Here is a 288,358-nt window from a genome sequence, read left to right as displayed (position 1 = left end):
TAGAGGGCTGCAAAAGGCAGCAACATGTAGGTAAATCCCCTGCAAACAAATGTGGATAGGGAAATGAATTAAAATAAAAATAAAAAAAATAAAAATGAACCAATATCAATTGGACAGAGGTCCCATAGCAGAGAATCTGGCTTCACGTCAGCAGAGAATCAGTCTCTTCATGCCATAGCAAAGAATCTGGCTTCATGTCAGCAGAGAATCAGTCTCTTCATGCCATAGCAGAGAATCTGGCTTCATGTCAGCGCAGAATCAGTCTGCATGTCATAGCAGAGAATCAGGCTTCACGTCACCCACCACTGGAACAGGCCACTGTCACACATTTAGGCCCAGGCACCCAGGTAGAGGAGAGAGGTCCCGTAACAGAGAATCTGGCCTTATGTCAGCGCAGAATCTGTATTCATGTCATAGCAGAGAATCAGGCTTCACGTCACCCACCACTGGAACAGGCCACTGTCACACATTTAGGCCCAGGTACCCAGGCAGAGGAGAGAGGTCCCGTAACAGAGAATCTGGCCTTATGTCAGCGCAGAATCTGTCTTCATGTCATAGCAGAGAAGCAGGCTTTACGTCACCCACCACTGGAACAGGCCACTGTCACACATTTAGGCCCAGGCACCCAGGCAGAGGAGAGAGGTCCCGTAACAGAGAATCTGGCCTGATGTCAGCACAGAATCTGTCTTCATGTCATAGCAGAGAATCAGGCTTCACGTCACCCACCACTGGAACAGGCCACTGTCACACATTTAGGCCCAGGCACCCAGGCAGAGGAGAGAGGTCCCGTAACAGAGAATCTGGCGTGATGTCAGCACAGAATCTGTCTTCATGTCATAGCAGAGAATCAGGCTTCACGTCACCCACCACTGGAACAGGCCACTGTCGCACATTTAGGCCCAGGCACCCAGGCAGAGGTCCCGTAACAGAGAATCTGGCCTTATGTCAGCGCAGAATCTGTCTTCATGTCATAGCAGAGAATCAGGCTTCACGTCACCCACCACTGGAACAGGCCACTGTCACACATTTAGGCCCAGGCACCCAGGCAGAGGAGAGAGGTCCCGTAACAGAGAATCTGGCCTGATGTCAGCACAGAATCTGTCTTCATGTCATAGCAGAGAATCAGGCTTCACGTCACCCACCACTGGAACGGGCCACTGTCACACATTTAGGCCCAGGCACCCAGGCAGAGGAGAGAGGTCCCGTAACAGAGAATCTGGCCTGATGTCAGCACAGAATCTGTCTTCATGTCATAGCAGAGAATCAGGCTTCACGTCACCCACCACTGGAACAGGCCACTGTCACACATTTAGGCCTAGGAACCCAGGCAGAGGAGAGAGGTCCCGTAACAGAGAATCTGGCCTGATGTCAGCACAGAATCTGTCTTCATGTCATAGCAGAGAATCAGGCTTCACGTCACCCACCACTGGAACAGGCCACTGTCACACATTTAGGCCCAGGCACCCAGGCAGAGGAGAGAGGTCCCGTAACAGAGAATCTGGCCTGATGTCAGCGCAGAATCTGTCTTCATGTCATAGCAGAGAATCAGGCTTCACGTCACCCACCACTGGAACAGGCCACTGTCACACATTTAGGCCCAGGCACCCAGGCAGAGGAGAGAGGTCCCGTAACAGAGAATCTGGCCTTATGTGAGCGCAGAATCTGTCTTCATGTCATAGCAGAGAATCAGGCTTCACGTCACCCACCACTGGAACAGGCCACTGTCACACATTTAGGCCCAGGCACCCAGGCAGAGGAGAGAGGTCCCGTAACAGAGAATCTGGCCTGATGTCAGCGCAGAATCAGTCTTCATGTCATAGCAGAGAATCAGGCTTCACGTCACCCACCACTGGAACAGGCCACTGTCACACATTTAGGCCCCGGCACCCAGACAGAGGAGAGAGGTCCTGTAACAGAGAATCTGGCCTTATGTCAGCACAGAATCTGTCTTCATGTCATAGCAGAGAATCAGGCTTCACGTCACCCACCACTGGAACAGGCCACTGTCACATATTTAGGCCCAGGCAGAGGAGAGAGGTCGCGTAACAGAGAATCTGGCTTCATGTCAGCACAGAATAAGTCTTCATGTCATAGCAGAGAATCAGGCTTCACGTCACCCACCACTGGAACAGGCCACTGTCACACATTTAGGCCCCGGCACCCAGACAGAGGAGAGGTTCATTCAACTTTGGGTTGCCCTGCAATATAATGGTAACATGAAATTAAAAATAGTATTGAATGAGGAAGTGCCCTGGAGTAGAATAATATATTGTTAAGGGGAGGTAGTTAATATCTAATCTGCACAAGGGATGGACAGGTCCTGTGGGATCCATGCCTGGTTCATTTTTATGAACGTCAGCTTGTCCACATTGGCTGTAGACAGGCGGCTGCGTTTGTCTGTAATGACGCCCCCTGCCGTGCTGAATACACGTTCAGACAAAACGCTGGCCGCCGGGCAGGCCAGCACCTCCAAGGCATAAAAGGCTAGCTCTGGCCACGTGGACAATTTGGAGACCCAGAAGTTGAATGGGGCCGAACCATCAGTCAGTACGTGGAGGGGTGTGCACAGGTACTGTTCCACCATGTTAGTGAAATGTTGCCTCCTGCTAACACGTTCCGTATCAGGTGGTGGTGCAGTTAGCTGTGGCGTGTTGACAAAACTTTTCCACATCTCTGCCATGCTAACCCTGCCCTCAGAGGAGCTGAGCGTGACACAGCTGCGTTGGCGACCTCTTGCTCCTCCTCTGCCTTCGCCTTGGGCTTCCACTGGTTCCCCTGTGACATTTGGGAATGCTCTCAGTAGCGCGTCTACCAACGTGCGCTTGTACTCGCGCATCTTCCTATCACGCTCCAGTGTAGGAAGTAAGGTGGGCACATTGTCTTTGTACCGGGGATCCAGCAGGGTGGCAACCCAGTAGTCCGCACACGTTAAAATGTGGGCAACTCTGCTGTCGTTGCGCAGGCACTGCAGCATGTAGTCGCTCATGTGTGCCAGGCTGCCCAGAGGTAAGGACAAGCTGTCCTCTGTGGGAGGCGTATCGTCATCGTCCTGTGTTTCCCCCCAGCCACGCACCAGTGATGGGCCCGAGCTGCTTTGGGTGCCACCCCGCTGTGAACATGCTTCATCCTCATCCTCCTCCATCTCCTCCTCATCCTCGTCCTCCTCGTCCTCCAGTAGTGGGCCCTGTCTGGCCACATTTGTACCTGGCCTCTGGTGTTGCAAAAAACCTCCCTCTGAGTCACTTCGAAGAGACTGGCCTGAAAGTGCTAAAAATGACCCCTCTTCCTCCTCTTCCTCCATGGCCACCTCCTCTTCCATCATCGCCCTAAGTGTTTTCTCACGGAGACATAGAAGTGGTATTGTAACGCTGATAACGGCGTCATCGCCACTGGCCATGTTGGTGGAGTACTCGAAACAGCGCAACAGGGCGCACACAGGTCTCGCATGGAGGCCCAGTCATTGGTGGTGAAGTGGGTCTGATCCACAGTGCGATTGACCCGTGCGTGCTGCAGCTGAAACTCCACTATGGCCTGCTGCTGCTCGCACAGTCTGTCCAGCATATGCAAGGTGGAGTTCCACCTGGTGGGCACGTCGCATATGAGGCGGTGAGCGGGAAGGCCGAAGTTACGCTGTAGCGCAGACAGGCGAGCAGCGGCAGGGTGTGAACGCCGGAAGCGCGAACAGACGGCCCGCACTTTATGCAGCAGCTCTGACATGTCGGGGTAGTTGCGAATGAACTTCTGCACCACCAAATTCAGCACATGCGCCAGGCAAGGGATGTGCGTCAAACCGGCTAGTCCCAGAGCTGCAACGAGATTTCGCCCATTATCGCACACCACCAGGCCGGGCTTGAAGCTCACCGGCAGCAACCACTCGTCGGTCTGTTGTTCTATACCCCGCCACAACTCCTGTGCAAACATATGAGTTTCAGAATGGCCTGCTGACGTTTACCGCGTGCTGTGCTGAAGTTGGTGGTGAAGGTGTGTGGCTGACTGGATGAGCAGGTGGAAGAAGAGGAGGAGGAAGCTGAGTAGGAGGAGGAGGAGACAGGAGGCAAAGAATGTTGCCCTGCGATCCTTGGCGGCGGAAGGACGTGCGCCAAACAGCTCTCCGCCTGGGGCCCAGCCGCCACTACATTTACCCAGTGTGCAGTTAGGGAGATATAGCGTCACTGGCCGTGCTTACTGGTCCACGTATCTGTGGTTAGGTGGACCTTGCCACAGATGGCGTTGCGCAGTGCACACTTGATTTTATCGGACACTTGTTTGTGCAGGGAAGGCACGGCTCTCTTGGAGAAGTAGTGGCGGCTGGGAACAACATACTGTGGGACAGCAAGTGACATGAGCTGTTTGAAGCTGTGTGTGTCCACCAGCCTAAATGACAGCATTTCATAGGCCAGTAGTTTAGAAATGCTGGCATTCAGGGCCAGGGATCGAGGGACGGCTAGGTGGGAATTTACTCTTTCTCTCAAATGTTTGTGAGATGGAGAGCAGAACGCTGCCGTGTGACATGGTTGAGATGCTTGGTGACGCAGGTGGTGGTGTTGGTGGTACATCCCATGTTTGCTGGGCGGCAGGTGCCAACGTTCCTCCATTGGCGGAGGAAGAGGCCGAGGCGGCGGCAGCAGCAGCAGAAGGGGCCGAGGAGGCGGCAGCAGCAGAAGAGGCCGAGGCGGCAGCAGCAGAAGAGGTAGCAGGGGGAGCCTGAGTGACTTCCTTGTTTTTAAGGTGTTTACTCCACTGCAGTTCATGCTTTGCATGCAGGTGCCTGGTCATGCAGGTTGTGCTAAGGTTCAGAACGTTAATGCCTCGCTTCAGGCTCTGATGGCACAGCGTGCAAACCACTCGGGTCTTGTCGTCAGCACATTGTTTGAAGAAATGCCATGCCAGGGAACTCCTTGAAGCTGCCTTTGGGGTGCTCGGTCCCAGATGGCGGCGGTCAGTAGCAGGCGGAGTCTCTTGGCGGCGGGTGTTCTGATTTTGCCCACTGCTCCCTCTTTTGCTACGCTGTTGGCTCGGTCTCACCACTGCCTCTTCCTCCGAACTGTGAAAGTCAGTGGCACGACCTTCATTCCATGTGGGGTCTAGGACCTCATCGTCCCCTGCATCGTCTTCCACCCAGTTTTGATCCCTGACCTCCTGTTCAGTCTGCACACTGCAGAAAGACGCAGCAGTTGGCACCTGTGTTTCGTCATCATCAGAGACGTGCTGAGGTGGTATTCCCATGTCCTCATCATCAGGAAAAATAAGTGGTTGTGCGTTAGTGCATTCTATCTCTTCCACCCCTGGGGAAGGGCTAGGTGGATGCCCTTGTGAAACCCTGGCAGCAGAGTCTTCAAACAGCATAAGAGACTGCTGCATAACTTGAGGCTCAGACAGTTTCCCTGATATGCATGGGGGTGATGTGACAGACCGATGGGCTTGGTTTTCATGCGCCATCTGTGCGCTTTCTGCAGAAGACTGGGTGGGAGATAATGTGAACGTGCTGGATCCACTGTCGGCCACCCAATTGACTAATGCCTGTACCTGCTCAGGCCTTACCATCCTTAGAACGGCATTGGGCCCCACCAAATATCGCTGTAAATTCTGCTGGCTACTGGGACCTGAGGTAGTTGGTTCACTAGGACGTGTGGCTGTGGCAGAACGGCCACGTCCTCTCCCAGCACCAGAGGGTCCACTAACACCACCACGACCATGTCCACGTCCGCGTCCGCGTCCCTTATTAGATGTTTTCCTCATTGTTCCCGTTCACCACAATTTTGAGAATGGCAAATTTGGGAATGCTTTTTCAACCCAGAACAAAAAGTCTGCTTTTACGGTCACTACAAATAACTTGACCAGCTAAAACACTGCAGATTTGGTTGAATAGAGATGTGAGACCTGTTTTTTTTTGCACTGTGTGACAGGTATAGGTTTAATCACAGAATCACACTTCTATCAGCACGCTAGCGTGTGTCTTAGGTTTTTCTGAATGACACTATCAATACCTTCAATGTAAGATTTTCTTTTTGGGATAGATTTCAAGTAGGCCTCAAATACCAGAAACTAGTTATTTTGAGAATGGCAAATTTGGGAATGCTTTTTCAACCCAGAACAAAAAGTCTGCTTTTACGGTCACTACAAATAACTTGACCAGATAAAACACTGCAGATTTGGTTGAATAGAGATGTGAGACCTGTTTTTTTTTGCGCTGTGTGACAGGTATAGGTTTAATCACAGAATCACACTTCTATCAGCACGCTAGCGTGTGTCTTAGGTTTTTCTGAATGACACTATCAATACCTTCAATGTAAGATTTTCTTTTTGGGATAGATTTCAAGTAGGCCTCAAATACCAGAAACTAGTTATTTTGAGAATGGCAAATTTGGGAATGCTTTTTCAACCCAGAACAAAAAGTCTGCTTTTACGGTCACTACAAATAACTTGACCAGATAAAACACTGCAGATTTGGTTGAATAGAGATGTGAGACCTGTTTTTTTTTTGCGCTGTGTGACAGGTATAGGTTTAATCACAGAATCCCACTTCTATCAGCATGCTAGCGTGTGTCTTAGGTTTTTCTGAATGACACTATCAATACCTTCAATGTAAGATTTTCTTTTTGGGATAGATTTCAAGTAGGCCTCAAATACCAGAAACTAGTTATTTTGAGAATGGCAAATTTGGGAATGCTTTTTAAACCCAGAACAAAAAGTCTGCTTTTACGGTCACTACAAATAACTTGACCAGCTAAAACAGTGCAGATTTGGTTGAATAGAGATGTGAGACCTGTTTTTTTTTTGCGCTGTGTGACAGGTATAGGTTTAATCACAGAATCACACTTCTATCAGCACGCTAGCGTGTGTCTTAGGTTTTTCTGAATGACACTATCAATACCTTCAATGTAAGATTTTCTTTTTGGGATAGATTTCAAGTAGGCCTCAAATACCAGAAACTAGTTATTTTGAGAATAGCAAATTTGGGAATGTTTTTTCAACCCAGAAAAAAAAGTGTGCTTTTACGGTCAATACAAATAACTTGACCAGCTAAAACAGTACAGATTTGGGTGAATAGAAATGTCAGGTCTATTTTTTAGGCGCTGGGTGACAGGCTCAACTTGCCCCTGATGTAATATATGGCCAAAAAATAACCACACTGATGATGGTTAAATGCACTTGGGTGACACAGGCTCAGCCTGCACCAGATGTAGTATATGGCCAAAAAATAATCAGACTGTTGATGGTTAAATGCACTTGGGTGACACAGGCTCAGCCTGCACCAGATGTAGTATATGGCCAAAAAATAATCGGACTGTTGATGGTTAAATGCACTTGGGTGACACAGGCTCAGCCTGCAGCTGATGTAGGATATAGCACAAAATAACCACACTATCGATGGTTAAATACACTTGGTGATAGCTCGTGCTGGCGCACCACAAGTCACAAAATGGCCGCCGATCACCCCAGAAAAAAAGTGATCTAAAAACGCTCTGGGCAGCCTCAAAAAAGTGAGCAAGTCAATAATCGCACTTCAATGATCCACAGCTGCAGATCGATCACAGAATAAAGTCTTTTGGAGGAGTTAATCTGCCTAATCTCGCCCTAACGTCGCAGCTGCAACCTCTCCCTATACTGATCATAGCAGAGTGACGTGCAGCGCTACGTGACTCCAGCTTAAATAGAGGCTGGGTCACATGGTGCACTGGCCAATCACAGCCATGCCAATAGTAGGCATGGCTGTGATGGCCTCTTGGGCCAAGTAGTATGACGCTTGTTGATTGGCTGCTTTGCAGCCTTTCAAAAAGCGCCAAGAAAGCGCCGAACACCGAACCCGAACCCGGACTTTTACGAAAATGTTCGGGTTCGGGTCCGTGTCACGGACACCCCAAAATTCGGTACGAACCCGAACTATACAGTTCGGGTTTGCTCATCCCTACCTTCTGGTAGTTCTAGTGTTAATGCATAACAATATCACTGGTAGACTTAGAAGCAGCTTATTGACATTGTATGCTGTTATTTAATCTATGATATATTGATACACCCAAATCCTTCTCTACAAGTGACTCTCCCAGTGTTATATGCCCTAGGACATATGATGCACAGAGATTATTACTACCGAGATGCATAATAGCTTTGAGCGAGCATGCTCAGCCGAATACCAGTTCGGCTCGAGCATCACTATGCTCGGCACATGGCGGTACTCGGCCGAGTACCTCATGTGCTAGAGATCAATGCTCGAGTCTCCTACCCGCACATTTTGCGGCTGCTAAGCAGCCAATAAATGTGCAGGTAAGTGCTGCCCTCACTGTAATGCCAGTAGCCATGTTGGCTACTGGCATTACAGTGATTGGCTGGCCGGAACGCGTCATCGAATGCTATATAGCACCTGATGACGCGTGTTCGGCTCATTCTAAGTCAGGGAGAGCTGAGGATAGGAAGGGCCAGAGAGTGTCGGGAGTGTAATAGAATATTATAAGTGTAGAAAAAAGTTTCAGAGACCCAAAAGTCCTTGTAAGGACTATTGTGTGTGACAGCAGCAATATATTTTTGTAGCGCAACTTGCGCTAAATTGCTCAGTGTTAGGGAGAGCTGTGCATAGAAAGGGACAGACATTGTAGCGAGTGTAATAGGAAGATTTTTTGTGTGGGACAGCAGCAATATATATTTTTAGCACATCCTGCGCTAAATACAGTGTAATAGGCTGCTGCAGACAGTTAAATTATCCGTGCCACATATCCTGTTTAAAGTGTGTGCATCCCTAAAATATCAGTGACATCCAGTTCAGTTTTTCCGTAGACTGTGTCCTCTGCGGACTGTTAAATTATCTGTGCCACATATCCTGTTTAAAGTGTGTGCATCCCTAAAATATCAGTGACATCCAGTGCAGTTTTTCTGTAGACACTGCGAACTATGACATTACCTGTGGTACCTGTCCTGTATAACGTTTCCTCATCACAAATACTGTTGTAAACTTTTTTGCACACACACTTCCAAATCCTACTCTACTGTACGTATGACATACTTTCAAGAATATATCACATTAAAAATGAAGAAGGCGAGCAGTAGGGGACGGGGAAGTGACCATGATGCTGATGGTGCATGCAGAGGCCTTGGCCCTGGGTGCAGAGAAACTGTGCCATTTACAGTGTGGCCAAAAAAGTGATCCCACATTCGGATATTCTGAGGAGCTCTTTTCAGTGCCATTACTTGATTTGGCCCTCTCTGCAAGCACGCTTGAAGAGGGACATGAGATCTTGTGCCCTGATTCCCAACCTCTTGAGCACCTACAGTCACAACAACATGACGGTGGTGAAGGGTAATTAGAGTTTAATGAGGTGGATGATGATGAGACACAGTTGCCAACAAGTCAACCACAATTACTGTCTCAAGAGGTTGATGAAGAGGATGAGACACAGTTGTGATTAGGTCAACAAATCAGGAGGATGATCAGAGTGAGGAAGTGGAAGAGGAGGTGGTGGGCAATGAGGTCACTGACCCAACCTGGGAAGGTGGCAAGCCAGACGAGGAGAGCAGTACAGAGGGGGAGGGATCTGCATTACCGCAACAGGCTGGAAGAGGCAGTGGGGTGGCAAAAGAGAGAAGGCAGGCCACACCAAACAGGTCCGCATCTGTTCCACGGAGCACCCCCTTGTGTAAATCTCCCTTGTCAAAGGGTAGATGTTCCTCAGTCTTGCACTTTTTTTGCGGACGACAAAAGAATAGTAGTTTTCAACCTGTGCCATACAAAAATGAGCCGGGGCGTGAAGAATAGCAACCTCACCACCACCAGCATGATCTGCCACATGGCATCCAAGCACCATAAAAAGTGGGACGAACGCCTGAGTCCACAATCTGTGTCTGTCGGTCACCCCACTGCCTTCTCTTCCCCTATGTTACGTGCTGGCCAATCCCCTGTCGAAGGCACAGGCCCGGATGCCTTCTGCACTGCACCTGGACCTTCACAAGCACCATCAATAGCGACCACATCCACTTCCTTGTCCCAGCGCAGCGTCCAAATGTCCTTACCCCAGGCCTTTGAACTCAAGCAAAAATACCCAACCACAGGACATAGCACTAAATGTGCAGCTTTCCAAATTACTGGCCCTGGAAATGTTGCCATTTAGGCTAGTGGACACTGAGGCCTTCCTCAGCCTGATGTCGGCGGCCGTCCCGCGTTACCCAGTCCCCAACCGCCACTATTTTTCAAGGTGTGCCGTGCCCGCCTTACACCAACATGTATCCTGTAACATCACACGTGCCCTGACCAACGCAGTTAATGGGAAGTTCCACTTAACCACGGACATATGGACAAGTGCATTTGGCCAGGGATGCTACATTTCTATAATGGCACACTGGGTGAATGTTGTGGAGGCTGGGAGCGAGTCGTACCCTGGGATGGCACAGGTGCTACCGATGCCAAGGATTGCGGGCCCTACTTCGATCAGGGTTTCCACCAGCACCTACGTTAGTGGCTCAAACCCCCACTTCTCCTCCTCCGCCTCCTCTTCCACTTCCACCTCCGAATTATCTACGTGCAGCATCAGTCAGTCATTAGTCGGTAGCTGGAAGAAGTGTAGCACTGCAGTGCGGAAAAGGCAGCAGGCCGTGCTTAAGCTGATATGCTTATGGGACAAACAGCACACCGCCACAGAGCTGTGGCAGGTTATAAGAGACCAGACTAACCTGTGGCTCTCGCCACTCAACCTAGAACCAGGCATGGTTGTGTCTGATAATGGCCGTAACTTGGTGGCGGCTTTGGAGCTTGGCAAGCTAAGACACATCCCATGCCTTTCCCATGTCTTCAACCTTGTGGTTCAGCGGTTTTTCAAAACCTTCCCCAATTTGCCTGAGCTACTGGTGAAGGTGCGCCGCGTGTGTGCACATTTATGCAAGTCACCAACAGCTTGAGCCGGTCCGTCAATGCTGCAGCAGCACTTTAAATTGCCAGCTCACCGGCTGTTGTGCAACGTGAGCACGCGCTGGAACTCCACGTGTTGGCCAGGCTTTGTGAGAAGCAGAGGGCAGTAGTGGAATACCAGCTGCAACATGGTCTTCGCCTTTCCAGTCATCTTCTGTTATTCACAAGCGAGGAGTGGGCATGGATGTTTGACCTCTGTGAGGTTTTTAGAAACCTTGAGGAATCAACACAGATGGTGAGTGGGGTTGACACGCCGCACACGGTAGTACAGCAAATTTTCTGGTACTTGTGCTTGGTCTTTCTAGTGCCTACATTCAAGTTTTTTTTTACCTGAAAATACTTCAATGTGCTGGTGACAGTTTATGCATACTATATTACAGTACCTTTGCTGCTACTGGTGTGGCTCGCTGACTCTGTGGTCCCCCTTTTGTTTGTTCTCTCTTTGAAGGGTTTCCATTTGCTGCTAATTCTCACTGTTTGTTTTATGTGTTTTTGTCATATTTAATAAAGACATTTTACTATTTTCAATATGGAGGTTGTGTTTACTTGATATTGGTTATGGTGATTTAGCATTTAAAATGCCTCTGTTCATCAGATATTAGTATCCTAATTTTGTTATTTGGTGCTTTACCAGAAGATCCCTATTAAAAAATTGCTCCAAAAATTTCCATCTGACAAAGCTGGTGGCAGAGTCCGTAGTTCCTTGGCCAACCGAGCAGGGCAGACAAGGGCAACACACAGCAGTTCCAACAGAGGCAGGGCAACACTCTTCAAAGCCTGGGGCATTTTCATGACACCCCGCCAGCACCCTTATCCTTATGCGCGGCCTACTGTCACAAGGAGAGAAACATTTTGGAATATGGTGAAGGAGTACATAGCAGACCGTGTCAGCGTCCTCAATGATCCCTCGTGCCTTACAAATACTGGGTGTCCAAGCTGTAAACGTGGCATCAACTAGTGCTCTATGATTTGGAGATGCTGGCCTTCCCTAGTGTTGCTGGTGGCATTACAACAGATAAGCGTATGCGCCTGTCAACTGAAAATGCTGACAGGTTGACTGTTATAAAAATGAAAAAGCCTGGATTGACCATGACTTCTCGACTCCACCAGAGGAAAGCGGCTGAACATAAAGGCACTTTAAATGCATTTTTTATAATGTGCTGAATACACTGTATTCCCATGCACCCCTTCCACCTCAAACAAGAGTATATAGTTGAATCTTCCTTTTCTCATCCTTCTCTTCCATCATATCAACATGCTTATTCGTCACATATAATACCCTGGCATATATTCCGTTCAAATATAATGTTTTAGAGGGTCAGGTCACCTGCAGGCCCTCGCATATAATTTTTTTTAAGAGTCAGCTCAGCTGCAAGCCCTTTCATATAATTTTTTAGAAGGTCAGCTCAGCTGCAGGACCTCACATATAATTTTTTAGAGGGTCAGCTCAGCTGCAGGCCCTTGTATATATTTTTTTAGTGGGTCAGCTCAGCTGCAGGCCCTTGTATATCGTTTTTTTAGAGGGTCAGCTCAGCTGCAGGCCCTCACATATAACTTTTTAGAGGGTCAGCTCAGCTGCAGGCCTTCGCATATAATTTTTTAGAGGGTCAGCTCACCAACAGGCCTTCACCTACAATCTTTTACTGGGTTAGCTCACCAGCAAGCCCACACCTCAAATCTTTTACAGGGTCAGCTCTCCTGAAGGCCCTCGCATTTAATTTTTAGAGGGTCACCTCACCTGTAGGCCTTCACCAACAAAATTTTACTGGGTCAGCTCACCAGCAGGCCCACACCTCAAATCTTTTACAGGGTCAGCTCATCTGTAGGCCCTCGCATGTAATTTTTTAGAGGTCAGCTCACCTGCAGACCTGCACCTCAAATCTTTTACAGGGTCATCTCACCTGAAGGCCCTCGCATATAATTTACTAGAGGGTCAGCTCACCTGAAGGCCCTTGCATTTAATTTTTAGAGGGTCATCTCACCTGCAGGCCTTCACCAACAATCTTTTACAGGGTCAGCTCACCAGCAGGCCCACACCTTAAATATTTTACAGGGTCAGCTCACCAGCAGGCCCACAACTGAAATCTTTTACAGGGTCAGCTCATCTGAAGGCCCTCGCATGTAATCTTTTAGAGGTCAGCTCACCTGCAGGCCCGCACCTCAAATCTTTTACAGGGTCATCTCACCTGAAGGCCCTCGCATATAATTTATTAGAGGGTCAGCTCACCAACAGGCCTTCATCTACAATCTTTTACAGGGTCAGCTCACCAGCAGGCCCACACCTCAAATCTTTTACAGGGTCAGCTCTCCTGAAGGCCCTCGCATTTAATTTTTAGAGGGTCACCTCACCTGTAGGCCTTCACCTACAATCTTTTACTGGGTCAGCTCACCAGCAGGCCCACACCTCAAATCTTTTACAGGGTCAGCTCACTAGCAGGCCCGCAACTCAAATATTTTACAGGGTCAGCTCATCTGTAGGTCCTCGCATGTAATTTTTTAGAGGTCAGCTCACCTGCAGACCTGCACCTCAAATCTTTTACAGGGTCATCTCACCTGAAGGCCCTCCCATATAATTTACTAGAGGGTCAGCTCACCTGAAGGCCCTCGTATTTAATTTTTAGAGGGTCATCTCACCTGCAGGCCTTCACCAACAATCTTTTACAGGGTCAGCTTACTAGCAGGCCTGCACCTCAAATCTTTTACAGAGTCAGCTCTCCTGAAGGCCCTCACATTTAATTTTTAGAGGGTCACATCACCAACAGGCCTTCACCTACAATATTTTACTGGGTCAGCTCACCAGCAGGCCCACACCTCAAATCTTTTACAGGGTCAGCTCACCAGCAGGCCCACAACTGAAATCTTTTACAGGGTCAGCTCATCTGACGGCCCTTGCATATAATTTATTAGAGGTCAGCTAACCTGCAGGCCCTTGCATATAATGTTTTACAGGGTCAGCTCACCAGCAGGCAGTCACATATAATTTTTTACAGGGTCAGCTCACCAGCAGGCCCACACCTAAAATCTTTTACAGGGTCATCTCACCTGCAGGCCCGCACCTAAAATCTTTTACTGGATCAGCTCACCTGAAGGCCCTCACCTAATTATACCTAATGGGTAATTTGCACACATGCTGCCTTGCTTGGATGTGGTAGCCGTAGCCGTTTCTCAGGCTCCCTCTCCTGAATCAAACACTGATTCTCCGTTACCTGTAGTTACAATGGTTTGCACTGACAATAACATCAAAAGTTGATAGGCCAGACATCCGAATGGATAGTCGCCATCACGGGGACGTGTGATCGGCCCCAGGTTAACTATAGTCACCAAAGCGGCAGCAGGCCCTCACTCATAATGTTTTAGATGGTCAGATCAGCAGGCCCTTGATCCAAATGTTTTTGAGGGTCACCAGCAGACCATCAATCATAATTTTTCAAGGGTGTGTGTGATGCCCTCCTTTATGTGTAATAAAGGGTGTATTGGAGTGCCAGGTTCCTTGTAATTTTTGGCAGCCCTTTCACTGCCAATTGTACCACAATGTGAATGAGGACCTCCTTTATGTGATATACAGGTTGTATCGGAGTGCCTCTTCCTTGTAATTTTTGACAGCATTTGCACTTTATATACAAGTAAATATACAGGAAAGAATGTTTCCTATAAATTTTTCGGTTTTGTGCTTATTATTGTCAGTCTGTAAAAGTGGTGTACTATTCGGATAACATTGTTGTCAGCAGCGACCTGCAAGTCCAAGATGCATCCAGACATCCTCCGCATGCTGTTACAGAACCATTTTGGTGGTGTTTCCATAAATTTCTGACATTTTCCTAAGAACCATGCACCCTCCCCTCTTTAGAGCAGGGGGTACCTGGTTTAATGCTCGGGTTCTCCCATTGACTACGGTGCGCGATCAACACTAATGCATAACTTTACATTTATCCACATTGAACATCATTTGCCAAGTTGATGCCCAATCACTCAGAGTGTTCAAGTCCATGGTCTTCCATAGACTGTACAGTACTACATAGCTTGCTGTCATCTACAAAAATAGAAACTGTGCTATTAATCCCATCCTCAATATCATTAATCAGAATAGGAATCACTGACCACAACTCTCTGGACACGATCCTTCAGCCTGTTTTCAATCCAGTTACAAACTATACTTTGCAAGCCTATAGACCTTATTTTACCTATTAACCCTCTTCCTGACATATGACGTAATAGTACATCATGACGGCAAGTGACTTGCCGCATTTAGACGTACTGTTACGTCATTATGATCGGGCACCGGAGCGGTGCGCGCCTGATCACTGCAGGGCCTGGCATTCTCTGATAGCCAGGCACCTGCTGTATCTGCCGGCATTGCTGTAAAAGCTGATGCCAGCAGATTAACCCCTTCTATGCCGCGCCCCTTCTGCTATATCTCTATATATGACAGCTGCCCCACCAAACCCAGCTCTGCTACATCTATACACATGACAGCTGCCCCAACACACCCAGCTCTGCTACATCTATACACATGACAGCTGCCCTAACACACTCAGCTCTGCTATATCTCTATATATGACAGCTGCCATAGCAAACCCAGCTCTGCTACATCTATACACATGACAGCTCCCCAAACACACCCAGCTCTGCTACATCTATACACATAACAGCTTCCCTAACACACTCAGCCTGCTATATCTCTATATATGACAGCTGCCCCAGCAAACCCAGCTCTGCTACATCTATACACATGACAGCTGCCCAAACACACCCAGCTCTGCTACATCTATACACATGACAGCTGCCCCAGCACACTCAGCTCTGCTATATCTATATATATATATCTACTGTATAGCAATACTTAGAGATATATAGATGTAGCAGAGCTGGGTGTGCTGGGGCAGCTGTCATATATAGAGATATAGTAGAGCTGAGTGTGCTGGTGCAGCTGTCATGTGTATTAGATGTAGCATAGCTGGGTGTGTTTGGGCAGCTGTCATGTGTATAGATGTAGCAGAGCTGGGTGTGTTAGGGCAGCTGTCATGTGTATAGCTGAACACTTAGCCAGCTATAACAGTAGAAGTCTCAGATTTTTTCATTCAGTGGCAAGTTATTTCTTATGGCTGTGTGGTTAGGTGCTTTGCCTCTGATACAGAAGAAACTTTTCTGAAATACAGGCTAAATTAGAATACACAAGCACTGATTCCATATATGGACATACAGGGCGGGACACAGGAAGAGGCTACATCGCATCGCTGACATGGATGTTTTTTTTTTTATTAATACCTGCCATGGGGGGAGCGGGAGGCACTTGATACTGGCACATGGGGGGAGGGGGGTTGGCACTATGATACACATGGCACTGGCACATGGGAAGGCACATGGGGAGGCACCTGATACTGTCACATGTGGGGGGGAGGGGGGTTGGCACCTGATACTGGCACATGGGGGGTGGGGGGGTTGGCACTATGATACTGGCACTTGGGGGAAGGAGAGAGGCACTTGATACTGGCACATGGGGGGGAGGAGAGAGGCACTTGATAGTGGCACTTTTGGGGGGGGGGAGATGGCACTATGATACTGGGACATGGCGGGGGAGAGGCACTTGATACTGGCACTTTTGGGGGGTGAGATGGCACTATGATACTGGGACTGCCATACATACAGTACAGACCAAAAGTTTGGACACACCTTCTCATTCAAAGAGTTTTCTTTATTTTCATGACTATAAAAATTGTAGATTCATGTGGAATTATATACATAATAAACAAGTGTGAAACAACTGAAAATATGTCATATTCTAGGTTCTTCAAAGTAGCCACCTTTTGCTTTGATTACTGCTTTGCACACTCTTGGCATTCTCTTGATGAGCTTCAAGAGGTAGTCCCCTGAAATGGTTTTCACTTCACAGGTGTGCCTGTCAGGTTTAATAAGTGGGATTTCTTGCCTTATAAATGGGGTTGGGACCATCAGTGGCATTGAGGAGAAGTCAGGTGGATACACAGCTGATAGTCCTACTGTTAGGCCTCTTTCACACAACCGTTTTTTTTTCAGTTTTGCGGGCCGTTTTTTGCGTTCCGTATACGGTCCGTATACGGAACCATTCATTTCAATGGTTCCGCAAAAAAAAAAATGAATGTACTCCGTATGCATTCCGTTTCCGTATTTCCGTTTTTCCATTCCGTTGAAAGATAGAACATGTCCTATATTTGGCCGCAAATCACGTTCCGTGGCTCCATTAAAGTCTATGGGTCCGCAAGAAAAACGGAATGCATACGGAAATGAATCCGTATGTCTTCCGTATCCGTTCCGTTTTTTGCGGAACCATCTATTGAAAATGTTATGCCCAGCCCAATTTTTTATATGAAATTACTGTATACTGTATATGCCATACGGAAAAACGGAACGGAAAAACGGAAAGGAAATGGAAACACAATGGAAACAAAAAACGGAACAACGGATCAGTTTAAAACGGACCACAAAACACTGAAAAAGCCATACGGTCGTGTGAAAGAGGCCTAAGGCTACATTCACACGTCAGTATTTTTCTATAATCCGATTTTCGGTCCGTTTTTTGCAGATCCGTTGTTCCTGAAAATGTTTCCGTATGTCATCCGTATGTCATCCGTTTTTTGCGGATCCGCAAAAAACGGAAACATGTATAAATTTCAATAAGCAAATAAAGTTGTTTGGATTTCTTTAAAAAAAAAAAATAAAATTTAAATGTCATTTCCAGGAACGGATTCCGTATAAAACGGATGACATACGGAATGACATCCGTATGACATCCGTATGTCATCCGTTTTTTGCGGATCCATTGACTTTGTATTGTACCAGGATCCGATTTTTCAGGAAAAGAATAGGACATGTTTTATATTTAAACGGACATGCGGAACGGAACAACGGAAACGGACAGCACACATTGTGCTGTCCGTTTTTTTCCAGGACCCATTGAAAATGAATGGGTCCAGATCTGGTCCTGATCTGTTCCGCAAAAAACGGAACAGATCAGGAAAGAAAAAACGGACGTGTGAATGGTCCCTTAGGGTGCATTCACACGTCAGTATTTTTACCTTTCCAGATAAACGTTCCTGTTTTTTGCGGATCTGAAAATCTGGATGACAAGAGGATGCTTTTAGCATGTCATCCGCATTTTTGACGGATCCATTGACTAGAATGGGATGACGGAACGCAAAATCGGACAAATAGTAGGGCAGGGTATATTTTTTTTCCAGGATCCGAATAACGGAACCCACGGAACGGAACGGCATCACGGAATCGGAGAGCACCATAAGTGCTGTCCGATTATTTGCGGATTCCATTGAAAATGAATGGATCCGCATAACGTTCCGTTTTTAATCGGAACGGATGCGGAACACCAAAACGGACGTGTGAATGGACCCTTAGACAGAATTTGTATTATGGCAAGAAAAAAGCAGCTAAGTAAAGAAAAACGAGTGGCCATCATTACTTTAAGGGTACTTTCACACTTGCGGCAGGACGGATCCGACATGCTGTTCACCATGTCGGATCCGTCCTGCGGCTATTTTGCCGTGCCGCCCGACCGCCGCTCCGTCCCCATTGACTATAATTACTGCATGTCAGGTTTTTTAGTCCGGCGGCTTATAGTCAATGGGGACGGAGCGGCGGTCGGGCGGCACGGCGAAATAGCCGCAGGACGGATCTGACATGGTGAACAGCATGTCGGATCCGTCCTGCCGCAAGTGTGAAACTAGCCTAAGAAATGAAGGTCAGTCAGTCAGCCGAAGAATTGGGAAAACTTTGAAAGTAAGGGCTATTTGACCATGAAGGAGAGTGATGGGGTGCTGCGCCAGATGACCTGGCCTCCACAGTCACCGGACCTGAACCCAATCGAGATGGTTTGGGGTGAGCTGGAGCGCAGAGTGAAGGCAAAAGGGCCAACAAGTGCTAAGCATCTCTGGGAACTCCTTCATGACTGTTGGAAGACCATTTCAGGGGACTACCTCTTGAAGCTCATCAAGAGAATGCCAAGAGTGTGCAAAGCAGTAATCAAAGCAAAAGGTGGCTACTTTGAAGAACCTAGAATATGACATATTTTCAGTTGTTTCACACTTGTTTGTTATGTATATAATTCCACATGTGTTAATTCATAGTTTTGATGCCTTCATAGTCATGAAAATAAAGAAAACTCTTTGAATGAGAAGGTGTGTCCAAACTTTTGGTCTGTACTGTACGTGTAATTTTAGTAGAAAACTGTGGCTGAAATGGCCCTTAGCAGCGCTCTCTGAAATGAGCGTTGCTAAGGGCCACCCGTCTTCTATTTGAAAAGGGGAGACGGGCTGTGCGGAAGCTGTGCTTCTGCCTCCTGTGCCCCCGCGGTGGCCACAGGCATCTTAAAATCTAATGCTCGGGTACACTAACTAACCTGCCTTCCCTGCGATAATCACTCATGAAGACAGATGGACCTTAGCATTTCAGGGGGCCCAAGGAAATTCTTGCCCAGGGTCCAATCAATATTAAAGACGGCCCTGTGTTTCTGTAATGTAGTATATCACGCTTTTCCTGCAAAAAACAAACAAACCTTACATTATAGTTATTGTTGAGTGAAATGAAGTATCCGAAGTGGACTTTAATCTGAAAAATTTGATTTGTCACGAAACTGAATTTTCTTATTCGTAATGAATCAATTTTTCCTAAAATGGTTTCAGCAAAACCAGATGTGAACAGCTCCTTAGATGTACATGGATATTGCTACAAACACATACATATCACAAAATACCTACTGTAATAGTTGCTCAGATGTTTTCCATTAATCAGACAAAGGAGCATGGGGAACCTTATACTATTGTGTTGAAATAAGAGTAAACCATGTTTACAGTATAATTATATCTAATTACAACCTGTTCAATTATTACACATGATTAATTAAAACGCAACTTCTTTCCTTCAGATCGCAGCACACTTCCCAGATGTCCCTCTCTTGTGTTTCACTCATACAACAATGTTAGCCTTCTTTCCTATATAAGACTGAAATAGAAGCACCAGCATTTAAACAGAAGTTTTGTATGTGACTGCTTTGTATTTTTCACTCTGCTTCCTCCTTTTGCAGCTGTTGGTGAGGATTACACTATGATCAAATTTCAGGAATTTAAAGTAACATTTTAAGAGTATTGTTTCTTCATCACTGCAGGGTGAGTAAATCCATGTACTGTAGCAATGCAGTAAAACTCTAATTAATACATACCTATATTCTTGGGGCTGTAAAATAAAATTAAAAAGGATACAAATTTGACTTACCTATGAGAAATTTGAGAATCTTTAGATAAACGTTGTAGAATTTAGAGACCACTTAGTGAAGAAATGTAGAAATACCTTATGGAACTGTTGGAAACAGGATATTTATGGAGGTAGGGTTTATTCAACGAAATGATTTCTTGATGTTAGAGAAAAATTGCAGAGCTGTCATAGTCCACTAACACTAACTTCTATTTGGGATAAAGCATTTTTACAGGAAAGTTACAAAATTAAAGCTTGAGGGAGGAATTTAAAGAGGTTGTTCAGCCTAGGAGCCCATGGTGCTGTCCTATTCCCTTGAATGATATGTCACTGCACGAGCAGTCATGGGACCAACCAGAAGCAGGTGGGAACGAGGCAGTGATGGGGGCACAGTAGAACCATGGACACGTTTTGTTTGTTTTTGCTTTTTTTAAATGGTGCTCACATCAGAAGTATGTACTCTCATTATCATATGGGGCCTATACTATCAGAATATTCGTAATAAATGTATTCAATTCAAAGATGGTGAATAATTTAGATTTACTTGATAAGATCAATTTCTTACTTTTATACGTTATAAGGTGTTGATTAGGAATTTAGGGGATAGAATAGGCAGTCATGGCAAGGTTAAATGGTATCAGGTTTTGGATCTCACATGAACAATGGAGCTCAGTTACCAAATCCATGAATTGTTTCTTTTCCAAAAGCTCACCTAGAGTGACAAAAAATTTTATTAATATTTTGCATTTTACACCACAGAGGCCTGCGCCTTTATAAGAAATGTATTTTTTTTTATACATACCGCTTTTTTCGCTCTATAAGACGCAATGGCCCTTAAGACGTAGCTAAGTTTTAGAGGAGGACAATAAGAAAACAATAGTTTTCATTAGACCTCAAGTCAAACCAGCAATCAGACCCCCAATGTTAATCAGACCTCAGTTGAAAGCCCCAATCAGACCCTCAATGTTAATAAGACCCCAATAAGACCTCCGCTCAGACCCCCAATCAGACCTCACCTCAGACCCCAATGTGAATGACCCCAAATCAGACCTTAGATACGATCCTCATGCCTCTAATCAGCCCCATTGCCTCTCATCAGTCCCCACTGCCTCATTACAGCCTCCATTGCCTATCAGCCCCCATATGCCTCTCAACAGTCCCCATTGTCTCATATCCACCCGATTGCCTCTCATCTGCCCCCATTGCCTCTCATCAGCTCCCAAATGTCTATCATAAGCCCCCATTGCTTTTCATCTGCCCACATTGCCTCTCATTATCCCCAACAGCCTTTCATCAGCCTTTCATCAGCCCCCATTGCCTCATATCAGCCCCCAGCAGCCTTTCATCAGACCCCAGTAGCCTCAGATCAGCCCTCATGCTTGGTAAAATAAAATACTTTCCTCACCTGTTCTGGATGCCATAGCTACTCACTGCCAGAGTGATCTTCTTTCTCCTGCTGTCAGCTGTACTGTGAACCGACACACACAGCATGAGGTCACAGACCGCCAGCACGCTGTGCGCAGCCACAGTACAGCCGACAGCTGATAACCAGTAAGTGGTGAGTACAGAGCCTTCACCGCTTCCCAGTCCTCTGGTAATAATGAGTGCTTCCATAATGGGGGGGGGGTGCGTCTTATGGGGCGAAAAATATGGTGTGTGTGTATATATATAACAAAGAATACAGAACAGAACTGGCAGATGATAATGTAAAATATAAAGTAAAACAATTAAAATAGGGTGTTTAGAGATCTTTTCAGTCCACAGAGATAGGGGAACAATGGGGCAGATGGGGGAAGGTGGAGGAAGGGTTAGATAAATAATTGGGAGGAGACAAATGAACATCCATAGTACATCAAGTAATAAGAGAGTGTTTGTGCCAGAACTTGCTTACCTCACCTCAAAGATTCAGTATCAAAAGCAGTTATCATTTGGATAAATCTCCAGGGTAACCACAATTTAAGGAAGTAAGGGTGTTTTCTATTTATCTAGCTAGAGAGTACTTCAAGGCGGTTTAGATAATTTACTTTGTCTATGGATTCAGGAAAAGATGGGGTTTGTTTGTTTGTACGAACAGTAAAGGTGAATCAACATTTTGGCAGCAGCAATAAGACAGGTAACTAAATTAAGATTGGACAGGCAATAAGATTTGGAGGGTTTAGCCAATAATTTGAAATGAGGTGAGCAAAACTTTTTTATCATTGATTACATTTTGTTCCAGAAGTGCCTAATCAACGGGCACGGCTGCCATCTCCCACTTGTGTTTGTGAAAGAAATGTTTTGGGGACGTAAAGCAGTACAGGGATTTAATACCACCTGGAAAGGTCGAGAAACTATGTGAATTAGATAAGTTCTGCTCTACCAAGTAGTGAGATGCCCAACTCTCACAGATATATAGACAGATATATAGGTTTGAAAATAGAAGGGTTGAGAAAGTTATTATTATATAGTAGAAGATAATCCGATTATTTAAAGTAGTGAGTATCTTCTCAAAGCCCGTCAAGCTTTTCCGAACCTCATGATGAGCAAGGAATGTGTTGCTGATGATTTTGAAGGTCTGGTAGTGTATCAATGAAAGCTTGGAATATTGAAGAAAAGAATGGAAAGTTGATAGTTGGTAGACCTGCTGTTTGTGGCTTTTTATTTTATGGGGCTGTAGGGGGGACCCGATGGCATGGAAGGCAGCGCGATGCCTTCCTGAGGCATCTGCGCTGCCTTCCGGTGAAGAGCCTGTGAGATCCAGCCCCCTGGATCTCACAGGCCCCGGAAGCTGTATGAGTAATACACACAGTATTAGGCTACATTCACACGTCCGTGGTGTGTTGCGGACCCGCTAATTGTGGGTCTGCAACACACCAGCCCGTCACCCCCATAGAAATGCCTATTCTTGTACGCAAGCTGCGGACAAGAATAGGACATGCTCTATCTTTTTGCGGAGCCAAAATCGGGGCCGCGCTCCGCAATTGCGGCTGCAGACAGCACACTGTGTGCTGTCCGCATCCATTCCGTCCCCATAGAGAATGAATGGGTCCGCACCCATTCCGCAAAATTGCGGAAAGGATGCGGACCCATTTTGCGGACGTGTGAATGGAGCCTTACTCATACAGCAAATGCATTCCAATACAGTATTAGGAATGCATTGTAAAGGATTAGACCTACAAAAGTTCAAGTCCCAAAGTGGGACAAAAAACAAAGTGAAAAAAAAGTTGAAAAAATAAAGTTTTCCCCCCAAAAAATTAAAAGTTTCAAGTAAAAATAAACAAAAACGTCATTTTCCCCAAATAAAGTTAAAAAAAATGGTAAACAATAGGGGGGGGGGGTATACATATTAGGTATCGCCACGTCCGTATCGACCAGCTCTATAAACATATCACTTGACCTAACCCCTCAGATGAACACCGTAAAATTTTGTGTCAGGAACCCGTCTAACTAGAGATCGCCTTGACGTGCGGCAGACGGGCTCAAATCATTTTGTACAAAACGATTTGCCAAGAATCTCTAACTTATTAGTATAGCATTTGCAATTATGATGCAATTTTGTACTCTATTTTCTTTGCAGTGAGCTGTTGCATTGCATGTTTTGTTTAACAGTCTTGTTCTCAGCCATAGCAACGTGCCCCTGTGCTTTGGGATGTGCTGACTGACCCCCTTTTTATTTACTCTAGGGGTGCGTCAGGGGGGCTTCAAATGGGACATGGTGTCAAAAAAACCAGTCCAGCAAAATCTGTCTTCCAAAAAACGTATTGCATTCCTTTCCTTCTGCGCCCTGCCGTGTGCCCGTACAGCTGTTTACGACCACATATGGGGTGTTTCTGTAAACTACAGAATCAGGGCCATAAATATTGAGTTTTGTTTGGCTGTTAATCCTTGCTTTGTTACTGGGAAAAATTGATTAAAATGGAAAATTTGCCAAAAAATTGAAATTCTGAAATTTCATCTCCATTTGCCAATAACTCTTGTGGAACACCTAAAGGGTTAACAACGTTTGTAAAATCTGTTTTGAATAACTTGAGGGGTGTAGTTTCTTAGATGGGGTCACTTTTATGGAGTTTCTACTCTAGGGGTGCATCAGGGGGGCTTCAAATGGGACATGGTGTCAAAAAAAACAGTCCAGCAAAACCTGCCTTCCAAAAACTGTATGGCATTCCTTTCCTTCTGCACCCTGCCGTGTGCCCGTACAGCGGTTTACGACCATATATGGGGTGTTTCTGTAAACTACAGAATCAGGTCCATAAATATTGAGTTTGGTTTGGATGTTAACCCTTGCTTTGTGACTGGAAAAAAATTATTAAAATGGAAAATCTGCCAAAAAAGTGAAATTTTGAAATTGTATCTCTATTTTCCATTAATTCTTGTGGAACACCTAAAGGGTTAACAAAGTTTGTAAAATCAGTTTTGAATACCTTGAGGGGTGTAGTTTCTAGGATGGGGTCATTTTTGGGGTGGTTTCTATTATGTAAGCCTCGCAAAGTGACTTCAGACCTGAACTGGTCCCTAAAAATTGGGTTTTTGAAAATTTCTGAAAAATTTCAAGATTTGCTTCTAAACTTCTAAGCCTTGTAACATCCCCAAAAAATAAAATATCATTCCCAAAATGATCCAAACATGAAGTAGATATATGGGGAATGTAAAGTAATAACTATTTTTGCAGGTATTACTATGTATTATAGAAGTAGAGAAATTGAAACTTGGAAATTTGCCATTTTTAAAACAATTTGGGTAAATTTGGTATTTTTGTATAAATAAAAATGATTTTTTTTTACTTTATTTTACCAGTGTCATGAAGTACAATTTGTGACGAAAAAACTATCTCAGAATGGCCTGGATAAGTCAAAGCGTTTTAAAGTTATCAGCACTTAAAGTGACACTGGTCAGATTTGCAAAAAATGGCCTGGTCCTTAGACCCCTTTCACACGAGTATTCCGCGCGGATGCAATGGGGGAGGTGAACGCATTGCACCCGCGCTGAATACTGACCCATTCATTTCTATGGGGCTGTTCACATGAGCGGTTATTTTCGCGCATCACTTGTGCGTTGCGTGAAAATCACAGCATGCTCCTCTTTGTGCGTTTTTCACGTAACGCAGGCCCCATAGAAATGAATGGGGTTGCGTGAAAATTGCAAGCATCCGCAAACAAGTGCGGATGCGTTGCGATTTTCACGCACGGTTGCTAGGAGATGATCGGGATGGAGACCCGATCATTATTATTTTCCCTTATAACATGGTTATAAGGGAAAATAATAGCATTCTGAATACAGTAAAACAGCGCTGGAGGGGTTAAAAAAAATAATAATTAATTTAACTCACCTTAGTCCACTTGATCGCGTAGCCCGGCATCTGCTTCTGTCTCCTTTGTTGAATAGGACCTGTGGTGAGCATTAAATACAGGAACAGGACCTTTGATGATGTCACTCCGGTCATCACATGATCCATCACATGATCTTTTACCATGGTGATGGATCATGTGATGATCGGAGTGACGTCATCAAAGTTCCTTGACCTGTAATTGACGCTCACCACAGGTCCTGTTCAGCAAAGGAGACAGAAAGAGATGCCGGCATCGCGATCAAGTGGACTAAGGTGAGTTAAATTTTTTTATTTATTTTTTTAACCCCTCCAGCGCTGTTTTACTAAGCATTCTGTATTCAGAATGCTATTATTTTCCTTATTATGTTATAAGGGAAAATAATACAATCTACAGAACACCGATCCCAAGCCTGTGAAGAAGTTCGGGTTTGGGTACCAAACATGCGCGATTTTTCTCACGCGAGTGCAAAACGCATTACAATGTTTTGCACTCGCGCGGAAAAATCGCGGGTGTTCCCGTAACGCACCCACACATTTTTCCGCAACGCCCGTGTGAAAGAGGCCTTAAGGTGAAATAGGGCTGAGTCCTTTAGGCCTCATGCACACGACCGTTGTTGTGCTCCGTGTCCGTTGCGCCGTTTCTCGTGATTTTCTGCGGACCCATGGATTTTCAAAGGGTCCGTGGAAAACTCGGCTAATGCACCGCTTGCCATCCGCGTACGTGATCCGTGAATCCAGTCCATCAAAAAAATATAACATGTCCTATTTTTTTTGCGGAAAACGGTTTGCTGCCCCATTCAAGTCAATGGGTCCGCAAAAAATGCGGATGCACATCCGTTTATCATTCGTGGCCACATTTTTTGCGGAACCCTTGGCTTGCAGTTGGCAACTTGTCAGCCTGTCTTTTGGCAATATGTAAAAAAAAAAATCAGGAAGTGGAGAGCCACCAGGCTTTGCAAATAGATTGCAGATCCCTCTCCACCGTGTGGCAAGTTGTCTGTCTGTGTGTAGATACAAAAATTTTGTCAGGATGCCAAGGTGGAATGTTGATAATTTAATAACCTTGGTCCAGGAGCACCCAGAACTTTGGGACAGCAGGAGTAGTGGCTACCAGGACCGTGTACGCAAGGAGGTATCCTGGGAGCAGGTGGCACGTCGCATGCGGCGTGGCAAATGGGAGAAAGGCGACAGCCGATCTCGTGCAGAATTAGGTAAGTGCCAGCTATGTATTTTTTCAGTCCTGCCCTTGAGTTGTCACTTTTCTTTATCTCCAACTTCAAGTAGGCCATGCTACTGTCTCATTGGTTGTTTGCCTTGTAGCTTTCTTCAGGCCATTATTTTTTAAGTTTTTTTTTGTCAAAAGTTAAAACATTCACTCTCATTTACATTGAAATATGGATGTTCAAGCCTTTTTAGTATATAGCATATATGATATATGTCTCCCCTAGCATTTTGCCTGTTTGATTATGTGACATCTGTGCGCCTGTAATAATAGTGCATGCAATAGTTGTCCCCATCCTATGGTGAAAAGTGTGTGTTTTGAAAACAGGCCTCCGCAAATATTCACCTTCTTTCTGCCATGCTTGTACATTCCTCTCGCCACTCTGTATCCTACTGTACCATGCAAAATGCATTGGTTTGTATGTATGTTTTATGTATTTTTTTCATTGTGGATAGTTGGTTTGGCTGTAAGATTAGGTTTTTATGGTTATTCCTTATCTTTTTTTTATTTTTTGGTGTATTTTCTGGTGTGTTTTTTCAAATATTTTTTTTTTAATTTCCACAGTCAAACAAACAAAAACCAGATGGAATAGCTGCCGAGATCAGTTTAGTCGAGAGCTCAACGAGCGGGGGCAAAGTGGGCAAGGCGGCTCCAAGAAGAGGCCCTATCCATATACTGCGCAACTTCAATTTCTTAGGCCTGTCATGGATCTGAGGCCGTAAGTACTCTTTCCACCCCACCCTTTGTTGACGTACACATTTTACGTTATATGTAATGTAGTCCATTACCGGCTCTAAACTTTCGCTTTTTGGCTGTTTGGCCCTGCTATATGACTAGTTGTCTGATGCGCTGGGGCGTGCTTTGCCGGCGTGCATATGCCGGCTACATTCTCTCTTCATGTGGGGCCCTCCCTTCTATGCCACAGACCTGTGCTATCTACAAGCAGAGCCAGAAGAGAGCGGGTGGCTGACACGTGTGACCTGCATGTCTCATCTCTTCATACAGTTGTTGTTCTGGGGTGCACGGTGTTGTTCCCATTACAATCCCATCTTGGTCACCTATCCCGTTAATAGGTGATCAATCTTCTAAAGGGGTCTCCTTTTGCTGTTGGTGTGCACCAGGCTTTTATTATTTTGGCACTAGTGTCAAGTTTTCTCCAATGCTTTGTTCTTTTATTTGTACCGGTAAGATTTTTCTATAAGCAATACTGTACATGTTAATAATTTTAATGTTGTGGTCCAATCTAATTCTTCTCCTTGTCTTAATGTCAAATTGCCTGCCTCCACCCCGTCCCTGTATAATAACTACTTCTCCTGGCATGTGCATGTGATGGCTCCTACCTGGTTTTGTTGTGTGACCCAAAATTACACTGTTCTTGTTCTCAATGAATTTGAGGAGTGTGATGTTTGGTTGGTTGTGAAACTGCCCTTTGAAAAGACGGATCTAAGATCAGCATTTGGTTAGCTCCTTGTATTTGTCTAGATACTTTTGTGCTGGACAGCTCTAAACACTAAGTAATGTTCCTATAAATAGAGTTGAGCGAACACCTGGATGTTCGGGTTCGACGAGTTCGGCCGAACTTTCGAAAAATGTTCGGGTTCGGGATCCGAACTCGACCCGAACTTCATCCCGAACCCGAACCCCATAGAAGTCAATGGGGACCCGAACTTTTGGGCACTAAAAAGGCTGTAAAACACACCCGGAAAGGGCTAGAGGGCTGCAAAAGGCAGCAAAATGTAGTTAAATCCCCTGCAAACAAATGTAGATAGGGAAATGATGAGTTAACATAAAATAAATAAAAATTAAACAATATTAATTGGAGTGAGGTCCCATAGCACAGAATCAGGCTTCAAGTCACCCACCAATGGAGAAGGTCACTTACTATTATTTTGACCACAGCACCCAGACAAAGGAGAGACTTCCCACAGCAGAGAACCAGGCATCATATCACCCACCACAGGAGTAGGCCACCATTTAGTTACTTTGACCCCTACACCCAGACGGAGGAGAGAGGTTACACAGCAGAGAATCAGGCATTTAGATCACCCACCACAGGAGTAGGCCACCATTGAATCAGACCCCGGCAACCATGTCAGATGGCACAAGCATAAGCTTTATATCAATCAGCACAGGAGAAGGCGACTTTGACAGACTTTGACCCCTACACCCGGACGGAGGATAGAGGTTTCAAAGCAGAGAATCAGGCATTTAGATCACCCACCACAGGAGTAGGCCCCAATTTAATGGGACCCCGGCAACCATGTCAGATGGCACAACCATCAGCTTCATATCAATCAGCACAGGAGAAGGCGACTTTGAAAGACTTTGACCCCTACACCCAGACGGAGGAGAGAGGTTTCACAGCAGAGAATCAGGCATTTAGATCACCCACCACAGGAGTAGGCCCCCATTGAATCAGACCCTGGCAACCATGTCAGATGGCACAACCATCAGCTTTATATCAATCAGCACAGGAGAAGGCGACTTTGAAAGACTTTGACCCCTACACCCAGATGGAGGAGAGAGGTTTCACAGCAGAGAATCAGGCATCATATCAACCACCACAGGAGAAGCCACCATTTAGTTACTTTGACCCCTGCACCCAGGAAGAGGAGAGAGGCACCACAGCACATATTCTGGCATCATATCAGCCACCACAGGAGAAGCCACCATTGAGTTACTTTGACCCCCGCACCCAGGAAGAGGAGAGAGGCACCACAGCACATATTCTGGCATCATATCAGCCACCACAGGAGAAGCCACCATTGAGTTACTTTGACCCCCGCACCCAGGAAGAGGAGAGAGGCACCACAGCACATATTCTGGCATCATATCAGCCACCACAGGAGAAGCCACCATTGAGTTACTTTGACCCCTGCACCCAGGAAGAGGAGAGAGGCCCCACAGCACATATTCTGGCATCATATCAGCCACCACAGGAGAAGGCCTCTTTCAGTGATTTAGGCCTTTGGACCCAGACAGAGGAGAGAGGTCAGAGATTAGCTTCATATCCCCCAGCACAGCAGAAGACCGCTTTATTTGACTTAGGCCTCAGCACCCAGACAGAAGACAGAGGTAGCATGGCAGAGGTTATGGCTTCATGTCACCCGTTAGTTTAACCGGCCACTTTCATCTGGTTAGGCCCCGGCGCCCAGACAGAGAAGAGTTTCATTCAACTGTGGGTTTCATAAAATTTGTATCAAATAAAGAAGTGGCCCGTAGCACAACAAGACATGTTTTAGGCAGTTAATAAGGACTACTCTGCACAAGGGAGGGACAGGTCCTGTGGGATCCATGCCTGGTTCATCTTTATGAAGGTCAGCTTGTCCACGTTGGCTGTGGACAGGCGGCTGCGCTTGTCAGTAATGACGCCCCCTGCCGTGCTGAATACGCGTTCAGATAAAACGCTGGCCGCCGGGCAGGAAAGCACCTCCAAGGCATAACATGCTAACTCTGGCCACGTGGACAATTTCGAAACCCAGTAGTTGAATGGGGCCGAACCATCCGTCAGGATGTGGAGGGGTGTGCAGACATACTGTTCAACCATGTTAGTGAAATGCTGCCTCCTGCTAACACGTTCCGTATCAGGTGTCGGTGCAGATAGCTGTGGCGTGGAGACAAAACTTTTCCACATTTCTGCCATGCTAACCCTGCCCTCAGATGAGCTGGCCGTGACACAGCTGCGTTGGCGACCTCTTGCCACTCCTCTGCCTTCACCTTCCACCTGTTCCCCTGTGACATGTGGGAATGCTCTCAAGAGCGCCTCTATCAGCGTGCGCTTGTACTCGCGCATCTTACGGTCGCGCTCCAGTTCAGGAATTAAAGTGGGCACATTGTCTTTATACCGGGGATCCAGCAGGGTGGCCACCCAGTAGTCTGCACACGTTAAAACGTGGGCAACTCTGCTGTCGTTGCGCAGGCATTGGAGCATATATTCGCTCATGTGGGCCAGGCTACCCATGGGTAAGGACAAGCTGTCCTCTGTGGGAGGCGTATCGTCATCGTCCACCGTATCCCCCCAGCCACGCACCAGTGATGGGCCTGGGCTGCCACCCCGCTGTGAACTTGCGTCATCCTCGTCCCCCTCCACCTCCTCCTCCTCATCCTCCTCGTCCTCCAGTACAGTGCCTTGGCTGGCGACTTGTGAACCTGTCCTCTGCTGCTTAAACAAACCTCCCTCTGAGCCACTTCGAACAGACTGGCCCGAAAGTGTTAGAAACGAGCCCTCATCCTCCTCCTCCTCCTCCACCTGGGCCACCTCCTCTAACATCATTGCCCTAAGTGTTTTCTCAAGGAGACATAGAAGTGGTATTGTAACGCTGATAACAGTGTCATCGCCACTGGCCATGTTGGTGGAGTACTCGAAAAAGCGCAGCAGGGCACACAGGTCTCGCATGGAGGCCCAATCATTGGTGGTGAAGTGGTGCTGTTCGGCAGTACGACTGACGCGAGCGTGCTGCAGCTGAAACTCCACTATGGCCTGCTGCTGCTCGCACAGTCTCTCCAGCATGTGCAAGGTGGAGTTCCACCGGGTGGGCACGTCGCATATGAGGCGGTGAGCGGGAAGGCCGAAGTTCCGCTGTAGCGCAGACAGGCGAGCAGCGGCAGGATGTGAACGGCGGAAGCGCGCACAGACGGCCCGCACTTTATGCAGCAGCTCTGACATGTTGGGGTAGTGGTGAATGAACCTCTGCACCACCAAGTTCAGCAAATGCGCCAGGCAAGGGATGTGCGTCAAACCGGCTAGTCCCAGAGCTGCCACGAGATTTCGCCCATTATCGCATACCACCAGGCCTGGCTTGAGGCCCACCGGCAGAAACCACTCGTCGGTCTGTTGTTCAATACCCCGCCACAACTCCTTTGCGCTGTGGGGCCTGTCCCCCAAACATATGAGTTTCAGAATGGCCTGCTGACGTTTACCCCGGGCTGTGCTGAAGTTGGTGGTGAAGGTGTGTGGCTGACCGGATGAGCTGGTGGAAGCAGTGGAGGAGGAAGCCGAGTAGGAGGAAGAGGCTACAGGAGGCAGAGAATGATGCCCTGCGATCCTAGGGGGCGGAAGGACGTGCGCCAAGGAACTGTCCGCCGGGGGCCCAGCCGCCACTACATTCATCCAGTGTGCAGTTAGTGAGATATAGCGTCCCTGGCCGTGCTTACTGGTCCACGTATCTGTGGTTAGGTGGACCTTGCCACAAATGGCGTTGCGCAGTGCACACTTGATTTTATCGGACACTTGCATGTGCAGGGAAGGCACGGCTGTCTTGGAGAAGTAGTGGCGGCTGGGAACCACATACTGCGGGACAGCCATGGCCATCAGCTGTTTGAAGCTGTCTGTGTCCACCAGCCGGAATGACAGCATTTCAAAGGCCAGCAGTTTAGAAATGCTGGCGTTCAGGCCAAGGGCTCGAGGGTGACTCGGGGGGAATTTGCGCTTCCTCTCTAAGGTTTGAGATATTGAGAGCTGAACGCTGCTGTGTGATATAGTGGAGACGCTAGTTGACGGTGGCGGTGGTGGTGGTGTCGGTGGCACATCCTCTGTTTGCTGCTCGGCAGGTGGCAACATTCCTCTCGAGGCGGAAGCCGAGGCAGCAGCGGTAGAGGGAGCAGGGGGAGCCTCAGCGAGTGCCTGGTTTTTAAGGTGTGTACCCCACTGCAGTTCATGCTTTGCATGTAGATGCCTGGTCATGCAGGTTGTGCTGAGGTTCAGAACGTTAATGCCTCGCCTCAGGCTCTGATGGCAGAGCGTGCAAGTCACTCGGGTCTTGTCGGTAGGACATTGTTTAAAGAAGTGCCATGCTAGGGAACTCTTTGAAGCTGCCTTTGTGGGGCTGGGTCCCTGTTGGCGATGTCCAGTAGCAGGCGAACTCTGGGGGCGGCGGCTCGTCTGCTTTGGCCCCCTGCTCCCTCTTTGGCTTCGCTGTTGTCTCGGTCTCACCACTACCTCTTCCTCTGAACTGTGAAAGTCATCGCCACGACCTTCAGTCCATGTGGGGTCTAAGACCTCATCGTCCTCTGCATCGTCTTCCACCCAGTCTCCCTCCCTGACCTCCTCCTGTTCAGTCTGCACACTGCAAAAAGACGCGGCAGTGGGCACCTGTGTTTCGTCATCATCAGAGAGTCGGTGACTCTGCTGTGGTGGTATTCCCATGTCCTCTTCATCTGGAGACATAAGTGGTTGTGCGTCAGTGCATGGTATGTCTTCCTCCACTGGGGAAGGGCTAGGTGGACGCCCCTGGGAAACCCTGGAAGCAGAGTCTTCAAACAGAAGAAGAGACTGCTGCATAACTTGTGGCTCAGACCGTTTCCCTGATATGCTTGGGGGTGATGTGACAGACTGATGGGCTTGGTTTTCAGGTGCCACCTGTGCGCTTTCCGCAGAAGACTGGGTGGAAGACCATGTGGTGAACGTGCTGGAAGCACTGTCGGCCACCCAATCGATTAATGCCTGTACCTGCTCAGGCCTTACCATCCTAAGAGCGGCATTGGGCCCCACGAGATATTGCGGTACATTCTGCCGGCTAGTTGAGGGAGTTCGTTCCCTACTGTGTGCGCCTGGGGCCGAACGGCCACGTCCTCTACCAGCAACAGAGGCTCCACGGACACCACCACGACCGCGTCCTCGTCCCTTAATAGTATTTTTCTTCATTGTTGCGATTCAACTCGCACCACAATGAAATATATTATTTTTTATAAGCAAAATCCCCTCACTGGAATACTTTCAGTCTTTTGACTGTATGGATTACAGATGGAATGACTGTTATATGTGAGTACCGCTTTCTTTGACAGATTCTAGTATGGGTACATATATGTTTTCCCAACCCCAGCACATTAGTTTGCTAATTCCAGATGTATGAAACGCAGGCCTAACTGTATCTAGTATATTGAACGCCAGATAAACTAACTTGGCCTTTTTTAAATAAAAAAAAAATTCCCTCACTGGAATACTTTCAGTCTTTTGACTGTATGGATTACAGATGGAATGACTGTTATATGTGAGTACCGCTTTCTTTGACAGATTCTAGTATGGGTACATATATGTTTTCCCAACCCCAGCACATTAGTTTGCTAATTCCAGATGTATGAAACGCAGGCCTAACTGTATCTAGTATATTGAACGCCAGATAAACTAACTTGGCCTTTTTTAAATAAAAAAAAAATTCCCTCACTGGAATACTTTCAGTCTTTTGACTGTATGGATTACAGATGGAATGACTGTTATATGTGAGTACCGCTTTCTTTGACAGATTCTAGTATGGGTACATATATGTTTTCCCAACCCCAGCAAATTAGTTTGCTAATTCCAGATGTATGAAACGCAGGCCTAACTGTATCTAGTATATTGAACGCCAGATAAACTAACTTGGCCTTTTTTAAATAAAAAAAATTCCCTCACTGGAATACTTTCAGTCTTTTGACTGTATGGATTACAGATGGAATGACTGTTATATGTGAGTACCGCTTTCTTTGACAGATTCTAGTATGGGTACATATATGTTTTCCCAACCCCAGCACATTAGTTTGCTAATTCCAGATGTATGAAACGCAGGCCTAACTGTATCTAGTATATTGAACGCCAGATAAACTAACTTGGCCTTTTTTAAATAAAAAAAAAATTCCCTCACTGGAATACTTTCAGTCTTTTGACTGTATGGATTACAGATGGAATGACTGTTATATGTGAGTACCGCTTTCTTTGACAGATTCTAGTATGGGTACATATATGTTTTCCCAACCCCAGCACATTAGTTTGCTAATTCCAGATGTATGAAACGCAGGCCTAACTGTATCTAGTATATTGAACGCCAGATAAACTAACTTGGCCTTTTTTAAATAAAAAAAATTCCCTCACTGGAATACTTTCAGTCTTTTGACTGTATGGATTACAGATGGAATGACTGTTATATGTGAGTACCGCTTTCTTTGACAGATTCTAGTATGGGTACATATATGTTTTCCCAACCCCAGCACATTAGTTTGCTAATTCCAGATGTATGAAACGCAGGCCTAACTGTATCTAGTATATTGAACGCCAGATAAACTAACTTGGCCTTTTTTAAATAAAAAAAAAATTCCCTCACTGGAATACTTTATGGCTTTTTACTGTATGGATTACAGGTGGACTGGTATTAGTAGGGGTGACACAAGCACACCCAAGTCCCTGATGTAGGATTTCTATGGCACAGACCACTATTACAAGTGATTAATGGACGTTGGGAGAGATTGTGCTGCAGCACTAGTCCCAAGATGGCCGCCGCCTATCAGCCCAGTAACATGTGCCACAAAATGGTCTGCACAACCTTTAAAAAAAATAGCCTTGGACTGTGCTGCTAAATCGCTATTGGTCTGAATCCCAGGTGTAGATGTCTGACTTGTTTGGAGCTTTGGAATGCACACTGTGGCAGCTTCTGCTGCAGCACTACAAGTCGCAAAATGGCGGCCGGCGGTCAGCCCAGGTACATGTGGATGGAAAAATCACTCTGGCCACTCTAAAAATAGCCAATCCCTATCAAAAAAGCAGCTCAGCTGCAGTTGTTCAGATGAATCACAGGTGGAGGAGAGAAATTTGCTTCCAGTTATTCAATTATCCCTGCCTATTCTCGCCCTAGCATCAGCTGCGTCTATCCCTGTTCTATTCACATCGGGAGTGAGCACGTCCCGACGTGCGCACAAGCTTATAGAGAGGCTGAGTCACATGCTGCACTTGGCCAATCACAGCCTTGCCAATAGTAGGCATGGCTGCGATGGCATCTTAGGGCAAGTAGTATGATGCATGTTGATTGGCTGCTTTGCAGCCTTTCAAAATGCGCCAAAATACATGCCGAACGACGAACCCGAACCCGAACTTTTACGAAAAAGTTCGGGTTCGGGTCCGTGTCACGAACACCCCAAAATTCGGTACGGACCCGAACTATGCTCGAACTGTTCGCTCAACACTACCTATAAAGTGTTTTGCCATTTGGCTATAATTGCGAATGTTTTTTCCTGGCATTTTTGAGGCCTTAATTCAGGCAAAACTTTACATTCATTCGAAGCAGATATTTCATTATGTGGGGCCTGTCGCTTATGTAATAGACATACCGCTGTATTCCATGTTTATTATAAAAGTACTACAAGCTGGAGAATAGTCCCAGAAAGTAAATATTTCGTTTTTTTCTCTTTTCCATACAGTACCGTGGATAGTTTGGATGATCCGGACGACTCTGATGTCGGGGGCAGCGAGACACCGGCTGTCTTTTCCCCAGCCACCAGCCCAGCTACAACACCTGCAGAGGATTCTCAACCAGCTCCACCCCAGGCAGACATAACATCCCAGCACAGGCCAGAACAGGGAACACAAGCACAACCCAGGCGGAGGCGTCAGGCCCAACCCTCTTCCTCTGGGCAACAAAGTCGGGAAATGATTGATTCCCGAGTTATTGAGTTTCTTTCCCAGAGGAGGAGTGAAGGGCAAGAAGAAGCCATGCTGAGGGGTTTTGCACTTCTATTAAGGCGGGTTACCCTGGAGAAATACAACGACTGTATGGCCACTATCTCAATGCTTTTAGATATGTTTGCCTCTTCCTATCAGGGAGACCTATTGTCAGAAATAAATGACATGCGCAGGCGGGTTATGAGGCCACCACCGGCAACACATGCTCAACTCTGCCAGCCAGCTCCTCAACCCACTCATGGCCCCTCTTTCCACCAACCACCACCGTATCAGGGGTCCCATCTTCAAAACTCCCCCCCCCCCTGGCCAGCAAAGTTATGGGCCCACTTTTGCAAGCGGGGCACGTGATTCAGGCCATGTGGCACCTTCTAGTTCATATGGCCCTGGCTCTTTTACACGTGATCTTTTTGACCTATAAATTTGGTTTTTGTATATCCTCTTTATTTCTAAAGTTATTTATACATATTTGTGTTTAACCACTTAAGGACCACAGGTTTATACCCCCCTAGTGACCAGGCCCTTTTTTACAAATCGGCACTTCACAACTTTAACGGTTTATTGCTCGGTCATGCAACTTGGCACCCAAATGAATTTTACCTCCTTTTCTTCTCACAAATACAGCTTTCTTTTGGTGGTATTTGATTGCTGCTGACATTTTTCGTTTTTCTGATATTAATCAAAATAGACCGCAATTTTCTCTAAAAAAGTGTATTTTTAACATTTTCTGGTAAAATTGTTCAACTATAATTAAATTTATATACAAGTTTGTGTCAGAATTTATTGTGCTACATGTGTTTGATAAAAAAAAATCCAATAAATGTATATTTATTGGTTTGCGCAAAAGTTATAGCGTTTACAAACTATGGTACAAAAATGTGAATTTCCGCATTTTGAAGCAGCTCTGACTTTCTGAGCACCTGTCATGTTTCTTGAGGTGCTAGAATGCCAGGATAGTATAAATACCCCCCAAATGACCCCATTTTAGAAAGAAGACACCCCAAAGGATTCGCGGAGGGGCATGGTGAGTTCATGTATGATTAAAAAATTATTTTTAAAGTTAGCGGAAAATGACAGTTTCTGAGAAAAAAATAAAATAATAAAGTTTCCATTTCTGCTAACTTCTGGCAAAAAAAATAAAAATCTCCCACGGACTCACTATGCCCCTCAGTGAATACCTTGGGGTGTCTACTTTCCGAAATGGGGTCATTTGTGGGGTGTGTTTACTGTTCTGGCATTTTGGGCGGGGCTAAATTGTGAGCAACCCTGTAAAGCCTAAAGGTACTTGTTGGACTTTCGTCCCCTTTACGCAAAAAAGTGTCACACATGTGGTATCGCCGTAGGGCAATGTGTTTTGGGGTGTATTTTTACATATACCCATGCTGGGTGAGAGAAATATCTCTGTAAATTGACAACTTTGTATAAAAAAAATTAAAAAGTTGTCATTTACAGAGATATTTCTCACACACAGTATGGATATATGTAAAAATACACCCCAAACACTGTGACACAAATTCCAATGAGTACCTTTAGGATTTCACAGGGCATTTTTACGCATTTGGATTCCAAACTACTTCTCACGCTTTAGGGCCCCTAAAATGCCAGGGCAGTATAAATACCCTACAAGTGACCAGCGGAAATTGATTTTTATTTTTTTTCTCACAAAGTCTCCCTTTCCGCTAACTTGTGACAAAAAGTTCAATCTTTCATGGACTCAATATGCCCCTCAGCGAATACCTTGGGGTGTCTTCTTTCCAAAATGGGGTCATTTGTGGGATGTTTGTACTGCCCTGGCATTTAAGGGTCTCCGCAATCATTACATGTATGGCCAGCATTAGGAGTTTCTGCTATTCTCCTTAGGCCTCATGCACACGACCGTTGTCTGGGTCCGCATCCGAGCCGCCATTTTGGCGGCTCGGATGCGGACCCATTCATTTCAATGGGGCCGCAAAAGATGCAGACAGAACTCCGTGTGCTGTCCTCATCCGTGGCTCCGTTCCGCGGCCCCGCTAAAAAAAAATAACATGTCCTATTCTTGTCCGCGCTTTGCGGACAAGAATAGGCATTTATATTGCCGACACCCGTTCCGTTCCGCAAATTGCGGAAGTCAACACGCGTGCCTTCCGTTTTTTGCAGATCCGCGGTTTGCGGACAGCAAAAAACGGCACGGTCGTGTGCATGAGGCCTTATATTGAGCATACGGGTAATGAGATTTTTTTTTTTCGTTCAGCCTCTGGGCTGAAAGAAAAAATGAACGGCACAGATTTCTTCATTCGCATCGATTAATGTGGATGAAAAAATCTCTGCCAAAAAATGTGCAAAAAAAAAAGCTGCGATCGCTAATAAAGATCCAAAAAGCTCAAAAGTGATCTTTATAGCGCCGCAGCGATTTTACGGTGTTTTTGCAGTGATCAGAAAAAAAACAAGTGTGCGCACAAGATCAGGCCTGATCGGGCGAACACTGCGTTTTTTGTAGAGCCTAAGGTGACCCTAATGTACTGATATAGATCTGATTGCGATCAGTCTTGATCACTTACAGATACTATATAGTACTAGTGCTGATTAGCGACAGCGATGACGCTAATCAGCGACCTAATGAGTGACTGCGGTGCGGTGGGCTGGGCGCTAGCTACCTAACAAGTAGCTAAATAACTGGCGGTGATAAGGGACCCTTAGGCCCCATTCACACGTCCGCAATTCTGTTCCGCATTTCTATGGGGACAGACTTTGTCCCGCTCGGATCCGGAATTGCAGATCTGCACTTCCGGGTCTGCACTTCCGTTCCGCAAAAATATAGAACATGTCCTATTCTTGTCCGCAATTGTGGACAAGAAAAGGCATTTTCTATATAGTTCTGGCAATGTGCGGATCTGCAAAATGCGGAAAGCACATTGCCGGTGTCCGTGTTTTGCGGATCCGCGGATCCGTGGATCCGCAAAACACTTACGGACGTCTGAATGGAGCCTTACAGGTGGGTGATCAATGACAGGGGGGTGATCAGGGAGTCTATATGGGGTAATCAGGGGTTAATAAGGGGTTAATAAGTGACAGGGGAAGGGTGTAGTGTAGTGTGGTGCTTGGTGTTACATACAGAGCTGCCTGTGTCCTCTAGTGGTCGATCCAAGCAAAAGGGACCACCAGAGGACCAGGTAGCAGGTATATCAGACGCTGTTAACAAAACAGCGTCTAATATACCTTTCTGGGGTTAAAAAAATCGCATCTACAGCCTGCCAGCGAATGATCGCTGCTGGCAGGCTGTAGATCAACTCGTTTACCTCGCGATCCTGTGAACGCGCGCTCCTGTGAGCGTGCGTTCACAGGAAATCTCGGGTCTCATGAGATGACGCCTATTGGCGTAATCGAGACCTGAGAGAGCCGCCACACTCACGCCTTTCGGCGTTAGTGTGACGGCAAGCGGTTAAACTCAGTGGAGTTGTTCATGTTATTTTTGATTTTGTTGACTAAAATTTAGTCTTAGGCTAAGTTCACACGAACGTGTGTGATCTGTGGCCGTATTGCGTGTGAATTCCGCATCACGGATGCGGACCCATTCACTTCAATGGGTCCGCAAATCCGGAATCGCGGAACGGCCGCACGGGACGGGACCCCTCAGAAGCACTACGGAGTGCCTCCGTGGGGTTACGTCCCGTACTTCCGTTCCGCTAAAAGATAGAACAAGTCCTATCTTTTAGCGGAACGGCCGGATCGCGGACCCATTAAAGTGAATGGGTCCGCGATCTGATGCGGCTGACCTACGGCCGGCGATCGTGCATTGCGGCACGCTATTTGCAGGCCGCAGCACAGGCACGGGTCACACACGTTTGTGTGAACTCGGCCTTAAAGTGTCCATAGACTGCTATTCTTGTTCTTTTCATATTTCACACACATTTACATATAAAACACATTCACCATATAGAAACAGAGACACACACATGATTTACATGTCAATAATTTATTTAGAAAATTATTCTGATTTTAGAGTCCGGTGAACATGAGGTATTATTAGATTTGGGGGACCATATCCTTCACAAAAAAAGACATTGTATTCAGCACACAATGTTGGTGAATCAATGTTTATGCTCTTTTGATTTAGTTAGAAAGATATTCTGCCCTAAAATCTCAGCCCGCAAGCCCACGTCAAGGGTCCTCATTCTCTTGCGAGTCCCTACACTCAAATAAAATCAATAAACTTAGCTAATCTACCTCAAAATAAAAACAAACTAACGAGAACAGAAGATATCAAACACTGCCACGAATAGCGTCCCTCTGCCATGGCAAGGTGCTCAAAAAGTAGTCTGCAAAGTGTTCTCGAACTGCAATACCTGCAGTACCAGGTCGTCTATGCAGGGTCCGATCCAAGCCTAAAACTGTTGACGTAGGAAATTCGTCCATGTCAACAGAAGAAGAGGAGGAAGCCTCGTGAATCCGGGTGAAGTTGTGTAGAACTACACAAGCTTGAACCACCAGGGTAGCATTCTCCGGATCCATTTGTATGGTTGTCAAAAACACCCTCCACTTGCTAGAGAGTATTCCAAAAGCGCACTCCACATACCGACGGGCACGAGTCAATCGGTAGTTGAAAATACGCCTCCTGACATCCAAACCACGCTTTGGGAAGGGCCGCATAACATGGTGAGTCAATGCAAACCCTTCATCCGCCACGAAGACAAATGGAGCCGGCGGACCTGCATATCCGGGCAGTCTTCTGGACTCGGGAAGGGCAAGCTGGGTGGCACGAAGCCGCTCACCCATTCTAGAAGCACTAAAGATGTGAGCATCCGCTGTGCTTCCATAGGCCCCGATATCAACCATTATAAACTTATAGTTACTGTCAGCAACAGCCATCAGCACTATAGAAAAATAATGCTTATAATTGAAGAAACGGGACCCAGAGTGAGGAGGCTTCTTCACACGAATGTGCTTGCCATCCATTGCCCCCAGGCAGTTGGGAAACTGCGCAGAATCATTGAAGCCCTCAGCGATCCAAAACCAATCGTCCACCTTGGGCTGTGGCATCACCGTCTCTCGGAGTTGTTACCAGATGACCTGGCAAGTGTGACGCACAATCCGAGAAATCGTCGAGGTTCCCAAAAGAAACTCAAAATGTAGTGATGCAAACGAGTTCCCAGTAGCAAGGAATTTGTGAGGAAATTAATAAAAAAAAAAAACCATTAAAGTAACCCAAGAAAGGGAACAGCATAAACATAGTTGCTATAATGCAGGTGTAGGGAACCTCAGGCTCTCAAGCTGCTGTGAAAGTACAACTGTCAACATTATTATTTTTTAGGGGTAACTGCATCATAAAGTATCCATGCTGGGAGTTTCAGTGTAAAACCAGCCAGAGAGCTAGAGGTTCCCTAACAATCCTCTAATGCTTGATATGCCATGTGTTCAAACTGTCTATGGCTATATTGTGAACGAATATCCGCACAAAAATTTGATTAGCATGGATACTATAAACACTGCCACCAATGGCGGTGTAGCCACGACTATAATAAGAAATGATACACCTCCTGTGTGGACAACATTTACATGCACTATGAATATTAAAGGGAGGCTGACGGGGGACACTCAGCATGATGCTGACATTAGGGCAAATGTGCTATGAAAGCGGATTAGTAGACACAAAAAAAGCTAAAAAATTCACATGTTATATGCCCTGGATACCAAATAAAAAACTGAATTTAGAATGGTACTAACATATTAAACTCAAAAAAAGGTATCTTCCAATAACACAGCCACATATCTTACTACATACATTTAGGTTCTTAATTCACTGAGCACAAAAGTCCTGCACATTAAAAAAGAGCACAACATTAATAAAATCTTGATTACCTCAACGTGACGATGAGCCTTTCCTCTGGAGTAATGCTGCGCCTCATATTGGTGTCCATGAAGGTAAGGACAATACGTAGAGACGACAGCAAACTATCAAAGGTACCCACTGACATCCGACAGAACGCAAAGAACTTCTCAGGATGCAGATGAAGATCTTTGTAAAGGCTATGGAAGTGTCCTTTCCGGTAGCGTTGAGACACAATGGGATGGAACCAAAAACGCCTTCTAGTCGGTTCCTCATCCAAAAGGGAACGCTGGCCCCAGCGACGAGAAACAAGCCAGTGCAGTACAACTTCTTTCTCTGAATCATCCGCCATGGTGAGGCCCAAGACGAAAAAAAGGGAGAATACAACGACAGCAAAGCCAAGCAACCAACAGAAACTCTGTACCCTGTGGAGAGTAAAGAAAATGGCCACCACAAAAAAAATCAGGTGCCCAGCATCTATACCTACAGTATATTGCTGGGTGTGGATATTCAAATGACATAGATTATTTATTTATGTTTTTGGTTGGGTCATGTCCGCCAAAAAAACGGAAGACACACGGAAACACAAAGGAAACAAAAACGGAAACGGATCATGGAACAACGGTACCCCGTTTTGCGGAATGCTAAAAAATACTGTTGTGTGCATGAGGCCTAAGGGGTTAATGGCAGGCAAACCTGAAAAACCTTCAGCTCATATTTGCAGCCACCAAATTTTTTGTAGAAGTGTACAAATAGTCCTACAACATGGACAGTGACATACTAGAGGGGGATCAATGACAAAAATTCCAACAAAAATATGTATTTTAATCAGGGGACATTTTTATTCGTCTTAAAGGGAAATTCTCTGAAATGTACCCTACTGAAGCCTAGAAATTTTTTGCCACATGAGTACCGGCCTTAAAAATTAGGCATTCACCTGACATAAAAGAAATTTTGGGGGGCAACTGGTATATCACACCAGTAGAAATTATTTGTTCCAATGTCGTTTGTCACTATCTGTAGCTGAGGTAACGCAGCAAAACCACTAACCAATGCTGCACTACCCAAATGCACTATATACTGTAGAAAGTATATTATTGGTATATAACACCCCTGCTTCAATCAGTTTTTTTAGGGGGCAACTGGTATTTCACACCAGTAGAAATTATTTGTTCCAAATTCGTTTGTCACTATCTGTAGCCGAGGTAACGCAGCAAACCCGCAAACAAATGCTGCACTACCTAAATGCACTATATAGAAAGTATATTATTTGTGTATAACATCCCTGCTTCAATCAGTTTTTTGGGGGGACAACTGGTATATCACACCAGTAGAAATTATTTGTTCTAATAGATTTGGCACTCTGTAGCTGCAGTATTGCAGCAGAACCGCTCACCACTGCTGCACAATACAAATGCACTATAATATACACTGCTCAAAAAAATAAAGGGAACATAAAAATAACACATCCTAGATCTGAGTTAATTAAATATTCTTCTGAAATACTTTGTTCTTTACATAGTTGAATGTGCTGACAACAAAATCACACAAAAATAAAAAAATGGAAATCAAATTTTTCAACCCATGGAGGTCTGGATTTGGAGTCACACTCAAAATTAAAGTGGAAAAACACACTACAGGCTGATCCAACTTTGATGTAATGTCCTTAAAACAAGTCAAAATGAGGCTCAGTAGTGTGTATGACCTCCCTACAACGCCTGTGCATGCTCTTGATGAGGTGGCGACGGTCTCCTGAGGGATCTCCTCCCAGACCTGGACTAAAGCATCTGCCAACTCCTGGACAGTCTGTGGTGCAATGTGACGTTGGTGGATAGAGCGAGACATGATGTCCCAGATGTGCTCAATTGGATTCAGGTCTGGGGAACAGGCGGGCCAGTCCATAGCATCAATGCCTTCGTCCTGCAGGAACTGCTGACACACTCCAGCCACATGAGGTCTTGTCTTGCATTAGGAGGAACCCAGGGCCAACCACACCAGCATATAGTCTCACAAGGGGTCTGAGGATCTTATCTCAGTACCTAATGGCAGTCAGGCTACCTCTGGCGAGCACATGGAGGGCTATGCAGCCCTCCAAAGAAATGCCACCCCACACCATTACTGACCCAATGCCAAACCAGTCATGCTGGAGGATGTTGCAGGCAGCAGAATGTTCTCCACGGCGTCTCCAGACTCTGTCACGTCTGTCACATGTGCTCAGTGTGAACCTGCTTTCATCTGTGAAGAGCACAGGGCGCCAGTGGCGAATTTGCCAATCTTGGTGTTCTCTGGCAAATACCAAACGTCCTGCACGGTGTTGGGCTGTAAGCACAACCCCCACCTGTGGACGTCGGGCCCTCATATCACCCTCATGGAGTCTGTTTCTGACCGTTTGAGCAGACACATGTACATTTGTGGCCTGCTGGAGGTCATTTTGCAGGGCTCTGGCAGTGCTCCTCCTGTTCCTGCTTGCACAAAGGCGGAGGTAGCGGTCCTGCTGCTGGGTTGTTGCCCTCCTACGGCCTCCTCCACGTCTCCTGATGTACTGGCCTGTCTCCTGGTAGCGCCTCCATGCTCTGGACACTACGCTGACAGACACAGCAAACCTTCTTGCCACAGCTCGCATTGATGTGCCATCCTGGATAAGCTGCACTACCTGAGCCACTTGTGTGGGTTGTAGACTCCGTCTCATGCTACCACTAGAGTGAAAGCACCGCCAGCATTCAAAAGTGACCAAAACATCAGGAACTGAGAAGTGGTCTGTGATCACCACCTGCAGAAACACTCCTTTATTGGGGGTGTCTTGCTAATTGCCTATAATTTCCACCTGTTGTCTATCCCATTTGCACAACAGCATGTGAAATTGATTGTCACTCAGTGTTGCTTCCTAAGTGGACAATTTGATTTTACAGAAGTGTGATTGACTTGGCGTCACATTGTGTTGTTTAAGTGTTCCATTTATTTTTTTGAGCAGTGTACTTTCTATTTTAGAAAGTTTAAGTGTATTACACCCCTTAGTAAGTCACACCTATCGATAGGACACCTATACCACTGCTTTTGTGGCCCTATTATCTAGCGTTTGGTGTCCCTAACAGTCTATTCATGCTCCACACAGCAATCTCTCCCTACACTGGTAAAAGACTGAATGTAAAATGGAGGCCAGATCAGGTTTATTTATAAGGTAGGGAGTATGTCCATGTGCTGAAACATCTCAATTGGCTTTCCTGTACCACCTGATCGATGTGTCATGGGTCAAGGTTTTTCACAATGTAAAAGAATATGGTGCCCGCGGTCATCCCCATATGTTCACCTGTTCCGTGAACCGTGAACGAGCTAAGTTCACCGTGAGACTACCGCCGGGTGAACCGCAAGGCCATCTCTAGTGGAGATTGGTCTGGAGCCAAAGAATGCCATAAAAAATTTAAAAGAAATGAGGATTTTGAGTAAAATACAATTAACATGTTGTTGCTCTGTCCCTCACTAGTGGACTACTGAAAATGATTGGATAGTTGCCTGGCTAACGGTACTTTCACACTTGCAGCAGAGAGATCCGGCAAGCAATTCCGTCGCCAGAACTGCCTGCCGGATCAGGCAAAACGTATGGCAACTGAGGGCATTAGTAAGACTGATCAGGATCCTTATCAGTCTTAAAAATGCCTGATCAGTCGAAAAAATGCATTGAAATGCCGGATCCGTCTTTCCGGTGTCATCCGGCAAAACGGATCTGGCATTTTTTTTTTTCACCTTTTTTTCAGTCTGCGCATGCGCAGACCGGAAGGACGGATCCGGCATTCCGGTATTCTGAATGCCGGATCCGGCACTAATACATTCCTATGGGAAAAATGCCGGATCCGGCATTCAGGCAAGTCTTCTGTTTTTTTTCGCCGGAGTTAAAACCGTAGCATGCTACGGTTTTCTCTTTTGCCTGATCAGTCAAAATGACTGAACTGAAGATATCCTGATGCATCCTGAACAGATTACTCTCCATTCAGAATGCATGGGGATATGCCTGATCAGTTCTTTTCTGGTATAGAGCCCCTGTGACGGAACTCTATGCCGGAAAAGAAAAACGCTAGTGTGAAAGTACCCTAAGGTATACAAAATTAATATTCCAAATAGAGATGAGCAAATTTCTTGAAATGTCTGATTAGTCTTTTTTTTTACAAAATTCAATTAGTCCCGATATGTTTCTACATAAGTCAAAGTTGCTCACATTTCTTTTTACAAATTTTTGCTCTTTGTTTCCTCCCTCCATCTCCCTAAGCTCTTGAACGCAATGACAGCAATAGCAAAAAATGTCAGAGTGACACTGACATATTTAGCTGTGGATAAATGCATGTTTGACGATCTTAACAAACAGCACATTTAAAAACACACTGTTTGGACTGCCAGGTGACTTGTTTTTGAGTTCTGTGGACTTTTGCTCTGTTAATTAACACGAGGATTCCTGCGGTGTGAATTAACACCAGGGCCCTGCCAAGTATTGTGCTTCTTTTCTGCCTTTTTGTGTGATTAAACACTGACTTTTTCTTTTCAACCGTGGTTTTGCCTCTGTATTGCATCCGCTTACCCTGCCTACCAGAGCAAATCCCTACAATCGGTGGCTTGGAGCGGGCAAGCGCAGTGAGGCTGGCGTGAACGCCGAAATATTTTTGGTTTGCACACGGTTGTATGTCATTTAATAAACTTGCTAGAATCAAACCGGTGTCACGTGAAAAAATGGAGGCTGTTATGAAGGCCCTCGTGGAGGCTAACCTGCAGCAACGCGAAGCTAATAAGCAGCAGCAGGAGACCAACCAGCTGCTGCTACAACACGTAATGGCTTTGCAGACAGCAGGAGCAACCCTAAGTGTACACGATGCCCGGAAAGCAGTCCATTCAGCGATCCCTAAAATGACCTCCACAGACGATGTCGAGACCTACCTGGCGATGTATGAGAAAGTGGCCACCAGGGAAAGGCTGCTCCAAGACCAGTGGGCTGAGGTCGTCGCGCCTTTTCTGGCATCAGAGTCCCAGTGGGCATTTTTCGATTTGCTGGACGATCAAGCGGCCGACTACCCAAAGGTAAAGGGGGAGATTTTGGCAAGACTGGGGGTGAATGTGCTGGTCCGGGCCCAGCGGGTGCATCAGTTGGGGTTCAACCCGGCGGAGACTGTGAGACCCCAGTATTATACCCTGCTCAACCTGTTGCAAAAGTGGCTACAACCTGACGTGCTGAGCCCCACTGCTATGTTGGACCGGTTGTTAGCAGACAGGTTCTGGAGGGTTCTGCCACCCCCTCTCCAGCAATGGATTGGCCAGGTCTCTCCAGGTAATGCGCTGGAGATCGTCGACCTGGTGGAGCACTATGAGGCTACCCGGAACTTACAGGGGGGTTCTGTTGGGAGGGGGGCAGTCAAATCCTGTAACTCTCCACCCCGAACCCAGTAACCGGTGCCCACCAAACCAACCCGGGATGTAACCCCTGTGGACCCCGCTCCAATAGCCTGGCCATGTTCGAGCGGACTGTCCACGTCAGGGGGAACCCATCGACACGAACTATGGCTTCCGTCAATCATTATATGCCAGGAAACTGTGTGCAGTGGGTGCTCCGGAGTCTCTGAACCACCTGTGCCAGGTTGAGGTGGGAGACACTCCAGTGGAGGCTCTGTTGGATTCAGGAAGTCTGGTGACCCTGGTAAGGGCTTCCCTGGTATGCTCCGCTGAGTACACCGGCCAAAATGTCAGAGTCATGTGTATACATGGGGACTTAAAAGACTATCCTACTGCTATGGTGTCTCTGGTGGATTCACGAGGTGGCTGTCGCAACCAACCTACATTATAAACTTATAGTAGGGAGAGACTTCCCGGGTTTAACGGCACTGTGGCCTGTTCCGAGAGTGACTGATATGCATGAGACAGATGTAACCCTAGCAGAAGAGTGGCCCGGCTCAGGGGGGAGACCAGAACCCTGGTAATCTGAGTCCAAAGGGGGCCATCGGTAGGGTTGACCACCACTTCGGTGGAAGAGGAGGAGAAACCCCCCCCCCCGAGTGTAATGGTGGGAGAAATGGGGGACTTTCCGCCGGGGCCTGAACTGGCAGGCCTCAATGTCTCCGGGGATAAATTTTGTACCGCGCAACACCGGGATCCAACCTTATCCTGAGCCTGGGAAAATGTACTAATAATAGATGGTGAACCAAAACAACCAGGGGCAGAGTCGGTGTTCCCCCATTTTGTGGTTCATCAGGATATGTTGTATCGGGTAAATCAGCTGCGAGGTGAATCCATTGAACAGTTGGTGGTGCCCCAGGCTTATCGCAAACTCGTGTTAGAGTTAGCCCACCAGCATGTTCTCAGGGGTCATCTGGGAATGCAGAAAACACAGGACCGGAAACTACAACGGTTTTACTGGCCCAGTGTGTTTAAAGAGGTAGACGAGTTCTCTAAGTCTTGCCCGACCTGCCAGGCAACTAGCCCCCAGCACCTTTTTCGCAGTCCCTTGGTACCCCTCCCGATCATTGAGAAACCGTTTGAGCGAATCGCTATGGACCTGGTAGGTCCTGTAGCAAAGTCCGCTAGGGGACAACAACACATTTTGGTTGTCCTTGATTACGCTACTCGGTACCCGGAGGCAGTGCTACTGCGACATACATTGGCGAAACTTATAGCTAAAGAGCTAATGGAGATGTTTTCCTGAGTATGGCTACCTATAGAGGTTCTCACTGACCAGGCGACTCCTTTTATGTCCAAGGTCATGAGGGAACTCTACAAGTTGCTGCATATTAAACAGTTACGGACGTCCGTGTAACATCCACAAACGGACGGACTGGTTGAAAGGTTTAACAAAACTCTAAAAACGATGTTAAAAAGGGTGGTGACCAAAGATGGAAAGGATTGGGACCTTCTTCTGCAGTGTGAGAGGTGCCCCAGGCCTCTACTGGGTTTTCACCCTTCGAATTGCTATATGGCAGACATCCTCAGGGCTTGTTGGACGTAGCCAAAGAGGCGTGGGAACAACAACCCACTCCACATAAAAGCGTCTTTGAATATGTTACCAAGATGCAACAGCGGATAGAGACCGTTTTGCCTCTTGTCAGGGAACATATGGAGGCCGCTTAGCGAGCCCAGAGTCGGATCTGTAATCAGCAGGCTCGGGTCCGGAACTTTAACCCGAGTTATCGGGTTTTGGTTCTGGTGCCGACCGTGGACAGTAAGTTCCTAGCAAGGTGTCAGGGGCCCTACGAGGTACTTGAAAAAATTGGAGGGGTAAATTACAAGGTACACCAGCCGGGGAGGCGAAAGCCGGAGCAGGTTTACCATGTTAATTTACTAAAACCTTGGAAGGATAGGCAAACTTGTACGGAAGACAGCCCACGGCCGGGCTTTCTAGGGCAAGAGATTCCAGCTCCTATGTCTGATGCAAGGGAGCGGTTGCCACAATAAAATTTGCTGACAGCCGCTCCTCTTAACAGGCTCAGGAAACCAGGGAGTTCGTTAGTTGGAACACGGATGTGTTCTCAGACCTCCCTGGATGCACTTCCGTAATCCAACATAGCCATACCAAGTACCTGAGGCTCGGTGAAAAGCCATCTTGGAGGAAGTGCAGCTCATGTTGCAGCTGGACGTCATTGAGGAGTCTAAAAGTGAGTGGGCCAGTCCTATAGTTTTAATTCCCAAGCCAGACGGGACTTTATATATACAGGCAAAAGATTAGAGCCACATGTAAGGTATTTATGAAACTAGGAACCACGGCATAATAATAAGAGGTCCTGAGGAGCCAGTGCAGAAGATGGGAGTGATAGTGGCCCTGATGAGCTGTTTTGCCACAGCGTACTCCCTCAGGACTTTGCTCCTTCGGGTTCAGTGCAGTGAAAAGATGGTGTGAAAGGATCAGGCAGACATAGAAGAAAAACAAACGTTTTTTTACATTCTTTACTAGATGCAAGAGATGAGTTATGCTTGGTTCATACGGCTGATTTTCGGGCAGAATATCGAGACGAACGTTATAGGTGCAGATGATCAATGAAACTGACGTTCGTGCTGGCAAGTAAATTATGCCCAGGATGAGAATTATTATTTGCATTATTATCTGTATTGTTTGTTCATTTGCTGGGGGGCGTGTTTTGTGACATTACCATCATGCGATGCCCACACCTTGTTGAGGCGTTTGGCTATTTAAGGGTTGTCTGTAATGTGCTTGTTACTGTTTGACAAAGCCACCTGTGAGTCTCGAAACGCGTCACAGGGATGTGTGACAATAAACAGAATTATTGAATATAGCTGGAAGTGAGTGCCGGCCTTTTACTGCTGTTACTTTATAGGATGCCAATCCTAGGATGCAAGCACCGCAAAACTTACCTGCAGTGCCGACCTACTGGACATAACATTTTGTCCTGAAATTTAGTGATGTATGTCTTAACTTGTTACCCCCTCATTTGCAGAGGAGCCTGTATTGCATGTACTGTATGTAGTGCTAATCACTCTGCCAACTTTATATTCTGTAGCTTGCAGATCTTCTGGTTGCCTGGGATCCTGCAGTCTACCTGGAGTAGTGATCCTCACAGACAAGCTGATTCTTAGTCCCAAAGGCCCTTGGAGAGAGTGCAGGCAGACATGCTCCCATACTCCAGGCTTGCTAAGCTAACTCTCCCTAGAACTCCCCCTCCTGGCTGAAAACAGGACAAGACCACACCCACCAAAAGGGGAGAATGGAATAGCATGTTCCATTCCTAATGCCAACCACACCTCATCATTTTGATGTATATGGCAGATACAATAAATATAATATGACTTTTCTATATATAATAAACAATTGCAGATACCTTATCTGGGGTATTGCATTTGTACAGAACATATTGTATGTTTTAACACGGAGGAGGACAGTATACAGCTACAGATGGATCTGGATAGATTGAAAGCTTGGGCAGAGAAGTGGCAGATGAGGTTTAACACTGACAAATGTAAGGTTATGCACCTGTGTGTGTGTGTGTGTGTGTCTGTTCCTTTGTGTGTGTGTGTGTGTGTGTGTCTGTCCCTGTGTGTGTGTGTCTGTCCCTTTGTGTGTGTGTGTGTGTGTCTATCCCTTTGTGTGTGTGTGTGTGTCTGTCCCTTTGTGTGTGTGTCTGTCCCTTTGTGTGTGTGTGTGTCTGTCCCTTTGTGTGTGTGTGTGTCTGTCCCTTTGTGTGTGTGTGTCTATCCCTTTGTGTGTGTGTGTGTGTGTCTGTCCCTTTGTGTGTGTGTCTGTCCCTTTGTGTGTGTGTCTGTCCCTTTGTGTGTGTGTGTGTCTGTCCCTTTGTGTGTGTGTGTCTGTCCCTTTGTGTGTGTGTGTGTCTGTCCCTTTGTGTGTGTGTGTGTGTCTGTCCCTTTGTGTGTGTGTGTGTGTATGTGTGTGTGTGTGTCTGTCCCTTTGTGTGTGTGTGTGTCTGTCCCTGTGTGTGTGTGTCTGTCCCTTTGTGTGTGTGTGTGTCTGTCCCTTTGTGTGTGTGTGTGTGTCTGTCCCTTTGTGTGTGTGTGTGTGTCTGTCCCTTTGTGTGTGTGTGTGTGTGTCTGTCCCTTTGTGTGTGTGTGTGTGTGTCTGTCCCTTTGTGTGTGTGTGTGTGTGTGTGTGTCTGTCCCTTTGTGTGTGTGTGTGTCTGTCCCTTTGTGTGTGTGTGTCTGTCCCTTTGTGTGTGTGTGTGTCTGTCCCTTTGTGTGTGTGTGTGTCTGTCCCTTTGTGTGTGTGTGTGTGTGTCTGTCCCTTTGTGTGTGTGTGTGTGTGTCTGTCCCTTTTGTGTGTGTGTGTGTCTGTCCCTTTGTGTGTGTGTGTGTGTCTGTCCCTTTGTGTGTGTGTGTGTCTGTCCCTTTGTGTGTGTGTGTGTGTGTCTGTCCCTTTGTGTGTGTGTGTGTGTGTCTGTCCCTTTGTGTGTGTGTGTGTGTGTGTGTCTGTCCCTTTGTGTGTGTGTGTGTCTGTCCCTTTGTGTGTGTGTGTGTCTGTCCCTTTGTGTGTGTGTGTCTGTCCCTTTGTGTGTGTGTGTGTGTCTGTCCCTTTGCGTGTGTGTGTGTGTGTCTGTCCCTTTGTGTGTGTGTGTGTCTGTCCCTTTGTGTGTGTGTGTGTCTGTCCCTTTGTGTGTGTGTGTGTCTGTCCCTGTGTGTGTGTGTGTGTGTGTCTGTCCCTTTGTGTGTGTGTGTGTCTGTCCCTTTGTGTGTGTGTGTGTGTGTGTGTGTGTGTGTCTGTCCCTTTGTGTGTGTGTGTGTCTGTCCCTTTGTGTGTGTGTGTGTGTGTCTGTCCCTTTGTGTGTGTGTGTGTGTGTCTGTCCCTTTGTGTGTGTGTGTGTGTGTCTGTCCCTTTGTGTGTGTGTGTGTCTGTCCCTTTGTGTGTGTGTGTGTGTGTGTGTCTGTTCCTTTGTGTGTGTGTGTGTGTGTGTCTGTCCCTGTGTGTGTGTGTGTGTGTCTGTCCCTTTGTGTGTGTGTGTGTCTGTCCCTTTGTGTGTGTGTGTGTGTCCCTTTGTGTGTGTGTGTGTGTGTGTCTGTCCCTTTGTGTGTGTGTGTGTGTCTGTCCCTTTGTGTGTGTGTGTGTGTCTGTCCCTTTGTGTGTGTGTGTGTGTGTGTGTGTCTGTCCCTTTGTGTGTGTGTGTGTGTCTGTCCCTTTGTGTGTGTGTGTGTGTCTGTCCCTTTGTGTGTGTGTCTGTGCCTTTGTGTGTGTGTCTGTCCGTCCCTGTGTGTGTCCCTGTCCCTTTGTGTGTGTCTCTCCCTGTGTGTATCACCATGCCCACAGTGTTCCTATGTCTTGACGCAGCTGCTTCAGAACGTTCTGTGCGGGGCAAGAGGAAGAAGATGGAAGAGGAGGCAGCGCCAGCATGGAGTCCGTGCGATAGACACAGGGAGGCACACTAAGGACGAAGGTAACACTTCCACATGATCTACACTAGTGTTATCTGTGGTTTTACATAGGACTGCAGGTAACACTACTACATTATTTAGCACTAGTGTTATCTGTGGTTTTACATAGGACTGCAGGTAACACTACCACAAGGTTAGCTCACACAGGGCGCCTGAACACCTAAGGCCGGCCCTGGCCGCGCACCCCAGCGCCAAGGGATGACGTCACTGATGTAATATGCCTCTTATATGTAGAGAGCGGTGATGTCACTGATGTAATATATTACTTATAAGTGATCTATTACATCAGTGACATCACCACTCTCCACACATAAGTAATATATTACATCAGTGACATCACTGCTGTCCACATATACCGGTAAGTAATATATTACATCAGTGACATCACCGCCCATCACATATATGTGGACATCGGTGATGTCACTGATGTAATATATCGCCTATATGTGGACAGCGGTAATGTCACTGATGTAATATATCACTTATATGTGGACAGCGGTGATGTCACTGATGTAATATAACATTATATGTGGAGAGTGTTCATGTCACTGATGCAATACAGCGCTCCAGATGGCGACCAAAATGGTCGCCAATGCGCCTTAAAATTTGCAGATGGCGACAAGACTTGTCATAGGCTACAGGCCTGAGGTCTATTTGGTAGTGAAATCCCAGCGCAGGCAGGCGTGATGATGTCATCACGCCCGCCTGTGCCAGGACGCGGTAAGGTGTGCGCGTCTGCGTTGCACCATCCCTCGCCGTACCAGCAGCTAGTGAGCGCCAGTAAAAGGACACAGGTGAGTATAAGATTTTCGCTTTTTTTTAAGGTGTGGGAAGGCGAGATCCAGGGGGCCCAAGTAAATTCTTGCCCAGGGTCCAATCAATATTAAAGACGGCCCTGAGGGTAAGTATAGAGATTCAATGGGTATTCGCCAGCCCCTCCCAGTAATCTTTCAACCCGATCTGCCATAAAGTGAATTCAAGCGCCAGGATGACAACAGACTATTCGATGATCCTGGTCATTGAGACAGATCACCATATCTGTACCTACCCATAATAATTGAGTCTCCCACTACCAGCACCTGTATGGCCTGCCCTGCTATCCTTATCCCCTGCTTACTGGAGCTGACATTCCCTTCACTGGCAAAGTAAGTGTCTTGATGCAGCAGTGCTATCCCTGAGCTGACATCACCCTCATCTGCCAGCTTTGCAAACTTGTTGGGCTATGTCAGAAAGATTATCAAAATTAGGGTTAGTCATCTTTTTTCTAAATTGAATAAGGGGAGATCCAATAACCATGTATAAATATATCATTACAGAGATCTCTTCCATCTATTTAGCCCCAGGACTGTGACTGTGAAGAGGGGACATCCTCTGCGTCTGGAGGAAAGAAGGTTTGTACACAAACATAGAAGAGGGCTATTTACGGTAAGAGCAGTGAGACTATGGAACTCTCTGAGGAGGTGGTGATGGTGAGTTCACTAAAAGAGTTCAAGAGGGGCCTGGATGTATTTCTGGAGTGTAATAATATTACAGGTTATAGTTACTGGAGATGGGTAATTGATCCAGGGAGTAATTCTAATTGCCTGATTGGAGTCGGGAAATAATTTTTCCCCCTAAAATGAGGAACATTGGCTACCACCTCAAAAGTTATATATTTTTTTTGCCTTCCATTGGATCGACTTGCAGGATAACAGGCTGAGCTAGATGGACAGATGTCTTTTCTCAGCCTTACAAACTATGTTACTGTGTTACCATCCTACAATGATCTTTTTGCCTACTGGCAGGGGCGTACATAGAAATCACTGGGCCCCATAGCAAGAATCTAAATTGGGCCCCCATTCCCCTTTTATAGCCCCTCCCACTACCAATTCCAGGCCTCTCTCTTTGTTCCATGAACTATGTTTGCTGCTGCGTTTTATAATTTATGCATCAGGGCCGGATTGGGATTACAAAACAGCCCTGGCAGACAAAAGAGGTATAATAGATGCAGTGTGTACAGATGTATAGTGTATACAGCAGTGTACTGATATGTGAGGTACGAGGTATAATAGATGCAGTGTATACAGCAGTGTACTGATATGTGAGGAACATAGTATAATGTATGCAGTGTGTACAGGTATATAGTATATACAGCAGTGTATTGATATGTGCAGTACAGGGTATATTATATGCAGTCTGTACAGATATATAGTATATACAGTAGTGTAATGTGAGGTACGAGGTATAATAGATGCAGTGTGTACAGATATATTGTATATATTGCAGTGTACTGATATGTGAGGTACTAGGTATAATAGATGCAGTGTGTACAGATATATAGTAAATATAGCAGTGTACTGATATGTGAGGTATAAATTACAGCTCGTACCTCACATATCAATCCAATACTGTATATACAATATACCTGTACACACTTCATCTATTATACCTCGTACCTAACATATCAGTACACTGCAGTATATATAATATATCTATACACACTGCATATATTATACCTCGTACCTCACATATCAGTACACTGCAATATATTATATATCTTTATATATTGCATCTATACTACTGTTTAATATATGCAGTGTGTGTGTGTGTGTGTATATATATATATATATATATATATATATATGGATGTGAGGCATACAAGGTATAATACTGTAGATGCATTGTTTATAGAAATATGTGGTCAGTTATGCATTATGGTCACGGTGTGTGAGGTACATGAGGTAGTGGTCACTGTAACTGTCTGAAGTATTATACATGAGTGTGCAATCAGTAAAAACAGGGCATGGGGGGGGGGGGGGGAAATGACAAGAAGTGGATGACCTCCTCTTACCACTCCATTCCAGTCTGTATGGATCAATGCAGAGCTGATTGTGAAATTCTAATACTTACTGTTAGGGGTTGAAGGACCTGTGATGATGTCATCACAGGTCCTTGTAGATGTACCTTTCAAACCTAGGAACTACACCATTTTTGGTGCAGTTCCTTTGCTAGATCCTGCAGGACCTGTGATGCTGAAGATGATGTCATCACAGGTCCTGGCAGATGTACTGTTCTAACCTGGGAACTACACTTTACACTGTGCAGTTCCCTTACAGGACCTGTGATGACATCTTCAAAGGTCCTTTAGCTTTAGAAAGATAGACCAGAGCAATTAGGGGGCGGGGCCTCTCCTCCACTGCGGCCCCTCTTCCCCACGGGCCCCATAGCAGCTGCGTTGTCTGCCTATATGGTAGGTACGCCACTGGCTACTGGCACGCCATACACAGGATCACAGAGTTAAAACAAATACATTTATTTGCCCAAGTATGGTACATGCAGTTTATGACCACACATTACAATTGTATATAAAAGCACAAGGATAGCAGGGAGCAATAGATTGTATTCCTCTGTATTTCCCTGTCCAACAGTTATCCTCACCCTGGCCTCAAATAGCTTATAACAGGCAGCAATAGATTGTATTCCACTTTCAGGCGCAGATTGCAGTGCAATGATTAGTTGCACTGCAATCTGCGACTTCTCCCCGCTCACGCCAGGTCTAAAAAAGTGGGCGTGGCCTGGGTGGGGAAGGGTACAGTATGCGTTGGGCAGTAGCAGGTGTACTGGCTGGGGGCCGGCCGCTCTGCTTTTGCACTCTGCTCACCTCATCCTCCAAAGTGCACACATCACTCGCATGACCTGAATGCCATGTGAGGTCTAGGAACTCGTCATCCTACACTTCATCTTCCACCCACTTCTCACCCCTGGCCTCGTCATCCTCATCAGAGACGCACTGCGGCGATCCTCCCACATCCTCATTCCCAAACATAAGTGGTTGGGCATCAGTGCACTCAATCTCTTCCACTTGTGGGGCAGGGGTAGGTGGATGGCCCATGGAAACACTGCCAGCAGAGTCATCAAAAAGCCTACTTGATTGCTGCATGACTTGGGGCTGAGACTGCTTGGCTGATGTGCAAGGGGTTGAGGTGAAAGACGGATGCCCATGGGTCGCCGGTACCAACTCTACACTTTCAGCAGGGGATCGGGTGGGAGATAATGTGTAGAAACTGGAGGCACTATCAGCTATCTATTTTACTACTGCCTTTACTTGTTCTGGCCTCACCATTCGTGGAGCTGTATATGGGCCTACAAAATGAGGCAGAACCTTCAGTCGTCTGCATGCACCAGAGGAAGGTATTTCATTTGGGCACATAGCTGGCACAGATCAACAACATCCTCTCCCTACAGCAGGAGCTCCACCACCATCAACACCAGCAGCACCATGGTCACATCCCCTATTTGATGCTCTCCTCATTTTTTTTTGAAGGTCACCCACCGGATTGGCTGACAAACAATTCTTTGTCATGGGTGCAAATGAAGTCTCTTGTTGTAATGGAGTTTCTTGTTGTGCTGGGCAGTGAGCGTGGAGCCACTGTGCCAATGAACCAATTTGGCTTTTGGCTAAACCTAAGCACGTTGTCCTGGTGGTTCCCTGTTATTCACCCTTTACCCTTGTACATTGATCTGAACCTTACTACAGAAAACTAACCACGCTGCCACCTCCTTGAGTAGTCCTGATGTAGTTGACAGCTCACCCATGGAGGTCAGAGACACCAGCGAGAAGCATCAGAGACACAGGCAAAAGGCATAGTCTGAACACAGTCCAAGGGCAGGCCAGGCTGTGCATATTCCAGATAGCAGTTATAAGGTCGAGGTAGGCAGCAAGAACCAGAATCAGTAGAGAGGCAGAGTATTGTGTACGGGTAGTCAGACAAGATATCACGCCTTCACTGGTTATTGGAAACAAGTAAAAATCAAACCTCAGACAAGGAGGTGGATCCATATCCCAGATAAATAGGTAGGCTCATCAGCACCTTAATCAGCAGCTGGACAGAGAGCAAGAGGAAAGGAATAACTCCTGCAGTAATGAAAGCAAGTTCACTGAGCATTGGTCCCAATATACACAAGGAGAGAAGAGCGATGCCCATGCCTGTTTGGGACAGCAGGAAAGCAGCAGGCATGGAGCATCAGCATGACAGCTCTTCTTAGAGCTGGATTGTGCCAGGAATTTTTTCAGGGTGACTGAAGCATTAATGTTCTCTGCAGACTCTCAAAACCTTTCCTCAGGACCAAAACCCTTCCTATCCACAAGATAAAAGATCTTGCCCTGACCTTCTTCATATCCAATATAATGCTGATCTCAAATTCATCTTCACAGGAACAGGAACAGCAATGGAAGACTTGGAATAACATGAAAAGAATAGGGAATGCCAATAGATTGTAGCAGAAGGAGCTTGTAAAAGGCGGAATTAACTTGAAAAATAATTTAGAAGGGTCCTAAAAACCAAGGAGCGAATTTGAAAGATGGCGACCTTAGACAAATGTTTTTGAAGGCAACCATACCCTGTCACCTGGTGAAAACGCTCCGGCATGACTTTATTGGATAACCAACAGTCAGCAGCATATATAGTAGTACAAACCAGCAAGGACAAAGGATGGTGCATGTGATAGCGATTCACCCTTCTGCTGACTCGCCAGGGATTAAACCTCTGTGACTTTGGGGGAACCCAGGACCAACTACTCTAGCCTGTAGCACCCCAATTTGGGCTGGCCGTGCACAGTGAGGTATATAGCCAGCAGAAAAAATCGTCCCAACCTGGACTCTCCAACCAAACCCGTAGGCTCGAGGTTGGGCAGAAGGGCAGTTCTGAAGTTTACTAGCTGGAACCTTAGTACCTAGGCTGACATCCTGTAGAATAGCTGCTAATGACAGGGGAGTCCTCTGTTTTATTTCCCTCAGTTGCCATTTCAGTGCATTGGCCCCCATAGGATTGGTGGGAGATAATTGTGGATTTTCCATCATTGGTTGTCAGTTCAATCCGACTGCATAATGTTATTCTGATGACACAGCTTTTCCACTTCACCTAGAAAGACTGAACGGCTACTAATACACAGCAGAGCAGCTAATGCAATCCACAGGTGATATAATTAGCAGGTCCTTTCCTGTACGTCTGCTGGCTTGTTAGTCAGACCAAAAGGGACTGCATAGTTGATTCAAGTTGCTGTGGAAGTCTGACAGCTACAAGAAAGACACAATAAATAATAGCTCATGTTCCTGGCTGCCCAAAATGATGGACAAAGAAACTATATATCTGGTGCAAATTAAGAACAATCCACCCCACAAGTGGTCAGGTGTTATCATCAGTGCACATGATGTCGTTCGTCACAGATATCAAGGCCCAAGAAATAGAAGCTTTGGTCTTTTGCCAAATCTGAAGAAAATTCCTGGCTGTAGAGTCCAGAGCTGGCATTTCAGTTGTCAATTCATAATGTACAGGAACCCGAGGATGTTGACCATAAACTATAAAGAAAGGAGACTTTTAAGTAGAATTGCTGGACTGATTATTGTGGCAGAATTCAGCCCAGCCAAAGTTATGCACCTCTTCATAACTTCGGATCCAACGCCAGCTGCAACCCATGCAGACTTTATGGAATAGTAGTGACTGGACTGGAAGCACTTTAGATAGACATCAGGTGTGCCAAACTTCTCACAAGCTCAACACCTGTCAAGAGTTCCAGTCCTTCACAGGACAGTGTCGATGGAGGGAAGGCCCAGAAGCACAGAAGCATTGGACTGATGGAGACAGGCAGGACATAAAAGATCAATTTCTCTGTATGGAGTATACTTATACAAAGCTCCAGAGGTCCTGTGTATTTCAGTATCATCTTAGTAAGAGACCTCAAATCTACAGAAGTTACAATCAAAGGCTTTTTTAGCTGCTGTACAAGAATGTGGTATTGATTTTCCAAGGCCTGATGCAGGAAACTACATGTCGATTTAGAGTCTAAGAGGGCCTGTATAGTGCACCAAATACCTTCAGGAGACAAATCCATAGGAATAGTCAGTTTTGCAGAATTTGAGTGTTCACCTAGGGCTATCTGTCCTACAGACCCTAAGTTCTGGAGTTTTCCCGTTTTTTTTAGGACAAGCATCAAGATAGTGTCCCTTTTCTCCACAGTAGTGGCAAAGACCATTAGTACTTCTGTGCTGCCATTCCTCTGCAGACAACTTATGAATCCATGCAGGTGGATCATCTTAGATCCACCTGCATGGATTCATAAGTTGTAGTTGTGAGGGTGGAAGGTAGAGGTGACAAAGGTCTCTAGAAGGTAGGTACTAAGTGAGACATGCTCCTCTCCCATGCCACCTCCTTAGCACGCTCCTGTAACTGCAAATATATTTGAGTGGCAGGGGATACCAGGGCATCCAATGAGGTAGGAACATCATGGCCAGCAAATTCATCCTTAATCCGGCCAATCAATCCCTCCCAGAAGGCAGCAACCAGAGCTTCATTAATCCAGCCCAGTTGAGAACCCAGGGTAAGGAACTGGATGGTGTATTGACCCAAAGAAAGACTGTCTTTCTTGATTATTTCTTGTAGGGTGCAAAGAGGATGCACCTGAAACACATCAGATAGATAAACACTGTCGATATCCATCTATATGTGGCTGATTTTAAAGACGACAAATGTAAATATTGGATGTTTTTTTACCTTTACCGGAGGCTGAACCTTTTCACTTATCTGCAGCAATAGTGCAGTTCTGCATGCTCTGTGCCCCGGGGTCCAAGTGTGAAGCTGGCTACTGGAACTGTTGTTAACATCACAAGACCTCCACATTTATAAAGAACTTTCTGTGGGAGTCAAAACTTGTTTTTTTGTTTTTCTCTGAAATAAACTAGATAAGTGCATATTATCCAGACTACACCCCTTTTGGCCACATATAACAAGTATATGAGCCAAATCAAAGATACTTTAAAATTTGTAGAAGAAATGTATGTTTTATAATATAACAATTTTGAATATTTCCCAAGAAATATAATTAAGTTTGTGGACTTTAAAAAAAGGATGTGTAAAAAGCTACACATTCTTAATAACATAAAATATGCATGTATACCCATACAAACATATGACAATTCTAAGGTGTTGCTTGATAATTATATTTCAGTAATGTGATCTGTAAATGAGTTTGTACTTCCCATATCAAATGCCTGCATTCATAATTTATTACAACATGGTTTATTGATGCTCATTACAAACTGTTAATGAGGTATCATCTTCTCATACAATAATGGCATTACATGTAAGCCTCTAGCTTTCCTACCATGAGAATTTGGTTTCCAGCTGGGATACCTTGTTTCAAGAGCACTACTGTTGGAAATGACAAACTTCATTTTTGTCAACTTTTTCTTAAAGAAATAATTTAAAAAAGAACATGCAAAAGCATGTTTACAGGGTATTTAGATTATTTTACAGTATTTATAGACCATTAAAGGGGTTATCCTATGAAAATGTCAATGGGGAGAGAGATAAAGACATTGACAGGCTCCCCTCAACATCATCTGTCAGGTGAGAGTCAGGAGCAGACTATCATGCGCACGGCTGGATAGCTGACAAAAATTGTTGTGTATTAACCCTTTTAAACCTGACTTCCGCTATTGAAATATAATTTTAATTTTTATTAATGAGTCTGTAGATAATGTAGAGGTTGGCTTGCTGAGATTTGTCATGTTTCTTTCAGTGAATAATTGTATTCAACTTAAAATTACAATTCTGGAGCATTTATTCTTATGACACTGTTGTGCCATTCTTTTGTTATACCTACTAGAAGTTTATGAATAGTGTTGGGCGCGAATATTCGAATTGTGAATTTTAATTGTGAATGTCGCCACTTCACGAATTTGAGAATATTTCGAATATAGTGCTATATATTCTAGTTTTTTTTTTTATTATCTGAACCCATGATCCCTCCCTGCTTCTTGCTTGTGGGCCAATGAGAAGGCTGAAATGTCTATGTCTGAGCTTAGCAACATCCCTAGCAACCAATAGGAAAGTTGCCTACCCCTTTACTATATAAGAACCTCCCTAGCAGCCATTTTCTGCATTTTTTTGCAGTTCTGATAGAGACATTGATGTGCTCTGTGCTTTGCTGTGTCATTACATTAGATAGTTGACTTATATATATATAATACAGATAGTTAGTGGCAGATAGTCAGTGTAGGTTAGATAGGTTCCAGTGCAGTGTGTTAGGTAGTGTGATAGGTTCTGCTGTCCATACATACATGCTACAGACATAGTGCTGTGATGTCACAACAATACTTAGTGCACCAATCAGTATTTTGTAGTCAGACCTGCTAAAATGTGAAGTTGCACGTATTGCACCAAAATATGCGCATCATTAATTGCCGATTAGCGCAATCGCAAATATATTGGAGCACTCTGTCTGCATATAAAGCTATTGTAATGTTCTGCCGTGCCAACCATTTTCTACAGTCTCAGGAAAATTCTAGCAGCTTGAAAAATGTAGTAACAGTGACCCACGCCTGTATTTCGTGCGCAATACACGCATATTACATTGCCGATTTTCGCAATCAAGAAAATAATGGCGAATTCGCGAATTTTTTGACGAATATTCGCTAAATATTGCAAATTCGATTATTGCCCCTGACGCTCATCACTATTTATGAATACATCTACAGTTGGCTGTTTACTATTTTGGGACCACAGCATCTGAGAGCTAAAAACCTGGAAGTTCTGCGCTTCCAGGCCTGGAATGCTTCTCCCATGAGCTGATCAAGGAAGCTGTTTGTGTGTTGTGAAAGGCCTGAGTCTGCTGAAGAATACTAGGCTTTTAACAGTTCTATTCCAATGTAGGCCTGCAGATGGCAGCACTATATTAATATATACAGAATTTTCTATTTATGTCTTAAATCCCATTGCTAAAAAATGGCAATGTGATGATTGCAAAGTTAAAAAAAAAAAGTTTTTAAAAGCTGTTGCTTGTTGGGGGTCAGAGTGTGGTTTAACTTAAGAAGAAAAGAGTCACTTGACCTAACAAGAAAGACTTGTCCACTTTGGCCACTGTGGCGTGGCATGTAAGGTGCTTCCGAAAGAATGGAAGACCGTGTACAAATTTGCAATATTACGAACAAGGTTCTTGATAGGTAAAATAAAGCCATTGCCTCTACTTTACCCAAAATTATTGTGTGTTTTGTTATAGTTTGGGTCATGAGGTCCCAGCAGTCCAGATCTGCAGTGATCTCCATTGACAGATTGACATAGAAAAATCTTTTTTTGTGACATATTTAATATTTGAGATGAGTGAATTTTCTGAAATTTGTTTTGATTCGGATTCAATTGATTCAGCTGTCAGATTTGATTAGGTCAGAATAAACTTGAACAAATTAAAAGTGCCCCAACTGCCCAGAAAAGGCATGTATGATACTTTGGTATCTACTATGATTCTATCAACCCCATTCAACCTTGTTAGTACCAGGACAGCATAAGTACTGTTAAAGTGACAGACACTGCACTACTATTGCCTCCTTTGCTGGCTTGATTCCAGTGCATTATATACTGCTTGTGGCTGTGCTTACACAGTATAGGAAGAATTGCTGGCCTATGCGCACCCCTTCGGTCCTAGCCACCAGAGAAGCCTGTGCCTTTTCCTATAGTGTACAGGCATAACCCCTGCAAACCCCTGGAATGAAGCAGTGTATAATGTGATGCAAAAATGAATCACATTATTACATGATAAATGCCATTTGCTGAAGCGAGACAACCCCTTTAACATGACTGTACCTCCTTCACATTACAAAAGTGAAACAACAGTTACACTTTAAAATATTTTTTACTATATTTTCATAGAAAATGTCCATCCTGTTTTTTCTCTTAACCAGCTCAGATAAAGTAGCTGTCGACACTTTTACTGACAATTTTTGCAAAATACTTCTGTCTAAATGAGCAGGTCAGCTTATATTGCGTATTAACAGATAAGGCTTTTCACATACTGCACAAGTGCACATTTGTGTAAGATGATCACAGATGGTGTTGATTTCTTTACAGCTTAATTTGATCCATAGGGCATTTTGAGCCTAGACCACACATAGCATGCTCGCATACTTAGCACAGGGCACAAGGAAAGGTCATGATTAGGGATGAGTGGACCCGTTGATGTTCAGGTTTGCCGGGTTTGGCTGAACTCGAAGCCGAACCCCATTGAAGTCAATGGGGGACCCGACCTTTGGTGCACTAAAATGACTGTAAAATAGTCATAATAAGGGCTAGAGGGCTGCAAAAGTAAGCAAAATAATGAGGGTTAGAGCAGGACAATTGCCCTGCAAACAAATGTGGATAGGGAAATGACTTAAAATAACATGGAATAGAAAAAATAAATAAAAAATCTTAAACTTGGAGGCGGAGATCAAACTGGAGTAGGAGGTTGAGGAGGCGGTGGATGTGGCAGTGTAGGTGGAAGCGGCGGTGGAGGAGGAGGCGGTAGCCTACACTGCTTTTGTTGTTTTTTTTTTAAAAATGTCCTTTATTTATTTTTATCAATTTGAGAAGGCCCCAAAACATTGGGAAATAAAAAGAGAATGCAAAGAGAAAGTGTGCTGGAGTATAATAATAGCTGGGTGCGGCCGGTATACTTGTCTACTCAGGACAAGGTGCAGACAAGTCCTGTGGGATCCATGCCTGGTTCATTATAATGATCGTGAGCTTGTCCACATTGGCTGTGGACAGGCAACTGCGCTGGTCTGTTACCCCCACCCACTGATCTAACAGACAGATTAACTAACTATATTAAATTTCCCTGTCACGGATGCAGTGCAGGTGTACCTCACACTAAAAATGTGGATATGTCAACCATCGAACTAACAGACAGATTAACTATATTAATTTTCCTGTCATGTATGCAGTGCAGGTGTACCTCACACCAAAAATGGATATATGTCACCCACTGAACTAACAGACAGATTAACTATTATATTTTTGTTTCAATGCTACAAAGATGGTGCATTGCACCCACAAAAGATCGCTGTAGGTCACCCACAGAATTAACAGCCAGATTAATTATTATATTTCTGTGTCAGGGGTGCAAAAAAATAGAATAATTCCTAACACTCTCCCTCGCTTTAGCTGCCTGCTTCCTGTCCCTGCGCTACTCAGAGCTGATGGGCGGTGCTACACGTGATCCAGCTTGTATAGAGGCTGGGTCACATGATGTATCGGCCAATCACAGCCATGTCGTTACTAGGCATGGCTGTGATGGCTTCTAAGTGCCCACAGCTTAAAATCCCTGCAGCCTTTTAACAAGCTTTATTAAATGCCAAAACACCGAACTCGAACCCGAACTTTTGTGGCAGATCTTTGTTCATTACTTAAATTATCAAATCCTTAAGTAAGGAACAAAGATCTGCGTAGAGACAATTGAGAGAAATAAAGGGTGTGGTCCTCAAGCCGGCTGATAAGGGTGGCGATGTGGTTGTGTGGCCAACTGACATGTATGAGACTAAGGCTTTTCGTCAACTTCGAGATGCCAATTGCTATTAACGACTGCCATGTAACCCTACTGTGAGCTTTAAAGCTCAATTGGATTCTATTCTCATGGAAGCAGTCGCGTCTGGAGTCATCACTAAAACTGTATTTGATGGTCTTACAGTGAAATATCCACTAACACCTACACTGTATATGCTACCAAAGATACATAAGTCATTACAAAAACAACCTGGCAGACCGATTGTATCCGGATGCGGTGGGCTGTGCAAACCAGTATGTCGGTTTTTGGATTATTATTTAAAACCGTGTGTAGAGTGTTTACCATCTTATGTACGAGGCTCTACAGATGTCCTTAAGCGACTATAGGATATAAACATGGAGAATGATATGATTTTGGTATCTTGTGATGCTGAATCCTTATATACTTGTATTCGACACGATCAAGGTCTCAGCCTCTCGGTTTTTCTTACAGATGAGGAATTCACCATATGAACTGGTTGATTTATTGATGGAGTTGTTGAACTTTGTTCTCACTCATAATTATTTTTTGTTCAAGATCAGTTATTTGCAGTTGAGAGGGGTGGCAATGGGTGCAACATGTCATCCTATGCTAACCTTTTTCTGGGACACTGGGAACGTGAACTTGTCCAGGTTTCTATGGATGAGACAAATGGACATGTGATATCGTGGATGCGATATATTGATGATATTCTGTTTGTTTGGCAAAGATCCCGATTCGCACTTGATTTATTTTTGGAACAACTTAATACTTATGTGCGTATCATAAGGAAACTGCAGTAAATACCCTAGTTCATGCATCTTCCTTTTATCCTAGGCATCAAAAGAAGTCGCTACCTATTGGTAAATTTTTATGTGCCAAACGCATATGTACCTCTACAACTGATTTTGAAAATGAATCTGATACCCTAAGAAGAAGTTTGGAGCAAAGGGGATATTACCAACAAGATATACAACGAGGATATCTGCGTGCAAGAAATACACAACGTGAGACATTACTCACTCCTAGACTCAACAATACCCCCTCATTGCCACCAGTGATTCGTATGATCACCATGCACCATACAACATGCAATGGCGTAATATGAGAAACATTTTCTCCAAGTTTTGGCCTATTTTAATGTCCTATCCTGATTAAAAACAAGTCTTGACACCTGTTCCGGCATTTGTTGCCAAGCGCAGTAAAAATTTAAATGATATTCTTGTGCGGAGCCATTATGTTTCACCGAAGTGACGTTTTTTGTTTAATTTAAAAGGTCACAAATGGGGCTCTGTCCCGTGTGGGCATTGTACCACGTGTAAAGTCATCCCAAGAGCAGATACATTTAGTGATTCTTCGGGTCAACAATGCTATAACATTGTGCATTTCATTAATTGTAGTACCTTGGGGGTTATCTATTACGCAACTTGTCCTTGTGGACTCATATATATTGGTATGACCACACGAGTGTTGCGTGTCCGCATCCACGAACATCAAAAAGACATACGAGCATCATCTAGGATTGATAACTCTGACAAGGATAAAATTGCAAAACTCAAACCAATAGCGAAGCACTTTCGTTATAAGCATGATAATCGATGGCAAGATCTCAAATTTTGTGGAATTGACAAAGTATCCTTGGGCTCGAGAGGGGGGGGGGGGTCTTTTTCAACTTTGGAACAAGTGGATAGTAGAATTACAAACGCAAACACCACATGGTCTCAATGATAAAATTACGTTTGCGTCATTTTTAAATTAATATATCTTTGTTTCTTAACAACCTTTTTTATTTCATTAGATTTTATGTGTTATACTATAGTATGGTTGATGGCAGGGGCGGACATACCGCATGTGCAGCCGGTTTGGTTGCACAGGGGCCCAGAGCAGGAGGGGGCCCCTTCTTACCGGCTGCAGGGGGAGATAAGCTACTCCCAGGGCCGTCTTTAAAGCGGGGAAAAGGCAGCTGCCCCGAGCCCAGTTGCTCCTGGGGGGCCCAAGCAGGGGCGTATGGGCCTGGCAGGGGAGGGGGCCCGCTACACTCCCATGTAATGGGAGCGCTCTGACCGGGCCCAGCATGAAGTACAGTGAGAATGCCGGGCCCAGTCAGAGCGCTCTTCAAACAGGTGACGCAGAGACAAGGAAGAGGAGGGGAGGGGCGCACTCGCCCGGCCCGGCAGTTCTCATCACTGCCGGGCTGTTCATTTCTATAGTGAAGCAGGGAGACCTCTCTGCTCCCTGCTTCACTGATATTCATAGCTCAGGCGCTCCCCCTGCTGGCCGCACATTGCGCGGCTGGCTGTGGAAGGAGCGCTGAATGCCCGGGAATCTGCCTTCAGCACAGTCAGCAGCGTGATGTGAGTGTGGGAGCCTGTCATCAGGGAAGAAGGTAAGTATTAAGTTACCCCCCACCCCCCATAAAGCTGCAAAAAGGGGGCAACCACTAAAGTGAGGGGGCACAAAAGAGCATAACCACTGTGACGGGCACATATCTGGGTATAACAACTACTGTGAGGGGGCACAGATATATAGGCATAACTACTGTGAGGGGCACCTATCTGGCATAACTGTTGTAAGGAAGCTCATATCTGGCATAACTATGGGCACATATCTGGCATAACCACTGTGAGGGGCACATATTTGGCATAACCACTGTGAGGGGCACATATGGCATAACTGCTGTGAGGGAGGCACATATCTGGCCATAACTACTGTGAGGGAGCACATATCTGGGCATAACGACTGAGGAGGCACATATCTGGTTATAACCACTGTGAGGGGGCACATATCTGGCCATAACTACTGTGAGGGGCACATGTCTGGCATAATGACTGTGAGGGGGCACATATCTGGGCATAACTACTGTGAGGGAGGTACATATCTGGGCATAAGTACTGTGAGGGGCACATATCTGGCATAATGACTGTGAGGGGGCACATATCTGGGCATAACGACTGTGAGGAGGCACATATCTGGGTATAACTGCTGTGAGGGGCCACAAGGAGGACATAACTATTTTGACTGCTTAATTACTGTGAGGGGCCACAATGTGGCCATTAGTACTGTATGGTAGCACTAGATTACCCTGCTATACATTGGTATGACTCAGTCTTACAGGCCAGCACAGCGCCCCATGCTGTCAATTTCACAGGGGCAATCACCATCCCTTCCTTATGTGATTATTCTTTTTCTCTATCACCACAGCGACCTTGTTCTGGATCCAGTGGACCATCACGCCGACGCCAGTGACACCCTGGATGAGGTAGGACCCGATTTTATTAGGACTGGGTGAGTGTAGCCATGCATTGGGCTTAGGGCTCTTTCACACGAGCGGATCCTGTGCGGGTAATCTGCTGCGTGGTAGAGAGCCAAACCCCGCTCCGGACAGCAGACACACGGAGCATTAACATGACTGATAATGCTCCGTGCCTCTCTGTGATCTTTTTACTTCAAAATCACAGTGACACTGTATGTTTTGTATTGCTATAAGTAATGTTAGGACAGAATTGGTTATGTTGAGAACTTGGCTTGGAGGGGAGGGGGCGCAGGCACATTCTTTGCACAGGGGCCCTCTGCTGTTTGTGTCCGCCCCTGGTTGATGGATTTGGTTATTGAGTAGGATGCATACAAATTAGTGTTGAGCAATCATGCTTGGCCGAATACCTGTTCAGCTCGAGCATCACTATGCTCGGCACATGGCGGTACTCGGCCGAGTACCGCGTGTGCTCGAGCGCCATGCGCTCGAGTCTCCTCCATGCATGTTTTGTGGCTGCTAAGCAGCCAATAAATGTGCGGGTAAGTACTGCCATCACTGTAATGCCAGTAGCCATGTTGGCTACTGGCATTAAAGTGATTAGCTAACCGGAATGCGTAATTGGCTGTTATATAGCACCCGATGACGCGGGTTCGGCTCATTGTGAGTCAGGGAGAGCTGCGCTTAGGAAGGACAGATAGTGTAGGGAGTGTGATCGCAATATATTCAACAGAAAAAAGTTTCAAAGACCCAAAAGTCCTTTTAAGGACTATTGTGTGCGGTGGCAGGCTGGCAGCAATATAATTTAGCCAGCAATTTATTTTTTCCATACTTTCAATACTTTTTCGATAGAGGGTGTCTGCAGTGACTTGTGACATCTGTGCTGCAATACCTTCTGTGTGTCAGGGCCAAATATTGGGAAATATATTACTGACAACAAATATATGTATATTTTCCATAATTTATCCACACTTTGCAGTGAATTGTAACATCTGCGCTGAAATAGTGTGTGTCTGGGCCAGATATTGGGAAAAATATTAGCAAAAACAATTATTTTTTCCATAATTTATCCACACTTACCTATAAACGGTGTCTGCAGTGAATTGTCACATCTGCGTCTGCATTTTTCCTATAAACGGTCCCTTATAACATATAACATTTAATATGAAGAAGGCGAGCATTAAGGGATGGGGAAGTGGCCGTGATGCTGATGGTTCATGCAGAGGCCATGGCCGTGGGTACGGTGAAACTGTCTGCTGCCAGAGCACAAGAAAAACAATCATCCAAGATACCTAGCTTCATGTCCCAGTTTGCAGGGCGTCGCAGGACACCACTCTTGAAGTAAGCCCAGTGCGAGCAGGTGGTCGGTTAGATTGCAGTAGCCATGAGTCTGGTCCACACAATCCTCACCCGGATCCTCCTTCCTCCCACCATTTACAGTCTGGCCAAACAAGTGATCCCACACTCGGATATTCCGAGGACCTCTTTGCATCGCTATTAATTGATTTGGCCCTCTCACCAAGCACGCTTGAAGATGAACCTGAGATCTTGTGCCCCGATTCCCAACCTCTTCAGCATCCAGAGTCACAAGAACATGACGCTGGGGAACGGCAATTAGTGTTTAATGAGGTGGATGATGATGAGACACAGTTGCCAATGATTCGACCGCAATTACTGTCTCAAGAGGTTAAGGAAGAGGATGACATACAGTTGTCAATCACGGAGGTTGTGGTTAGATTAACAAATCAGGAGGATGATCAGAGTGACGAAGTGGAAGAGGAGGTGCTGGACGACGAGGTCACTAACCCAACCTGGGAAAGTCGCAACAAGCCGAGCAAGGAGAGCAGTACAGAGGGGGAGGGATCTGCAGCACTGCAACAGGCTGGAAGAGGCAGTGGGGTGGCAAAAGGTAGAAGGCGGGCACCACTGAACAGGCCAGTAACTGTTCCACGTAACACCCCCCTGCTTAAATCTCCCTAGGTGTTCGGCCGTATGGCGCTTTTTTTAGGAAAGTGCGGACAACAAAAGAACAGTAGTTTGCAACCTGTGCCACACCAAAATGAGCCGGGACATGAACACTAGCAACCTCACCACCACCACCAGCATGATCCGCCACATGGCATCATATCACCCTAATAGATGGGCCGAACGCCTGGGTCCACAATCTGTGTCTGCGGGTCACACCACTGCCTCCTCTTCCCCTGTATTACGTGCTGGCCAATCCCCTGTCCAAGACGCAGGCCCTGGTGCCTCCTGCCATGCACCTGGACTTTTGCAAGCACGGTTAGCGACCACATCCACTTCCCTGTCCCAGTGCAGCTTTCAAATGTCCTTACCCCAGACATTTGAACGCAAGCGCAAATACCCAGCCACCCACCCACAGGCCATAGCACTAAATGCGCAGCTTTCTAAATTACTGGTCCTGGAAATGTTGCCATTTAGGCTTTTGGACACTGAGGCCTTCCGCAGCCTGATGTCGGTGGCCGTCCCTCGTTACGCAGTCCCCAGCCTCCACTATTTTTCAAGATGTGCCATGCCAGCCTTACACCAACATGTGTCCCTTAACATCACACGTGCTCTGACAAACGCAGTTACTGGGAAGGTCCACTTAACCACGGACACATGGACAAGTGTTTTCGGCCAGGGACGCTACATTTCCCTGATGGCACACTGGGTAAATGTTGTGTAGGCCGGGAGAGACTCGTACCCTGGGATGGCACAGGTGCTACTGACGCCAAGGATTGCGGGCCCCAATTCTATCAGGGTTTCCGCCTCCACCTACGTTAGTGGCTCCAACCCCCACTTCTCCTCCTCCGCCTCCTCCTCCACTTCCACCTCCGAAGTATCCGCGTGCAGCACCAGTCAGTCATCAGTCGGTAGCTGGAAGCAGTGTAGCATTGCAGTGGGGAAGTGGCAACAGGCCGTGCTAAAGCTGATCTGCCATTGTGACAAACAGCACACCGCTGCAGAACTGTGGCAGTGGATAAGAGACCAGACTGAGCTGTGGCTATCGCCACTCAACCTAGAACCAGGCATGGTTGTGTCTGATAATGGCTGCAACTTGGTGGCGGCTTTGGAGTTGGGCAACCTTAGACACATCCCATGCCTTGCACACGTATTCAACCTCGTGGTTCAGCGGTTTATAAAAACATACCCCAATTTTCCTTAGCTACTGGTGAAGGTGCACCGCGTGTGTGAACATTTCCACAAGTCACAGACAGCTTCAGCTGGTCTGTCAACGTTGCAGCAGCGCTTGAAATTGCCAGCTCACCGGCTGTTGTGCGACGTGAGCACGCGCTGGAACTCCACGTTCCACATGTTGGCCAGGATTTGTAAGCAGCATAGCGAAGTTGTGGAATACCAGCATGCAACATGGTCATCGCCTTTCCAGTCAGCTTCCGCTATTCACAAGCGAGGAGTGGGCATGGATGTCTGACCTCTGAGGTTTTACGTAACTTTGAGGAATCAACACAGATAGTGAGCGGCGATAACACTATTATCAGCGTCACCATCCCACTTCTGTGTCTTCTCAAACGCTCGCTGTTCACAATTAAGGACGATGCTGTGCATGGGGAAGAGGTGGAAATGGGGGAAAACATTACACAGGTTGATGATAGCCAGACCACCCTCAGTTTGCCTTCTCAGTGCGAATTGGAGGCTGAAGAGGAGGAGGAGCAGGAGACGGTTGCCTCAGCTACAGAGGGTAGTACCCATGGAAGTTTAATTCCATCTGTTCTGCGTGGGTGGGCAGAAGAGGAGGAAGAGGATGAGGAGATTAGGAGTGATCCTCCTGATGACGACAGCGAAGTCTCGCCTGTTGGTACTCTGGCACACATGGCTGACTTCATGTTAGGCTGCCTTTCCCGCGACCCGCGTGTTATACACATTTTAAACAACACGGATTACTGGTTGTTCACCCTTCTCGACCCCCGTGAGAACTTCTCATCTCTCATTCCTCTGGTGGGGAGGACGAGCAAAATGGTGCAATACCAGAAGATCCTACGCTGGCGGCAGAGTCTTTACTTCCTTGGGCAACCGAGGAGGGGAGACAAGGGGAACACACAGCAGTTCCAACAGAGGAAGGGCAACACTCTCCAAAGCCTGGGACAGTTTCATGACACCCCGCCAGCACCCTCACCCTGATGTGCAGCCTACTGCCACAAGGAGAGAGAAATTTTGGAAGATGGTGAAGGAGTACATAGCAGACCGTGTCAGCGTCCTCATTGATCCCTCAGTGCCTTACAACTACTCGGTGTCCAAGCTGGACACGTGGCACAAACTTGCGCTCTACGTTTTGGAGGTGCTGGCCTGCCCTGCCCTGCCACAAACGTTTTGTCTGAGCGTGTATTTAGCGCTGCTGGTGGCATTATAACAGGTAAGCGTATCCGCCTGTTAACTGAAAATGCTGACAGGTTGACTCATATAAAAATGAACAAGGCCTGGCTTGACCATGACTTCTCGACTCCACCAGAGGAATGCTGATGAACATAAAGGCACTTTACATGTGTTGTTTGTAATGTACTTAATAGACTGTATTCCCATGCACCCCTTTCACCACAAACAAGGGTATATGGTTGAATCTTCCTTTTCTCATCCTCCTCCTCCTCTTCCATAATATCAACATGCATTGCTTATTCGTCACATATAATGCCCTCACATATATGGCCTTCGAATATAATTTTTTACAGGGTCCTCTCACCAGCAGGCCCTCACATATAATTATTTTCAGGGTCCGCTCACCAGCAGGTCCTCACATATAATATTTTGTACAGGGTCCGCTCACCAGCAGGCCCTCACATAAAAATTTTTACAGGGTCCACTCACCAGCAGGCCCTCACATATAATTTTTTACAGGGTCCGCTCACCAGCAGGCACTCATATATAATTTTTTAGAGTGTCTGCTCACCTGCAGGCCCTCACATCTAATTTTTTACAGGGTCCGCTCACCAGCAGGCTCTCACATATAATATTTTGTACAGGGTCCGCTCACCAGCAGGCCCTCACATATAATTTTTTACAGGGTCCACTCACCAGCAGGCCCTCACATATAATTTTTTACAGGGTCCACTCACCAGCAGGCCCTCACATATAATGTTTTAGAGTGTCTGCTCACCTGCAGGCCCTCACATCTAATTTTTTACAGGGTCCGCTCACCAGCAGGCCCTCACATATAATATTTTGTACAGGGTCCGCTCACCAGCAGGCCCTCACATCTAATTTTTTACAGGGTCCGCTCACCAGCAGGCCCTCACATATAATATTTTGCACAGGGTCCGCTCACCAGCAGGCCCTCACATATAATATTTTGTACAGAGTCCGCTCACCAGCAGGCCCTCACATCAAATTTTCTACAGTGTTCGCTCACCGGCAGGTCCTCACATATAATTTTTTAGAGGGTCCACTCACTAGCAAGCCCTCACATAAAATTTTTTATATGGTCCGCTCACCAGCAGGCCCTCACATATAATTTTTTAGAGGGTCCGCTCACCAGCAAGCCCTCACATCTATTCTTTTACAGGGTCAGCTCACCTGCAGGCCCGCAACTCAATGTGGATGAGGCCCTCCTTTATGTGAGATACAGGTTGTATCGGAGTGCCTCTTTCTTGTAATTTTTGGCAGCACTTGCACCTAATATACAAGTAAATATACAGGAAAGAATGTTTTCAATAAATTTTTCCTATAAAATCCATTTTTTTACTTTGGTTTTGTGCGTAAAACCTTAATTAGATTGTGGGCATGGTGATCAGTTTAAGGCTTTTTAAGCAGCAGCAGCAATATGGTGATAAAAATTAGTGGCAAGGTGACATACTGTGCAGATGGCAGCATGAGAAGGCCACATAGTGGCACAATGACTGAGTCTGGATAAAAGACTAAGGCCACAGATTGTTTAGAAAGATGCAGATGGAAAGAAATCTGTGGAGCTGTAACACGGTCACCTGCAGATTAATGCAGACCAGGGGCGTAGCTATAGGGGAAGCAGGGGAAGCTGCATCTTTGGGGCCCTGACCCAGAAAGGGCCCATCCAGGAGGAGTAGGACTAAAGGATTTGGTCAGGGCCCCCTCAACAGTATCACACAATGAAATTAGATACAGTGACAGTATAGACAGTGTATAAAATGGATGGAACAGCTGCCGGCCCTGGTCTGAGAGAGCGATCTTTACTAGCCACAGGAATGGGGGCGGCATGAAAGGAAGAGGTCGCTAAAAAATGACTGTGGGATGGAGCCCCATTAAAAAATTTGCAGTGGGGCCCAGTAATTTCTAGCTACGCCACTGATGCAGCCCACAAAAGCAAGTTGGGTTTATCGATTCCAAAACCTTACTCAAATTGTGGGCCTGGTGATCAGTTTAACCGCCTCCGGACCGCCTAACGCAGGATCGCGTTCCGGAGGCGGCAGCCCTGCGCAGAGTCACGCATATACGCGTCATCTCGCGAGACGCGAGATTTAGCTCAAAGCCGGCCCGCGCATGCGTATCGCGGGCCGGCAAAAGTTAGAGGGGGGTCGGGTTATCAGCTTGCCAGCCAATGATCGTCGCTGGCAAGCTGATGATTTTTAAAAAATCGAATGAAAAGCCAGATAACACATCATATTTGTAAATATGATGTGTTAAATGCCTTGTCTGCTCCTCTGCTGGTCTTTTTCGTCGGTTGGTTCCAGCAGAGGAGCAGACATCACAGTGAGTAGCACCAAACACTACACCTTAGCCCCAGATCACCCCCATCACACGAATTAACCCCTTGATCACCCCTTGATCGCCCCTGTCAATCACCTAGTGAAAGGAAAAAAGTGATCAGTGTAAACTGTCACTTTTTTTTCCCACTGGTATTGACTGATAGGTTTTAGGATAGTTTAGGCCCCTTGGTTAGGTAGTTTAGCGTCAGTTAGCGTCCAGCCCACCGCACCACAGTCACTGATTCGCTGATTAGTGTATCGCTAATCAGCATTTGTACTTTTATAGTATCTGTAAGTGATCAAAACTGATCACAGTCAGATCTATAATTGTATTAGTGTCACCTTAGCTCGCCCTCCACCCAAAACGCAGTGTTTGCCCGATCAGGCCTGATCGGTCGACCACACGTGCGTTCACCCACGCCCGCCCCGCCGCAGTGACAAAAAATATTATATTTTTTGATCACTGCACAATCACTTTCCAAGCGCTGCGGCGATAAAAAAAATCAGTTTTGATATTTTTTATCAATCGCAGCGGCCTCCGGTACTTCGCTAGCCTCCCCTTTGTAAGACAGGCTTGCTTTTTTTCTTGGGTAGTCTCAGGGAATACCCCTAAATTTACTAGTCCAAATGTCAAACAGGGGGTATTCTTCTGAAGAGGCCTACAGGCTTCTGACCCAGTCGGATGAGGAATGGGTCAATCTAGCGGGTCAGAATATGAACCTGTAGAGAGCAGTGGCAGTCTGACCCAAAGTTCGGATGAGGAGGTTGAGGTCCCTGATAGCACCAGGCGTACCCGGCCCCGTGTCGCTAGACCACAGGTTGTGCAGGATCCGTTTCAAGGGCAGCAGAGTGGGGCTGGCGCTGTCGGATCACGTGGTGAGGCATACACCAGCAGCGCAGCCCTCCCTGGACCTAGTACCAGCACTGCCATACAACATGGTGAAGTGGCGAGCACCAGAAGGGCAGTTGAAGCTGGTACGGTGGCATGTGCAATAGTTACCCCGTCGCAGCCACCGCAAAGACAGGCCCGTAGAGCCCCTAGAGTCCCTGAGGTGCTGGCAAACCCTGATTGGCAGTCACCAACTTCAGCCGCACCTGTAGTTCCCCCTTTGACCGCCCAGTCTGGAGTTCGGGTTCAGACAGCTCAGATCGGTTCGGCCCTGGGATTTTTTGAGCTGTTCTTGACTGCGGAGCTCTTGGACTTAGTCGTGGCAGAGACAAACCGGTATGCCACACAATTTATATCCGCCAACCCGGGAAGCTATTATGCCCAGCCTTTCCGGTGGAAACCAGTCCAAGTTTCCGAAATAAAAAAATTTCTGGGCCTTCTCCTGAACATGGGTCTAACCAAAGAGCATGAATTGCGGTCATATTGGTCCACGAACCCGATTCATCACATGCCCATGTTCTCTGCTGCTATGTCCAGGGCACGTTTTGAGACCATCCTGCGTTTCCTGCACTTTAGCGACAACAGCACCTCTCGTCCCAGGTGCCACCCAGCTTTTGACCAGCTCCACAAAATTCAGCCCCTCATAGACCACTTCAACCAGAAATTTGCAGATTTGTATACCCCCGAGCAAAACATCTGCGTAGACGAGTCCCTAATACATTTTACCGGGCGCCTTGGCTTCAAACAATACATCCCAAGCAAGCGTGCCCGGTATGGGGTCAAATTGTATAAGCTCTGTGAAAGGGCCACAGGCTATACCCACAAATTTCGGATCTATGAGGGAAAAGATCAGACCCTGGAGCCGGTCGGTTGCCCTGACTACCTGGGGAGCAGTGGGAAGACAGTCTGGGACTTGGTGTCACCCTTATTTGGCAAGGGGGACCATCTTTATGTGGACAATTTTTACAAAAGTGTGCCCCTCTTCAGGCATTTGTTCCTAGAACAGATTGGCTGCTGTGGCACCGTGGGCTTCCCCCAACGGCTCGTTACCACCTGTCTTGCAAGGGGGGAGAGGTCTGCCTTGTGTAACGAAGAACTGCTCGCGGTGAAATGGAGAGACAAGCGTGACGTTTACATGCTCTCCTCCATTCACGCAGACACGACAATACAAATTGAAAGGGCAACCCGTGTCATTGAAAAGCCCCTCTCAGTCCACGACTATAATGCGCTCATGGGAGGGGTGGAATACAATGACCAGATGTTGGCTCCCTATTTAGTTTCCCGACGCACCAGACGCTGGTATAAGAAGGTGTCTGTATATTTGATTCAATTGGCGATGTACAATAGTTTTGTTCTCTACAGTAAGGCTGGGAGAACGGGATCCTTCCTCAAATTTCAGGAAAAGATCATCGCGAACCTCCTGTATCCAGGAGGTTCCATGGCCCCATCCACCAGTGTAGTTAGCCGTCTACACGAGCGACATTTCCCCAGTGTCGTTCCTGGTACCTCAACCCAACCGTCACCCCGAAAAAGATGTCGTGTCTGTAGCAGGAGTGGAATAAGGCGTGACACCCGCTATTTCTGTCCTGACTGTCCTGACCACCCTGCCCTATGCTTCGGAGAGTGTTTCCGGAAGTACCACACACAGGTACACTTAGCATAGGGATTGCATCACACAGGACAGGCACACAGGGCTATTAGGGCCCTTACACTCACAGCTACTGCAAACCTCTCCTTTCACCTGGGATAAAGTGCATAATGTACTTCGCCACATCTTTGGGCGATTTGCGCTTTGTACATTGTCCCATGGGGAAGGAGAGGTTTGTCCTATAAAGGTAAAAAAAAAAAAACACCAGTAAGCAAAAAAGTTAACTTTCAGTTCAAAAAGTTAAGAAAAAGTTTATATGTTCTGTTCAAAAGTTATTGTAAAGTTAATAAAATTTATTTTGTTTTGTTTTTTTTACCTTCCAGGTGGACCAACCAATCGACTAGCTGCAGCACTGATGTGCATTCTGACAGAAGCATTGCGCTGCTGTCAGATTACACACAATTCGGTGTATGCGGCGCTGCAAGATGAGATTTCTCCTCTGCAGTAAAAGATAGGTTTGCCGAGGCATATGAGCTGAGGAGTCGGCGGTGTTCATATGCTTTGGCAAACACTTTGTATATATATAAAAAAAAAAAAAAATCCTGGCAATGATTTATTCATCCACATCGATTGATGTGAATGGAGAAATCTGGTTTTCCAGGGCATACGGGCTAAGTGGGTATGGATGTTGGGTGGAGCTCCTATGTCCTGGCAGACGCCTTTCCCCTCCTTTTTTTTTTTGGCAGAGATTTTTTCATCCACATTGATCGATGCGAATGAAGAAATCTGTGCCGTTCATTTTTTCTTTCAGCCCAGAGGCTGAACGAAAAAAAAAAATCTCATTACCCGCATGCTCAATATAAGGAGAATAGCAGAAACTCCTAATGCTGGCCATACATGTAATGATTGCGGAGACCCTCAAATGCCAGGGCAGTACAAACACCCCACAAATAACACCATTTTGGAAAGAAGACACCCCAAGGTATTCGCTGAGGGGCATATTGAGTCCATGAAAGATTGAAATTTTTGTCTCAAGTTAGCGGAAAGGAAGACTTTGTGAGAAAAAAAACCAAAAAATCAATTTCCGCTAACTTGTGCCAATTTTTTATTTTTTTTCTATGAACTCGCCATGCCCCTCATTGAATACCTTGGGGTGTCTTCTTTCCAAAATGGGGTCACATGTGGGGTATTTATACTGCCCTGGCTTTTTAGGGGCCCTAAAGCGTGAAAAGAAGTCTGGGATCCAAATGTCTAAAAATGCCCTCCTAAAAGGAATTTGGGCACCTTTGCGCATCTAGGCTGCAAAAAAGTGTCACACATGTGGTATCGCCGTACTCAGGAGAAGTTGGGGAATGTGTTTTGGGGTGTTATTTTACATATACCCATGCTGGGTGAGATAAATATCTTGGTCAAATGCCAACTTTGTAAAAAAAAAAAGGGAAAAGTTGTCTTTTGCCGAGATATTTCTCTCACCCAGCATGGGTATATGTAAAATGACACCCCAAAACACATTGCTCAACTTCTCCTGAGTGCGGAGATACCACATGTGTGACACTTTTTTGCAGCCTAGGTGGGCAAAGGGGGCCACATTCCAAAGAGCACCTTTAGGATTTCACCGGCCATTTTTTACAGATTCTGATTTCAAACTACTTACCACGCATTAGGGCCCCTAGAATGCCAGGGCAGTATAACTACCCCACAAGTGACCCCATTTTGGAAAGAAGACACCCCAAGGTATTCGCTGATGGGCATAGTGAGTTCATAGAAGTTTTTATTTTTTGTCACAAGTTTGTTGAAATCTGAGGCTTTGTAAGAAAAAAAAAATCATCATTTTCCGCTAACAAAAAATAAAAAGTTCTATGAACTCACTATGCCCATCAGCGAATACCTTAGGGTGTCTACTTTACGAAATGGGGTCATTTGTGGGGTGTTTGTACTGTCTGGCCATTGTAGAACCTCAGGAAACATGACAGGTGCTCAGAAAGTCAGAGCTGCTTCAAAAAGCGGAAATTCACATTATTGTACCATAGTTTGTAAACGCTATAACTTTTACCCAAACCATTTTTTTGCAAAAAAATCGTTAAATTTTGATTAATAACAAAAAAAGTAAAAATGTCAGCAGCAATGAAATACCACCAAATGAAAGCTCTATTAGTGAGATGAAAAGGAGGTAAAATTCATTTGGGTGGTAAGTTGCATGACCGAGCAATAAACGGTGAAAGTAGGGTAGGTCAGAAGTGTAAAAAGTGGCCTGGTCATTAAGGGTGTTTAAGCTAGGGGGGCTGAAGTTGTTAAGGCCTTTTAAGCTGCACCAGCAGCAGCATGGTGATAAAAATGAGTGGCAAGGTGACATGGTGTAGAGATGGCAGCATGAGGAGGCCATGTAGTGGCACAATGACTGAGTCTGGTTAAAAGACCAAGGCCACAGATTGTTTAGAAATATGCAGATGGAAAGAAATCTGTGGAGCTGTATGACAGTCACCTGCAGATTAATTCAGCCATCAAAATCAAGTTGGGTTTGTCGGTTCCACCTCAGCTCACCAGCAAGCCCGCACCTAAAATCTTTTACTGGGTCAGCTCAGCTGCATTCCCTCGCATAAATTTTTTACAGGGTCAGCTCACCAGCAAGCCCGCACCTAAAATATTTTACAGGGTCAGCTCACCTGCAGGCCCGCAACTCATGTTGCCTTGCTTTAAAGTAGTATCCATAGCCGTTTATCAGGCTCCCTCTCCGAAATGCAACAATGATTCCTTGTTACCGGTGGTCACCATGTTAGGCGCATAAAAGAACATCGAAAGTTGATAGGGAAGATATCCAAATGGATCGGGGACGTGCGATCAGGCAGAACTTATCTAGAGTTAACAAAGCGGCAGCAGGGCCTCTACTGTATAACGTTTCCTCATCCAAAATACCGTAGTGACATTCCCTGTAATTTTTTATTACTCATTCCAATAACAGGGCATCTTAAGAGTCCTGTATTGTTATTTTTATTCACTACCTCCACGAGTCGGGAGTGTGTGATTTGCGCGCCACCCGCTTGCCTTCCTTGGATGTGGTAGCCGTTTCTCAGGCTCTCTCTCCGAAATCAAACACTGATTCCCCGCTACCCATAGTTTACAATGGTTTTGAAATGACAATTGCATTGAAAGTTGATAGGCCAGACATCCGACTGGATCGTTGCCGTCACAGGGAAATGCCATCGGCCCCAGGTTAACTAGAGTCACTAAAGCGGCAGCAGGCCACCGCCCATAATGTTTTAGATGATCAGCAGGCCCTTGCTCCTAATGTTTTTGAGGGTCACCAGCAGGCCATCAATCATAATTTTTATCACTTATATCACTTTCTCATATTTGATTGTCATACAATTTGTGATTCTATTTTTTGCTTTTACACACCACACCTTTCTTTTCCATCTTTCTTCACATTTACACACATTTTTGTATTAGTGATTTTGTATTCATACACATTTTACGCATTATGATTAGTCACCTACTTTGTATTCATTTTTCATATTAAGTCACACAGTTGTTTTGTTAATTATGTGTTTATATGTTTGTTATATGCACATTGTATATTTTAATATTGTATGAGGTGGCTATAGTTATATAATTGTGATGCTCCTATTCAACAAACGAAAATTATGTACAATCATGTCTTCTATTATAATTATGTTTTTTTATTATGGTGACAATTATATAATTTGGGTACACTGTAATTACATCTATTTATATGCTTCTATCCTGCCGTCTAATGACGTTGGTTTGGAGTGTACTCTTTATGTATCGTAGATGGCTAATGCCAGGTTCTTTGACCGCACCTAATATGGCGGCCGCGGTGTGCCTGGACCTCTGCGGCCCTGGCTCCATGAGGAGGTAGATCACGCACGAATGTGCATTCTCCCTCTTCCGGATCACGGGGCACGCGGGCGTGGGGATGGGGGGATGCCCAAGCGCCATGTAGCGAACAACTTTTATTGGTAGATATATTACAGGTGGGTCTGAGTATGGATACTAGTTACAATCAGTTAAGAGTTTACCCCCTTTAGGTTAATATCAGATTCTATTGGATAATTACTAGTCACAATGTAACATCCCAGAGTTATGTTACTAAACTATTTTTCCCCGCTACTATTTGTTGGTAACATGTGCCTTGTCATCTAATGTGAAAGCCTTGTTTGAATGTACTTTGCTGTAATTTCAATGTTCACCAGCAGGTGTCAGCATTGTGTCAGCAGGGCCTTAGTTCAGTTTAGCATATCTAGACTGGAATAGTATATTCCAGTTTAGCTCCCCCCTCTTTGAGCAGAATGGGCTCGCCCATGTCCTGCCTCATGGGGAGAGAAGGAAGTTTCAGTTAGTGTGCCAGCCACCCCGGCTAGGGGAAGGCTGTGCTGGTAGGAGCTCCCAGTTCTAGGGATCCCAACCCAGGATCGTGTCTCGGCTGAGACCAAAGATCTTCATGCCCAGTCTGAGCCTTCAGCCTCAACTGGTGACAAGCAAGCAGCCACCTCCAGAACTCCAGGAAGAACTATTCCCTGTGAGCATAACTGTGAGTAATATCCAGAGACCAGGAGAAGCCAAATTCCTCCTCAGCTAGTCAGTCCCATACACAGCAGAAGATAGACAGAGCAGAAGATATAGATTCCTGCCACAGATTACAGAGCCATAAGCAGACGACCAATCCTGCAAAAGAGCTCCAAGCACATGATAGAAGCAGAAGAGATAGTAATCCCTACCATACATTGCCAATACCTGCTGGGACCCAAGACTATTGCTGTATTTCGTGTGGATTAATGCTGCCTCCAGTAAAGACAAGTTGAATTATATTCCAAGTCTGGATCTCATTCATTACTACCAAGTTCCTCAATTACTCCTACTAGCAACACACTCATTTATTGCAAGTGAGCCAGGATCCAGGTGTCACGGATGGTTATGCAGAAAACTAGAAGTCCCAAATAAAGATCCAACTGACTTGATCCCAAACTAAGGAAAAAATGGATGAGCCCTATAAAAGCCCTAGAGCTCTCCCTGACTGCTCGGCCCATGCAAAGATCTTTATGATAGAAAATTGCATGCCCCCGTACCTAGACTGAGTGACACCTGAAAACCCTATAATAGTGAGGGGACACGACCACCGGCTCCCTGCACTCAATACGGAGGGAGTCAGGGTCACCTAGAATCAAGCCAACAGGAATACATAAATAAAGGAATAGACTTATCTGAGGAACCAGCAGTTGCAACATCTAGCAGTGAGCACAATCCAGGAAGTGGTATAAACCGCAAAGTGAAGCAGTATGGGAGGGGATATAAAGGGAGGCGATCACTGCTAATAGATGACAGCTGGGAGATGGAGGAGAGAAGACAAAATGAAACCAAAACAAAAGAACATCATGCAAGAGGTGCTGAACGTCTATCAGAACTTCTCAGAGATCTGGCGGTGACACCAGGAGTCCAGCCGTACCAAGGTAGGAGACACCGTTGACACTATTATTACTGCTACCACACAGAGACATTATACCACTCTGGCATTCCTAACCTGGTACGTGAGTTGCAACAACCTAAAGGGCCCTGAGACTGTACCCTGCGCGCGCTGCAATTGGCGTCACAAACAAAAACAATAGACTTCTATACCCATATCCGGACCCACTGCATAATTTGGCGTCCGCGTAACCCGTACCACGGTCCTGCTCATTGCAACATGGACAGTTTGACCTTTAACCCTATTGCTCCCTATACATTTATTACCATTTCCACTCCTGTCACTACCCCTTGAGGAAGCAGACCGCGAAACGCACGTCTGGGAGTGGACTGTTGGTGTTGTTGTCTTTGTGAGCTTTATATTGGTCAGTGTATATAATTGTGTTTATATATGCAATATTGATTCTTGTGTTCTGGTCTTATATATTAATTTTATAGTCACAGGTTACTTTCTATTTGTACTATTTTATCTGAGATCAGACTTAACTTGTGCTCATACTCTCATCAAAATTGATCATTATACATCTTATGCACTTTATGTTGGCCAATTGTTGCACTTGCACTTTATCATATGCCCATAAACCATGCACTACCAGTCCTATTAATTTTAATTATGTTTTTATGTATTGTGCTATGTCAATCATGTGAACAATAAATTTGTTAATAATAAATTATTTCATTATTGATTACAATTCGTGGGTTACTTTATTGTTTGACACATAGTAGATCGATATATTTATGTTGGTTGTGTGCTTTATAACATATATGGGTTAAGTACTGCTTTATGGGAAATTTTTTTTTTTGCTTGCTCAATCCTCATGATTGGTCATCAGTATCTGATCGGTGGGGGTCCAACAGCGGGGACCTCTGCCGGTCAGCTTTTTGAGAAAACATGGGCACTCCTGTGAGCGCTATGGCCTTCTCACAGTTTACCAAGCACAGTGCCATACATTGTATAGCGGCTGTGCTTGGTATTGCGCTCAGCCACATTCACTTCAATGGGAATCAGCGCAATACCACAGCAACCACTATATAATGTACGGTGCTGTGCTTGGTAAGCACGGAGAAGGCCGTGGCACCCACATAAGTGCCAATGCCTTCTCAAACAGCTGATCTCTGAGGGTTTCAGGTCTTGGACCCAAACCGATCAGATACTGATGACCTATCCAGAGGATAGGTCATCAGTAGAGATGAGTGAAGTTATGGAACATTTGATTCCACTGCTTCGGCAAATTTTACAAAGAAATTTGATTGTCATAACGCACAATTATTTGTATGTAGTGAGCGCAATGATGGGGAATGGCCATCGTGCTGCCTCCCATGATTGAACCCCTCAGATGTCACATTCATTGCTTTTCACAGCATCTGAGGATACCATTTAGATCTTTCATGGGTTAATCAGGGTAAAAATACATTGCGGCAATCATGATTGAAGACACCACACAAAATCTCGCGTGGTGGCGCATCATGCTGGCCGGACTCAGAGAGAGATTTTGCGCGGTATCTGCAATCACGGCCCCTTTGTGCACAAATGGATGAGGTATTTTCGTTTTTACCGCCATTTCAGGGAAAATTCATTATCACGAAGCGCAAGAAAATTTGGCTTTATTCACATGCATCTATCTATTCTAATTAATGAGGTTCCCATTATGTACCAGTAGGAATATAACATGCTTCTACTGATGTTTACATGCATCTTTAAGATGCCTGATGCTTTCCTCTGGCGGTATTTAAACAAGCTAAATTAGGCAGCTGGCTAGAATAGAAAGAAAGATAAGTAAAATTGTGAATAAGAGAATAGGATGTGCATCCTTGCAGTACTGATTCATATATTTCACAGAGCTTGAGTCTGATTGATGGAATTTTTTTTTTTTAATCTTGGTTTCTAAAGGCCTCAAGCCAGCCTTGATCATCCGCACTGAACATATGTCCACGTTTTCCCATGGGCAGTGTTCCTAATGTGTGCATCCATGTGTCTGTATTTGTTTAGAGTGTGCTCCCACTGATCTAATTGGACCTTTCCCATGACCCTCTGCTTCCTTAAGTTTGCCACTTGCTGCTACCAAATGAGGGAGGCTTTAACCAAAAGTGCCTAAATGCAAATGAATGGAGATATCTGCTCAGACTGATGTGCATTATAAATTCAATTTTGCTGAGAACCTCTTTCTAGGATAGTTATAAAGGGTTCCAAACATGTCCCATCTGTTAGAATCCTGCACTGATTTTTGCGTGCTTCGAATTCATTAGGGCACATTTTCCTCTGTTAATAAACTGTGATTCAGAGAGAGAAAATCTGTGAGAAACAACAATTTTATTTTCCAAAGTATAAATAGAGAATTAATGCAATAGGCATTTACAAATATTTACTCTATGCTATTAATTTGATTTTTTTTATAGTTTATTTTAAAGCACATTTAAGAATAACAAGATGACGAATTAGTAGTTCCAATGAACTGAACACAGAAAATTAAGAACTACAGTATTTTTAGTAATACTAGGTGAAAGCTTCATGAAATATGCTCCATTATCTCAATATTTTGATTTTATCAACAAAGCAATTTACTACTAAATATACGGTGTAATGAATTTGTCAGCCTAATGAATAATGTGGGAGTACTGCTTCAGATTAAAAATAAATACACACAACTTTACACATTAGGGGTTTATTATTTAAATCTTTAGAATCCAGTTTTAGTTTAATCCTATCATTTATTTATTATTATTATTATTATTATTATTATTATTATTATTATTATTATTATTATTGATAGAAATATTGGTAACCTAATCTGCAGAGAGAGGAGAACAGTAGTCTGGCAGCTTTACACAGTAGAGTATACATTGTAATAGATTCATCAGCTATTAGAATTTGGAATTTCCAGACCATGTAAATGACTTAGGGCAGCCAGCAGATGTCCCCACTCTGGACTTTTGTGCATCCACCTACTTAGGAAAAAGAAGTGTGAAGAGTGGTTACACAATCTACAAAAGACCAACCTTTGGCCACATTAAAGAGACACTAAACCTCTAAACACATAAAAAAATAATATGCATGCATCAAAATGTCTCTTAGATATGCCTGCAAAACTGCAAAAGCAAGCAGTTTTATTAAAATCTTACAGGCAGATGAAAGCCATTTTTTCAACCACTCCACCATCTTCAGCTGGAGACCTATTGTGAGCACCGGCATGAGTTTGCAAAACCGGAAGTTAAGTATAGGGGACGGGAATTAGTCCTGATTGACTATAATGAAGTCCATAGCCTGTATAGTGCTGAATAATCTGCAGGAGAGGACCAGAGAAATTCCAAGACACTGATTACAAGAAAGAATATTGTATATTTGTTGTTTTGCATTTAGTTTGTGGTTAGATATTTTAGAATTTTAGTGTAAATATAACATGCGCATATATATATATATATATATATATATATATAAATATACATATATACACTCACCTAAAGAATAATTAGGAACACCATACTAATACGGTGTTGGACCCCCTTTTGCCTTCAGAACTGCCTTAATTCTACGTGGCATTGATTCCACAAGGTGCTGATAGCATTCTTTAGAAATGTTGGTCCATATTGATAGGATAGCATCTTGCAGTTGATGGAGATTTGAGGGATGCACATCCAGGGCACGAAGCTCCCGTTCCACCACATCCCAAAGATGCTCTATTGGGTTGAGATCTGGTGACTGTGGGGGCCATTTTAGTACAGTGAACTCATTGTCATGTTCAAGAAACCAATTTGAAATGATTCGAGCTTTGTGACATGGTGCATTATCCTGCTGGAAGTAGCCATCAGAGGATGGGTACATGGTGGTCATGAAGGGATGGACATGGTTAGAAACAATGCTCAGGTAGCCCGTGGCATTTAAACGATGCCCAATTGGCACTAAGGGGCCTAAAGTGTGCCCAGAAAACATCCCCCACACCATTACACCACCACCACCAGCCTGCACAGAGGTAACAAGGCATGATGGATACATGTTCTCATTCTGTTTACGCCAAATTTGGACTCTACCATTTGAATGTCTCAACAGAAATCGAGACTCATCAGACCAGGCAACATTTTTCCAGTCTTCAACAGTCCAATTTTGGTGAGCTCGTGCAAATTGTAGCCTCTTTTTTCCTATTTGTAGTGGAGATGAGTGGTACCCGGTGGGGTCTTCTGCTGTTGTTGCCCATCCGCCTCAAGTTTGCGCGTGTTGTGGCTTCACAAATGCTTTGCTGCATACCTCGGTTGTAACAAGTGGTTATTTCAGTCAACGTTGCTCTTCTATCAGCTTGAATCAGTCGGCCCATTCTCCTGTGACCTTTAGCATCCACAAGGCATTTTCGCCCACAGGACTGCCGCATACTGGATGTTTTTCCCTTTTCACACCATTCTTTGTAAACCCTAGAAATGGTTGTGCGTGAAAATCCCAGTAACTGAGCAGATTGTGAAATACTCAGACCGGCCCGTCTGGCACCAACAACCATGCCACGCTCAAAATTGCTTAAATCACCTTTCTTTCCCATTCTGACATTCAGTTTGGAGTTCAGGAGATTGTCTTGACCAGGACCACACCCCTAAATGCTTGAAGCAACTGCCATGTGATTGGTTGACTAGATAATTGCATTAATGAGAAATAGAACAGGTGTTCCTAATAATTCTTTAGGTGAGTGTGTGTGTGTGTATATGTATGTGTGTATGTATGTATATATATATATATATATATATATACTAGCAGAAGGACCCGGCTTTGCACGGGTATATTTAATCTACAGTATTTCATTTTTATGTTTCCGTGTGTTGTAAAAATATATTGACAGTTTCCCCCTTAACAGTGACCTCTACAGTACCCGCCCCTTTAACAATGATCTCCACAGTGCCCGCCCCTTTAACATTGTCCTCGACAGTGGCCGCCCCTTTAACAATGACCTCCACAGTGCTTGCCCCTTTAACAGTGACCACCCCTTTAACATTGACCACCTCTTTAACAGTGACCTTCACAGTGCCCGCGCCTTTAACAGAGACCTCCAGAGTGCCTGCCCTTTTAAAAGTGACTTTCACAGTGACCACCCCTTTAACAGTGACTTTCACAATGACCGCCCCTTCAACAGTGACTTTCACAGTAACCGCCCCTTTAACTGTGACTTTCACAGTTACCTGTGACTTTCACAGTGACCGCCCCTTTAACTGTGACTTTCACAGTGACCACCCTTTTAACTGTGACTTTCACAGTGACCGCCCCTTTAAGAGTGACTTTCACAGTGACCGCCCCTTTAAGAGTGACTTTCACAGTGACCGCCCTTTAACAGTGACTTTCAAAGTGACTGCCCCTTTAACAGTGACTTTCACAATGACTGCCCCTTTAACAGTGACTTTCACAGTGACCGCCGCTTTAACAGTGACTTTCACAGTGCCCGCCCCTTTAGCAGGGACCTTCATAGCGCCCGCCCCTTTAATAACAGTGACCTCCACTGTGCCTGCCCCTTTAAAAACAGTGACCTCCACAGTGCCGGCTCCTTTAACCCCTTAAGGACTCTATTTCACCTTAAGGATTAACCCCTTAAGGACTCTATTTCACCTAAGCCCTATTTCACCTTATAAGGACTTGGCCATTTTTTGCAAATCTGACCAGTGTCACTATAAGTGCTGATAACTTTAAAATGCTTTGACTTATCCACGCCATTCTGCGATTGTTTTTTTCGTCACATATTGTACTTCATGACACTGGTAAAATGAAGTAAAAAAATTCATTTTTAGTTATCAAAAAATACCAAATTTACCCAAAAAATTTAAAAAATTGCAAATTTCCAAGTTTCAATTTCTCTACTTCTATAATACATAGTATTACCTCCAAAAATAGTTATTACTTTACATTCCCCATATGTCTACTTCATGTTTGGATCATTTTGGGAATGATATATTTTTTTGGGGGGGATGTTAAAGGCTTAGAAGTTTAGAAGCAAATCTTGAAATTTTTCAGAAATTTTCAAAAACCCAATTTTTAGGGACCAGTTCAGGTCTGAAGTCACTTTGCGAGACTTACATAATAGAAACCACCCAAAAATGACCCCATTATAGAAACTACACCCCTCAAGGTATTCAAAACTGATTTTACAAACTTTGTTAACCCTTTAGGTGTTCCACAAGAATTAATGGAAAATAGAGATACAATTTCCAAATTTCACTTTTTTGGCAGATTTTCCATTTTAATAATTTTTTTCCAGTTGCAAAGCAAGGGTTAACAGCCAAACCAAACTCAATATTTATGGCCCTGATTCTGTAGTTTACAGAAACACCCCATATGTGGTCGTAAACCGCTGTACAGGCACACGGCAGGGCTCAGAAGGAAAGGAATGCCATACGGTTTTTGGAAGGCAGGTTTTGCTGGACTGTTTTTTTTTGACACCATGTCCCATTTGAAGCCCCCCTGAGGCACCCCTAGAGTAGAAACTCCAAAAAAGTGACCCCATTTTAGAAACTACGGGATAGGGTGGCAGTTTTGTTGATAGTAGTTTAGGGTACATATGATTTTTGGTTACTCTATATTACACTTTTTGTGAGGCAAGGTAACAAGAAATAGCTGTTTTGGCAAAGTTTTTATTTTTTGTTATTTACAACATTCATCTGACAGGTTAGAACATGTGATATTTTTATAGACCAGGTTGTCACGGATGCGGCGATACCTAATATGTATACTTTTTTTTTATTTATGTAAGATTTACACAATGATTTCTTTTTTTAAACAAAAAACATAATGTTTTAGTGTTTCCATAGTCTGAGAGCCCAAATTTTTTCAGTTTTTGGGCGATTACCTTGGATAGGGTATGATTTTTGCGGGATGAGATGACGGTTTTATTGGCACTATTTTGGGGTGCGTGTCACTTTTTGATCGCTTGCTATTACACTTTTTGTGATGTAAGGTGTCAAAAAATGGCTTTTTTTACACCGTTTTTTTTTTTTTTTTACGGTATTCACCTGAAGGGTTAGGTCATGTGATATTTTTATAGGGCAAGTTATTACGGACGCTGCAATACCTAATATGTATACTTTTTTTATTTATGTAAGTTTTACACAATAATATCATTTTAGAAAAAAAATATGATCTTTTAGTGTCTCCATATTCTGAGCCATAGTTTTTTTATTTTTTGGGCGATTGTCTCAGGTAGGGGCTCATGTTTTGCGGGATGAGGTGACGGTACTATGGTACTATTTTGGTGGGCAAACGCCTTTTTGATCGCTTGCTGTTGTACTTTTTGTGATGTAAGGTGACAAAAAAATGGTTTATTTAGCACAGTTTTTATTTTTTACGGTGTTCATCTGAGGGGTTAGTTCATTTGATATGTTTATAGAGACGGTCGATACGGACGCGGCGATACCTAATATGTATACTTTTTTTCCCCCTATTGTTTACCTTTTTTTTTTTTTTACTTTATGACGTTTTTGTTTATTTTCACTTGAAACTTAAATTTTTTTTGGGGGGAAAACTTAAATTTTTTCAACTTTTTTTTTACTTTATTTTTTGTCCCACTTTGGAACTTAAACTTTTGGGGGTCTAATCCTTTACAATGCATTCCAATACTTCTGTATTGGAATGCATTGGCTGTATGAGTAATACTGTGTGTATTACTCATACAGCTTCCGGCCTGTGAGATCCAGAGGGCTGGATCTCACAGGCTCTCCACCGGAAGGCAGCGCGATGCCTTCCTTAGACATCGCGCTGCCTTCCATGCCATCGGGTCCCCCCTACAGCCGCATGGGGACCCGATGGCACCGCCACACGCCACCACCGCAAAAGGTAAAAGCTGAAAACCGCAGGTCTGAATTGACACGGGACCCCCCCCCCGGCGTTCGGACAGGATGCCCGCTGAATGATTTCAGCGGACATCCTGTTGCGATTAACCCCCTTTGGGCGGCAATCGCGATTTAAACTTAGGACGTACCGGTACGCCCTGAGTCCTTAAGGACTCGGGAAATAGGGCGTACCAGTACGCCCTAAGTCCTTAAGTGGTTAAGCAGTAAAGAAAAATGGCTGGGTTGTTATGGAAACCTGGAGTTAAACTGTCTTTATGGCAGTTGGGATTTGAAGAGGAAGACTTGCAGGCTTGTATTGGCTAATGTGGGTAATTTTTTGGGGAATATCTCTGGAAGGGTGCCAGCAGACGAGGAGAGAGGTTGTGTGAAGAGCGTGCTTGTGTATCCAGTGCTGAGTTCCAGGGATTTTTCCATCTTTTTCCCTGAAGACATCACCCGACCTGCGGGGAGAATAAGATCTTTCCCCAGGCCAGGCCTGCCTCTCCCTAGGGAGCTGGTAGGGGCCTGGGCCATGAGCTCAGGCAAGGCCCAGGATCCTGCTTCCCGGGGTAGGCCGGCGGGAGGTAGGGGAGTCAAGCTACCGGCCTCGGCATCCTCCTTGGGTTCAGGAAAATCTAGTGGAGCAGTGTTAATGTTGCCCCTACAACCCCAAGGAGTGAAGAGTACCACGGTAGCCGCAAGGCTGCTGTGACGATTGTAAAGATTGAGGTCACGTCTCAGAGGTCCTCAGAAAGTACTCCTGGAGGGAGGCCAGGCCCGGTGGTGGTCGGCTGGGGTAACATGCAGCCCCAGGTGTCAGTTAACATCTATAGCTCCAGGATAAGGGCGTACCTCCTGGAGTACGAGGAAACCGAAGACCTAAGGGTGGAAAGACTCAAGGCAGATAGAGCATCTAAAAGGAGAAGACCACAGATTTCGGCAAATATAAAGAAGCTGAAAAAGGAGATAAAAAGGTTGGAAGACAGAAGGGCAACCATTCTTGTAAATAGCTGCCCTTTTAAAGAAAAGCTAGATAATGAGGCCCGTTTCAAAGAAATAGAAAAGTAGCAACCGCATAAAACAGCTGTGAAGGCTGAGGAGACAGAGGCTGAGGATACCTCGGATGAGGAAGAAAGGGAGGAAGCAGAGGACTTACCTGTTACCATGACTGTTTCAGTTACCAGTTCGGGGATCGCGGCGGAGCAGGTCTGTCTGCCCCCCACCAACTCGGATGACGACTTTGAGGCTGAGAGCAGTGGAGTGGAGGGGGGGCAGCTGATAGCCAGATCCGGCAGTTGGAGTTCCCCAGAATAAGCGAAGACGGCCTGTAGTTTGGCAACGAATTACCTGAAGAAGAAGAAAATCCAAAGAAAAAGAAGACCAAAAAGAAGAAAAAAAATATTGGTGAGACAAAACTTATATATGTGTCCCAGCAAATGCGCTCTGGGCCGGCTGCAAAGTCTGTTAAGAGCGCAGCCCCCATTAGCCCCCCTAGCCCGGTCTATGTAGTGGGACCAGAGTGTGGGAATGGGGAGATTGAGCATAGAAAGATGGCGCAGGACGCTGTCCCTGCATGCAGTGGCAGAGACGGCAAGAAGGAGGTGCTAATGAGTGACGGCTCAATGGCTCCAATAGAAAGCAGGGGGTGTGCCAAAACATCGGGAGGCCCCGCCCACCGCCGCCGCTGCTAAGGATGTGCTGGCTAAGTGCATGGTGCGGCGGTGTGGGGAGGCCGTTGCCGCCCCCCTTGCAAAGAGCCATGTTGGGGTCCCTGCCTCCTTTTCCCCTGTTAGCTCTGCCGCGCCTGTGTCTCCTGCTGTCCCTCCCGCCTGTGTTGGTGTGCTGGCAGTGGAGGGGGTGGGGCCAGGGCAGTGGGAGCATCCGCAGACATGACCCTAGGATTGTATGGGGGCGTGTCTGTGGGCGGGGGTAGGGGGAGCAGGATCCCTGCAGCTGCTGTGTGTGAAGTCGGAGCAGCTGGGTTGGCTGGGAGCAGTGGTGCCACAGAAAGCCAACCTGGAGTGTCAAGGAAGGAAAGCCCTGTTGGTAAAGACAATAGGAGGGTTGTGAAGGCAGCCAAAATGGCTGGAAAGATCAAGGCAAAAACTGTAATGCAATATAAAGTGTTGAGGGCAGTGGACTCAGTGCTGCATCCCCTCTGTCCTCCTCAGGAGAGGGGGAGGTGAGGAGGATAGTAGCAGAAGCCCAAATACATTTACCACATCTGGACAAAAGAGCCAATGAAGCCGATGAAGCAGCCGCAAAGGCTGTGGAGGCTGAGGCTGAAGTCCCTACTGTCCTTACTGTCCCCAATGTTACCACTGGTCCAGCAGTGTGTGTGTGGGGGGACGGGATGATATGGTGGTGGCCGCTGCAGAGGCGGTTACCCAGGGTGGTAGTTCTAAAGTTGGTGATAGTAATAAAGTTGTTGGTGTTAGGGTTGTTCCTCCGGATCCCTTGGGGGGGGACGGGGGTCGGCCGGCCGCTGTAAAAGATGTCCTAAGTCCTCATGAAGGGACAGGAACTGCGCCTAATAAACATCGATGGGCACCAGTCCAAAAGGGACAGGAAAAGTCTCTTTATGAGGATCAAGCCTTTTCTTTTTACAAGTCGGCAGGTGGTCTTTGGAGGGGACTTCAATACTATTACGAGGTCCCAGGATAGGGGAGGCGCCAGAGACTGGCTGGCTTATCATAGCATCTTTTCAAATAGAAGTAGCTAGTGAGGCTCGTCTGGTGGATGTCCACATTTGGCATACCCCAGGCCACGGGGGTTTCACTTATTATAGAGGAAGTCAGACTAGGTCTAGAATAGACAGGTTTTAGTTAAGGGCGAGAAAATAGCCTCCTCCTTTAAGGGTAGTAGAGGTAGCATTCTCTGATCACTGTCTGATTATGTTTTCTTTGAATATTTCATAATCCCCCCAAATGGGAAGAGGTTACTGGAAGCTGAATTCGGGAGTCCTGGAGGAAGCAGAGGTGAGACAATCCTTTGAGGACTTCCTGCAGAGTCAGGTAGCTTTGCTGGATCTTTGTGATACTAAGTCAGAGTGGTGGGATATATTCAAAGATTGGGTGGCAAAGTTCTTCCGCCAGCTCTCGAGCCTCAGGTCCCTGGACAGGTACCGCCTGTATCAGGGTCTGAGGAGGAAACTTGAGCATCTGGTCTCGACTGGAGGTAGCCGCAAGGATGTCTCCAGAGTGAAATCTTTACTCAAGAGGTGCCAGTATGATAGGCACACATCTTTCATTTTTGAGAGGGACTTCGAGAAGTACCGATCGCCCGACCCTTACAGAAACTGCAAGATGTCAGTGAGTAGTAAGTTGGTGACAGGACTGGTTGATAGTACAGGATCCCTGAACAGGTCCAGATCAGGGATCCTGGAAATTGTCAAATCCTTTTACTTGTGCCTCTTGGGAAAGAGGGATCTGTATCGGGACAGGATGTTGGCTTTCCTGGCTGAAATCCCCCCTGAGTCAGGAGCTCACCTCTCTTTTGATGTTTTGGTGGAGGAGATCAGAAAGGAGGAAGTAATCCTGGCGGTGGAAGGGTTAGTTCTGAAGAAGCCACCAGGCCCGGATGGCTTAACATCCGAGTTTTATAAGACCTTTAAGGACTCTTTAAGTCCCCGCTTGACTGAGGTTTTTAATGAGTGTCTATCCTCGGGCACTCTGCCGAAGACAATAAGGAGGTCAGCCCTGATCCTTCTGTCAAAGGGTAAAGATCCGAGCTGTATTGAAAACTGGCAGCCCATAGCACTTCTCAATTCGGACAGAAAGATTCTGGCCAAGATACTGTTCAACAGGTTAGTAAAGTTTGCGCCACAATTCCTTTCGGTGGCCCAGCATTGCTCGTTTCCAGGCTGCAGTACTTTTAGTGCTGTGCTCGGTGTCCGAGAGGCAGTGGAACAGAGTAGAGCAGGTCACTGGAAGGGGTACATGCTATCCTTAGATCAGGCAAAGGCGTTTGATCGGGTGAACCACGAGTACCTCTTGTCAGTCCTTCTGAAGTATGGCCTGCCGGGGGGGTTTGTTGATTGGTTAAAGACCTTGTATGCAGAGGCGTAGAGTTTCCCGCTTGTGAACGGTTGGTCTGGCTGCTTTTTCGAGGTTGGGTCTTACGTTTGTCAGGGTTGTCCTTTGAGCCCACTTTTATACGTGTTCGCGATTGATCCCTTTCTTAAGAGGATCAATCATGGTCCATTGGCGGGAGTCGGGATGGATCCGGCAGCACTGGAAGCCACTCTGAGAGCAGTAGCATATGCTAATGATGTCACAGTTTTCGTGTCCTCGAGAGGGGAGGCGGAATACGTGATGCCTGAGGTGGACCGCTACTCGGAGGCATCCGGGTCCATGATCAATCGGGATAAGTGCGACAGTCTCTGGCTGGGAGGAGGTGATCCAGTTTTCGATCTCCCGGACACCCTTCCAGGGCCCCAGTCGTCAGCCAAAGTCCTAGGCATCCATTTCAGCCATGGGGATTACCCCACCCAAAATTGGGACGACAGGCTTAAGATCGCAGCTCAGAAGGTTGACCAGTGGAAGGGTTGGTCTTTGACCCTCAGGGAAAGGGTGAATCTGATCAAGACTTACCTTCTCCCTTTGCTGATCTATTTGGGCAGTGTATGTATCTTGCCAGAGCCTCTCTGGACTCGGGTTTATAGCCTGTTCTTCCAGCTCTTATGGGGGAATAGGCTGAACCTGATTAAGAGAGAGGTGACTTATCGCACGAGGAGACTAGGGGGGTTATCTTTGGTCAACCCCGTGGTGTTTCTTGTGAACACTTTTTTGTTAAGACGAATTTGGCAAACCTCTGGTTGGAGAGGGCTCCTCCGTGGGTAGTCTCCTGTAGGGGGTGGTTTCGGCCTTTCTTCCAGGAATGGGAGACAGGAGGGCAAGTGAAGGACTTGCGTACAGATATCTACCGGCTTATGTCACCCCGATTCTGAAGGTGATCCGCCGGTGGGGTTTGGAAGTGAGGGAAATCAGGACTCTGTGAAGGAGATCCGTTGACGAGAGGGTCTTGTTGTCCCACTTTCAAAAGCCCCTGGCCCTCAAGGATTGCCCAAGCTGGGATCTAGACAAGGGGTTACAGTTGCTAAATTTGGCAAGAATCCTCTTGAAGTTTTGGGACTTGGCTTGGCGCTGCTTTCCCGGGAGGCTGTATGTAAGGGACAACTTGAAGTACAGGAACTCTGATGAAAGGGGTTGTCCCTGGGAGGAGTGTGGCTCCATACTGGAAAGTATGGAGCACTTCTTGCTTCATTGTCCCTTTTAATACAGAGGTGTACAAACGGGTGGGAGCTTCCATTGGCTGGCCTAGGCTAGCCAGCCTCTCCTATGTGGAGTGGGCCTATGGAGTGTTTAGAGACTTGGGAAGGAGGGACCCATGCACGGTTTTCTTAGTTAGCATAGTAGTTAGGTTCTGCATATGGAATACACAGTGTTTAATTTCTACTCAGCAGAAAGTCCTCCCAGTGGATGAGGTTTGTAGGAACATCCTGGGTGACCTGGTGAAGGTACATTCTCTTGAGTATGAGAGACTGGGTACCAGTAGGGCCTCTCTCCTCTGGAGAAGCTTTGCTTTTAATGTACCGTAAGTCTAGTCATACTGTTTAATATTGAGACCCTGGGGTTGTAACGATTGTAAAAATCCATTTCAGCTCTTTTTTTCTCAACATACGTTCCCTATCACCACCCCTTTTGGGGATGTCAACAGAGTCAATGACCCTAAATCTCAATTGGCTGACAGAGTGTCCACAGTCAATGAAGTGCTTACCCACCGGTTTGTCCACCATTTTCTTCCTTATAGTACTTTTGTGTTTGTTAATGCGCTCCCTAATTTCCATGGTTGTTTATCCCACATAGATCAAACTACAGGGACAAACAATCATGTAGACTACAAACTTGGACCGACATGTATAATATCCTGCAATGTTGTATTTCTTGCCACTATAAGGGTGTACAAAGCTGTTCCCCTTTAACATATTCCCACAGTTGCAGCAACCCAAGCATGGGAAATTCCCTATCTTTCTGGGTTTAAGGTAAGTTTGACCCCCTTTACTAACATCTCCTGTGTATGTTTTAATCAGTTTGTCACGGAAATTGGTGCCCCATTTATATGCCATCAATGGTGGATTGTCAAATTCGTGTATAGTCGGGAAACCCCTATGGAGGATATGCCACTCTTTCCTTAGAATATGTGTTATATCCGCACTGTGGTTACCATAGGTGGAAACAAACGGGATACGTGCCGTATCCCTACTCGTAGGAGAAGACTAAAATGTGGACACTGTCAACCAAGGAGATCTTGGCCATGGACCTGTGTAAGAGTCTACCAGGATACCTCCTTTGAGAGTATTTATTGCACATCTCGTTGATCCGATGACTGAAGACATGATCATCAGATACAACTCGTCTAACACGCAGCATCTCACTCCAAGGCAGGGAATCTAACATGCGGCGTGGATGGCAACTGTCATGTCTCAGAAGGTTATTCCTGTCCGTAGGCTTTTTATACAAGTCTGTTTTACAATTGGGCCTCTTCAATGTAAACCCTGACGTCAAGAAACTGTAACTCCTCAGAAGAGGAAGTCACAGTAAATTGAAGACCGGGTACCCCATTGTTAAGGTGTACATGAAACTCATTCAAAGAGTCAATAGACCCACTCCAAATCATAAAAATATCATCTATGTAGCGCCACCAGCACAGGACCCATTGATAGAAAGGTGATGCATATACCAGTTTTTACAGCCTGTTTCAGTTTATTCGTTGTTTTCATTAAATTGAATGCTCAAAAAATGTTTTGTCTCACTCCCATTTCTTCTTGTTGCATGTTGAAGCTCTAAGCTTCAGATCCAGCCATGCTAAATATGATTTTTAGCAATTTTTCAAGTGGTCTTAAACTTTTGATCAGGACTGTAACTTCTGGGGGAACCTGCCTGCCAGGCTTAGGCCTCTACTAGCGACAGACAATGAGAAGAAGGCAAAGCTTGTTCTTTTCTGTACATTGAATTAATAATTTTTGTGGACTGTACACCACTGGCCTGCAGTAAAATTGATATCTATAAACCGTCTAATATACCTCCAGCCACATAATCACTTATGTTTTCCATCCAGTGAATGACAAATGTTTGGGGCCTGTACTCCCATGGCCTAAAATAAAAAATTTCAAGGCTCCAGCATGGCACATTTTTGAAAAAAATATTTTTTCGTGGTAATTTTTGCCATTGATCCCCCTCTGGTATGTCACTGTCCATGTTGTGGGACAATTTGTACACTTCTTGTAAATATTTGGTGGCTGCAAATATGAGCTGAAGGTATTTCAGGTTTGCCTGCGATTAAAGTGAATGTGGTCCGATGCAAACTTGCTGTTCGCGAACATTTGATCGCGTTCATGCGATCGCGTTCGCAAACCATCCCGGCCGATGTTCGTCCATCACTAGTACAAAGAAACTACATAGCAGAATGGTGAATAAGACGTACTTTTTGTACACTTATACACCATAAAAAAATCTGGAGTGCAAAGTAACTGCACCGCAAAATGGAAAAAAATATGTATTTTTTTTTACTCATATAAACCCCAAGAAAAGCTGTAGTTTAAGTAACTGCACCGCAGAACTTCAAATAAGACGTACTTTTTTTATACACTTATACACCACAAAAAAGCTTGTAGTACAAAGCAACTACACCGCAGAATGGCAAGTAAGACTTACTTTTAACACTTATACACTACAAAAAAAGCTGTAGAACAATGTTTCTGCACCGCAGTACGGCAAATAAGGCGTACATGTTCTTTACACTTATACACCCCCCAAAAAAAAGCTATAGTAAAAAGTAACTACATCGCAGAATGGCAAATAAAACATACTTTTTTTTTACTTATACATCCCAAAAAAGGCTATAGTACAAAGTAAGTGCACCACAGAAAGGCAAATAAGACATACTTTTTTTTTACACTTATACACCACAAAAATGGCTGAAGTAAAAAGTTACTGCAACATAGAACAGCAATTAAGACGCACTTTTCTTTTACACTTATACACCCCCTAAAAAGCTGTAGTACAAAGAAACTGCACCGCAGAAAGGCAAATAAGAAGTACTTTTTTACACTTATGCACACCAAAAAAGGTTGTAGTCCAAAGAAACTGTACTGAAGAACGGCAAATAAGACATACTTTTTAAAAAAACGTATGCATCCCAAAAAAAGCTATGGATCAACTTGCAGGATAACAGGCCGAACTGGATGGACAAATGTCTTTTTTTGGCCTTATGTACTATGTTACTAACAAAGTAACTGCACCGCAGAACGGCAAATAAGACATATTTTATTTAACATTTATACACCCCAAAAAAGGCTATAGTACAAAGTAACTGCTACGCAGAGTGGCAAATAAGACATAATTTTGTTTACACTTGTACAAACCAAAAAAGGCTGTAGTAGAACGGCAAATAAAACTTACTTTTTTATTACACTTATACATCCCAAAAAAGGCTGAAGTACAAAGTAACTGCATTGCAGAACTGCGAATAAGAAGCACTTTTTTTACACTTATATACCCCTAAAAAGACTAGAGTACAAAGTAACTACTCCACAAAACAGCAAATAAGATGTCCTTTTTTTAAAATCTTATAAACTCAAAAAAAAAAGTGTAGTAAAAAGTAACTGCACTGCGAAACGGCAAATAAGATATACATTTTTTACACTTATACACCCGAAAAAAGGTTGTAGTACAAAGTAACTGCACCGCAGAACGGCAAATAAGACATACTTTTTTTTTTACACTAATACACCTCAAAAAAATCTTAAGAACAATGTTTCTGTGTGGCAGAACGGCATATAAGGCGTACTTTTTTTTTACACTTATGCACCATAAAAAAGGACATAGTACAAAGTAACTGCACTGCAGAATGGCAAATAAGACATTCTTTTTTTTTTATACTTATACACCCCAAAAAAGGCTGTAGTACAAAAAAAGTGTTGCAGTACAAAGTATCTACACCGCAGAATGGCAAATCAGATATCCTTTTTTTTTTACTTATGCACCCCAAAATAGGCTTTGGTACATAACTGCACCGCAGAAAAGCAAATAAGTCTTACTTTTTTTACACTTATATACTCTAAAAAGGATATAGTACAAACTGCACCGCAGAAAGGCAAATAAGACATACTTTTTTTTACACTTATATTCCCCAAAAAAGGCTGTAGTACAAAGTAAATGCACCGCAGAACGGCAAATAAGACACTTTTTTTTACACTTATACACCCAAGAAAAGGCTGGAGTACAAAGTAACTGCACCATAGAACTACAAAAAAGCTTACTTTTTTTTACACTTATACACCCCATATAAGGCTATAGTACAAAGTAATTGCACTATAGAACGGCAAATAAAACTTGCTTTTATTACTTTTATGCACCCCTAAAAAGGCTAGAGTAACAGCACCGCAGAATGGCAAATAAGACATACTTTTTTTTACACTTATACACCCCAAAAAAAGCTTTAGAAAAATGTAACTGCACTGCAGAACTGCAAGTAAGACTTTTTTTTTTTTTTTTTTTTACACTTATACACCCCAAAAAATGCTGGAGTACAAAGTAACTGCATAGCAGAACGTGAAATAATACATCTTTTTTTACACTTATAAACCCCCTTTTTGGGGGGGCTGGAGTACAAAGTAACTGCATAGCAGAACGGGAAATAAGACATACTTTTTTTTTTTACACTTATACACTAGAGTTGAGCGGACACCTGGATGTTCGGGTTAGGCCGAAACTTTGGAAAAAACTTCGAGTTCGGGACCCGAACTTGAACCGAACTTGATCCTGAAACCAAACCCCATTGAAGTCAATGGGGACCCAAACTTTTGAGCACTAAAATGGCTGTAAAAATGTCATAAAAACGGCTAAAGGGCTGCAAATTGCGTCAAAATGTGGTTAAGAGCATGGCAAGTGCTCTGCAAACAAATGTGAATAGGGAAATGACTTAAAATAACATAAAATACATAAAAATAAAAAATAATAATCTTGATCTAGGAGGACCAGGTCCATATGGAGAAGGAGGTTGAGGAGGCGGTGGATGTGGCGGTGTAGGTTGAAGTGGCGGTGGAGGAGGTAGCCTACACTGCTTTTTGGTTTTAAATTTATTTTTTAAAATTAGGGTACACCCCAAAACATTGGGAAATATAAAACCTCCAGTCGTGCTAAACACACGTTCAGACAATACACTGGCTGCAGGGCAGGCCAGAACCTCCAAGGCGTAAAGGGCAAGCTCAGGCCATGTGCCCAATTTGGAGACCAAGAAGTTGCAGGGGCTGACCCCTGTCAGTTAGTTTGTGTAGGCGTGTGCATTCTTACTGCCCCACCCACCATGTCGCACGTCCCCGTGATGTTCACGATCCAATTTGATATCTGCTCTATCAACTTTCGATGTTCTTTTATGCGCCTACCATGGTGATTACGAGTGGCGGGGAATCAGGGTTCCAGGCCGGAGAAGGAGCGTGCGAAAAAGAGACCAAATTTAAGGGAGATTACTTTTATTTAAAAAAATTGGGATCAAGAAGAAATGTGGGAAAAGTTATTGAGGCGCAAATGTGGGACAAATTACAGAAGCCCAAATGTGGGCCAAAAGAGTCGAGCAGAATTGTGGGAAAAGCTATTGAAGGGCAAATGTTGGCCAAAAGAGTATAGAAGAAATGTGGGACAAAGTATTGAAGCTAAAATGTGGTACAACTTGCTTAAGTTTAGGAATTGAATCAAAGGAGGCGGCGCCCATCAATTAAAGAAGCATTTCAGAAATGTTATTTCCTGTCACCTACGCAGAGCAGGGGTTTATTCACATCTAAAATTGTATCATGTCAACCCAAGAATGTAACAGAAAATATACAGAAATTAATTAACCTGTTTACTTGGTAGAGCAGGGGTCTATGACAGAAAACAATTGTTTATTGTCACCCGAAAATGTAAAATAAAAATGATTGAAATTTATTAAGCTGTCAACTAGGTAGAGGAGGGGTATATTACTCCCAAAAATTGGTGGATTTGACCCTAAAATGTAACTGACAAATGTTTTTTTTTTTTTTTTTTTTTTTTTTTTACCGGTCTAATAGGTATAGCAGTGGTACATCACACCAAAAAATTGCAGAATTTCACTATAAAATGTAACTGCCAATTTTTTTTTTTTTTTACCGGTCTACTAGGTTTAGCAGTGGTACTTCACACCAAAAAATTGCTGAATTTCACCAGGAGATGTAACTGACAAATTTTTTTGTTTTTGTTAACCGGCCTACTGGGTATAGCAGTGGTACATCACACCCAAATATTTGTGAATTTCACCATAAAATGTAAGAGACAATTTTTTTTATTGTTTAACCCATCTACTAGGTATAGCAGTGGTACTTCACACCCAAAAATTTTTGAATTTCAACTGAAAATGTAACTAAACAAATATATATTTTTTTGTTAACTGGCCTACTAGGTATAGCAGTGGTACTATACACCAAAAATTGGTGAATTTCACCCGAAAATGTTAATAATTAAATTTTTATTTTTTAACCAGCCTACTAGGTAGAGCAGTGGTACATCACACCCAAAAATTAGTGAATTTCACCTTAAAATGTAAGAGAACAATTTTTTTATTGTTTAACCTGTCTACTAGGTATAGCAGTGGTACTTCACACCCAAAAATTGTTGAATTTCAACTGCAAGTGTAACTGACAAATATATATTTTTTTTTAACCGTCATACTAGGTATAGCAATGGTACTATACACACAAAAATTGGTGAATTTCACCAGAAAATGTAAATGACAAAGTAGTGAAATGATAAAAAATAAAAAACACGTACAAAAAAAATAAATAATGGATTTATGAGGTGGAGATCCATATGGATTAGGAGTTTGAGGAGGCGGTGGACGTAGCAGAGTAAGTGGAAGCGGCGGTGGAGGAGGACGAGATAGCCAACACAGGTTTTTGGTTTTAATTTAATTTTGTAAAATTAAGGTACACTCCAAAAGAGTGTGAAATTTCCAAAATACAAACATGAGCAATTGCGCTGCAGTATAACAATGGCTGCTTAGTGCCGGTATACATGTCTATTCTGCACAAGGTATGGACAAGTCCTGAGGGATCCATGCCTGGTTCATTTTAATGAACGTGAGCTTGTCCACATTGCCTGTGGACAGGCGGCTGCGCTTGTCTGTGATGACGCCCCCTGCCGTGCTAAACACACGTTCAGATATTACACTGGCTGCAGGGCAGGCCAGCACCTCCAAGGCGTAAAGGGCAAGCTCAGGCCATGTGCCCAATTTGGATACCCAGAAGTTAAAGGGGGCAGACTCGTCATTCAGTACGTGTAGGCGTGTGCACACATACTGCTCCACCATGTTGGTGAAATGCTGCTTCCTGCTAAGGGCTTTTTCACACTTGCGTTGTCCGGATCCGGCGTGTACTCCACTTGCCGGAATTACACTCCGGATCCGGAAAAACGCAAGTGAACTGAAAGCATTTGAAGACGGAACCGTCTTCAAAATGCTTTCAGTGTTATTATGGCAGCCAGGACGCTATTAAAGTCCTGGTTGCCATAGTAGGAGCGGGGAGCGGGGGAGGGGTATACTTACAGTCCGTGCGGCTGCCGGGGCGCTCCAGAATGACGTCAGAGCGCCCCATGCCCATGGATGACGTGTCCATGTGATCACATGATCCATGCGCTTGGGGCGCCCTGACGTCACTCTGGAGCGCCCCGGGAGCCGCACGGACGGTAAGTATGCTGCTCCCCCGCTCCCCACTACACTTTACCATGGCTGCCAGGACTTTAGCGTCCCGGCAGCCATGGTAACCATTCAGAAAAAGCTAAATGGTCGGCTCCGGCAATGCGCCGAAACGACGTTTAGCTTAAGGCCGGATCCAGATCAATGCCTTTCAATGGGCATTAATTCCGGATCCGGCCTTGCGGCAAGTGTTCCGGATTTTTGGCCGGAGCAAAAAGCGCAGCATGCTGCGGTATTTTCTCCGGCCAAAAAACGTTCCGTTCCGGAACTGAAGACATCCTGATGCATCCTGAACGGATTTCACTCCATTCAGAATGCATGGGGATAATCCTGATCAGGATTCTTCCGGCATAGAGCCCCGACGACGAAACTCTATGCCGGAAGAAAAGAACGCAGGTGTGAAAGAGCCCTAAGGCTACTTTCACACTTGCGTTAGGAGCGGATCCGTCTGGTGTCTGCACAGACGGATCAGCTCCTATAATGCAAACGCTTGCATCCATTCAGAACGGATCCGTTTGCATAACAGTTTTTTTCAGATCCGATTTTTCACTTCGGAAAACTCAGATCCGACAGTATATTCTAAACACAGAAGCGTTCCCCCCCCTCCTGTATTTAACTTATTGGTGGCCAGTGCGGGCCCCCCCTCCCTCCCCAGTATTAATTGTAACCAGTGCGGCCCCCCTCCCTCTATATTCATCGGTGGCCAGTGCGGATTCCGAGTATTAAATATGACCAGTGCGGCCTCCCCCTCCCTCCCTCCCCAGTATTAAATATGACCAGTGCGGCCTCCCCCTCCCACTCTCCCCAGTATTAAATATGACCAGTGCGGCCTCCCCCTCCCTCTATATTCATTGGTGGCCCGGCCACTGCGGATTCCAAGTATTGTGACCAGTGCGGTCTCCCCTCTTCCCCCTTCCCCTAATTAAAATCACCCTCCCCATCATTGGTGGCAGCGGAGAGTACCGATCGGAGTCCCAGTTTAAATCGCTGGGGCTCCGATCGGTTACCATGGCAGCCAAGACGCTATTGCAGTCTTGGCTGCCATGGTTACTTAGCAACAAATAGAAGCATTATACTTACCTGAAGAGCTGTGATGTCTGTGACCGGCCGGGAGCTCCTCCTACTGGTAATTGAAAGGTCTGTGCGGCGCATTGCGGGCGGGCCACCAATGAATATAGAGGGAGGGGGAGGCCGTACTGGTCATATTTAATACTGGGGAGAGAGGGAGGGGGAGGCCGCACTGGTCATATTTAATACTGGGGAGGGAGAGAGGGGGAGGCCGCACTGGTCATATTTAATACTCGGAATCCGCACTGGCCACCGATGAATATAGAGGGAGGGGGGCCGCACTGGTTACAATTAATACTGGGGAGGGAGGGGGGGCCCGCACTGGCCACCAATAAGTTAAATACAGGAGCAGGGGGCAGTCATGTACACAGTTCTCAGTATATTCTAACTTGAAGCGTCCCCCTCACCATGGGAACGCTTCTGTGCTTAGAATATACTGTCGGATCTGAGTTTCACGATGTAACTCAAATCCGATGGTATATTCTAACATAGAGGCGTTCCCATGGTGATGGGGACGCTTCAAGTTAAAATATACCATCGGATTGGAGAAAACTTTGATCTGATGGTATATTAATAGGGACTCCTGACTTTACATTGAAAGTCAATGGGGGACGGATCCGTTTGAAATTGCACCATATTGTGTCAACGTCAAACGGATCCGTCCCCATTGACTTACATTGTAAGTCTGGACGGATCCGTTTGGCTCCGCACGGCCAGGCGGACACGTAAACGCTGCAAGCTGCGTTCGGGTGTCCGCCTGCTGAGCGGAGCGGAGGCCAAACGGTGCCAAACTGATGCATTCTGAGCGGATCCGCGTCCACTCAGAATGCATTGGGGCAGTACGGATCCGTTCGGGGCCGCTTGTGAGAGCCTTCAAACGGAACTCCCGGAACCCGAACGCTAGTGTGAAAGTAGCCTAAGACGTTCCATATCAGATGGTGGTGCTGGTTGTTGTGGCGTGCTGACAAAGCTTTTCCACATGTCGGCCATGCTAACCCGGCCTTCTGAGGTGCTGGCGGTGCCCCAACTGCGTTGGCGACCTCTTCCTCGTCCTCTGCCTTCGCCTTGTGCTTCCACTGTGCCCCCGCTGTCAGGTGGGAATGCCACCAGCAGCGCGTCTACCAGCGTGCGCTTGTACTCGCGCATCTTACGATCATGCTCCAGTGAGGGAATTAAGGATGGTACGTTGTCCTTGTAACGGGGATCCAGCAGCGTGGCCACCCAGTAATTAGCACAAGTTAGAATGTGGGCAACTCGGTGGTCGTTGCGGAGACACTGCATCATGTAACCGCTCATGTGTGCCAGGATGCCCAGAGGCAACAAAAAGCTGTCATCTGTGGGAGGTGTATCGTCTGTGTCCTCTGTATCCCCCCATCCACGCACCAGTGATGGCCATGAGCTGGTCTGGGTGCCACCCTGCTGTGAACATGGTTCTTCCTCCTCCATCTCCTCCTCCTCATCCTCCACCTCCTCATCCTCCAGAACTGTGCCCTGGCTGGACAATTGTGTACCTTGGGTTTGTGGGTGCAGGAACCCACCCTCGGAGCCACTTGGGAATGACTGGCCGGAAACCCTACGAAATGATCCCTCTTCCTCCTCCTCCTTTGCCACATCCTCTTCTATCATTGCCAGGAGCGTTTTTTCAAGGAGGCATAGAAGTGGGATAGTAACGCTGAGAACAGCGTTATCAGCACTGGCCACGTTGGTGGAGTACTCTAAACAGCGCAACAAGTAACACAGGTCTCGCATGGAGGCCCAGTCATTGGTGGTGAAGTGGTGCTGTTCCGCCGAGCGACTCACCCGTGCGTGCTGCAGCTGAAACACCACTATCGCCTGCTGCTGCTCGCACAGTCTTATCCAGCATGTGCAAGGTGGAGTTCCACCTTGTGGGCACGTCTCATATGAGGCGGCGAGCAGGAAGGCCGAAGTTACTCTGCAGCGCTAACAGGCGAGCAGCAGCAGGGTGAGAACGCCTAAAGCGTGCACAGACGGCCCGCACTTTATTCAGCAGCTCTGACATGTCGGGGTAATTTTTAAGGAATCTCTGCACCACCAAATTCAGCACATGTGCCAGGCAAGGGATGTGCGTCAAACCGGCTAGTCCCAGAGCTGTTACGAGATTTCGCCCATTATCGCACACCACCAGGCTGGGCTTGAGGCTGACTGGCACAAACCACTCATTGGTCTGTTGTTCAAGGCCCGTCCACAGCTCCTGCTCGGTGTGTGGTTTGTCCCCCAAACAGATAAGTTTTAAAACTGCCTGCTATCGTTTAACCCTGGCTGTGCTGAAGTTGGTGGTGAAGGTGTTACGCTGACCAGATGAGGAGCTGGTAGAGGATGAGGAAGCAGAGTAGGAGGAGGAAGCAACAGGAGGCAAACTGAAGCGCCCTGCAATCCTCGGTGGTGGAAGGACATGCGTCAAAATGCTATCCGCCTCAGGCCCAGCCGATACTGCATTTACCCAGTGTGCTGTTATGGAGATATAACGGCCCTGACAGTGCTTACTGGTCCACATATCCGTAGTCAGGTGCACCTTGCCACAGATGGCGTTGCACAGTGCACACCTGATTTTGTCCCCTACTTGGTTGTGAAGGGAAGGGATGGCTCGCCTTGAAAAGTAGTGGTGGCTGGGCACGACGTACTGTGGGACAGCCACCGCCATAAGGCCTTTAAAACTATCCGTCTCCACCAGATGGAATGACAGCATTTCAAAGGCAAGTAATTTAGAAATGCTGGCATTCAGGGCTAGGGTTCGCAGGTGGGTAGGGGGGCACTTCCTCTTCCTCTCCAGCATTTGGGATATGGAGAGCTGAACGCTTCCGTGTAATATTGTGGAGATGCTTGGTGACCCAGGTGTTGGTGTTGCTGGCCGATCCTCTGTTTGTGGGGTGCCAGGTGGCACTGTCACTCCAGAGGTTGATTAAGAGGCCGCGACTGCAGCAGAAGAGGAAGCAGGAGGAGCCAGAGACCTCTCTTGGTTTTTGAGGTGTCTGCTCCACTGCAACTCGTGCTTTGCACTTAAATGCCTGGTCATGCAGGTTGTGCTCAGGTTGAGAATGTTTATGCCTCGCTTCAGGCTCTGATTGCACAGCGTCGGCAGCACATTGTCAGAAGAACTGCCAGGGAACTCCTTGGAGCTGGCTTTGTGTGCTCGGTCCCCTGCTGCGGTGGGCAGTAGGAGGCGTACTGTCTAGAGGACGGCCGCTCTGCTTTTGCACCCTGCTCCCTCTTCTGCTATGCTGGTGGCTCTGTGCGACCACAGCCTCTTCCTCCGAACTACATAGGTCACTCGCATGACCTTGATTTCATGTGGGGTCGAGGACCTTATCGTCCTCCACATCATCTTCCACTCAGTCTTCACCCCTGTCTTCCTTGCTGGTCTGCACACTTTCGAAAGCCCCAGCAGTTGGCAACTGTGTTTCGTCATCATCCGAGACGTGCTGCGATGGTCCTCCCATGTACTCATCTTAAAAGAAAAGGGGTTGGGCACCGGTGCACTAAATCTCTTCCACTTCTGGGACAGGGCTAGGTGGATGGCCCTGGGAAACCCTGCTAACAGAGTCATCAAAAAGCAGAAGAGACTGCTGTATAACTTGGGGCTCAGACTGCTTGGCTGATTTGCAAGGGGGTAAGGTGAAAGACTGATGGACATCGGCTGCAGGTGCCAACTGTGGTCTTTCAGCAGGAGAATGGGTGGGAGACAATGTGAAGGAACTGGATACACTGTCAGCAACCCAATCTACTATCGCCTGTAACTGTTCAGGCCTCACCATTCGTAGAGCAGCATTAGGCCCGACCAAATACAGCTGTAGGTTTTTTCGCCTACTCGCACCTGAGGAAGGGGTTTCACTTGTGCGTGTAGCAGGCACGGATCGACCACGTCTTTTCCCTGCAACAGGAGCTCTACCAGCCGCACCACGACCTGGGCCACGTCCATTATTTGACGCTATCCTCATATTTTTTAAATTTAGGATCTTGCCCTAAATGGGTGTTTAATTAATAGTAGAATAGAACGATAGTATGTAAAGGGTGTATCTCACACGGCCGGAACCAGACTAGGCCTCAATAAAAGATTTTTTTGCCCAAAATGGCTGTATTTTAAATGCCTAATTCAAACCCCTGTATGTAGAGGTGGTATCTCACAGGACCTGACCCTCTGTAGGCCTGCAGTAAATATTTTTTTGCACAAAATGGCTGTATTTCAAATGGCTGTATTTCAAATGCCAAATTCAAACCCCTGTATGTAGAGGTAGTATCTCACAGGGCCTGAACCTCTGTAAGCCTGCAGTAAATATATTTTTGCACAAAATGGCTATATTTCAAATGGCTGTATTTCAAATGCCTAATTCAAACCCCTGTATGTAGAGGTAGTATCTCAGAGGACCTGAACCTCTGTAGGCCTGAAGTAAATATATCTTTGCACAAAATGGCTGTATTTCAAATGGCTGTATTATAAATGCCTGATTTAAACCCCTGTATGTAGAGGCAGTATCTCAGAGGGCCTGAACCTCTGTAGGCCTGAAGAAAATATATCTTTGCACAAAATTGCTGTATTTCAAATGCCTAATTTAAACCCTGTATGTAGAGGTGGTATCTCACAAGGCCTGAAACTCTGTAGGCCTGAAGAAAATGTATATATTTGCACAAAAAGGCTGTATTTCAAATTGCTGTATTTCAAATGCCCAATTCAAACCAGTGTATGTAGAGGTAGTATCTCACATGGCCTGAACCAGTGTAGGCCTGCAGTAAATATATCTTTGCACAAAATGGCTGTATTTCAAATGGCTGTATTTCAAATGCCTAATTCAAACCCCTGTTTGAAGAGGTGGTATCTCATAGGGCCTAAACCTCTGTAGGCCTGAAGTAAATATATCTTTGCACAAAATGGCTGTATTTCAAATGGCTGTATTTCAAATGCCAAATTCAAACCCCTGTATGTAGAGGTGGTATCTCACAGGGCCTGAACCTCTGTAGGCCTGCAGTAAATATATTTTTACACAAAATGGCTATATTTCAAATGGCTGTATTTCAAATGCCTAATTCAAACCCCTGTATGTAGAGGTGGTATCTCACAAGGCCTGAAACTCTGTAGGCCTGAAGAAAATGTATATATTTGCACAAAAAGGCTGTATTTCAAATGGCTGTATTTCAAATGTCGAATTCAAACCCCTGTATGTAGAGGTGGTATCTCACATGGCCTGAACCAGCGTAGGCCTGCAGTAAATATATCTTTGCACAAAAAGGCTGTATTTCAAATGGTTGTATTTAAAATGCCTAATTCGAACCCCTGTATGTAGAGGTAGTATCTCAGAGGGCCTAAACCTATATAGGCCTAAAGTAAATTTATCTTTGCGCAAAATGGCTGTATTTCAAAAGCCTAATTCAAAACCCTGTATGTAGAGGTGGTATCTCACAGGGCCTGAACCATTATAGGCCTGCAGTAAATATTTCTTTGCACAAAAAGGCTGTATTTCAAATTGCTGTATTTTAAATGCCCAATTCAAACCTCTGTATGTAGAGGTAGTATCTCACAGGGCCTGAACCAGTGTAGGCCTGCAGTAAATATATCTTTGCACAAAATGGCTATATTTCAAATGGCTGTATTTCAAATGCCTAATTCAAACCCATGTATGTGGAGGTAGTATCCCATAGGGCCCGAACCAGCGTAGGCCTGCAGTAAATATATCTTTGCAAAAAATGGCTGTATTTCAAATGGCTGTATTTCAGATGCCTAATTAAAACCCCTGTTTGTAGAGGTGGTATTTTAGAGGGCCTGAACCTCTGTAGGCCTGAAGAAAATATATATTTGCACAAAAAGGCTGTATTTCAAATGGCTGTATTTCAAATACCTAATTCAAACCCCTGTATGTAGAGGTAGTATCTCACAGGGCCTGAACCATTGTAGGCCTGAAGTAATTATATCTTTGCACAAAATGGCTGTATTTCAAATGCCTAATTCAAACCCCTGAATGTAGAGGTAGTATCTCACAGTTCCTGAACCTCTGTAGGCCTGCAGTAAATATATCTTTGCACAAAATAGCTGTATTTCAAATGGCTGTATTTCAAATGCCAAATTCAAACCCCTGTATGTAGAGGTGGTATCTCAAAGGGCCTGAAACTCTGTAGGCCTGAAGTAAATATATCTTTGCACAAAAAGACTATTTCAAATGGCTGTATTTCAAATGCCTAATTTCAAACCACTGTATGTAGAGGTAGTATTTCACAGGGCCTGATCCAGTGTAGGCCTGCAGTAAATATATCTTTGCACAAAAAGGCTGTATTTCAAATGGCTGTATTTCAAATGCCTAATTCAAACCCCTATATGTAGAGGTGGTATCTCACAGGGCTTGAACCTCTGTAGGCCTGAAGTAAATATATATTTTCACAGAGGCTGTATTTCAAATGGCTGTATTTTAAATGCCTAATTCAAACCACTATATGTAGAGGTAGTATCTCAGAGGGCCTGAACCTCTGTAGGCCTGAAGTAAATATATATTTGCACAAAAAGGCTGTATTTCAAATTGCTGTATTTTAAATGTCCAAGTCAAACCCCTGTATGTAGAGGTTGTATCTCACAAGGCCTGAACCTCTGTAGGCCTGAAGTATATATATATATATCTTTGCACAAAAAGACTATTTCAAATGGCTGTATTTCAAATGCCTAATTTCAAACCACTGTATGTAGAGGTAGTATTTCACAGGGCCTGATCCAGTGTAGGCCTGCAGTAAATATATCTTTGCACAAAAAGGCTGTATTTCAAATGGCTGTATTTCAAATGCCTATTTCAAACCCCTATATGTAGAGGTAGTATCTCAGAGGGCCTGAACCTCTGTAGGCCTGAAGTAAATATATCTTTGCACAAAAAGTCTGTATTTCAAATGGCTGTATTTCAAATGCCTAATTCAAACCCCTGTATGTAACATAGTAACATAGTACATAAGGCCGAAAAAAGACATTTGTCCATCCAGTTCGGCCTGTTATCCTGCAAGTTGATCCAGAGGAAGAAAAAAAAAAACAAAAAAAAAATTCTGTGAGGTAGAAGCCAATTTTCCCCACTTTAGGGGAATAAAAAATTCCTTCCCGACTCCAATCAGGCAATCAGAATAACTCCCTGGATCAACGTTTCCTGTCTAGTAGCTATAGCCTCTAATATTATTACGCTCCAGAAATACATCCAGGGCCCTCTTGAATTCCTTTATTGTACTCACCATCACCACCTCCTCAGGCAGAGAGTTCCATAGTCTCCCTGCTCTTACCGTAAAGAATCCTTTTCTATGTTTGTGTACAAACCTTCTTTCCTCCAGACGCAGAGGATGTCCCCTCGTCACAGTTCTGGGGATAAATAGATGATGGGATAGATCTCTGTACTGACCCCTGATATATTTATACATATTAATTTGATCTCCCCTCAGTCGTCTTTTTTCTAAAGTGAATAACCCTAATTTTGATAATCTTTCAGGGTACTGTAGTTGCCCCATTCCAGTTATTACTTTAGTTGCCCTCCTCTGGACCCTCTCCAGCTCTGCTATCTCTGCCTTGTTTACAGGAGCCCAGAACTGTACACAGTACTCCATATGTGGTCTGACTAGCGATTTGTAAAGTGGTAGGACTATGTTCTTATCACGGGCATCTATGCCCCTTCTGATGCAACCCATTATCTTATTGGCCTTATCAGCAGCTGCCTGACACTGGTTTTTGCAGCTTAGTTTGCTGTTTATTAAAATTCCTAGATCCTTTTCCATGTCAGTGTTACCGAGTTTTTTATCATTTAGTATGTACGGGTGACTTGCATTATTCCTTCCCATGTGCATAACTTTACATTTGTCAGTGTTAAACCTCATCTGCCACTTCTCTGCCCAAGCCTCCAATCTATCCAGATCACTCTGTAGCAGTATACTGTCCTCTTCAGTGTAAATTACTTTACACAGTTTAGTGTCATCTGCGAAAATTGATACTTTACTATGCAAGCCTTCTACAAGATCATTAATAAATATATTGAAGAGAATAGGGCCCAATACTGACCCCTGAGGTACCCCACTAGTGACAGTGACCCAATCTGAGTGTGTAACGTTAATAACCACCCTCTGTTTTCTATCATTGAGCCAGTTACTTACCCACATACAGACGTTTTCTCCCAGTCTGAGCATTCTCATTTTATATACTAACCTTTTATGTGGTACAGTGTCAAATGCTTTGGAGAAGTCCAGATATACGACATCCATTGATTCGCCGCTGTCAAGTCTAGAACTTACCTCCTCATAGAAACTGATTAAATTAGTTTGGCATGACCGAACCCTCACAAAGCCATGCTGATATGGCGTTATTTGCTTATTTCCCTTGAGATGCTCTAAGATAGCATCTCTCAGAAAACCTTCAAACAGTTTACCCACAACAGATGTTAAACTTACCGGCCTATAGTTTCCAGGCTCTGTTTTTGAACCCTTTTTGAATATTGGCACCACATTTGCCATGTGCCAATCCTGTGGGAGATTCCCTGTCAGTATAGAGTCCACAAATATCAGAAATAAGGGTCTGGCTATGACATTACTTAATTCCCTTAGGATACGGGGGTGTATGCCATCCGGTCCTGGCGATTTGTCTATTTTAATCTTTTTAAGTCGCTGATGTACTTCTTCCTGGGTCAGACAGGACACTTTTAATGGGGAATTAATCTTTACATTCTGCTTGTCATCTGACAGTTTATTTTCCTCAGTGAATACATTGGAGAAAAAAATATTTAACAGCTTTGCTTTCTCCTCGTCGCTCTCTGCGACTCCCCCCTCATTACTCTTTAAAGGGCCGACACCTTCAGATTTATACTTTTTAACATTTATATAATTGAAGAACATTTTAGGGTTAGTTTTACTCTCTTTGGCAATTAATCTCTCGGTCTCTAGTTTGGCCGCTTTTATTTGTCTTTTACATGTTCTATTTTTTTCCTTATAATTTTTCAGTGCTTTCGTGCTACCCTCCTGTTTTAGTGATTTATATGCTTTCTTTTTGTCATTTATTGCTTTCTTTACAGTTCTATTTATCCACATTGGTTTCTTTTTGTTCCTTTACCTTTTATTCCCATACGGTATGTACCTCTCAATGAGATTTTAGGATGTTTTTAAAGATATCCCATTTTGTGGCTGTATTTTTATTTTTGAGGACTTTGTCCCAGTTAGCTAGGCCTATGGCCTCTCTTAGTTGGCTAAATTTAGCTTTTTTGAAGATTGGTATTTTTGTTCCTCCCTGTAGAAACGCTCTTTTGAATGATAATTGGAAGATTATTACTTTATGGTCACTATTTCCCAGGTGTCCACCAACCTGCACGTCTGTTGTTCTGTCAGGCCTATTGGTTAATACTAAGTCCAGTATGGCCGTTCCTCTAGTGGGGTCCTGAACCAGTTGGGAGAGGTAATTGTCTTTGGTTCTTGCCAAGAACCTGTTTCCCTTATGAGATATACAAGATTCAGTTTCCCAGTCTTCATCTGGGTAGTTGAAGTCCCCCATAATAAACACCTCATTATGTTTTGCCGCCTCGTCTATCTCGTTTAGTAGTAGATTTTCTGTGGACTCTGGTATATTAGGCGGTTTATAGTAAACTCCTATTAGTAATTTATTGTTGTTTTTAGCTCCATGTATCTCTACCCACAGTGACTCCACATGTTCATGTCCCTCACTTAGAGGTAGTATCTCAGAGGGCCTGAACCACTGTAGGCCTGAAGTAAATATATATTTGCACAAAAAGGCTGTATTTCAAATGGCTGTATTTCAAATGCCTAATTCAAACCCCTGTATGTAGAGGTAGTATCTCAGAGGGCCTGAACCTCTGTAGGCCTGAAGTAAATATATCTTTGCACAAAATTGCTGTATTTCAAATGGCTGCATTTTAAATGCCTAATTCAAACCACTGTAAGTAGAGGTGATATCTCACAGGCCCTGAACCTCTGTAGTCCTGAAGTAAATATATCTTTGCACAAAAAGGCTGTATTTCAAATGGCCGTATTTCAAATGCCTAATTCAAACCACTGTATGTAGAGGTAGTATCTCACAGGGCCTGATCCAGTGTAGGCCTGCAGTAAATATATCTTTGCACAAAATGGCTGTATTTCAAATGGCTGTATTTCAAATGCCTAATTAAAACCCCTGTATGTAGAGGTAGTATCTTACAGGGCCTGAACCAGTGTAGGTCTGAAGCAAATATATCTGCACCAAAAGGCTGTATTTCAAATGGCTGTATTATAAATGCATAATTCAACCCCCTGTATGTAGAGGTGGTATCTCACAGGGCCTAAACCTCTGTAGGCCTGAAGTAAATATATATTTGCACAAAATGGCTGTATTTCAAATGCCTAATTCAAACCCCTGTATGTAGAGGTAGTATCTCAGAGGGCCTGAACCTCTGTCGGCCTGAAGTGAATATATCTTTGCACAAAATGGCTGTATTTCAAATGGCTGTATTTCAAATGCCTAATTCAAACCCCTGTATGTAGAGGTGGTATCTCACAGGGCCTGAACCAGTGTAGGCCTGCAGTAAATATATCTTTGCACAAAATGGCTGTATTTCAAATGCCTAATTCAGGCACATATGCAAACTGTTGTAATTCCTACACCGTTCACCTGATTTGGATGTAAATACCCTCAAATTAACGCTGACAGTCTGCAGTTAAAGCACATCTTGTTCGTTTAATTTCAAATCCATTGTGGTGTTGTATAGAGCCAAAAATGTTAGAATTGTGCCGATGTCCTAATATTTATGGACCTGACTGTATATTAAACTTGAATTTAACACTTGCAGATCTGGAAAATACTGTTTTTGGAAAAAAAATTGTGTGTTTTTAAAACCCCAGAAAATGATGGGTGTATTTCTACTTTAAATTGCACACTGACTAATCCAGATGTAGTAGATTGCCAAAAAAGTCTTTTTTTGCTAACAGAATATGAAAGCTGTATATATTAAACTTGAATTTAACACTTGCAGATCTGGAAAATATTGTTTTTGACTACTGTTTTGACTAATCCAGATGTTGTAGTTTGCCCTAAAAAAATGGTGATTTGCAATGTCCCAAAAGCTCAGATGCAGTGCTGGTGCACTGAGCATGCATATAAATGGCCGCCGCCGCCACCCACCTAACTAACAGAATTCTAAAAGTTAGTATTTTTTGGTCCATGATCTCAGGGCAGGGTAAAACTATAGTGCCCTGCACCCACACAACTATTTGTCTGTAGATCGCTGAGTTAGATTCTCTCCTATTCTCTCCCTGAAATCACAAGTCCAGCAGCATCCTCTCCCTACACTTGTAACAGCAGAGTGACGTGCAGCGCTATGTGACTCAAGCTTATATAGAGCCTGGGTCACGTGCTGCTCTGGCCAATCACAGCCATGCCATTAGTAGGCATGGCTGTGATGGCCTCTTGGGGCAAGTAGTATGACGCTTGTTGATTGGCTGCTGTGCAGCCTTTCAAAAAGCGCCAAGAAAGCGCCGAACACCAAACCCGAACTCAAACTTTTACGGAAATCTTCTGGTCCGGGGTCCAAAAATCCTAAAGTTCGGTACGAACCCGAACTTTACAGTTTGGGTTCACTCAACCCTATTATACACCCCAAAAAAGGCTGTATTACAAAGTGACTTCACCGCAGAAAGGCAAATAAGATGTACTTTTTTTACACTTACACATGCCAAAAAAGGCTATAGTACAAAGTTACTGTACAGTAAAGCGGCAAATAAGACATTTTTTTGTTTACATTTGTAGAACCCAAAAAAGGCTGTAGTACAAAGTAACTACACTGCAGAACGGCAAATAAAACATACAGTACAGACCAAAAGTTTGGACACACCTTCTCATTCAAAGAGTTTTCTTTATTTTCATGACTATGAAAATTGTAGATTCACACTGAAGGCATCAAAACTATGAATTAACACATGTGGAATTATATACATAACAAACAAGTGTGAAACAACTGAAAATATGTCATATTCTAGGTTCTTCAAAGTAGCCACCCTTTGCTTTGATTACTGCTTTGCACGCTCTTGGCATTCTCTTGATGAGCTTCAAGAGGTAGTCCCCTGAAATGGTTTTCACTTCACAGGTGTGCCCTGTCAGGTTTAATAAGTGGGATTTCTTGCCTTATAAATGGGGTTGGGACCATCAGTGGCGTTGAGGAGAAGTCAGGTGGATACACAGCTGATAGTCCTACTGAATAGACTGTTAGAATTTGTATTATGGCAAGAAAAAAGCAGCTAAGTAAAGAAAAACGAGTGGCCATCATTACTTTAACCCCTTAAGGACGCAGGGCGTACCGGTACGCCCTATTTCCCGAGTCCTTAAGGACTCAGGGCGTACCGATACATCCTAACTTTAAATGCAGATTCCGGCGCCGCGGGGGTTAATGGGAACGGGATGCCGGCTGAAATCATTCAGCCGGCATCCTGTCACAACGCCAGGGGGGGTCATGTGACCCCCCTTATCGGCGATCGCAGCAAACCGCAGGTCAATTCAGACCTGCGGTTTGCTGTGTCTTTTGCAGTTTCTAATCCCCGCGGTCCCTGACCGCGGGGATCAGAAACTTTAGTGTCCCTCAAACATAGATTTTGCACCCCCCCCTGCACCCCTGCATGATTTTTTGCCGGCGGGTGGTGCAGGGGGAGGGGGGTTGTGGGCGGTGGGGGCGGTGCAGGAGGCGGGCGGTGAGGCAGATGGGATTGCGATCCCCCGCCCGCCTCCCCTTGAAAATTTGTTGGTGTAGAGTGGGTATACCAGAGTGCCAGCACATTGCTGGCACCCTGGTATAAACGGCTGACATCGGTGATGCGATGTCAGCCGTTTAACCCTTTCCATACAGCGGTCCGTACGGACCGCTGTATGGAAAAAGTTAACAGTAAGAGGGAGCTCACTCCCTCTCCCATCGGGGGGCTGCAGTGCCTTTGCAGCCCCCCGATGGAGAGGGAGAGAGCCCCCAGAGAGCCCCCCCGACCTTACCCTTTCCCGTCTGCGAAGTTCTGACCAGTACTGAGCAGACGGGGAAGGTTCCCATGGCAACAGGACGCCGTCTCAGGCATCCTGCTGTCCATGGTGCTGAACAGATCTGTGCTAAAGGCAGAGATCTGTTCAGACAAAGTGTAAGTAAAATACAGTACAGTTCAATATATATTGTACTGTACTGTATTATACAGACATCAAACCCACTGGATCTTCAAGAACCAAGTGGGTCTGGGTCAAAAAAAAAGTGAAAAAAAGTGAAAAAAAAGTAAAAATCAAAAAACACATTTATCACTGCTTAAAAATGAAAAAAAATAAAATTCCCTACTTATGTTTGGTGTCGCCGCGTCCGTAAGGACCTGATCTATAAAACCGTCATGTTACTTTCCCCGCACGGTGAACGCCATAAAAATAAAAAAATAAAAACTATTAGGAAATTGAAATTTTGCCCACCTTACTTCCCAAAAAAGGTAATAAAAGTGATCAAAAAAGTCGCATGTACGCCAAAATTGTAACAATCAAACCGTCATCTCATCCCGCAAAAATCATACCCTACCCAAGATAATCGCCCAAAAACTGAAAAAAACTATGGCTCTCAGACTATGGAAACACTAAAACATAATTTTTTTTGTTTCAAAAATGAAATCATTGTGTAAAACTTAAATAAATAAAAAAAAGTATACATATTAGGTATCGCCGCGTCCATATCGACCGGCTCTATAAAACTATCACATGAGCTAACCCCTCAGGTGACCACCGTAAAAAAATAAAAATAAAAACGGTGTAAAAAAAGCCATTTTTTGTCATCTTACGTCACAAAAAGTGTAATAGCAAGCGATCAAAAAGTCATATGCACCCCAAAATAGTGCCAATAAAACCTTCATCTCATCCCACAAAAAATGAGACCCTACTTAAGATAATCGCCCAAAAACTGAAAAAACTATGGCTCTTAGACTATGGAGACACTAAAAAGTTTTTTTGTTTTAAAAATGAAATCATTGTGTAAAACTTACATAAATAAAAAAAAATGTATACATATTATTTATCGCCGCGTCCGTGACAACCTGCTCTATAAAATTACCGCATGATCTAACCTGTCAGATGAATGTTGTAAATAACAAAAAAAAAACGTGCCAAAAAATCTATTTCTTGTTACCTTGCCGCACAAAAAAGTGTAATATAGAGCAACCAAAAATCATATGTACTCTAAACTAGTACCAACAAAACTGCCACCCTATCCCGTAGTTTCTAAAATGGGGTCACTTTTTTGGAGTTTCTACTATGGGGGTGCATCAGGGGGGCTTTAAATGGGACATGGTGTCAAAAAACCAGTCCAGCAAAATCTGCCTTTCAAAAACCGTATGGCATTCCTTTCCTTCTGCACCCTGCCGCGTGCCCGTACAGCGGTTTACGACCACATATGGGGTGTTTCTGTAAACTACAGAATCAGGGCCATAAATAATGAGTTTTGTTTGGCTGTTAACCCTTGCTTTGTAACTGGAAAAAAAATCTTAAAATGGAAAATCTGCCAAAAAAGTGAAATTTTGAAATTGTATCTCTATTTTCCATTAAATCTTGTGCAACACCTAAAGGGTTAACAAAGTTTGTAAAATCAGTTTTGAATACCTTGAGGGGTTTAGTTTCTTAGATGGGGTCACTTTTATGGAGTTTCTACTCTCTAGGGGTGCATCAGGGGGGCTTCAAATGGGACATGGTGTCAAAAAACCAGTCCAGCAAAATCTGGCTTCCAAAAACCATACGGCGCACCTTTCACTCTACGCCCTGCTGTGTGGCCGTACAGCAGTTTACGGCCACATATGGGGTGTTTCTGTAAACTACAGAATCAGGGCCATAAATAATGAGTTTTGTTTGGCTGTTAACCCTTGCTTTGTAACTGAAAAAAATAAATTAAAATGGAAAATCGGCCAAAAAAGTGAAATTTTGAAATTGTATCTCTATTTTCCATTAAATCTTGTGCAACACATAAAGGGTTAACAAAGTTTGTAAAATAAGTTTTGAATACCTTGAGGGGTGTAGTTTCTTAGATAGGGTCACTTTTATGGAGTTTCTACTCTAGGGGTGCATCAGGGGGGCTTCAAATGGGACATGGTGTCAAAAAACCAGTCCAGCAAAATCTGGCTTCCAAAAACCTTACGGCGCACCTTTCCCTCTACGCCCTACTGTGTGCCTGTACAGAAGTTTACGGACACATATGGGGTGTTTCTTTTTCAATAAAGATACAGTCTTGTTTGGCTGTTAACCCTTGCTTTGTTAGTATAAAAAATGGGTTAAAATGGAAAATTAGGCAAAAAAATGAAATTCTCAAATTTCATCCCCATTTGCCAATAACTCTTGTGCAACACCTAAAGGGTTAACGAAGTTTGTAAAATCAGTTTTGAATACCTTGAGGGGTGTAGTTTATAGAATGGGGTCATTTTTGGGCGGTTTCTATTATGTAAGCCTCGCAAAGTGACTTCAGACCTGTAGTGGTCCCTAACAATCTCAGAACGGCCTGGGTAAGTCAAAGCGTTTTAAAGTTATCAGCACTTAAAGTGACACTGGTCAGATTTGCAAAAAATGGCCAAGTCCTTAAGGTGAAATAGGGCTGAGTCCTTAAGGGGTTAAGAAATGAAGGTCAGTCAGTCAGCCGAAAAATTGGGAAAACTTTGAAAGTAAGGGCTATTTGACCATGAAGGAGAGTGATGGGGTGCTGCGCCAGATGACCTGGCCTCCACAGTCACTGGACCTGAACCCAATCGAGATGGTTTGGGGTGAGCTGGACCGCAGAGTGAAGGCAAAAGGGCCAACAAGTGCTAAGCATCTCTGGGAACTCCTTCAAGACTGTTCGAAGACCATTTCAGGGGACTACCTCTTGAAGCTCATCAAGAGAATGCCAAGAGTGTGCAAAGCAGTAATCAAAGCAAAAGGTGGCTACTTTGAAGAACCTAGAATATGACATATTTTCAGTTTCACACTTGTTTGTTATGTATATAATTCCACATGTGTTAATTCATAGTTTTGATGCCTTCATAGTCATGAAAATAAAGAAAACTCTTTGAATGAGAAGGTGTGTCCAAACTTTTGGTCTGTACTGTACTTTTTTTTTTTTTTTACACTTATACACCCCAAAAAAGGCTGGAGTACAAAGTAACTGCATAGCAGAACGCGAAATAAAATAAACTTTTTTTTACACTTTTACACCCCAAAAAAGGATGTAGTGCAAAGTGACTGCACCGTAGAACGGCAAATAAGACTTACTTTTTTACACTTATGTTCTGGTTCCAATTTGGAGCAGGTTGATACTCTGCTCCAAATTGGATAGATAGATACGTGCATGCACGGCGAGAGAAATAACACTGACACTCTAGATAAGGTCAAAGCATAACTCTAATTTATTAGATGGGGGCTTCACATTATATACCCTCCATATTAGTGGGAGGAGTGGGCTCACATGATTGGTCTTTTAGCATAAAGTCACAGACTGAACATAACCCTGTTCGAGGGAGTATAGTAGAATTAGGTCAATTAGTAAACAGATATCACAGGAATACCATTAATTCTAAAATATAGCCTTTAATAATTACTATTAAAAGAATGGACCCTTTAAATATAAACAAAAAGATAAAGAAAAAAGAAGTAAAAAACTATGTAGCGATTGTCTACTTGGTAGCAAGAGGGTCAGCCAGGTGTATTTTGGATAGGCTAAAAATGGGGCAATATCCCTGATGCTTACCCTATTATGGGAACCCTGCCTAGAAACGGAATAGCCGCCCCGGGGCGATCGCGTGTCTCGTGCCTCCTCATGATCCCTGGATAACCCTAGGACAGGTGACAATAGAGACTGTTCCTAGCTGAAGGTCCAGACTATTCTATACATAAAGAAAAAATTTTGGGGAATTGGGTCAGCACAACCTGTATGTGGTGCACATCACTATGGCGAAATACATATACAAACGAAAAATACAAATGTGATAGCACTCTACATCCAGCAATTTGCCTCCATGCTGGATGAGGCATTGGTGTACATTTTGGCCAAAGCGTAGTAAGCCACTCACCGCGTCAAGGTCGCCTCTATTTGATTGGTCCCTAACTCTAGTTCCTACCTGTTCATGGGCCATGACAGCCACACAAAATCCAGGGAATGCAGGTCAGCGTGCACGCCAAGCACACTCTGCTTTTAACCCCGTCCGGTGCCATTACAGCTTTCATCGGATCCAGGGATGCAAGTACCAACATGCACGCTGAGCCCACCATATACTTCTCCTGGAGCCAAATGACTACTGGTAGGTTCTATATATGCAGACTCAGTTTTATACTGACTTTAAAACCAGCCTCCAGGACAGATTGACTGGTCAGGTGTGCAATGACTCCAAGGAGATCGCCACGCCTCCAATATATACTGCAAAGAAAATTTTTTGGGAAATTGGGTCAGCACAACCTGTATGTGGTGCACATCACTATGGCGAAATACATATACAAACGAAAAATACAAATGTGATAGCACTCTACATCCAGCAATTTACCTCCATGCTGGATGAGGCATTGGTGTACATTTTGGCCAAAGCGTAGTAAGCCACTCACCGCGTCAAGGTCCCCTCTATTTGAGTGGTCCCTAACTCTAGTTCCTACCTGTTCATGGGCCATGACAGCCACACAAAATCCAGGGAATGCAGGTCAGCGTGCATGCCAAGCACACTCTGCTTTTAACCCCGTCCGGTGCCATTACAGCTTTCATTGGATCCAGGGATGCAAGTACCAACATGCACGCTGAGCCCACCATATACTTCTCCTGGAGCCAAATGACTACTGGTAGGTTCTATATATGCAGACTCAGTTTTATACTGACTTTAAAACCAGCCTCCAGGACAGATTGACTGGTCAGGTGTGCAATGACTCCAAGGAGATCGCCACCCCTTCAATATATACTGCAAAGAAAAAATTTTGGGGAATTGGGTCAGCACAACCTGTATGTGGTGCAAATCACTATGGTGAAATACATATACAAACGAAAAATACAAATGTGATAGCACTCTACATCCAGCAATTTGCCTCCATGCTGGATGAGGCATTGGTGTACATTTTGGCCAAAGCGTAGTAAGCCACTCACCGCGTCAAGGTCGCCTCTATTTGAGTGGTCCCTAACTCTAGTTCCTACCTGTTCATGGGCCATGACAGCCACACAAAATCCAGGGAATGCAGGTCAGCGTGCACGCCAAGCACACTATATTCTATACATATACAGAAAACAAAAAAGTAAATAAGTCACACACCCCGTGTAGTGATGACTAGACCACCCATAAATTAATTTGTGCAGAATTGTAGTAGAGAAGAGAGTAGCTAGAGTGTCACATTGACACTTCTAGACTATCCGTCCCAACGCGTTTCGCCCGGTAAATGTAGGGCTCCTCAGGGGACAAAATAACCAACAAACAACAAAGTGTCCTATACCAATACCATTAACATACAAAGAGGACAAAAGAAAGGGGAGGGGGGAAGGAGAAAAGAGACAAGGGTATCTCTTTCTCTCTTGTTGTAGTGGTAACCACACACAGAGCCACATATAGATAACCAATATGCAGTTAGATCACTATAGATTGATTAGAGGGACTTGATATAAGACCACACTTATGATAATGTTGTTAGCAACACCTTCAGCAAGACAACTGCAAGGTAACAGGACATGCATAAATAGTTCAAATTATATGTCAGTTTAACAAATATCCTCTTAGATCATCAAGATATCAAAAAATATATAAAAAAAGCCGCCTATGTTAATGCAGTCAAATGTAAAATGATATAATATTATTACAAAGGCTTGTATCGCAGAATATACTTATGATAGTGTTAATAACAACACCTTCAGCAAGGCAACTGCAAGGTAACAGGACATGCATCAATCGTTCAAATCCTATGTCAGTTTAGCAAATATTCTCTTGGTTCATAGAGATATCAAGGAAAACAGCCTATGTAAATGCAGTCACATGTAGGATGATATAGTATTATTACAGAAGCTTGCATCACAAAATACACCCCCAGTAAGCCAAATGGGTGAGAAAACCAGCAATACTTGCGTGACCTGTGAGAGGCCCCTGACGGTCAATTCAGCAGAAGACTGAAGGGGGATGACATTGCAGTCAGAGGAGGGATGCAAATATAAACATGCGGTGCCCCGGCATGCCTGTTATCTTGATGGAGACAGAGCAGCGTCTGAGGCCTGGCGGCAGCGTTATTTAAACCCAACTTCCGGGTCTGACATCAGAGGTATATAGATAGCATGACCGCTAGATGCGGTCACGTGACTGACAGCAGCGTCCATAGAGACAAGGCTCTGGATAGCTGCATGGTAATAGCAGTGCCTTGGGTCTGACGTCAGTGGTGAATTAATCACATGCGGTCACGTGACTATTAACAGCGTCCCTGGAGACCCGTCTCTGCATAACTCCATGGTGGTAGCGGTGTGATGCAATTCTAGGTGTGGCTTGTGCAGCACGCCAGACCTGCAGGGTATTGCGAAGTGAGGTCACGGTTATGGGCAATCGAGGGTTACTCACTATTTGGAGGAGAACCCTGGGCAGGCATGCGGCAGTGAAGGAGAGGTAGACACAAGTTCCTCTGGGGCACACTCTGTATGTAGAGACCTGGCCTGATGTTGTGTGAGGTGCCCTGGATGTTGCAGGTGTTTAGAGTGCCTGAAGCAAGGTCCCTTTTTCGTGACGCCAGTGCCTGTAACGGTGGCACACCGATTTGTAGGAGTAGTAACTGAGCACACAGTTGGTAAAATAAAACGTTGCTTTACTTGGCGAAAACGGTCCAACTTTGTACATGCAGTTACAATTGATAATGATGATAGTGCAGTCCCTTAAACAATACTTCACAAGCAGGTTGACTTTCAATAGTGGCAGGTATTAATCTTGCAAGATACTTGGAGGGTATACAACTAATACTTTGCAGTGCAACGCTGCTCTATCCCCTTCAGCTATTCTAGCTGGCTGGATCCCAAGGCCCGGATGCCTAATTGCTGGCTTAAATCCTTGGTATAAATTCCTTCCTCCAGTATTGGCTCTTGCTCTTTACTTTCTAGTACCTCTGCCAATCAGGTTACTTATCTGACCTTGCTGTGTTGTCCTTACTCGGTAGGGAAGCTGCAGGTTTCTCCCAGGAGGTACATTCCTACTACTGGGGTATTCTTCTGAGCTAACTGAGGCTCACTTGATCTACAGGCAGGCTAGAGTTCTTCACTAGCCTCCTGGAAGTAGCTAGCAGCCAGGGCTATCAAGCTGCATGTCAGGAGGAGGCCCTCAGCAGATCTCTGGCTGGTGCCTTCTCACTTCTGTCTCCACAGACTCCTGACTATGAACCTAACTCCTCCCTGTCTGGGCCTGGACATTTATACTAGGGGCTCCCTATCTCCCTCTAGTGTCTAGGATGCCTAACTACACCCTAATAGGCCTGCAATGCATAATACAGGGGAAACATGGCATGTAAAAACACATAGAAAAATACATTAAATGCATAGTTAAATATAACATTTCTGTCCCTTGTGAGTAGGAGTAACACGTCACCCAATTGACCCTTGTGTAGTGCCCACGACTACCTAGTGGGACACTACACTTGGATTGCGTTTTAACAATCCTAACCATGTACAAGTATAGCTATAGATTTGAGATGCCAAACATAAGTATATCATAATTTAATATTGATTTTTATTTTTCTTCTTCTTTTGTGTTTCTAGTTTTTGTTATTTGTTATTATTCTTACACAATGGAATATATATGATTAATTAAGTTAGAGTGGATTGTAAAGATAAGCACCCTATACAGGGAGTGCAGAATTATTAGGCAAGTTGTATTTTTGAGGATTAATTTTATTATTGAACAACAACCATGTTCTCAATGAACCCAAAAAACTCATTAATATCAAAGCTGAATATTTTTGGAAGTAGTTTTTAGTTTGTTTTTAGTTTTAGCTATTTTAGGGGGATATCTGTGTGTGCAGGTGACTATTACTGTGCATAATTATTAGGCAACTTAACAAAAAACAAATATATACCCATTTCAATTATTTATTTTTACCAGTGAAACCAATATAACATCTCAACATTCACAAATATACATTTCTGACATTCAAAAACAAAACAAAAACAAATCAGTGACCAATATAGCCACCTTTCTTTGCAAGGACACTCAAAAGCCTGCCATCCATGGATTCTGTCAGTGTTTTGATCTGTTCACCATCAACATTGCGTGCAGCAGCAACCACAGCCTCCCAGACACTGTTCAGAGAGGTGTACTGTTTTCCCTCCTTGTAAATCTCACATTTGATGATGGACCACAGGTTCTCAATGGGGTTCAGATCAGGTGAACAAGGAGGCCATGTCATTAGATTTTCTTCTTTTATACCCTTTCTTGCCAGCCACGCTGTGGAGTACTTGGACGCGTGTGATGGAGCATTGTCCTGCATGAAAATCATGTTTTTCTTGAAGGATGCAGACTTCTTCCTGTACCACTGCTTGAAGAAGGTGTCTTTCAGAAACTGGCAGTAGGACTGGGAGTTGAGCTTGACTCCATCCTCAACCCGAAAAGGCCCCACAAGCTCATCTTTGATGATACCAGCCCAAACGAGTACTCCACCTCCACCTTGCTGGCGTCTGAGTCGGACTGGAGCTCTCTGCCCTTTACCAATCCAGCCACGGGCCCATCCATCTGGCCCATCAAGACTCACTCTCATTTCATCAGTCCATAAAACCTTAGAAAAATCAGTCTTGAGATATTTCTTGGCCCAGTCTTGACGTTTCAGCTTGTGTGTCTTGTTCAGTGGTGGTCGTCTTTCAGCCTTTCTTACCTTGGCCATGTCTCTGAGTATTGCACACCTTGTGCTTTTGGGCACTCCAGTGATGTTGCAGCTCTGAAATATGGCCAAACTGGTGGCAAGTGGCATCTTGGCAGCTGCACGCTTGACTTTTCTCAGTTCATGGGCAGTTATTTTGCGCCTTGGTTTTTTCACACGCTTCTTGCGACCCTGTTGACTATTTTGAATGAAACGCTTGATTGTTCGATGATCACGCTTCAGAAGCTTTGCAATTTTAAGAGTGCTGCATCCCTCTGCAAGATATCTCACTATTTTTGACTTTTCTGAGCCTGTCAAGTCCTTCTTTTGACCCATTTTGCCAAAGGAAAGGAAGTTGCCTAATAATTATGCACACCTAATATAGGGTGTTGATGTCATTAGACCACACCCCTTCTCATTACAGAGATGCACATCACCTAATATGCTTAATTGGTAGTAGGCTTTCGAGCCTATACAGCTTGGAGTAAGACAACATGCATAAAGAGGATGATGTGGTCAAAATACTCATTTGCCTAATAATTCTGCACGCAGTGTAAATGCTGGTGCACAATTTCATAGTAACCAATAGAAGTGTTGCTAATTATAGTGGCAAGTCGCTCCAGTCTATTAGATATGTTTGAGTCCAGACATTCAACTAAAATAAAGTAAAATATAACATCGATACGTAACAGGGGAATTAATCCCTGTATAATTTTCTGGTATGATACCACTGGTATATTTGTCCCCAGTATTAAGATGTGTATAACCTCTTCATAGAAAACACGCAAAGTCAATGTGCTGGTATTGTGTTGTTGAGTCTAAAAATCCATTTGGATTCTTTTTGTCTCAAGAGCTTGTCTCCATCACCTTTTCGGGTGGTGGGTTTAGGCACTTCAATTGTGGAGAAGCGGACCACCTCTGCGGCCCCGGCATGATTTGCCCACACATGGCGAGAGATGGGTTTGTCACGTCTATTGCGGATGTCCCCAATATGTTCCAAGATTCTGGTATTAAACATCCTCTTGGTCTTCCCTACGTATTTTAGACCACATGTGCAAGTGGCCAGATATACCATTCCTGTAATGTTGCAGTTGGCAAAGCTACGAGTATGAAAGATTTTGTCATCAGAGCTATTTTTAAACGTATTGCCTGGGGAGATAAAGCTACACGCTTTGCACTTGCCACATTTAAAGGTGCCAATTTGCCTATTAGAGAGCCAAGTGCTGGTTTCAGGTGGATCAAAATGGCTGTGCACCAGTGTGTCCCCTAGACTCCGACCTCATCTAAATGTGATGGAGGGGTTTTCTGGTAGAACCCCAGTTAGATCTGGGTCTGTTTTAATCAGAGACCAATAGCAATTCAGAATGTCGCGAATTTGTTGAGATTCAGAGTCAAAAGTGGCTATTATCCTAATTGGCTCTTTGGTGATCGTTATTTTCTTTTTGATTTGTAGTAGAGAAGATCGATCTCTTGATTTGGCCCAATTCCAGGCCTCATAGAGACATTGGCTGGGGTATCCCCTTTCCCTAAAATGATTAAATAGTTTAGAGGCCTCATGTGTAAAAGTCTCAGGGTCTGAACAGTTCCGTCGCACCCTCAGAAATTGGCCTTTGGGGATGTCCCTTTTAAGGGACTTGGGGTGAAAACTCTCCCACCGTAAAAGACTATTTGTAGAGGTCTTTTTTCTAAATAGCGTGGTTTTGATATAGTTATTCCCATCTCGTTCCAGGATGACATCCAGGAATGTAATTCTGTCCTGATGGATTTCAGACGTGAAAAAGAGGCCTATGGAGTTGGAATTCAATTTATCCATGAATTGATGGAATTCCTTCTCTGTCCCTGACCATAGAAGCAGGACATCATAGATAAATCTGGACCAAAGAGATAAATGTTTGGTCCACTCGCTCATGGTTTCAGAGAGGACTATCAGGTCTTCCCACCAGCCCAGGAGCAAATTAGCATAAGTCGGTGCACAAGGGCTACCCATAGTGGCGGCTGGGCCCCAGGCAAAGAGCTGTTTGGCGCACGTCCTTCCGCCGCCAAGGATCGCAGGGCAACATTCTTTGCCTCCTGTTGCCTCCTCCTCCTACTCGGCTTCCTCCTCCTCTTCTTCCACCCGCTCATCCAGTCAGCCACACACCTTCACCACCAACTTCAGCACAGCCCGGGGTAAACATCAGCAGGCCATTCTGAAACTCATATGTTTGGAGGACAGGCCCCACACCGCACAGGAGTTGTGGCGGGGTATAGAACAACAGACCGACGAGTGGTTGCTGCCGGTGAGCCTCAAGCCCGGCCTGGTGGTGTGCGATAATGGGCGAAATCTCGTTGCAGCCCTGGGACTAGCCAGTTTGACGCACATCCCTTGCCTGGCGCATGTGCTGAATTTGGTGGTGCAGAAGTTCATTCACAACTACCCCGACATGTCAGAGCTGCTGCATAAAGTGCGGGCCGTCTGTGCGCGCTTCCGGCGTTCACATCCTGCCGCTGCTCGCCTGTCTGCGCTACAGCGTAACTTCGGCCTTCCCGCTCACCGCCTCATATGCGACGTGCCCACCAGGTGGAACTCCTGCTATGACTTGAAGCCTGATTCTCTGCTATGAGATGAAGCCTGATTCTCTGCTATGGGACCTCTCTCCTCTCTCTGGGTGCCGGGGCCTAAAAATATCTGACAGTGGCCTGTTACAGTGGTGGGTGACGTGAAGCCTGATTCTCTGCTATGCCATGAAGCCTGATTCTCTGCTATGGGACCTCTCTCCTCTGTCTGGGTGGCGGGGCCTAAATATCTGACAATGGCCTGTTCCAGTGGTGGGTGACGTGAAGCCTGATTCTCTGCTATGACATGAAGCCTGATTCTCTGCCATGAGACCTCTCTCCAATTGATATTGGTTAATTTTAATTTATTTTATTTTTATTTTTATTCATTTCACTATCCACATTTGTTTGCAGGGGATTTACCTACATGTTGCAGCCCTTTCCTGGGCTATTTTACAGCCTTTTTAGTGCCGAAAAGTTCGGGTCCCCATTGACTTCAATGGGGTTCGGGGCGAAGTTCGGGTCGAGTTCGGATCCCGAACATTTCCGGGAAGTTCGGCCGAACTTCTCGAACCCGAACATCCAGGTGTTCGCTCAACTCTAGTGCCTATGTGTCTCATTCTTGCCTTTGGAGCAAGCTTATATCTGTATGACTTACAATTGGCGGTCTAGTTGTATCGGATCTGGATATTGTAAATACAATTTTGTTGTTTGTAATCAGAACGGCAGCCGATCCGTATGCCCTCACCTAATATGGTGGTTGCGGTGCGCCCGACATTCCGCGCATGCGCCTGGATGACGATCGTCGCGCAGTAAGTGCGTGACTTCCCTCCTCCGGACCGGCGTGGTGTGGCCTGCAGCGCGGCGTTAATGGCAAACTGCCGGGCGCCATGTATAGAGCACTCACCATGTGATATCATTTAGGTGAGTCAAAACAGATGGATGACAGGCTAGCCAATGGTATCAGTGATTTGATTGAACGATAGCCTATCAGCAAACAGGATACAGTTGTTCCACCTACTTAAGGGACTACCTTCACTACACCAACCAGTACCCCTTGAAAAAGCTGCACGCGAAACGTGCGTTGGGGAGTGGACCGGTGGTGTTGCTGTACGGTATACTATAACTGCTTGGTCAGTATTTTCTATGTGCTTGTTATAATTCTATTTACCCTATTGCCTCAGTTAGCCACTTGTGGTGTGTATTATCACCCCCAACTCTGGTATTTGTCGTATAATTTATGCATATAGGTTAAATTATGCAAATCTGGAGCCATAGTGTGTAGGTATGACATACCTTCCTACGGATGACCAATCAGTGCATGTGCACTTTATTTATATGTACCGGCAGTTCACCATCGGTCCTCTTGGTTTTTAATATGTATTGTGACCTGTATTAAATGTCTTTGTGCGACTTGTGTCAATCATGTGTTTTTTCCCCTCACCCACGACAGCACCACTGAGAGATGGCTCCGCCTCCATGGACAGGAAACCTGTAGCATAAAAAAGGTGGAGCCACTCTCCCACCTCCAGTGAGGTTTCCTGTCCCTGGAGCAGGAGACTTGTAGCTTTTTCCTTCTAGGGGCCCATGGCTTGTAAATCCTAGGAAAGCCTAGAGAGTCATGGGTCTTACCAGCCTGAGACCGGGTGCCGGGTCTTGTTTCTTTAAGGATGGGGGTTGGTCCGGGCCAATTCTTCATCTGGAGGCTGAGGACACCGGTCCCTCAAAGGAGTGAGACCGTGTGGGAGCCGCAGAGCAGGAGAGCGGCTCATATGGAACACGCCAGAGGGCAGTTCCGGGCGCGCACGTGTGGGCTGCAGACTGTTGACGCAGGAGCAGTGGAGCGCGCCGGAGTGGAAACCGGAAGTCGCAGGAATAAAGTCACAAGGTGAGACGTGCGTTGCACAGGCAAGTTCCAGTCAGGTGGCTGGAAATAAAAGCAGGAGCAGGCTGTACAGCGTTCTCAGAGTTTGCAGACACCATTGAAGTCTGCTGTGAATACGTTTTCTAGCTCTGGGCTATTAGTTTATTCCCCTCTTCAGGGAAGCGCTCAACAACCGGATCGACGACGGGTGAGAACCCCAGATGGTTTCTAGCACAACAGCTCCCAGGGAACATGTGGAACTCTCCAAGGAGAGGTGCTGTTCCCTGCTTCATATTGATTCTGAACCTCTATGCCTCTAGGAATATCATGGAGGAGGACAAGAGGTCGGAAGAAGTGGAGTCAGAAAAGCAGATGCCGGTATAAAGAGCTTCTGAGGGGGTAAGATACAATGGTTTATGAGGATACTGATATATGTTCTTCGTATCTACTATTTGTTCCTTAGATGGCACCTAAGAAAGTCGTATCAAAAAGGAAGAATAAGGAGTGTGCATTATGTAGATGCCCCTTGTCTTCATCTTACTCTAAAAGATTATGCCAGGAATGTATCGAGAGGACACTGGCAGAGGAATCCCCGAATTTCATGAAGGATATTAGAGCATTGATTAAATCGGAGGTTAAGGAATTCCTTAAAATGTCAAAAAAGCCCAAAAAATCAGTGGAAAGAACAGATTCAGATGTGGAATCTGTAGGCGTTAGTGAGGAGGATAAGGATGAAAGGTCTGAGGATTCGTCCTTCTCAGAAGACGAGAATGAGAAAAAATTCCTGTTTCCAGTAACGGATACGGAAAAGCTACTGAAAACTATTAGGGCTACTCTAGAGCTAGAGGATGTCAAAGAGGACAGATCTATGGCAGATACAGTCTTTGAGGGATTGCTGGAAAAGAAAAGAAGATGTTTTCCTTTACATAAAAGTATATCTGCTCTAATAGAAAAATAATGGAAAAAGCCAGACAGAAAGGCTTTTGTAAGTAAAAATTTTAAGAGAAAATACCCTTTTGAGGAGGAGGCCACTACATCGTGGGATAAGGCGCCTAGATTGGACGTTGCCATATCTAAGGTTTCCAGAAGATCTTCCTTACCATTTGAGGATATGGGGTTTTTAAAGGACCCACTAGATAAAAAAAATAGACTCTTGTCTCAAAAATACATGGGAGGCGTCTACAGCTTCCTTCAGACCCAACATAGCCGCAACAGTTACAGCCAGGTCTTTGGCCATTTGGCTTGAAAGGCTAGAGGGGCAGTTAAGGGATAAGTGTCCTAGGGAGCAGATTCTAACTTCGTTGCCCACCTTACAAAAAGCGGCAGATTTCTTATCCGACGCATCGGTTGAGGCGGTTCGATTGTCGGCCAGGTCTGCTTCCATTTCAAACTCGGCCCGTAGAGCCCTATGGCTGAAGAACTAGAGGGGAGGAGACATGGCTTCCAAACAGCGCTTGTGCAGTATTCCCTGTCAGGGACAGTTCCTGTTTGGCCCAGAACTTGATGCCCTCCGAGAAAAGGCGGCTGACAGAAAAAAGAGAATGCCACAGGAGTCCTCTTTCTCACAATTTAGACCCTACAGACGTCCCTTTCATAATGCATCAAGATTTCAGGGAAAAAGGAAGTCGGGGGACAGAGATAAGTTTCCCAGGCCCAGGGGGTAGGGGCTTCATGTTCAGGAGTTCCTCCTCCCAGAAGGACAAGCTGTCCAAAAAATGACGCCAGACTGCAGGTAGGGGGAAGACTAAAATTCTTCCTTTCTGCCTGGAAGGAAATCGCAGGAATTTGGGTGACAGATATTATGACAGAAGGCTTAAGACTAGAGTTGAGCGAACACATGGATGTTCGGGTTCGAGAAGTTCGGCCGAACTTCCCGGAAATGTTCGGGTTCGGGATCCTAACCCGACCCGAACTTCGTCCCGAACCCCATTGAAGTCAATGGGGACCCGAACTTTTCGGCACTAAAAAGGCTGTAAAATAGCCCAGGAAAGGGCTAGAGGGCTGCAAAAGGCAGCAAAATGTATTTAAATCCCCTGCAAACAAATGTGGATAGGGAAATGAATAAAAATAAAAATAAAATAAATAGAAATTAACCAATATCAATTGGAGAGAGGTCCCATAGCAGAGAATCTGGCTTCATGTCAGCAGAGAATCAGTCTTCATGTCATAGCAGAGAATCAGGCTTCACGTCACCCACCACTGGAACAGTCCATTGTCAGATATTTAGGCCCCGGCACCCAGGCAGAGGAGAGAGGTCCCATAGCAGAGAATCTGGCTTCATGTCAGCAGAGAATCAGTCTTCATGTCATAGCAGAGAATCATGCTTCACGTCAACCACCACTGGAACAGTCCATTGTCAGATATTTAGGCCCAGGCACCCAGGCAGAGGAGAGAGGTCCCATAGCAGAGAATCTGGTTTCATGTCAGCAGAGAATCAGTCTTCATGTCATAGCAGAGAATCAGGCTTCACGTCACCCACCACTGGAACAGTCCATTGTCAGATATTTAGACCCAGGCAGAGGAGAGAGGTCCCATAACAGAGATTCAGGCTTCATGTCAGCAGAGAATCAGTCTTCATGTCATAGCAGAGAATTATGCTTCACGTCACCCAACATTGGAACAGTCCATTGTCATATAATTTAGGCCCCGGCACCCAGACAGAGGAGAGAGGTCCCATAACATAGAATCTGGCTTCATGTCAGCGACTCAGCAGAGAATCAGTCTTCATGTCATAGCAGAGAATCAGGCTTCATGTCACCCACCACTGGAACAGGCCACTGTCAGATATTTTTAGGCCCCAGCACCCAGACAGAGGAGAGGTTCATTCAACTTTGGGTTGCCACGCAATATAATGTAAAGTAAAATGAAAATAAAAATAGTATTGAATGAGAAAGTGCCCTGGAGTACAATAATATATGGTTAAGGGGAGGTAGTTAATGTCTAATCTGCACAAGGGATGGAGAGGTCCTGTGGGATCCATGCCTGGTTCATTTTTATGAACGTCAGCTTGTCCACATTGGCTGTAGACAGGCGGCTGCGTTTGTCTGTAATGACGCCCCCTGCCGTGCTGAATACACGTTCAGACAAAACGCTGGCCGCCGGGCAGGCCAGCACCTCCAAGGCATAAAAGGCTAGCTCTGGCCACGTGGACAATTTGGAGACCCAGAAGTTGAATGGGGCCGAACCATCAGTCAGTACGTGGAGGGGTGTGCACACGTACTGTTCCACCATGTTAGTGAAATGTTGTCTCCTGCTAACACGTTCCGTATCAGGTGGTGGTGCAGTTAGCTGTGGCGTGGTGACAAAACTTTTCCACATCTCTGCCATGCTAACCCTGCCCTCAGAGGAGCTGGCCGTGACACAGCTGCGTTGGCGACCTCTTGCTCCTCCTCTGCCTTCGCCTTGGGCTTCCACTTGTTCCCCTGTGACATTTGGGAATGCTCTCAGTAGCGCGTCTACCAACGTGCGCTTGTACTCGCGCATCTTCCTATCACGCTCCAGTGTAGGAAGGAAGGTGGGCACATTGTCTTTGTACCGGGGATCCAGCAGGGTGGCAACCCAGTAGTCCGCACACGTTAAAATGTGGGCAACTCTGCTGTCGTTGCGCAGGCACTGCAGCATGTAGTCGCTCATGTGTGCCAGGCTGCCCAGAGGTAAGGACAAGCTGTCCTCTGTGGGAGGCGTATCGTCATCGTCCTGCATTTCCCCCCAGCCACGCACCAGTGATGGGCCCGAGCTGCGTTGGGTGCCACCCCGCTGTGAACATGCTTCATCCTCATCCTCCTCCACCTCCTCCTCAACCTCGTCCTCCTCGTCCTCCAGTAGTTTGCCCTGTCTGGCCACATTTGTACCTGGCCTCTGCTGTTGCAAAAAACCTCCCTCTGAGTCACTTCGAAGAGACTGGCCTGAAAGTGCTAAAAATTACCCCTCTTCCTCCTCCTGGGCCACCTCCTCTTTCGTCATCGCCCTAAGTGTTTTCTCAAGGAGACATAGAAGTGGTATTGTAACGCTGATAACGACGTCATCGCCACTGGCCATGTTGGTGGAGTACTCGAAACAGCGCAACAGGGCACACAGGTCTCGCATGGAGGCCCAATCATTGGTGGTGAAGTGGTGCTGTTCCGCAGTGCGACTGACCCGTGCGTGCTGCAGCTAAAACTCCACTATGGCCTGCTGCTGCTCGCACAGTCTGTCCAGCATGTGCAAGGTGGAGTTCCACCTGGTGGGCACGTCGCATATGAGGCGGTGAGCGGGAAGGCCGAAGTTACGCTGTAGCGTAGACAGGCGAGCAGTGGCAGGATGTGAACGCCGGAAGCACGAACAGACGGCCCGCACTTTATGCAGCAGCTCTGACATGTCGGGGTAGTTGTGAATGAACTTCTGCACCACCAAATTCAGCACATGCGCCAGGCAAGGGATGTGTGTTAAATCGGCTAGTCCCAGAGCTGCAACGAGATTTCGCCCATTATCGCACACCACCAGGCCAGGCTTGAGGCTCACCGGCAGCAACCGCTCGTCGGTCTGTTGTTCTATACCGCCCCACAACTCCTGTGCGGTGTGGGGCCTGTCCCCCAAACATATGAGTTTCAGAATGGCCTGCTGACGTTTACCCCGGGCTGTGCTGAAGTTGGTGGTGAAGGTGTGTGGCTGACTGGATGAGCAGGTGGAAGAAGAGGAGGAGGAAGCTGAGCAGGAGGAGGAGGAGACAGGAGGCAAAGAATGTTGCCCTGCGATCCTTGGCGGCGGAAGGACGTGCGCTAAACAGCTCTCCGCCTGGGGCCCAGCCGCCACTACATTTACCCTGTGTGCAGTTAGGGAGATATAGCGTCCCTGGCCGTGCTTACTGGTCCACGTATCTGTGGTTAGGTGGACCTTGCCACAGATGGCGTTGCGCAGTGCACACTTGATTTTATCGGATACTTGGTTTTGCAGGGAAGGCACGGCTCTCTTGGAGAAGTAGTGCCGGCAGAGAACAACATACTGTGGGACAGCTAGCGACATGAGCTGTTTGAAGCTGTCTGTGTCCACCTGCCTGAATGACAGCATTTCATAGGCCAGTAGTTTAGAAATGCTGGCATTCAGGGCCAGGGATCGAGGGTGGCTAGGTGGGAATTTACGCTTTCTCTCAAATGTTTGTGAGATGGAGAGCTGAACGCTGCCGAGTGACATGGTTGAGATGCTTGGTGACGCAGGTGGTGGTGTTGGTGGTACATCCCATGTTTGCTGGGCGGTAGGTGCCAACGTTCCTCCAGAGGCGGAGGAAGAGGCCGAGGCGGCGGCAGCAGCAGAAGAGGCCGAGGCGGCAGCAGCAGAAGAGGTAGCAGGGGGAGCCTGAGTGACTTCCTTGTTTTTAAGGTGTTTACTCCACTGCAGTCTCACCACTGCCTCTTCCTCCGAACTGTGAAAGTCAGTGGCACGACCTTCATTCCATGTGGGGTCTAGGACCTCATCGTCCCCTGCATCGTCTTCCACCCAGTCTTGATTCTTGACCTCCTGTTCAGTCTGCACACTGCAGAAAGACGCAGCAGTTGGCACCTGTGTTTCCTCATTATCAGAGACGTGCTGAGGTGGTATTCCCATGTCCTCATCATCAGGAAACATAAGTGGTTGTGCGTTAGTGAATTCTATCTCTTCCACCCCTGGGGAAGGGCTAGCTGGATGCCCTTGGGAAACCCTGCCAGCAGAGTCTTCAAACAGCATAAGAGACTGCTGCATAACTTGAGGCTCAGACAGTTTCCCTGATATGCATGGGGGTGATGTGACAGACTGATGGGCTTGGTTTTCATGCGCCAACTGTGCGCTTTCTGCAGAAGACTGGGTGGGAGATAATGTGAACGTGCTGGATCCACTGTCGGCCACCCAATTGACTAATGCCTGTACCTGCTCAGGCCTTACCATCCTTATAACGGCATTGGGCCCCACCAAATAACGCTGTAAATTCTGCTGGCTACTGGGACCCGAGGTAGTTGGTTCACTAGGACGTGTGGTTGTGGCAGAACGGCCACGTCCTCTCCCAGCACCAGAGGGTCCAATAACACCACCACGACCATGTCCGCGTCCCTTACTAGATGTTTTTCTCATTGTTACCGTTCACCACAATAAGAAAAATATTATTTGGCCCAATGTATTGAATTCAAATTCAGGCCTTTTTTTTTTACAGGCACCTAACACTATCTGGCTATCTATTTAGGTACCGTATTACACTAATACAGGCACAGCAGTAATGACAGATTTAGCTGAATATAAATTTGAGGCCTATTATTTAGGCGCTGGGTGACAGGTATACGTTTACAGACAGAATTAGACTTGGATATGCACAGTAGCGTGTGTGTGAAGTTATTGAGAATGACCCTATCAGCACCTTGAATCTAATATACCCTTTTAGGGATAGATTTAAATAACCACACTATTGATGGTTAAATGGACTTGGTGGCAGCTTGCCCCTGATGTAGGATATAGCAAAAAATAACCACACTATTGATGGTTAAATGGACTTGGTGGCAGTTTTGTGATGGCACACCAGAAGCCACAAAATGGCCGCCGATCACCCCAGAAAAAAGTGACTGAAAAACGCTCTGGGCAGCCTAAAAACAGTGAGCAATTGAATAGCAGCAGTTCAATGATCCACAGCTGTAGATCGATCACTGTCTTAAGTGTTTTGGAGGAGTTAATCACTGCCTAATCTCGCCCTAACGTCGCAGCTGCAACCTCTCTCTACACTTGTAACAGCAGAGTGACGTGCAGCGCTATGTGACCCAAGCCTATATAGAGGCTGGGTCACATGCTGCACTGGCCAATCACAGCCATCCCAATAGTAGGCATGGCTGTGATGGCCTCTTGGGGCAAGTAGTATGACGCTTGTTGATTGGCTGCTTTGCAGCCTTTCAAAAAGCGCCAAGAAAGCGCCGAACACCGAACCCGGACTTTTACGAAAATGTTCGGGTCCGTGTCACGGACACCCCAAAATTCGGTACGAACCCGAACTATACAGTTCGGGTTCGCTCATCCCTACTTAAGACTGCAGTTCAAAGGACATTATCCACAAAGGTTTGTGGTTACAAGAAAATCCGAAAAATTGGCAAAGGAAGTGGATCAACTGATAGGCAAAAGAGTGTTAATACCGGTGCCAAAAGCGGAGTGGGGGAAAGGCTTCTACTCGACTCGTTTTTGGTGAAAAAACCGGATGGCTCCTTTCGGACGATTATAAATTTAAGACAATTAAACAAATCTCTAGTCATAAAGAAATTCAAGATGGAGACCATAAAGTCTGCAATTCATTTAGTTTTTCAGGGATGTTTCATGGCGGTATTAGATTTGAAAGATGGGTATCTGCATATCCCGATGCATCCTTCCTTCCAAAGATTCCTAAGGGTGGCGGTAGTCGAGAACAACAGAACCAGACACCTACAGTTTCAGGCTATGCCTTTCGGACTGTCGAGTGCACCAAGAACCTTTACCAAGGTGATGGCAGAAGTGGCCTCATTTATCCGCAAGGAAGATATTCTTTTCCTGCTGTATCTAGACGACTTCTTAATAATAGCAAAGTCACCGGAGAAGTGTCAAAATTCCGTTCAGAGAGTGATTCAGATTCTGGAGCATCTGGGATGGATAATGAATGTAAAGAAATCCAGGTTAGAACCCAGCACAAACCAGACATTTTTGGGGTTGCAGCTGGACTCCTTTCAACAGAGGACTTTTCTTCCATTAGAAAGAATAGAGAAAGTTCAGAACGAAGCCCGGAGAGCTCAGGAAAATCTGAGGATGTCTGTCCGGAAGGCCATGTCCCTACTAGGGTTAATGACAGCTTGTATTCCAGCAGTACAATTGGCACAGTTTCATTCAAGACAGTTGCAGGAGAACATTTTGGAAATAACAAGACGAAAGGGGATTACCTTGGACTCCCAGATGAATCTCTGCAGGAGCACTCTTATCTCCCTCAACTGGTGGTTGGAGGTAAAGAATTTTGACCAGGGTATCCCGTGAAATTACCCAGATCCTGTAGTTATTACGACAGATGCCAGCCCATGGGGGTGGGGGGCACATTTCCAGGATCAGTTAAGGCAGGGAAGTTGGTCCCCGTTACAGAGACAATTCTCCTCCAGCAGGAAGGAATGAAGAGCAGTGTTATTGGCCTTAAGAGCAGCTCTTCCAGAGATACATCACCAGCATGTCAGGATTATGTCAGACAACAGAACGGTGGTGTCATACCTGAACCGTCAGGGAGGTACAAGATCCCAATCTTTAATGAGGGAGACAGAGTTAATATTCTGGGAGATAAGGGTCAATTTAACACACATATCTGCTCTACATATAAGAGGGAGAGAGAATATCCAGGCCGACTTTTTAAGTCGCCATCGCTTAAGACAAGGAGAGTGGTCCCTAGATCCCTTAGTATTTGCGAAAATTGTGGAGTTATGGGGGATCCCGGAAATAGACCTTTTCGCCACCAGGGAGAACAGGCAGGTGGAGAGATTTTGCTCTCTCAGCCCTTACGAATCCCCGTTTGGGGTGGATGCCTTCCTCCTAGATGTAATGACCGGCATCACGCAAAGGGAGGGAAATGGGAAGGCCCTGTCCAAGGGAGAGGGAAAGGTGGTGACCCCTGACTCACCTTGCGGCTGGCACCTGACTGCCCTGACGTCCCTAGACGGGTTCCTCACCCGTACGCCGATCACGTGCCTAAACCCTGGCTTTCCCTAAGATGAGCCCTGTGTAGTGAACGGGGCGGTGGGATCACTAGTCTGCACCACTGACACTAAAGGAAAACACCAAGGATAGGACAGACAATACAGACAAAACATATAATCCCAGGTGGGCAACAACAGCAGACCACCAAGGCCCACAGGGATCCGGAGGGTAACACTCTGGAACAACAACCAGGGAACACAGTTACACAGCTCCAGTGGGTCAGTATAGAAGTCCAGGCAGGAAGCTCTATATCTGGCAACCAGAGAAGAGTGAGAGGGGAATATAAGGAGGTTGGGAGTGCTGGACAAGAAACAGCTGAGGAGAAGGAGCTACGGATCCCTGAGTGAGCCAAAAAGGGTTGCAAGGCAAACCCAGAAAGCTACCATAAAGAAACAGCACTATGTTTCTACATAGAGCGCGCAGCCACCCGCTGCGACTTCCTGACCCCGGGTATAACGGAGTCAGGCGTGGCTCTTGACACCCTCGTGACAGTACCCCCCTCTCTACGAGGGGCCTCCGGACACTCAGGACTAGGTCTCTCAGGATGAGAGGCATGAAAAGCCCGAACTAACCTGTCGGCGTTTACCTCAGACGCTGGAACCCACATTCTTTCCTCGGGACTGTAACCCCTCCAATGCACCAGATATTGAAGAGAGCGGCGGACCCGACGAGAATCAACAATTTTGGATATTTGAAACTCTAGATTACCATCCACAACAATAGGAGGGGGTGGCAGCGGTGACGGTGGAACATATTTCTTGAGTAACGACTTATGGAAGACGTTATGGATTTTAAAAGTCTGAGGTAGCTCCAGGCGAAAAGCCACGGGGTTAATGATGGCTACTATTTTGTAAGGGCCAATGAACCTAGGACCCAGTTTCCAAGAGGGAACCTTTAATTTAATTCTCCTAGTAGACAACCACACATAGTCATTCACTCCTAGGTCCGGACCTGGCGACCGTCTCTTATCAGCCATGCATTTATATTTACCTCCCACATTTTTCAAGTTAGCTTGCACCTTCTGCCATACCGATGAAACAGATGATGAAAACCGTTCCTCTTCGGGAACACCAGAAGACCCCCCCCCTCTTTGAAAGTACAGAATTGGGGATGAAAACCATATGCACCAAGAAATGGTGACTTGCCAGTAGATTCCTGACGGCGATTATTTATGGCAAACTCGGCTAACGGTAAATATGATGACCACACCTCTTGGTTTTCAGACACAAAACATCTTAGATATGTCTCAAGGTTTTGGTTGGTACGCTCAGTCTGTTCATTCGACTGAGGATGGAAAGCTGAGGAAAAGGACAAGTGTACCCCCAAACGGGAACAAAAAGCTTCTTAAAACTTAGAAATAAAGTGGGTTCCCCGATCTGAAACAACATCGGAAGGGACCCCGTGAAGCTTCACGATTTCACTGATGAATACCTGAGGAAGAGTCTTAGCATTAGGTAGTGCGGGTAACGCAATGAAGTGTACCATTTTGCTAAACCTGTCCACTACTACCAAGATAACTGTTTTACCCGCAGACAAAGGTAAGTCAGTGATAAAATCCATTGACAGATGTGTCCATGGTCTATTGGGAATGACAAGTGGCAATAAAGACCCTGCAGGACGTGTATGAGAGACTTTCGCTCGCGCACAAGTAGAACAGGAAGACACAAAATCCATTACATCCTTTCGCAACCTTGGCCACCAAAAACGACGAGACAATAGCTCCAAGGTTGCTTTACTACCCGGGTGCCCAGCAAGTGCCGAATTATGATGTTCCTTTAATAATTCGAGATGCAGGTTCAACGGTACAAACAATTTCTCTGAGGGGCAAGAGACCGGGGCGTCCCCCTGGGCCTCTAACACCTTCCCCTCCAGAACAGAGTGTACCGCAGAGACAACTACTCCTCTTTGTAGAATGGGTACCGGATCACTCACATTACCCCCTCCAGGGAAACAACGAGATAGTGCATCTGCCATGGTATTTTTTGCCCCAGGACGATTGGTAATAACAAAGTTAAACCTGGTAAAAAATAGCGACCAATATAACAAAACAATAACAAACATAGGTGCACTCTGCAGTCTCACTAATTCTCAAACTGATTTTAAAATTGAGAGATTAGTCAACATGTCCTACGGTGTAGAACATGTCTTAAGCCCGGACACCACGATAAGGTTTCTCAAGTAGCCCGGGACCCTACACTCTCCTACCTGAGCCATATGGGTGATACCAGGAGCCAGTGGGCAAATTACAGGAGCATAGGGCCGACTCGCAAACAACTCACCAGTTACCTCCAGCATGTGGCCATGCTTGCAATGGGAGGAGGGAGGAGTCTGTGAGTCCCACTCAAGACTTGCTGATATAGCCCAGGCTTCACAGGTGCACCTAAATGTGACCTGTAGATGGAAAACAGGCACATTTAAATAGGAGTTTATACACCTCCAGGAATCTATATATACAAACTAAGAAGACAGGTTGGCATCAGCAGGAGCTGCTCAAACCCACATGCAGTTGTGCATATATATAGGGGAGCAAATCCTGCACTTGTGGCCCGTTGCTAATGGCAATCCCCAGCAAAATGCATACAATGGAGGATGCCCGCGGCGAACCACAAGTACCACAATAGACATCCTACACAAGGTAACAAGTGCGGATGTGATAATTAATATAACAATATAACAAAACAATAACAAACATAGGTGCACTCTGCAGTCTCACTAATTCTCAAACTGATTTTAAAATTGAGAGATTAGTCAACATGTCCTACGGTGTAGAACATGTCTTAAGCCCGGACACCACGACAAGGTTTCTCAAGTAGCCCGGGACCCTACACTCTCCTACCTGAGCCATATGGGCGATACCAGGAGCCAGTGGGCAAATTACAGGAGCATAGGGCCGACTCGCAAACAACTCACCAGTTACCTCCAGCATGTGGCCATGCTTGCAATGGGAGGAGGGAGGAGTCTGTGAGTCCCACTCAAGACTTGCTGATATAGCCCAGGCTTCACAGGTGCACCTAAATGTGACCTGTAGATGGAAAACAGGCACATTTAAATAGGAGTTTATACACCTCCAGGAATCTATATATACAAACTAAGAAGACAGGTTGGCATCAGCAGGAGCTGCTCAAACCCACATGCAGTTGTGCATATATATAGGGGAGCAAATCCTGCACTTGTGGCCCGTTGCTAATGGCAATCCCCAGCAAAATGCATACAATGGAGGATGCCCGCGGCGAACCACAAGTACCACAATAGACATCCTACACAAGGTAACAAGTGCGGATGTGATAATTAATATAACAATATAACAAAACAATAACAAACATAGGTGCACTCTGCAGTCTCACTAATTCTCAAACTGATTTTAAAATTGAGAGATTAGTCAACATGTCCTACGGTGTAGAACATGTCTTAAGCACGGACACCACGACAAGGTTTCTCAAGTAGCCCGGGACCCTACACTCTCCTACCTGAGCCATATGGGCGATACCAGGAGCCAGTGGGCAAATTACAGGAGCATAGGGCCGACTCGCAAACAACTCACCAGTTACCTCCAGCATGTGGCCATGCTTGCAATGGGAGGAGGGAGGAGTCTGTGAGTCCCACTCAAGACTTGCTGATATAGCCCAGGCTTCACAGGTGCACCTAAATGTGACCTGTAGATGGAAAACAGGCACATTTAAATAGGAGTTTATACACCTCCAGGAATCTATATATACAAACTAAGAAGACAGGTTGGCATCAGCAGGAGCTGCTCAAACCCACATGCAGTTGTGCATATATATAGGGGAGCAAATCCTGCACTTGTGGCCCGTTGCTAATGGCAATCCCCAGCAAAATGCATACAATGGAGGATGCCCGCGGCAAACCACAAGTACCACAATAGACATCCTACACAAGGATGTCTATTGTGGTACTTGTGGTTCGCCGCGGGCATCCTCCATTGTATGCATTTTGCTGGGGATTGCCATCAATCCTGCCACCTCCAAAGACAGGCCTTGAAGTTGCTTTGACAAAGCAGCAATTGGATCCATACTGGATTCTAAGTAGGTAGAAAGAAAAATATATATATATTTTTTTACCTACACAAAATAAGTTCCAGATATAATGTAATGACCGGCGTCACGCAAAGGGAGGGAAATGGGAAGGCCCTGTCCAAGGGAGAGGGAAAGGTGGTGACCCCTGACTCACCTTGCAGCTGGCACCTGACTGCCCTGACGTCCCTAGACGGGTTCCTCACCCGTACGCCGATCACGTGCCTAAACCCTGGCTTTCCCTAAGATGAGGCCTGTGTAGTGAACGGGGCGGTGGGATCACTAGTCTGCACCACTGACACTAAAGGAAAACACCAAGGAGAGGACAGACAATACAGACAAAACATATAATCCCAGGTGGGCAACAACAGCAGACCACCAAGGCCCACAGGGATCCGGAGGGTAACACTCTGGAACAACAACCAGGGAACACAGTTACACAGCTCCAGTGGGTCAGTATAGAAGTCCAGGCAGGAAGCTCTATATCTGGCAACCAGAGAAGTGTGAGAGGGGAATATAAGGAGGTTGGGAGTGCTGGACAAGAAACAGCTGAGGAGAAGGAGCTACGGATCCCTGAGTGAGCCAAAAAGGGTTGCAAGGCAAACCCAGAAAGCTACCATAATGAAACAGCACTATGTTTCTACATAGAGCGCGCAGCCACCCGCTGCGACTTCCTGACCCCGAGTATAACGATGTCAGGCGTAGCTCTTGACACCCTCGTGACACTAGAATGGAAGTTTGATCTAGAATATACCTTTCCCCCGCTTCAGCTCCTTCCCAGGGTACTCAGGAAAATAAGAGAGGAGAGATCAGACATGATAGTGATCGCCCCTTTTTGGCCAAAGAGGGCATTGGTTCTCGCTTCTCAGGTCAATGTCGGTGGTAGAACCGTGGGTTCTTCCCGAGATTCCGAATCTCCTGAGGCAGGGCCCAGTAATGCACCCGGAGGTAGAGTCCCTACATCTTACGGCTTGGAGATTGAAAGGGCGCACTTAATCAAGGAGGGGTTTTCTGAGGCTCTAGTTTCCACAATACTTAAAAGCAGGAAGAAAGTGACTAACACTATTTAGGCTAGAATATGGAAAAGATTCTTATCCTTTGCAGGTCTTGACACCAATGTTTGGCCAGAAAAGATTTCTACTAGACAGGTGTTGGAGTTTTTACAACGAGGGTTATCCTTAGGTTTAGCAAAAAGCACTCTGAAGGTTCAGGTTTCAGCCCTCTCAGGATTAAGTGGTAGAAGTCTGGCCATGGATCCCTGGATAGTCAGATTTTTCAGGGCAGTGGATAGGATTGCTCCAGTTAGGGGACATAGATTTCCTCCCTGGGACTTGAATTTAGTGTTGAAGACTTTGACTAGTCATCCATTTGAGCCTATTGAGGATAGTTCTATAAAAATTCTCACTCTAAAGTTGGTTATTCTGATAGCTCTCACTTCTGCGTGAAGAATTAGCGAGATTCAGGCCCTGTCTATTAATCCCCCGTTTATGACCATACGCGAGGATAGGGTAGTATTAAGGCCAGACCCAAAATTCATTCCTAAAGTCCCTTCTAAAGCCAATAGATTACAGGAGATAGTTCTCCCAGTTTTTTTTCCAGATCCAAAAAATGAGGATGAAGAAAAATGGCATCTCCTAGATGTGAGAAGGTGCCTGATCCAGTACCTAGAAAAAACCAGGGACTGGAGAAAATCCTCATCTTTAATGGTCTTGCATGCTGGGTCTAGGAAAGGTAATGCTGCCTCTAAGAGTACCATCGCTAGGTGGATTCGAGAACAAATTTCTTTAGCTTACTCTTGTTCTGTGGCTTCTCCTCCGCTATCCTTGAAAGCTCACTCTACTAGGGCGGTGTCTACCTCCTGGGCAGAAAGGTCCAGCGTGTCAATTGACCAGATCTGTAGAGCTGCCACTTGGGCTTCTCCATCTACCTTTTATAGGCACTATAGACTGCAGCTTGACTCTATCTCTGACCTCCTTTTTGGTACAAAGGTGTTAGAAGTTGGTACCCACCCTTGAATTCTATGTAATCTCTCTCGTGGGGGAGGGGAAAATGATGATTACACTTACCGGTAATCAGATTTTCCTGACCCCACGACAGCACCCGTCTAATTCCCTCCCTAAGGTGGTGGTTGGTGTGAAAATTTCACATGGTAAGATGCAAAAAAAAAAAAAGATATAGATATTGTATTAACCAAAAGGGGAGTCCCTCTCATACTCTGTAAACCCACTGAGGTGGGAGAGTGGCTCAACCTTTTTTATGCTACAGGTTTCCTGTCCATGGAGGCGGAGCCATCTCTCAGTGGTGCTGTCATGGGGTCAGGAAAATCCGATTACCGGTAAGTGTAATCATCATTTTCTGTGATTTTCTAATAAAAATTATGCTATTTTTGGATTACTTTGGTACCACTAGTGTTATTTGTACTGTATTGACCCAGTCCTTTTGGTCGGTTTTCATACTTTAATCAGGGGTGGGCCCTGAACTTTGTTTGGGCTATATATAGGTTCCCTACATTGGGTTAATGGCCGATGTGAACGCTCTGAGAAGTGATGAACCCCTGGACTACTGGGTGTGCAGGCTTGACCTGTGGCTAAGGATGGCCCAATTTGCCATAGAACTGTTGGCTTGCCCCTCGTCCAGTGTCCTGTCCAAAAGGACGTTCAGCGCAGCAGGGGGGATTGTGACCGATAAGCGCACTCGCCTAGCTCACGACAGTGTGGACTACCTCACATTTCTAAAAATGAAGGAGGCATGGATCTCTGAGGAAATCAACACATGTGACGAGTCGACCATGTTTGATTGAATTTCCTCATGACAGCCCACAAATATCCGCCACCACACAGAACAAATCATGGTCCCTGTTTTAGGTAAATACAGCAGCATAAAAGGTCATTTATGTCCGTTGAATGCCTCATTTTTGGGGCCTGTAATGGCCGACAGTTACAGATTTATCCTGTGACTGCCTAATGTACCTCCAGCCACAGAATCCAAAGTTCTTTGCTGTCAGGTGAATGCCTATTGGCTAATTTTTGGGGCCTGTACTGGCCGACAGTTACATATTTATCCTGTGACCGCCTAATGTACCTCCAGCCACAGAATCCAAAGTTCTTTGCTGTCAGGTGAATGCCTATTAGCTAATTTTTGGGGCCTGTACTGGCCTACAGTTACATATTTAAAGGGCTTTTTTTCTCAGAGAAAAGGTGGTGGAACTCGCCCCCCCTCCCCTGGCCACGCCCCTACCCACTTAACAGTGCCATCCACAGACCCCCCCATCCCATAATAGTGCCATCCACAGACCCCCCCACCCCATAACAGTGCCATTCACAGACCCCCCCCCTTAACAGTGCCATCCACAGACCCCCCCCACCCTATAACAGTGATATCCACAGACCCCCCCACCCCATAACAGTGCCATCCACAGACCCCCCCACCCCATAACAGTGCCATCAACAGACCCCCCCACCACATAACAGTGTCATCCACAGACCCCCCATTGCAGCTCCAGTACAGTTATAAAATGTGTAATTCAATTAATAATGATTCATGCTGCCCCTTCTGTAGTATAACATTCAGGCCCGTGAACTCCCGCGAGACCTGTGTGAACTCCTGTGCAGGTCTCGCGGGAACATGCGCGCACCTGAACTCAGACGGGATCCGGACGTGACTGAAAGAGGACGAGAAGAGGACCGCCGAGGCGCCGACCGACCGGAAGAACAGAAGAACTGAAGTTCCCCTGCCCTGCCAGCTGGTAACTCGACAGTAAGTAAGTAAAAGCCAGCCCGTGGGCGCCATATGCCGCAACTTGAATTTCTTCATTGAAATTGGGAATAGTAGTGAGGGGCCCAGCCGCCCAGGCATCCCCCCTGATGGGGGGGGGGGGGGGGTTGGGGCAGCGGAGCGGACCCTAGCAGGCTGGCATTCCCTGCCCTGGCAATCCCTGCCCTGGCAATCCCTGGCACTCGTTGTCTCTGGCAGGAAAAGCCCGCAGCAACAGGGCACACTGAGGCCCCCAGCCCCCCAGGCATCCCCCCTGACAGATGACTGGCAGGAAAAGCCCGCAACAGGGCACACTGAGGCCCCCAGGCATCCCCCCTGGCAGATGACCGGGGGGGGAGGGTTTACAGTCACTGGCACTCGTCTCTGGTAGGAAAAGCCCGCAACAGGGCCCACTGAGTCTGACAGTCAGACTCAGTGTGCCCTGTTGCAGGCTTTTCCTGCCAGAGATGAGTGCCAGTGACTGTAAACCCCCCCCCCCCCCCCGGTCATCTGCCAGGGAAGAGGCCTGGGGGCCTCAGTGTGCCCTGTTGCAGGCTTTTCCTGCCAGAGACGAGTGCCAGTGACTGTAAACCCTACCCCCCCAGGTCATCTGCCAGGGGCTATCTGCCTTGCTTTGATGGGATTGCCAGATTGGGGCCTGGGCTGATCTGATCATCTGAGGGGTCTTTGCTTTCAAAGACCCCCTCAGATGATCAGATCAGCCCAGGCCCCAATCTGGCAATCCCATCAATAAATTCAGGCTGCCCCCCAGGGCCCCACTGCTGCAGGTCATTGTTCTCAGCAGCAGGCCAGGGCCCCCTACTCAAGTAGTCAGACTATGTACATATGTACATATAATGTACATACCTCCCAACTCTTACCCCTGGCAATTCGCTCACAGAGGTAGAGCTTGGCAGGAAAGCAAGATTGGCATTCAAAATCAGACTTTACCGCACAAAGTACTATTGGGACTATTGGGACTGGAGGCATGTTGGGTGAATGGTAGGGGCGGTAGTGGGGGTGGGTGCGGCGGCGGGTTGGGGGGGGGGGCCCATGGATCAATTTCGCACCGGGGCCCCATGGATTGTGTGTACGCCACTGCAGGTGACGTCAGTCAGTCACTCTGCCGCTCGTCTGCCCGGCTGGCCTGCATTACGATATAACAGTAGCCCTGTGAGTAGGATATATTGAATGTTATACTACAGAGGGGGCAGCATGAATCATTATTAATTGAATTACACATTTTATAACTGTACTGGAGCTGCGGGGCCGGAGCACAGTGAACGCACCGGCCCCCAGCTCCTCTTCCCAGTCCCTCCCTGCTGATACATTGCAGCCTGCGATGCTAGAGCATAGCAGGCTGCGATGTCAAAAGGTGGCGGAACGCCGTTCCGGTGCGTTCCGCCAGAAAAAAAGCCCTGCATATTTATCCTGTGACCGCCTAATGCACCTCCAGCCACAGAATCCAAAGTTCTTTGCTGTCAGGTGAATGCCTATTGGCTAATTTTTGGGGCCTGTACTGGCAGACAGTTGCATATTTATCCTGTGACCGCCTAATGTACGTCCAGCCACAGAATCCCAAATTCTTTGCTGTGAGGTGAATGCCTATTGGCTAATTGTTGGGGCCTGTACTGGCCTACAGTAACATATTTATCCTGTTACCGCCTAATGTACCTCCAGCCACAGAATCCAAAGTTCTTTGCTGTGAGGTGAATGCCTATTGGCAAATTTTTGGGGCCTGTACTGGCCGACAGTTGCATATTTATCCTGTGACTGCCTAATGTACCTCCAGCCACAGAATCCCAAATTTTTTGCTGTCAGATGAATGCCTATTGGCAAATTTTTGTGGCCTGTACTGGCCTACAGTAACATATTTATCCTGTGACCGCCTAATGTACGTCCAGCCACAGAATCCCAAATTCTTTGCTGTGAGGTGAATGCCTATTGGCTAATTTTTGGGGCCTGTACTGGCCTACAGTAACATATTTATCCTGTTACCGCCTAATGTACCTCTAGCCACAGAATCCAAAGTTCTTTGCTGTGAGGTGAATGCCTATTGGCTAATTTTTGGGGCCTGTACTGGCCTACAGTTGCATATTTATCCTGTGACCGCCTAATGTACCTCCAGCCACAGAATCCAAAGTTCTTTGTTGTCAGGTGAATGCCTATTGGCAAATTTTTGGGGCCTGTACTGGCCGACAGTTACATATTTATCCAGTGACATTCTAATGTATCTCCAGCCACAGAATCCCAAATAGAGATGTCCCGAATAGAGTTGAGCGAATACCTGGATGTTCGGGTTCGAGAAGTTCGGCCGAACTTCCCGGAAATGTTCGGGTTCGGGATCCGAACCCGATCCGAACTTCGTCCCGAACCCCATTGAAGTCAATGGGGACCCGAACTTTTGGGCACTAAAAAGGCTGTAAAACAGCCCAGGAAAGAGCTAGAGGGCTGCAAAAGGCAGCAACATGTAGGTAAATCCCCTGCAAACAAATGTGGATAGGGAAATGAATTAAAATTAAAATAAAAAAAATAAAAATGAACCAATATCAATTGGACAGAGGTCCCATAGCAGAGAATCTGGCTTCACGTCAGCAGAGAATCAGTCTCTTCATGCCATAGCAAAGAATCTGGCTTCATGTCAGCAGAGAATCAGTCTCTTCATGCCATAGCAGAGAATCTGGCTTTATGTCAGCGCAGAATCAGTCTTCATGTCATAGCAGAGAATCAGGCTTCATGTCACCCACCACTGGAACAGGCCACTGTCACACATTTAGGCCCAGGCAGAGGAGAGAGGTCCCGTAACAGAGAATCTGGCCTTATGTCAGCGCAGAATCAGTCTTCATGTCATAGCAGAGAATCAGGCTTCACGTCACCCACCACTGGAACAGGCCACTGTCACACATTTAGGCCCCGGCACCCAGACAGAGGAGAGCGGTCCCGTAACAGAGAATCTGGCCTTATGTCAGCGCAGAATCTGTATTCATGTCATAGCAGAGAATCAGGCTTCACGTCACCCACCACTGGAACAGGCCACTGTCACACATTTAGGCCCCGGCACCCAGACAGAGGAGAGCGGTCCCGTAACAGAGAATCTGGCCTTATGTCAGCGCAGAATCTGTCTTCATGTCATAGCAGAGAATCAGGCATCACGTCACCCACCACTGGAACAGGCCACTGTCACACATTTAGGCCCAGGCACCCAGGCAGAGGAGAGAGGTCCCGTAACAGAGAATCTGGCCTTATGTCAGCGCAGAATCTGGATTCATGTCATAGCAGAGAATCAGGCTTCACGTCACCCACCACTGGAACAGGCCACTGTCACACATTTAGGCCCCGACACCCAGACAGAGGAGAGCGGTCCCGTAACAGAGAATCTGGCCTTATGTCAGCGCAGAATCTGAATTCATGTCATAGCAGAGAATCAGGCTTCACGTCACCCACCACTGGAACAGGCCACTGTCACACATTTAGGCCCAGGCACCCAGGCAGAGGAGAGCGGTCCCGTAACAGAGAATCTGGCCTTATGTCAGCGCAGAATCTGTCTTCATGTCATAGCAGAGAATCAGGCATCACGTCACCCACCACTGGAACAGGCCACTGTCACACATTTAGGCCCAGGCAGAGGAGAGACGTCCCGTAACAGAGAATCTGGCCTTATGTCAGCGCAGAATCAGTCTTCATGTCATAGCAGAGAATCAGGCTTCACGTCACCCACCACTGGAACAGGCCACTGTCACACATTTAGGCCCCGGCACCCAGACAGAGGAGAGCGGTCCCGTAACAGAGAATCTGGCCTTATGTCAGCGCAGAATCTGTATTCATGTCATAGCAGAGAATCAGGCTTCACGTCACCCACCACTGGAACAGGCCACTGTCACACATTTAGGCCCCGGCACCCAGACAGAGGAGAGCGGTCCCGTAACAGAGAATCTGGCCTTATGTCAGCGCAGAATCTGTCTTCATGTCATAGCAGAGAATCAGGCATCACGTCACCCACCACTGGAACAGGCCACTGTCACACATTTAGGCCCAGGCACCCAGGCAGAGGAGAGAGGTCCCGTAACAGAGAATCTGGCCTTATGTCAGTGCAGAATCTGTATTCATGTCATAGCAGAGAATCAGGCTTCACGTCACCCAGGGTGTGGAGGGGTGTGCACAGGTACTGTTCCACCATGTTAGTGAAATGTTGCCTCCTGCTAACACGTTCCGTATCAGGTGGTGGTGCACTTAGCTGTGGCGTGTTGACAAAACTTTTCCACATCTCTGCCATTCTAACCCTGCCCTCAGAGGAGCTGGGCGTGACACAGCTGCGTTGGCGACCTCTTGCTCCTCCTCTGCCTTCGCCTTGGGCTTCCACTGGTTCCCCTGTGACATTTGGGAATGCTCTCAGTAGTGCGTCTACCAACGTGCGCTTGTACTCGCGCATCTTCCTATCACGCTCCAGTGTAGGAAGTAAGGTGGGCACATTGTCTTTGTACCGGGGATCCAGCAGGGTGGCAACCCAGTAGTCCGCACATGTTAAAATGTGGGCAACTCTGCTGTCGTTGCGCAGGCACTGCAGCATGTAGTCGCTCATGTGTGCCAGGCTGCCCAGAGGTAAGGACAAGCTGTCCTCTGTGGGAGGCGTATCGTCATCGTCCTGTGTTTCCCCCCAGCCACGCACCAGTGATGGGCCCGAGCTGCTTTGGGTGCCACCCCGCTGTGAACATGCTTCATCCTCATCCTCCTCCACCTCCTCCTCATCCTCGTCCTCCTCGTCCTCCAGTAGTGGGCCCTGTCTGGCCACATTTGTACCTGGCCTCTGCTGTTGCAAAAAACCTCCCTCTGAGTCACTTCGAAGAGACTGGCCTGAAAGTGCTAAAAATGACCCCTCTTCCTCCTCTTCCTCCTGGGCCACCTCCTCTTCCATCATCGTTCTAAGTGTTTTCTCAAGGAGACATAGAAGTGGTATTGTAACGCTGATAACGGCGTCATTGCCACTGGCCATGTTAGTGGAGTACTCGAAACAGCGCAACAGGGCACACAGGTCTCGCATGGAGGCCCAGTCATTGGTGGTGAAGTGGGTCTGATCCGCAGTGCGACTGGCCCGTGCGTGCTGCAGCTAAAACTCCACTATGGCCTGCTGCTGCTCGCACAGTCTGTCCAGCATATGCAAGGTGGAGTTCCACCTGGTGGGCACGTCGCATATGAGGCGGTGAGCCGGAAGGCCGAAGTTACGCTGTAGCGCAGACAGGCGAGCAGCGGCAGGGTGTGAACGCCGGAAGCGCGAACAGACGGCCCGCACTTTATGCAGCAGCTCTGACATGTCGGGGTAGTTGTGAATGAACTTCTGCACCACCAAATTCAGCACATGCGCCAGGCAAGGGATGTGCGTCAAACCGGCTAGTCCCAGAGCTGCAACGAGATTTCGCCCATTATCGCACACCACCAGGCCGGGCTTGAGGCTCACCGGCAGCAACCACTCGTCGGTCTGTTGTTCTATACCCCGCCACAACTCCTGTGCGGGTTGGGGCCTGTCCCCCAAACATATGAGTTTCAGAATGGCCTGCTGACGTTTACCCCGTGCTGTGCTGAAGTTGGTGGTGAAAGTGTGTGGCTGACTGGATGAGCAGGTGGAAGAAGAGGAGGAGGAAGCTGAGTAGGAGGAGGAGGAGACAGGAGGCAAAGAATGTTGCCCTGCGATCCTTGGCGGCGGAAGGACGTGCGCCAAATAGATCTCCGCCTGGGGCCCAGCCGCCACTACATTTACCCAGTGTGCAGTTAGGGAGATATAGCGTCCCTGGCCGTGCTTACTGGTCCACGTATCTGTGGTTAGGTGGACCTTGCCACAGATGGCGTTGCGCAGTGCACACTTGATTTTATCGGACACTTGTTTGTGCAGGGAAGGCACGGCTCTCTTGGAGAAGTAGTGGCGGCTGGGAACAACATACTGTGGGACAGCAAGTGACATGAGCTGTTTGAAGCTGTGTGTGTCCACCAGCCTAAATGACAGCATTTCATAGGCCAGTAGTTTAGAAATGCTGGCATTCAGGGCCAGGGATCGAGGGTGGCTAGGTGAGAATTTACGCTTTCTCTCAAATGTTTGTGAGATGGAGAGCTGAACGCTGCCGTGTGACATGGTTGAGATGCTTGGTGACGCAGCTGGTGGTGTTGGTGGTACATCCCATGTTTGCTGGGCGGCAGGTGCCAACGTTCCTCCAGAGGCGGAGGAAGAGGCCGAGGCGGCGGCAGCAGCAGCAGAAGAGGCCGAGGCGGCGGCAGCAGCAGAAGAGGCCGAGGCGGCAGCAGCAGAAGAGGTAGCAGGGGGAGCCTGTGTGACTTCCTTGTTTTTAAGGTGTTTACTCCACTGCAGTTCATGCTTTGCATGCAGGTGCCTGGTCATGCAGGTTGTGCTAAGGTTCAGAACGTTAATGCCTCGCTTCAGGCTCTGATGGCACAGCGTGCAAACCACTCGGGTCTTGTCGTCAGCACATTGTTTGAAGAAGTGCCATGCCAGGGAACTCCTTGAAGCTGCCTTTGGGGTGCTCGGTCCCAGATGGTGGCGGTCAGTAGCAGGCGGAGTCTCTTGGCGGCGGGTGTTCTGATTTTGCCCACTGCTCCCTCTTTTGCTACGCTGTTGGCTCGGTCTCACCACTGCCTCTTCCTCCGAACTGTGAAAGTCAGTGGCACGACCTTCATTCCATGTGGGGTCTAGGACCTCATCGTCCCCTGCATCGTCTTCCACCCAGTCTTGATTCTTGACCTCCTGTTCAGTCTGCACACTGCAGAAAGACGCAGCAGTTGGCACCTGTGTTTCGTCATCATCAGAGACGTGCTGAGGTGGTATTCCCATGTCCTCATCATCAGGAAAAATAAGTGGTTGTGCGTTAGTGCATTCTATCTCTTCCACCCCTGGGGAAGGGCTAGGTGGATGCCCTTGGGAAACCCTGGCAGCAGAGTCTTCAAACAGCATAAGAGACTGCTGCATAACTTGAGGCTCAGACAGTTTCCCTGATATGCATGGGGGTGATGTGACAGACCGATGGGCTTGGTTTTCATGCGCCATCTGTGCGCTTTCTGCAGAAGACTGGGTGGGAGATAATGTGAACGTGCTGGATCCACTGTCGGCCACCCAATTGACTAATGCCTGTACCTGCTCAGGCCTTACCATCCTTAGAACGGCATTGGGCCCCACCAAATATCGCTGTAAATTCTGCTGGTTCACTAGGACGTGTGGCTGTGGCAGAACGGCCACGTCCTCTCCCAGCACCAGAGGATCCACTAACACCACCACGACCATGTCCACGTCCGCGTCCCTTATTAGATGTTTTCCTCATTGTTCCCGTTCACCACAATTTTGAGAATGGCAAATTTGGGAATGCTTTTTCAACCCAGAACAAAAAGTCTGCTTTGACGGTCACTACAAATAACTTGACCAGCTAAAACACTGCAGATTTGGTTGAATAGAGATGTGAGACCTGTTTTTTTTTTGCGCTGTGTGACAGTTATAGGTTTAATCACAGAATGACACTTCTATCAGCACGCTAGCGTGTGTCTTAGGTTTTTCTGAATGACACTATCAATAACTTCAATGTAAGATTTTCTTTTTGGGATAGATTTCAAGTAAGCCTGAAATACCACAAACTAGTTATTTTCAGAATGGCAAATTTGGAAATGCTTTTTCAACCCAGAACAAAAAGTCTGCTTTGACGGTCACTACAAATAACTTGACCAGCTAAAACTGTGCAGATTTGGTTGAATAGAGATGTGAGACCTGTTTTTTTTTGCGCTGTGTGACAGTTATAGGTTTAATCACAGAATCACACTTCTATCAGCACGCTAGCGTGTGTCTTAGGTTTTTCTGAATGACACTATCAATAACTTCAATGTAAGATTTTCTTTTTGGGATAGATTTCAAGTAGGCCTGAAATACCACAAACTAGTTATTTTCAGAATGGCAAATTTGGGAATGCTTTTTCAACCCAGAACAAAAAGTCTGCTTTGACGGTCACTACAAATAACTTGACCAGCTAAAACTGTGCAGATTTGGTTGAATAGAGATGTGAGACCTGTTTTTTTTTTTGCGCTGTGTGACAGTTATAGATTTAATCACAGAATGACACTTCTATCAGCACGCTAGCGTGTGTCTTAGGTTTTTCTGAATGACACTATCAATAACTTCAATGTAAGATTTTCTTTTTGGGATAGATTTCAAGTAGGCTTGAAATACTACAAACTAGTTATTTTTAGAATGGCAAATTTGGGAATGCTTTTTCAACCCAGAACAAAAAGTCTGCTTTGACGGTCACTACAAATAACTTGACCAGCTAAAACTGTGCAGATTTGGTTGAATTGAGATGTGAGACCTGTTTTTTTTTGCGCTGTGTGACAGTTATAGGTTTAATCACAGAATGACACTTCTATCAGCACGCTAGAGTGTGTCTTAGGTTTTTCTGAATGACACTATCAATAACTTCAATGTAAGATTTTCTTTTTGAGATAGATTTCAAGTAGGCCTGAAATACCACAAACTAGTTATTTTCAGAATGGCAAATTTGGGAATGCTTTTTCAACCCAGAACAAAAAGTCTGCTTTGACGGTCACTACAAATAACTTGACCAGCTAAAACTGTGCAGATTTGGTTGAATAGAAATGTCAGGTCTATTTATTAGGCGCTGGGTGACAGGCTCAACTTGCCCCTGATGTAATATATGGCCAAAAAATAACCACACTGTTGATGGTTAAATGCACTTGGGTGACACAGGCTCAGCCTGCAGCTGATGTAGTATATGGCCAAAAAATAACCAGACTGTTGATGGTTAAATGCACTTCGGTGACACAGGCTCAGCCTGCAGCTGATGTAGGATATAGCACAAAATAACCACACTATCGATGGTTAAATACACTTGGTGATAGCTCGTGCTGGCGCACCACAAGTCACAAAATGGCCGCCGATCACCCCAGAAAAAAAGTGATCTAAAAACGCTCTGGGCAGCCTCAAAAAAGTGAGCAAGTCAATAATAGCACTTCAATGATCCACAGCTGCAGATCGATCACAGAATGAAGTCTTTTGGAGGAGTTAATCTGCCTAATCTCGCCCTAACGTTGCAGCTGCAACCTCTCCCTATACTGATCATAGCAGAGTGACGTGCGGCGCTACGTGACTCCAGCTTAAATAGAGGCTGGGTCACATGGTGCACTGGCCAATCACAGCCATGCCAATAGTAGGCATGGCTGTGATGGCCCTTTGGGCCAAGTAGTATGACGCTTGTTGATTGGCTGCTTTGCAGCCTTTCAAAAAGCGCCAAGAAAGCGCCGAACACCGAACCCGAACCCGGACTTTTACGAAAATGTTCGGGTTCGGGTCCGTGTCACGGACACCCCAAAATTCGGTACGAACCCGAACTATACAGTTCGGGTTCGCTCATCCCTAGTCCCGAACTATTCGCGGGCGAACAGTTCCTGGCGAACATTGCTTGTTCGCGTTCGCCGCGGCGGGCAAACATATGCGATGTTCGGTCCGCCCCCTATATGTCATCATTGAGCAAACTTTGACCCTATTGGGACAACGCAGTGGAAGGTACCCGGCCAAATTTTTTTTCCACAAAAGGCAATTCCCAACCTGTACTCTATTGTGGAAAAGGAAGTTATGGCATGTCTGTCACACAGTGTTGGGGCAAGGGTCCATCTGACCACTGATACCTGGTCTGCAAAGCACGGTCAGGGCAGGTATATCACCTACACTGCGCATTGGGTAAACCTGCTGACGGCTGCCAAGCATGGAATGCGTGGCTCTGCAGAGGAGTTGGTGACACCGCCACGACTTGCAGGCAGGCCTGCTGCCACCTCTTCTACTCCTCCTACTCCATCCTCTTCGCTAACCTCCTCGGCTGAGTCCTCTTCTGCTGCTGCGTCTTGCTCCACATCAACTGCACCCCCCCAGCTCCCCAGGGGCTATTCCACATCCCGGATACAACAGTGTTACGCCGTCTTGGGGTTGACTTGCCTGAAAGCAGAGAGTCACACCGGACCAGCACTCCTGTCCGCCCTGAACGCACAGGTGGATCAGTGGCTGACTCCGCACCAACTGGAGATCGGCAAAGTGGTGTGTGACAACGGAAGCAATTTGTTTGCGACATTGAATTTGGGCAAGTTGACACATGTGCCGTGCATGGCACATGTGTTGAATCTGATCGTACAACGCTTTGTGCATAAGTACCCAGGCTTACAGAACATCCTCAAGCAGGCCAGGAAGGTGTGTGGACATTTCAGACGTTACTACACGATCATGGCGCACTTTTCCGATATTCAGCGGTAAAACAACAAGCCAGTGAGGCGCTTGATTTGCGATAGCCCGACACGTTGGAATTCAACACTCCTAATGTTCGACCGCCTGGTATTTGTATGACCGGGGTGCTAGGACAGCCTCTGTGGAGCTGGGAATTTTTTTGCCACGTTACTGGACGCTCATGAGCAATGCCTGTAGGCTCATGCGTCCCTTTGAGGAGGTGACAAACCTAGTCAGTCGCACCGAAGGCACCATCAGCGACATCATCCCATTTGTTTTCTTCCTGGAGCGTGCCCTGCAAAGAGTGCTGGATCAGGCCGTAGATGAGCGTGAAGAGGAAGAGGAAGAGTTGTGGTCACCATCACCACCAGAAACAGCCTTATCAGCATCGCTTGCTGGACCTGCAGCAACGCTGGAAGAGGAGTTTGAGGAAGAGGAGTCAGAGGAGGAATGTGGCTTTGAGGAGGAGGAAGACCAACCACAGCAGGCATCCCAGGGTGCTCGTTGTCACCTATCTGGTACCCGTGGTGTTGTACGTGGCTGGGGGGAAGAACAGACCTTCAATGAGATCAGTGAGGACGCGGAACGGGATATGAGTAGCTCGGCATCCAACCTTGTGCAAATGTGGTCTTTCATGCTGTCATGCCTGTTGAGGGACCCTCGTATAAAAAGACTGAAGGAGAACGACCTGTACTGGGTGGCCACACTACTAGACTCCCGGTATAAGCAGAAAGTGGCTGAAATGTTACCGAATTACCAGAAGTCGGAAAGGATGCAGCAGTTCCAAAACAAGTTAAAAAGTATGCTTTACACAGCGTATAAGGGTGATGTCACAGCACAACAGGAATCTAACAGAGGAAGAGGTGAAAGTAATCCTCCTCCTACCACGACCACGCCGGCAAGGACAGGACGCTTTACAGACGTGTTGTTGATGGAGGACATGCAGAGCTTTTTAAGTCCTACGCATCGCCACAGCCCTTCGGGGCCCACCCTCAGAGAACGACTCGACCGACAGGTAGCAGACTACCTTGCCTTAACTGCAGATGAACCCCTTGACTACAGGGTGTGCAGGCTTGACCTGTGGCCTGAGCTATCCCAATTTACGATAGAACTTCTGGCCTGCCCCGCTTCAAGTGTCCCGTCAGAAAGGACCTTCACCGCAGCAGGAGGTATTGTCACTGAGAGAAGTGACAAGAGAAGTCGCCTAGGTCAAAAAAGTCTGGAGGACACCTGACCATATTGGGAGGGTGTACAGGGACTGGGAGTCCCCCTCCCCCCTTTCCTAGGTTCCCTATCCTTGTTCTAGGGCCCCATTCGTTTTGGTCAGGATTTGGTGCATTGGGGGTTAATGATATCATCCTGCCATGCAGGAAGGGGCGTGCTGCATGATGCCCCTTTATAAGGCTCTGCGTCCCCTCCTTCTTCCTCTTCGGCAGAAGCGCTGTGTCTGGTAAGATCAACGTTCCATCTGTACAAGAAGCATGGATCCCCTGAGGGATATGTTTATGGCCCATATAGCGGAGGGGGGTGAGGACTGGCTGCGCTCATTCCTTTGCAGCCTCGGATCCCCCCTGCCGTCTGCCCCTGGCCTTGCGGTGACCGCCGGTGACTCTTCTGGGGCGCCCCCTAGTTCTGGAGCTTTGTCGGGGGGTCGGCGGTCTGCACGGAATAGCCGCCCCCCTGCTAGGCTCGGACATAGCCCTCCCCCTCCCTCGCTGCGTACCTTAAGCACTGTGCTTGCAGCTGCGATCCCGGCCGGCCAGCGATTCTCTGCTGTGCCGGCCGTAGCTCCGCCCCTTCCGGTTTCGGCGCCCGCACTTCCGGTTGCTGTATATTTGCCGGCAGTGCGGCGCGAAGTGCAGAATTTAAGTATGGGGGCGAATATTAGCAGCCCTCCCTCTGGGGATTCGCCTCCTACCCCCCCTAGTTCACAACCCCCACCTCTCCCAACCCCCTCTGCAGTTATTGAGCAAGGGGTGGACGTACCCACATTATCATCTGCCCTTGTGGGGGGCACTGTAGACTTGCCTGATTCTGCGGGTGCTCCTATGAGTGCTACTTAGGTAGCTGCGGCGGGGGATCCCGTCCAGCAGCCTCAGGCCACCCCTTCTGTCCCTAGGCGGTCACACAGGCACAGAGCTAGATCTGATTCATCATCCTCCTCTGTTGAGAGCCGGAGGCGGAGGCGGCGGGGATCGCATAGGCGTCAGTCCCGTCGCCGGTCTGGCGATTCGTGGTGGAGTAGACGCTCCAGATCTTCTAGGTGGCGGTCCCCATCCTCCTCAGAGGGATCCTCCGCTGCTTCAGGAGAGTCTGGTCGGGTGTTGCACAAGACACGCAAGAGGCGGATGCCTAGCCATTCTTCCAGGGTCGATAGCCTGGTTCCAGTGACCTTTCCGCAACCTGAAGTTGCTGCGCCGGGTCCTGTGGCGGAGCAGGTTCCTTCTACGTCCGGTGAGTACCAGTTCACGGGGGCGTGGGGATCGGGCAGTGGGGGTTCTGATACGGCGGCGTTGTTAAAAGCGTTGTTGGAAAAGTTTAGTCAGCTAAGCCAGCCCCCCCCCGCCTCCTCCGGTCAAGCCGGTGCCTGCATTAGCTAGCGTTTACAAGGATTCTTGTTTCTGTGGAGTTAGCTCGCTAGGGGCCCATTTAGAGGAGGCTGTTAGGGAGAAGGTTTGGCTAATCAGTATGTAGACATCTGGTCCCTCATAGCTGTTGACCAACACACAGTGGATAAGGAGAGGCGCTTCCCGGAGAAGCCTTACGAACGGAGACCGAAAGTGGCGAAGACAATGAATTATTGGTTGCAAGCCTTTGCGGTCTTGGGTTGTGTCATGGGACAGCGCCATCCCGAACGCTGTTCGGAATTGTTTTTATATACCAGGACGTCATTTACAGCACCTATAAAAGTCACGGCGGCTCCGCATGGTGGCGTTATGATGAGGAGTTTAGGCGCCGCCTAGCATTACAGCCGGATTTGGGTTGGGGGGTTAAGGCCACGGATGTCTGGCTCAGGTTGATGGTGGGGCAAAAACCTCCTCCCTTTTTGGGGGTGGCCGCTGGACCAGGGGGATCTTCTTCCCCGGGCCCGGTGGCCGTCCGCCGACCGGGGTCATGCTGGCTGTTCAACGAGGGTAACTGCAGGTTTGCGGGATTGTGTAGATTTATGCATGAGTGCTCCGCATGTGGTGGCCCCCATTCAGCCAATAAGTGCTCCCGTCCTCCCATTAGACCCCCCAAACAGGGCGAGCAGGGTGTGCTTAAGAACCCCGGTGAGCGTGGCAGAGATGTCCCCCTGGCTAGACAGTTACCCCAATAGGCAGGCAGCTGAGCAGCTGAGGGCAGGGTTTTCAGTGGGGTTCTTTATCCCGTTTGTCTTGAGTCGTTGTCCGGTTTTGTCAGATAATCTGAGGTCTGCTCATGATTTCCCGGATGTACTCAGGAAAAAAGTTGAGAAAGAGGTGGAGTTGGGGCGTATGAGGGGTCCATTTAGTGAGTTACCTTTCCCCAACCTGAGGGTTTCTCCACTGGGGGTGGTCCCTAAGAAGGAGGTGGGTAAGTTTCGGTTGATACACCATCTGTCTTATCCCAAAGGCTCGTCTGTGAACGACGCCATTACCCCGGAGGATTTGTCAGTGTCATATGTTTTATTTGACAGGGCGGTAGAGTTGGTTAGGGAAGCCGGTTGGGGGGCTCTCTTGGCGAAATCAGACATAGAATCGGCGTTCCGCCTCCTCTCGGTTCACCCTGATTGTTTTCATTTGCTAGGTTGCCGTGTAGATGGTTTGTTTTACTATGACACGTGTCTCCCAATGGGATGTTCTATATCGTGTCATTATTTTGAGATGTTCGGATAATTTTTGGAATGGGTTGTTCGTTACGATACTGGGTCTACATCTATTTTGCATTACCTAGATGACTTCCTGTTTGTTTCCCCTGGTCCGGAGGGCGGTTGTCGATTCCTGTTGGACAATTTTTTGATGAGAATGTCTCAGTTTGTGGTTCCCATTTCGGTTGAGAAAATGGAGGGTCCTGTGACACGGTTGTCTTTCCTGGGGATTGAGATTGACAAGCTAGATATGGTCTTTAGACTTCCCGCTGAGAAGCTTCAGAAGCTTCTCGGCTTGATTGATGGTTTTTTAGCCGTTAGGAAGGTTACTCTCCTCCAGCTCCAGTCCTTGTTAGGTCTTCTGTGCTTTGCGTGCAGAGTGATGCCCATGGGGCGGGTTTTTGCACGGCGTTTGTCGTTGGCCTTGTGTGGGGTTAAAGCCCCTAGTCATCATATCAGACTTACTAGGTCCCTGAAAGATGATTTAAAGGTTTGGAGATCTTTTTTGCTTGCTTTTAATGGGCATACGTGTTATATGTCCAAGGTGGTCCCTAATTCTGAGTTGTGTCTGTTTTCCGATGCCGCGGGATCATGTGGTTTCGGTGCCATTTTTGGGAACGAGTGGTGTGCTGCCTCATGGCCGGTGTCATGGTCTTCCTCCGGATTGTGCCGGAACCTCACATTGCTCGAGCTGTTCCCGATTATTGTGGCGGTAGAGCTTTGGGGTAGGAGTTTATCCAATAGACATGTTTCGTTTTGGATGGATAATCTGTCGGTGGTTTATGGTATTAACAGTCTTTCTTCTTCTTCCCTCCCGGTTTTGTCATTGCTCAGGCATTTGGTGCTTAGGTGTCTTGAGTTTAACATCTATTTCAGGGCTCGTCATGTTCCGGGGGTAGAGAATAAGATTGCTGATGCTCTTTCCCGTTGTCATTGGCAGGAGTTTTGGTCCCTTCACCCGGAGGCAGATCGGGAAGGCAAGGAATGCCCGCAGCACCTATGGCTCCTGGTGGACGACAATTGATGCCGCTGATTCAGGCTTCGGTTTCCCCTGCAACCTGGCAGGCGCATGGTAAGGCGTGGGGGGAATGGGAAAGCATGGTGGGGGGGGCGAGATGTGGTTTCCAGAGATGATCTCTGCCTTGAGGTAACGGTTGAATGGTTGTTGCAATTGCGCGCTAGTGGGGTGTCAGCTTCGGTTGCGCAGCGTAGGCTGTCAGGGGTGGCCTTCCATTTTAAGTTGCGCGATTGGCCGGATGTTACTAAGAGATTTGTTATACGCCAGGCGCTTCGGGGGTGGAGAAAGGAGCTTGTATACCGTGAATGTAGGCGTCAGGTATCATTTAATCTGTTAGGCAGACTCATTGCTAAGCTTTCTGAGGTCTGTCGGTCCCCGTTCGAGGTTGCGTTGTTTTCTGCCAGCTTCAGTATAGCATTCTTTGCAGCGTTACGGATCAGCGAGCTGGTAGCTCCGTCGGGGAGCAGACCAGGTGGCCTTTCTTGTGCCGACGTGGTCCTGGGCAATGGCGCATTGAGGATCAGGGTGAGTCACTCCAAGACGGACCAGTTTGGTAGCGGGTCATGGATCCCCCTTCACCCGGTTCCCGGTGTGTCATGCCCGGTTCGGCTGACGTCTAGTTATAGCTCCATGCGGGGTTCGGGCCATACCTTTTTGGCGCATGCTGACGGCTCTCCTCTGACTAAGTTCCAGTTCACTTCTGTTTTTAAGTCCTGTCTGGAGCTGTCTGGGATGAATCCCAGGGAATTTGGCACTCATTCATTTCGTATTGGGGCGGCAACGGAAGCCGCTAGGGTGGGTTTGCCAGAGTCTGAGGTCATGAGGATCGGTAGGTGGAAGTCTGCTTGTTTTGCGAGGTATATTAGACCGGACCTGTTATAATAAAATAAAAATAAAAATATATATATATATACGTATTTACAAAAAAAATAAAAAATATACGCTTTCGCGGTTTTAATGGTTGTTTCTTCACAGGCGCAGTAGGTCCGACGGTGTGGATGGTGGGTCATTCCTACATTTTCTGGGCAGCGCAGACAGCCGAATGTCGACCCGGCGGGAGATCCCTGGGCTTCAGTGATGTGAGAGTGTCGTGGAGGGGTATCCGGGGCCTCAGATGGTCCCAGCTGTTGTCACAGGTGGTGGAGATTTGCATGCAGGTGGGTGGTCCCGTAGTGTTGGTGGTCCACGCAGGGGGCAACGACATCGGGTCTGTGCCATTGCTCGAGCTCTTAACGCTCATGCGGGCTGATTTAGAACGTTTTCCATCTTTTTTTCCGGGAGGTCGTTTTAGTTTGGTCAGAGATTGTACCGCGGGTGGTGTGGCAAGGTGGTAGGGATGGTGAGGCCATCGAGAAGTGCAGGCGGACGGTGAATGCTCGCATGTCTTGTTTTGTTAGATCCCGCGGGGGGGGGGGGGGTTGTTTGTCATCGGCAGTTGGAGGGTGACAATCGCTCATTGATGAGGCCGGATGGTGTCCACTTGTCCGATATCGGCCTGGATATTTTTCTCTCGGGTCTCCAGGATGGGATTGAACAGGCCATGTTCTTGTTGGGTGGTGGTCGGAGCCCCGTGTGAGGATGGGTCTCCTCCGTGGCGGCTGGTAAAGAGAAGTTAGAAACTGAGCAGGTGAACTGGCGTAATCTGCCCGCTGGGAGTTCAGCGGCTGGCGGATCGCACGGGCTCAGCTATGGTTATGCCGTTAAAAGAATTAGCTGTGGCTGACTACCACCCAACAAAATCGTTAAATAAAAGTTATAAACTTGACATGGTTGTCAGTGTCATTTGTGGTGGGTTGGCATGCCGGGGCCAGGGGTTAGATGGTTCCCCTTCCCCTTTCTCCTTTCCTGAGAGTGACTACCAACAGTCTAGATTACCTCACCTTTATTAAGATGAATGAGGCATGGATCCTGAAGGGACTGACAGTGGGGGATGCATTTGACTAAAAAAGGCCTGATGAGATGCCTTGGGCTAAAAATGGTCCACACGCTGCTGTATATAATTTCTGCATGCCGGATGACTTGCGTGACTTCTCTGCCACCAACTAGGCTTCAAGCCGCAATGTTTTAGTGCACTTTCTGCCTGGAAAACATCAATTTTTCCGGCCGCTGATACAGCAGCGGCTGCAACAATACCAAGTTTTTCAGGCATGTGTACATGCCTAATTTTTTGGGCCTCTGGTGCTGCACTGTGGCTACAAAAACAAAACAAAAAAAAAGCACATACATGTGTCAATTCCCCTTTGTGATCGTTACCTTGTTGTGGTGAAGGGGCTTGCGTATCACAATGAAGCGATCACCTCTATAAGTGTGTTGGCAATGGCAATGTTGGCACACCCCAGATGATAAGTTCATTGCTTCATTGTGAACAGACCAAAAGAGATCGGCTGGATAATTTTGCATAGAAAAAACATTAATTTTCTTTGTGATCATCTAAGGTGATCATTAAAGCCTACTAGGCCAACAATGGGCCCACACTGCAGAATCATTGTTTTCTGGGTCACTTAACTGTCACTGAACTACCTCAGCATGACCATAGGCTTTAAAAAACCGCCATCGCCTGCAATCTCCCAAAAGTGCGCACGAGCACAGTCATCACTACACCAAGATTGACGCATAAAGGAATAAAATTTATGTCATGAGTGTGTCAACTATTGACAACTCTTTGCGGTTGTCTACAATCTATTCGATACACGTCCCCTGATAGGGGACATAGCAGGGATTAAACTGATAAGAATAGTAATACTTAACACACCACTCATATAGGGTGGCACAGTACATTGCACGGCGCACGTGCAGTGCCCCAAATTGGAAGTAAGAGGACCGAACAAGCATCTTTTTCCATTTCCCGGTTCATAAAATCTATTCCATACACCGGCCCCTGATAGGCGACATAACAGGGATTAAACTGATTGGAATAGTACTACTTAAACACACCACTCATATAGGGTAGCACAGTACATTGCACAGCGCACGCGCAGTGCCCCTAATTGGAAGTAAGAGGACCGACCAACCATCTTTTTCCATCTCCCGGTATCTAAAATCTATTCCATACACTGGCCCCTGATAGGGGACAAAACAGAGATTAAACTGGTAAAAACTGATTTTTTTATAAAAAAAAAAAAAGAGGACAGCCTCTGCGGAGCTGGGTATTTTTTAGCCGCATTACTGAACGCTCATGCACAATGGCTGTAAGCTCATGCGTCCTTTTGTGGAGGTGACAAACCTGGTCAGTCAAACCCAAGGCAACATCATCGACCTCATCCCATATGCGTTTTTTCTGGAGCATGCCCTGCGAAGAGTGCTGGATCAGGCCGTAGATGAGCATGAAGAGGAAGAGTTGTTGTCACCATCACCACTAGAAGCAGCCTTGTCGTCGTCGATTGCTGGACCTGCGGCAACGCAGAGAGAGGAGTCTGAAGAAGAGGAGTCAGAGGAGGAAGGTGGCTTTAAGGAGGTGGAAGACCAACCACAGCAGGCGTCCCAGGGGGCTTGTTGTCACCTTTCGGGGACCCTGGGTCTGTTGTACGTGGCTGGGTGGAGGAAGAGACCTTCAATGACGTCAGTGAGGACAAGGAACGGGACATGGCTAGCTTGGTATCCAACCTTATGCAAATGGGGAGTTTGCGGTTGTGCAAATGGACTGTTTGCGGTGCGTTAAACGGGGAGTTTGGTCTGTCACTGTGAAGCGGGCATAACCCTTACACTACCTGATCGATACAACATCATACCTGATCGTATACACACACTGGATGTTTTAAAGCACGTTATTCCAAACAATTTAGGAATGTTAGGTGATTTATGCCCTTTATGGATTAAAACCCGACTCTGCATCTAATACGTAATTTTCCATGGGAGTTTTGCCATGGATCCCCCTCCGGCATGCCACAGTCCAGGTGTTAGTCCCCTTGAAACAACTTTTCCATCACTATTGTGGCCAGAAAGAGTCCCTGTGGGTTTTAAAATTTGCCTGCCTATTGAAGTCTATGGCGGTTCGCCCGGTTCGCCCGTTCGCGAATATTTGCGGAAATTCGCGTTTGCCGTTCGTGAACAGAAAATTTTATGTTCGCGACATCTCTATTGAACTTCTGATTTTAAAAAAATTAAGACTCTTAAAAAAAAGATGATAGCACTATATTAGCTAAATTGCTCTATGTTTGTATTTTACGAATATTCGCTATATAGCTATATATTCTTGTTTTAGAATAAAATGAACATTTTAAAAATGAATATATAGTAATATAGCGAATATATTCGTTATTGAGAATATTCAGCAATTTTTTTCAATATGAAAAAATTATTCCTTCCTGCTTAATTTGTTCGTGGGCCAATTACTCATTGGCCCACAAGCAAGAAACAGTGAGGAATCATGTTTTCAGATGTTTAAAAATCACGAATATTTGATTTAGAGAATATATAGCACTACTGTATATTCGAAATATTTGTGAATTCTCGAAGTTGCGATATTTGATTAAAAAAAATTCATTATTCGAATATTCGCGCTCAACACTAGTATCATCCAGCCCAGGACTGTGTGCTACCAATAATTACAATACAACTGCTTTTATTCAATACTTTGCATCAGGTAATGTAAAAGGCAATGCAAATGTACATCAATCGACACATTTTTTAACTTAATATTTTGTTTAGTTATGTGCTTAAACTCATTTTTTATAAGGCAGAGGTGATTTGATGTTAGTAAAATGTGGAAGGACAAGGGCAGCTTTAGAAAAGAACACAGTAGGTGGGATTAAACTAAATATTTATTCTCCAAAGTTAATTGCAAATCATTTGTCATTTTCTCCGCTGGTCACTTTTTTTTTAATCTGACTAAAATTTGATGTCCCAGCAGGCTGCAGTGTTATATTTTATTGGTTTTGCTTATTAATTCATTTAATTTGACTTTGGTTTAGGTTTTCATATAACCTTCAATATGTCAGTTTTTAAAACTACAATTAAACTGATTAAAAGTGACTTGAAGAATTATGTCATTAGCAGTCTCCTCTAGACTATTCTGGGCTTCACCACTTGTCACACTGTAAGGTCACAGATGCCATGTGTTTCTTTCACTACCACATTCCTGTACCCCTACAACAACTGACATCAGTTGAATAGTAAATTAGCTCCATTAATAATTTAGCCTGGTTTGGGGCCTTAAATTGGACCTAAAAAACATGAATTCTCTAAATATAACTGCTAAAAATGTTTTTTAAAAAAAGTATTTAAAGGAAATCTGTCAGCAGATTTGTGTCGATGTTTAACTGGCTGACATGTTGCATGTGCGCTTGGCAGCTTAAGGCACACCTGTTGGTCCCAAAAATTATTTTTTAATATATGCAAACGAGTCTCTAGGATAGTGTCAGACAGTGAAAATGTAATCATGCCTTGCCCTGTCAATCAAAATGCAGAGAGTACATCAGTTTCAAAGAGAAAAGAGCCCCCATTGCTCAAATATGCTCTAAATATCCTAAAACTTGGTGTATAACACCATATTGTTTTCTAAAAAGCATCACCAAATAAACATGAATCTAGAAGAGAGACCCACCCCACATTCAACTGAAAATAAGGCATGCATCTAACTTTCTATCTAAAGCAATTGCAGTCCTTTCACACAATGTTAAAAAAATAAAATAAAGATCCTAGAAAACTGGTTTTGGGGGGTGCTCTTTGTGGTGCTCTTTATCATTAGGGAGACAAAAAAAATTGCATATCGTAATTCTGCTGACATTAGACAGGATATCCGCTCTTTTCAATTTTTGACATGCAAGCTAATTTGCATACCTTTGGGTTCCTGGTAAAGATATTTAAAATAGCTTTCTTTCAAACAAGGAAAGAACACGAATATCATGTCAGCCTAATTAGGATATGCAAATTTGCTTATATTCTTACTTTTCCCCCCAAGGCAATTTTTTCTTGAGTTAAGTAAAATCCTGGGTCTGGTATTCCAGTTGTCTTGTCTCTTTCAGTTGGGCATTATTTTGGGGGATCTCTCCCTGTTTCATATACAATTAATGCCCAAATGGTAAAATTTATTTGCTTGTTCTTAGTTCTTATAACTAGTTTCAGAAAAATTAAGAGCCATCTGCAGCATATCCTTATAGCTATTGTTCAGCATTTCAAACATACAAATGTAACAAAACTAGCTAATAATAGCTAAGCCAAACTCACATTTCAACTCACAAACTCAGCTAGCTGCTTCAGGGGAGTAGCCCTTTATAAAAACAAGCTTTTCTAGTTGAGGGGCCTTAGGGGGACCTCTGGTTGTTTACTATTTCTATTATGGGAGACTATTTAACATATGTGATGACTATTGTAGGCTAGGCAACACTACTTTTAGGAAAATATATATGAAAATTAGCACGTATAACATCAGATGTCATCAGAAATAATTATCTTATCTTTTTTGTCTAAAAAGCTAATTTAAATATTTTCCCCAAAACTTAAAGCTATGCAAATTTACTCTCCTCACAAAAAAAGATAAAGCAATTCTTTCTGATATTAGGCATACTAATTTGCATATGTTTTTTCCAGAAACCAAGAGGAGAATTGTGTAGCCTTTAATAATCATCACATATAGTAAGTGGTCTCCATAGCAGAAATAGTACCCCCCTAAGGATTCTCATCTGGAAAAGTTGGTTTGCTCTGATAAAGTTTTTTTTTTGTTTGTTTGTTCTGGAAATGATATCTGCAGGTGTGATGCTGGCTTACTGATTATCCGTGACCAAACTCCTCTAAGGGCATTGTCTAATGCCTCGTTTCCACTGAGCGGATCGGTTCGGTACGGTTCGGTACGGTACGCTATTTTGGGTGTTTCCATTATGAAAGCGTGCCATAAAACCGAACCGTACCGCGCCATTCAGGGTCCTGCTTCTCATGTGGGTCCATAGAAAATGGAACGGTACGGTTAGGGCGGAGCTACTGGCGTCACACAGTACTTTCCACTGATTGGTGGTCAGAAAACATCAATGCTGACGTCAAAGCAAAGCGCCAAACAATCACCACGTCGCCTTATTAGTCCATATAAAGGAGAAGGATGCCAGCAAACAACAGCAGGGTCTGGTTATCTGAGGAACTATCTACGTTCTTAGCAATCATCGGCGATGGCGTTATTCAGAGTGAGCTTGATGGATCAGTGAGAAATGAAAAGGTCTATAAAGATATTTCGCAGCGGATGGCAGCCGAGGGATTTGAACGGACGTCGGGCCAGTGTAGGGCAAAGCTTAAAAAGCTTAAAGCACAATATAAAAAAATTAAGGACGCCAACAGCCGTAGTGGAAACTGTCCAACTGCTTGGAGGTGGTACGACGCCATGGACGCCATTTACGGTCATCGGCCAGCAAACCAAGGCAGGGAGGGAGGTCTGGACTCTGCAACTGTAATTCTCGAATCCATAGTAGACCCCTTTGGTAAGTTTTTTTTTTTTTAAAACTTCGCTTAGAATATCGCTCTGCTTACCATTTAAAATATAATATCTAACCATATGTTTATTTTCAGAAACAGTTGATGTACTCTCCACTGATGCATCAAACTTATCAGAAGATGGACCTTCAATGTCTTTCAGCAGCAACAGCAGCAGTATTTCCTCAAGCCAACCACAGAGTAGCCAACCACAGAGTAGCCAACTACAGAGTACTCCCAATGCACCAAGGCACAATGGTAAGACATGATGATAAAAAAGAAATTTTTAACTGTGCATTTTCTTAAACTAAAACAGCAGTGGGGCAGATGTGCAGGAGGTACAGTGTTGGAATAGATAAGAAGGGGGAGATCAGCTGTGGGGGAGATGTGCAGGAGGTATAGTGGTGGAAGAGATGAGAAGGGGGGGATTAGCAGGAGGTACAGTGGTGGAAGAGATAAGAAGGGGGGGATTAGCAGGAGGTATAGTGGTGAAAGAGATGAGAAGGGGGGGATTAGCAGGAGGTACAGTTGTGGAAGAGATAAGAAGGGGGGGATTAGCAGCAGGTACAGTGGTGGAAGAGATGAGAAGGGGGGGATTAGCAGCAGGTACAGTGGTGGAAGAGATGAGAAGGGGGTTCAGCAGTGGGCAGATGAGCAGTGCTGTGTATTGTTGGTGTAGCAGATGAGCAGGGGGAACAGAGGTGTGGCAGTGAATCAGTGTGGGGCAGATGAGAAAGGAGCTTACAGTATTGGTTTGGCAGATGTTACCAAAAGCAATATTTAGGTCTTTTGTATATTACAGGTGAAAGGAGAAGGTTACAGTTGGATCTGCGCACAGTCATGGAGGATATGCGGGCAGCAGAAGAAAGGCAGCTGGAAAGAATGGATAACCTTTCTGAGAGGCGGTTTCAAGCAGTACGTCAGGATGCCCAGGAAGCTATGCGCCAGGAGGCAGAAATTGCCCGGCAGCAGATGGAGCAGTTGGCTACCTTCAACCAGGCCTTCCTCGGTGTCCTTGGTCAGCTTGTTCAAGTGATTGGAGCCAATCGTCAACCCAGGTCACCACCCAGACATTAGTGCCTTTCATGCAGCACAGGACCTGTACCCATGTTTACGTTTAAAAATATATAATTAGAGTGGGTTTTAAAGGTTAGATTTTTTTTTTTTTTTAATAGGCTCCTTTGAGCCATCAGCGATCACACAAGATTGGACACATTTGCTCCTTGCTGCACATGGCTTTCTTTGTGCTGCTGCTTTGATTCCCTTCTGCCTCCTTTGCGTTATCACCCCCCTTGGACGGTGGAGCCTGGATTTCAACAAAGGGCACCCCCGATCGCTTAATTTCTTCTCATTTTTGCATTGTAGATGTAATTGCGAATATACTTGGCATTTTTGGTTTACCTTTTCCTTTAATTTCCTTTTTAGATGTTTTTTTTCTTGGTCTGAATTTCTCACTTCCTGTTCCTTCTCAGTAAACCAGACAACATCATCTGAGCTGTGTTTAGTCAGTCAGCACAGCTTATTGAACAGCTTACTGAGGAGGAACAGGAAGTTAGAAATTCATACAAAGAAAACAAAAAAAAAACATTTATTGGAAGTGAAATTGAAGAAAAAAACAACAATGCAATAGCTTAGGGATATGCAATTAGTGGATATCCAACTGTTTCAGAACTACAATTCCCATGTGGCATAGCAAGACTCTGACAGTCACAAGCATGACACCCAGAGGCAAAAGCATTATGGGACTTGTAGTTCTGCAAAACAGCTGGATTTCCGCTAATTGCATATCCCTGCACTAGCTTAATAAAAAACAAACCTTTACAAGCTCTTTATTGTAAACAATGTTTCTACATTATCAAAATTTTGCCTTTACAAAATATGTAGGAAGATGATTTTTTTTGTGGAATAAAAAACAAGAACGACTTCTCTGAGTATGTCTGATTTTATTTAGCATTTAGCAAAAAGTAATTAAAGATTTTAATTATTCACGGTAACAACGTTAACGTTAAGGTGCCTCATCAGAGCCTGACGTATTTCACTGCACTCTTCTTCCATATCCTGTGCTGCTATTACTGGTACTGGCTCTTCTGGAGATGTATTCCAATCCTGGTCAAAGTCTTCTCCATGACTTTCACAAAGATTGTGAAGAGCACAGCACGTTAGGACCATGGATTTGGTTAGTTGTATGTCACTGTCATTCCTCTTCATAAGACACCTCCATCTACCCTTAAGTCTTCCAAACGCATTTTCCACTACAACACGTGCCCTGGATGTTTTCTTGTTGTAGATTTGCTGCTCTGTTGTTAGGCGCCCATTGTCTGGAAATGGTTTCAGGAGCCAATTTTGTAAAGGATAGGCAGAGTCCCCAAGCACATAATAGCCAACATTCACCCCACAAATGTTCTTAGTGCTAACAGGGTAGAGGCCTCCCTGGCCAACCCAATCCCAAAATGTTGACAATCGGAGAACCCGAGCATCATGCAAACTCCCAGGCTTTCCTACATTCACATTCCAGAATAGTCCCTTGCCATCCACTACTCCCTGGAGGATGATGGAATGCCAGCCTTTTCGGTTGAAGTAGTCAGTGTGGTATTCTTGTGGTGCTATTATTGGTATGTGTGAGCCATCAATAGCACCAACACACTGTGGAAGGCCCCACCTGTTCTCAAAGTACTCAGCCATGTCTTTGAGCTTTTCCCTGTTAGGAAAATGAACAATTTCAGGCGCTAGCAATGTGCACACAGACTTACAGAAGTCCTGCACACACCGGCACACTGATGATTTGCTGACACCAAAAAGATGACCTATACTCCTGTATTCACTGTTGGTAGCCAGCTTCCACAGTGCAATGGCAATTCTTTTCCTTACAGGCAAACAGGCTCTGAAGTTGGTGCTTTTCTTTTCCATCACTGGACGTAGCTTTGCACAAAGGAATGAGAAGGTTTCCTCTGACATCCTTAAATTCTGCACCCACTGTCTGTGGGTGAATCCTGGGACGGTCACATTCCACCACTCATTGGCACGAGGGAAAGCCCAAATCACTGGTCGGCGGCGCTGCTTTGCCAAAAGGAGAAGCATCTGTAAAAAATGCAGTGTGTCAGTGTGTATAGGTCAGTGTGTGTGTCAGTGTGTGTGTGTAGGTCAGTGTATGTGTGTGTATAGGTCAGTGTGAGTGTGTCAGTGTGTATAGGTCAGTGTGTGTATAGGTCAGGGTGTGTGGGTCAGTGAGTGTGTCAGTGTGTGTATAGGTCAGGGTGTGTGGGTCAGTGAGTGTGTCAGTGTGTGTATAGGTCAGTGTGAGTGTGTCAGTGTGTATAGTTCAGGGTGTGTGGGTCAGTGTGTGTGTCAGTGTGTGTATAGGTCAGGGTGTGTGGGTCAGTGAGTGTGTCTGTGTGTCAGTGTGTGTATAGGTCAGTGTGAGTGTGTCAGTGTGTATAGTTCAGGGTGTGTGTGTCAGTGTGTGTATAGGTCAGTGTGTGTCAGTGTGTGTGTGTGTCAGTGTGTGTATAGGTCAGTGTGTGTCAGTGTGTGTATAGGTCAGTGTGTGTGTGTCAGTGTGTGTGTGTAGGTCAGTGTGTGTGTAGGTCAGTGTGTGTTTCAGTGTGTCAGTGTATGTGTGTTTCAGGTAAGTCAGTCAGTTGTGCTTACCCTATAGCGCTGCCGTCTTTGTCTTAGCAGCACAAATGTATACTTCTCCTCCCGGCTACACATCCAAGCTAAAAGTTTTCTTCTCTTTTCGGCTGTGTTTCTCATTGCCGCTTGCAACCTTCTCTCATACAGTGCGGTATGAATTTTGCCTATTACGAACCAAAAGGCTAGCAGAGAAAAGACGAGCTGCTGAATGACCTCCATTGTTGTTGTTGTTGTTTGGCTGACGCTGAGTGACGCTGCATCACGTTTCTCGTCGCACTAGTGTGACATCATGAGAGGCATTTTTTCTAAAACCTGTATGGCCCCGGCGGTCCGATTTGCAGTGGAAACGCTCACCAGAATAGACCGGACCATTCAAACCCGTTCCATTCTAAACGACCCGAACCGATCCGCTCAGTGGAAACGAGGTATAAGTGAACCCCTTATTCTTCACAGTACCCCAATTAGTAGGGATAGACTTTCTCAAGGGGAATATCGGCGGTAAGCAACTACCATTACATTTTTCCTATGGCCAGAAAGGAGGCCAAATTACATTACAAGAAAACACTGCACACACAGTGTAACACAGCTTTTGGTGAGCAGATGCCCGCTGCTCGGATACAGCACCTACCAATTCAGTGTCAACAGCATGCCGAGCAATTATTTCATGTGTCATGCTGGGCATTGCCAAATTAGCAAATGGAGATGTACCACCTGAATACCCAGGTTCATTCCTACCTGGACTTTGGCTTGTCTCTGGCCATACTGTGTTTCCTTACCCTTGGACTTCTGGGCAGGCAGACTTGAACAGTGCCATGAACTGGTCTGGTATGCTCCCTCTGTTCTCTCTTGCCCAGCCTTCAGTGTTATCTCAAAGAGGTTTAACAGTATAACAGGGGATGTTGTGACACCAAAACAGACAAAGTCGTTCTCTGTACAAAACATCACTCATGTAAAAATGATCGAGGTATGGATCCTCTGGTTGAGGCCGATAAATAGACCTGTCTTTGCTGACAGTGTCCCATCATGCCACTAACTGCCTGCCTACCATCATATTCTGTAACGTATGGCTGCTGCTTGTTCAAAACAAGCCACTCTTTCTTCTGATTAAACCCTTCAGTACTGAGCCACTTTTCACCTTAAGTCCCAGGCCAATTCTGTAAATGTGACATGTGTCACTTTGTATGGTAATAACTCTGGAATTCTTTTACATATCTGAGATTGTTTTCTTGGAACACATTTTACTTCATGTTAGTGATACATTTGAGTCAATACCTTTTACCTCCAAAATCCAAAATGTTCCGAAAATTTGGAAAAGTTCACAATTTTCAAAATTTGAAGGTTTAGAATAGCAATTCTTAATTTCCAAAACCCATTTTTTAAGGATCAACTCAGTTATAAAGTCACTTTGTGGGGCTTCCAAATGAGAAACCATCCATAAATTACCAGATTTTAGAAACTTCACCACTCAAATTATTAATTTCATGTTTTAAATATTCCTCCAATAAGGGAAAATTGTTTTTGAAGCTTTCAAAAAATAGAAGCAACTTTGATTTGTGTAATTGATTTAAATCAATTTAGTACTATGAAGTTGTTTTTAGGATATTTCAGTCTGAGATTGATATTACTTGGGGATGAGTTTACACATCCATCTTCAGTAAATTAACGTGTTGTGCCCATGTTTGTGTAATTATGACTAGAGTTGAGCGGACACCTGGATGTTCGAGTTTGACGGGTTCGGCCGAACTTCAGAAAAAATTTCGAGTTCGGGACCCGAACTTAAGCTGAACTTGACCCCGAACCCCATTGAAGTCAATGGGGACCCGAACTTTTGAACACTAAAATGGCTGTAAAAATGTCATGGAAAGGGCTATAGGGCTGCAAATGGCATCAAAATGTGGTTAAGAGCATGGCAAGTGCTCTGCAAACAAATGTGGATAGGGAAATTACTTTAAATAACATAAAATACATAAAAAAACAAAAACAAATCTTGATCTAGGAGGACCAGGTCCATATGGAGTAGGAGGTTGAGGAGGCGGTGGATGTGGCGGTGGCGGTGGAGGAGGAGGTAGCCTACACTGGTTTTTAGTTTTAAATGTTATTTTTAAAATTAGGGTACACCCCAAAACATTGGGAAATATAACCTGTGATAACCCCTTCCAGTCATGCTAAACACATGTTCAGACAATACAATGGCTGCAGGGCAGGCCAGCACCTCCAAGGGGTAAAGGGCAAGCTCAGGCCATGTGCCCAATTTGGAGACCCAGAAGTTGCAGGGGCTGACCCCTGTCAGTCAGTTCGTGTAGGCGTGTGCACACTTACTGCCCCACCATGTCGCACGTCCCTGTGATGTTCACGATCCAATTTGATATCTGCTCTATCAACTTTCGATGTTCTTTTATGCGCCTACCATGGTGATTATGGGTGGCGGGGAATCAGGGTTCCAGGCTGGAGAGGGAGCGTGAGAAAGAGACCAAATTTAAGGGAGGATACATTTTTTCAAATTTCTAATTAGAGTTAAAATATGGGAGAAATGATTAAAGCATAAAAGTGTGACAACTTTTCAAAGTTTATGCATTGAATGTAAGGATGTGGTGCGCATTAATTACTGAATAATTTATTAAATTTTGTTCCCTGTCACCTATGCATAGCAGGTGTTTATTTACGTCTAAATTTGTATAATGTCAACCCAAGAATGTAAAAGAAAAATTATTGAAATTTATTAAGCTGTCAACTAGGTAGTGGAGGGTATATTACACCCAAAAATTTGTGTATTTCACCAAAAAATGTAACTGACAATTATTTTTTTTCCGGTCTACTAGGTAATAGGAGTGGTACATCACACCCAAAAATTGGTGAATTTCACCAGAATATATAACTGACAATTTTTTTTTTAACCTGTCTACTAGGTATAGCAGTGGTACTATACACACCAAAATTTGTGAATTTCACCCTAAAAATGTAAATGACAATTTATTTATTTTTTAACCGGCCTACTAGGTATAGCAGTGGTACTATACACACCAAAATTGGTGAATTTCACCCGAAAAAGTAAATTACAATTTTTTTGTTTTGTTTAACCTGTCTACTAGGTATAGCAGTGGTACTATACAACCAAAAATTTGTTAATTTCACCATAAAATGTAACTGACAATTTTTTATTTTTTTTTACCGGTCAAATAGGTATAGCAGTGGTACTATACACCCAAAAATTGGTTAATTTAACCCGAAAAAGTAAACGACAATTTTTTTTTTCTTTCTTTAACCTGTCTACTAGGTATAGCAGTTTTACTATACACCCAAAAATTTGTTAATTTCACCATAAAAATGTAACTGACAATTTCAAAAAAATTGTTTTACCGGTCCACTAGGTATAGCAGTGGTACTATAGACACCAAAATTGGTGAATTTCACCATAAAATGTAAATGACAAAGTAGTAAAATGATATAAAATAAAACATGTACAAAAAAAAAATGGATTTATGAGGTGGAGTTCCATATGGAGTAGGAGTTTGGGGAGCCGGTGGACGCAGCGGAGTAGGTGGAAGCGGCGGTGGAGGAGGACGAGCTAGCCAACACAGGTTTTTGGTTTTAATTTAATTTTGTAAAATTAAGGAACACTCCAAAAGAGTGTGAAATATCCAAAATACAAACATAAGCAAATGCGCTGCAGAATAACAATGGCTGCTTAGTGCCGGTAGACATGTCTATTCTGCACAAGGTACAGACAAGTCCTGAGGGATCCATGCCTGGTTCATTTAAATGAACGTGACCTTGTCCACATTGGCTGTGGACAGGCGGCTGCGCTTGTCTGTGATGACGCCCCCTGCCGTGCTAAACACGCGTTCAGATAATACACTGGCTGCAGGGCAGGCCAGCACCTCCAAGGCGTAAAGGGCAAGCTCAGGCCATGTGCCCAATTTGGAGACCCAGAAGTTAAAGGGGGCAGACCCGTCATTCAGTACGTGTAGGCCTGTGCACACATACTGCTCGACCATGTTGGTGAAATGCTGCCTCCTGCTAAGACATTCCATATCAGCTGGTGGTGCTGGTTGTGGCGTGCTGACAAAGCTTTTCCACATTTCGGCCATTCTAACCCTGCCTTCTGAGGTGCTGGCGGTGCCCCAGCTGCGTTGGCGACCTCTTCCTCATCCTCTGCCTTCGACTTGTGCTTCCACTGTGCCCCCGCTGTCAGGTGGGAATGCCACCAGCAGCGCGTATAACAGCATGCGCTTGTACTCGCGCATCTTACGATCACGCTCCAGTGACGGAATTAACCACCTCAGCCCCCAGTGCTTAAACACCCTGAAAGACCAGGCCACTTTTTACACTTCTGACCTACACTACTTTCACCGTTTATTGCTCGGTCATGCAACTTACCACCCAAATGAATTTTGCCTCCTTTTCTTCTCACTAATAGAGCTTTCATTTGGTGGTATTTCATTGCTGCTGACATTTTTACTTTTTTTGTTATTAATCGAAATTTAACGATTTTTTTGCAAAAAAATGACATTTTTCACTTTCAGTTGTAAAATTTTGCAAAAAAAACGACATCCATATATAAATTTTGCTCTAAATTTATTGTTCTACATGTCTTTGATTAAAAAAAAATGTTTGGGTAAAAAAAAAATGGTTTGGGTAAAAGTTATAGCGTTTACAAACTATGGTACAAAAATGTGAATTTCCGCTTTTTGAAGCAGCTCTGACTTTCTGAGCACCTGTCATGTTTCCTGAGGTTCTACAATGGCCAGACAGTACAAACACCCCACAAATGACCCCATTTCGGAAAATACACACCCTAAGGTATTCGCTGATGGGCATAGTGAGTTCATAGAACTTTTTATTTTTTGTCACAAGTTAGCGGAAAATGATGATTTTTTTCTTTTTTTTTTTTTTTCTTACAAAGTCTCATATTCCACTAACTTGTGACAAAAAATAAAAACTTCTATGAACTCACTATGCCCATCACGAAATACCTTGGGGTCTCTTCTTTCCAAAATGGGGTCACTTGTGGGGTAGTTATACTGCCCTGGCATTCTAGGGGCCCAAATGTGTGGTAAGGAGTTTGAAATCAAATTCTGTAAAAAATGACGAGTGAAATCCGAAAGGTGCTCTTTGGAATGTGGGCCCCTTTGCCCACCTAGGCTGCAAAAAAGTGTCACACATCTGGTATCTCCGTATTCAGTAGAAGTTGGGGAATGTGTTTTGGGGTGTCTTTTTACATATACCCATGCTGGGTGAGATAAATATCTTGGTCAAATGCCAACTTTGTATAAAAAAATGGGAAAAGTTGTCTTTTGCCAAGATATTTCTCTCACCCAGCATGGGTATATGTAAAAAGACACCCCAAAACACATTCCCCACCTTCTCCTGAGTACGGAGATACCAGATGTGTGACACTTTTTTGCAGCCTAGATGGGCAAAGGGGCCCACATTCCAAAGAGCACCTTTCGAATTTCACTCGTCATTTTTTACAGAATTTGATTTCAAACTCCTTACCACACATTTGGGCCCCTAGAATGCCAGGGCAGTATAACTACCCCACAAGTGACCCCATTTTGGAAAGAAGAGACCCCAGGGTATTCGCTGATGGGCATAGTGAGTTCATGGAAGTTTTTATTTTTTGTCACAAGTTAGTGGAATATGAGACTTTGTATGAAAAAAAAAAAAATAAAAAAAAAATCATCATTTTCCACTAACTTGTGACAAAAAATAAAAAATTCTAGGAACTCGCCATGCCCCTCACGGAATACCTTGGGGTGTCTTCTTTCCAAAATGGGGTCACTTGTGGGGTAGTTATACTGCCCTGGCATTTTCCAGGGGCCCTAATGTGTGGTAAGTAGGTAAATGACCAGTGAAATCCGAAAGGTGCTCTTTGGAATGTGGGCCCCTTTGCCCACCTAGGCTGCAAAAAAGTGTCACACATCTGGTATCGCCGTATTCAGGAGACGTTGGGGAATGTGTTTTGGGGTGTCTTTTTACATATACCCATGCTGGGTGAGATAAATATCTTGGTCAAATGCCAACTTTGTATAAAAAAATGGGAAAAGTTGTCTTTTGCCAAGATATTTCTCTCACCCAGCATGGGTATATGTAAAATGACACCCCAAAACACATTCTCCACCTTCTCCTGAGTACGGAGATACCAGATGTGTGACACTTTTTTGCAGCCTAGGTGGGCAAAGGGGCCCATATTCCAAAGAGCACCTTTCGGATTTCACTCGTCATTTTTTACAGAATTTGATTTCAAACTCCTTACCACACATTTGGGCCCCTAGAATGCCAGGGCAGTATAACTACCCCACAAGTGACCCCATTTTGGAAAGAAGAGACCCCAGGGTATTCGCTGATGGGCATAGTGAGTTCATGGAAGTTTTTATTTTTTGTCACAAGTTAGTGGAATATGAGACTTTGTATGAAAAAAAAAAAAAAAAAAAAAATCATCATTTTCCACTAACTTGTGACAAAAAATAAAAAATTCTAGGAACTCGCCATGCCCCTCACGGAATACCTTGGGGTGTCTTCTTTCCAAAATGGGGTCACTTGTGGGGTAGTTATACTGCCCTGGCATTTTCCAGGGGCCCTAATGTGTGGTAAGTAGGTAAATGACCAGTGAAATCCGAAAGGTGCTCTTTGGAATGTGGGCCCCTTTGCCCACCTAGGCTGCAAAAAAAGTGTCACACATCTGGTATCTCCGTATTCAGGAGACGTTGGGGAATGTGTTTTGGGGTGTCTTTTTACATATACCCATGCTGGGTGAGAGAAATATCTTGGCAAAAGACAACTTTTTCCATTTTTTTATACAAAGTTGGCATTTGACCAAGATATTTATCTCACCCAGCATGGGTATATGTAAAATGACACCCCAAAACACATTCCCCAACTTCTCCTGAGTACGGCGATACCAGATGTGTGACACTTTTTTGCAGCCTAGATGCGCAAAGGGGCCCAAATTCCTTTTAGGAGGGCATTTTTAGACATTTGGATACCAGACTTCTTCTCACGCTTTGGGGCCCCTAGAATGCCAGGGCAGTATAAATACCCCACATGTGACCCCATTTTGGAAAGAAGACACCCCAAGGTATTCAATGAGGGGCATGGCGAGTTCATAGAAATTTTTTTTTTTTGGCACAAGTTAGCGGAAATTGATATTTTTTATTTTTTTCTCACAAAGTCTCCCGTTCCGCTAACTTGGGACAAAAATTTCAATCTTTCATGGACTCAATATGCCCCTCACGGAATACCTGGGGGTGTCTTCTTTCCGAAATGGGGTCACATGTGGGGTATTTATACTGCCCTGGCATTCTAGGGGTCCTAAAGCGTGAGAAGAAGTCTGGAATATAAATGTCTAAAAAATTTTACGCATTTGGATTCCGTGAGGGGTATGGTGAGTTCATGTGAGATTTAATTTTTTGTCACAAGTTAGTGGAATATGTGACTTTGTAAGAAAAAAAAAAAAATTCCGCTAACTTGGGCCAAAAAAAAGACTGAATGCAGCCTTACAGAGGGGGGGGGGGGGGATCAATGACAGGGGGGTGATCAATGACAGGGGGGGTGATCAATGACAGGGGGGTGATCAGGGAGTCTATATGGGGTGATCACCCAACTGTCATTGATCACCCCCCTGTAAGGCTGCATTCAGACGTCCGTATGATTTTTACGGATCCGATCAGTCTATCAGTGGATCCGTAAAAATCATGCGGACATCTGAATGGAGCTTTACAGGGGGGTGATCAATGACAGAGGGGTAATCAATGACAGGGGGGTGATCAGGGAGTCTATATGGGGTGATCACCACAGTCATTGATCACTCCCCTGTAAGGCTGCATTCAGACGTCCGTATGATTTTTACGGATCCGATCAGTCTATCAGTGGATCCGTAAAAATCATGCGGACATCTGAATGGAGCTTTACAGGGGGGTGATCAATGACAGAGGGGTAATCAATGACAGGGGGGTGATCAGGGAGTCTATATGGGGTGATCACCACAGTCATTGATCACTCCCCTGTAAGGCTGCATTCAGACGTCCGTATGATTTTTACGGATCCGATCAGTCTATCAGTGGATCCGTAAAAATCATGCGGACATCTGAATGGAGCTTTACAGGGGGGTGATCAATGACAGGGGGGTAATCAATGACAGGGGGGTGATCAGGGAGTCTATATGGGGTGATCACCACAGTCATTGATCACTCCCCTGTAAGGCTCCATTCAGACGTCCGTATGATTTTTACGGATCCGATCAGTCTATCAGTGGATCCGTAAAAATCATGCGGACATCTGAATGGAGCTTTACAGGGGGGTGATCAATGACAGAGGGGTAATCAATGACAGGGGGGTGATCAGGGAGTCTATATGGGGTGATAACCACAGTCATTGATCACTCCCCTGTAAGGCTGCATTCAGACGTCCGCATGATTTTTACGGATCCGATCAGTCTATCAGTGGATCCGTAAAAATCATGCGGACATCTGAATGGAGCTTTACAGGGGGGTGATCAATGACAGGGGGGTAATCAATGACAGGGGGGTGATCAGGGAGTCTATATGGGGTGATCAGGGGTGATCAAGGGCTAATAAGGGGTTAATAAGTGACGGGGGGGGGGGGTGTAGTGTAGTGGTGCTTGGTGCAACATATTACTGAGCTGCCTGTGTCCTCTGGTGGTCGATCCAAACAAAGGGGACCACCAGAGGACCAGGTAGCAGGTATATTAGACGCTGTTATCAAAACAGCGTCTAATATACCTGTTAGGGGTTAAAAAAATCACATCTCCAGCCTGCCAGCGAACGATCGCCGCTGGCAGGCTGGAGATCCACTCGCTTACCTTCCGATCCTGTGAACGCGCGCGCCTGTGTGCGCGCGTTCACAGGAAATCTCGCGTCTCGCGAGAGGACGCACCGGCGCGTCCACCCAGAACAACAGGACCGCCGCAAAGACGCAATCCTGCGTACGGCGGTCCTGAGGTGGTTAAGGATGGTACGTTGTCCTTGTAACGGGGATCCAGCAGCGTGGCCACCCAGTAATCAGCACAAGTTAGAATGTGGGCAATTTGGCGGACGTTGTGGAGACACTGCAGCATGTAATCGCTTATGTGTGCCAGGCTGCCCAGAGGCAACGAAAAGCTGTCCTCTGTGCGAGGTGTATCGTCTGTGTCCTCTGTATCCCCCCATCCACGCACCAGTGATGGCCATGAGCTGGTCTGGGTGCCACCCTGCTGTGAACATGGTTCCTCCTCCTCCATCTCCTCATCCTCCAGAACTGTGCCCTGGCTGGACAATTGTGTATCTTGGGTTTGTGGGTGCAGGACCCCACCCTCGGAGCCACTTGGGAATGACTGGCCGGAAACCCTACGAAATGATCCCTCTTCCTCCTCCTCCTCCTGTGCCACATCCTCTTCCATCATCGCCAGGAGCGTTTTTTCAAGGAGGCATAGAAGTGGGATAGTAACGTTGAGAACTGCGTTATCGGCACTGGCCATGTTGGTGGAGTACTCAAAACAGTGCAACAAGGAACACAGATCTCGCATGGAGGCCCAGTCATTGGTGGTGAAGTGGTGCTGTTCCGCCGAGCGACTCACTCGTGCGTGCTGAAACTCCACTATCGCCTGCTGCTGCTCGCATAGTCTGGCCAGCATGTGCAAGGTGGAGTTCCACCTTGTGGGCACGTCGCATATGAGGCGGTGAGCGGGAAGGCCGAAGTTACACTGCAGCACTGACAGGTGAGCAGCAGCAGGGTGAGAACGCCGAAAGCGCGCACAGACGGCCCGCACTTTATGCAGCAGCTCTGACATGTCGGGGTAATTTTTAAGGAATCTCTGCACCACCAAATTCAGCACATGAGCCAGGCAAGGGATGTGCGTCAAACCGGCTAGTCCCAGAGCTGCTACGAGATTTCGCCCATTATCGCACACCACTAGGCCGGGCTTGAGGCTGACTGGCACAAACCACTCATCGGTCTGTTGTTCAAGGCCCGTCCACAGCTTCTGCGCGGTGTGGGCTTTGTCCCTCAAACAGATAAGTTTTAAAACTGCCTGCTGTCGTTTACCCCTGGCTGTGCTGAAGTTGGTGGTGAAGGTGTTACGCTGACCGGATGAGGAGCTGGTAGAGGATGAGGAAGCAGAGTAGGAGGAGGAAGCAACAGTAGGCAAACTGAAGCGCCCTGCAATCCTCCGTGGTGGAAGGACATGCGCCAAAGTGCTATCCGCCTCAGGCCCAGTCGACACTGCATTTACCCAGTGTGCTGTTATGGAGATATAATGGCCTGAGAGTGCTTACTGGTCCACATAGCCGTAGTCAGGTGCACCTTGCCACAGATGGCGTTGCACAGTGCTCTCCTGATTTTGTCCCCTACTTGGTTGTGAAGGGAAGGGATGACTCGCCTGGGCACGACGTACTGTGGGACAGCCACCGCCATAAGGCCTTTAAAACTATCCGTCTCCACCAGACGGAATGACAGCATTTCAAAGGCAAGTAATTTAGAAATACTGGCATTCAGGGCTAGGGTTCGCGGGTGGGTAGGGCGGTACTTCCTCTTCCTCTCCAGCGTTTGGGATATGGAGAGCTGAATGCTACCGTGTGACATTGTGGAGATTCTTGGTGACTCAGGTGTTGGTGTTGCTGGCAGATCCTCTGTTTGTGGGGTGCCAGGTGGCACTGTCACTCCAGAAGTGGATTAAGAGGCCGCGACTGCAGCAGAAGAGGAAGCTGGAGGAGCCAGAGACCTTTCTTGGTTTTTGAGGTGTCTACTCCACTGCAGTTCATGCTTTGCACTTAAATGCCTGGTCATGCAGGTTGTGCTTAGGTTGAGAACGTTTATGACTCGCTTCAGGCACTGATTGCACAGCGTGCAAATCACTCGTGTCTTGTCGGCAGCACATTGTCTGAAGAACTGCCAGGGAACTCCTTGGAGCTGGCTTTGTGTGCTTGGTCCCTTTCTGCGGTGGGCAGTAAAAGGCGTACTGTCTAGAGGACGGCCGCTCGCTTTTGCACCCTGCTCCCTCTTCTGCTGTGCTGGTGGCTCTGTGTGGGAGTTACGCTGCCACCCGCCCGGCCTGCCTGCATTCTACAGAAGCTGTTAGGGTGTACGGAGCGCTCCGAAACAATTGCAAAGATTGTCATCACGTGACCATCCGCGTCATACTACAGACGTGCGAACCACGCCCACGCACCACGAGGAACGCCGAAGACCTTACTATCAGATCGCGTCGGACCTCCAAATTCTCCAAGGAATAGCTACCCACCATCGGAGGACCTGTTCCAGCAGCGCCGATGGGTGGGTAAGTGATCTCTGTAGCCGTAGACAGCGTGGGACGCCACGCTCAGGCACAGAGCACCTCTTTTTCCCACAGCACCGTGGGGCATCACAGCAATTTGCTGTATTGTATCCACACATACAGCCCTAGGTCCAGGAAGATTGTTCCTGTATTAACTACTGCACATCTTCACTAGTGAAGGACTATTCCACGGAGGATTATTTTTATCTAATATTTATCCATTTACCATATGTGGCTATTTTATTATATTGTACTTTTTATTCCAAGGCATATTTTGATTTTTATTGACTTATATTTTGGACTATCTATTGAATGAATTTCATCACCAGGAAATTCCACGTATACCTACTACTTATATTATTCCCATAAATAAATAAGCTATAATATTACCCTTATATGAGTGTGCCTGCTTACCTCCTTACCTTCTGTGCGACCACCGCCTCTTCCTCCGAACTACATCGCTCACTCGCATGACCTTGATTCCATGTACGGTCGAGGACCTCATCGTCCTCCACATCATCTTCCACCTACTCTTCACCCCGGACTTCCTTGTCAGTCTGCACACTTTCGAAAGCCCCAGCAGTTGGCACCTGTGTTTCGTCATCATCCGAGACGTGCTGCGAATGGTCCTCCCATGTACTCATCTTGAAAAATAAGTGGTTGGGCATCAGTGCACTCAATCTCTTCACTTCTCGGGCTGGGCTAGGTGGATGGCCCTGGGAAACCCTGCTAACAGAGTCATCAAAAAGCAGAAGAGACTGCTGCATGACTTGGGGCTCAGACTGCTTGGCTGATTTGCAAAGGGGAGAGGTGAAAGACTGATGGACATAGGCTGCAGGTGCACACTGTGGTCTTTCAGCAGGAGACTGGGTGGGAGACAATGTGAAGGAACTGGATCCACTGTCAGCAACCCAATCTACTATTGCCTGTACTGAATAGAACGACAGTATGTAAAGGGTGTATCTCACACGGCCTGAACCAGACTAGGCCTCAATAAAAAAAATTTGTTGCCCAAAATGGCTGTATTTCAAATGCCTAATTCAAACCCCTGTATGTAGAGGTAGTATCTTAGAGGGCATGAACCTCTGTAGGACTGCAGTAAATATATCTTTGCACAAAATAGCTGTATTTTAAATGGCTGTATTTCAAATGCCTAATTCAAACCCCTGTATGTAGAGGTAGTATCTCAGAGGGCCTGAACCTCTGTTGGCCTACAGTAAATATATCTTTGCACAAAATGGCTGTATTTCAAATGCCTTTTTTAAACCCCTGTATGTAGGGTTGGTATCTCACGGGGCCTGAACCAGTGTAGGCCTGCAGTAAATATATCTTTGCACAAAAAGGCTGTATTTCAAATGGCTGTATTTCAAATGCCTAATTCAAACCCCTATATGTAGAGGTAGTATCTATCAGGGCCTGAAACTCTGTAGGCCTGCAGTAAATATATCTTTGCACAAAATGTCTGTATTTTAAATGGCTGTATTTCAAATGCCTAATTCAAACCATTGTATGTAGAGGTGGTATCTCACAGGGCCTGAACCTCTGTAGGCCTAAAGTAAATATATCTTTGCACAAAATGGCTGTATTTCAAATGGCTGTATTTCAAACGCCTATTTCAAACCCCTATATGTAGAGGTGGTATCTCTCAGGGCCTGAACCAGTGTAGGCCTGCAGTAAATATATCTTTGCACAAAATGGCTGTATTTCAACTAGCTATATATCAAATGTATAATTCAAACCCCTTTATGTAGAGGTAGTATCTCACAGGGCCTGAACCAGTGTAGGCCTGCAGTAAATATATCTTTGCACAAAAAGGCTTTATTTCAAATAGCTGTATTTCAAATGCCTAATTAAAACCCCTGTATGTAGAGGTAGTATCTCACAGGGCCTGAACCAGTGTAGGCCTACAGTAAATATATCTTTGCACAAAAAGGCTGTATTTCAAATGGCTGTATTTCAAATGCCTAATTCAAACCCCTGTATTAAGAGGTAGTATCTCAGATGGCCTGAACCTCTGTAGGTCTGAAGTAAATATATCTTTGCACAAAATGGCTGTATTTCAAATGGCTGTATTTCAAATGCTTAATTCAAACCCCTGTATGTAGAGATAGTATCTCAGAGGGCCTGAACCTCTGTTGGCCTGCAGTAAATATATCTTTGCACAAAATGGTTGTATTTCAAATGCCTATTTTAAACCCCTGTATGTATGGTTGGTATCTCACAGGGCCTGAATCTCTGTAGGCCTGAAGAAAATATATCTTTGCACAAAAAGGCTGGATTTTAAATGACTGTATTTCAAATGCCTAATTAAAACCCCTGTATGTAGAGGAAGTATCTCAGAGGGCCTGAACCTCTGTTGGCCTGCAGTAAATATATCTTTGCACAAAATGGCTGTATTTCAAATGCCTATTTTAAACCCCTGTATGTATGGTTGGTATCTCACAGGGCCTGAATCTCTGTAGGCCTGAAGAAAATATATCTTTGCACAAAAAGGCTGGATTTTAAATGACTGTATTTCAAATGCCTAATTAAAACCCCTGTATGTAGAGGAAGTATCTCAGAGGGCCTGAACCTCTGTAGGCCTGCAGTAAATATAACTTTGCACAAAAAGGCTGTATTTCAAATGGCTGTATTTCAAATGCCTAATTCAAACCGCTATAAGTAGTATCTCACAAAGCCTGAACCAGTGTAGGCCTGGAGTAAATATATCTTTGCACAAAATGGCTGTATTTCAAATGGTTGTATTTCAAATGCGTAATTCAATCCCCTGTATGTAGAGGTAGTATCTCACAGGGCCTGAACCAGTGTAGGCCTGCAGTAAATATATTGTTGCACAAAATGGCTGTATTTCAAATGGCTGTATTTCAAATGCCTAATTCAAACCCCTGTATGTAGAGGTAGTATCTCACAGGGCCTGAACCAGTGTAGGCCTGCAGTAAATATATCTTTGCACAAAAAGGCTTTATTTCCAATGGCTGTATTTCAAATGCCTAATTCAAACCCCTGTATGTAGATGTAGTATCTCACAGGGCCTTTAACCAGTGTAGGCCTGCAGTAAATATATCTTTGCACAAAATGGCTGTATTTCAAATGGCTGTATTTCAAATGCCTAATTCAAACCCCTGTATGTAGAGGTAGTATCTCAGAGGGCCTGAACCTCTGTAGGCCTGAAGAAAATATATCTTTGGACAAAAAGGCTGGATTTTAAATGACTGTATTTCAAATGCCTAATTAAAACCCCTGTATGTAGAGGAAGTATCTCAGAGGGCCTGAACCTCTGTAGGCCTGCAGTAAATATAACTTTGCACAAAAAGGCTGTATTTCAAATGGCTGTATTTCAAATGCCTAATTCAAACCGCTATAAGTAGAAGTAGTATCTCACAGGGCCTGAACCAGTGTAGGCCTGGAGTAAATATATCTTTGCACAAAATGGCTGTATTTCAAATGCCTAATTCAATCCCCTGTATGTAGAGGTAGTATCTCATAGGGCCTGAACCAGTGTAGGCCTGCAGTAAATATATTGTTGCACAAAATGGCTGTATTTCAAATGGCTGTAGTTCAAATGCCTAATTCAAACCCCTGTATGCAGATGTAGTATCTCACTGGGCCTTTAACCAGTGTAGGCCTGCAGTAAATATATCTTTGCACAAAATGCCTGTATTTCAAATGGCTGTATTTCAAATGCCTAATTGCAACCCCTGTATGTAGAGGTAGTATCTCACAGGGCCTGAACCTCTGTTGACCTGCAGTAAATATAACTTTGCACAAAATGGCTGTATTTCAAATGGCTGTATTTTAAATGCCTAATTCAATCCCCTGTATGTAGAGGTAGTATCTCACAGGGCCTGAACCAGTGTAGGCCTGCAGTAAATATATATCGTTGCACAAAATGGCTGTATTTCAAATGGCTATTTTAAACCCATGTATGTATGGTTGGTATTTCACAGGGCCTGAACCTCCTGTAGGCCTGCAGTAAATATATCTTTGCACAAAATGGCTGTATTTCAAATGGCTGTATTTCAAATGCCTAATTCAAACCCCTGAATGTAGAGGTAGTATTTCAGAGGGCCTGAACCTCTGTAGGCCTGCAGTAAATATATCTTTGCACAAAATGGCTGTATTTCAAATGGCTGCATTTCAAATGCCTAATTCAAACCCCTGTATGAAGAGATAGTATCTCACAGGGCCTGAACCAGGTTAGGCCTGCAGTAAATATATCTTTGCACAAAAAGGCTGTATTTAAAATGCCTAATTCAACTCCGGTATGTAGAGGTAGTATCTCAGATGGCCTGAACCTCTGTAGGCCTGCAGTAAATATATCTTTGCACAAAATGGTTGTATTTCAAATGGCTGTATTTCAAATGCCTAATTCAAACCCCTGTATGTAGAGTTGGTATCTCACAGGGCCTGAATCTCTGTAGGCCTGCAGTAAATATATCTTTGCACAAAAAGGCTGTATTTAAAATGCCTAATTAAAACCCCTGTATGTAGAGGTAGTATCTCAGATGGCCTGAACCTCTGTAGGCCTGCAGTAAATATATCTTTGCACAAAATGGTTGTATTTCAAATGGCTGTATTTCAAATGCCTAATTCAAACCCCTGTATGTAGAGTTGGTATCTCACAGGGCCTGAATCTCTGTAGGCCTGCAGTAAATATATCTTTGCACAAAAATGCTGTATTTCAAATGGCTGCATTTCAAATGCCTAATTCAAACCCCTGTATGTAGAGGTAGTATCTCAGAGGGCCTGAAACTCTGTAGGCCTACAGTAAATATATCTTTGCACAAAAAGGCTGTATTTCAAATGGCTCTATTTCAAATGCCTAATTCAAACCCCTGTATGTATAGGAAGTATCTCAGAGGGCCTGAACCTCTGTAGGCCTGCAGTAAATATAACTTTGCACAAAAAGGCTGTATTTCAAATGGCTGTATTTCAAATGCCTAATTCAAACCGCTATAAGTAGAAGTAGTATCTCACAGGGCCTGAACCAGTGTAGGCCTGCAGTAAATATATCTTTGCACAAAAAGGCTGTATTTCAAATGGCTGTATTTCAAATGCCTAATTCAATCCCCTGTATGTAGAGGTAGTATCTCACAGGGCCTGAACCAGTGTAGGCCTGCAGTAAATATATCGTTGCACAAAATGGCTGTATTTCAAATGGCTGTATTTCAAATGCCTAATTCAAACCCCTGTATGTAGAGGTAGTATCTCACGGGGCCTTAACCAGTGTAGGCCTACAGTAAATATATCTTTGCACAAAAAGGCTGCATTTCAAATAGCTGTATTTCAAAAATGCTTAATTCAAACCCCTGTATGTAGAGGTAGTATCCCAGAGGACCTGAACCTCTGTAGGCCTGCAGTAAATATATCTTTGCACAAAATGGCTGTATTTCAAATGGCTGCATTTCAAATGCCTAATTCAAACCCCTGTATGAAGAGATAGTATCTCACAGGGCCTGAACCAGGTTAGGCCTGCAGTAAATATATCTTTGCACAAAAAGGCTGTATTTAAAATGCCTAATTCAACTCCGGTATGTAGAGGTAGTATCTCAGATGGCCTGAACCTCTGTAGGCCTGCAGTAAATATATCTTTGCACAAAATGGTTGTATTTCAAATGGCTGTATTTCAAATGCCTAATTCAAACCCCTGTATGTAGAGTTGGTATCTCACAGGGCCTGAATCTCTGTAGGCCTGCAGTAAATATATCTTTGCACAAAAAGGCTGTATTTAAAATGCCTAATTAAAACCCCTGTATGTAGAGGTAGTATCTCAGATGGCCTGAACCTCTGTAGGCCTGCAGTAAATATATCTTTGCACAAAAATGCTGTATTTCAAATGGCTGCATTTCAAATGCCTAATTCAAACCCCTGTATGTAGAGGTAGTATCTCAGAGGGCCTGAAACTCTGTAGGCCTACAGTAAATATATCTTTGCACAAAAAGGCTGTATTTCAAATGGCTCTATTTCAAATGCCTAATTCAAACCCCTGTATGTATAGGAAGTATCTCAGAGGGCCTGAACCTCTGTAGGCCTGCAGTAAATATAACTTTGCACAAAAAGGCTGTATTTCAAATGGCTGTATTTCAAATGCCTAATTCAAACCGCTATAAGTAGAAGTAGTATCTCACAGGGCCTGAACCAGTGTAGGCCTGCAGTAAATATATCTTTGCACAAAAAGGCTGTATTTCAAATGGCTGTATTTCAAATGCCTAATTCAATCCCCTGTATGTAGAGGTAGTATCTCACAGGGCCTGAACCAGTGTAGGCCTGCAGTAAATATATCGTTGCACAAAATGGCTGTATTTCAAATGGCTGTATTTCAAATGCCTAATTCAAACCCCTGTATGTAGAGGTAGTATCTCACCGGGCCTTAACCAGTGTAGGCCTACAGTAAATATATCTTTGCACAAAAAGGCTGCATTTCAAATAGCTGTATTTCAAAAATGCTTAATTCAAACCCCTGTATGTAGAGGTAGTATCTCAGAGGACCTGAACCTCTGTAGGCTTGCAGTAAATATATCTTTGCACAAAATGGCTGTATTTCAAATGGCTGTATTTTAAATACCTATTTCAAACCGCTGTATGTAGAGTTGGTATCTCACAGAGCCTAAATCTCTGTAGGCCTGCAGTAAATATATCTTTGCACAAAAAGGCTGTATTTAAAATGCCTAATTCAAACCCCTGTATGTAGAGGTAGTATCTCAGATGGCCTGAACCTCTGTAGGCCTACAGTAAATATATCTTTGCACAAAAAGGCTGTATTTCAAATAGCTGTATTTCAAATGCCTAATTCAAACCCCTGTATGAAGAGGTAGTATCTCACAGGGCCTGAACCAGGGTAGGCCTGCAGTAAATATATCTTTGCACAAAAAAGCTGTATTTAAAATGCCTAATTCAAACCCCTGTATGTAGAGGTAGTATCTCAGATGGCCTGAACCTCTGTAGGCCTGCAGTAAATATATCTTTGCACAAAATGGTTGTATTTTAAATGGCTGTATTTCAAATGCCTAATTCAAACCCCTGTATGTAGAGTTGGTATCTCACAGGGCCTGAATCTCTGTAGGCCTGCAGTAAATATATCTTTGCACAAAAAGGCTGTATTTCAAATGGCGGCATTTCAAATGCCTAATTCAAACCCCTGTATGTAGAGGTAGTATCTCATAGGGCCTGATTCTCTGTAGGCCTGAAGCAAATATATCTTTGCACAAAATGGCTGTATTTCAAATGGCTGTATTTCAAATGCCTAATTCAAACTACTGTATGTAGAGGTAGTATCTCACAGGGCCTGAACCTCTGTAGGCTTGCAGTAAATATATCTTTGCACAAAAATGCTTTATTTCAAATGGCTGTATTTCAAATGCTTAATTTAAACCCCTGTATGTAGAGGTGGTATCTCAAAAAGCCTGAACCTCTGTAGTCCTGCAGTAAATATATTTTTTCACCGAATGGCTGTATATTAACCACCTCAGCCCCCCTAGCTTAAACACTTTTAATGACTAGACCACTTTTTACACTTCTGCACTACACTACTTTCAAGGTTTATTGCTCGGTCATACAACTTACCACCCAAATGAATTTTACCTCATTTTCTTCTTACTAATATAGCTTTCATTTGGTGGTATTTCATTGCTGCTGACATTTTTACTTTTTTTGTTATTAATCAAAATTTACCAAAATTTTTGCAAACAAATGACATTTTTCACTTTCAGTTGTAATTTTTTTTTAAAAAAACGACATCTATATATAAATTTTTCTCTAAATTTATTGTTCTACATGTCTTTGATTAAAAAAAAATGTTTGGGTAAGAAAAAAATGGTTTGGGGCGGGCGGAGCTTGCGCCGCTCTGAGATGGCCGCACTTCCCTGAGCTCTGTAACACTGATCTCTATATACAGCGATTTTAGCCATTATATTGCCTGAACACAGATAAAAATGGTAAAGATCGGGAACGCTAAAGCTGGAGAACATCCTACCTCCAACAAAGTGCAAGCTACGCCAGGAGAAATGGATAAATTCTTAAAAAAAGCTGCCTCTGCATATGTAGCACGGGATTCAAAGATGGCGCCTGCACACTCTCAGAAAAGCTTAGAGCGGTCGCTGGAAAGATCGGAGAAAGACAGCGACATGGAGGAACCGCAGAGCAAAGGTTTGCTTCCGATCACCAGGCACTATTTAAAGCATGCCCTCTGAAAGGCTATGGAGCCTGTGCTGGATGAAATCACCGCTCTACGTCAAGGAATGAGACAGGTGGGGGACAGAGTAGAGGCACTTGAATCGCATCAGGCCTAAATTCTGGAACACCAGACGGCCACCTCTACCTCCTTCCAAAAGTGCAGCACTTACTTTAACGACATGCACAATGCCCTGGAAGACCAGGAGAACAGGGGGCGCCGAAACAATCTGCGCTTCAGAGGGATCCCTGAGGCAGCTCAGCCAGGTGATGTGCAGCACGCCAGACCTGCAGGGTATAGCGAAGCGAGGTCACGGTTATAGGCAAGCGAGGGTTGCTCACTGTATTGGAGAACCCTGGGCAGGCATGCGGCAGTGAAGGAGAGGTAGACACAGTTCCTCTGGGGCACACTCTGTATATAGGGACCAGGCCTGATGGTGGATGAGGTGCCCTGGATGTTACAGGTATTTTTAGTGCCTGGGGCAAGGTCCCTGTTGGATTTGTGACGCCAGTGCCTGTAACGGTGGCACACCGATTTATAGGAGGAATAACTGAGTACTCAGTGGATAAACCAAACGTTGCTTTACTTGGTGAACACAGTCCAACTTTGTACATACAGTTACAGGTGATTGTGATGATAATGCAGTCCCTTGAACAATACTTCACAAGCAGGTAGACTTTGAATAATGGCAGGTATTAATCATGCAAGATACTTGGAGGGCACAACGGTTAATGCTTTGCAGTGCAATGCTGCTCTATCCCCTTCAGCTATTCTAGCTGGCTGGATCCCAAGGCCCGGATGCCTAAATGCTGGCTTTAATCCTTGGTATATAAATCCTCTCTCCAGTATTGGCGCTTGCTGTACTTTATAGGACCTCTGCCCATCAGGGTACTTATCTGACTTGTATTATCCTTGCTTGGTTGGGAAGCTGCAGGTTTCTCCCAGGAGGTGCTGTCCTGCAACTGGGGTGTCTCTACTGAGCTAATCCTAGCCTCAGGAGCTTCAGGTGGACGAAGTAACTCCTCTAGTCCCCTGGAATGAACTAACCCTCCCCTGTCTGGGCCTTCCTATATATATCTAGGGCTCTCTATCTCCCTCTAACGTCTGGGAGGCTAAACTACACCCTGACAGGCCTGACACCCAGCTAACACAGGGAAATGCATACATATAACATTACAGGTAATAACAACACATTAACCCCTTTTGTGCAGTGCCCACCTTAACCTAGTGGGACACTACAGATGTAACCTCCATGGTTAAATCGATATGCTCCCAGCTTGTGGGCCCTGATTTTGAGCAAGAGATAATATTAGAGCGTGCTCATAGAGCACTTCGCCCCAAGCCCAAACCGGAAGAACCCCTCAGGGACATTAAATTTTCAAGTTAAAAAAAGGCGGTCCAAGAGGCGGCAAGAAATCGTCCTGAATTTTCCTATGAGGGATCACAGATCTCAGTCTTTCAAGACTTAGCTCCATCCACTCTCAGAAAGCGCAGAGCCATGAAGCCACTGACGGAGTGGTTGCGTTCTCACAAAATTCAATACAAGTGGAACTTTCCCTTTGGTATATCCTTTTCCCAGGAGGGACGACGCTACAACATCTCCACTTACTCTGATTTAGAAAACCTCTACGATCAGCTACAAATCCCCCCTTTGAAAGTGGAAAACTGGGAACTGTTCCATGATCTCGCCGTGCTCCCTGAGGTTCCTACAATTGCTCCGTTCATGCTGCAACGGACCCCCAAAGCGCAGAGATCCGGGAAAAGAGGTCGTCAGCTGACTCCAAAAAGACTCTCCCAAGCCTAACGTGAAACCTATTTAGTAACCGCTAGTTATGTTCTCCTTTTACCCATATTGCGGATTGTTGTTATAGTTATTGCACTAAAAAAAATCTTCTCTGAAATGTGATGTTTTCCAACTTACCACATATCCTATCTTTTCTGTCTCCTCCAGCCTTGCTTAATATAGATAGAAACAACACTGTTCCCCATACCATTACCTTATGTTTTTTGCTTAGATATTGAATACTATTGTTCAGGTCTCAGCTCCCCGTTGATAGAGATCATTTCTTGGGTCTGCAGACCTTTTTTCCCCCTATGACTAATTGCTTGACCTACAAGACTGTAGGGCAATCTGTTTCTTGTACACTTAATGTTCTAATCCCTTTTTTTTTCCACTCCCCTTGTTCATGGTTTTACCACAAGTACAGGTTCCATGTCCACTCTCCAATACTGAAATGGAGGGTTATCTCTGGTTCTCTAACGCCCCACCCGAGGCGGCAGTCCATGGTCCCTTGGAGAAGTGCTTCTTTCTGGAGAAATCGTGAGTTTTGCAAAAGTAGCTATAGACACCCTTACCAACATGGCTGACTTACATATAGCTTCCTATAATGTGAAAGGTTTCAATTCCCCTTCTAAGCGTAGTCAGATTTTCTCCATGATGCGTAAATCAGGTGTAAATGTCCTCTTTCTCCAGGAGACACACTTCAGATTTAACCATTACCCCAATCTAACATTCTCTTATTTTCCTGAATGGTACCATTGTGGAGGGGTTTCTGCTGCCTCGGGTGGAGTAAGCATAGGTTTTCAGAAACGATTACCCTTTAAGTATATTAGTCACCTTCAGGACCCGGAAGGGAGATATATTTTACTCAAGGGCCACATTGGTTCTCTGATATACACTTTCATCAATACAGTTGCAAGAAAAAGTATGTGAACCCTTTGGAATGATATGGATTTCTGCACAAATTGGTCATAAAATGTGATCTGATCTTCATCTAAGTCACAACAATAGACAATCACAGTCTGCTTAAACTAATAACACACAAAGAATTAAATGTTACCATGTTTTTATTGAACACACCATGTAAACATTCACAGTGCAGGTGGAAAAAGTATGTGAACCCTTGGATTTAATAACTGGTTGAACCTCCTTTGGCCAACGTTTCCTGTAGTTGCAGATCAGACGTGCACAACGGTCAGGAGTAATTCTTGACCATTCCTCTTTACAGAACTGTTTCAGTTCAGCAATATTCTTGGGATGTCTGGTGTGAATCACCTTCTTGAGGTCATGCCACAGCATCTCAATCGGGTTGAGGTCAGGACTCTGACTGGGCCATTCCAGAAGGTGTATTTTCTTCTGTTTAAGCCATTCTGTTGTTGATTTACTTCTATGCTTTGGGTCGTTGTCCTGTTGCAACACCCATCTTCTGTTGAGCTTCAGCTGGTGGACAGGTGGCCTTAAGTTCTCCTGCAAAATGTCTTAATAAACTTGGGAATTCATTTTTCCTTTGATAGCAATCCATCCAGGCCCTGACGCAGCAAAGCAGCCCCAAACCATGATGCCCCCACGACCATACTTCACAGTTGGGATGAGGTTTTGATGTTGGTGTGTTATGCCTCTTTTTCTCCACACATAGTGTTGTGTGTTTCTTCCAAACAACTTAACTTTGGTTTAATCTGTCCACAGAATATTTTGCCAGTACTCCTGTGGAACATCCAGGTGCTCTGGTGTAAACTGTAAACATACAGCAATGTTTCTTTTGGACAACAGTGGCTTCCTCTGTGGTATCCTCCCATGAAATCCATTATTGATTAGTGTTTTACGTATCGTAGATTCGCTAACAGGGATGTTAGCATATGCCAGAGACTTTTGTAAGTCTTTAGCTGACACTCTAGGATTCTTCTTCACCTCATTGAGCAGTCTGCGCTGTGCTCTTGCAGTCATCTTTACAGGACGGTCACTCCTAGGGAGAGTAGCAGCAGTGCTGAACTTTCTCCATTTATAGACCATTTGTCTTACTGTGGACTGATGAACACCAAGGCTTTTGGAGATACTTTTACAACCCTTTCCAGCTTTATGCAAGTCAACAATTCTTAATCGTAGGTCTTCTGAGAGCTCTTTTGTGCGAGGCATCATTCACATCAGGCAATGCTTCTTGTGAAAAGCAAACACAGAACTGGTGTGTGTTTTTTATAGGGCAGGGCAGCTGTAACCAACACCTCCAATCTCATCTCATTGATTGGACTCCAGTTGGCTGACACCTCACTCCAATTAGCTCTTGGAGATGTCATAAGTCTAGGGGTTCACATACTTTTTCCACCTGCATTGTGAATGTTTACATGGTGTGTTCAATAAAAACATGGTAACATTGAATTATTTGTGTGTCATTAGTTTAAGCAGACTGTGATTGTCTATTGTTGTGACTTAGATGAAGATCAGATCACATTTTATGACCAATTTGTGCAGAAATCCATTTCATTCCAAAGGGTTCACATACTTTTTCTTGCAACTGTATATACGCTCCAAATATTAAACAGTCACAATGGCTAACCTCAATTATTCCAATTGTGGAATCCTTTAAGGAAGGATTGGTAGTCCTGGGAGGAGACCTTAATGCAACCCTGAATCCTCAAATAGATGCCTCTTCGCACAAATCAACCTTATCTTTACGTTCTTTACGTACTATGAGGGAAGGTTTGTGGAACCTGCATTTAGTAGATTCTTGGCGTGCTTTCCACCCCGACTCCAAAGATTTTACTTTTTTCTCTCATCCCCATAACACTTATCACCGCCTAGATTACCTTTTTGTGTCTAAGGAACACCTCCAGATGTGTTCAGAAGCCAGCATTGGATCCATCCATTTATCTGATCATGCCCCTGTGTTTCTCTCCATTCCTATGCCTTCACAGCATCCGAGTGCCTTCAGCTGGCGCCTCAATGAATCCCTACTGGGAGACGTGGAATCTAGAAACAAAATTGAGGCCCTTCTAAAGGAATATTTTCTCCTGAACAAACAACCCTCTACTTCAGCTCAATTTCTATGGGACGCTCACAAACCATATATAAGGGGACACTTCATTAGCATAGGTACATTCCTGAAGAAATTCTGAGGGAAAAAAATAGAGGCAATTCAACTAAAAATCAAGGCCCTAGAGACGCTCCATAAGTGCTCTTTTTCAGACCTCCAACTCGAGGAACTATCAAAACTTAGAGCTGAAATGAAAGCTCTTTTACAATCTAAGGTAGCCAAATTTTACTTCAATTCCCAACAAAAATATTTTGCACATGGAGACAGGGCCTCCAAATTCATGATGCGCAAAATAAAAAGCAGGAGAGCCAATAACTTTATACATCAACTAACCTCACCGCTAGGAGAGCCAATACTCACCACTTCTAAAATTGCAGCCCAATTTAGAGATTTCTATGAAGCCCTTTATAATTTATCTCCTTCAGTAGACCCAGATTCCCATAAATCCCTAATATCTACCTTTCTAGATTCAGTTACCCTTCCATCTTTGACAGACTTACAAAAGAAGGCCTTGACCTCCCGTTTTACTCTAGACGAATTAACAACTGCCTTGCTCCAGATCCCAGCAGGTAAATGCCCTGGCCCAGACGGTCTACCAGCTTCGTACTATAAAACTTTCCAGAACCAGCTATTACCTTACCTTCTAGATGTCTGCAATCTTACACTAAAAGGTGACATCCTCTCTAGAGACATGACGGTAGCACACATCACTCTGATTGCTAAAGAAGGAAAAGACCCAAAGCAATGCGCCAGCTACAGACCTATTTCCCTTCTCAATATAGATTTGAAGCTCTTGGCAAAAATGTTAGCCAACCGTCTAGCTAACTTCCTCCCCCTTTTGATCCATAGAGACCAGGTGGGTTTTGTTCGCAACAGGGAAGGCAAGGATAACACATCTAGAGTCATAAACGTGCTATGTCACGCGTCTGCACTCTCAAAACCCCTGCTTTTTCTGAGCACTGACGCAGAAAAAGCGTTTGATAGAATTAATTGGCTTTACCTTAAAGAAACTCTGTTGCATTTTGGCCTCCCTGGTCTCTATGTGCAAGCTGTGTTCGCAATGTATTCATCAGCCACTGCTAAGGTAATGATCAATGGCACCCTCTCTGAACATTTCAAAATATGTAATGGCACTATACAGGGATGTCCCTTATCACCCCTACTTTTTGTTCTTGCATTAGAACCCCTACTGATCTCAGTAAGAAGCGATCCTCTCATTAATGGTGTTAGACTGGGTGACCAGGAACACAAATTAGCGGCCTTTGCGGATGATGTCATGTTCCTGACCACCAACCCTGTGATATCTCTCTTTATAATTCAAAAACATTTACAAAACTATAGCATAATCTCAAACTTTAAAATCAATGAAAATAAATCCCAAATTATGAGCCTGGGCATCTCCCCAACAAACAAACAGATCTTAAAAACTGACTCGCCCTTTGATTGGTCCTCCCCTTTCCTGACTTATCTGGGAGTTAGGATAAGTCCATCCATCCCAGACCTCTTTTCACTTAATTATCCCCCCCTGCTCCAATCTATGTTTAAGGATATAGATAACCTCAACCACCGCACCCCGTATTTGTCTTGGTTCGGGCGTAAGAATCTCCTGACATCCTTGATCATACCCCGTCTTACATACCTCCAACAAGTTTTGCCCATTCCTATACCTAAATCATTCTACGAACAGATTAGGAAAAAATTCAGATCCTTTATATGGAATGGTAAGAAATTGAGGTTAGCTTATTCTCAACTATCAAAACCTTTGACCCTGGGCGGTATAGGCCTTCCTGACCCCGAGATCTACGGTAATGCAATATTACTTTCCAGGGCTATCGAATGGTTACGGTTTAATTCTGATAAATCATGGGTTTCTCTGGAACAACAATTGATGGGCAGATCCTTTTGCTCACTCCTCCTAGGATGCCAAAACCCGCTTATACAACCCCCTCTTCTTATCCTATTTTAAAAGCGACACTTAATGCTTGGAAATGGTTACTCTCCACTCATTGTTCTATACCATTTCCATCCCCTCTCCTACAAGTTGGAGACGTGATTGAAACAATTTCCCCAGACAGATTGTCTTCTACTCCTAAAGAACTAAGAGGCTCGTCTATACTTATTAAATCTTTCTTGGAGTCCACGGGTGAAATCATAAGCACTAAAGACATTATAGAAATCTTAAAACCTCAACCCACTAACACTGATCACATTTGTTAAGCAGTTCATCCTTCGCAACTCACGGGAGGGAGAATTGTTCAGACCCTTGGTTTGGATGGAATCCATTATTAACTCTCCAAAACAGGCTAGAAAACTTATATCTCAAATTCACAACAGACTCAGGGCAACTCCCTTATTAGTTAAACCATCCTTTATCCGACTCTGGGAGAAAGACCTAAACAGAGACTTACCCCTAAACATACTCCCTAAACTGTTCATGTCCTCCGCCAAATCTTCTAGGTGTGTTAGGATTCAGGAAAATAGCTACAAACTGATATCTAGATGGTATATAACCCCAGATAAATCCAGCTTATTCTCAGAGAACTCTATAGACACCTGTTGGAGATGCGAGAGTGAAAAGGATTCCTTCTTCCATATATGGTGGGACTGCCCCTTAATACAAGCATGGTGGAGAACCATATTCGAAATCAGTAACGAGATATGTCACACTGAAGTACAGATCTCTCCCTGTAAGGCCCTACTTGGCTGGTTTGACGAGAAAGACCCACCCCTATCCGCTTTCCTTTTTAAACAACTATTGATAGCAGCAAGACTACTTGTACCCAGATTCTGGCTGCAAACCTCTCTTCCATCTATTGTACAGTGGAAGCAGAAGATCGATCAAATATGCCGCTTCGAGGAAAATTTCCTCTTGGGAATCTGGGAACTATGCTCACTTCGAGAAAAAATGGTACCTATGGACAGTCCACAGGTTTGCATCCTCACACCTGGATCAAGTCTAAACTGATCTGCTACTCTTCCTCCATTTTCTTTTCTTTCTTTTCCTTTCCTTCTTGCATGTTATATTTAAATATACCTATATGACGTCCTCGAATATTGATTCCAAGTGTCATATTTCAGCACTTGCTAAAATGAAATAATATGTATAGATATAATTAGACCTCCTATTATATGCCATTCTTGTCCGGGATAGAGAATGTGACTAATCCATTCCTTATACTTATTGTTACATATGCTTCTAACTTCTGATATACACAATCCCTCAATGATATATAACTCGCCTTTTACTCCTTACTTTACCTTATGCAACTTGTCATGATATATAGTGGATACCTAATGTTGCCAGTATAAGTATATTGTCGTCTCTACCTGTACCAAGTTACCTTGTTTTGGTAGTCATTGTTAATGTCTTCCGATAAAAAATAATAAAAATTTTATAACAGAAAAAAAAAAAAAAAATGGTTTGGGTAAACTATGGTACAAAAATGTGAATTTCCGCTTTTTGAAGCAGCTCTGACTTTCTGAGCACCTGTCATGTTTCCTGAGGTTCTACAATGCCTAGACAGTAGAAAACCCCCACAAATAACCCCATTTCGGAAAGTAGACACCCTAAGGTATTCGCTAATGGGCATAGTGAGTTCATAGAACTTTTTATTTTTTGTCACAAGTTAGCGGAAAATGATGATTTTTTTATATATTTTTTTTCCTTACAATGTCTCATATTCCACTAACTTGTGACAAAAAATAAAAACTTCCATGAACTCACTATGCCCATCAAGAAATACCTTGGAGTGTCTTCTTTCCAAAATGGGGTCACTTGTGGGGTAGTTATACTGCCCTGGCATTTTAGGGGCCCTAATGTGTGGGAAGTAGTTTGAAATCAAAATGTGTAAAAAATGCCCTGTGAAATCCTAAAGGTGCTCTTTGGAATGTGGGCCCCTTTGCCCACCTAGGCTACAAAAAAGTGTCACACATGTGGTATCGCCGTACTCAGGAGAAGTTGGGCAATGTGTTTTAGGGTGTCATTTTTAGGGATGAGCGAACCCGAACTGTATAGTTCGGGTTCGTACCGAATTTTGGGGTGTCCGTGACACGGACCCGAACCCGAACATTTTCGTAAAAGTTCGGGTTCGGTGTTCGGCGCTTTCTTGGCGCTTTTTGAAAGGCTGCAAAGCAGCCAATCAATAAGCATCATACTACTTGCCCCAAGAGGCCATCACAGCCTTGCCTACTATTGGCATGGCTGTGATTGGCCAGTGCAGCATGTGACCCAGCCTCTATATAAGCTTGGGTCACGTAGCGCTGCACGTCACTCTGCTGTTACAAGTGTAGGGAGAGGTTGCAGCTGCGACGTTAGGGCGAGATTAGGCTGTGATTAACTACTCCAAAAGACTTCATTCAGTGATCGATCTACAGCTGTGGATCATTGAACTGCTGCTATTCAATTGCTCAGTGTTTTTAGGGTGCCCAGAGCGTTTTTCAGTCACTTTTTTCTGAGGTGATCGGCGGCCATTTTGTGGCTTGCTTGTGCGCCAGCACAAGCTGCCACCAAGTACATTTAAACATCAATAGTGTGGTTATTTTTTACTATATCCTACATCAGGGTCAAGCTTTCATCAAGTGCATTTAACCATCAATAGTGTGGTTATTTTTTGGCCATATACTACATCAGGGGCAAGTTGAGCCTGTCACCCAGCGCCTAAAAAATAGGCCTCACATTTATATTAATCCAAATCTGTCATTACTGCTTTAGCTGGTCAAGTTATTTTTAGTGACCGTCAAAGCACAGTTTTTGTTCTGGGTTGAAAAACAATTCCCAAATTTTCAATTCTCAAAATAAGTGGTTTCTGCTGTATCAGGCATACTTTAAATCTATCCGTAAAAGGGTATATTAGATTCAAGGTGCTGATAGGGTAATTCTCAAGAACTTCACACACACGCTACAGTGCAGATCCAAGTCTAATTCTGTGATTAAACGTATACCTGTCACCCAGCGCCTAAAAAATAGGCCTCACATTTATATTCATCCAAATATGTACTGCTTTAGCTGGTCAAGTTATTTTTAGTCACCGTCAAAGAACAGTTTTTGTTCTGGGTTGAAAAACAATTCCCAAATTTGCAATTCTCAAAATTAGTGGTTTCTGCTGTATCAGGCCTACTTTAAATCTATCCCTAAAAGGGTATATTAGATTTAAGGTGCTGATAGGGTAATTCTCAAAAACTTCACACACAAACTACAGTGCAGATCCAAGTCTAATTCTGTGATTAAACGTATACCTGTCACCCAGCGCCTAAAAAATAGGCCTCACATTTATATTCATCCAAATCTGTACTGTTTTAGCTGGTCAAGTTAGTTTTACTGTCCGTCAAAGCACAGTTTTTGTTCTGGGTTGAAAAACAATTCCAAAATTTGCAATTCTCAAAATTAGTGGTTTCTGCTGTATCAGGCCTACTTTAAATCTATCCCTAAAAGGGTATATTAGATTCAAGGTGCTGATAGGGTAATTCTCAAGAACTTAACACACATGGTACAGTGCAGATCCAAGTCTAATTCTGTGATTAAACGTATACCTGTCACCCAGCGCCTAAAAAAAAAAGCCTCACATTTATATTCATCCAAATCTGTACTGTTTTAATTGGTCACGTTACTGGTGTGCGTGTATTAGTGTAATACGGTACCTAAATAGATAGCCAGATAGACTTAGTGTTAGGTGTCTGTAAAAAAAGGCCTGAATTTTAATTCAATACATTGGCCCGAATAATATTTTTCTTATTGTGGTGAACGGTAACAATGAGGAAAACATCTAGTAAGGGACGCGGACATGGTCGTGGTGGTGTTAGTGGACCCTCTGGTGCTGGGAGAGGACGTGGCCGTTCTGCCACAGCCACACGTCCTAGTGAACCAACTACCTCAGGTCCCAGTAGCCAGCAGAATTTACAGCGATATTTTGTGGGGCCCAATGCCGTTCTAAGGATGGTAAGGCCTGAGAAGGTACAGGCATTAGTCAATTGGGTGGCCGACAGTGGATCCAGCACGTTCACATTATCTCCCACCCAGTCTTCTGCAGAAAGCGCACAGATGGCGCATGAAAACCAAGCCCATCAGTCTGTCACATCACCCCCATGCATATCAGGGAAACTGTCTGAGCCTCAAGTTATGCAGCAGTCACTTATGCTGTTTGAAGACTCTGCTGGCAGGGTTTCCCAAGGGCATCCACCTAGCCCTTCCCCAGGGGTGGAAGAGATAGAATGCACTAACGCACAACCACTTATGTTTCCTGATGATGAGGACATGGGAATACCACCTCAGCACGTCTCTGATGATGACGAAACACAGGTGCCAACTGCTGCATCTTTCTGCAGTGTGCAGACTGAACAGGAGGTCAGGGATCAAGACTGGGTGGAAGATGATTCAGGGGACGATGAGGTCCTAGACCCCACATGGAATGAAGGTCGTGCCACTGACTTTCACAGTTCGGAGGAAGAGGCAGTGGTGAGACCGAGCCAACAGCGTAGCAAAAGACAAAGAGGGAGCAGTGGGCAAAAGCAGAACACCCGCCGCCAAGAGACTCTGCCTGCTACTGACCGCCGCCATCTGGGACCGAGCACCTTAAAGGCAGCTTCAAGGAGTTCCCTGGCATGGCACTTCTTCAAACAATGTGCTGACGACAAGACCCGAGTGGTTTGCACGCTGTGCCATCAGAGCCTGAAGCGAGGCATTAACGTTCTGAACCTTAGCACAACCTGCATGACCAGGCACCTGCATGCAAAGCATGAACTGCAGTGGAGTAAACACCTTAAAAACAAGGAAGTCACACAGGCTCCCCCTGCTACCTCTTCTGCTGCTGCCGCCTCGGCCTCTTCTGCTGCTGCTGCCGCCTCGGCCTCTTCCTCCGCCTCTGGAGGAACGTTAGCACCTGCCGCCCAGCAAACATGGGATGTACCACCAACACCACCACCTGCGTCACCAAGCATCTCAACCATGTCACACGGCAGCGTTCAGCTCTCCATCTCACAAACATTTGAGAGAAAGCGTAAAATCCCACCTAGCCACCCTCGATCCCTGGCCCTGAATGCCAGCATTTCTAAACTACTGGCCTATGAAATGCTGTCATTTAGGCTGGTGGAGACAGACAGCTTCAAACAGCTCATGTCGCTTGCTGTCCCACAGTATGTTGTTCCCAGCCGGCACTACTTCTTCAGGAGAGCCGTGCCTTCCCTGCACAACCAAGTATCCGATAAAATCAAGTGTGCACTGCGCAACGCATCTGTGGCAGAGTCCACCTAACCACAGATACGTGGACCAGTAAGCACGGCCAGGGACGCTATATCTCCCTAACTGCACACGGGTTAAATGTAGTGGCGGCTGGGCCCCAGGCGGAGAGCTGTTTGGCACACGTCCTTCCGCCGCCAAGGATTGCAGGGCAACATTCTTTGCCTCCTGTCTCCTCCTCCTCCTACTCAGCTTCCTCCTCCTCTTTTTCCACCTGCTCATCCAGTCAGCCACACACCTTCACCACCAACTTCAGCACAGCACGGGGTAAACGTCAGCAGGCCGTTCTGAAACTCATATGTATGGGGGACAGGCCCCACAACGCACAGGAGTTGTGGCGGGGTATAGAACAACAGACCGACCAGTGGTTGCTGCCGGTGAGCCTCAAGCCCGGCCTGGTGGTGTGCGATAATGGGCGAAATCTCGTTGCAGCTCTGGGACTAGCCGGTTTGACGCACATTCCTTGCCTGGCGCATGTGCTGAATTTGGTGGTGCAGAAGTTCATTCACAACTACCCCGACATGTCAGAGCTGTTGCATAAAGTGCGGTCCGTCTGTTCGCGCTTCCGGCGTTCACATCCTGCCGCTGCTCGCCTGTCTGCGCTACAGCGTAACTTCGGCCTTCCCACTCACCGCCTCATATGCGACGTGCCCACCAGGTGGAATTCCACCTTGCACATGCTGGACAGACGGTGCGAGCAGCAGCAGGCCATAGTGGAGTTTCAGCTGCAGCACGCACGGGTCAGTCGCACTGCGGAACAGCACCACTTCACCACCAATGACTGGGCCTCCATGCGAGACCTGTGTGCCCTGTTGCGCTGTTTCGAGTACTCCACTAACATGGTCAGTGGCGATGACGCCGTTATCAGCGTTAAAATACCACTTCTATGTCTCCTTGAGAAAACACTTAGGGCGATGATGGAAGAGGAGGTGGCCCAGGAGGAGGAGGAGGAAGAGGGGTAATTTTTAGCACTTTCAGGCCAGTCTCTTCGAAGTGACTCAGAGGGAGGTTTTTTGCAACAGCAGAGGCCAGGTACAAATGTGGCCAGACAGGGCCCACTACTGGAGGACGAGGATGAGGAGGAGGTGGAGGAGGATGAGGATGAAGCAGGTTCACAGCGGGCTGGCATCCAACGCAGCTCGGGCCCATCACTGGTGCTTGGCTGGGGGGAAACGCAGGACGATGACGATACGCCTCCCACAGAGGACAGCTTGTACTTACCTCTGGTCAGCCTGGCACACATGAGCGACTACATGCTGCAGTGCCTGCGCAACGACAGCAGAGTTGCCCACATTTTAACGTGTGCAGACTACTGGGTTGCCACCCTGCTTGATCCACGGTACAAAGACAATGTGCCCACCTTACTTCATGCACTGGAGCGTGATAGTAAGATGCGCGAGTACAAGCGCACGTTGGTAGACGCGCTACTGAGAGCATTCCCAAATGTCACAGGGGAACCAGTGGAAGCCCAAGGCGAAGGCAGAGGAGGAGCAAGAGGTCGCCAACGCAGCTGTGTCACGGCCAGCTCCTCTGAAGGCAGGGTTAGCATTGCAGAGATGTGGAAAAGTTTTGTCACCACGCCACAGCTAACTGCACCACCACCTGATACGGAACGTGTTAACAGGAGGCAACATTTCAATAACATGGTGGAACAGTACCTGTGCACACCCCTCCACGTACTGACTGATGGTTCGGCCTTATTCAACTTCTGGGTCTCCAAATTGTCCACGTGGCCAGAGCTAGCCTTTTATGCCTTGGAGGTGCTGGCCTGCCCAGCGGCCAGCAATTTGTCTTAACGTGTATTCAGCACGGCAGGGGGCGTCATTACAGACAAACGCAGCCGCCTGTCTACAGCCAATGTGGACAAGCTGACGTTCATAAAAATGAACCAGGCATGGATCCCACAGGACCTGTCCATCCCTTCTGCAGATTAGACATTAACTACCTCCCCTTAACAATATATTATTGTACTCCAGGGCAATTCCTCATTCAATCCTATTTTTATTTTCATTTTACTATTATATTGCGGGGCAACCCAAAGTTGAATGAACATCTCCTCTGTCTGGGTGCCGGGGCTAAATATGTGACAGTGGCCTGTTCCAGTGGTGGGTGACGTGAAGCCTGATTCTCTGCTATAACATGAAGACTGATTCTCTGCTGACATGAAGCCAGATTCTCTGTTACGGGACCTCTCTCCTCTGCCTGGGTGCCTGGGCCTAAATGTGTGACAATGGCCTGTTCCAGTGGTGGGTGACGTGAAGCCTGATTCTCTGCTATGACATGAAGACTTATTCTCTGCTGACATGAAGCCAGATTCTCTGTTACGGGACCTCTCTCCTCTGCCTCGGTGCCTGGGCCTAAATATGTGACAGTGGCCTGTTCCAGTGGTGGGTGACGTGAAGCCTGATTCTCTGCTATGACATGAAGACTGATTCTCTGCTGACATGAAGCCAGATTCTCTGTTACGGGACCTCTCTCCTCTGTCTGGGTGCCGGGGCCTAAATATGTGACAGTGGCCTGTTCCAGTGGTGGGTGACGTGAAGCCTGATTCTCTGCTATAACATGAAGACTGATTCTCTGCTGACATGAAGCCAGATTCTCTGTTACGGGACCTCTCTCCTCTGCCTGGGTGCCTGGGCCTAAATGTGTGACAATGGCCTGTTCCAGTGGTGGGTGACGTGAAGCCTGATTCTCTGCTATGACATGAAGACTTATTCTCTGCTGACATGAAGCCAGATTCTCTGTTAAGGGACCTCTCTCCTCTGCCTCGGTGCCTGGGCCTAAATATGTGACAGTGGCCTGTTCCAGTGGTGGGTGACGTGAAGCCTGATTCTCTGCTATAACATGAAGACTGATTCTCTGCTGACATTAAGCCAGATTCTCTGTTACGGGACCTCTCTCCTCTGCCTGGGTGCCTGGGCTTAAATATGTGACAGTGGCCTGTTCCAGTGGTGGGTGACGTGAAGCCTGATTCTCTGCCATGACATGAAGACTGATTCTCTGCTGACATGAAGCCAGATTCTCTGTTACGGGACCTCTCTCCTCTGTCTGGGTGCCTGGGCCTAAATATGTGACAGTGGCCTGTTCCAGTGGTGGGTGACGTGAAGCCTGATCCTCTGCTATGACATGAAGACTGATTCTCTGCTGACATGAAGCCAGATTCTCTGTTACGGGACCTCTCTCCTCTGTCTGGGTGCCGGGGCCTAAATATGTGACAGTGGCCTGTTCCAGTGGTGGGTGATGTGAAGCCTGATTCTCTGCTATAACATGAAGACTGATTCTCTGCTGACATGAAGCCAGATTCTCTGTTACGGGACCTCTCTCCTCTGCCTGGGTGGCGGAGCATAAATATATAACAATGGACTGTTACAGTGGTGGGTGATGTGAAGCCAGATTCTCTGCTATGGCATGAAGAGACTGATTCTCTGCTGACGTGAAGCCAGATTCTCTGCTATGGGACCTCTGTCCAATTGATATTGGTTAATTTATTTATTTTTTTTATTTTATTTTAATTCATTTCCATATCCACATTTGTTTGCAGGGGATTTACCTACATGTTGCTGCCTTTTACAGCCCTCTAGCTCTTTCCTGGGCTGTTTTACAGCCTTTTTAGTGCCGAAAAGTTCGGGTTCCCATTGACTTCAATGGGGTTCGGCTTCGGGACGAAGTTCGGGTCGGGTCCGGATCCCGAACCCGAACATTTCCGGGAAGTTCGGCCGAACTTCTCGAACCCGAACATCCAGGTGTTCGCTCAACTCTAGTCATTTTACATATACCCATGCTGGGTGAGATAAATATCTCGGTCAAATGCCAACTTTGTATAAAAAATGGGAAAAGTTGTCTTTTGCCGAGATATTTCTCTCACCCAGTATGGGTATATGTAAAAAGACACCCCAAAACACATTGCCCTACTTCTTCTGAGTACGGCGATACCAGATGTGTGACACTTTTTTGCAGCCTAGGTGGGCAAATGGGCCCACATTCCAAAGAGCACCTTTGTCATGGTCTTACCTTCTTGCTGTTCTCCTTCGTTTGACATGTGCTGGCGGCCATCTTGGTTTCTGGGTTTCTTGTAGCCTTCCACCCTGCGGCTCCTCCTTCCCACTGGGAGGAGCTGGATGCCTAGCTCATATACAGTCTTGTGAAAAAATTAGGACACCCTTTGAAAGCATGTGGTTTTTTGTAACATTTTTAATAAATGGTTATTTCATCTCCGTTTCAACAATACAGAGAGATTAAAGTAATCCGACTAAACAAAGAAAACTGAAGAAAAGTCTTTTCAAGATCTTCTGTAAATGTCATTCTACAAAAATGCCTATTCTAACTGAGGAAAAAGATAGGACACCCTTGCCCCTAATAGCGAGTGTTACCTCCTTTGGCTGAAATAACTGCAGTGAGACGGTTCTTGTAGCCATCTACCAGTCTTCGACATCGGTCTGAGGAAATTTTACCCCACTCCTCAATGCAGAACTTTTTCAGCTGTGAGATGTTTGAGGGGTTTCTTGCACGTACAGCCCTTTTCAAGTCACCCCACAGCATCTCAATGGGATTCAAATCTGGACTTTGACTTGGCCATTCCAGGACTCTCCATTTCTTCTTTTTCAGCCAATCTTTGGTTGATTTACTAGTATGTTTTGGGTCATTGTCATGTTGCATGGTCCAGTTCCGCTTCAGCTTTAATTTTCTAACTGATGGTCTCACATGTTCTTCAAGCACCTTCTGATACACAGTAGAATTCATCGTGGATTCTATGATGGTGAGCTGACCAGGTCCTGCTGCAGCAAAGCAGCCCCAAACCATGACACTTCCACCTCCATGCTTCACAGTTGGTATGAGGTTCTTTTCTTGGAATGCTGTGTTTGGTTTACGCCAAACATGTCCTCTGCTGTTGTGTCCAAATAATTCAATTTTGGACTCATCTGTCCAAAGAACATTATTCCAGAAGTCCTGGTCTTTGTCAACTTTATCGCTGGCAAATGGCAGTCTGGCCTCGATGTTTCTCTTGGAAAGCAAAGGTTTCCTCCTTGCACACCTCCCATGCAAGTTAAACTTGTACAGTCTCTTTCTGATTGTAGAGGCATGTACTTCTACATCAACAGTAGCCAGAGCCTGCTGTAGTTCTCGAGATGACACTTTAGGGTTTTTGGATACCTCTTTTAGCATCTTGCGGTCTGCTCTTGGGGTGAACTTGCTGGGGCGACCAGTCCTGGGCATGTTGGCAGTTGTTTTGAAAGCCCTCCACTTGTAGACTATCTTCCGGACAGTGGAATGGCTGATTTCAAAATCTTTTGAGATCTTTTTAAATCCCTTCCCAGACTCATAGGCTGCTACAATCTTTTGTCTGAAGTCCTCTGACAGCTCTTTTGCTCTCACCATGGTGCTCACTCTCACTTCAACAGTCAGGAGCACACCAAACTAAATGTCTGAGGTTTAAATAGGGCAAGCCTCATTCAACATGCAGAGTAACGATCTACTAATTATGTGCACCTGGTGTGATATACCTGTGTGAGATCTGAGCCAATTTAAGAGGGAATACATGTGAGGGTGTCCTATCTTTTTCCTCAGTTAGAATAGGCATTTTTGTAGAATGACATTTACAGAAGATCTTGAAAAGACTTTTCTTCAGTTTTCTTTGTTTAGTTGGATTACTTTAATCTCTCTGTATTGTTGAAACGGAGATGAAATAACCATTTATTAAAAATGTTACAAAAAACCACATGCTTTCAAAGGGTGTCCTAATTTTTTCACATGACTGTATATAGGAGGTCTGTGGCTTCAGTTCCTTGCTTGGTCCTCTTGTGTTCACATGCTTCTAAGACTGCTGCTGCTTCTGGTTCCTGATCCTGGCTTCGTCTGACTACCCTTCTGGTTCCTGATCCTGGCTTCGTCTGACTACCCTGCTGGTTCCTGATCCTGGCTTCGTCTGACTACCCCTCTGGTTCCTGACCTCTGGCTTCGCAAAGACTCTGCTCGGTTTCACCATCCGTTTTGGACTTTTGCTTTACAGCTTTATTTTCAATAAAGCCTTCTTATTTTCTCTTATCTCTTGTTGTACGTCTGGTTCATGGTTCCGTGACATTAGGACCAAGCCATGACTTCTGACGGTACAGGGCCATCCTCGCTACCCACGCTGGTTGCCAGACTTGATCAGCAGGATCACCTGTTGGGTCGGTTCGCTGTGGCGTTGCAAACCCTGCTTGAACGCACGGCTCATTTCGCTCCCGTTGCCGATGGGTCGGTTGTCGCTCCTGGGCTCGCTCCTACTGCCGCTCCGGTTGTTGCGCCAGAGTCTACCCCGACACCTGTTGTTGCGCCTGCGGTGTTTCGGGGTATGACCGGTTCTGCCCCCCTTCCACGGCGCTTTGGGGTAGAGCCAACTCAGTGCCGAGGTTTCCTTAACCAGGTGGGCATTTATTTCGAGTTGCTGCCACATGCCTTTCCTACTGAGAGATCAAAGGTGGGCTTCTTGATCTCGCTGCTCTTGGACAAGGCCTTGGCCTGGGCCAGCCCTTTATGGGAGAACAACAATCCGGTGGTTGCCGAGTTTTCCGGTTTTGTTGCTTCTCTTCGGAAGGTATTCGATGTGCCGGCTCGTGCTGCCTCTGCTGCGAAGCTCCTTATGTCCATCAGACAGGGTTCACGATCCGTAGCTGAATACGCCATTGAGTTTCGTACCCTGGCAGCAGAGGTGGGCTGGAATAATGAGGCTCTGGTCGCTGCTTTCTCTCATGGTCTCTCGGATGCCTTGAAGGATGAGGTTGCAGCTAAGGACCTACCAGTTGAGCTCGAGTCTCTTATTTCTTTCCTGATTTTGATTGACACCAGACTCAGGGAGAGACCTTCCTTTAAGGAGAACCTGCGGAGGTCTTCTAACAGATTGGTGCCTACGTTTGCTGTCCCACCCGTGCCTCCCTCTCCTCCCACGCCTCCTGGGGATGACTTGTCTGGGGGTGAACCCATGCAGCTGGGGTTTGCTCGCCTGTCCGAGGGGGAGAGGGCACTCCGGAGACGCGAGGGCCGATGCATGTACTGTGGTCTCGGTGGGCATTTTCGGTTGGCATGTCCGAACCGTCCGGGAGAACGCTCGTACCTGAGATCCTGTCGGGGGCAGATCTTGGGTGGAGTCTCCTCGTCCCCGGTTTCCCGTGTTGACAAACCACTGATCACTGTTGTCCTCTCCTGGGTCGGGGGCTCGGTGACGACCCAGGCGTTGGTGGACTCTGGTGCTGGTGGTTTGTTCATTGATAGTGTGTTCGCTGCCGCCAATTCCATTCCTCTGCAGGCTCGAGGTTCCCCACTGGCTCTTGAGGCGATAGACGGCAGACCCCTTCTGCCGCCACACGTGACTCATGAGACCCTTCCAGTGGGGATAGCCATTGGTGCCGTTCACAGAGAGTCGGTCTGCCTCCAGGTTATTTCGTCTCCACACTACTCGGTGGTCTTGGGGTACCCCTGGCTCCAGAAGCATAATCCGACTTTCGATTGGAGATCGGTCGAGATCCTCTCGTGGTCACCGCAGTGTGGGGCTAGTTGCATCCATGGGTCTGTCAAGTTGCTGTGTACTTCCTCGGACTCTCTGTTGCCTCCTGAATACGAGGAGTACCGGGATGTATTTGATAAGGTGCGCGCGGTTGCCCTACCTCCGCACCGCCCATACGATTGTGCCATAGAGTTACAATCTGGTGCCGTTCCTCCTCGTGGCAAAGTCTATCCACTGTCGGTAGCGGAGAATGAGGCCATGGAGGAGTACGTGAGGGAGGCGCTTTCACGCGGACACATTCGCAAATCTTCGTCCCCGGCAGGGGCTGGATTTTTCTTTGTGAAAAAGAAGGGCGGTGAGTTGAGGCCTTGCATCGATTACAGGGGTCTCAATCGCATCACGATCAAGAACGCTTACCCGATACCCTTGATTTCCGAGCTGTTCGATCGCCTTAAAGGGGCCACGGTCTTTACCAAACTCGACCTGAGGGCGGCATATAACCTGGTAAGGATCAAGGCGGGCGATGAGTGGAAGACCGCGTTTAACACCAGGACCGGTCATTATGAATCCTTGGTTATGCCCTTTGGGTTGTGCAATGCGCCCGCAGTCTTTCAGGAATTCATCAACGATGTTTTCCGTGACCTGTTGCAGCAGTGTGTGGTGGTCTATTTGGATGACATCTTGGTATATTCTGAATCCATGGAGGCCCACATTCTGGATGTCAGACGAGTGTTGCAACGGTTACGAGAGAACAAGCTGTTCGGTAAGCTTGAGAAATGCGAATTTCACCGATCCCAGGTAACCTTCTTAGGTTACATCATTTCCGCTGAGGGGTTCTCCATGGATCCTGAGAAGGTTTCGGCTGTCTTACAGTGGCCCCAGCCCAGTGGTCTTCGTTCCCTGCAGCGCTTTTTGGGCTTCGCCAATTATTATCGGAAGTTCATCAGGGACTTTTCCATGCTGGCCAAGCCTCTCACGGATCTGACCAGGAAGGGCAGTAATTCCCAGGTCTGGCCGCTCGAGGCCATCCGAGCTTTTGAGGCCCTAAAGTCCGCCTTTGTGTCGGCTCCGATTCTGTCGCATCCCAACCCTGGGTTGCCCTTTGTCCTCGAGGTGGACGCGTCTGAGACGGGAGTAGGCGCCCTTCTGTCTCAGCGTAGAACACCAGAGGGTCCTCTGCTTCCTTGTGGGTTTTACTCCCGGGAACTGTCTTCCGCGGAGTGCAACTATCAGATTGGTGACAGGGAGTTATTGGCCATCGTGCAGGCCCTTAAAGAATGGAGGCACTTGCTCGAGGGTTCGGTGGTTCCGGTTCTCATCCTGACGGACCATAAGAATCTGACCTACCTTTCTGAGGCCAAGAGATTGACACCACGTCAGGCCAGATGGGCTCTGTTCTTGTCACGTTTTAATTACGTGGTCTCCTACCTACCCGGTTCCAAGAACATCAGGGCGGATGCCTTATCACGGCAGTACTCCGAGCTGTCCAGGGAGGAGTCGATTCCGACTTCGGTCATACCTCCGAATCAGATCCTGGCCGCCATTCGCACCAGCCTGACCTCTCCCCTGGGTGAGCAGATTTTGGCGGCTCAATCTGGTGCTCCCTCTGGGAGACCCAAAGGCAGAGGTTTTGTGCCTGAGGAGTTGCGCACTCGGTTGTTGCGAACCTACCATAACTCCAAGACCGCGGGGCATCCTGGAAAGAATCAGCTGTCCTGGGCTGTTTCACGTCTGTTCTGGTGGCCTTCCCTACGTTCCGACATCGCCGCATATGTAGCGGCATGCTCCGTTTGTGCCCAGAGTAAGTCCCCTCGGCACCTTCCGTTGGGCCTTCTGCAACCCATAGCCACCGGGGAGCGCCCATGGTCACACCTGGGGATGGATTTCATTGTGGACCTCCCTGCATCCCGAGGCCATACGGTCATTCTCATGATTGTGGATCGGTTTTCCAAAATGTGCCACTGTGTTCCTCTCAAGAAGTTACCCTCTGCACAAGAGTTGGCCACGATTTTTGCCAGGGAGGTCTTCCGGTTGCACGGTTTGCCTAAGGAGATTGTGTCGGATCGGGGGAGTCAGTTTGTGTCCAGGTTCTGGCGCGCCTTTTGCTCCCAGTTGGGGATTCATCTCTCCTTCTCCTCGGCCTACCACCCTCAGTCCAATGGGGCCGCAGAACGATCCAATCAGGCCTTGGAGCAATTCCTTCGTTGCTATGTCTCCGATCACCAAGACAATTGGGTTGACCTCCTGCCTTGGGCTGAGTTTGCCAGGAACACGGCGGTGAACTCTTCCTCTGGGACGTCTCCCTTCATGGCCAATTATGGGTTCCAACCTGCCGTGTTACCGGAGGTATTCTCTCCCCAGGATATTCCGGCTGTGGAGGATCACCTTTCCGTCCTACGTGCTTCTTGGGTACAGATCCAGAAGTCCCTTGAGGTCTCTGCGCAGCGCCAGAGACTCCAGGCTGATCGCAGACGAGCGCCTGCTCCTTCCTACCAGGTCGGAGACCGTGTATGGTTGTCCACCCGCAACCTCAACCTTCGAGTGCCCACTCCCAAGCTGGCGCCTCGCTTTGTTGGTCCCTTCCGAGTGCTTCGCAGGGTAAACCCGGTAGCCTATGCCCTTGCGCTTCCTCCTGGCATGCGGATCTCCAACGTGTTTCATGTCTCCCTGTTGAAGCCACTGGTGTGTAATCGTTTCACTTCCTCGGTTCCTCGGCCTCGTCCGGTCCAAGTGGGCAATCGTGAGGAATATGAGGTGAGCAATATCCTGGACTCACGCCTGGTCCGCAGTCGGTTGCAGTTTTTGGTCCATTGGCGTGGTTATGGTCCAGAGGAGCGTTCCTGGGTTCCCTCCGCAGATGTCCATGCTCCTGCCTTGTTCCGAGCCTTCCACGCACGCTTCCCTCAGAAACCGTTTTGTGCTCCGCGGAGGAGGGGCCCTTGAGGGGGAGGTACTGTCATGGTCTTACCTTCTTGCTGTTCTCCTTCGTTTGACATGTGCTGGCGGCCATCTTGGTTTCTGGGTTTCTTGTAGCCTTCCACCCTGCGGCTCCTCCTTCCCACTGGGAGGAGCTGGATGCCTAGCTCCTATATATAGGAGGTCTGTGGCTTCAGTTCCTTGCTTGGTCCTCTTGTGTTCACATGCTTCTAAGACTGCTGCTGCTTCTGGTTCCTGATCCTGGCTTCGTCTGACTACCCTTCTGGTTCCTGATCCTGGCTTCGTCTGACTACCCTGCTGGTTCCTGATCCTGGCTTCGTCTGACTACCCTGCTGGTTCCTGATCCTGGCTTCGTCTGACTACCCCTCTGGTTCCTGACCTCTGGCTTCGCAAAGACTCTGCTCGGTTTCACCATCCGTTTTGGACTTTTGCTTTACAGCTTTATTTTCAATAAAGCCTTCTTATTTTCTCTTATCTCTTGTTGTACGTCTGGTTCATGGTTCCGTGACAACCTTTCGGATTTCACAGGGCATTTTTTACACATTTTGATTTCAAACTACTTCCCACACATTAGGGCCCCTAAAATTCCAGGGCAGTATAACTACCCCACAAGTGACCCCATTTTGGAAAGAAGACACCCCAAGGTATTTCGTGATGGACATAGTAAGTTCATGGAAGTTTTTATTTTTTGTCACAAGTTAGTGGGATATGAGACTTTGTAAGAAAAAAAAAAATCATCATTTTCCGCTAACTTGTGACAAAAAATAATAAATTCTAGGAACTCGCCATGCCCTTCACGGAATTCCTTGGGGTGTCTTCTTTCCAAAATGGGGTCACTTCTGGGGTAGTTATACTGCCCTGGCATTTTATGGGCCCTAATGTGTGAGAAGTAGTTTGAAATCAAAATGTGTAAAAAATGCCCTGTGAAATCCGAAAGGTGCTCTTTGGAATGTGGGTCCATTTGCCCACCTAGGCTGCAAAAAAGTGTCACACATCTGGTATCGCCGTACCAGTAGGGCAATGTGTTTTGGGGTGTCTTTTTACATATACCCATGCGGGGTGAGAGAAATATCTCGGCAAAAGACAACTTTTCCCATTTTTTTTATACAAAGTTGGCATTTGACCAAGATATTTATCTCACCCAGCATGGGTATATGTAAAATGACACCCATAACACATTCCCCAACTTCTCCTGAGTACGGCGATACCACATGTGTGACACTTTATTGCAGCCTAGGTGGGCAAAGGGGCCTACATTCCAAAGAGCATCTTTAGAATTTTACAGGGCATTTTTTACACATTTGGATTCCAGACTTCTCCTCACGCATTAGGGCCCCTAAAATGCCAGGGCAGTATAACTACCCCACAAGTGACCCCATTTTGGAAAGAAGATACCCCAAGGTATTTCGTGATGGGCATAGTGAGTTCATCGAAGTTTTTATTTTTTGTCACAAGTTAGTGGAATATGAGACTTTGTAAGAAATAAAATAAATAAAAAAAATCATCATTTTCCGTTATGCGCAAAGGGGCCCAAATTTCTTTTAGGAGGGCATTTTTAGACATTTGGATTCAAGACATCTTCTCACGCTTTAGGGCCCCTAAAATGCCAGGGCAGTATAAATACCCCACAAGTGACCCCATTTTGGAAAGAAGACACCCCAAGGTATTTAATGAGGGGCATGGCGAGTTCATATAAAAAAAAAAAATTGGCGCAAGTTAGCGGAAATTGATTTTATTTTTTTTTTTCTCACAAAGTCTCCCTTTCCGCTAACTTGGGACAAAAATTTCAATCTTTCATGGACTCAATATGCCCCTCAGCGAATACCTTGGGGTGTCTTCTTTCCAAAATGGGGTCATTTGTAGGGTGTTTGTACTGCCCTGGCATTTGAGGGTCTCCGCAATCATTACATGTATGGCCAGCATTAGGAGTTTCTGCTATTCTCCTTATATTGAGCATACGGGTAATGAGATTTTTTTTTTTCGTTCAGCCTCTGTGCTGAAAGAAAAAATGAACGGCACAGATTTCTTCATTCGCATCGATCAATGTGGATGAAAAAATCTCTGCCAAAAAAAAAAAAGGAGGGGTTAGGCGTCTGCCAGGACATAGGAGCTCCGCCCAACATCCAAACCCACTTAGCCCGTATGCCCTGGCAAACCCGATTTCTCCATTCACATCAATCGATGTGGATGAATAAATCATTGCCGGAATTTTTTTTTTTTATATACAGTGTTTGCCAAAGCATATGAACACCGCCGCCCCCTCAGCTCATATGCCTCGGCAAACGTATCTTTTACTGCAGAGGAGAAATCTCGTCTTGCAGCTCCGCATACACCGACTTTTATGTAATCTGGTAATCTGACAGCAGCGCAATGCTTCTGTCAGAATGCACATCAGTGCTGCAGCTAGTCGATCGGTTGGTCCACCTGGAAGGTAAAAAAAACAAAACAAAAAAGAAAAAACCAGGCCGCAACGCAATAAATTTAGTAACTTTATAAAAACATTTGAACGGAACATATAAACTTTATTTAACTTTTTGAACAGAACGTTAACTTTTTTGCTTACCGGTGATTTTTTTTTTTTTTTTTTACCTTTATAGGACAAACCTCTCCTTCCCCATGGGACAATGTGCAAAGTGCAAATCGCCCAAAGATGTGGCGAAGTACATTATGCACTTTGTCCCAGGTGAAAGGAGAGGTTTGCAGCAGCTGTGAGTGAAAGGGCTTTAATAGCTCTGTGTGCCTATCTTGTGAGATGCAATCCCTATGCTAAGTGTACCTGTGTGTGGTACTTCCGGAAACACTCCCCAAAGCATAGGGCAGGGTGGTCAGGGCAGTCAGGACAGAAATAGCGGGTGTCACGCCTTATTCCACTCCTGCTACAGACACACATTTTCCTGGTGGCGGTCGGTTTGAGGTACCAGCAACGACACTGGGGAAATGTCGCTCGTGTAGACGGCTCACTACACTGGTGGATGGGGCCACGGAACCTCCTGGATACAGGAGGTTCTCGATGATCTCTTCCTGAAATTTGAGGAAGGATCTTGTTCTCCCAGCCTTACTGTAGAGAACAAAACTATTATATACAGCCAATTGAATTAAATATACAGACACCTTATACCAGCGTCTGGTCCTGCGGGAAAGTAGATAGTGTTGATCACGAATATTAGAATTTCGAATTTTTATCGCGAATATAGGTACTTTGAAAAGTCGCAAAAATTTCGAATATAGTTATATCTATTCGAAATTTCGAATATTCAAATTTTTTCAGATTTTGTTTTTTCAATTTTTTTTATTTTTTTTTATCAGTACACATGATCCCTCACTGCTTCTAGCTTGTGGGCCAATAAGAAGGCTGCAATATACTTGACTTTAGGAGTAGTAGTGTTTGCGAATTTTGCTCTATATTCGTTTTTTTTGAATATTCACTATATTGCTATATATTCTTGTTTTAGAATATTACGAATATTCGAAAAAACGAAGTTATAGCAATATAGAGAATATTCTAAAAAAATCGAATAGAGCAATTTAGCTAATATAGTGATATAATCTTCTTTGTCTAATAGTTGTAAGTTGAAAAATTCGCAATAAAAAATTCGAATCCAAAAATTCGAATTCCGAAAATTTCCATATTACACAATCATTACCTTTCCGATTTTTTGAGTAAAAAAAAATCGTGAATTTTCGAACTTGTGAATTTTCGACGAATATTCTACAAAATATTCGCGAAATATCGCGAATTCGAATATGACCCCTGCCGCTCATCACTAAAAGTAGATAAGGAGCCAACATCTGGTCATTGAAGTCCACCCCTCCCATGTGAAGGTTATAGTTGTGGACTGAGAGGGGCTTTTCAATGACACTGGTTGCTCGTTCAATTTGGATTGTCGTGTCTGCGTGAATGGAGGAGAGCATGTAAACGTCACGCTTGTCTCTCCATTTCACCGCGAGCAGTTCTTCTTTACACAAGGCAGCCCTCTCCCCCCTTGCAAGACGGTGTTACCGAGCCCTTGGGGGAAGCCCCGGTGACTAGGTCACGCGGTGCCACAGCAGCCAATCTGTTCTAGAAACAAATGCCTGAAGAGGGGCACACTTGTGTAGAAATTGTCCACATAAAGATGGTACCCCTTGCCAAATAAGGGTGACACCAAGTCCCAGACTGTCTTCCCACTGCTCCCCAGGTAGTCAGGGCAACCGACCGGCTCCAGGGTCTGATCTTTACCCTCATAGATCCAAAATTTGTGGGTATACCCTGTGGCCCTTTCACAGAGCTTATACAATTTGACCCCATACCGGGCGCACTTGCTTGGGATGTATTGTTTGAAGCCAAGGCGCCCGGTAAAATGTATAAGGGACTCGTCTACGCAGATGTTTTGCTCAGGGGTATACAAATCTGAAAATTTGGTGTTGAAGTGGTCTATGAGGGGCCGAATTTTGTGGAGCCGGTCAAAAGCTGGGTGGCCTCTGGGACGAGAGGTGCTGTTGTCGCTAAAGTGCAGCAAACGCAGGATGGTCTCAAATCGTGTCCTGGACATAGCAGCAGAGAACATGGGCATGTGATGAATTGGGTTCGTGGACCAATATGACCGCAATTCATGCTTTTTGGTTAGACCCATGTTGAGGAGAAGGCCCAGAAAAATTTTTAATTCGGAAACTTGGACGGGTTTCCACCGGAAAGACTAGGCATAAGAGCTTCCCGGGTTGGCAGCTATAAATTCAGTGGCATATCGGTTTGTTTCTGCCACAACTAAGTCCAAGAGCTCCGCAGTCAAGAACAGCTCAAAAAACCCCAGTGCCGAACCGATCTGAGCTGTCTCAACCCGAACTCCAGATTGGGCGGTGAAAGGGGGAACTAATGGTGCGGCTGAAGTTGGAGAACACCGATCCCAAGCCCGAACTTCTGTGAAGAAGTTCGGGTTTGGGTACCAAACACGCACGATTTTTCTCACGCGAGTGCAAAACGCATTACAATGTTTTGCACTTGTGCGGAAAAATCGCGGGTGTTCCCGTAACGCACCTGCACATTTTCCCGCAACGCCCATGTGAAAGAGGCCTAAGACGTGCATAAGTGAGTGTCACATTTAGGCCACAAATACCGCTGTCATATAGAGTTAAAAAATAAATAAAAATAGAGTGCAATACCCTACATCAGGGTTTATATTGGCGGTTAATTATTTTTAACATACTTAACCACTTTTTACTTTGCTTTGTGAACGCTAACTATGAGGCAAACATCTAATAAGGGACGCGGTCATGGTCGTGGTGGTGGTGTTGGTGGAGCCTCTGGTGCAGGGAGAGGACGTGTCCGTTCTGCCACAGCTACACGTCCTACTGAACCTACTACCTCAGGTCCCAGTAGCCGCCAGAATCTACAGTGATATTTGGTCGGGCCTAATGCCGTTCTAAGGATGATAAGGCCTGAACAAGTACAGGCGCTAGTCAATTGGGTGGCCGACAGTGGATCCAGCACGTTCACATTATCTCAAACCCAGTCTTCTGCAGAAAGCGCACAGGTGGCGCCTGAAACCTATGCGCATCAGTCTGTCACATCATCCCCGTAAATATCGGGGAACCTGTCTGAGCCTCAAGTCATGCAGCAGTCTCTTATGCTGTTTGAAGACTCTGCTGGCAGGGTTTCCCAAGGGCATCCACCTAGCCCTTCCCCAGGGGTGGAAGACATAGAATGCACTGACACACAACCACTTATGTTTCCTGATGAGGACATGGGAATACCACCTCAGCACGTCTCTGATGACAAAACACAGGTGCCAACTGCTGCGTCTTTCTGCAGTGTGCAGACCGAAAAGGAGGTCAGGGAGGAAGACTGGGTGGAAGACAATGCAGGGGACGATGAGGTCCTAGACCCCACATGGAATGAAGGTTGTGCCACTGACTTTAAGAGTTCGGAGGAAGAGGCAGTGGTGAGACCGAGCCAACAGCGTAGCAAAAGCGGGAGCAGGGTGCAAAAGCAGAGCAGCCGTCGCCAAAACAGTTTGCCTGCTACTGGCCACCGTCAACAGGGACCGAGCACACAAAATGCAGCTTCAAGGAGTTTCATGGCATGGCACTTCTTCACACAATGTGCTGACGACAAGACCCAAGTGGTTTGCACGCTGTGCCATCAGAGCCTGAAGCGAGGCATTAACGTTCTGAACCTTAGCACAACCTGCATGACCAGGCATCTACATGCGAGACACGGGCTGCAGTGGAGTAAGCACCTTCAAAACCAAGAAAGGGCTCAGGCCCCTCCTGCGCCCTCTTCTGCTGCTGCCTCGGCCTCTTCCTCTGCCTCTGAAGGAATGTTGGCACCTGCCGCCCAGCAACAACACCACCTTGTGCCACCAACAACACCACCTCCGTCACCAAGCATCTCCACCATGTCACACGGAAGCGTTCAGCTCTCCATCTCACAAACCTTTAAGAGAAAGCGTAAATTCCCACCTAGCCACCCTTGATCCCTGGCCCTGAATGCCAGCATTTCTAAACTACTGGCCTTTGAAATGCTGTCATTCAGGCTGGTGGAGACGGACAGCTTCAAACAGCTCATGTCGCTTGCTGTCCCACAGTACGTCGTTCCCAGCCGCCACTACTTCTCCAGCAGAGCCGTGCCCTCCCTGCACAACCAAGTATTCGATAAAATCAAGTGTGCACTGCGCAACGCCATCTGTGGCAAGGTCCACCTAACCACAGATACGTGGACCAGTAAGCACGGCCAGGGACGCTATATCTCCCTAACTGCACACTAGGTAAATGTAGTGGCGGCTGGGCCCCAGGCGGAGAGCTGTTTGGCGCACGTCCTTCCGTCGCCAAGGATCGCAGGACATCATTCTTTGCCTCCTGTTGCCTCCTCTTCCTACTCGGCTTCCTCCTCCTCTTCTACCACCTCCTCATCCGGTCAGCGACAGACCTTCACCACCAACTTCAGCACAGCCAGGGGTAAACGTCAGCAGGCCGTTCTGAAACTGATTTGTTTGGGGGACAGGCCCCACACCGCGCAGGAGTTGTGTCGGGGTATAGAACAACAGACCGACGAGTGGTTACTGCCAGTGAGCCTCAAGCTCGGCCTGGTGGTGTGCGATAATGGGAAAAATCTCGTTGCAGCTCTGGGACTATCCGGTTTGACGCACATTCCTTGCCTGGCGCATGTGCTGAATTTGGTGGTGCAGATTCTCTGCTGACATGAAGCCAGATTCTCTGTTACGGGACCTCTCTCCTCTGCCTCGGTGCCTGGGCCTAAATATGTGACAGTGGCCTGTTCCAGTGGTGGGTGACGTGAAGCCTAATTCTCTGCTATAACATGAAGACTGATTCTCTGCTGACATGAAGCCAGATTCTCTGTTACGGGACCTCTCTCCTCTGCCTGGGTGCCTGGGCTTAAATATGTGACAGTGGCCTGTTCCAGTGGTGGGTGACGTGAAGCCTGATTCTCTGCCATGACATGAAGACTGATTCTCTGCTGACATGAAGCCAGATTCTCTGTTACGGGACCTCTCTCCTCTGTCTGGGTGCCTGGGCCTAAATATGTGACAGTGGCCTGTTCCAATGGTGGGTGACGTGAAGCCTGATTCTCTGCTATGACATGAAGACTGATTCTCTGCTGACATGAAGCCAGATTCTCTGTTACGGGACCTCTCTCCTCTGTCTGGGTGCCGGGGCCTAAATATGTGACAGTGGCCTGTTCCAGTGGTTGGTGATGTGAAGCCTGATTCTCTGCTATAACATGAAGACTGATTCTCTGCTGACATGAAGCCAGATTCTCTGTTACGGGACCTCTCTCCTCTGCCTGGGTGGCGGGGCATAAATATATGACAATGGACTGTTACAGTGGTGGGTGACGTGAAGCCAGATTCTCTGCTATGGCATGAAGAGACTGATTCTCTGCTGACGTGAAGCCAGATTCTCTGCTATGGGACCTTTGTCCAATTGATATTGGTTAATTTTTATTTTTTTTATTTTTATTTTAATTCATTTCCCTATCCACATTTGTTTGCAGGGGATTTACCTACATGTTGCTGCCTTTTGCAGCCCTCTAGCTCTTTCCTGGGCTGTTTTACAGCCTTTTTAGTGCCGAAAAGTTCGGGTTCCCATTGACTTCAATGGGGTTCGGGTTCGGGTTCGGGACGAAGTTCTGGTCGGGTTCGGATCCCGAACCCGAACATTTCCGGGAAGTTCGGCCGAACTTCTCGAACCCGAACATTCAGGTGTTCGCTCAACTCTAGTCATTTTACATATACCCATGCTGGGTGAGATAAATATCTCGGTCAAATGCCAACTTTGTATAAAAAATGGGAAAAGTTGTCTTTTGCCGAGATATTTCTCTCACCCAGTATGGGTATATGTAAAAAGACACCCCAAAACACATTGCCCTACTTCTTCTGAGTACGGCGATACCAGATGTGTGACACTTTTTTGCAGCCTAGGTGGGCAAATGGGCCCACATTCCAAAGAGCACCTTTCGGATTTCACAGGGCATTTTTTACACATTTTGATTTCAAACTACTACCCACACATTAGGGCCCCTAAAATTCCAGGGCAGTATAACTACCCCACAAGTGACCCCATTTTGGAAAGAAGACACCCCAAGGTATTTCGTGATGGACATAGTAAGTTCATGGAAGTTTTTATTTTTTGTCACAAGTTAGTGGGATATGAGACTTTGTAAGAAAAAAAAAAAATCATCATTTTCCGCTAACTTGTGACAAAAAATAACAAATTCTAGGAACTCGCCATGCCCTTCACGGAATTCCTTGGGGTGTCTTCTTTCCAAAATGGGGTCACTTCTGGGGTAGTTATACTGCCATGGCATTTTATGGGCCCTAATGTGTGAGAAGTAGTTTGAAATCAAAATGTGTAAAAAATGCCCTGTGAAATCCGAAAGGTGCTCTTTGGAATGTGGGTCCATTTGCCCACCTAGGCTGCAAAAAAGTGTCACACATCTGGTATCGCCATACTCAGAAGAAGTAGGGCAATGTGTTTTGGGGTGTCTTTTTACATATACCCATGCTGGGTGAGAGAAATATCTCGGCAAAAGACAACTTTTCCCATTTTTTTTATACAAAGTTGGCATTTGACTAAGATATTTATCTCACCCAGCATGGGTATATGTAAAATGACACCCCAAAACACATTCCCCAACTTCTCCTGAGTACGGCGATACCACATGTGTGACACTTTATTGCAGCCTAGGTGGGCAAAGGGGCCTACATTCCAAAGAGCATCTTTAGAATTTTACAGGGCATTTTTTACACATTTGGATTCCAGACTTCTCCTCACGCATTAGGGCCCCTAAAATGCCAGGGCAGTATAACTACCCCACAAGTGACCCCATTTTGGAAAGAAGATACCCCAAGGTATTTCGTGATGGGCATAGTGAGTTCATCGAAGTTTTTATTTTTTGTGACAAGTTAGTGGAATATGAGACTTTGTAAGAAATAAAATAAATAAAAAAAATCATCATTTTCCGTTATGCGCAAAGGGGCCCAAATTTCTTTTAGGAGGGCATTTTTAGACATTTGGATTCAAGACATCTTCTCACGCTTTAGGGCCCCTAAAATGCCAGGGCAGTATAAATACCCCACAAGTGACCCCATTTTGGAAAGAAGACACCCCAAGGTATTTAATGAGGGGCATGGCGAGTTCATATAAAAAAAAAAATTGGCGCAAGTTAGCGGAAATTGATTTTATTTATTTTTTTCTCACAAAGTCTCCCTTTCCGCTAACTTGGGACAAAAATTTCAATCTTTCATGGACTCAATATGCCCTTCAGCGAATACCTTGGGGTGTCTTCTTTCCAAAATGGGGTCATTTGTGGGGTGTTTGTACTGCCCTGGCATTTGAGGGTCTCCGCAATCATTACATGTATGGCCAGCATTAGGAGTTTCTGCTATTCTCCTTATATTGAGCATACGGGTAATGAGATTTTTTTTTTTTCGTTCAGCCTCTGTGCTGAAAGAAAAAATGAACGGCACAGATTTCTTCATTCGCATCGATCAATGTGGATGAAAAAATCTCTGCCAAAAAAAAAAAAGGAGGGGTTAGGCGTCTGCCAGGATATAGGAGCTCCGCCCAACATCCAAACCCACTTAGCCCGTATGCCCTGGCAAACCCGATTTCTCCATTCACATCAATCGATGTGGATGAATAAATCATTGCCGGAATTTTATTTTTTTATATACAGTGTTTGCCAAAGCATATGAACACCGCCGCCCCCTCAGCTCATATGCCTCGGCAAACGTATCTTTTACTGCAGAGGAGAAATCTCGTCTTGCAGCTCCGCATACACCGACTTTTATTTAATCTGGTAATCTGACAGCAGCGCAATGCTTCTGTCAGAATGCACATCAGTGCTGCAGCTAGTCGATCGGTTGGTCCACCTGGAAGGTAAAAAAAACAAAACAAAAAAGAAAAAACCAGGCCGCAACGCAATAAATTTAGTAACTTTATAAAAACATTTGAACGGAACATATAAACTTTATTTAACTTTTTGAACAGAACGTTAACTTTTTTGCTTACCGGTGATTTTTTTTTTTTTTTTTACCTTTATAGGACAAACCTCTCCTTCCCCATGGGACAATGTGCAAAGCGCAAATCGCCCAAAGATGTGGCGAAGTACATTATGCACTTTGTCCCAGGTGAAAGGAGAGGTTTGCAGCAGCTGTGAGTGAAAGGGCCTTAATAGCCCTGTGTGCCTATCCTGTGAGATGCAATCCCTATGCTAAGTGTACCTGTGTGTGGTACTTCCGGAAACACTCCCCAAAGCATAGGGCAGGGTGGTCAGGGCAGTCAGGACAGAAATAGCGGGTGTCACTCCTTATTCCACTCCTGCTACAGACACAACATTTTTTTCCTGGTGGCGGTCGGTTTGAGGTACCAGCAACGACACTGGGGAAATGTCGCTCGTGTAGACGGCTCACTACACTGGTGGACGGGGCCACGGAACCTCCTGGATACAGGAGGTTCTCAATGATCTCTTCCTGAAATTTGAGGAAGGATCTTGTTCTCCCAGCCTTACTGTAGAGAACAAAACTATTATATACAGCCAATTGAATTAAATATACAGATACCTTATACCAGAGTCTGGTCCTGCGGGAAAGTAGATAGTGTTGATCACGAATATTAGAATTTCGAATTTTTATCGCGAATATAGGTACTTTGAAAAGTCGCAAAAATTTCGAATATAGTTATATATATTCGAAATTTCAAATATTCAAATTTTTTCCGATTTTTTTTTTCAATTTTTTTTTTTTATCAGTACACATGATCCCTCACTGCTTCTAGCTTGTAGGCCAATAAGAAGGCTGCAATATACTTGACTTTAGGAGTAGTAGTGTTTGCGAATTTTGCTCTATATTCGTTTTTTTTGAATATTCACTATATTGCTATATATTCTTGTTTTAGAATATTACGAATATTCGAAAAAACGAAGTTATAGCAATATAGAGAATATTCTAAAAAAATCGAATAGAGCAATTTAGCTAATATAGTGATATAATCTTCTTTGTCTAATAGTTGTAAGTTGAAAAATTTGCAATAAAAAATTCGAATCCAAAAATTTGAATTCCGAAAATTTGCATATTACACAATCATTACCTTTCCGATTTTTTGAGTAAAAAAAAATTGCGAATTTTCAAACTTGTGAATTTTCGACGAATATTCTACAAAATATTTGCGAAATATCGCGAATTCAAATATGACCCCTGCCGCTCATCACTAAAAGTAGATAAGGAGCCAACATCTGGTCATTGAAGTCCACCCCTCCCATGTGAAGGTTATAGTTGTGGACTGAGAGGGGCTTTTCAATGACACTGGTTGCTCGTTCAATTTGGATTGTCGTGTCTGCGTGAATGGAGGAGAGCATGTAAACGTCACGCTTGTCTCTCCATTTCACCGCGAGCAGTTCTTCTTTACACAAGGCAGCCCTCTCCCCCCTTGCAAGACGGGTGTTACCGAGCCCTTGGGGGAAGCCCCGGTGACTAGGTCACGCGGTGCCACAGCAGCCAATCTGTTCTAGAAACAAATGCCTGAAGAGGGGCACACTTGTGTAGAAATTGTCCACATAAAGATGGTACCCCTTGCCAAATAAGGGTGACACCAAGTCCCAGACTGTCTTCCCACTGCTCCCGAGGTAGTCAGGGCAACCGACCGGCTCCAGGGTCTGATCTTTACCCTCATAGATCCAAAATTTGTGGGTATACCCTGTGGCCCTTTCACAGAGCTTATACAATTTGACCCCATACCGGGCGCACTTGCTTGGGATGTATTGTTTGAAGCCAAGGCGCCCGGTAAAATGTATAAGGGACTCGTCTACGCAGATGTTTTGCTCAGGGTATACAAATCTGAAAATTTGGTGTTGAAGTGGTCTATGAGGGGCCGAATTTTGTGGAGCCGGTCAAAAGCTGGGTGGCCTCTGGGACGAGAGGTGCTGTTGTCGCTAAAGTGCAGCAAACGCAGGATGGTCTCAAATCGTGTCCTGGACATAGCAGCAGAGAACATGGGCATGTGATGAATTGGGTTCGTGGACCAATATGACCGCAATTCATGCTTTTTGGTTAGACCCATGTTGAGGAGAAGGCCCAGAAAATTTTTTAATTCGGAAACTTGGACGGGTTTCCACCGGAAAGACTAGGCATAAGAGCTTCCCGGGTTGGCAGCTATAAATTCAGTGGCATATCGGTTTGTTTCTGCCACAACTAAGTCCAAGAGCTCCGCAGTCAAGAACAGCTCAAAAAACCCCAGTGCCGAACCGATCTGAGCTGTCTCAACCCGAACTCCAGACTGGGCGGTGAAAGGGGGAACTAATGGTGCGGCTGAAGTTGGAGAACACCGATCCCAAGCCCGAACTTCTGTGAAGAAGTTCGGGTTTGGGTACCAAACACGCACGATTTTTCTCACGCGAGTGCAAAACGCATTACAATGTTTTGCACTCGTGCGGAAAAATCGCGGGTGTTCCCGTAACGCACCTGCACATTTTCCCGCAACGCCCATGTGAAAGAGGCCTAAGACGTGCATAAGTGAGTGTCACATTTAGGCCACAAATACCGCTGTCATATAGAGTTAAAAAATAAATAAAAATAGAGTGCAATACCCTACATCAGGGTTTATATTGGCGGTTAATTATTTTTAACATACTTAACCACTTTTTACTTTGCTTTGTGAACGCTAAAATCCTCTGTTGTATTGCTGGGTGACATGATTCCCCTTTTGCCATGAATGAACCCCTGCTCTGCATTGCTGACAGGGGCCTAAATCTCTCAAAATCCTCTGTTGTATTGCTGGGTGACATGAACCCCCTTTTGCCGTGAATGAACACCTGATCTGCATTGCTGACAGGGGCCTAAATCTCTCAAAATCCTCTGGTCTATTGCTGGGTGACATGAACCCCCTTTTGCCGTGAATGAACCCCTGCTGTGCCTGGGTAACATGGGCCTATATCTCTCAAAATCCTCTGTTCTATTGCTGGGTGACATGATCCCCCTTTTGCCGTGAATGAACCTCTGCTGTGCCTGGGTGACAGGGGCCTAAATCTCTCAAAATCCTCTGTTGTATTGCTGGGTGACAAACCCCCTTTTGCCGTGAATGAACCCCTGCTCTGCATTGCTGACACGGGCCTAAATCTCTCAAAATCCTCTGCTCTATTGCTGGGTGACATGAACCGCCTTTTCCAGTGAATGAACCCCTGCTGTGCCTGGGTGACTAGGGCCTAAATCTCTCAAAATCCTCTGTTCTATTGCTGGGTGACATGAACCCCCTTTTGCCGTAAATGATGCCCTGCTCTGCATTGCTGACAGAGGCCTAAATCTCTCAAAATCCTCTGTTGTATTGCTGGGTGACATGAACCGCCTTTTCCAGTGAATGAACCCCTGCTGTGCCTGGGTGACTAGGGCCTAAATCTCTCAAAATCCTCTGTTGTATTGCTGGGTGACATGATTCCCCTTTTGCCATGAATGAACCCCTGCTCTGCATTGCTGACAGGGGCCTAAATCTCTCAAAATCCTCTGTTGTATTGCTGGGTGACATGAACCCCCTTTTGCCGTGAATGAACACCTGATCTGCATTGCTGACAGGGGCCTAAATCTCTCAAAATCCTCTGGTCTATTGCTGGGTGACATGAACCCCCTTTTGCCGTGAATGAACCCCTGCTGTGCCTGGGTAACATGGGCCTATATCTCTCAAAATCCTCTGTTCTATTGCTGGGTGACATGATCCCCCTTTTGCCGTGAATGAACCTCTGCTGTGCCTGGGTGACAGGGGCCTAAATCTCTCAAAATCCTCTGTTGTATTGCTGGGTGACAAACCCCCTTTTGCCGTGAATGAACCCCTGCTCTGCATTGCTGACACGGGCCTAAATCTCTCAAAATCCTCTGCTCTATTGCTGGGTGACATGAACCCCCTTTTGCCGTGAATGAACCCCTGCTCTGCATTGCTGACAGGGGCCTAAATGTCTCAAAATCCTCTGTTCTATTGCTGGGTGACATGAACCCCATTTTGCCATGAATGAACCCCTGCTCTGCATTGCTGACAGGGAACTAAATTTAGTGAAAACATCTGATCGGAAGATGCGTGACTACAAGCGCACGCTGATGATAGCATTCCCACCTGACAGCGGGGGACAAGTGGAAGCACAAGGCGAAGGCAGAGGAGGAGGAAGAGGTCACCAACGCAGCTGGGCACCACCAGCACCTGAGAAGGCAGGGGTAGCATGGCCAAAATGTGGAAAAGCTTTGTCAGCCTTGGAGGTGCTGACCTGCCCTGCAGCCAGTGTATAGTGTGAACGTGTGTTTAGCACGGCAGAGAGCATTATTACAGGCCGCAGCCAATGTGGACAAGCTTACGTTTATTAAAATGAACCAGGCATAGATCCCACAGGACTTGTCCGTACCTTGTGCAGAATAGACATTTATACCAGCCTCAACCATCCATTCTTGTACTCAAGTGCACTTATTCTTAGTTTTATTTTATTATATGTCCCAATATTTTGGGGGATACCCCAATTTAAAAATAAAAAATAACACAAATCAGTGTTGGCTACCTATTCCTCCTTCACTGCCGCTTCCACCTACACCGCCACGTCAACCTACACCGCCACATCCACCCATCCACCACCTCCTTAACCTCCTACTCCTAGATCCAGATTGTTATTTTTAATTTTTCTGTATTTTGTTATTTTAAGTCATTTCCCTATCCACATTTGTTTGCAGAACAGTTGTCATGCTCTTGAGCACATTTTGATGTCTTTTGCAGCCCTCTAGCCCTTTCCAGGACTATTTTAGAGCCATTTTAGTGCCCAAAAGTTCGGGTCCCCATTGACTTCAATGGGGTTCGGGGTCAAGTTCGGGTGAAGTTCGGGTCCCGAACCCAATTTTTTTTTTCAAGTTTGGCCGAACCTGCCGAACCCGAACATCCAGGTGTCCGCTCAACTCTAGTTTTAATCAGTCACATATAAGAATGTACGCAGTTGTGCCAAATGACCCTGAATAAGGCAAGAACGTTTGTTCTAGTTCTGGGATATTCTCAGAATATGTCCTGGGACAGATAAGAAAACCTAACTCACAGCGGGGGAAGGTGAAACAGTGCGTGGGTGAGATGTTATAACAATTCTTTACATATTTAGAGAAGACAAGATGGAGTCACATTTTTCTTCAATCCCCTCTTAGAACCAAATTTCTTAGATAATATGGTTCTTAACCTTGCCCTTTTCCCTGTATACCACCAGATATTTTCTATATCCTTCATGTGAGTTGTCTTCAGGATTAGGCAGCAGAGTCTCATAAAATTAAATATTTGATACTCCTTTCATTATCTGTTTCCGTACACATGGTATGATACATGTTGCAACTATTGCTATTACTATAATAATTATCAGGATAATGATTCCCAACTGTACAAGTGCTTGTTTCCAGTTAGTGAACCAGACAAAATTCTGATCCCAAGGGTTATCGATACCTGAGTTTCTTTTGAACTCGATTGATAAATCCTCGAGTTTCTTTATTGCCAGTGTGAATTTACCATTAGGGCCGGTGTTGTTGGGTATGAACGTGCAGCAGGAAGAGGGGTCCGTCAATACCTTACAGACACCACCTCTTTCTGCAAGTATCATATCGAGTACCATGCGGTTTATGAAATGTCATATTGGAATCTGCCTGTAACTGTTCTGCTACACCCTGTAACGCATCCCTGGTGTAGTTTACAAACCTTTGGTGATTATAGTAAATAGTTTATCCAGTCTACATTTTTGTTGATTGTTATGTGGAGAATTATGGATTCAAATCCTGCTGCCACCTGACCTCTGGCCTTGAATTCATCAGGGACCACTCTTGGGACGCCTATTGCGTCTATATACACATGAGGATCAAAACTATCCATGGGGAGTGATCTTTTGGTCCTTGTCACTCTTCCTACACTAGGGGTCTCTTGTTCACTAAATATGTGTATATTCATTATGGCTTTAGCAAGAGCACATTCACCTTTCCAGGAACCCTCTAGTCTAGATCTTATCTTTCCATCCCCACAGATCCAATATACATCTCCAATCGAGTATACTTGATTCTGTGTGAGGGAGGTATCTGTTTCACTGTAAGTTGTACAGTATCCTTTACTGAAATTACCCAGGGATCTTCCTTGATCTCCCCTTCTGTGGCAGATATAGTTACCAGGATAGATATGTATACCTGCACCAGGGCAGGGAGTTTTTATGAGGAGTGGGTATTTTTGCTTCCATTCTTCACATGCAGACTGGTTACTAGATGAATTTGAGAATAATTGCAAAAAACATTCCTCAACACTAGAGGGCAATATTAAGGGCACAGTACCTAGGTGAGGCTTAGCGTTCCCACATGTATAACAATTACTTTTATTTACTGAAGCTGCACTGTACTTCATCCATTCTAACCATAGGTTGGCATCAGAGAACCCAGTTTCTGCTGCCAGGGTATCCTCATAGGTAGGGTCAGAAATAGCCAGTATGTTTCCTAGGGACTGTATATGGGTTTTTAGAGGGTATTTTTGTTTCTGAGGGTATGTCCATACTGAGGATTGACACATATCTCTTATTTCAAAGTGTTTGGTGACCATTGAAATCTCTGCCCCCCCCCCCCATGTCGTGAAAGGACCATCCCAGCATGTAATCTCCTTCATCACCTTAGTTGGGGTTTTCTATGTTTATAATTACCATCTTAGGGCATGCCCACCCTGTGGGATATAGGCTAACATCCATATGACAGTCCCCTCCGTTGATAATTGTCATTCTACTAATCAAGGATTTACCATTCTTATCCTTTCGATTAAGGGCATTCTGTGGTTTATACCCCCAGTCTTCTCCTGTATTCCATCCTACTGACCCCCAGTATGCGCATCTATTACCCCAATAAGGGTCAGTAATACAGTTATAGGCCTGTCCATTATTATAGTGGTTTTCACATCTCGTGGAAGGACTGCACTTCATTATGCTGCATAAACAGAAGGAGTACTGGAGGAATTGTACCAGAAGGTAGTGATTCCACCTTTCTGAGTTATAGCAACTTCAGCTTTGTTATCCTCCGGCAGAGTCATTGGGATCCTCAGTAATCCCACAGTCCAAGTGGATCGTCTGTGCCATCTTCCAGAATTGAGGAAGTGCATCCTGGTGGAGGTCAGAGCTGTCTGATCCCGTTAGTACCTCACTTTGTCCTTTTTCGAGGTCAGGACTGTCTGTCCCCGTTATTACCTCCTTTTGGGGTGCCTCCTTTACCAGTTTTAGTCTGGTGGCGTGGACCCAGGTAGGTGCTTCTTCTATAAGTACAGCTGTGCGGGTCACGGCTACCACTGTAGTCGGTGGTCCGTAGGTGAAGTCTTCTGCAAATTTTCCTTTCTTTAATTTCTTTATCAGCTCCCACTTAGAATGGGTGAGTTGGTTCCTGTGGAAGACAAGGAGACTTACAAGCAATGTTTTCCTCCATTTCACTTAGGGTTTTAATCAATCGGTGTCAGTACCAGAGCTTTGGGACGTTCTCACAGCTCTGTTTCTCCACCCCTGTGATGATGTCACTACTAGAGCTGGGAGGAGTTTTCTGTTTCCTTCCTCCCAGCTGTTCCTCCTCCGTTTGATTCCCCTGCCTTTATATTCCCCCTCCTCCTATTGTAGGTGTGGATTATATTTCTCATTTGGGTTGTAGCTCTTGCTTGAGTATCTTCCCTTGTATGCTATCCTTTCACTGGACCTGTGTTCTGCTGCAGCAAGTACTCCGGATATCGCCAGCCTGTCCTTGGATCCGTCTTCACTGCGGCTGCAGCCCTTCAGCTAAGTGTGCAGACATTGCTGTGTATCTGTGTGTTTTCTGACTGGATCCGAGGCGACCACGGTTCCCTCCATATACTGAGCAGGGCACCGGTGGCCGTGCCCCTTCCACTATTGTAGGGGTTACAGTGGTCATCAGTCTTAGGTACGCGGGCATGCCTCCTTCCACCATTTGGATCCGGGCATGGGCTTAGCAGCATAGGGAGAGCTTTTGAGGGTCTGACAGGGGTCACCCTTTATCCTCCCTTGTTTGGGTCCGGTCAGTAGCTCTATTTTCTGTGCATGCTCTTGTTGCTCACATACAGCCGTGACAATCGGGTTACATATTCTTCTCTAATGAGGTCGAGGTCCCCTTCCTGTACTACCAGGGGGTTCTTTGCCCATGGTGTGGGAAAAGGTCTCCCCATAAGTATCTCAAATGGTGATATCCCTAGCTTTTTATTAGGGGTCATCCTGATCTCAGCTAAGACTATTGGCAGTATATCTTTCCATTTCTCAAATGTGCCCCTTGTTGCCTTTCTCAATTTATCTTTTAGGGTTCTGTTCATGCGTTCCACAATGCCGGAGCTTTGTGGATGGTATAGGATATCAAATTTCTATTCAACCTTAAGGAGTCTTGTCAGCTCCTTGTTTACCTTTGAGGTGAAAGCTGGCCCTTGGTCAGATTCAATTACCAATGCACAGCCCCACCTTGGAATTATGTCATGTGTCAGTATCCTTGCTACTGTTTTGGCATCTTCTGATCTTGTAGGGTAGACCTCTGGCCATCTTGAGAACATGTGAACTATGACCAAGGCATATTCTTGTTTACCTTTCTGTTTAGGTATGTGTGTGAAGTCTACCTGCAGATGTGTAAAAGGAGTGGTGGGATAATCAAGGTGTTGATGTGGAACTTTGACATTGGTGTTTGGGTTGTTCCTCAAACATGTGATACACCTTCCTACATAATCTGACACTAACTGTTTAATGCCTGTAATATAGAAATTCTGTGCTAGCAGCATGTGTGTTGTTTGAATGCTGTTGTGTCCTACTCCATGAAAATGTGCAATGAACAGAGGGGAGCTGTGCTGTGGTATGCATGGTTTCCCCTCTTGTAAGATTAATCCTGTCCTAGGATTCTTTTGCAAGATTGGATAACACCAATCGGCCATTCCATCGTCAGTAGCTGAGGACTGGAGATCCACAAGCATCTGAGTTAACTCAAGTGAAGGAGGTACTAAATTCACCATTTGCAATGTGGCCGGGGCCATCAGTGCAGCCTTCTTGGCCTCCGCGTCTGCCAGGGCATTGCCTTGGGACACATGATCTTTACCACCAGTATGCGCCCTGCAGTGGACAATTGCAATATGTGAGGGCCATCCTATAGCTTCTAAAAGTTGTATGACAAGTCGTGAATGTGAGATGTGCTTACCATCAGCTGCAATGAATCCTCTCCTTTGCCAAATGACCCCGTGGTCCCAGACCACTTCATGTGCGTACCTGCTGTCAGGTAAATGGTGACTGGCTTGCCTTCATGTAGTATGCATGCTCTCGTGAGTGCAATTAATTCTGCTGCTTGTGCAGATTGGTATGTGATGGGTCTGGCTTCCTGAACAACATCGGGTAGCATAACAATAGCATATCCTGCATGATAAGTGTTGTCATTTGGTCTGCTGCAGGATCTATCAACAAAAACATCAGGAGCCCCTTCTACTGGTACAGATTGTAAATCAGAGCAGGGTGATGTCTCATGTTGTATGGCGTGTATACAATCATGTGCCTCTGTCAAGTGATCCTCAGGTCCTTTAAGTCCTAATAGGGCATTCAAGATAGGTTCTGGACCTGAGGTGTGTGTTGCGTATTTGATTTGGAGGGAGGGATTGCTGAGGAGTAGAATCTCATATCCAGATAGTCTTTGTGCAGACATGTGCTGTGTGTGTATGCCTTTGAGAAGGCCTAATACATCATGTGTGGTGTACAGGATAGTCTCATGTCACATTGTGAGTGGCGTTGCAAGCTCAACCATCATAGCACAGGCTGCAAGAGATCTCAGACAGGCCGGCATTCCTTGGACGGATGCCGAAACCACCTTTGAGAAAAAGGCACAAGGACGTAACTTGCCTCCGTGATATTGTGTCAGCACACCCGCCATGGTTTTACAATTTTGTCGAGCATATACGTGGAATGTGAGTTTGTAGTCAGGGAGGCCCAAACCCCGACTTGTCATTAAAGAACATTTCAAATAATCAAATGCATAAAAAATTTTCTCAGACCACCTGATGAGATCTGGCATGTCTTCCAGAGTGGCTTATCTCATTACATTGTCATAGTAGGAGCAATCAGGAATCCATTGTCTGCAGTAGTTTATCATACCAAGGAAAGATAACATTTCTTTCTTGTTGTGCGGGGTGACCAGGCCCGCAACAGACTGGACTCTTTCTGTGCTGATTCTCCTTTCTCTCTTTGTGAAAACAAAGCCCAAGTATTCAACTTGCTTTTTACACCATTGCATTTTCTTGCGTGACACCTTGTGTCCACATTCAGACACCCATTTCAACAAAGATAAACCATCTGTTACATTGGCCTCCTCTTACACACTGCACAATAACAAATCATCCACGTATTGCAAGAGTACAGAACCCTGGGTGGGGGGTGCCATGGTTTTAAACTGGCTTGGAGGACAATGCTGTACACTACAGGTGAATCCCTGGGGCATCCTGCACCAGTTGAGTTGACGACCCTCAAAGGAAAAAGCAAAAAGGAGTCTGGTCTGCTTGTCAACCGGTATAGAGAAGAAAGCATTTTTCAGGTCTATCACGCTGAAACAGACAGCATCTGCTGGGATGGTTGAGAGCAGTTGTGTCACATCAGGTACAATGGGCGCAATAGGGATGATGAGACTATTAATTGCCCTTAAGTCTTGTACAAATCTTACCGTACCATCAGCCTTCGTCACTGGATTGATGGGTGTACTGTATAGTGAGACAGTGTCCTCTAGGACTCCGGTCTGTAGGAATTCCTGTATCATGGATCTTAACCCTTAACCCAGGCAGAGGAGAGAGGTCCCGTAACAGAGAATCTGGCTTCATGTCAGCAGAGAATCAGTCTGCATGTCATAGCAGAGAATCAGGCTTCACGTCACCCACCACTGGAACAGGCCACTGTCACATATTTAGGCCCAGGCACCCAGACAGAGGAGAGAGGTCCCGTAACAGAGAATCTGGCTTCATGTCAGCACAGAATCAGTCTTCATGTTATAGCAGAGAATCATGCTTCACGTCACCCACCACTGGAACAGGCCACTGTCACACATTTAGGCCCTGGCACCCAGACAGAGGAGAGAGGTCCCGTAACAGAGAATCTGGCTTCATATCAGCACAGAATCAGTCTTCATGTCATAGCAGAGAATCAGGCTTCACATCACCCACCACTGGAACAGACCACTGTCACACATTTAGGCCCTGGCACAGAGACAGAGGAGAGAGGTCCCGTAACAGAGAATCTGGCTTCATGTCAGCACAGAATCAGTCTTCATGTCATAGCAGAGAATCAGGCTTCACGTCACCCACCACTGGAACAGGCCACTGTCACATATTTAGGCCCTGGCACCCAGGCAGAGGAGAGAGGTCCCATAACAGAGATTCAGGCTTCATGTCAGCAGAGAATCAGTCTTCATGTCATAGCAGAGAATCAGGCTTCATGTCACCCACCACTGGAACAGGCCACTGTCACACATTTAGGCCCTGGCACCCAGACAGAGGAGAGAGGTCCCGTAACAGAGAATCTGGCTTCATGTCAGCAGAGAATCAGTCTTCATGTCATAGCAGAGAATCAGGCTTCACGTCACCCACCACTGGAACAGGCCACTGTCACATATTTAGGCCCCGGCACCCAGACAGAGGAGATAGGTCCCGTAACAGAGAATCTGGCTTCATGTCAGCACAGAATCAGTCTTCATGTCATAGCAGAGAATCAGGCTTTACGTCACCCACCACTGGAACAGGCCACTGTCACATATTTAGGCCCCGGCACCCAGGCAGAGGAGAGAGGTCACGTAACAGAGAATCTGGCTTCATATCAGCACAGAATCAGTCTTCATGTCATAGCAGAGAATCAGGCTTCACGTCACCCACCACTGGAACAGACCACTGTCACACATTTAGGCCCTGGCACCCAGACAGAGGAGAGAGGTCCCGTAACAGAGAATCTGGCTTCATGTCAGCACAGAATCAGTCTTCATGTCATAGCAGAGAATCAGGCTTCACGTCACCCACCACTGGAACAGGCCACTGTCACATATTTAGGCCCAGGCACCCAGGCAGAGGAGAGAGGTCCCATAACAGATATTCAGGCTTCATGTCAGCAGAGAATCAGTCTTCATGTCATAGCAGAGAATCAGGCTTCACGTCACCCACCACTGGAACAGGCCACTGTCACACATTTAGGCCCTGGCACCCAGACAGAGGAGAGAGGTCCCGTAACAGAGAATCTGGCTTCATGTCAGCAGAGAATAAGTCTTCATGTCATAGCAGAGAATCAGGCTTCACGTCACCCACCACTGGAACAGGCCACTGTCACACATTTAGGCCCCGGCACCCAGACAGAGGAGAGGTTCATTCAACTTTGGGTTGCCCCGAAATATAATGGTAAAATGAAAATAAAAATAGGATTGAATGAGGAAGTGCCCTGAAATACAATAATATATTGTTAAGGGGAGGTAGTTAATGTCTAATCTGCACAAGGGATGGACAGGTCCTGTGGGATCCATGCCTGGTTCATTTTTATGAATGTCAGCTTGTCCATATTTGCTGTAGACAGGCGGCTGCGTTTGTCTGTAATGACGCCCCCTGCCGTGCTGAATACGCGTTCAGACAAAACGCTGGCCGCCGGGCAGGCCAGCACCTCCAAGGCATAAAAGGCTAGCTCTGGCCACGTGGACAATTTGGAGACCCAGAAGTTGAATGGGGCCGAACCATCAGTCAGTATGTGGAGGGGTGTGCACAGGTACTGTTCCACCATGTTAGTGAAATGTTGCATCCTGCTAACACGTTCCGTATCAGGTGGTGGTGCAGTTAGCTGTGGCGTGTTGACAAAACTTTTCCACATCTCTGCCATGCTAACCCTGCCCTCAGAGGAGCTGGCCGTGACACAGCTGCGTTGGCGACCTCTTGCTCCTCCTCTGCCTTCACCTTGGGCTTCCACTGGTTCCTCTGTGACATTTGGGAATGCTCTCAGTAGCGCGTCTACCAACGTGTGCTTGTACTCGCGCATCTTCCTATCACGCTCCAGTGTAGGAAGTAAGGTGGGCACATTGTCTTTGTACCGGGGATCCAGCAGGGTGGCAACCCAGTAGTCCGCACACGTTAAAATGTGGGCAACTCTGCTGTCGTTGCGCTGGCACTGCAGCATGTAGTCGCTCATGTGTGCCAGGCTGCCCAGAGGTAAGGACAAGCTGTCCTCTGTGGGAGGCGTATCGTCATCGTCCTGTGTTTCCCCCCAGCCACGCACCAGTGATGGGCCCGAGCTGCTTTGGGTGCCACCCCGCTGTGAACATGCTTCATCCTCATCCTCCTCCACCTCCTCCTCATCCTCGTCCTCGTCATCCTCCAGTAGTGGGCCCTGTCTGGCCACATTTGTACCTGGCCTCTGGTGTTGCAAAAAACCTCCCTCTGAGTCACTTCGAAGAGACTGGCCTGAAAGTGCTAAAAATGACCCCTCTTCCTCCTCTTCCTCCTGGGCCACCTCCTCTTCCATCATCGCCCTAAGTGTTTTCTCAAGGAGAAATAGAAGTGGTATTGTAACGCTGATAACGGCGTCATCGCCACTGGCCATGTTAGTGGAGTACTCGAAACAGCGCAACAGGGCACACAGGTCTCGCATGGAGGCCTAGGCATTGGTGGTGAAGTGGTGCTATTCCGCAGTGCGACTGACCCGTGCGTGCTGCAGCTGAAACTCCACTATGGCCTGCTGCTGCTCGCACAGTCTGTCCAGCATGTGCAAGGTGGAGTTCCACCTGGTGGGCACATCGCATATGAGGCGGTGAGAGGGAAGGCCGAAGTTACGCTGTAGCGCAGACAGGCGTGCAGCAGCAGGGTGTGAACGCCGAAAGCGCGAACAGACGGCCCGCACTTTATGCAGCAGCTCTGACATGTCGGGGTAGTTGCGAATGAATTTCTGCACCACCAAATTCAGCACATGCGCCAGGCAAGGGATGTGCGTCAAACCGGCTAGTCCCAGAGCTGCAACGAGATTTCGCCCATTATCGCACACCACCAGGCCGGGCTTGAGGCTCACCGGCAGCAACCACTCGTCGGTCTGTTGTTCTATACCCCGCCACAACTCCTGTGCGGTGTGGGGCCTGTCCCTCAAACATATGAGTTTCAGAACGGCCTGCTGACGTTTACCCCGGGCTGTGCTGAAGTTGGTGGTGAAGGTGTGTGGCTGACTGGATGAGCAGGTGGAAGAAGAGGAGGAGGAAGCTGAGTAGGAGGAGGAGGAGACAGGAGGCAAAGAATGTTGCCCTGCGATCCTTGGCGGCGGAAGGACGTGCGCCAAACAGCTCTCCGCCTGGGGCCCAGCCGCCACTACATTTACCCAGTGTGCAGTTAGGGAGATATGGCGTCTCTGGCCGTGCTTACTGGTCCACGTATCTGTGGTTAGGTGGACCTTGCCACAGATGGCGTTGCGCAGTGCACACTTGATTTTATCGGACACTTGGTTGTGCAGGGAAGGCACGGCTCTCTTGGAGAAGTAGTGCCGGCTGGGAACAACATACTGTGGGACAGCAAGCGACATGAGCTGTTTGAAGCTGTGTGTGTCCACCAGCCTAAATGACAGCATTTCATAGGCCAGTAGTTTAGAAATGCTGGCATTCAGGGCCAGGGATCGAGGGTGGCTAGGTGGGAATTTATGCTTTCTCTCAAATGTTTGTGAGGTGGAGAGCTGAACGCTGCCGTGTGACATGGTTGAGATGCTTGGTGACGCAGGTGGTGGTGTTGGTGGTACATCCCATGTTTGCTGGGCGGCAGGTGCCAACGTTCCTCCAGAGGCGGAGGAAGAGGCCGAGGCGGCGGCAGCAGCAGAAGAGGCCGAGGCGGCAGCAGCAGAAGAGGTAGCAGGGGGAGCCTGAGTGACTTCTTTGTTTTTAAGGTGTTTACTCCACTGCAGTTCATGCTTTGCATGCAGGTGCCTGGTCATGCAGGTTGTGCTAAGGTTCAGAACGTTAATGCCTCGCTTCAGGCTCTGATGGCACAGCGTGCAAACCACTCGGGTCTTGTCGTCAGCACATTGTTTAAAGAAGTGCCATGCCAGGGAACTCCTTGAAGCTGCCTTTGGGGTGCTCGTCCCAGATGGTGGCGGTCAGTAGCAGGCGGAGTCTCTTGGCGGCGGGTGTTCTGATTTTGCCCACTGCTCCCTCTTTGTCTTTTGCTACGCTGTTGGCTCGGTCTCACCACTGCCTCTTCCTCCGAACTGTGAAAGTCAGTGGCACGACCTTCATTCCATGTGGGGTCTAGGACCTCATCGTTCCCTGCATCGTCTTCCACCCAGTCTTGATCCCTGACCTCCTGTTCAGTCTGCACACTGCAGAAAGATGCAGCAGTTGGCACCTGTGTTTCGTCATCATCAGAGACGTGCTGAGGTGGTATTTCCATGTCCTCATCATCAGGAAACATAAGTGGTTGTGCGTTAGTGCATTCTATCTCTTCCACCCCTGGGGAAGGGCTAGGTGGATGCCCTTGGGAAACCCTGGCAGCAGAGTCTTCAAACAGCATAAGAGACTGCTGCATAACTTGAGGCTCAGACAGTTTCCCTGATATGCATGGGGGTGATGTGACAGACTGATGGGCTTGGTTTTCATGCGCCATCTGTGCGCTTTCTGCAGAAGACTGGGTGGGAGATAATGTGAACGTGCTGGATGCACTGTCGGCCACCCAATTGACTAATGCCTGTACCTGCTCAGGCCTTACCATCCTTAGAACGGCATTGGGCCCCACCAAATGTCCCTGTAAATTCTGGCGGCTACTGGGACCTGAGGTAGTTGGTACACTAGGACGTGTGGCTGTGGCAGAACGGCCACTTCCTCTCCCAGCACCAGAGGGTCCACTAACAACACCACGACCATGTCCATGTCCGCGTCCCTTACTAGTTGTTTTCCTCATTGTTACCGTTCACCACAATAAGAAAAATATTATTCGGGCCAATGTATTGAATTAAAATTCAGGCCTTTTTTTACAGACACCTAACACTGTCTGGCTATCTATTTAGGTACCGTATTACACTAATACAGGCACACAAGTAATGACAGATTTGGTTGAATATAAATGTGAGGCCTATTTTTTACGCGCTGTGTGACAGATATACCTTTAATCACAGAATTAGACTTGTATCTGCACGGTAGCGTGTGTGTTAAGTTTTTCAGAATGACACTATCAGCACCTTGAATCTAAGATATCCTTTTTGGGATAGATTTAAAGTAGGCTTGATATAGCAGAAACTACTAATTTTGAGAATGGCAAATTTGGGAATAGTTTTTCAACCCAGAACAAAAACTGTGCTTTTACGGTCACTACAAATAATTTGACCAGCTAAAACAGTACAGATTTGTTTGAATATAAATGTGAGGCCTATTTTTTACGCTCTGTGTGACAGATATACCTTTAATCACAGAATTAGACTTGTATCTGCACGGTAGCGTGTGTGTTAAGTTTTTCAGAATGACACTATCAGCACCTTCAATCTAAGATATCCTTTTTGGGATAGATTTAAAGTAGGCCTGATATAGCAGAAACTACTAATTTTGAGAATGGCAAATTTGGGAATAGTTTTTTAACCCAGAACAAAAACTGTGCTTTTACGGTCACTACAAATAATTTGACCAGCTAAAACAGTACAGATTTGGAGGAATAGAAATGTGAGGCCTATTTTTTACGCGCTGTGTGACAGATATACCTTTAATCACAGAATTAGACTTGTATCTGCACTGTAGCGTGTGTGTTAAGTTTTTCAGAATGACACTATCAGCACCTTCAATCTAAGATATCCTTTTTGGGATAGATTTAAAGTAGGCCTGATATAGCAGAAACTACTAATTTTGAGAATTGCAAATTTGGGAATAGTTTTTCAACCCAGAACAAAAACTGTGCTTTTACGGTCACTAAATATAACTTGACCAGCTAAAACTGTACTGATTTGGAGGAATAGAAATGTCAGGCCTATTTTTTACGCGCTGTGTGACAGATATACCTTTAATCACAGAATTAGACTTGTATCTGCACGGTAGCGTGTGTGTTAAGTTTTTCAGAATGACACTATCAGCACCTTCAATCTAAGATATCCTTTTTGGGATAGATTTAAAGTAGGCCTGATATAGCAGAAACTACTAATTTTGAGAATGGCAAATTTGGGAATAGTTTTTCCACCCAGAACAAAAACTGTGCTTTTACAGTCACTACAAATAATTTGACCAACTAAAACAGTACAGATTTGGTTAAATATAAATGTGAGGCCTATTTTTTACACGCTGTGTGACAGATATACCTTTAATCACAGAATTAGACTTGTATCTGCACTGTAGCGTGTGTGTTAAGTTTTTCAGAATGACACTATCAGCACCTTCAATCTAAGATATCCTTTTTGGGATAGATTTAAAGTAGGCCTGATATAGCAGAAACTACTAATTTTGAGAATGGCAAATTTGGGAATAGTTTTTTAACCCAGAACAAAAACTGTGCTTTTACGGTCACTAAATATAACTTGACCAGCTAAAACTGTACAGATTTGGAGGAATAGAAATGTCAGGCCTATTTTTTACGCGCTGTGTGACAGATATACCTTTAATCACAGAATTAGACTTGTATCTGCACGGTAGCGTGTGTGTTAAGTTTTTCAGAATGACACTATCAGCACCTTCAATCTAAGATATCCTTTTTGGGATAGATTTAAAGTAGCCTGATATAGCAGAAACTACTAATTTTGAGAATGGCAAATTTGGGAATAGTTTTTCAACCCAGAACAAAAACTGTGCTTTTACGGTCACTACAAATAATTTGACCAGCTAAAACAGTACAGATTTGGTTAAATATAAATGTGAGGCCTATTTTTTACACGCTGTGTGACAGATATACCTTTAATCACAGAATTAGACTTGTATCTGCACTGTAGCGTGTGTGTTAAGTTTTTCAGAATGACACTATCAGCACCTTCAATCTAAGATATCCTTTTTGGGATAGATTTAAAGTAGGCCTGATATAGCAGAAACTACTAATTTTGAGAATGGCAAATTTGGGAATAGTTTTTCAACCCAGAACAAAAACTGTGCTTTTACGGTCACTAAATATAACTTGACCAGCTAAAACTGTACTGATTTGGAGGAATAGAAATGTCAGGCCTATTTTTTACGCGCTGTGTGACAGATATACCTTTAATCACAGAATTAGACTTGTATCTGCACGGTAGCATGTGTGTTAAGTTTTTCAGAATGACACTATCAGCACCTTCAATCTAAGATATCCTTTTTGGGATAGATTTAAAGTAGGCCTGATATAGCAGAAACTACTAATTTTGAGAATGGCAAATTTGGGAATAGTTTTTCAACCCAGAACAAAAACTGTGCTTTTACGGTCACTACAAATAATTTGACCAGCTAAAACAGTACAGATTTGGTTGAATATAAATGTGAGGCCTATTTTTTACGCGCTGTGTGACAGATATACCTTTAATCACAGAATTAGACTTGTATCTGCACGGTAGCGTGTGTGTTAAGTTTTTCAGAATGACACTATCAGCACCTTCAATCTAAGATATCCTTTTTGGGATAGATTTAAAGTAGGCCTGATATAGCAGAAACTACTAATTTTGAGAATGGCAAATTTGGGAATAGTTTTTCAACCCAGAACAAAAACTGTGCTTTTACGGTCACTACAAATAATTTGACCAGCTAAAACAGTACAGATTTGGTTGAATATAAATGTGAGGCCTATTTTTTACGCGCTGTGTGACAGATATACCTTTAATCACAGAATTAGACTTGTATCTGCACGGTAGCGTGTGTGTTAAGTTTTTCAGAATGACACTATCAGCACCTTGAATCTAAGATATCCTTTTTGGGATAGATTTAAAGTAGGCCTGATATAGCAGAAACTACTAATTTTGAGAATGGCAAATTTGGGAATAGTTTTTCAACCCAGAACAAAAACTGTGCTTTTACGGTCACTAAATATAACTTGACTAGCTAAAACTGTACTGATTTGGAGGAATAGAAATGTCAGGCCTATTTTTTAGGCGCTGGGTGACAGGCTCAACTTGCCCCTGATGTAGTATATGGCCAAAAAATAACCACACTATTGATGGTTAAATGCACTTGGGTGACACAGGCTCAGCCTGCACCTAATGTAGTATATGGCCAAAAAATAACCACACTATTGATGGTTAAATGCACTTGATGAAAGCTTGACCCTGATGTAGGATATAGCAAAAAATAACCACACTATTGATGGTTAAATGCACTTGGGTGACACAGGCTCAGCCTGCACCTGATGTAGTATATGGCCAAAAAATAACCACACTATTGATGGTTAAATGCACTTGATGAAAGATTGACCCTGATGTAGGATATAGCAAAAAATAACCTCACTATTGATGGTTAAATGCACTTGGGTGACACAGGCTCAGCCTGCACCTGATTTAGTATATGGCCAAAAAATAACCACACTATTGATGGTTAAATGCACTTGGGTGACACAGGCTCAGCCTGCACCTGATGTAGGATATAGCAAAAAATAACCACACTATTGATGGTTAAATGCACTTGGTGGTAGATTGTGCTGGCGCACCACAAGCCACGAAATGGCCGCAGATCACCCCATAAAAAAATGATATAAAAACGCTCTGGGCAGCCTAAAAAAAGTGAGCAATTCAATATCAGCACTTCAATGATCCACAGCTGGAGATCGATCACTGAATTACGTCTTTTGGAGGAGTTAATCTGCCTAATCTCGCCCTAACGTCGCAGCAGCAACCTCTCCCTACGCTTGTATCAGCAGAGTGACGTGCAGCGCTACGTGACCCAAGCTTATATAGAGGCTGGGTCACATTCTGCACTGGCCAATCACAGCCATGCCAATAGTAGGCAAGGCTGTGATGGCCTCTTGGGGCAAGTAGTATGACGCTTGTTGATTGGCTGCTTTGCAGCCTTTCAAAAAGCGCCAAGAAAGCGCCGAACACCGAACCCGAACCCGGACTTTTACGAAAATGTTCGGGTTCGGGTCCGTGTCACGGACACCCCAAAATTCGGTACGAACCCGAACTATACAGTTCGGGTTCGCTTATCCCTAATCCTGTGTCATAGTCTCGGGATAACCACAGGTTAGGGTCAATGTCCTCCAATTCTTGTGACTCAAATGTGGTGAGTGTAGAAAAAAATTATGATTAGGGTTTGGCAATGGGTATGAGATCTGATCGCGCATCCAGTCCTCCCTGAGATGCAAAAACCTTGAGTTTCAACTTGCAGAACAAATCTCTACCTAAGAGGTTTACTGGACACTCATGGATGATGCTGAAAGTGTGGTCAGTGATGTAATCTCCGTCTATGGTTTCAAGTGTCAGTGGGTCAGTTTTTTATGTTTTTGTAAGAACCCCATTGATTCCCATGGAAGGATCGGACTTTCTTAAAGGACCTTTGTAAAAATCCCTACACAGGACACTGGATGTGGCTCTGCTATTTACCATGAAACCTACCTTTCTCTCGGCTACTGTTAAGAGAATGACAGGTGAGTCTTTCCAATGATTTGTGACCTGTGTGAAAGTGGGAGTACTGTCCTCTGGGCAGCATCAGTGTTGACCATGTTGGTTCCAGTCAATGGAAAACCTTGGGTTCTGGCTATCCCTTACCTGGGGCTGAGTGCCAGGGTTTGAGTAGCGCTGTCGTCTGGGCAACGGGCATTGCCTCGCCCAGTGTCCCTCTTTACCACATTTAAAACATACAGCGGCAGATGGTGGCTGCTGCTGCTCAGGGGTTTGATTTGGGCTGTAAGGTTTCTGCTGAGACTGGGGTGGACCTCTGTTACCTTGACCTTGATAGCCTCTGGTTTCTGTTGCCGGCACACCCATGAGTAGTTATAGATTTCCTTACCTCGAAACAGCCTGCTGCCTCTTTCTCATATAAATGCTTTTCAAAATCTGCATTGTCATCAGAAGTCCAGGAGGATACGTTCTGTTTCACGGTAAGCATCAAACTAGGCAATAGGTTGTTTACAAAGGTTGAGATAACCAAACTATCTTGGTTAGTCACTGTGAGACCTGCTTCGTGTTTCCAGCAATCTATGAACTGTTTCCAGAAGTCAGTAACTGACTCATTGTTCTTTTGTTTGCATGCTACAGCTATGGGAGGGAGGACCTCTGTTTGAAAACCTCTTTCATGTGTTCCGTGAGTTCTTCCCACATCTTGTTCCTGCCCTGTTCTGTGTTCAGGCTATATGTAGTAGAATTTGGGGTTTTCTGAATGAGGCTAATGCTGGGTATTTTAACCCAGTCCCACCCTGAGTGCATCCCTATTATACCATCGACTATCAGCTTCATATCCTCCTGTGTGTAATTTCTCCCCTTACATGCCCTTTTCAGATAGGTGATAGTACCTAATGGTGCTGTAGTGGGTTTGGGGTAATGTTTGATAATCCTATTGATGTCCTCTATTTCTATGGGTTTCTTCATTAACTGATCTCCTATTGTCATAAAGGGGAATGAATCCTCATGTCCCTCCTCCTGTTCTTTACTCCTAGTGTGTTGGGCGACGGGACTGGTTAACCTATCTTTCTCCCTCTGTGTCTTCCTCCCTTTTGTACAACCTGTGGGGGGGGGGGATGTAGGTGGGAGATGTCGCGTTGATGAGACACTAGGGGGTGATTTGTTGAACATATCAATTTTATCCCGAACACTGGGTGATTCTATTGGTGTCCTCCTTGTCCTCCTGTTGCTTCAGTGGAAGAATTTGGTTGTTGAAAGACAGACGCTGATATCTGTTCCACCAAAGACACAGGCAGACGGGGTGCTGTGGGCACTGGTTGCAGGACAATATGACCCGCAGCCAATATTTCCTCCTCTAAGAAAGAAGGGTAGAGCTTCTGAATGATCGATTTCTTTTCAGTCAACGTGTGGTTTTTGGTTACACTCGGGGTTTTGTATGGCGGTGGTTTTTCTGGGATTTTGTTCTCTCTTGCCTTACTGAGGGCCGCCTCAAGATCGTGTTTATTTGAGTCATTGGGTACATTTATAGGTGATTTGGCCTTTTTTGTGGGCCTATCATACCAATGATATGCTATTTCTAACCATTGTTCTCCTCCTTTTTGCATATATGTTGTGTCCCACTGTGGGTCTGGGTCAAAGTGTGGCCAGGCGACTTTGTCTCCCAAACACAGTCCTTTGACCATATCCATGTGATAGGGACTATTGTCACCGTCACGTGGAAATGGACTACATGCGTCCATAAACTCTGTTGTCCATCCTGTCAAGTTATTTATCCACGGATTGATGAGGTAGTAATTTGTGGGACTAACCCTTGCAACATATTCTTTACATGTTTCTCCTACATTTGGAGGAGGAAACTCCACAATTGAACCTTGTCCACCCATAATAATATATGACAATACACAGTAATAGTAACAAGGAGGTATATCTGTACACTTATCACCCAGACAAGACCTCCACAAAACAAGACAGATAATCAATAATTGATCTTATCACTTTATAGTAATAGTAATCTTATCTATATGGATCAAACCAAGGTAGGTCAGTCTCCCTGAGACTGTTCTCTTACATGTACCCCTGGTACTAAAAAATCTCTGTCGACAGTTAGATAAAGTAAATAAATCTCCCTGAGATCCTATGGTGTGTCCCTGACACAAAACAACTTACGGATAGATCTGCCTGACACTCTATACCAGGGGTAGGCAACCTCCGGCACTCCAGCTGTTGTGAAACTACAACTCCCAGCATGCATACTTGCTCTTCTCTTCTCAGAACTCCCATATAAATGAATGGAGCATGCTGGGAATTGTAGTTTCACAACAGCTGGAGTGCCGAAGGTTGCTGATCTCTCCTCTATACCGTGCGTGGCACTTCAAGTGCCTGCCTTATTCATGAAAGTACTCCAAGTACTTATTATAAACTCCATGAGTCTATTTTTAAGGCCTAACAATGTATCCCGGATACATAATAAAAACTCCAGTGCCCTCGGATCGGGCAGTGGACAAAAAGGATGTCTCTCTTACCGGACACGAGGATGGCCTTCTCTATCCCGGATGGAGCCCCCAAACTGAAAGAATTTGGACCTTTCTGGACCTCTATGACCACCTTAGTTTGATGTCACTGACGTCAAGAGAGATGTTTCTCAGTTGGCAATAACAGACACACACTGGTATCACTGATAAATACTTTAACTTTATTATGCTATCGCTTGTCATTATATAGGCAGTAGAAAAGTTTGCATAACAACAAAGTTAAAACAATCAGAAAAGATAAACATTGGTGCTCACACACATACTACCGGAACAACCTTTTATGGTATGTATACGTGCAGTAAGTAAAAATAATAGGTTTTAATCAGTCACATATAAGAATGTACGCAGTTGTGCCGAATGACCCTGAATAAGGCAAGAACGTTTGTTCTAGTTCTGGGATATTCTCAGAATCTATCCTGGGAGTGTGTGGGTGAGATGTTATAACAATTCTTTACATATTTAAAGAAGACAAGATGGAGTCACATTTCTCTTCAGTAGCCAACACTGCTTTTTGGTTTTAATTTGTATTTTTTTTAATTAGGGTACATTACAAAAGAGTGTGAAATATCAAAAATACAAGAATGAGCAATTGCAGTGTAGTATAACGATGGCTGGTTAAGGCCGGTACACATGTCTATTCTGCACAAGGTAGGGACAAGTCCTGTGGGATACATGCCTGGTTCATTTTAATAAACGTGAGCTTGTCCACATTGGCTGTGGACAGGCGGCTGCGCTTGTCTGTGATAACGCCCCCTGCTGTGCTAAACACACGTTCAGATAATACAGTGGCTGCAGGGCAGGCCAGTACCTCCAAGGCGTAAAGGGCAAGCTCAGGCCATGTGCCCAATTTGGAGACCCAGAAGTTAAAGGGGGCAGACCCGTTATTCAGTACGTATAGGCGTGTGCACACATACTGCTCCACCACGTTGGTGAAATGCTGCCTCCTGCTAAGACGTTCCATATCAGCTGGTGGTGCTGGCTGTTGTGGCGTGCTGACAAAGCGTTTCCACATTTCAGCCATGCTAACCCTGCCTTCTGAGGTGCTAGCGGTGCCCCAGCTGCATTGGCCACCAGCAGCGCGTGTACCAGCGTGCGCTTGTACTCGCGCATCTTAAGATCACGCTCCAGTGAGGGCATTAAGGACAGTACGTTGTCCTTGTAATGGGGATACAGCAGCGTGGCCACTCAGTAATCAGCACAAGTTAGAATGTAGGCAACTCGGCGGTCGTTGCGGAGACACTGCAGGATGTAATCGCTCATGTGTGCTAGGCTGCCCAGAGGAAACAAAAAGCTGTCCTTTGTGGGAGGTGTATCATCTGTTTCCTCTGTATCCCCCCAGCCATGCACCAGTGATGGCCATGAGCTGGTCTGGGTGCCACCCTGCTGTGAACATGGTTCCTCCTCCATCTCCTCCTCCTCATTATCCTCCACCTCGTCATCCTCCTGAACTGTGCCCTGGCTGAACAATTGTGTACCTGGCGTTTGTGGGTGCAGGAACCCACCCTCGGATCCATTAGGGAATGACTGGCCAGAAACCCTATGAAATGACCCCTCTTCCTCCTCCTCCTCCTGTGCCACATCCTTTTCCATCATCGCCAGCAGCGTTTTTTCAAGGAGGCATAGAAGTGCGATAATAACGTTGAGAACGGCGTTATCGGCACTGGCCATGTTGGTGGAGTACTCGAAACAGCGCAACAAGGAACACAGGTCTTGCATGGAGGCCCAGTCATTGGTGGTGAAGTGGTGCTGTTCCGCAGAGCGACTCACCCGTGCATGCTGCAGCTGAAACTCCACAATCGCCTGCTGCTGCTCGCACAGTCTGGACAGCATGTGCAAGGTGGAGTTCCACCTTGTGGGCACGTCGCATATGAGGCGGTGAGCGGGAAGGTGGAAGTTATGCTGCAGTGCTGACAGACGAGCAGCAGCAGGGTGAGAACGCCGAAAGCACGCACAGACGGCCTGCACTTTATGCAGCAGCTCTGACATGTCTGGGTAATTTTTAAGAAATCTCTGCACCACCAAATTCAGCACATGCGCCAGGCAAGGGATGTGCGTCAAACCGGCTAGTCCCAGAGCTGCTACGAGATTTCGCCCATTATCGCACACCACCAGGCCGGGCTTGAGGCTCACTGGCACAAACCACTCACCGGTCTGTTGTTCAAAGCCCGTTCACAGCTCCTGCGCGGTGTGGGGTTTGTCCCCCAAACAGATAAGTTTTAAAACTGCCTGCTGTCGTTTACCCCTGGCTGTGCTGAAGTTGGTGGTGAAGGTGTTACGCTGACCGGATGAGGATGTGGTAGAGGATGAGGAAGTGGAGAAGGAGGAGAAAGCAACAGGAGGCAAACTAAAACGCCCTGCAATCCTCGGTGGTGGAAGGACATGCGCCAAACTGCTATCCGCTTCAGGTCCAGCCGCCATTGCATTTACCCAGTGTGCTGTTATGGAGATATAATGTCCCTGACCGTGCTTAATGGTCCACGTATCCGTAGTGAGGTGCACCTTGCCACAGATGGCACAGTGCACACCTGATTTTGTCCCCCACTTGCTTGTGCAGGGAAGGGATGGCACTCCTGGAAAAGTAGTGGCGGCTGGGCACGACGTAATGTGGGACAGCCACCGCCATAAGGCTTTTGAAACTCTCAGTCTCCACCAGACGGAATGACAGCATTTCAAAGGACAGTAATTTTGAACTGCTGGCATTTAGGGCCAGGGATCGTGGGTTGGTAGGGGGGTACTTCCTCTTCCGCTCCAGTGTTTAAGAGATGGAGAGCTGAACGCTTCCGTGTGACATTGTGGAGATGCTTGGTGACCCAGATGGTGGTGTTGCTGGCAGATCCTCTGTTTGCGGGGTGGCAGGTGGCACTGGGACTCCAGAGGTGGATGAAGAGGCTGAGACTGCAGTAGAAGAAGAAGCAGGAGGAGTCAGATACCTTTCTTGGTTTTTGAGGTGTCTACTCCACTGCAGCTCGTGCTATACACGATGCTTTAGATGCCTGGTCATGCAGGTTGTGCTCAGGTTGAGATCGTTTATGCCTCGCTTCAGGCTCTGATTGCAAAGCGTGCAAACCACTTGTGTCTTGTCGTCAACACATTGTCTGAAGAACTGCCACGCCAGGGAACTCCTTGGAGCTGGCTTTAGTGTGCTCGGTCCTTTGCAGCGGTGGGCGGTAGCGTACTGTCTAGGGGATGGCCTCTCCACTTTTGCATCCTGCTCCCTCTTCTGCTGTGCTGGTGGCTCTGTGCGACCACCACCTCTTCCTCCAAAATACACAGGTTACTCGCATGACCTTGATTCCATGTGGGGTCGAGGACTTTATCGTCCTCCACATCATCTTTCACCCAGTCTTCAGTTGGCACCTGTGTTTCGTCATCATCCGAGACGTGTACTCATCTTGAAAGTGGTTGGGCATCGGTGCTCTCAATCTCTTCTACTTCTGGGGCAAGGCTAGATGGATGGCCCTGGGAAAACCTGCTAACAGAGTCATCAAAAAGCAAAAGAGACTGCTGCATGACTTGGGGCTCAAACTGCTTGTCTGATTTGCAAGGGGGTGAGGTGAAAGACTGATGGACATTGGTTGCAGGTGCCAACTCTGATCTCTCAGCAGGAGATTGGGTGCAGAGCAGCCAATCAACAAGCGTTTAACTCTGTGCCCTTAGAAGCCATCCCAGCCATGCCTACTAATGGCATGGCTGTGATTGGCTAGTGCAGCATGCGACCCAGCCTCTATATAAGCTGGAGTCACGTAGTGCTGCATGTCACTCTGCTGTGCTTAGTGTAGGGATAGGATGCTACTACTGTGAGGGAGAGAATAGGAAAGAAACTTTAATCAGAACTGCAATTGAACTCAGCGATCTACATAGATTTAGTTGTGTGGGTGCAGTGCACAATCTTTTTACCCTGCCCTGAGCCCAGTGACAGAGAAAAATAGCTTTTATCCGTCTGTCAGTTAGGTGGGCGGCGGCGGCCATTTTATGCAAGCTCAGTGCACCAGCATTGCATATATGCTTTTGTGACATTGAAATATAAGCTTGAAATACTGCAATAATAATCTGGGTTTAAAAAAACACAAATTTTTGGCAATATCCTACATCTGGTGCCTTTGCAGCATTAGACAGTGTGCAATTTAAGCTAGAAATACAGCTATAATTTTCTGGGTTTTAAAAAACACCCTTTTTGGGCAAAATACACAATTTTACAGCTCTTGCTGCATCTGTATGTGTGAAATTACAGCACTTGTTACATCTGTATGTGTGAAAATCAAGCGTTATATACTGATCTCATATTCTGTTAGTAAAAAAACTAAAATTTTGGGCAAAATACTTAATTTGCGGCTTTGTCTGCATCTGTCAGTGTGAAATTTAAGTGTTATATACTGCTGTCATATTCTGTTATTAAAAAAAACACCCTTTTTGGGCAAAGTACTTAATATTGCAGCCTTTGCTGCATCTGTTATTATTAAAACAAGCTTTAAATAATTCAATAATTTTCTAAGTTTTAAAAAACACTCATTTTTTGCAATACCCTCCATCTGGGGCCTCTGCCACATTAGTCAGTGTGCAATTTAAGCTAGAAATACAGCTATAATTTTCTGGGTTTTAAAAACACCTTTTTTTGGCAAAATACACAATTTTACAGCCCTTGCTGCATCTGTGCGCGTGAAATTCAAGCGTTATATACTGCTGTCATATTCTATTATTCAAAAAACACAAATTTTGGGGAATTTTTTTTATATTGCAGCCTTAGCTGCATCTGTGATTGTTAAAAACAAGCTTGAAATACTTCAATAATTTTCTAGCTTTGAAAAAACAGCAATTTTTGGCAATACCCTTCATCTGGGGCCTCTGCCGCATTAGTCAGTGTGCAATTTGAGCTAGAAATACAGCTATAATTTTCTGGGTTTTAAAAAACACCCATTTAGGGCAAAATACTTAATTTTCGGCCTTGTCTGCATCTGTCAGTGTGAGATACACGCTTTAGATACTGCTGTGTTATTCTGGTATTAAAAAAAAACACCACATTTAGGGCAATTTTTTTTATTTTGCAGCCTTTGCTGCATACAGTACAGACCAAAAGTTTGGACACACCTTCTCATTCAAAGAGTTTTCTTTATTTTCATGACTATGAAGGCATCAAAACTATGAATTAACACATGTGGAATTATATACATAACAAACAAGTGTGAAACAACTGAAAATATGTCATATTCTAGGTTCTTCAAAGTAGCCACCTTTTGCTTTACTGCTTTGCACACTCTTGGCATTCTCTTGATGAGCTTCAAGAGTTAGTACCCTGAAATGGTCTTCCAACAGTCTTGAAGGAGTTTCCAGAGATGCTTAGCACTTATTGGCCCTTTTGCCTTCACTCTGCGGTCCAGCTCACCCCAAACCATCTCGATTGGGTTCAGGTCCGGTGACTGTGGAGGCCAGGTCATCTGGCGCAGCACCCCATCACTCTCCTTCATGGTCAAATAGCCCTTACTTTCAAAGTTTTCCCAATTTTTCGGCTGACTGACTGACCTTCATTTCTTAAAGTAATGATGGCCACTCGTTTTTCTTTACTTAGCTGCTTTTTTCTTGCCATAATACAAATTCTAACAGTCTATTCAGTAGGACTATCAGCTGTGTATCCACCTGACTTCTCCTCAACGCCACTGATGGTCCCAACCCCATTTATAAGGCAAGAAATCCCACTTATTAAACTTGACAGGGCACACCTGTGAAGTGAAAACCATTTCAGGGGACAACCTTTTGAAGCTCATCAAGAGAATGCCAAGAGTGTGCAAAGCAGTAATCAAAGCAAAAGGTGGCTACTTTGAAGAACCTAGGATATGACATATTTTCAATTGTTTCACACTTGTTTGTTATGCATATAATTCCACATGTGTTAATTCATAGTTTTGATGCCTTCAGTGTGAATCTACAATTTTCATAGTCATGAAAATAAAGAAAACTCTTTGAATGAGAAGGTATGTCCAAACTTTTGGTCTGTACTGTATGTCATTGTGAGATACACTCTTTAGATACTGTTCTATTCTGCTATTGAAAAAACACCCATTTAGGGCAAAAATAGTAAATTTGCAGCCTTCGCTGCATCTGTCATTGTGAGATACACCCTTTACATACTGCTGTGCTATTCTGGTATTAAACAACCATTTTGGGCAAAATACTTGATTTGTGGCCTTGTCTGCATCGGTACGTGTGAAATTGAAGCGTTATATACTGCTGTCATATCCTGGTATTAAAAAAACACACATTTAGGGCAAAAATATTTATTTTGCAGCCTTTGCTGCATCTGTCATTGTGAGATACACGCGTTAGATACTGTTGTTCTATTCTGTTATTAAAAAACACCCATTTTGCGCAAGATCCTAAATTTGAGAAATATGAGGACGTGGCCCCAGTCGTGGTGCTGCTGGTGGAGCTCCTGTTGCAGGGAGAGGACGTGATCGATCTGTGCCAGCTACACGCACAAGTGAAACACCTTCCTCAGGTGCGAGTAGGCGACAGAACCTTCAGCAGTATTTGGTCGGGCCTAATGCGGCTCTACAAATGGTGAGGCCAGAACAAGTACAGGCGATAGTAGATTGGGTTACTGACAGTGCCTCCAGTTCCTTCACATTGTCTCCCACCCAGTCTTCTGCTGAAAGATCAGAGTTGGCACCTTCAGCCGATGTCCATCAGTCTTTCACCTCACCCCCTTGCAAATCAGCCAAGCAGTCTGAGCCCCAAGTCATGCAGCAGTCTCTTCTGCTTTTTGATGACTGTTAGCAGGGTTTCCCAGGGCCATCCACCTAGCCCTGCCCCAGAAGTGGAAGAGATGCCCAACCACTTATGTTTCAAGATGAGTACATGGGAGGACCATCGCAGCACCTCTTGGATGATGACGAAACACAGGTGTCAACTGCTGGGGCTTTCAAAAGTGTGCAGACCGACAAGGAGGGCAGGGGTGAAGACTGGGTGGAAGATGATATGGAGGACGATGAGGGCCTCTGCCCCACATGGAATCAAGGTCATGCGAGTGACCTGTGTAGTTCGGAGGAAGAGGCGGTGGTCGCACAGAGTCACCAGCAAAGCAGAAAAGGGAGTAGGGTGCAAAAGCGAAGCGGCCGTCCCCTAGACAGTACGCCTGCTACTGCCCACCGGAGCAAGGGACCGAGCACACCAAAGCCAGCTCCAAGGAGTTCCCTGGCATGGCAGTTTTTCAGACAATGTGCTGACAAGACATGAGTGGTTTGCATGCTGTGCAATCAGAGCCTGAAGCGAGGCATAAACGTTCTCAACCTGAGCACAACCTGCATGACCAGGCATCTAAGTGCAAAGCACGAGATGCAGGGGAGTAGACACCTCAAAAACCAAGAAAGGTCTTTGGCTCCTCCTTCTTCCTCTTCTACTGCAGTCTCGGCCTCTAAATCCACCTCTGGAGTGACAGTGTCACCTGCCACCAGGGGCGTACATAGAAATCATTAGGCCCCATAGCAAGAATCTGAATTGGGCCCCCTAACCCCACCCACTACCTTGGCCCATCCCACCTCCTGTCCTGGCTCCTCCCCCTGCCACACCCGATTTGCCAATAAAGAAATGTATACATGACCTACTGAGGACTCCAGCATAATGCAAACCGTACGGATCCGTTATGCAGGCCCTAGACTTCTATTATGACAGAATGAATAATGGAATGCCTATAAAGATGCCTATAAAGGCATTCAGTTATGCATTCAGTCATGGAATTGCATTATGGTCCATGGTAACGGAATCCATAATGCAATTCACTATTTACCACCAAACGAAGCGTGAACAAATTTTAAAATCTGAAATTTGCTCATCTCTAATTATGAACAGACTGAGGACGACTAATGCTGGCGGTTTTATTTGTGTTTTTGAGGTGACAGGTTCCCTTTAACAGCAAGCAGAGTTCATGGGGGGGCGAGGGGGGGGCACATTCCTGAGTCCTCTATGAGCCTACAGTACCGCCCACCCCCACAGGAACTCTGCTTGCTGCTGCCCTCAGAAAGTCCTATACATGAAGTTCTGGAACTGGAACGTTTTATACAGTCTCTATTAGCACTAGCGTAATTAGAAATGACTGGGCTCCACAGGAAATTTTTGAACGGGAACCACAGGAAATTTTTGAATTGCCCCCCTCCCAGCTGTCTGGCACCTCTGACCAGCAGAGACACTTGACTTCCCCAATACAGTCCAATAGACAAGTCATGGAAATATAGAAAGTATACTGTACTAACCAGAAGACCTTTATTCTTACCTTTACTGTCAAAATATCATACTACATTATACATATACAGTACAGACCAAAATGTTGGACACACCTTCTCATTCAAAGAGTTTTCTTTATTTTCATGACTATGAAGGCATCAAAACTATGAATTAACACATGTGGAATTATATACATAACAAACAAGTGTGAAACAACTGAAAATATGTCATATTCTAAGTTCTTCAAAGTAGCCACCTTTTACTTTGATTACTGCTTTGCACACTCTTGGCATTCTCTTGATGAGCTTCAAGAGGTAGTCCCCTGAAATGGTCTTCCAACAGTCTTGAAGGAGTTCCCAGAGATGCTTAGCACTTGTTGGCCCTTTTGCCTTCACTCTGCGCTCCAGCTCACCCCAAACCATCTCGATTGGGTTCAGGTCCGGTGACTGTGGAGGCCAGGTCATCTGGCGCAGCACCCCATCACTCTCCTTTATGGTCAAATAGCCCTTACTTTGAAAGTTTTCCCAATTTTTCGGCTGACTGACTGACCTTCATTTCTTAAAGTAATGATGGCCACTCTTTTTTTTTTACTTAGCTGCTTTTTTCTTGCCATAACACAAATTCTAACAGTCTATTCAGTAGGACTATAAGCTGTGTATCCACCTGACTTCTCCTCAACGCAACTGATGGTTCCAACCCCATTTATAAGGCAAGAAATCCCACTTATTAAACCTGACAGGGCACACCTGTGAAGTGAAAACCATTTCAGGGGACTACCTCTTGAAGCTCATCAAGAGAATGCCAAGAGTGTGCAAAGCAGTAGTCAAAGCAAAAGGTGGCTACTTTGAAGAACCTAGAATATTACATATTTTCAGTTGTTTCACACTTGTTTGTTATGTATATATAGTTTTGATGCCTTCAGTGTGAATCTACAATTTTCATAGTCATGAAAAAGAAAACTCTTTGAATGAGAAGGTGTGTCCAAACTTTTGGTCTGTACTGTATTTCCATGACTTGTCTTTTGGACGATAATTCGAATTTGGACTGTATTAGGGAAGAAGGCAAGTGTCTCTGCCGGTCAGAGGTGCCAAACAGCTGGGGGGGGGCCCGTTCAAAAATTTCCTGTGGGGCCCACTGCCCAGTCATTTCTAGTTACGCCAGTGCTAAGAGAGACTGTTATTAGTACAGACATTTTTTTCATTAATGATCCCGGTTGTAAAGATAGTGGCTGGGGCAGTCCTACTGTGTGGACGGGCTGGCAGTGGCACAGGTCTGGACTGGCTGTGAGATGACAGTTTTGGGTGGCACTGGCGTCTGTCGAGGCCGGCGGGTGGGCAGCACAACTCACTCTAAATTTCTTCCATGCTGGGTGCGCGCCTGCTGCCTGCACTGGCTGGGCCAATCAGCAGCAGGATCTTAACAAACTGCTAATGCTGATTGGCCTAGTATGTGAAGCAGTGCAGGCGCAGCAGACGCACGAGCCGAGGGAGCGCGGCTGGGTCCTAGGGAGTGCACAGTCAATGAGAATTCAGACGAGGGGAGGGCTGGGAGCCAATTATAAGTGGGCAGACCACCTCTGAGCCTGCAGTGAGCGCAGTTGCAGGGGGCGGGGCCTTCTGAGCGCTCCGGGCCCCCCGGTGCCGCGGGCCCCATAGCAGTGGCGTACCCTGCCTCTATTGGCGGTACGCCACTGCCTGCCACCCTGCAAACAGAGGATCTGCCAGCAACACCACCATCTGGGTCACCAAGCATCTCCACAATGTCCCACGGAAGAATTCAGCTCTCCATCTCCCAAACACTGGAGTGGAAGAGAAAGTACCCCCCTACCCACCCGCGATCCCTGGCCCTGAATGCCAGCATTTCAAAATTACTGGCCTTTGAAAAGCTGTCATTCCGTCTGGTGGAGAGGGAGAGCTTTAAAAGCCTTATGGCGCTGGCTGTCCCACAGTATGTCATGCCCAACCGCCACTACTTTCCAGGCGTGCCATCCCTTCCCTGCACAACCAAGTGGGGGACAAAATCAGGTGTGCACTGTGCAACGCCATCTGTGGCAAGGTGCACCTCACTACGGAGACGTGGACCAGTAAGCACGGTCAGGGAATTTATATTTCCCTAACAGCACACTGGGTAAATGCAGTGGCAGGGTGGCACACAGACCTGCTCATGGCCATCACTGGTGCGTGGCTGGGGGGATATAGAGGACACAGACGATACACCTCCCACAGAGGACAGCTTTTCTCTGCCTCTGGGCAGCCTGGCACACATGAGCGATTACATGCTGCAGTGTCTCCCCAACGACCGCCGAGTTGCCCACATTCTAACTTGTGCTGATTGCTGGGTGGCCACGCTGCTGGATCCCTGTTACAAGGACAAAATACTGTCCTTAATTCCATCACTGGAGCGCGATCGTAAGATGCGTGAGTACAAGCGTACGCTGGTAGATGCGCTGCTGGTGGCATTCCCACCTGACAGCGGGGGCACAGTGAAAGCACAAGGTGAAAGCAGAGGAGGAGGAAGAGGTCGCCAACGCAGCTGGGGCACCGGCAGAAACTCAGAAGGCAGGGTTAGCATGGCCGAAATGTGGAAAAGCTTTGTCAGCACGCCACAACAACCAGCACCACCAGCTGATATGGAACTTCTTAGCAGGAGGCAGCATTTCACCAACATGGTGGAGAAGTATGTGTGCACACGCCTACACGTACTGAATGACGGGTCTGCCCCGTTCAACTTCTGGGTCTCCAAACTGGGCACATGGCCTGAGCTTGCCCTTTACGCCTTGGAGGTGCTGGCCTGCCCTGCAGCCAGTGTATGAAACGATGGTAAGGCATCATCTTCTAAATCATTAGCAGTCATTTGGATTTGTACACTTGCAGATTCGTGCAGGGGCTGATCTTATAAGGGAGGATGTCTTTCTCTAGATGTCACTTCAGCTTGCATTGAGTATTCATTTTATATATAATCCAAGAGTGCGCGTAATTATTTATTAATTGTGAAAGGTGGCGCTGTGTATTAGATATTTCTGCGGATGTTGATAATATATATTTATTGCAAGAAATTGCTATGTGATTTTATCGGCATTATTTAATAAATGGGTACTTTTATTGGAATTTAGCTTACTCATTTTTTTTGTGGTGTTTAGAAGTTATCTAGAGTCAACAAAGCGGCAGCAGGGCCTCTCCTGGCTAATGTTTCCAAATCCAAAAAATACAAGTGACATTCCCTATAATTTTTTATTAATCATTCCAATAACAGGGCATCTTAAGAGTCCTGTATTGTTATTTATTGTCACTACCTCCCCGAGTCGGGAGTGGGTAATTGCAGCGCGCCCCCTCCTTTCCTTCAATTCTTCCATTTTAATAGCTTTTCCCACATTTCCGCTCAATCACAATTACATTTCATCCATTGATCTCCCTTGGTTGTGGTCTCTTTCTCACACTCCCTATCCGGCATGGAACCCTGATTCGCTGCTAACTGTGATCAACATGGTAGGCGCAGAAAAGAACATCGAAAGTTGATAGAGCAGATATCCAATTGGATTGTGAACGTCACGGGGACGTGCGACATGGTGGGGCAGTATGTTTGCACGAACTGACTGATGGTTCTGCCACCTGCAACGTCTGGGTCTCCAAATTGGGCACATGGTCTGAGCTTGCCCTTTACGCCTTGGAGGTGTTGGCCTGCCCTGCAGCCAGTGTATTTTCTGAAAGTGTGTTTAGCATGACTGGAGGGGGGTATCACAAGTTATATTTCCCAATGTTTTGGGGTGTACCCCATTAAAAAAAATAATAATAATAATTTAAACCAAAAAGCAGTGTAGGTTACCTCCTCCTCCTCCACCGCCGCTTCCACCTACACTGCCACATCCACCACCTCCTCAACCTCCTACTCCATATGGAGCTCATCCTCCTTGATCAAGATTATTATTTTTTATTTTTACGTATTTTATGTTATTTAAAGTCATTTCCCTATCCACATTTGTTTGCAGAGCACTTGCCATGCTCTTAACCACATTTTGCTGGCATTTGCAGCCCTCTAGCCTTTTCCATGACATTTTTACAGCTATTTTAGTGCTTAAAAGTTCGGGTCCCCATTGACTTCAATGGGGTTCGGGGTCAAGTTCGGGTCCCGAAGTAAAATGTATCACAATAAAACAGTCTTTGAATCTCTTGGATAAGTAAAATTGTTCCAAAGTTATTACCACATAAAGTGACAGATTTTCAAAAGTTGGCCTGTGATTTAAGAGGAAAAGTGGCTCTGTACTGAAGGGGTTAATAATAATAATAAGGAATTATTATATTAAGAATAGTTGTTTTTTTTTGTTCCATAAACTTTTTTTGTTCAATAAACTCCAATCCTAATGCATTGCAGTCTATATTTCTCCAATATGGAAAATGGTTATATGAAAAAAAGTAAAAATGGCCATTTCCACAATTTTTGGTCGCTCTGCCTCCCACAAACAATTAAATAAAAAATTATCAAAAGACGCACACATCTCAAAATATTATCAATGGAAAGTATAGATTGCCCCACAAAACATGAGCCCTCACACAGCTCTGTATGCATAACTACAAAACAGTTATAGGAGTCAGAATATGGCAACCTAAGAGAAAAATCTTTTTCAAAGTTTTTATTTTTTTCAGCATAAAAGTGCAAAAAAATATATACATATATGTGGTATTGCCGTAATCGTACTGACCTAGCAAATGAAACTTACAGCTTAATTTTTCCACACAAAAAAACTCATAAAACTGTAATGGAATTAATTTCTTTTTTAAATATAATTCCACCCCATTTTTTTCCTGCTTTTCACAAGTTTTATGCAACCATATATGGTGGCATTACAAAGTGCATCTTGTAAAAATGAAAATGAAAAAAATAATAACATTTCCCATTCATTAAAGAGTTAAAATTGTTGTCTATGTGATAAGGAAGCCACCAGATATGTTAGAAAGAAAAAAAAAAGGCTTGTTCCAGCATATTCTAAGTATGTCAGGAATCCCAGCCAGTCCTTACAGTTTATCATGATGTTCAGGGACTGTATCAATAGAGCTAGGAGACAATACAATTTTTTTTTTTTTTCAGGCTTATTCTTCTATAACTAACAAAAGCATATGTATTGTGGTTTACAAATGTATTGTTATTTATCTACAAAAAAATATGGAACTGCATACACAATTGAGAGAGGTGAATCATTGTATAAGCCATGTAAGATAGCGGAGAGAGAGCAGACTTACAGTAAAATAAGTTGGTTTGCAGATCTGTGAAGAGGCAGTGAATCTGGCAAGTCTCCTCATTAGTTACTCCAGAACACGCCCACACTTCCTCCTGCTTGTATTTGCTAGGAGAGCTGGACCATGCATAACCACAGTGGACTAGTGAGACCCCTAGTGGTCATATATTTGCAGATTAGGTTTGGTTGGATGCTGCCAACATTTTTTAATAAAGTGATTTATATATCTGATAATTAGACCCCTTCCAAAGAAATAAAAATACATTATTGTATTGTACAGTGACTTTTTCAAGACAACAGAAAACAAAATAGCCTTCAGTCACCTATAATTAGATGAAGATACAGTAAATGAGTGCCCCCACCCCCCTTACTATAGTGGTGCCCATGTACTCTTTAATAAAATAAAAAAGGACTAATTATAGTACTCTTTGTCATATGTTTTATGTAAAAAAAAAATCCAAGCTCTTTTTTTTTTCTTGTCCATTAGTAGGTGCATGAGAGTCAGACAACCCACCAGTAAGCTACAGGTCTACCTAATGTTTGGTAGTGATTTTATCTAGCTATGTGATTCAAAAGACAAATAAAATGTAAATTTTCTTTAAAGACTGATAGGGGTTTGGGACCCAAGAACACTGCATTCAAGGCAAACATCTAAACCACTGAGCTATAGCTTCAGACAGTAAACTAAAGGATGTTCTTTATCTTTGTGATGAAGCATATTAACAGTACAATAAGGCTAAAAGTCAATGCGACGCTGATTAGTGAGAAGAGAAAAGTCAGACATCAGGGTCACACATCACTTGAATTTGTCTCTATTCTAGGGCTCAATAAAATGTAAATTAAAAAAAAAAATACTGATAGAGGTTTTGAACCCAAGAACACTGCATGTGAGACAAGCATCTAAACCACTGAGCTATATCGTCAGATAGCAAACTAAAGGATTTTTTTCATATAACTCATTCTCACTTTGACACCTGACCCTGACTTTGATATTTGACTCTGGCATCTGAATTTGACTTATCGTCTTCATAGTTCAGGGTCAGAGTCAGGTGTCAGATTCAGATGTCAATGTCAGGGTCAAGTGTCACACTGGCATTATTCTGATACTTGACAATGATATCTGACCATGTCCTAAAATGAACACTGTACAAATTGCATCTATCATGTAGAGAAAGTTAAAACAAACTACTTACTAATGTATTGTGATTGTCCATATTGTCTCCTTTGTTGTTGTTTGGATTCATTTTTCCATTGAATTATACACTGCTCCTTTTCATGGTTACGACCACTCTGCAATCCAACAGCAGCACACTATAGGAAAAAAGCGCCAGCATCTCTGGTGGCTGGGATCATGGGAGTTAGCTAAACTGAAGGTTTTTCCTATAGTGTTCAAGCACTACCACCATTTCTGGATTGCAGGGTGGTCGTAACTAGAGAATCAAAGCTGACGAAGTGGAATTCGTTCCAAATTTCAGGAAAAATTTGATTTGCACCGAAGCTGAATTTCCTTGTGCTTCGTGGTAACGAATCACATTTTTTCCTAAAATGGCTGCTGCATGTGTGAGGACATGGAGAAAGGAACTCTGGGAAGGTGGGATCATCCATAATGCTATGCAAGTAGCCAATCAGCAGCCAGCCAGCCCTGTGATGTAACAGCCGTATAAATAGCGGCAGCCATCTTAGATTCTGCCATTTACCTGTGTACTTAGTGCAGGGAGAGAGTCTGCAAGCTCTAGGGACAGTGATAGGAAAGACTTGATTGTGGTGAAAAAACTATTTATAAGTGCAGGGAAAGGATAAAGAGGAATCGTTCCACAGCATCTCTGTATAACAGGGTTCAGTAGGGGAGGTTACAGACTGGGTGAGAGGAACAATCCTATTACACCTTGGTGCACTGACTGGGGATCCAAATTGCCATTATACAGCTGCGTAATTCCAGCAAACTGTTCTTGTTATTGGGGTGCAAGTGCTGTTTGATACAGCCATTAACAAGGTTTATTACAAGGAAATATATTTACAGTACGTCTTATTTGCCCTTGTGCGGTGCAGTTATATGTTCTAAAGCCCTTTTTGCCATGTATTAGTGGTAAAAATTAGTGGTAAAAGAAAAATATATTTGACCTCAGCGATGCAGTGATATATTCCAAAGACCTGTTTGCCGTGTATTAGTGGCAAAATAAAAATATATTCGTTGTTCAGCGCTGCACTTATCTGTTGAAAAGCCTTTTGTTTTGTGTAAAAGTAGAAATAAATTAGGGCCTAATTGCCATTCAACGGTACAGTGATATACAGGGTGGGCCATTTATATGGATACACCTTAATAAAATGGGAATGGTTGGTGATATTAACTTCCTGTTTGTGGCACATTAGTATATGTGAGGAGGGAAACTTTTCAAGATGGGTGGTGACCATGGCGGCCATTTTGAAGTTGGCCATTTTGAATCCAACTTTTGTTTTTTCAATAGGAAGAGGGTCATGTGACACATCAAACTTATTGGGAATTTCACACGAAAAACAATGGTGTGCTTGGTTTTAACGTAACTTTATTCTTTCATGAGTTATTTACAAGTTTCTCTTTGTTTACAGCCATTGACATGTCGCCGAGGTTAACACGTGAGGAGCGGATAGAAATTGTGTTGATGTCTGGTGAACCCAGTAACCGGGTCATTGCAGCAGATTTCAATGCAAGACACCCTACGAGACCACCCATCTCCCATGCTACAGTTAGCAAACTGCTTGCTAAGTTTCGTGAGAAACTGGTTCAGTGTTGGATTTGCCAAAATGTTGACGCATGAAATCTGTCTCTAATGAAGAAACATCAGTGGCTGTCCTAGCTTCATTCAGCAAGAGCCCACCGCGTAGCACTCGCCGCATGTCACTGGAGAGTGGCATTAGTCGAACATCCCTTCGGCGGATATTAGCTACTCACAAATGGCACCCTTACAAACTCCAGCTACTGCAGCATCTCAACGAGGATGACCCAGATCGGCGCACTGAATTTGTAGAATGGGCAAAAACAAAAATTGGAACAGGACCCTCAGTTTACGCAAAAGATTTTGTTCAGTGATGAGGCAAACTTTTATGTGAATGGTGAAGTTAACAAACAAAACCACCGCTATTAATCTGACACTAACCCACATTGGATAGATCCCTCCAAGACTGTTGGAACAAAAAAATTGATGGTATGGTGTGGTATATGGGGTACAAAGATAGTGGGGTCATTCTTCATTAATGGAAACCTCAAGGCCACTGGATATGCGAAATTTCTACATGATGATGTGTTTCCCTCTTTATGCACTGAAGCTGGCACGTTCCCTGAGTTTTTCCAGCAAGATGGTGCACCACCACATTATGGGTGTCAGGTCCGAGCATTCCTAGATGAACAGTTTCCTGGAAAGTGGATTGGTCGTCGTGGGCCAGTTGAATGGCCCCCAAGGTCTCCCGATCTGACCCCCTTAGACTTTTATCTTTGGGGTCATCTGAAGGCAATTGTCTATGCTGTGAAGATACGAGATGTGCAGCACCTGAAACTACGGATACTGGAAGCCTGTGCTAGCATTTCTCCTGCGGTGTTGCTATCAGTGTGTGAAGAGTGGGAGAAGAGGGTTGCATTGACAATCCAACACAATGGGCAGCACATTGAACACATTTTATAAGTGGTCAGAAACATGTAAATAACTCATAAAAAGAATAAAGTTACGTTAAAACCAAGCACACCATTGTTTTTCTTGTGAAATTCCCAATAAGTTTGATGTGTCACATGACCCTCTTCCTATTGAAAAAAACAAAAGTTGGATTCAAAATGGCTGACTTCCAAATGGCCGCCATGGTCACCACCCATCTTGAAAAGTTTCCCCCCTCACATATACTAATGTGCCACAAACAGGAAGTTAATATCACCAACCATTCCCATTTTATTAAGGTGTATCCATATAAATTGCCCACCCTGTATTCTAAAGCCCTGTTTGTCGTGTATTAGTGTTGAAATAAAAATATATTCGCCGTTCAGCATTGCATTTATCTGTTGAAAAACCTTTTGTGTTGTGTAAAAGTTGAAAACAATTAGTCTGCGCCGGCTATACGCGTTGGGTATTTCTCATTCCTTCAGATCCACTGCACCAGCTGCTTATACAGGTTTTGGCTCTCATTACTTGACCTCATTGTGGTCTGTTTTTATTCATCAGTGGCCTTATCTTATCTTACATTGTCCTCATGTTATTTATAGGTGCACATTGTGTATAACTGGGATATATTGTATGTCCTTATCAGTGGACGTTCAGTGGATTCTGTATGTGCCGGTTTTATTTCGTCACTGACACGTTTTTCATATTGTATACGATTTTTTAATGAGTTTGTTTGTTGGTGCTGTTTAATAAACTTTATACATATTTTTATCTATGGTTATTGTTGGATGTGCATTTATAGGGTGGTTCTTTTGACTCTTTCTTGGGTCTGGCTAGTTTTTTGTTAAGCCGCCTGAGGAGGTGAACGTTGCCATATATAGAATCTGTGGGTTGAAGGTAAATCATGGCGAGGATGCCAATAGTGGCACTACGGCCCTGCGTCAACATATGCAGTGTCGCCATAAAGTGGAATGTGAGAACCGTGGCTCCGATGTGGTGGTCTAGCCTGACGCAGTAACTGCTGTATCACCCAGTGGCACGCAACTGGTTTCAGGCAGTCCAGGCTCCACCACCTCAGCCAAAGGGAGCTGTCTGTCCTTCCCGTTTTCTACGGGTCCTGATGCTCCTGCTCCTCCTCCTACTCCTCAAGTTCTCAGCAGTCATTCCGTCAGCAATCGATCACCTAAGCAATTGCCTAGAGACAACAGTATGCGTGCACTCATCCAACAGCGCAGAAGCTGAATGTGATGCTGGCCAAGTTGCTGGTGCTGCAGTCCCTCCCTTTCCAAGTGATGGACTCTGCACTTTTTCAGAGAACTGATGGCTTGTCCCGAGCCGAGGTGGAAAGTCCCAAGCCATCGTTTCTTTGCCAAAAAGGCAGTACTAGCCCTGCACACACATATAGAACAGAAGGTTGGCCAGTCCTTGAGCCTGTCGGTGTCTGCCAAAGTGTACTGCAGCTCCGACGTGTGCAACTGTAACTATAGTCAGGGACAATACATATCCTTTATGGCCCACTGGATGAATGTGGTTCTTGCACAGCCATACCAGCAACTTGGCCAGGTGACACCGCATCCGCCTCCTGGTCCAGCGACAATGTCCGCCTCTGCCTCCTCATCCTCCACCGTGTCCCCAGCCTCCACTGCAGGGGTAATTCACAGTGCCCCTTCAGCATACCACATGTGCAGGGCACGGCGGTTTCACGCTGTTCTGCACTTTGTTTGCCTAGGCGAACAGAGTCACAAAGGGGACGAACTGCTCCGTGTTATTCATAAAGAAATCGAATCCTGACTTTCTGCATGACAACAAAAAATCTGAACTTTGGTGACCGACAACGGGAAGAACATTCTGTCGGTGCTGCATCAAGGAGGGCTCAGCCATGCACCCTGCATGGCACACGTGTTCAATCTGGTTGTCAAGCGGTTCTTGAAGTCTTGCACCTATCTGCAAGACATCCTAAAAATGGCCAAAAAACTTTGCATGTACTTCAGCCACCTATACACCGCAAAGCACACCCTCCTTGAGCTGCAGCGGCAGAACGGCATCCCGCAACATAAGCTGATATGCAACATTTCCATCAGTTGGAATTAGACCCCCTATATGTTGGACCGACTTGTACTAACAGAGAAAGACCATAAACAATTTCCTGATGATCCAAGCTGTCAGGAGTACTCCCCTGTGTAACTTCGATGTAAGCCAGTGGCAGCTCATGAGTGACACCTGCCGTTTGCTCAGGCCCTTTAAGGAGGCCACGTTATTTGTCAGTCGCCAGGACTACGGGATGAACAACTTCATTCCACTGCTTCATGTCCTGGGACAGATGCTGGTAAATCTGGCTGGTCAGGGGACTGGAGATGTGGCGCCTAGATCTCACGGGCACATGAGCCCTGTGGGGGCTGAACTGGAGGAGGAGGACGTCGGAGCACAAGCAATGTGTAGCGAAATGGGTGGCTCTTCTACTCAGGTAACAGGAGAGGAGGAGCAGGAGCAGCCAGTGGAGCCACAGGGTGATGAGGAAGATGAGGCACAGGGTGATGAGGACCCAGACACACTGATGCAGTGGAGATGGAGGCAGCGAGTCCCTCCGAGTCACTTGCGCGAATGGCCTGCTGCATGCTCACTTGCTTGGGTAGTGACAGCTGAATTGTCACTATTCGGCAGAGGGATGATATCTGGCTCTCCACCTTGTTGGACCCTCGCAAAATGGAGGCTTTTTTTTTACACCCGCTAAGAGGGAGGACAAACTGAACTACTATAGAGATATCCTATGTAGTCAGTTGGCCGCTGCCTATCTGCGCCATCGTCCATCCTCTCATAGGTCTGATCGGGGGGGCCTTCTGTGCTCACGTTCCACTGCCATGGCTGCTAGGGAAGGCAGTACCAGCTCCATAGGCAATACCCTGAGTCTAGAGTCACTGATAAGCAGCTTTCATCACCCGCATAGTAAAGAAACTACTCACCAGGAGCTAGACATAGAGCAGAACCTGAACCAGCAGGTGGTAACTAATGTTGAACGTGAATATTCGAATAGCGAATATTTATCGCGAATATCTCAACTTCGCTTATTCGCGAATATTTCGAATATAGTGCTATATATTCGCTATATTGAATATTCGTCATTTTTAACACCTGAAAACATGATTCCTCCCTGCTTCTTTCTTGTGGGTCAATGAGTCATTGGCCCACAAGCAACTTAAGCAGGAAAAAATCATGTTTTTATATGGAAAAAAATAATTATGAATATTCTAAAATACGAATATATACCAATATAGCGTATACCATTTTAGGTAATATAGTGCTATAAAAGTTTTTTCATAGTCAGAATTTTTTTTCCCTTTTTTTCTCTTTTTTTCTCTTTTTTCTCTTATGAACTTCAGATTTGAAGAAAAATTACAACTTTGAAAAAAAAGGTTATAACATTATATTAGCAAAATTGCAGTCTATATGTGTATGTTACGAATATTTGCTATATTGCTATAACTTTGTTTTTTAAAATATTCATCATATTCTAAAACAAAAATATATAGCAATATAGTGAATATTCGTAAAATACACATATAGACTGCAATTTAGGTAATATAGTGCTATAAACTTTTTTTCATAGTCGTATTTTTATTTTCTCTTATGAACTTCAGATTTGAAGAAAAATTACAACTTTGAAAAAAAAAGGTTATAGCATTATATTAGCTAAATTGCAGTCTATATTTGTATGTTACGAATATTCGCTATATTGCTATATATTTGTTTTTTAGAATATTCGTAATATTCTAAAACAAGAATATATAGCAATATTGCAAATATTCGCTAAATACAAATATAGAGCAATTTGGCTAATATAGTGCCATAATCTTTTTTTTTATAGTCTTATTATTTTTTTCTCTTCTGAACTTCAGATTTGGGAAAAATTTACGCTATTAAAAAAAAATTATAGCACTATATTAGCTTAGTTAAATTGTATTTCCTCGAATATTCGCTATATTGCTATATATTCTTGTTTTAGAATATGACGAATATTCTTAAAACGAATATATAGCACTATATTTACTGCTATATATTCTGTTTTGATCAACTTCGCATTATACGATTTTTACAATTTAGATTCATCGCAATCGCTAAAATAATCTCGAATATGAATATTCGCGAATATGGAAGATTATTCAGGCAAATATTCACGAAATATCGCTAATTCAAATATGGGACCTGCCGCTCATCACTATTAATCAGTATTTTGTGGAAGCAGGTATATCGCAGGCCTCAATCAATATTCGGTGGAAACAGGTATATAAAACTCCTTAATCAGTATTTTGTGCAAACAGGTATATCGTAGGCCTCAATCAATATTTTGTGGAAGTAGGTATATCAAACTCCTTAATCAGTATTTTGTGAAAGCAGGTATATTGCAGACTTCAATCACTATTCTGTGGAAGTAGGTATATAAATCACGTTAATTAGTATTTTGTTGAAGCAAGTATATCATAGCTATCAATCAGTATTTTGTGGAAGCAGGTATCTCGCAGGCCTCAATAAATATTTGGTAGAAACAGGTGTATCCAACCACTTAATCAGAATTTTGTGGAAGCAGGTATATCGCATTTCTCAATCAATATTTGGTGGCAGCAGGTATATCAAAACCCGTAATCAGTATTTTATGGAAGCAGGTATATCGCACCCCTCAATCAATATATGGTGGAAGCAGGTATATTGAACTCCTTAATCAGTATTTTGTGGAAGCAGGTATATCACATTCCCTCAATTATTTTTTTGCCACAACAGTTATATCACACTTCCCTGTTTATTTGGGGCAACAGGTATATTGCAGCCTTAATCAGTATTTTGTAGAAGCAGGTATATCACACTTCTCAATCAGTTTTTTTTGGGGGCAACAGGTATATCACACCCATTGCAAATAGTTGATCCAATAGCGCTTGTCCCTCTATATAGCTGTGGTATTGCAGCAGAAGCGCACACAACTGCTGCCCAATACAAATGCACTATATTATACTTTCTATGTTAGAAAGTAAATTATAAGTATATCACACCCCTCAGTATGTCAATCCTATCGATAGCACACCTATACAAGTCCTTAAACAAAATTTTTTGGCCCTATTAGCTAGCATTTGGTGTTCTGAACAGCCTGTCCCTGCTCCACAAAGCAACCTCTCCCTACAGTGGCAAAACAGAGAATGTAAAATGGCTGCCAAATCGGGTTCTGTAATAGAGTGGGGGTGTGTCCATATGCTGAAACGTCTCAATCGGCTGTCCTGTCCGACCTGATGGATGTGTCATGGGTCAAAGTTCGCCGCAATACAAAAGAATATGTCGCTGGCGGACATCACCATATGTTTGCATGTTCGGCAAATCGCGAACGCGCAAAGATCGCCGCGAAACAACCTCCGGGCGAACCACAAGGCTATCTCTAGTGGTGACACCTTAATGGTGTCTGGGGGACCCTGCTTAGCATGGGGGGTCACCTCAAATCTGGCCACTGCAAGTTCAGGAAGAATTTGTCTTTTATTAGTCAATGTGAAATCTGCAGGCCTTTTTTTTAAAAAATATGTGAAAAATTAAAAATAACTACCAACGTTTTAAAAACATGTTAAACATAAAAACTTAATTTCAATAATCAGCTATTTCTGATGACACATTCCCTTTATGTTGGGCCCGTTGACTTCTAAAGGATGATCTGGAAACTTTAAACAATGCACAATATGTCTACAATCACCTTCCAAAATATATAAGATCTTCTTTATTCGGTTGTCATATTTAAAAAAAAAACATGTAGATAACCAGGTGGGATTTTTTTTTTTTTATAATTCTATACAATATTACCACTTGAAAGAGGTACTTATATGTGATAACAATATTGGAAACATTTCCAACTCTGGTTCTTTTTAAGCCCTCAAGGCATTACAATTTAAAATTAAATACGTGCTGATTATTCCATGTGAATGTTTCTTTGAACAAAGTGCTGGCTGATTTAATTAGAAAAAATTATCATTGTTCTTCAGTCATCTGCTTTGCAGAGAGGAACACAGCTGTAAGAGAATGAAAGCCAGACAGTGGAGAAAATGTACTAAATGCCCCTTTACATTACGAGATATTCAGGTTGATTATTGCTAACATTTAAAGGTGCAGTTTAAAGGTGTATTGGGTAATAGATCTCTGGTGTAAGTCACCTAAATTATTGTTTGTGGGCTGCAGATCGTGATATCTAAACAGCACTCTGATGCCCACAAACTATGATTCTGTATGGGGATGAGCAATGGCATTAGTGATCGCTTCTCCCCATACAGTGGAGAGGACAGCTGCAAGGTAAAATAAATACATTCCAAAATTACAGCTGCCTTCATAAATGAGTAATTTGAAAGGATGTTGATAAAAGCCAATGCAATCTCTACTTAGGTGCACTGAAAACTAAATTACAACTGGTTAAATTTTTCGAGGATGTATCGTTGGTGGAAGTTTAGTAACGTCTCCAATTCTGGAATTAGAGAAATATATGACAACTATTGATGGATAACTTTAGCACACTTTTGTTGTTCTACTAGCTCTATTTAGATTTTCAGACTATTGTTATCCAGAAGACTACCTGTCAGCGTAATGTATTGACCTAGATAAAGACAGTACAGATGTAAAGATCTCAAGTTTGACTTGGACAAAAACGTTGAGTCTTTTGGCTTATAAATATTCAGAGAGAATATGCTGAATGAAGACTAAGGGTACATGCACACGACCGTGTGCCCCCCGTGAGCGTATTGCGGCCCGCATAAAGCAGGTCCGCAATACATGGGCATCGGCGTGTGCATTCCGTATCACGGATCGCGGACCCATTCACTACGGAGTGCTTCCATGGCGTTTATGGCCGTGCCTCTGCACAGCAAAAAAGTAGCGCATGCACTACTTTTTTGTGGTGCGGACCGTCGGATGCAGATCGCGGACCCCATTCAAGTGAATGGGTCCGCGATCCGCATGCGGCTGCCCCACGGTCTGTGCCCGTGTATTGCAATTTGCGGTCCGCAGCACGGACACGGAGTCCTTATGTTCGTGTGCATGTAGCCTTATGCTTATGCTGTACATTCTGCTTTTGGTCAAATGTAAGGAGTGCTGGAGGAATTGTGGAGGGTTATGGAAAGCTCCTTAAAGGGGTTCTCCGGGAATTAAGAAAATTACTAAAAAAAAACTAGATATTACATTATCATAATATATTTTCAAATACCGTTTATTAGTTATAATGGCTCGTGGCAGGGGAGCAATCATCAGAAGAAATAAAATGGCCACCGTCCTAATAGTACACACAAAACCTGTTCTAATCACACAGGTGAACAAGTTACTTCAGAAGACTGAGCTAGAGAGCTGCCTCATCCTCCTCTCTGCGCTGCTTGTCAGGGATTATGATCCTGAATACAGCTTGACCTCTGTGGGAATGGAGTTCATGAGGAGACATGAAATGCAGCGAGGAAGGTGAGGGAGGGGTTATTAAGCATCAGCACTTGTATGCCGTCTACATTACCACATCAACATGTTACCACAGTCTGTTCTGTCCATCCTCTCTGTACTTCATGTCTCTTCATCAGATCAGTTTTGAATACCTTGAGGGGTGTAGTTTCTTAGATGGGGTCACTTTTATGGAGTTTCTACTCTAGGGGTGCATCAGGGGTTCTTCAAATGGGATATGGTGCCAAAAAAATAAAAGGCCATCAAAATCTGCCTTCCAGAAACCATATGGCACTCCTCTCCTTCTGCACCCTGCCGTTTAGTCATACAGCAGTTTACGACCACATATGGGGTGTTTCTGTAAACTGCAGAATCAGGGTAATAAATATTAGGTTTTGTTTGGCTGTTAACCCTTGCTTTGTTACTGGAAAAAACTGATTAATTTGAAGGGTTCGGTCATGGGGTATTTTTAAAGAGCAGGTTCTTACGGACATGGCGATACCTAATATGTCTACTTTTTAAAATTTATTTAGGTTTTAAACTATCTTATCTTTTTATAAGCAAAAAAAGACATTTTAGCATCTCCATAGTCTAAGAGTCTGTTTTTTTAGTTTTTAGACGATTATCTTAGTTAGGGGCTAATTTTTTGCGGGATGAGAGGACGGTTTTATTGGCACTATTTTGGGGGGCATATGACTTTTTGATCGCTTGCTATTACACTATTTGTGATAAAAAAAAGTGACCAAAAAAATACCTTTTTTGCACAGTTTTTAATGTATTTTTTTGACCGTGTTCATCTGGGGGGTTAGATCATGGGGTATTTTTATAGAGCAGATTCTTACAGACGCAGCAATACCTAATATGTCCATTTTTTTTTTTTTTTTAGTTTTACAAAATAATATTTGTAAAAAAAAAAATTTCGTTTTAGTGTCTCAAGTCTGAGAACCATAGTTTTTTTTCCGATTGTCAGTGGCTAAATGGAATTAAAATTGGGGAAGGGGATTGTAAATTTAGTACTCCATGGAAGTGTGGTACTCCCTGGTCAGAAAAGATCAGGGCTTTGAGGACTGCCTCATAGAACTGGAGGAATTTCCCTGTGTTGCCAGTGCTCCGGGACAGCACAAAAGAGCTGTACAAGACAACCTGTACCAAGTAGACCGCAACTTTTTTGTACCATGCCCGGGTTTTGCGCATGGCATTATATGGCTTGAGGACCATTGCCGCGGTACCTCGCACAGGGACAGGGGTGATGCCGTTGCCGTGAATTGTGGAGAGTAAAAGGACATCCCTCTTGTCCTTATATCTGACCAGCAACAGGTTTCCACTGGTAAGGGCACGGGTCTCACCCCTGGGGATAGGAACTTGGAGGGGGTGGGTAGGGAGGCCGCGTGGATTTTTCCGCACGGTCCCACAAGCGGATGTGGATCTGGCAGCAAGGGACTGGAACAAGGGGATACTAGTATAATAGTTATCCACGTACAGGTAACCCTTATCTAGCAGTGGGTGGATAAGGTCCCACACAAGTTTCCCACTAACACCCAGAGTGGAGGGACATTCTGGGGTTGAATACGGGAATCTCGCCCCTCGTACACACAAAACTTGTAAGTGTACCCTGAGGTACTCTCACAAAGTTTGTACAGCTTCACGCTATACCTCGCCCGCTTTGAAGAAACATACTGGCGGAAAATGAGTTTCCCCCTTGAAAGCAATGAGAGACTCATCAACCGCGACCTCCCTTCCAGGTACATAGGCCTGTACAAATTTGGCCCCAAAGTGATCGATGACCGGCCTGATTTTGTACAGGCGGTCATAGGCAGGATCACCTTGCAGGCATTTCCGGATGGCCTTAAACCGGGTACGTGTCATGGCCGTACTGTAAAGTGGGGTCTGGTAGAGGACGTCCCCACTCCAGTAATGCCTGACACTGGGTTTTTTGACTAGGCCCATGTGCAGCACGAGACCCCAAAACATCCTCATCTCGGCTGTACTGATCGGAGTCCAGCCATTGGCCCTAGCCAAAAAGGAGCCCGGGTGTTGAGCAATGAACTGTTGGGCGAATACGTTTGTTTCCTCTACCATCAGATTCATAAAGTGGTCACTGAAAAAAAGACTAAAATAGTCATATTCAGTGAAGCCCACTGTGGGAATCTGGATTCCTGGTTGACCAACAAAATCAGGAATCACAGGCTCAAAATGCTCTGGGGTACACAATGCAAGTTCACTGGTAGGGGCCTCCGGTGGATTTAACTGGTGGGCCGGAAAACTAGTACGAGCCCCAGAGCTGCTCGTACTAGTGTGGGCCACAGGGTCCCTGGCGTGGTTGTCCCCTTGCTCCACCTGGCGGCGTCTCCGCCGCCTTGGGGGCTCATCATCATCGCTAGATGATGAGGAGGACGCGGATGACAAAAGAAAAGTGGGGTCGTCCTCACTGGGGCTCTCGGAGTTGGAGGCAAGCTGGGCATATGCCTCCTCGGCCGAGAACTTCCGGGGGGCCATAGGGGAGTGTGTGTGTGCGTGTGTGTGTGTGTGTGTGGAAATCTTTATTTAGTGTGCGTCTGTGTGGGGGCACGGGTGTTCGCGTACTTATCCCTAAAACTAACAGAAACAGAACATAAAAATATTTCCCTGAATATCCCTGCCTAACCTAACCTGTCCCTAACCTTTCCCTAAGTACCTTTTAGTGCCAGGTGGCACTGTGGAGGGTCATAAGGGTGTGCTGGGCACAGATGGGGGGTTGCTGTGCACAGATGCAGGCTCCTCTCTCCTCACTCCCAGACACAGAAAGGAGGAGGAGAGCAGAGCTGCATCAAGATAAACCTCCCGCCCGCCCGTGCAGCCATTTAGAAGCGATCCTGAGAGGTAATGTCACCATCACCTCCCAGGATCGCAGGATGGTGATTGGTGGTGTATTATCACACCACAGATCACCATCCTGTTCCGGGTTGTTGGGTCACCGATACTGGGGGTCACAGTATCAGCGATCGCCGATACTGGGGGTCACAGGACCCACCCCGCGCATTTTCCCCTGGTGCCTGCTGATTGATTTCAGCAGCACCCAGTTCCGATCACCGCCCGCCGCGCGGCGGTGATTGGAAATACACATGACGTACTGGTATGTCATGTGTCCTTAAGTACCGGGACATCATGGCGTACCGGTACATCATGTGTCCCCAACAGGTCAAGGACTGGTATAGGTGTGCTATCAATAGGTGTGACATACTAAGAGGTGTGATATACTTGACATATAGAACATAGATAATAAATAGAAAGTATATTATAGTGCATTTGTATTGTGCAGCAGTTGTGTGCGGTTCTGCTGCAATACTGCAGCTAGACAGAGGAACCAAAGCTATTACAATAACTAATTGCAACTGGTGCGATATACATATTGCCCCCCATAAAAAACTGATTGAGGGGTGTGATATACCAGTAATATACCTTCTAACATAGAAAGTATATCATAGTGCATTTGTATTGTGCAGCAATTGTGTGCGGTTCTGCTGAGATACCGCAGCTAGATAGAAAAACAATATTGGAATAACTAATTGCAACTGGTGTGATGTACCTGTTGCCCCCCGAAAAAAAAACTGATTGAGGGGTGCGATATACCTATAATATACCTTCTAACACAGAAAGTATATTATAGTGCATTTGTATTGTGCAGCAGCTGTTTGCAGTTCTGCTGAGATACCGCAGCTAGATAGAAGGACAAACAGTATTGGAATAAGTAATTGCAACTGGTGTGATATGCCTGTTGTCCCCCTCAAAAAAAACTGATTGATGGGAGTAATATACCTATAATATACCTACTAACATAGAAAGTATATTATAGTGCATTTGTATTGTGTAGTAGTGTTGTTTAGTGTTGAGCGAGCATGCTCGGCCGAACTGCTGTTCGGCTCGAGCATCGCTATGCTTGGCACATGGCTGTAATTGGCCGAGTACTGCATGTGCTCGAGTGCCATGCTCGAGTCTCCTCAGCGCACGTTTGGTGGCTGCTACGCAGCCAATAAACGTGCAGGTAAGTACTGCACTCACTGCAATGCCAGTAGCCATGTTGGCTATTGGTATTACAGTGATTGGTTGGCCGGCACACGTCATCGGGTGCTATATAGCACCTGATGACGCATGTTCGGCTTATTTGTAGTTAGGAAGAGCTGCACTTCGGAAGGGACAGAGAGTGTAGGGAGTCTGATCGCAATCAATTCTGTAGAAAAATGTTTCAAAGACCTAAAAGTGCTTTTAAGAACTATTGTGTGTGGTGGCAGGCTGGCAGTATTTTATAGCTACAGTACAATTTTTTTTTCCAGCATTTTCAATACTTATTCTCTAGAGGGTGTCTGCAGTGACTAGTGACATCTGTATTATACCTTCTGTGTGTCAGGGCCAGAGAGTGCAGAAATATAACTGAAAATTACTATATTTTTTCCATCATTTTCAATATGTCTGTGAAGGTTCTTATTTATCCAGGTCATGGTAAATCTGTAAAGAATAAATCAAGGCAACTGGACTTACTGTAGATTTCTTGAAAACGTTTCACTCGTTCTTCCAACTAACTTTCTCAATTCTGAGTGACTGTAAAGGAATTCTCTGAGAATAAATATGTAACTGAATCAACATCTGGTAATTATACCCAGCATGGGGTCAGACGTCATTATACCCAGCATGGGGTCAAAGGTGTTGATTCCATTATCATAATTGGAGTCAGTAGGTGATAATAACCTCCCAGAAAAAGGTGTCAAGACAGCATTGTATGTGGGAGACAATAGAACAACAACTAGAAAAGGACAAAATCATTGACGGGCCATGTATCATCGCCTCTACCCTCGGGAAGCCCCTCCATGTATTTATGGACTTCCTAAGATACATAAGGATGGGACCCCTCTCAGGCCAATTGTCAGCAGCATCAACTCTGTGACCTACAGTCGTGGCCAAAAGTTTTGAGAATGACACAAATATTAGTTTTCACAAAGTTTGCTGCTAAACTGTTTTTAGATCTTTGTTTCAGTTGTTTCTGTGATGTAGTGAAATATAATTACACGCACTTCATACGTTTCAAAGGCTTTTATTGATAATTACATGACATTTATGCAAAGAGTCAGTATTTGCAGTGTTGGCCCTTCTTTTTCAGGACCTCTGCAATTCGACTGGGCATGCTCTCAATCAACTTCTGGGCCAATTCCTGACTGATAGCAACCCATGCTTTCATAATCACTTCTTGGAGTTTGTCAGAATTAGTGGGTTTTTGTTTGTTCACCCGCCTCTTGAGGATTGACCACAAGTTCTCAATGGGATTAAGATCTGGGGAGTTTCCAGGCCATGGACCCAAAATGTCAACGTTTTGGTCCCCGAACCACTTAGTTATCACTTTTGCCTTATGGCACGGTGCTCCATCGTGCTGGAAAATGCATTGTTCTTCACCAAACTGTTGTTGGATTGTTGGAAGAAGTTGCTGTTGGAGGGTGTTTTGGTACCATTCTTTATTCATGGCTGTGTTTTTGGGCAAAATTGTGAGTGAGCCCACTCCCTTGGATGAGAAGCAACCCCACACATGAATGGTCTCAGGATGCTTTACTGTTGGCATGACACAGGACTGATGGTAGCGCTCACCTTTTCTTCTCCGGACAAGCCTTTTTCCAGATGCCCCAAACAATCGGAAAGAGGCTTCATCAGAGAATATGACTTTGCCCAAGTCCTCAGCAGTCCATTCACCATACTTTCTGCAGAAGATCAATCTGTCCCTGGTGTTTTTTTTGGAGAGAAGTGGCTTCTTTGCTGCCCTTCTTGACACCAGGCCATCTTCCAAAAGTCTTCGCCTCACTGTGCATGCAGATGCGCTCACACCTGCCTGCTGCCATTCCTGAGCAAGCTCTGCACTGGTGGCACTCCGATCCCGCAGATGAATCCTCTTTAGGAGACGATCCTGGCGCTTGCTGGACTTTCTTGGACGCCCTGAAGCCTTCTTAACAAGAATTGAACCTCTTTCCTTGAAGTTCTTGATGATCCTATAAATTGTTGATTGAGGTGCAATCTTAGTAGCCACAATATCCTTGCCTGTGAAGCCATTTTTATGCAACGCAATGATGGCTGCACGCGTTTCTTTGCAGGTCACCATGGTTAACAATGGAAGAACAATGATTTCAAGCATCACCCTCCTTTTAACATGTCAAGTCTGCCATTTTAACCCAATCAGCCTGACATAATGATCTCCAGCCTTGTGCTCGTCAACATTCTCACCTGAGTTAACAAGACGATTACTGAAATGATCTCAGCAGGTCCTTTAATGACAGCAATGAAATGCAGTGGAAAGGTTTTTTTGGGATTAAGTTAATTTTCATGGCAAAGAAGGACTATGCAATTCATCTGATCACTCTTCATAACATTCTGGAGTATATGCAAATTGCTATTATAAAAACTTAAGCAGCAACTTTTCCAATTTCCAATATTTATGTAATTCTCAAAACTTTTGGCCACGACTGTACAATGTGGCAAAATACTTAGCCAGAATCCTCGCGCCCTTGGTTGGAAACACACAACATCACATACAGAACTCTCAGGATTTCACCAACAAAATCCAGAAGAAACAATGGTCTCCTATGATTTTACATCCCTCTTCACCTGCATACCCACTACAGAGGCAATGGAAACAGTCAGGAAACAGTTGCTACTAGACAACACCTTAGGCTGCAGAATAGAACTTAGCCCAGACCAAGTGTGTGCCTTACTGGACCTTTGTCTGAGTACCACCTACTTCAAGTATAAGGACAAGTTCTACAAGCAAAAACATGGCTGTGCTATGGGATCGCCAGTCTCACCTATTGTAGCGAACCTGTATATGGAGGAAGTAGAAAGGAAAGCCCTGACCACTTTCATGGGAATTACACCGAGTCATTGGTTCAGATATGCGGATGACACTTGGGTTAAAATTCATAAACAAGAGTTACAGGCTTTCACTGACCACATCAACTCAGTGGATCATAACATCAATTTCACGTGGGAGGATATGCAGAACAACAAACTGGCGTTTCTGGACTGTCTTATAACAGTGGAAGAGGGAAGGAAGCTGGGAATAGAGGTCTATCAAAAACTAACACACACAGACCAGTACCTGCTATTTGATTCCCACCATCCTCTAGACCACAAACTGGGAGTCATCCAGACTCTACACCACCGGGCAGAGAAAATCCCCACCAGCACAGAGGCCAAGGCGAAGGAATTCAAACAACTCAGAGGGGCACTTAAAACTTGTGGGTATCTAGATTGGGCCTTTGTCAAAACAGAAGAAAGGAGAAGAAAGAGCACCAAGACTACCAGTGAGGGTGAGAAGCATGACTTGGTTATCCAATATGTAGCTGAGGTGTCTGAGAAACTCAAAAGGATTTTTAATAAACATCACATCCCTGTCTGCTTTAAACCCAGCAACACACTGAGGCAACAACTGGTTCACCCAAAAGACCCAACGCCTAAACACAAGATGGACAACATTGTGTACGCAGTCGAGTGCAATGAGGATTGCTCAGAACTGTATATCGGCGAAACAAAACAACAACTATATCAGCGTATGGCTCAGTATAGAAGAGCCAAAACCTCTGGTCAAGATTCAGCCGTGTACTTACATCTAAATGAAACAGGTCACACCTTTGAAGACAGTCAAGTACGTGTTTTGGATAAGGAGGCCGATTGGTACAAACGAGGTGTGAAGGAGGCCATCTATGTAAAAATGAAGAAGCCAAGCTTGAATAGAGGCGGGGGGGGGGGGGGGTTAGACATCTATTGTCTGCCACATACAATGCTGTCTTGACACCTTTTTCTGGGAGGTCATTATCACCTACTGACTCCAATTAGGATAATGGAATCAACACCTTTGACCCCATGCTGGGTATAATGACCTCTGACCCCATGCTGGGTATAATTACCAGATGTTGATTCAGTTACATATTTATTCCCAGAGAATACTTGTACAGTCACTCAGAATTTAGAAAGCTCGTTGGAAGAACGAGTGAAACGTTTTCAAGAAATCTACAGTAAGTCCAGTTGCCTTGATTTATTCTTTACAGATCATTTTCAAAAAAAATTCTATAGAGGGTGTAAGCAGTGACTTGTTACATCTGTCCAATACCTTCTGTGTGTCAGTGCCAAAAATTGGAGGAATACAACTGAAAATTACTATATTTTTCCCATCATTTTCAATAATTTTTCTATAGAGGGTGTCTACAGTGACTAGTGACATCTGTATTATACCTTCTGTGTGTTAGGGCCAGAGAGTGGAGAAATATAACTGAAAATAAATATATGTTTTCCATCATTTTCAATCATTTTTCTATAGAAGGTGTCAGCAGTGACTGGTGAAATCTGTATTATACCTTCTGTGTGTCAGGGCCAGAAATTGGAGAAATATAACTGAAAATGAATATATTTTTTCCATCATTTTCAGTAATTTTTCTATAGAGGGTGTCAGCAGTGACTAGTAAAATTTGTATTATACCTTCTGTGTGTCAGGGCCAAAGATTAGTGAAATATAACTGAAAATAAATATATTTTTTCTATCATTTTCAATAATTTTTCTATAGAGGGTGTCAGCAGTGACTTGTGACATCTGTCCAGTGTCCAATACCTTCTGTTTGTCAGGGCCAGAGATTGGAGAAATATAACTGAAAATAAATATATTTTTTCCATAATTTTCAATAATTTTTCTATAGAGGGTGTCAGCAGTGACTGGTGACATCTGTAATATACCTTCTGTGTGTCAGGGCCAGAGATTGGAGAAATATAACGGAAAATAAATATATTTTTTCCATCATTTTCAATAATTTTTATATAGAGGGTGTCTGCAATGACTTGTGACATCTGTCCATTACCTTCTGTGTGGTGTGTCAGGGCCAGAGATTGGAGAAATATAACTGAAAATAAATATATTTTTTCCATCATTTTCAACAATTTTTCTATAGAAGGTGTCAGCAGTGACTAGTGACATCTGTATTATACCTTATGTGTGTCATGGCCAAAGATTAGATAAATATAACTGAAAATAAATATATTTTTTCCATCATTTAAAAAAAAAAAATTCTATAGAGGGTGTCAGCAGTGACTGGTGACATCTGTATTATACCTTCTGTGTGTCAGGGCCAGAAATTGGAGAAATATAACTGAAAATAAATATATTTTTTCCATCATTTTTTAAATAATTTTTCTATAGAGGGTGTCAGCAGTGACTGGTGACATCTGTATTATACCTTCTGTGTGTCAGGGCCAGAATTTGGAGAAATATAACTGAAAATAAATATATTTTTTCCATCATTTTCAATAATTTTTCTATAGAGGGTTTCTGCTGTGACTAGAGACTTCTGACCAATACCTTCTGTGTGTCAGGGCCAGAGATAGGAAAAATATAAGTGAAATCTATTTTCCTTTTGCCATTCTTTTCCATACTTTTTCCATATACTATGCTTTCTGTGAACTGTGACATCCGTGCCACATCTTGTGTGTCAAGCATGCATATAACATTTAATATGTGCAAGGCGATCAGTAAGGGACAGGGAAGTGGCCGTGATGCTGATGGTTCACGCAGAGGCCGTGGCCCTGGTCGCATTGAAACTGTGCCTGCTGCCAGAGCACAAGAAAAACAATTATCCACAATACCTAGCTTCATGTCCCAGTTTTCCTGAGCGGCGCAGGACAAAACTCTTGAAGTCAGACCAGTACGACCAGGTGGTCGGTTGGATTGCAGCAGATAATGCTTCCAGTTGGTTAAGCACCACCCTGTCTTCCACCAAGTCTAGTCTCAGTAGCCAAGAGTCTGGTCAACAGAATCCTCTTCCTGATCCTCCTTCCTCCCACCATGGATAGTCTGGCCAAACAAGTGATCACACACTCGGAAATTCCGAGGATCTCTTTTCATCGCCATTACTTTATTTGGCTCTCTCGCCAAGCACGCTTGAAGAGGGACATGAGATCTTGTGCCCTGATTCCCAACCTCTTGAGCATCCACAGTCACAAGAACGTGACAGAGGAAAGTGCGGACGACAAATGAATAGTAGTTTGCAACCCGTGCCACACCAAAATGAGCCGGAGCGTGAACACTAGCAACCTCACCACCACCAGCATGATCCGCCACATGGCATCCAAGCACCGTAATAAGTGGGACGAACGCCAGGGTCCACAATCTGTGTCTGGGAGTCACACCACTGCCTCCTCTTCCCCTATGGTACGTGCCGGATGCCTCCTGCCCTGCACCTGAACCTTCACAAGCACCATCAGCGACCACTTCCACTTCCCTGTCCCAGCACAGCATGTAAATGTCATTACCCAAGGCATTTGAATGCAAGCGCAAATACTCAGCTACCCACCCACAGGCCATAGCACTAAATGCAAAATTTCAAAATTACTGGCCCTGGAAATGTTGCCATTTAGGCTAGTAGACACTGAGGTCTTCCGCAGCCTGATGTCGTCGGCTGTCCCGCGGTACTCTGTCCCCAGCCGCCACTATTTTTCGAGGTGTGCCATACCCGCCTCACACCAACATATGTCCCGAAACATCACACGTGCCCTGACCAACGCAATTACTGGGAAGGTCCACTTAACCACAGACACATGTACATTGGATGAACATTGTGGAGGCCGGGAGAGAGTTGTACCCTGGGATGGCACAGGTGCTACTGACGTTGAGGATTGCGGGCCCTAATTCCATCAGGATTTCCACCAACACCTACGTTAGTGGCTCCAACCCGCACTTCTCCTCCTCCGCCTCCTCCTCCACTTCCACCTCTAAATTATCTGCGTGCAGAACCAGTCAGCCATCAACCGGTAGCTGGAAGCAGTGTAGCACTGCAGTGGGGAAGCGTCACAGGCTGTGCTGAAGCTGATATGCTTAGAGGACAAACAGCACACCGCCGCAGGGCTGTTCTAGGGGATAAAAGACCAGACTGAGCTGTGGCTCTCGCCACTCAACCTACAACCAGGCATGGCTGTGTGCGATAATGGCCGTAACTTGGTGGCGGCTTTGGAGCTCGGCAAGCTCAGACAAATCCCATGCCTAGCCCACATCTTAAACTTAGCGGTTCAGCGGTTTCTCAAAACCTACCCCAATTTTCCTGAGCTACTGGTGAAGGTGCGCCGGGTGTGTGCACATTAACGCAAGTCATCAACATCTTCAGCCAGTCTGTCAATGCTGTAGCAGCGCTTTAACTTGCCAGCTCACCAGCTGTTGTGCGACGTGAGCACGCCCTGGAACTCCACGTTCCACATGTTGGCCAGGCTTTGTGAGCAGCAGAGTGTAGTAGTGGAACACTAGCTGCAACATGGCAGTCGCCTTTCCAGTCAGTTTCCGCTAATCAGAAGTGAGGATCTGACCTCTGTGAGGTTTTAAGAAACTTTGAGGAATCAACACAGATGTGAGCGGCGATAACGCTATTATCAGCGTAACCATCCCACTTCTGTGTCTACTCAAAAGCTCGCTGCTCACAATTAAGGATGACACTTTGCATGTGAAAGAGGTGGAAATGGAAGAAGAAGACATTACTCAAGGTTGTTAGCCAGACCACCCTCTGTCCGTCTTCTCAGCGCGAATTGGACTACGAAGAGGAGGAGGAGGAGCAGGAGACGGTTGCCTCTGCTACAGAGGGTAGTACCCATGGAAGTTTAATTCCATCTTTTCAACATGGGTGGGCAGAAGAGGAGGAAGAGGATGAGGAGATTGAAAGTGATCCTCCTGATGATGACAGCAACTTCTTGCCTGTAGGTAATCTCACACACATGGCTGACTTCATGTTAGGCTGCCTTTCCCATGATCCGCATGTTATACGCATTTTATACGCATTTTATACAACACAGATTACTGGGTTTTCACTCATCTGGACCCCCGCTACAAAGAGAACTTCTCATCTCTCATTCCTCTGGAGGAGAGGACAAGCAAAACGGTGCTATACCAGAAGTTCCTTGCTGAAAAATCGCTCCAAAGTTGATATGGCAGACATCCAAATAGATTGTCACTGTCACGGGGACGTGTAAATGCCTAGAAGTTATCTAGAGTCAACAAGGCCCTCACCTACAAGTCTAGTCTCTGTAGCCAAGAGTCTGGTCAACACAATCCTCACCATGATGGCATACTGGGTAAACGTTGTGGAGGCCGGGAGCAAGTTGGCTGCTGGCACCAGACTTGCCCTCCAATAGATCCTCGTTAACGGAAAGTGTACTCATTCCAATAACAGGGCCGCTTAGGAGTGCTATATTGTTATTTATCGTCACTACCTCCCTGAGTCGGGAGTGGGTAATTGATGTGCACCTGCTGCCTTCCTTGGATTCTTGTGCTTTAATAACTTGACCCACCCTCTCTGGGAGGTTCACAATTAGGAAAACAAAGGGGGAAGGCAACAACAGTCAATCAGATTTCAGCCATTGACCTCCCTTGGATGTGATAGCCCTTTCTCAGGCTCCCTCTCCGACATCGAACCCTGATTCCCTGTTACCAGTGATCAACATGGTAGGTGCAGAAAAGAACATATAAAGTTGATGGGGCAGACATCCAAATGGATCGTCGCCATCACAGGGACGTGCAATCGCCCAGAGGTTATCTAGAGTCACTAATGCGGCAGTAGGCCCTTGCCCCTCATGTTTTAGATGGTAAGATCAGCAGGCCCTTGCTCCAAATGTTTTTGAGGGTCACCAGCAGGGCATCAATCATAATTTTTAAAGAGTGTGTATGATGCCCTCCTTTATGTGTAACAAAGGGTGTTTTGGAGTGCCAGTTCCTTGTCATTTTTGGCAGCCATTTCACTTAGTGCATAGGCTTTATGAGTAGAGTTGAGCGAACACCTGGATGTTCGGGTTCGAGAAGTTCGGCCGAACTTCCCGGAAATGTTCGGGTTCGGGATCCGAACCCGACCCGAACTTCGTCCCGAACCCCATTGAAGTCAATGGGGACCCGAACTTTTGGGCACTAAAAAGGCTGTAAAACAGCCCAGGAAAGAGCTAGAGGGCTACAAAAGGCAGCAACATGTAGGTAAATCCCCTGCAAACAGATTTGGATAGGGAACTGAATTAAAATAAAAATAAAAAAAATAAAAATTAACCAATATCAATTGGACAGAGGTCCCATATAGCAGAGAATCTGGCTTCACATCAGCAGAGAATCAGTCTCTTCATGCTATAGCAAAGAATCTGGCTTCATGTCAGCAGAGAATCAGTCTCTTCATGCCATAGCAGAGAATCTGGCTTCATGTCAGCGCAGAATCAGTCTTCATGTCATAGCAGAGAATCAGGCTTCACGTCACCCACCACTGGAACAGGCCACTGTCACACATTTAGGCCCCGGCACCCAGGCAGAGGAGAGAGGTCCCGTAACAGAGAATCTGGCCTTATGTCAGCACAGAATCTGTCTTCATGTCATAGCAGAGAATCAGGCTTCACGTCACCCACCACTGGACAGGCCACTGTCACACATTTAGGCCCAGGCACCCAGACAGAGGAGAGAGGTCCCGTAACAGAGAATCTGGCCTTATGTCAGCACAGAATCTGTCTTCATGTCATAGCAGAGAATCATGCTTCACGTCACCCACCACTGGAACAGGCCACTGTCACACATTTAGGCCCAGGCACCCAGACAGAGGAGAGAGGTCCCGTAACAGAGAATCTGGCCTTATGTCAGCACAGAATCTGTCTTCATGTCATAGCAGAGAATCAGGCTTCACGTCACCCACCACTGGAACAGGCCACTGTCACACATTTAGGCCCCGGCACCCAAGCAGAGGAGAGAGGTCCCGTAACAGAGAATCTGGCCTTATGTCAGCACAGAATCTGTCTTCATGTCATAGCAGAGAATCAGGCTTCACATCACCCACCACTGGAACAGGCCACTGTCACACATTTAGGCCCAGGCACCCATACAGAGGAGAGAGGTCCCGTAACAGAGAATCTGGCCTTATGTCAGCACAGAATCTGTCTTCATGTCATAGCAGAGAATCAGGCTTCACGTCACCCACCACTGGAACAGGCCACTGTCACACATTTAAGCCCCGGCACCCAAGCAGAGGAGAGAGGTCCCGTAACAGAGAATCTGGCCTTATGTCAGCGCAGAATCAGTCTTCATGTCATAGCAGAGAATCAGGCATCACATCACCCACCACTGGAACAGGCCACTGTCACACATTTAGGCCCAGGCACCCAGGCAGAGGAGAGAGGTCCCGTAACAGAGAATCTGGCCTTATGTCAGCACAGAATCTGTCTTCATGTCATAGCAGAGAATCAGGCTTCACGTCACCCACAACTGGAACAGGCCACTGTCACACATTTAGGCCCAGGCACCCAGACAGAGGAGAGAGGTCCCGTAACAGAGAATCTGGCCTTATGTCAGCACAGAATCTGTCTTCATGTCATAGCAGAGAATCAGGCTTCACGTCACCCACCACTGGAACAGGCCACTGTCACACATTTAGGCCCAGGCACCCAGACAGAGGAGAGAGGTCCCGTAACAGAGAATCTGGCCTTATGTCAGCACAGAATCTGTCTTCATGTCATAGCAGAGAATCAGGCTTCACGTCACCCACCACTGGAACAGGCCACTGTCACACATTTAGGCCCAGGCACCCAGACAGAGGAGAGAGGTCCCGTAACAGAGAATCTGGCCTTATGTCAGCACAGAATCTGTCTTCATGTCATAGCAGAGAATCAGGCTTCACGTCACCCACCACTGGAACAGGCCACTGTCACACATTTAGGCCCCGGCACCCAAGCAGAGGAGAGAGGTCCCGTAACAGAGAATCTGGCCTTATGTCAGCGCAGAATCAGTCTTCATGTCATAGCAGAGAATCGGGCTTCACGTCACCCACCACTGGAACAGGCCACTGTCACATATTTAGGCCCAGGCACCCAGGCAGAGGAGAGAGGTCCCGTAACAGAGAATCTGGCCTTATGTCAGCACAGAATCAGTCTTCATGTCATAGCAGAGAATCAGGCTTCACGTCACCCACCACTGGAACAGGCCACTGTCACACATTTAGGCCCCGGCACCCAAGCAGAGGAGAGAGGTCCCGTAACAGAGAATCTGGCCTTATGTCAGCGCAGAATCTGTCTTCATGTCATAGCAG

This window comes from Bufo bufo, chromosome 4 (assembly GCF_905171765.1).
Source record: "Bufo bufo chromosome 4, aBufBuf1.1, whole genome shotgun sequence".
NCBI lineage: Eukaryota > Metazoa > Chordata > Amphibia > Anura > Bufonidae > Bufo > Bufo bufo.
The sequence above is the reverse complement of the archived record's forward strand: the minus strand, read 5'-3'. Positions refer to the sequence as shown.